At 44.3% G+C, this 250,659-nt stretch overlaps 3 protein-coding genes across 10 annotated transcripts; 1 reads left to right on the forward strand and 2 right to left on the reverse strand.

Moving 5' to 3' along the window:
- Window positions 1-3,758: 3,758 nt before the first annotated feature.
- On the reverse strand, window positions 3,759-68,559 carry LOC117369164 (zinc finger protein 569-like). 7 transcript variants are annotated; one of them, XM_033963267.1, is made up of 6 exons: window positions 68,205-68,559; window positions 54,891-55,002; window positions 21,664-21,790; window positions 21,102-21,200; window positions 16,386-20,637; window positions 3,759-6,336 (listed from the first exon to the last, which is right to left on the reverse strand). In XM_033963267.1, exons 3-6 carry the CDS (start codon window positions 21,710-21,712, stop codon window positions 6,312-6,314), a joined length of 4,425 nt encoding a protein of 1,474 aa, XP_033819158.1. In that variant the 5' UTR covers window positions 21,713-21,790; window positions 54,891-55,002; window positions 68,205-68,559; the 3' UTR covers window positions 3,759-6,311. The 7 variants fall into 7 exon arrangements, 5 of the variants coding, with proteins under 5 accessions (XP_033819158.1, XP_033819157.1, XP_033819160.1 ...); XR_004541091.1 differs by lacking the exons at window positions 54,891-55,002; window positions 68,205-68,559 and adding an exon at window positions 68,005-68,087 and having other exon boundaries at window positions 3,759-6,331; window positions 16,313-20,637; XR_004541090.1 differs by lacking the exons at window positions 54,891-55,002; window positions 68,205-68,559 and adding an exon at window positions 68,005-68,087 and having other exon boundaries at window positions 16,313-20,637.
- Window positions 68,560-82,053: 13,494 nt separating this feature from the next.
- Window positions 82,054-121,825, reverse strand: LOC117345595 (zinc finger protein 91-like). 2 transcript variants are annotated; one of them, XM_033914477.1, is made up of 5 exons: window positions 121,398-121,825; window positions 120,697-120,805; window positions 111,872-111,975; window positions 111,621-111,764; window positions 82,054-88,140 (listed from the first exon to the last, which is right to left on the reverse strand). In XM_033914477.1, exon 5 carries the CDS (start codon window positions 88,132-88,134, stop codon window positions 82,555-82,557), a length of 5,580 nt encoding a protein of 1,859 aa, XP_033770368.1. In that variant the 5' UTR covers window positions 88,135-88,140; window positions 111,621-111,764; window positions 111,872-111,975; window positions 120,697-120,805; window positions 121,398-121,825; the 3' UTR covers window positions 82,054-82,554. The 2 variants fall into 2 exon arrangements, with proteins under 2 accessions (XP_033770368.1, XP_033770367.1); XM_033914476.1 differs by lacking the exon at window positions 111,872-111,975.
- Window positions 121,826-156,019: 34,194 nt separating this feature from the next.
- ETHE1 (ETHE1 persulfide dioxygenase) lies at window positions 156,020-187,588 on the forward strand. The gene is made up of 7 exons (XM_033914645.1): window positions 156,020-156,250; window positions 162,864-163,008; window positions 163,220-163,368; window positions 170,171-170,300; window positions 172,718-172,807; window positions 182,495-182,611; window positions 186,419-187,588. The coding sequence occupies exons 1-7, from the start codon at window positions 156,128-156,130 to the stop codon at window positions 186,463-186,465; spliced, it is 801 nt and encodes a 266-aa protein (XP_033770536.1). The 5' UTR covers window positions 156,020-156,127; the 3' UTR covers window positions 186,466-187,588.
- The last annotated feature ends 63,071 nt before the right edge of the window (window positions 187,589-250,659 follow it).

Genomic DNA, 250,659 nt, shown 5'->3' on the forward strand with positions numbered 1-250,659 from the left:
AGAAACTACAGCTAAACAGGTGGTTTATGCTTGATTTCAGGAATTTTTTGTGTGTTGTATTTTCTTTAAAAATATCTTACATATTAAATATTAATTGGATAATTTTCTAAAAGAGAAGTCCATAGGCCATTATTGAGATAGCTTGGGGAAATTCACTGTCTGTTTTATTACTTGGGATCTAGCTAGGTACTTGGGACCTGGGTTGGCCACTGTTCGAAACAGGATACTGGGCTTGACGACTCTTCGGTCTGTTTCAGTATGGCAATTCGTAAGTTCTAATTAATCGCTAACACACAACACAATTGTGATTATAAGTTTTAAATCTTCCTGCAGCCCTAATAATATTCTTTGCTGACTTCTCTTTCCACCTTTTACAAAGCCCGACAGGACGGGCCAGCAAAGTAAATGCTCCTTCGCTCATAGGACTTGAATGGGCATCAGAGAATTTGTTGTGCACAGCTTAGTAAAAGGGGCCATTAATGATTTTTGCAGGATTATGGATCCTTCCTCTACTCCTAGGCATTTATGATGTACTATGGGTGCAATAAGACTCCTGAAATACAGGAATTAAATGGAATGAAGATATGTCAAATGAAAGGGAATTAATAAGAGGCGTTCCACAAGGTTCATTTCTATTGCCGTTTTTATTTCATTTGTATTTAGCTCCTCTGGCCACATTGTTGGCGAGTTGGAACATTAAATTGCATCTATTTGCGGATGATATCCAGCTGTTGATTTTTGTAACAGACAAGATATCAATGAGAAATTGGAAAAATTATATGATTGGTTTAGTAGCCATGAAGTAGTTTTGAATTTGAAAAAAAATCAGTAGCCATGTGGGTATCACAAAAAGAATAAATCATTGTGGTTAGTGCCTACAATCAGTGGATTAGATTTGCAATTGGTAGAAAGAAATTAAGACCTTGGCTATTGCGATTGTATTTGAGTTTAAATTCCAAATAGATATGGTGTTCAAGGGCTGCTTTCTTCAGTTGTGTTTCATCAAACAACTGAGATCTTTTTTGACTAAAGCAAACCTGGTGAAGATAGTACAAGCGTTGATAACTGGTTGATTGGACTATTGCAATTTTTTGTATAATGGGATGAGTAAAATCTGTTTAGCTAGATTGTAGTTGGTGAAATATACTGCTGAAAAAATAAAAATAAAAATCAGAGCACGTAAAATTTATATTGGTTGATTTATATTGGCTGCCCATTGAAGAATGAATTACTTTCAAAGTTTTATGTCTGGTATTTAAAACATTGAATGGGAAGGTTCCAAAGTATTTGTCAGATAAGTTGACACTATATGCACCATCACATTCTTCGCGCTCTTCACAGAAACATTTATTTCAACTACCATCTCTGGATAAAATGAAATTGATTTAAGGAATGAAAAAAAGACATTTTGTTATGCAGGTTCTAGTTTGTGGAATTAGATTGTCAATTAAAATACAATGTATGCAAAGTTATTTGAGTTTTCAGAAATTATTGAAAACTTGGCTTTTTACTGAGTTTTGTGATGTAAATTAAATTGGATTGTTACAAAGTTATAAACTGAATGCCATGTTGATATATGGAGATTTTACTGATAATGGGCGGTTGATATTGAATATCATAATGAAAGGGTTTATTATGGAGGAATTTAATAATTGTGATAGTTTTTAATACTCTAATAATTTTATTGTATCATGCGATGTTTTTAGTAAACCACTCTAGCACTTTGGTTTGAGTGGTATATCAGGCATTAAATCAAATTATATATACCTTCCAGTTCAAGCTCCTTTATATCAGTCATCAGAGAGTTTTCAGTTTTGCTCAATTTTCTCAAAGAAAGGCTGCTTTAACAACATTTATCCAAGCTGAAAGTCTTCTTGTACTTTTTTATGGAATAAGTCTGAAACCCATTTAGAATCCTAATGTAAGAATTTTAACTCTATTTTGAAAAAAAAACATTTCTTCAAAGCTAATCTTGAGGTTGTTTGAGCTCAATCTTGGGGCAAGGAACCAGCAACAGTTCATTGCTAAAGTATGAATGTTTCTTAATGTAGTTGTTTACTTTCCTATCAGTTTTGGAATTCTTTTTTCTTTAATTTTTAATTCTGCATACATTACCTTGATTTCTTCTGTTAAAAAAAAAGGCAATTTTAGCAAATTTTAATCAATAAATGTAAATGAAGAGTCTACTGCTCTTTTTCTCTGTTCACCATATCATTTATTCCCTTTTTATGCATATGTGACCCTGAATAAGACCCTCCTTAAGTCTCCAGATGTAAAAATGTCTGATAAGCTGCTATAAAGCCTGCAGGTTAAGGGCCCCTTTTACAAAGGTGTGGTAGCAATGCTGCCATGGTAAATGAACTGAAGTCCCTTCAATTCCTATGAGTTTTGGTGCATTTACCGCAGTAGCATTACTACTATGGCTTTGTAAAAGGGACCCTAGATTTGGAAGCAATAGGTGAAAACTGCATCCTTCTATCTTGTATGGTTAAAAAATTAAGGGCTCCTTTTACTAAGGAGCTAGGGTTTTTAGTGTGCGCTAAAGATTAGAACACGCTAACCCCCGCACTACACGGAAAATCCTAATGTAAGCTCTATGGAGGTGTTAGCGTGTAGCGCGTGCACTAAAACCGCTAGCACAGCTTAGTAAAAGGAGCCCTAAGCCCTTGCAAAGATTTGGGTATCACGGTACATTTTGAGAATTTTCACATTAAAGATGTCTACACAGGGCAGGATTAATTCGTCGAGAGCCCCTAGGTACACAAGTACACTGGGCCCCCTGCCCCGCCCCATTCCACTATGCGCTCAGGTGGAAACAGGAAGCTGCGTCAGAGGGAAGCTTTGGGCAAGCAGCACTACTTGCACAATTACAGTTCCCGTTGCCTTTCTTACCCGAATTGCTTGCTTGTCTTACTTTCTGTCGATGGGGGGGGGGGGGGGGGCCGCATTGCCAATCGGGGGAGGGCCTGCGTTGCCAATCGATGCTGGAGGGGCCCATCACCGTTTGGAAAAAAACAATGTTGATACCCTCCTTCATCGGGCCCCCCTGACCATTTCGGGCCCTAGGCACGTGCCTACTTGGCCTATTGGTTAATCCTGCTCTGTGTCTACATCAAAATGGGCATAAAAATGTTAGCCAAATATTTATTGAGCACTATATTGGACATTATTGACAACAAAATTGTCCTTAAGAGTTACATTTTTTGAGCTATTTCTCATAAAAATGAGAGACATTTTCATTATTTTCCATTAAACTATGGTCTTGAAACTCAGCAAAATTAAAGTTTATACAGTATAAAATAGAACAAACCTATATGAATAACTCATTTTTGATAAACTGACCTCAAACTTCATTCTCAGGCAATTTTCCAGTTTATGAAATTTGTGACTTTAGCCAGTTTTTTAATGCAGGCTCACATATTTTCTATTTTTTCCATAGGCTTTTCCTGCTCATAAATACCTGTTTCTATAAATTTTCCTTTCCTTCTTGCTTCATGGCCCTTTCAGGTTTTATTTTTGTGGCCCCAATTTCAAATGTTGGGCCTTGGGATCAATGCAAAGCTGGTCTTAATGCTTCCCATGGTTAGAATCTGGGCCAGTAATACTCGCTCACTCACATACACACACACACACACGCATATGACCAGCTTTTCTGGTACAGAGAATCTTTCCTTCACAGCTATGCCACTGCACCTCAATCCTGCAGCATCCCCCTCAGCGCAACTCTGCCAATACATTCCATTTTCACTAGAAACATAACAGGTGGATAAAGGTCTTTAATAAATTTTTGGTAACACTATAAGAGTAAATGCTCATTAATTAATGATTACTTACAAAGAACAGCAACACCAATAGAAAAAAATATGAACACACAACACAATTCTTCTACATCATCCTTGGCAAGGGGATGGGTGGCACTGCAAGGAAGAACGAGAAGGCAGAAGTGGGGAAGACACATTATTGCAAAACTCAGTGGGTGTATCTGGTTTCCTTCCCTTAGCAATGTTCAGGGGTAAATGGGGAAAAATATAAATATCTTTAGAAAAGAAAAAAAAAAAATATATCACATACTGCTATGGAGTAAGATTTAGATGAACAACAAAACACAGGGTAGACAATACAAACACTCCAGACTACCAAGACAGTCTGGTACACAGAAGATGGAATTTGAATCCAACACTCTGTAGTTTTGTAAAGTCCAGTAAGTCCTTAGTGGAAACCTTGACTGGACTTATCACAACTGTCAAGAGAGTATTTTGGTCGATAATTGTACCTAAATTTCTGATTTTATAGCCTGAGGACAAAACATGGCCACATTGGGATTTAGCCTAACTGCCTTCAAATTCCATTGTCTACTGTGTGGCATACTGTATGATTTTGATGGAAACATGGAGTTCATCTTCTGCCAGGGATAAATATTTCATATGCTATCTTCTTCCCTTTTTATCTATTGAAATGCTTTCTTGTAAGCCTTAGCTCCTGGTAGGTTCAGGATATAAAAGGGATTCATCTGATCTTTGAAGGGCACGGAGTCCCCTATCTCCAAAGCCTCAACTGTACACTCTTTCCATGAAGACATCACAGTTACCAATTCCAGAAGCCATACCAGGCCAGACTAGGTTCTATGCACTTTCCTTAAAGGTAGATAAAACACAGTTTTAATGGAGACATGTAACATAACCGAATGCGTTATCCTTCCTACCTAAACCTGTCCCTTACACTACTACTTCCATCACCAATTGACCATTGGCCACCCTACGCACTAATGGTAATTTTATAAGGAGGATCTAGTTTAAGAAGGCAAACAAACATTTAGAAGGGGCTCTAATTTAAGAAGGCAAACAAACATTTAGTTAAGCACTATTTTATAAAGACACATAAGCACCTACATGTATTTATAACATACAAGTGTTTAAGAAGCAGAAATTGTATCTGCATTGCAGGCAGGAACATTTAAATTTGTGTAATTCAGCATATTTTATAATCAATTCATGTACTGGTGAATTTCACCCATGTTCTGCCCAAATTCCACTCCCTGGACACACCTACTGGCAAAGTATGCACATCATGTCAACATGTGTACTTTAACAATGGCCGGAATTTGATGAGGCCACTTATGCATAAAAATAATTTTATAAAATTACCCCATGTGCCTTTTTTAAAAATTTTATTCCATCAGCATATCTACAATCATTGTGACTACAACTCTACGTGAAAAGAACAGGAAAGTTGTGATGTCATCACTGGTTCAGCACTTAGGCCATAAACTATACAGACAGAAATTCCCTTTGAAAGATATCACAAACCACACAGCATAAATGGCTTCCAAACTCTTCCATCTCACCCCAAAAAACTTTTAACCCTTGTTTCATGGATTTTTGTTTATTGTCTAATATTTTATTGAATTAAAAAAAGGAAAAATACAGTGAAATGGAGCCAGACTCCCATTATGCACTGTAGATGATTACAACAACCTAAAAGTAGCTGGAGTAGAGCTATATAAAAATATCCAACACATGGATCAGCAGAATATGCTGTGGACAATAATTATTCTGGTATAGTAACTGCTTATAGAAAAGGTTGAAATCTTAGAAGGGGATGACTGCAGCTGCCTGTAATGAAAGGAAAATGTCCATGGAGCTGAAAAAATAATGTGATGCTACAAAGTATTCCTCTGGTTAGCAATGCCTTCTTCTCTCTACCCCAACACACTACCCTCATCAAATACAGCCAATATCTAGCAATGCACTAACAGACAGGAGGAGCTCTGCCAGAAACATCAGAAAGCATGCTTCGGGAGTCAAAACAAAACAGGAAAATTAGAGGAAGGTCAGATACTGAAGCCTTAAGGTATCTATTTTAAATGCTGTCCAGAAATTTATTAAAAAAAAAGAAAAAGTTAAAACAAACAGATTACAGTGGATATTCCCCTTTAAATCTTGAATCCTAGGTTATGGTCACCCTTTAAAAAATGTCAGATTCAAGGCCTAGTGAAAAGCTTGTTAATATAATTACACATGCCTTTAGAACTTTAATGTTACATCAGTTCTAAATATTTTTAACCATATCATTTGTTGGATTAAGTGATATGTCTGTCCTGGGATATTTGTCATCCCCACATCTGTAAGCATTTTTATTATCCCATATCCTTATTTTTGTTCTTGTCTGGACTGTGAGGAATGTTCAGAGGTAGGAAACGAGAAGCAAAATCATCACTGACACCATGCGCCCTCAGATTAGTGAAGAGGTTGGCACGTGACCCAGATCATCGGGAACAGGCTTGACTGGTCCTGATTTTAGCTCCAGGGCATCTATGGACTTGTGGTTCCAGCTTCTCTGAGAAAAACAAAAAACTATAAGCTAGTAGATGGCAGTAGGAAATCCAGGACTGGATTATGAAACAAAGAGTCAGAATGGTTACCAACCAATTCCAGGTTTTCAATATAGTCCTACTTTTACACCCACTGCATGCAGATACTTAATACCTTCTTTTCCCAAATCCAAAATTATAAATCAATGTGTGTAGTTGGAGGGGGGAATAGGATCCGAATCACTCTGTCCTGGAAAAAAGGACAACAAAATTGTCTGCAGAGCAATTACTGAGCAGAAGGGAAGATTAGGTTCTTACCTCAATAATTTTCTTTCTAGTAGAAGGGTACAGTAGGCTTGATAGTGGGTTTCTTCCCTTCACCTACAAGGTTTGCAGAAGGCATCATCTACATTTTTCAACTCCACCTCCTTTTATCACTGGGTAGAGCCTCAGTTCATACCAAAGCAATTGATAACCCCTAACAGATAGAACAAAGAGGGTACGGGGAACTCCCCGACAATTCTTTTCTGCTCTGCAACAATACAATTAAACCAAAGGATACACAGCATAAGCACACCACCTATAGTACCCGAGTGCAAACAGCACTAACATTTCTGCAGCTCCTATAGCTTCTCCTAAAAGTTTTGCTATACTGCTAATGGATAACTCTTCTTACTTGTTTAACAGAAGTACATTAAATATCTTTATTCTCTCTTGGTCATTCACAAACAAGCATCTAGGGATACCCATATGTGTCTGAGGAAGAAAGCAGGCTAACTTAACATCAGAGGATGGGCCGTCAAGCCTACTGTACCCTTATACTGGAAAGATTAGAGGTAAGAACCTAATCTTTCCTTCTATTGCACAGAGTACAGTAGGCTTGACAAGTGGGATGTACCAAAGTAGTCCCCTGAGTCTAAGGTGGGGCAGACGAGCCTGCTGCAAGTACCAAGGACCCAAAAGCGGTGTCCATTTGTGCTGCCACATCCACTCTGTAAAACTTTTATAAAAGTATGGAAAGTGGACCGTGTAGCTGATCTACAAATTTCATCATCACACCTCTGATGGAATGCACTTTCAAAGAAATTGGCACCTGTTTACCACAGCCAATGTACACAGACAGTATAGCATGCAAATCCATCTGAAGATGGATGCCTTAGAGCAGATATGGGCAACTCCGGTCCTCAAGGGCCGGAATTCAATTGTGTTTTCAGGATTTCCCCAATGAATATGCATGAGATCTATTTGCATGCACTGCTTTCAATGCATATTCATTGGGGAAATCCTGAAATCCCAGCCCTTGAGGACCAGAGTTGCCCATTTCTGCCTTAGAGACAGGCTATCCCGATTTGCTAAAGTTGGTTAACAGAAAAAGATGGTCAGAAATATGAAATTTGCTTATCACCTCGAGATAAGAGAAAGGCTTTACTCACGTCCAGTAACGCCAATACTTTGTGATTTACATGGAAGACCAAGACCACTTTGGGTGGGAAGGCTCAGTGTGTAGAGACACGCCCGCCTCCATAAATCTGCGAAAGGACTCCCTGCATGATAGAACCTGGAGCTTTGAAACCCTTTCTCACTGAGGCGATAGTCATCAGGAAAACTGTCTTGATTGTAAGATCCATCAGTGATGCATTCTTTAGGGTTCATATGGAGCCTTATAAAGGGCCTGCAAAACAATAAAATTCCACATAGGGAATGGTTGTCACATGGGATGATATACTCCCTTCAGGAATCTAAAGCACGGGGAGCTGGCTACATGTACCTTGATAGAGTCAACCGCTAGGCCCTTTTCAAGACAGTCCTGAAGGAACTACAGGATTACGGATATAGAAAGCGGTGTTCAGCTCTACCTTCTAATCATCACACCAGTTGCTTGCTTCTTGGATTGTAGATGGGTAGATAAGACTACTTCAGAGTATTTTTCTGTTCTAAGGTTGTGCACTCAAGAGCCCAGCTGTAAGACCAAAGCATTCCGGATGCTCCAGCGCAATTGGGCCCTGTAACAGAAGTGTTGGCAATAAGGGCAGCCTGAGGCATCTGTCTTGTCACAGCCCTACTAAATCCACATACCATGGACGACTCAGCTAATCTGGCACCACTAGAATCACCAACTCCAAGATGGGTGGCTGTTCTTCGAAAACTCAGGGGAGCGGGTATTTGGAATGGGCAGACTTGGTGGGCTATAGCCCTTTTCTGCCGTCATTTTCTAAGTTTCTATTGGCCACAGAGGAAACACGTACAATAGCTCTTCTGTTGGCCAAGACTGGACTAGGACATCTACGCCGGCGCTTCCTGACTCAAATTGCTGGCTGAAGTTCCAAGGTACTTTCCTATTGTCTGCTGATGCCATCAGGTCAATTGCTGGCCTTCCCCGGTGCTTCACAATTTTGTTGAAAGCATTCTAGGACAGCGACCACTCCCCTAGATCCAGGGTCTGGTAACAGAAAAAGTTGGCTTGAATACTGTCCATTCCCGCTACATGTACCACTAATATGGCTTCTAGGTGGGCTTTCGCCCAACGAAACAATTAAGACTCCAATTTTAACTAAGCATTCCTGGTTCCTCGTTGTCTGTCAACATATGCCACTGCCATGACACTGTCTGAGAAAACCCTGACCACTTTGCCTTCCATATACTTTCAAAGGCCTTCAATGCTAGACGAATGGCTCTCAGTTCCAATCTATTGATGGACCAGTTCCTCTGAGAGGGTAACCAGTGGCACTGAACTGAATCTTGGACAGCGTCTCCACCCGGAGCCACCAGCGCAGACTTTGGTGCACTTCAACCATCCTGGGCAACTACCTCTGGAGCATATGCATTTGTGGAGACCAGCGAAATAATAGCACACTCTCGAGGATGTAAGTGATCTTTTTCTCAAGGTACCATGTCTATGGTCACTACCATGGACCCCAGCAATTGCCAAGCCTTAGGAGCCAGCATTGCCAGGATTTCCAAAATCTGGCATCTTAGCTTCAGTTTGTGCGTTTCTGGAAAGAAAACACGGCCTTCTGCCATGCTGAAGAGAATCCTCAGATACTCCAGGGATTGGACCGGGTCCAGATGACTCTTCTGGAATTTGATAATTCCATCACAGATCCTGTAGGAGCTGTATAGCTTGTGCCACTGTCTGGCAACCTTCGGCTTTGGATGGGCTCTGATCAGCCAATCGTCCAAGTATGGATGAACCTGAATCCCTGCTTTACACGGGTGTGCTGCAGCTACCACCATCACCTTTGTAAAGGTGTGAGGCACCATTGCCAACCCAAACGGGAGTGACAAATATTGGAAATGCCTTTTCAGTATGGAGCCTGAGAAATCTTCTGTGTTCCAGAAAAATGAGATAAGTAAACCTCTGTCAAATCCATTGAGGCTAGGAATTCTCCCCTGGTGCCACTGAGACTAAGACTGAATGCACGGTCTCCATTTGGAATTTGGACACCTTTAGTGCCGCAATGACACACTTCAGATCCAGGATGGGTCTCTGATCGTTTTAGTCTTTCTTGGTCAAACCTGCTCAATATGTTTGGGAGTGACATTGCTGAAGGGTTAGAAGGGAAAGTTTGCCTTTTTGCGGATGATACCACGATTTGTAACAGAGTAGACACCGAAGAGAGAGTGGAAAATATGAAAAAGGATCTGCAAAAGTTATAGGAATGGTATGTCTGGCAACTAAAATTCAATGCAAAGAAACGCAGAGTAATGTATTTGGGGATTAATAATTGGAAGGAACCATATATGTTGGGAGGTAAGAGGCTGATAAGCACGGATGGAGAGTGGGACCTTGGGGTGATAGTGTCCAAAGATCTAAAGGCGAAAAAACAGTGTAACAAGGCGGTGGCTGCTGCCGGAAGGATGCTGAGCTGTGTAAAGAGAGGCCTAGTCAGTAGAAGGTGTTGATGCTCCTGTACAGGTCATTGGTGAGGCCCCACTTGGAGTATTGTGTTCAGTTTTGGAGACCGTATCTGGCGAAGGACGTAAGAAGATTTGAAGCGGTTCAGAGGAAGGCAATGAAAATGATAGGTTTGCGCCAGAAAACGTATGAGGAGAAACTGGAAGCCCTGAATATGTATAACCTAGAGGAAAGGAGGGACAGGGGAGATATGATTCAGACATTCAAGTACTTGAAAGGTATTAATGTAATGGTAAAACCAGAGGGCATAATTTGAGGCTGAGGGGTGGAGACTCAAGAGCAATGTAAGGAAATTCTTCTTTACAGAGAGGGTGGTGGATGCCTGGAATGTGCTCCCGAGAGAGGTGGTGGAGAGGAAAACGGTGACAAGAGTTCAAAAAAGTGTGGGATGAACACAGAGGATCTAGAATCAGAAAATAATAGTAAATATTGAAGTAAGGCCAGTACTGGGCAGACTTGCATGGTAGGTGTTTGTATATGGCCTTTTGGTTGAGGATGGGCTGGGGAGGGCTTCAATGACTGGGAGGATGTAGATGGACTGGTTTGAGATTTGATGGAGACTCTGGCAGTTGGAACCCAAGCACAGTACTGGGTAGAGCTTTGGATTCTTGCCAAGAAATAGCTAAGGAGAAAAAATTTAAATTGAATCAGGTTGGGCAGACTGGATGGACCATTCGGGTCCATATCTACCGTCATCTACCATGTTACTTTGGTCAAAGTATATCGAATATCTGCCCAAACCTGATTCTGTACCCAGAACTGACTCCATGGCTTGGATCTCTAGTACTATGACTTTGACTGCTTTCTTCGGTCTTCCTGCTGGAGAATCTACAAAAAATTCCCACAGATGGCAAACAAATTTAAGCTTGTAGCCCTGTTGAATGATATCCAGCACCCATTTATCTGCACAGATCTTTGCCCAGGCCTCCTTGTACTCCAAGAGCCTTCCTCCTTTTTGGGGAAGCTCAAACTCTGGCCTGGCGTTATTGGAACTTCTTGGTACTAGTTGCTAAGCGAGGGGTGGATGCCTGAGGTCGTCTGGATCCCCCAAACCTCTGTCTAGATCTTTGATGAGCTTGTTGCTGCATGGCAAAACCACCTGTAGCCACGAAAGGAACCACGATTTGACCCCCCCTGGGGCATGTGGTCTACTGTCTGGCAATGACAGAGGATGACAATCTGCTTTCCTGGTCATAAGATTGTTCAACCCCTTGGCAAGAAGCATTTGTCCTTTAAAAAAAGCTACAGAATTTCCCACTCATTGTCTGATTCAGAGCATTTTTCAGGCAGAGATAGAATAAGCAGACACCTTGCTCATGACCCTAAAACATCATATAGGGCTTCTGCTACATAATCCACCCCCAACAGTAATACCTGTGTGTGCTTTCCTCCGCAGACGGAGTCCGGTGCTGCATCTTATGGCAGGCGTGCACCATGAAGGAAGCCACAGCTGCCACTTTCAGACCCAGAGCTAAAGCCTCAAAGTGTCTTTTGAGGACCACCAAGTCCACCTTGCAATCCTATGCATCCTTTAGTATAATTCCTCCCTCACTAGAGACCAAAGTACGCTTAGTTACCTGTGCTACTAACAAATTCACCTTAGGTAGGGTAAAAAGCTGCTGGAAATCAGGAGCCACCAGGTACAATTTTGTCATAGCCTTGGCAACCCTCAGAGGGCCCTCTAGTGCCTCCCAGTTCTCCATCAGCATCATGGTTACCTCTGGATGTGAAGGAAAAAATGTGGACTGGGTCTTAGAACAGCTCATAAGTGAAATTTAATTCCCGCAAAGATACTGTAATGACTTCGATCTAATCTGCTGGTCTGAAAAATCTTCATACTATCTGGTCCTCTCCCTGGTCTAGCTTTGCCACAAACTCTTAGCTGTTATCACCCACCTGACACCCTGAATCTACTATAAGGAGGGAGTAAAGCAACTGATTCTGATCCCTAGTCATCCCAGTCCTTTTCTGACTAGACCTCCAGTTCTTGTGGTAAAGCTTTCCGCTGGAGAACTGCGCTCTACAAAGGTAACCCCCCTGCACCACCGCCAGGGACACTCCAGAAGGTTTACACTTCACATAAGCTTCAACATCAAACTTACAAAATCAGAGTCAAATCTCTGCAGGGGAACATTTTTTGTGCCCTCATGGGTTCAGAGGCATCTCTGTATTACAATTTTGCTGTCACAGAGTTGCCATTTGAGGGCTTTAGGGAGGATATGGGCCTCCAAAAATAAGCTCCCTGCGACTCTAAGACCCTAGAGCAGGGGTGTCAAATGTTGGTCCTCGAGGGCCGCAATCCAGTCGGGTTTTCAGGATTTCCCCAATGAATATGCATAAGATCTATTAGCATACAATGAAAGCAGTGCATGCAAATATATCTCATGCTTATTCATTGGGGAAATCCTGAAAACCCCACTGGATTGCGGCCCTCACATGCCTTGTGGCACGGGGATGCTCCTCAGCCAGCTATTCAATCCAAAAACGGCATGATACAAGCTTAGAAAGGCCTGGGGAGCCCATATAAATTGTCATCAAAAATGAGGTGTTCTGATATAGATAGGAGGCTTTTCAAATAAAATTGGGAAATCCAAGATGGCCACTGTGGCAGAATTTTGGCCAGAAAATGACCTGGGAGAGCTATATCAAACTTCCAAAAATTAAGGGACTTTTGGAGGAGGGAGACCCTATAGAAAGCCCCAGAGACACTCAAAAGTCCAGTTCGTGAACCACCCTGAAGTCTCCCACAGAGACTGTACTCACAGAACTGCTTAGTGTTGTGCCTGCATCAACTCACACTGCAGCTGGACAATGGAGAAGATTTCTGCCTCAGACAAGCCTCTAGAATTCTTCAGCGTCTTGTCTCTTCAGACTGCCTTCAAGACAGGCTCTAACAGCCTGAAACCCTTGACCCCACTAGCTCCTCACACATCTTTGGTGGGGGGGGGTGCAGCCAGCACCCACTACAGTCCTTTGGACTAATATGGAGCCACTCAGCCTGCACTCAAGCAGCTGAAAAATCAGGGGTAAGCCGAGCTCCCAGGGGAAAAGGCCCTAAGCTATCTAAGAATTAGTGCAGGATGACTAGATAGGTACCCTGTGAAAGGGTTGCTCCCCCCCTCTTCAGCACTATGATCCAAAGACTGTATTTTCTCTCAGGCAGAGCTGTCCCAGAAATCCTGGGAACCTCTGTAACACCAAGAAGCCTCAAAGTCTGATAAAACCCCCAAAATAATAAATCAGATGCAGTGCAGATGAAAAGACACCTTCTCTTCTCGATTCCAGAAGGAAAAACTGAGGTACTGCCCAGTGATACAAGAAGGTGGAATTGAAAACTGTAGATCAGGGGTGTCCAATGTCGGTCCTCGAGGGCCGCAATCCAGTCGGGTTTTCAGGTTTTCCCCAATGAATATACATGAGATCTATGTGCATGCACTGCTTTCAATGCATATTCATTGGGGAAATCCTGAAAACCCGACTGGATTGCGGCCCTCGAGGACCGACATTGGACACCCCTGCTGTAGATGATGCCTTCTGCAAACCTTGCAGGTGAAGGGAAGAAACCCACTTGTCAAGCTTACTGTGTACTCTTTGCACTAGAAATGTTTAAAAAAATAAATAAAAGAGCACAAGTTCTGGTTGTTTTTCCAATTAAAAAGTTGTTTAAAAGAGCAAAAGAGTGCCCCATAACAAAATGCTAAGAACAGAGTATTCCTGACCAGCTCGGATGCTCAGTGGTAGAGCTTTGTACTACAGTGCAGGAGATCTCAGTTCAATTCACTGGTCTCCAAGGTCCGCAGGCTCTGGTGATAATATACAGATAATACAATATCTGACAGGAGAAGTAGGCTTGGCCATAGCTCAACAGTAACTGTTTTGCTAGATCTCCCAATTGTTGAAAATATTATTTTACTTTGAATTTTTATTGGTTTTAAATCTGCATTCAATTGCATAATGTGAGGGGGTCATAGTTGTTTAAAATGTTTAGTATTCAGTCATGGGGGTCTTTGCTATATTCTAGTTTCAAAAGAGGAAAAAAATGAGCTGAACAAGATATATTTTGTGGCCATCTCTGCTTTGGGCTGAAACATTCCCATCTCCAAGAACATTTAAAAAAAAAATAGAAAAACCAAATCTGAAATTTTTAAAAGCCTTATACCCTAGTAACACATTTCAGACCCTTAAAAAGGTCTTTCAATAATCTATATAAAATAAATACAACTTTTCTACTTACACTTCAGTTATTCTAGTAAAAAATAAGAAATACATAGTAAAAAATTAAAATTCCTAGGTCATAGCTTTACACATTACTTGTACAAGGCTGTCTGCCACCCAAATCAAATATGGCCATTGAGTGCTTCATGATAAGGGTAAGGCTACTGTTGAATAAGTCATTCTGCTGTATTTAGCTCTTGTCTAAATAGCTGCTGTGTTGAATAAGTTTAAGACATGTTTATAGCAGAATATACAGATCTCTCATTTAAAAGGAGCTTTTCTTGGATTTTCCACCCATAAAGAGAACACAAAGGGGCTGATTTTCAAACTGCGGGAGACAGCCCAGCTACTTCCTGTGGTTGAAAGCAAACCCAGAAATTCAATGTCAAGGCCATATCCAATGACTGTCATTGGATTTCCAGTCTATTTTTAGCTGCATTTGATGTAGCCAGCCAAGTCGATATTCACTGGCTGACCAGCTAAGTCATAGCAGCCAAAGATAGACCTACTATTTGGGTGGGTCATTCTGGCTGCTCAACTTTGACTGGTCAATGAATACTGGTGTTGACCAGCTATTTTGTGAGAAATAGCCAGTGACTGGGTTGGCCCCCGACAGAGATATTCAGCGGGAGATAGCTGGCTATCTCCCACTGAATATTAGCAGTTAGTCAGCTTAGCACTATTTAGTTGGCGAGGAGCCATTCCTGGCTTGCTAAACAGAACTGAATATTGGGCAGAAAGGATCTAACCTCCTCACTTGTCTTGATTAATAAGGACTCTCATTAGGCACAAACTGAGGTATATACATAGCTTCCTTGGCCTGTTACTCTGGCATAGCAACTAGTAGGATCACAGAAACAGACTCTAGAAGGGCCAGGGGGTATTTATCTGCCAACTCCCAGCACTGAAGGTCTTCTATGACTGACCTGTGCTCTCTTCAATATTGTTTTAGCCCTCATCACCTCTGCTAAAAGGCTGTTTCATTTCTCCACAGAAATGAAAATGAATGCATGGATTTCCTTGTTTTTCATGAGTTAGCCCTCCTCCAGCCTCATATGATCCCTTGCTCTGGAACTTTCCTTTTCTTTGAAAGATTCTTACATCTTGTGCATTTATTTTACCCTAGAAGCATCTAAATATTTCTACTCTCTGCTAACCTCTGAATTTCCTGAACTCTGTACACAAACCCTCTTGGAATGTAGCCTCCACAACTGAAAGCTACATTCCTGATAAGGCATTACCTATCTAAAATTTTGTTAAACCCCTTCCTATGCACATCCTAATGTTCTTTTGGATTTTCTCAATACTGTTTTACTGCACAGGTAAAAGTATTCAATAAACTTATTAGATAACTTATAAGATATCTCTCTCTTATTGTGTGGTCACTGTACCTTCCATCCCCACCCATGTATTGTGCCACCGAGTCTTTTCACATCAGAAGCACTATTTGTACTTTTGTGGCATCAAACTAGTTCATAGCCACACCCCTGCTTTAAACAGTCTTAGAAAGCACTCGGCAAACAGCACTGCACAAATGAAACTTGGCCGAACTGTGGTTACTTCATTACTCTGTAACCATCCTGTGTTGAAGACCAGTCCCATGCTTTTGGTTAAAAAAAAAAAAGAATAAAACCCAAACACTTTTCTGCTACATCTTGCCAGAAATTCATCCCTATCTATGGGGCTTCTTGCCCTGTCCCTTCTCCCCACCCATGTAGTTCAAAATGGCCCACAAGGCTTCAAAGAGCTGGGCCACCACTTCAGTGTAAATGACCAGCTTTAAATACCAGTAACAGTGTTGGAATGAAGGTGGCTAATTGTGAATATCCCTCTGGCTCAGCATGGACTATCTGCTTGGCCAGTGTATTTACCATAGATTTCTGAACTGTGTCTTGTGATGGTGGAAGGGATAACAAACTAGTCTATTTCTCATGCTGCAGATACCGATTACTCTGGTGTCCTGTAAGCAGATCAGTATCTGTAGTGATGTCAGTGGATGACAGCTGTGAAGCCTCCTCAGAACTTGGGAATGACCCACTGGAGGAATGCCCCTTCTGATGTTCCTGCAGTTGAGGGAGCTGCTCAAAGACTTCCCCACACTCATGGCACAAGTAAGGACCTGCCTCTTTATGCTGAGTTCGCACATGGGTATCTAGCAGAGCTTGTTGGGGGAAACCCTTCCCACAATTTAGACATTCATAGGGCTTCTTTGAGTGGACTCGCTGATGAACAGTGAGGTGAGACTTGCGCATGAACCTCTTAGAGCACTCACTACATCCATAGGTCCTTTTGCCATGAGGAGGTCTCTGGTGTGACTGGTGGTCTGGATGACTGGAAAGGTTGGTCTTTACCTTCATATATTTCCATGGCCCTTTGTTTTCTTGAGTGTACTGCAGCTGGTTGAAACCTTTATCACACCTGCTATTTTCCCTACTGGAAATATTTCTATCAAGATTCTTATCAGGTACTCCCTTACTGGTTTTTCGTTTATTTGTACGCCGACGAGTACCCTTGACAGCCTTCATGCGGCTTGCATTGCCTTGAGTGGAGTGGCTCTTCATGTGGTAAATAAGGTTAGATTTCTGTCTAAAGGTCTTTAAGCACTGGCTGCACTCATAGGGCATCTCACCTGTGTGGGTCCTCAGATGCACCATCAAGCTGGTACGCTGGCTGAACTGCTTATCACACTGTTGGCACTCATAGGCTTGGTTACCAGTGTGAACCCGCTGGTGGACCAGTAGGTTAGACTGGTGGCTGAATCTCTTGAAGCACTGATCACATTTGAAAGGCCTCTTTCCTGAAGGAACCAACTCTTTGCTCTTTTCCTTAACACTTTCACGTTTGAGGGTGGGTATTCCTCTTGCGCCTGCTTGTTTGTGGCGTTTAGATTTAGGCTGCTGACTAGAGTCACAATCTTCCTTCTCTTTTGGCTCTTTCTTTATCTTGCAACTCTGAGCTGAAGATCTCTCTTGCTTTGTTTTGGATTTCTCTGCATCTGCCAGGCTTGTGACATCTGATTCTGTCTTAAGGCTGATATTTTCTGTGTTCACTATGTAGTTCCATGCACCCTGGGTAGCATGGCTCTTCATGTGGTAGATAAGGTTGGACTGCTGTCTGAAACTCCGTCCACACTGGCTACACACATAGGGCATCTCTCCTGTATGGGTCCTCAGGTGCACCATTAGGCTAGTGCGCTGGCTGAACTGCTTTTCACATTCATGGCATCTGTATGTCTTCTCTCCAGTGTGGACTCGCTGATGAACCAGTAGGTTGGACTCATGGCTGAACCTCTTAAAGCACTGGTTGCATTTGAACAATCTTGTCCCTGGTGCTGCCAATGGTGAATTAGAACCGAGATCCTCTTCAGACTTGATATCCTTCCTAGGTCTGCCTCTTGCAGGGTTTTTCTGATATACCATCAAGTGTAACTGTGGGCCAAGGCCCTTCCCATTCTTGCTATTCTCTCCTTGGAGCATTGTTTTTTCACTCCCGTCCACAGGGTTCTGGGGCTTGACTTCAGAGTTACTTACACTTAGAAAGCCACCAGAAGACTGTTCACAAACATTATTACGCAACTGCTGATCAAGGACTTTGGTGTCCTTTTTGCTGCTTGCTGTGCCTGGAGGCCTGTGACTCTTTAAGTGATGGATGAGACTGGACTGCTGCCGGAAATTTTGGTTGCAATGAAAGCACTGGTAGGGCATCTCCCCACTATGAATGCGCTGGCGCACAACCAGGTTTGACTTGAGGTTGAATTTTTTGGGGCACTTTTTGCAGCGGAAGGGCTTTTTCACTGCTAAAGACGTTTGAAGCATCAGGATGTCAGATGGTGCAGTTACTTTTGACCTTGTACTTCTTTGGGGTCTGTTCCTCTTGTATGGCCACTGGGGAATCACCCAATCCAGTTGTTGACAGAGGCTGTCATATTTGCCACCCTTGTGGGGCCTCCCTGATAAATAAGTCATTTTAGAACCTACATCTAAGGAGCCATCATGTGGCTCCATTTTGACACTTCGCTGATCATTCTTTAGAGTTCCTTGATGACCATTACCTTCCCTGTACCTTTTGTAGTCTGGTGGGTACTGCTCCACGTGACTTCTCATGTGATGGGTAAGGTTGGACTGCTGCTGGAAGTACCTTCCATAACGACCATACTGGTAGGGCGTCTCACCTGTGTGTCCCCGAATGTGCCCCATCAAGCTGGTGTGCTGGCTAAACTGCTTCCCATTTTCATAATACTGGTATTTGTTCTCATTAATATGTATCTGCTGATGCACGATCAAGCTGGACTCATAAGTGAAACTTCTATAGCATATATTGCATTTAAAGAGGCTCCTACCCATTGGAGTAGTTTCCTGAAGCAAAGTAGCATTTATGTTGTTGCCTCTTGCACAAGTCTGTTGACGCTCCATCTGGTCCGTTGACTGCCCAGGGCTCCTTCTGTACTCATTGTGCAATTCACTCTTTATTGCCAAAGGTAAATTGGTAGGAATACGGGCTTGCTTCTCAAATGGTCTGATGTTCACATGACCCCTAGTAGCTGGCTGAGGAATCTTAACATTCATTTGCTGGCTTGAGATTTTAATTTGATCCTTGGAACTCAACACAGCCTGCGATGAATGACTTTTCATGTGATAGATAAGATTGGATTGCTGCCGGAAACGTTTCCCACATTTGGTACATTGGTAGGGCATCTCGCCTGTGTGAGTGCGGATGTGCACCATGAGGCTGGTGCGCCGACTGAACTCCTTTCCACAATCATGGCACCGATAGGCTTTGTCCCCTCTATGAATACGCTGATGTACGATGAGATTGGATTCATGTGTGAACCTCTTGAAACATTCATTGCACTTGTATGGTCTTTTAGTTGAAAGTGCTTCTTGGTGCTGGGACATGGCAGTATCTGGAGGGCTCTCTGGCATGGATTCCAATTTCACTGGCATGGATTCCAATTTCACTGGCAGTGACTGATCTCTCATTTCATCAAGCAGTGTGTGATCAAACTGCTGAGTGGAGCTAGTCCTACATATACTATTCTCCATAAAATGAACCTCAGCTCCCAAATTCAATTCTGAAGGTCCATTTACATGGTCTTGAGGTAATATTGTGGCTTTGGTGTCTTCACAATTCTGCTGGGCTGTGTCTGCTGGATATCCTTCTATCCATTCAATATAAGTCATGATATCCTGTTCAATGTGGCTTTTCCAGTGATGGGTGAGGTTGGATTTTTGACGGAAGCTTTTATCACACTTGGTGCACTTGTAGGGCATCTCTCCTGTGTGGGTTCTTGCATGTATTGTGAGGCTGGCATGCTGATTGAACATCTTTCCACATACATGGCATGAGAAAGGCTTCTCCCCAGTGTGGATCCGCAGATGAGCCACAAGAGAGGACTGACTGTCAAAGTTCTTTTCACATACAATGCAATGGTACAGCCTCTCCCCTTCTTTCTCTTCTTGGCACTCAGCCAAAGCCACCTCATGATCAATGCATTCAAAAGATTCTTCCTGGGCATGGGACCTTTGGTGGTGCAAAAGTTCATCCAAATCATGATAGACATTGGTGCAGAATGGGCACTGTAGGACGCCCCAAGTCCCTTCCATGGACTTGCACCGAGTCTCAGCCATGTTCTTCAGTCCTTGCCCATTCTGTGAACTTCCAGCTTTCACCTGTACCACAGGGGTAGATGATCCATGAACAGGAAAGTAAGGCCAGGAACTACGATAGAGAGCAGAATGAATAGCAACTCTTCTGTCTCTGCTGGCCAGCGTTTTGCCTTTATTACTATTCAAGTCCATGCTGTTTTGACTCTGCACCTTCCAGGCTGATCTTGTAGTGATTCCAACTTTGTTGATATCCCCCCCGATTCTCCTTGGACACTGCTGTGGTTTCCCCTGGCCAGACACATTCAGTGCTGCAGGACTGAAGACCCGGGTGCTTTGCCGCAGAACCGACAAAGGGTTTCTCAATTTGCCAATAGTTTGCTTCTCAGATCGTTGCATCTCTCGCTGACTACGGATTCTCTGTCCAACATCAGCTACAACCCCTTCACACTGCTCTCCAAGATGCCTCATGATACTGGAGGAGTCCTTGATGTGCTGAACTGTAGGGGAAGGCTTGGTGTTCTTTGTGGGCTCTTCTTCATCAGAGCTGTCTAGGACTATCACATCTTCTGGTATTTGTCCCAGATGCTTTTCTAAAATGGAAAAACAAAATCAAGTTCTTAAAACCCTTTTCAGGTACAGAAGTAGAAAAACAATTCTGTCACTAAAAATTGCTGTATTATATTTTCCCCCCAAAAACACACATCTAGTCTGGCCATTGCAGTGATGAATCAGAGTTCCTTCTGGAACTAGGCAATCATTATATTTAAACAATTATCTATGACTCCCCCCTCCCCAGGTTATGAATGGCATTTCCAAAGCAATGTCATTTTAACAAAACTGTGATGTCATTCATGGTGGTAATTGCAATATAGGTCATGTATCCTGGGCAGTTCACAACTGACTGCATTGCAATTTTCCACAGCCACTCATGGTAGCATCCCAGTTTTATTTTATTTGTTATATAGAACTTTGCATTGTTTTCATTGGGTCATGCCTGTTACCTGCGCGAGTATGGAAGAGGCAAACCTCTCTCTCTCTCTGCATATTAACTTACCTCTGAAGGTTACTGGAATACGTCTTTGACAGTCCTCAACACATGGCTCCTCTCCTCGCTCCATCATCAATAGAATTTCAGGTTTAGAGAATTGGTACCCTGCAAAAAGGAAGTGTGCACTCTGCTATTATCATTTTTTATAACACTGCAGAAAGATCCCCCTACCTATGTACCACAGTTCTGCCTATGCACCTCAATCCTGTGGATAATTGCTACCTTTTTATTTACCTTTTGATATAAGACCATATTTATCAGCATTTATCTAAATATTCACACTACAAATCTCTACAGACCACCCCAATGCTATCTGGATAGCATCAGCCCAGGGATGGAGCAAAGGGTTACCCCAGAAGCTGGCAACATTCAGTTCTGGTGTTTGTATAACGTGGAATAATATCACCAGTCTCTAGGTAATTCCTGGCTCCAGCTGTTACACCTGGATATTAGCAGTGAATATCTAGATATTACTTAACCATTGCGGCTGGCCTTTAGACCAAACACTGACTACCACAGTTGAACTGGTATATGTAATAGAGAGGACCTAGAAACTGTAAGAACTCACCCAGCGAAAGCATAATTTCATAATTCTCTCTCATCACGCCCCTGTACATCTCCTTTTGCCATCCCTGCAGAGTTTGCCATTCTTCTGGTGAGAAATAAACTGCCACTTCCTCGAAGGACACTGGGGCCTAGCACAGAACAAGAGAAGGAGAAATTAGGTCTTTACCTGCTAATTTTCTTTCTTTTAGTCCATCCAACTGGCACAGAAAGGATGGGTTTACGTTCCTCTGCCAGCAGGTGGAGACTGAGACACTAATTTTTGGCTACAGTATTACAATCAGTCTTAACGAATAGCCAAACAGAAAACAACTAGGCTGAAAACAATAACATCCAAGCTCTCCACTTACAAGGAGAAGACAAAAGGAAAACACTGTTGGATACTGATTAGAAAAAGAACCTTTTGGAACATCCCACAGTTTGCCAGCTAAACCAGGCGAACCAAATGTCGCTGCTCTTTTAAAACTCCCCTAATAATCCAAAAACAACCGACTCCCGCAGAAAAAAAATGTACTCTGTGAAAAACACCGAACAAAACGACAGGGTGGGGTCTGTGCCAGTCTAAAGATGAAGGACCTAATTTCTCCTTCTTTAGTGCCCCTCCAGAACAGTACAGAAACGGATGGGACATACCAAAGCAGTAACCATCATGGATGGGACCCCTGAAGGGCCACCACAAGAACACACTCACCAAACATCGTGTTCTGACGCGCTTGAACATCCACACGATAGTGTCGAACAAAGGAATGGAGAGACCAAACTGCAGCTTTACAGATATCCACCAGAGGTACAAGAGAAGATTCAGTCCAAGAAGCTACTTGACCCCGAGTGACATGAGCTTTGAGAACAGGCTTCTTTTGGAGAAGGTATGCCGAAGCAATAGCCTCTTTGATCCAGTGCGCAATGATAGCTATGGAAGCACCGTTCCTTCTTAAGAGGACCCACTAAGAGGACAAAAAGATGATCCGACTTACGGAACTCCTGGGTTTGCTGAACATAAGAACGAAGGACCCTATGGATATCCAACTTGTGTAATTACCTCTGCTCCAATGGGCCCTCCCAACTACCCAAGATCGGGAGGACCATAGACTGGTCAATATGAAATGGTGAAACCACTTTCAGAAGAAAGGAGGGAACCAGCTGCAGCACAATCCGCTCCTTGGAGAATTCCAGGAAAGATGGTCTACAAGAGAAGGCCTGCAGTTCTGAAATGCATCTTGCGGAAGTAATGGCCACAAAGAAAGCCGCCTTAAGAGTAAGGTCCTTCAGTGTACAGGGGTCGCGAGACTCAAACGCAGGACAAACCAGCATGGAGAGAACTAGATTGATATCCCAGACAGGAACTGATGGCCGAACTAGTGGCCGAAGCAATTTTGCAGCTCTCAAGAACCGAATCACATCTGGAGAAGAGGCCAAATGCTTGCCATGCAAGAGACTGTGAAAGGAAGACAACGCGGCAATCTGCACCACTTATCTGAATATCCCTTCTTCCTCAGGCGAGCCCTTTCAAGAGCCAAGCCGTAAGACAAAAGGAACCCAGTTTGAACATTGGAATAGGCCCCTGAGTCAGAAGATCAGGCGAGAGGGGCAGCAGGAGATGATCTGCCACTAGAAGATGAATCAGATCCGCATACTACAGGCACCTGGGCCAGACCGGAGCCACAAGTCTGCATGCCAGGCAATCTGAAGAACTCTGTCCACCAGAGGCCACGGAGAAAAAATATACAGCAAGCCATCCGTCAGCCAGAGTATCCAGCCCCTCAGCCTAGCAATCCCTGCGCTGACTGAAGAACCTTGGCGCTTTGGTGTTGACACTCGTGGCCGACCCCAGGCCTAAACAATCAACTTGAAGGCTTCCAGCCCGAGACACCACTTGCTAGGATCCAGTGTATGACGACTGAGAAAATCCGCCTGGACACTGTCCACGCTAGTAATGTGGTAAGCCAAGATGTCCCGAAGATGAGCCTCCGCCCATTCCATGAGCAGCGAGGTCTCCATCGCCACCAGATGACTCTTGGTGCCCCCTGATGACTGACATAGGCCACCACTGTGGCATTGTCTGAGAGTACTCAAACAGACTTGCCTTCCAGCAAGGACTGGAATTCCACCAATGTTAGCTGAATGGCTCTGGTCTCCAGAACATTGAGTGACCAGGATGCCTCCACTGGTGACCAGCAGCCCTGAGCCAAGCTACCGAGACATTGAGCTCCCCAACCAAGGAGACTGGCATCCATGAGAAGCACTGTCCACTGGGGTTGATCAAAGACTCACTCCCTGAACCAGACTGGAAGACTGGAGCCACCAGCACAGGCTGCGATGAACTAATCCCCGAAGCAGGTCAGGAAAGTCCAGATCATGAATCTGTGGTGACCACCGCCAAAGAAGCGCATACTGAAGAGGATGCATGTGAGCCCACCAGACCACTTCCAAGGAGGCTGCCGTGGACCCCAAGACCTGCAGAGAGTCCTGCACCAGTGGACATCGGCAATTCATCAGAGAGTGAATCTGCATCTGTAATTTGCACACCCTGGCCTTCGGAAGGAAAACTCTCCCCAAGCTGGTGTCGAAAAGAACGCTGAGATACTCCAAGTGCTGAGATGGAGTCAACCAGCTTTTGGACAGATTGACCACTCAGCCCAGGGACTGCAGAAACTCCACAACCTGAGCTATAACTCGGGAGCTCTCCTGCAACGACTCTGCTCAAATCAACCAATTGTCCAGATAGGGGTGCACCAGAATGCCCTCCTTGCGCAAGGTCGCTGCCTCCACTACCATAATCTTGGTGACGATGCATGGCGCCGTAGCTAGACCAAAAGGGAAGCGCATAACACTGATAATGCTCTGGATGTGTTGGAAGAAACGGCCAGGGCGGTACCTAAGAAATTCATTCAAATATCCCCAGGCAGAACCACCTTGCAAAACCTGGCAAGGTTGGTCCTCCGGTAACTGAGGTACCTTAAGAGTCATTCAAGGCCTGAACCAGCTTATCTAACTCTTCCCCAAAGATAAAAGAGCCCCGAAAGGGAAACTTACTGAGCTTAGACTTAGATGCCACATCCGCCAACCAACCCCGAAGCTACAGGGTACAGCGGGTCGATACAATGAGAGCCATGGACTTGGCCAAGGCACACAACAGGTCATACATGGCATCAGAAAGATAAGATAAGAAGCTCCCAGCTCAATCTTAGCAACTTCCTGATCCACTAAGGACCAGTCAGCTGACTCGCGGTCAATAATTCTCTCAGACCACTGGAAACAAGCCCAGGCTACCAGACCGCCACAAATCGCCGCCTTGACAGCCAGAGCAGCCACATCAAAACTTTTGTTTTAGCAGAGCCTCCATTTTAAGGTCCTGAGGATCTCCCAGGGCCTTCCACTGGCACGCTATGTCTGTGCGCAATAGTCGAGACCACTACATTGATCACAGGAGACTTAAGTATCTCTACCTCCATCAGGAATTGGGTAGAGTCTGGCTATGGACCGCGCCAAGCGAAAAGGCACGTCCGGAACTTTCCACTGAGTGTGTATTACATCTCAAATATCCTGATGAATAGGGAAAGAGCAGGATGCTGTCCGGATCCCTCGAAAAAGAGGGTCCACAACACGAGGGGGATCCTTAGCTTCCTCTTCCAAGTATAAAACTGAAGACACCTGAAGAATGAGCTCCTACAATTCTTCCTGATGAAAACTGCGCACAACCAATGCATCCTCTCCAACTGGCGCCTCTGAAAAGTCTCCATCCAAAACATCAGACTCCCCTAACAGATTTGGAGGGTCCTCCCCAAGATCCAGATCCTCATCTGGAGAAAATGGATCAGCCAGAAAAGAATCCTCAACCCAAGACACCTGCTTGGACGATGGCTGAGGGGGCTGGACAGAAGTTGCCTTAGCAGGAAAATGAATGGGGTGGCCATGGAAGGGAAAAAAACCCAACGACCTCAGAGACTCCCGGCACCGAAGCAGGACCCTCAGCCACTTGTAAATAAGCCTTGCACAAAATCAGGGCAAAAAAATCCCCCGGCGACAATCCAGAAATTAAAGCAGTAGCAGAAGACACATTTGAGACCTGTTCTTGTTGTTCCAAGATAGGAGGAAGGTCACCTGAGGTCGTGGGCAAAATGGATGCGCTTCCCGCCAAAACTGAGGGAAAGGTCGTCAACAAACTGTCACCTGAAATAATACGCGGCACCGAAACCAAGCTCGACCCTGCCCCTACAGAAAAAAGCTAGCCACCTCTTTCTTGGGCACCATAAGATCCAACAGGCCCAAAACAAACCTCAGCAGTCAGCACAGACTGCACAAGCTTACCACTCCACCTGCGGAAGACTGAGAAAAGACTGATTGTAATAGGGACTGCACAGACCATTTGTACTGTAGCCAAAAGTTAGTGTCTCAGTTTCCACTGCTGGCAGAGAAGTGTAAACCCAGCCATTTCTGTGCTGGTTTGGAGGGACGCTAAAGAATAGGATGGATAACACAGCACAAGATGTTCAGGTGAGGCAGCAGCACAAGCTTACGGGCAGAATACAGCATACTGATGTTCAATACCTCACCTGGAAATAGAACTAAATCTGAACCATTCTATCACTTTTACAGTGAGCGATTAACAACATAAAATTTGTAATGGCGCTTCTCTGAGTTTTGCTTCTCAAACTTTTATCTGATATATGACCCAATTTTAACAATTACAAATTTATGAAACCCAGATGATAATAGCGTACGTCCATTCATCTCCCTTCCCCTCTCTCAAGCATTTCCTTCTCCCTCTGCTCATCCAAAGCCCAAAGGCAGCAGGAGTAATAGTGGCAACAGTAACAGCAGTCAGCACAGGGCCCTGTGCCAGTGAGTGCTCACAGACCTCCAGTACTCTGCATGCGTTTCCAGTCTAACAGAAGGTCACATGGGAGGAGGGAGCAAGGCCTGTAAGTCATTCAGCCCTCATATCTGGCTATATTTTGGTCTGTAAACCACTTTATAGCACGGTAACACTGATAGGCAGTATAGTAAGGAAAGATTAGGTTCTTACCTTGTTAATTTTGTTTCTGGTAGACAAGACACTTCATTCCTGAACAATTGGGTAGTCGACTTCTTCTTGCGAGAACTCTTGTAGAGAGCCTAATTTGCATTCTTTTGCTCCTCCTCCCATCCATCTGGGCTGTCCTTCAATTCCTCAGTTCATATCAAAGCAGATGGTCAGCCCTGGAGATGAAACAAAATAGGGAGGAGTATGGGGACACTCCCCAAGAAACATGTCTATTCTACTCAAAACATGAAACACATAATAAATTAACAAATTTTAACCATTTGTAGTACAGAACAAGGTGAAAACAGTCACCAACTTGATTGCAACCTACACTAAGAGTGTGGGAGATTTTATAGATACCCCCTAGTTTCTTCAATGTGGCAGTTGAATGTTCTGTCCTGGCAAGGCTAGACAAAAGAAACAAGATGTCCAAATTCCCAGGCATCATTGAGACAGCAAGCAGGTGAATGAACATCTGACAGGGTGGGCTTCAGGAATGGAGTGTCTGTCTACTAGAAAGAAGATTAATGAGGTAAGAACCTAATCTTCCTTCTGGTGCAACAGACACACCATTTCTGAACAACTGGGATGTAACAGAGCAGTCCCTCAAGCTTAGGATGGGACAGATGAGATGGCCTTCATAATCAAAGATCCAAATGTGGAGTCCTGTTTGTCCGCCACGTCTATTCGTGAACATATTTAGAGAAGACCAAGTGGTGGCTCTACATATTTCTTCTGGGGAGACACTGCTGCAACACTCCTCATTAAGTGTGCATTTATGGATATAGGCAATCGTTTTCCATTTCCAATATAGGCTGAAGAAATGGCCATACGGTTTTAACTGGAAATAGTTGCTTTTAAGGTTGGTTGGCCTTTATGGGCTTACCCACCAATACAAACAGATGATCCGTCAATTGAAATTCGTTCATGACATCCTGATACCACAGTAAGAGTCAGCAGACATCCAAAGATTCAACACCCAATCAAATTTTCTTGATCTAGAGGGTGTGAGGCATGCAAGCTTACTTCCTGGTAGATGTGAAAACTAGAAATCACTTTCGGTAAGGAAGATGGGACTGTGCACAAGACCATGCTTGCATCCAAAATCCTAAGAAAAGGATATCTACAGGACAAAGCCTGAAGTTCTGACACTCTTGAGGTAGAGGTGATTACCACCAAAATACCATCTTGACGGTGAGGTCCATCAAGGAAGCTTGCTCCAAAGGCTCATCAGGTACTTTTGCTAGTGCCCAGAGGACCAGATTACGATTCCATGTCAGACAAGGCACTACCAGGTTGTTCACCCTCTCCAAGGTAGGGAGAACGAGAGGGCACTCCCTAAAATTGAAGAATCGAATCGCCTTCTTCTTGGCAGCCGAAGCCATCACATAGTGTTGGGCATCCCCACCAATTGATGAAGCAGGTGAAGGCTTCCAGAGACAGTGACCACTCCCCAGGATTCAGGGTCTTCCGGCTGAGGAAAGCCACTTGCACATAGTCCACTCCTGCTACATGTGCCACCGAGCGCGCCAAGAGATGGGATTCTGCCCACCGAAACAGCATCTGGGTTTCCAAGTGCACAGTAGCGAAACAGCATCTGGGTTTCCAAGTGCACCCTAACCCTAACCCTAACCCTAACCCTTGACGACCGACATGGACAACACAACGGTGGTAGCCTAAGAAAACTCAAAGTTTTATTCTGTAAAACTCCAGGAGTACCAGGCAGATGGCCTGAAGTTCCAAGCAGTTGACTGACTACTTCCTCTGGGAAGGGGACCAGCATCCTTGAACTGGATGCCCTTCGCAATGTGCCCCTCTCCCCCCACCATAGTGGCTGCCATCTGTCGTCAGAGTCACCCATAAAGATATGAGGAGGGGAACTCCTCTGGTGAAAGACTGGGGTTTCAACCACCAGACCAGACTCTCAGTCCCTTCATTAAAAGTCATAGGCACTAGGCGAAATGATATATTTTCTGTAAAAGCCCCTACATTGTGGAACTCCCTTCCAAATTTCATTAAAAACGAAACTGACCTTGTTGCGTTTAAGAAAATTTTAAAAACTTACCTATTTCAAGACGCGTTTGACATATGAAATATCACCTTTTAAGGTTCAATATTCTTCCCATCTCATCCTAACCCATTATTACCCGATGTGCTTTCCCTTTGATGTCAATTTCTAACAAAGAACAACATTGTAACTTTTCCCCTTTCCTCCCACCCCCTCCTGTTCGTCTAATTTTGTCTGTCTTATGAGTGACTACTGTAAATTAAATGTATTACCACATTCTGATGGTTTTTAACACTGTACATTGCTTAGATAAGCGATTCATCAAATAAAGGTCAAACTTGAAACTTGAATGGGCTTCTGCTGTCCAAGAAGTTGCTGGAAGTGCATCCCTCTGTGGGCACCATCGGGAAATGAGCAAATCCTGAAGTTGGCGCAAGTGCTACTTAGTTAACTGCTCGTCAGCCCTTGACTTCGGACTGGGCTCTGATTAGCCATCTGTCCAGATATGGGTGGAATTCTATGCTCGCGCTACAACTACCACCATTATTTTATGTTCAAATTTGTTTATTAATTTTTCAACAGAAATCAGCAAAGAAAGAGCCAACATAACAGTACAAGTATACACGCCCCTACCCCCCCATCACCCTCCCTCCCACCCCCATCCCAAAAACACAGGTACAAAGTAAACAACCGTCTTCCAGAGAAGGAAATATCATGGGTTTAGCAAATTACTCCGAGCTCTATGCGTGAGAGTAAGCCAAAATGGCTCCCAAATGGAACAGTAAGTGCGTCCCCTAGGTGAATCCAACGAGTATATAAACAAGCGTTCCATGGATGCCTGCCGAAGCATGAGAGTACGCCAAAGAGACAAAGTTGGCGATTCAGGAACAATCCAACAGTGTAGAATTTATTTTTTTCCCAGCAGGAAGGCCCTCTCCAGAAATGCTCGAAACCCTTTAGGTGATGGTGTAGAAAGATGATCCAATGTGAAAAGCAGCTCGGGGCCTTGAGAATAACTATGATGCCACATAGCTGTAATATGACTGTGTAATTGGGTCCAAAAATCTTGAATTTGAGGACAGGTCCAGTATTGATGACCCAAAGAAGCCTGAGGCTGGTGGCACTTAAGACATGTATCAGTAGCGCTCAGTTTGACTCTATGAAGGTATACCGGAGACCGGTGAAGTCAAAGAAGAAATTTGTAGTTCAGTTCGATCAAAGTAACATGAGTTGTAATATGATGCATTCGCTTAAGACCAGTCTGAATTTGCAATCCAGTAACCATACAAAGTAGATCTCTAGACCAAAGAGCTGCGTAATGATCATAAGAAATGGATCCCAAGCTCTCCCGAAGGTATCTAATATGGAACTTCAGGGGAATGTGGTCTTGAGCTGACAAACACAATGCTTCCGAAAGAGCTTCTCTACTCCGGCTAGTCATTCCTGTCTTATGAAGGGACCGCACATAGGAAACCATCTGAGAATATGCTAGCCAATCTCCAGGCGTCCAGTGATAATCTGATTGCATCACTGTAAAAGATGGCACAACACCTTGCGAATCTACAACCTGGAAAATGTATTGGATATTGGTAGATCTCCATACGGAAAGTGGGTAAGTAGAAGTTCCCGGAGGAAAGTCCTTATTGTCCAAAAAAGGCAAAAAGTGTATCAGTAGGTGGTATATTCAAAGACTTACATAACCTCCGCCATACTTGTCGGAGAGGAGTAATAAACACCCCCCCACCACCCCCACTCGGAAGGTGACGAGTATGGAGCAAATAACTAAAGTGGTGGGAGCCACAAAGCGTGAGCTCCGAAGCAGTCGCCGAAAAATAGCGAGTGCCCCGGAACCAATCGTTTAAGTGACGCATTTGACACGCTTGTGAAATCAATCGTATATTCTGCAATCCCAAACCCCCCTGGGACCTGGGAAGCATCAAGACAGGCAATGCCAATCTCGCACGCTTCCCATTCCATAGAAATGATGTTAAGCTCTTACCCACCAGTTTATCATGTTTAACGGACAGTAAAATCGGAAGCATTTGAAGCACATAAAGCCATTTAGGCACCAAAACCATATTGTATAAAGCAATCTTGCCCAACAATGTCAAAGGAAATTCCCTCCAAAGTTGCAATTTTTGTTGGGTAAGAGTCAGGAGTGGTAAGACATTCAGAGAGTACAATCTAGTAAGGTCCATTGGTATCTTAATCCCCAGATAAGTCAAGTAATCTGTAGCCCACCGGAGGGGAAAATCCCCCCTCCAAGTACCAGGAACCTCCCCAGACAAGGGCAACGCCATCGATTTTTGATAGTTTAAAACCAGCCCCAAATATAAACTAAACTCAACTAGGATGGCCAATGCCCTGGTCAAGGAAGGCTGGGGGGAAGACAATGTCAGCAAGATATCATCTGCAAAGGCTAGGACTCGAAGTTGAGAGTCCCCCTCCGGGAGACCACTCAACTCATCATCTTTTAGCAAAGTACGCAAAAATGGATCTAAATAGAGCAAAAACAGGAGAGGAGATAGAGGACTCCCCTGACGCGTACCTCGTAGAATAGGAAAAGATTCCGTCCCAGTGCCGTTGACCAATACACTAGCCGTCGGAGCCGAGTATAACAAGCGAATCATGTTATGGAACCAACCCGTTATTCCCATATGTGTGAGAACCGCGAAAAGGAAATTCCAATTGACCTGGTCAAAGGCCTTAGCAGCGTCTAGACTAACCAGTATACCAGCAGCATGGGTAGCCTGATTCTATGTATAGCGGTCAACAGTCGCCGGACATTTATAACCGAGTGTCTATTTTTCACAAACCCCACCTGCTCCGGTATGATCAATTGAGGGAGTAACATTGCCAACCGGTTAGCTAATACTTTATCTAGTATTTTTATATCAACATTTATAAGGGATATTGGGCGATAAGAGTCTATTTCCGACGCCGGCTTACCAGGTTTCGGAATTAATGTAATATAAGCATGATTAGATCCCACAGGAAATGTTCCCTCTACCAACGCCTGTGTATAGTAAGCCTCCAAAGGGCCACAAATGTGCTTGAACATGATTTTATAAAATTCCGGGGAAAATCCATCTGGGCCCGGAGCCGTGCGGTTCCTCAACTGTTTAACAGCTGATTGCAATTCTTTCCCCTGAATTGGCCTATTCAATACCGAGCGCATAGGAGATGATAATCGAGGCATACCTGCATCCTCCAGATAGTCCTGTGCCTCGGGCCCCCCCTCCCCCTCTACCGAAGAATAAAATTGTTTATAATGACTAAAAAAATGGTCAGCTATCTCCCGAGTTCTGCTCACCTTCGTGCCGTCAGGCAAGTGCAAACAGGGGATATAGCGGGGAGATCGTTTAGGTTTGATCAGGGTAGCCAGTAATCTACCAGGCTTATTCCCATGTTTATAATAATTGAATTTAGCGTAATACATTGATTTTTTTGCACGGTCATGCAACAGCGTGTTAAGAGCATTTTGTGCAGAAACCAACCTCTCGCCTGAACTGACCGTGGGCCGATGCAGATGTTGCCTCTTAAGCACCACACATTCTCGCTCCAGCCGTATAATACCCTGTGCTATTCTCTTCCTGTGAGCTACCACGTATGCAATAACATTCCCCCTTAGGACCGACTTGGCCGCCTCCCAAAACAAGAGTGGCGTCTCCCGATGTTGAGCATTAAATCGAAGATAGTCTTCCCACTTTGTAGTAATATATTGGACAAAATCAGGGTTATCTATTAAATAAGCGGGGAAGCGCCAACCCCCCAGCCAAGGAGAGTCCCCCGAGAGGACATCAACCCACACCGGGCAATGATCCAAAATCGAATGAGGACCGATTTCCGAGGAATCTATCAAAGAAAAGGAACCCCGAGAAACCAAAATGTAATCTAGTCTAGAGTATGTGTGATGGGCTCGAGATTGATGGGTGTAATCCCGCTCATGAGGATGAAGTAATCTCCATGGGTCGAGTAGTTCCAGCGCTTCACATAAATAAGGAAGGCCTCTACCCATGGGGGTTTTCTGTGTAGATCCCGGGCCTGATCTGTCCTGAGCATTATCCAAAACTTGGTTAAAGTCCCCCAAGACCAGCAAAGGATGAGCTTTGTCCCCACCACCTATTCGGACCAAAGTCCTAAAAAATTTGTGGTCATAGTGGTTCGGACCATACACCATTAAAACCTTAAACACTTGATCTGACATAGTCACTTTACAATAAAGAATCCGTCCCAGAGAGTCTGCAAAAAGCTGTTCTATCTTTCCAGGAAATCCTTTCCGAACCAAGAGTACCACCCCTGCATGTTTGTTGGAAGAGGATGAATGAAAAATTTGGCCCACCCATCCCTTCAGAAGCTTAGCATGTTCTATCTTGGACAACCTCGTCTCCTGTAGGCAAGCAAGATCTGCCCTGTGGTACCTTAATCTACTCAAAATCTTGGCACGTTTCACTGGTGACGTAATGCCTCCCACGTTCCAAGATATCAACCGGAATGTCTTACCACACACCAGGGCCACAAAAGCAGACCTGCCACAAATGCAATCCCCGTGGACCCCCCGGGTGTCCAGCCTTCACCCAGAGGACAACCGGAAGCAATTAACCATAGAAACCCATATGTAAGGATAAACACTCTGAATAAACCCCCTCTGGAAGCGAAACCATAAACAACTGTATCCCAATACCCCAATATCTTACCCACCCCCCTTCCCCTTCCACACCTCCCCCCAATCCCAAACACCCCCATAACCCCCTTTACTTTCCCCTGAAAACCAAAAGCCATCCAGTACCCAAACGGACACTGAAAGGTAGAGCACGTCTCTGGTGCCATCGGAGCCTGTCCCCCTTACAAACATAAACATTTTACATTGCAGGATCAATGATGTACATTCCAAACATACCGGAAACCATCGAGCATGTGAAATATGCAAGAATACTAATCAGGTTAGGGGGGTGTATTAGCTCCCAGTCTGTTGACAAAATCTCCAGCCAAAATGTCCGAGTCAAACACGTAATCACAAATAAACAGATAGAGGAACCAGTTCAAAAAATACTTTCCACTTTCAAAGGTGCTTAGAATCCAAGATGGAATGTAAGAACTCAGAGTGGGGGATTAACCCCTACCAGAACTCTTATGGTATCTATCATTGCACCATGACTGCTGTGAAAAGTTGTTTTGAAACATTGAATAAAATAAGTGATACTTTGTAACTTGCACACTTTCAAATTGCTTATAATGTATGAATGATTCAAAGGTTAAGTAACTTAGCTGAAGATTGCTGCTAGCGTTAGTTTGGCTGGGTCCTGACGCGTTTCGCCTTACTGGCTTCCTCAGAGAACCCGCATACAATCTTGCATATTGTTATTTATCCTGGTTTGAAATCAGTGAAATTTTCTTTTCCTGTGACATTCATACATTATAAGCAATTTGAAAGTGTGCAAGTTACAAAGTATCACTTATTTTATTCAATGTTTCAAAACAACTTTTCACAGCAGTCATGGTGCAATGATAGATACCACAAGAGTTCTGGTAGGGGTTAATCCCCCACTCTGAGTTCTTACATTCCATCTTGGATTCTGAGCACCGTTGAAAGTGGAAAGTATTTTTTGAACTGATTCCTCTATCTGTTTATTTGTGATTCCGTTTTTTGGAACTAGGCTTTTTTGACCTAACCCAGTCGTTTATATTGCGAGTCAAACACGTGCCATTTACCATCTAAATATATTTTCAAAATTGCAGGATACAGGAACAAAAAACGACATTTGAGATCCGCCAATTTCTTGCAGATAGGGTAGAAATTTTTCCTCCGGTCTGTCAAGGCCGATGAATAATCCTGGCCAATCCGTATTGGAATAGATTCATATTGTAGGGTCTCCCGTTTTAATCGAAATTCCCGCAAAATTTCAACTTTGTGTCGGTAATTGTGCAGTTTCCCTATCACCACCCTGGGCCTCTGGTCCGTTCCATTACGGGGCCCAATTCTATGAACGCGCTCAAATCGCGCCGGGCCTAAAGCTGTGGGCATGGGCATTTCACTGGCCAGCCAGGACTCTAACACAGAGAGCAGCACAGAGTCTGAGATAGTTTCCGGGAACCCCATAAATCTCAGGTTACCCCTACGGGACCTATTCTCCAAGTCCTCGAGTTTATCTTGGTGTTGGCGTAATTGCTCTTTCATGGAAGCCATTTCCGTTTCCACCCCTCGGGCCCCGTCCTCCACAGTGGATACACGCTCTTCCAGGGCTGTAAAGCGTGTCGAGTGATCTTCCAGGAGGGACTCCAGCTTGGTGAGTTGAGCTGATAATTGTTCCATGCTAGGAGTGAGGGCTTGAGCAATAAGCTGTTTAAGATCTGCTAGCGTCTCCGTAGAGAATTGCTTAAGCGCGCCGCCCGAAGGTTCCGCCATTTTCTCCTCGGTCGGCCTGCTTTTTTCCTTGTCTTTGTCTTTTTTTGCCGATTTGGACGACATAGCTTGCGGGGACTTCGCCAAAAATTTGTCCATAGAAATGCCCCCCAAAGCCTGCTGAATATCGGCGAAATAAATCGCTAAATCTCCTGCTTTGAAAGCTTCAGAGGGACCAGGCTCCGGAGCAGGCAATGCGAGCTGCTTGCCGACTCACAGCATCACGTGACTCTCTACCACCATTATTTTAATGAAGGTCCATGGTGCCGTGGCCAGCCCGTAGGGCAAGGCTGCAAATTGGAAGTGTTGCTCCAGCACATGGAACTGTAAAAAACTTCCTGTGCTCTAGAAAAATGGGAATGTACTTTAGTGCTGCTCATAAGAAAGCACTGTGTGGTAGGGGACTGAAAAGTCTCCATCTTCAATTCCTAGAGGGATTCTGTGATCACCTCTATAAGCACCAAAGGCTTAAACAGCCTGCACACAGTAGAGTCCTCACCATGATCAGGGGCCTCTACCAGATTCAGATCTAGCCACCCCAGAGACAAAGCTGCTTCTCCTGCCATAGAGGACCCCCGACTGGGAGAGTAAAGGCGTTGAAATAGTCACTTTCATCCCAGGTGTCCTCCGACTGAACTTCCCTGATTTAGGCATGGCGCTGGTTTTGGGGAATTGCGCTCTTGGGGGGGGGGGGGGGGAGAGAGGAACCCCCAGCACCAGGGCTGTGATCCCTGAGGATTCCATGTGGTCTTTGTTAATCATGTAAACTTCAAACAACATATTGAATTCAGGGGGAAAACCCTGACTAGGATGTCCAGACAGCTCCTGCGGACTCTGCTGAACTTCCTTCTGGGAGGTCACAGCTGCATGTCGTTGGAAACGCACTTGTTCTGCTCCTTGGTCCAAATCTGGACTTTTTCCCTGGCCCTCAGACCAACTGGGTACTAACACAAGAGAGATCCTCTGCAACACCAAAAAGCCTCACAAATGGTTAGCAAAAGACGGAATTTAAATGAAAGGAAACATGAGCAGAAAAAACAAGCTCCTACCATCTCGCTTGTAGGAAGACAACTGAGGAACTGAAGGACAGTCCAGATGGATGGGAGGAACAAAAGAATGCAAATGAAGCACCCTATAAGAGCTCTCGAGAGAAGAGGTTGACTACCCAATTGTTCAGGAATGGAGTGTCTGTCGCACCAGAAATACCAATTAAACAATAAAATAGACCTCAGTACTCTGCATGAGTTCCAGTTTAACAGGAATGTTACATGAAAGGAGGGGTAGAGCCTTCATGTCAGTGAGTGCTCACAGACCCCAGTACTCTGCATTAGTTTTCAGTCTAACAGGAGGGTAACATGAGGAGGGAGCAGGGCCTGTGTGTCAGTGACCCGTTCCATATAACCCAGTATTCTGTATGGGTTTTCAGGTTCATAGGAGAGGGGGTTGGGCCTGTGAACATTTACTGATTCATAGGCCCTATGCTTACTTTGGAGGTCCCAATTCTGTGATCCCATCCACTGACATGACCCCATTTAGGGTCCTGATGCATTGTTTGGGAAACATCTCTGTTGATGATGTATTGCGATGTATAGCCACTGGATTGTGGCAAAACCAGGGAGAGTCAAAAGGGCAACAACTTGATTAAAAAATTATAATTCAAGTCTGCCACCGAGTTTATATGATACACAGAGCAATGCAAAGGGGAAGCAAGGAAAAATAATGTTTTTACCTGTTAATTTTTTTCCTATAGACGCTGCAGATGAATCCAGAGACCAATGGGATAGCCCACATCTACCAGCAGGTGGAGATAGAGAAACTTATTAATAGGTGGTCCTATTGGCTGGCACTCCTCCTGTATCTCCAGTATAGCTCCTTGCCCAAACATCCGTAACCATCAAGAGGCATAGCATGTAAAAAACTTCTTTCCCATAGCAAATCTCAAAAGACAATAATACAGAATACAACCATCAACAATCAGCCGGACACCCCTGTCTCACTGAAGAGAAACCTCAACAGGAGAAATAAGGTTCCAGACACATCCAGAATCCAGGAGCTAGTTGAATAGCGACCATCACCTGCTGGGAGCTAGAGCATACTGGAGATACAGGAGGAGTGCCAGCCAATAGGACCACCTGTTAATCAGTTTCTCTATCTCCGCCTGCTGGTAGATGTGGGCTATCCCATTGGTCTCTGGATTCATCTGCTGCTGTTGCAAAGGAAACAAACTTTCAAGATTTCCTTTGGGGAAGTCTTATGATATCACAGGCTTCAAGAGAGAGAGAAAAAAAATAATTTAACAGTTGTCTGCCTGTTCTAACTGTTCAAAGTGGATTACAATACACACACACACTGAACACAATACAGCTAATGTTAAAATTCACTCAATATTAAAATAATGCATAAATAACCAAGTCCTAACTTGTCACCTAAAAGTCAAATAATTGTTTTCACATCTAACATTGTCTGTTAAAGAACTGCACACACAAACTCCTTTAAATATCAAAAGCCCCTCCAAGTAATTACATAAATAAGCAGATAGGAAATTCTCTTTTTAGAAGACTGTGAGAAGAAAGTGAGACCTTTCAGTTTCAAAACTACTCAAGCCTGCTTCAACCCCCTCCAAAACTCACTCAACTTTACAGATGTTTTCAGGTTCCAAATCTACTATATTTGGCACATTTTCTACATAGTTTAAAACACTGTGAAAATATTTTTCGTGGAATCTTAGTGTATTTTTTAAGAGCTGTGCTCCTCTGTGCCAATCGGTAAATTTGATATTTCCATTTCTATTCTTAAAGAATGTAGAAAATTGGGCATGATTGTTAATTCATCTTTATTTCTGAAAGCTCAGGTGAAAACTGCAAGAGTACTTTTCTTTGCTTCAAATTATTCAGGAGCCTAAAAGACATGGTATCTACCACAAAGTTTTGTACAGTATTATAAGCCAAGTTTCACCTATTTTGGACTCCCTTTATTTTGGTCTTCCTAATTATGGGTCCCTTTTACAAACCACGCTAAAAAGTGGCCTGCACTCTTTTTAGCATATCAGTTTCCTGTGGACTGAGGCCGCTTTTTAGTGTGGCTCTAAAATGGCTGCAATTTGATTTGTCCTATTAATGGCAAAGCACTAATTTCAAAATTAGAATTGGCCATTGGCTCCATTAACCGCAACTTTCCTTCAATTTTACAGGCCAATGCATAGCTTATGCGCCTCAGACAAACTCTTATTGTACATACCTTCTTTTAAACATATTCGGCTAGATGTTTATTGCTTTGTAATATTATGGAACACATTATCTTTTGTTCTTCAGTCTTATCTCAGAACTACTATTGTTCAGGAAAGAACTGAACATCTATTTGCACAGGCTTTGGTAACTTAATGTGTGTTTTATGAACTTGAAGCTTGACTCAGTTTGGAATGCTTCTATATTTTACAATGTTCAAGTAACAGAGGACAATAATTTTTACATTTTTAAATATTTATTTATTGTCTTGCTTTGTTTAATTTGTCTTATATTTATTGTGTATGCTTTACTTTTGTACCCTACCTCTAATTTGCTAAGGAGTAGTTGATAATGTAGGTGGGATTCAGAACATTATTGGTTGTGTTATATTGGTTTTATGCATTTTTTGAAGAGTAGGGTTTTTGTTTCTTTTTTGAAGGTTTTGTAGTCTATGGTCGAAGTCAGCAGGTTGGTGAGTTGTCGGTCCAGTTTCGCTGCTCTGGTGGCCAGTAGGTTGTCATACATTTTTCTTCATTTGACATTTTTGGTTGGTGGTGTGCGAATATTGTGTGGGTTCTTCTAAACTAAACTAAACTAAACTAAGCCTTAGGTTTATATACCACATCTTCTCCACTGAAGTGGAGCTCGACACGGTTTACAGAGTTTAAAAAATATGGGAAGAGAGAAGAGAAAGAGTTTACAAAGCATAAAAAGAGGGGATGTAATCAGGAGAAGAGATTATTATATGCTAGAGAAAAGCCAGGTTTTCAGTTGTTTTCGGAATAGTTGGAGGGAGTCCAGGTTCCGCAGCGGGACAGTGAGGTCGTTCCAGAGGCCGGTGATTTTGGAGAGGAGGGATCTACCCAGTTTACCTGCGTGGAGGATGCCGTGTAGAGAGGGGAAGGATAGTTTATGTCTGTGGGCAGATCTGGTGGTAGTTGGTGTCAGGGCGAGGAAGGATAGTGGGATTAGGGGCGGAAGGATGCCGTGAATGATTTTGAAAGCCAGGCAGGAGCATTTGAAATGAATTCTGGAAAGTACTGGGAGCCAGTGAAGATTCGTAAGTAGAGGGGAGACGTGGTCATATTTGCGTTTAGCAAAAATCAGCTTAGCCGCAGTGTTCTGGATAAGCTGGAGTCTGCGAAGACTTTTTTTTCGTTAGGCCTAAGTAGATGGCGTTACAATAATCGAGTTTGGATAGGATGATGGATTGTACAAGGATGGTGAAATGCTTTTGGTGAAAATAGGATCTAACTTTCCTCAGCATGTGGAGGCTGAAAAAACAAGATTTTGCCAGGGAATTCAAGTGATCGTTGAGGGAAAGGGAGGAGTCGATAGTGATGCCAAGGACCTTGCTTGAGAACTCAAGGTGTAGAGCAGGGCCTTTGGGTAGGGTGAAGAGGGCGGGCAGGTGAGCTAATTTTGGGCCGAGCCAGAGTAATTTTGTTTTTGATTCATTTAATTTCATCTGTTCTGAGAGGGACCAGGCGTGAAGTCTCATTATGCATGATGTGATGTTCTCTTGGAGGTTTGTAAGGTTTGGATCTGTTTCGAGGAGGATGAGGATATCGTCTGCATATGTGTAAATTGTTTCAAGGGGGGATAGTTTAAGGAGCTTCAGGGAGGTCATATATATGTTGAAGAGAATAGGGGATAAGGGAGAGCCCTGTGGAACACCACAGGATGGTGTCCATGAAGCGGATTTGGAGCCGTTTGTGTTGACAATGTAGGAACGATCGCGAAGGAAGTTTGAGAACCACTTTAGGACAGCAGAGTCTATCCCAATCTCGGAAAGTTGGTAGATTAGTATGTCGTGATGCACGACGTCGAAAGCCGCGGAGAGATCAAACTGTAGGAGAACAGCAAATTTGTTTCGGGCATGTAGTTGTTGCACCTTTGAGATTAGGGAAACTAGGAGGGACTCGGTGCTGAAATTGGGCCTAAATCCGTATTGGTAGTGTTGGAGAATGGAGAATCTCTCTAGGTAAGAGGAGAGCTGAGTGGCGACTATGGTCTCTAGAAGTTTTGTTAAAAGAGGGATGTTTGCTATGGGGCGATAGTTCGATGGTGAGGAAGGGTCAAGATCGGGTTTTTTCAGAAGAGGAGATAAGGCAATGTGTCCCATTTCGGTGGAGAACAGGCCCGATAGTAAGACTTTGTTTATGAGGTTAGTAAGGGAAGAGATGGCCTGTGTAGGGATTTTTTCGTAAAGGTAGGATGGGAAGGGATCTAGGATGCACTTGCAGGATTTAAGTTTGAGGCAAAGATTAGAGATCTGGGTCTCGGATACAAGTTCGAATGTAGTCCATGATCTGACGGCAGGGATAGCGTTGGAGTCTTTCGGGGGAAGAGAGTTGTAGGAGATAGCTGAGGGAAACGAGCTCTTTATGGTAGTGATCTTCTCGTTCAAAAATTTGGCTAGGTCATTTGGAGATGGGAGGGGGGGGAGGGGGGCGGAGTCATTTTTACAAGTTAGGTTCCGCCAGATGTGGTTTTTTGACCTGGAGATTTTGTCTCCATAGTAATTCTTCCTAGCTTTTTTTAGTATGGAGTTGTAGGATTTGATGTTTTCGCTCCAGGATTGCTTATCTAGGGGGGATTTTGATTTTTCCCATCTCCGTTCCAGGGCCCGACATTTCTGTTTTAATTCTCTGTGGTAAGGGAGGTACCAGGGAGCCTTGTGAGAATAGGAGATGGGTTTAGTGGTTAGAGGGGCAAGGGCACGGTACGTGGATTCGGAAAGAGTCACCCAGTTGTGCCAGATTGAGTCAGGGTTCGTGTGAGTGGGAAGGGGAGGGAGTTTGTTGAGAAACTGGGACCAGAATAGTTCATTTGAGATCTTTTTGCGGTAGGTGATGGAGTTTGTGGCACGGGTTGGGGTATCAAGGGCTGACATGAAGACAGGGAGGCAGAAAGAGCCTAGGAGGTGATCCGACCAGGAGACATGTTCCCAACGGGTCGTATCTGTGGAAGTTTTATGCTCAGTCAGGTCAAGAAAGCTAATGATGTCAATGGAGTGCCCCTTTTCATGGGTAGAGGTGGGCGGGGAAGCAGTGAAGCCTAAGGAGGAGAGGAAGTCTTTGAACTCAATTGAGTCATTGTTGGTGTTGTCGTCTAGGTGAAGGTTTATGTCACCTATGATCAGTAGTCTTTGGAATTTTAGATAGGCCTTTGTTATGGTCTCAAGAACAAAGTCAGAGAATTTATTCCAGGGGTTGGGTGGGCGGTAAAGTAGCAGGATGCCTAATGGGTGGGGGCGAAGTTCGTCGTTTATTGAGGCTAGCATGAATTCCAGGGAGGGGTGACTACCCTTTTCTAAGAGCTCAACATTAAAGAATGATTTGTAGAGAAGGGCTAGACCTCCTCCTTTTCGATTTAATCTAGGAGAGAAAAGACCGTGATAGCCTGGGGGACAGAGTTCATTTTGTGTGAGTAAGTCATCTTTTTCGATCCATGATTCAGTGATGCACAAAAAACCCGGATCAAAATCCTCAAGTAAATCTTTTACTATTTGGGTCTTATTTCTGACGGACCTGGCATTACAATAGAGAGTAGGGACTGGGGTGAGAGAGTCAGAGGTAAGGATGGGCAGGTTTGCTGGGGGAACAGGTTTTAGGGAGGAGAGGTTTGCACCTCGGTGCTTTTTGAAATGATGGGGTCTGGAGGATACTAGCATGGGAATTCTGAGCCCAGGACAGATGTTGTTGGGGAATGTAGTATCGGGAGAGTTTGGGAAGAGGTTTTTGGGAGTGGGAAGTGTTTGTGAGGGAGCAGAGGAGGATAAGAGGCCAGAGTGAAGGAATTCGGGGGCGGAGCAGGGCTCCCACGCTGCCCGAAGTCACCGGGCCGAAGAGAGGAGCAGCCCCGAAGGCAGGGAGCTGCTTCTCAGGAGAGCGATGAGAGTCTCTGGACTTCAGGGGCGGAGCAACGGCTCCCACGCGGCCCGAAGTGGCGGTTGGAGTGAGGAGCAGCACCCGATAGCAGAGGTGCTGCTCTCGAAGAAAACTCGGTCCAGCAGGGGAATTCGGGGGCGGAGCAGGGCTTCCACGCTGCACGAAGTCACCGGGCCGAAGAGAGGAGCAGCCCCGAAGACAGGGAGCTGCTTCTGAGGAGAGCGATGAGAGTCTCTGGGCTTCGGGGCAGAGCAACTCTCCCCAGGAACTCCTGCTGGTGGTTGGAGGGGGTCCGGTAAAGGCTGTGCGCCGTTGGCGCTTTAGATTTTTTAAATTCGGGTCCCCCGCTGGTCTGGGAGAGGGGCGGAACAAGGGCTCCCACGCTCAACTCTCCCCAGGAACTCCTGCTGGTGGCTGGCGGGGGTCCGGTAAAGGCTGTGTGCCGTTGGCGCTTTAGATTTTTAAATTCGGGTCCCCCGCTGGTCTGGGAGAGGGGCAGAGCAAGGGCTCCCACGCTCAACTCTCCCCAGGAACTCCTGCTGGTGGCTGGAGGGGGTCCGGTAAAGGCTGTGCGCCGTTGGCGCTTTAGATTTTTTAATTCGGGTCCCCCGCTGGTCTGGGAGAGGGGCGGAGCAAGGGCTCCCACGCTCAACTCTTCCCAGGAACTCCTGCTGGTGGCTGGAGGGGGTCCGGTAAAGGCTGTGCACCGTTGGTGCTTTAGATTTTTAAATCCAGGTCCCCCGCTGGTCTGGGTGAGGGGCGGAACAAGGGCTCCCACGCTCAACTCTCCCAGGAACTCCTGCTGGTGTTTTTAATAATTAAATAGATGAAAAAGTGTTGTTTAAAAGGAGGGAGCTCAACTGTCAGCCAGCCACCATCCAGCCTCCAAGTTCCGGAACCTATGTCTGTTTGAGGTGGAATGAGTTAGTCGATTGTTCTAATAGGTAGGGCTGTTTCCGTTTATAGCTTTGAATAGTTGGCAATGGAATTTGAAGTGTACTATGGCTTGTATTGGGAACCAGTGCGAGTCGTGGTATGTGAGTAGTGAAGACGCAGAATGATTGCGAAGACCTGCAACGTGACATAAACACGCTCAAGAAATGGGCTGCGACATGGCAAATGAGGTTTAAGGTGGATAAGTGTAAGGTGATGCATGTCGGTAACAAAAATCTTATACACGAATACAGGATGTCTGGAGCGGTACTCGGAGAGACCCCCCAGGAAAGAGACTTGGGAGTACTGGTCGACAAGTTGATGAAGCTGTCCGTGCAATGCACAGCAGCTGCGAAAAGAATGCTAGGAATGATTAAGAAGGGGATCATGAGCAGATCAGAGAAGGTTATCATGCTGCTGTACTGGGCCATGATACGCCCCCACCTGGAATACTGCGTCAGCACTGGCCGCTGTACATGAAGAAGGACACGGTACTGTTCGAAAGGGTCCAGAAAAGACTAAAATGGTTAAGGGGCTGGAGGAATTGCCATACAAACTAAACTAAACTAAACCTTAGGTTTGTATTCCGCACCATCTCCATAGTCGTGGAGCTCGGCACGGTTTACAGGAATTGTGGTGAGCAAGAACTCCAAGGAAAGGGCTAGATGAAGATCGGAGGAAAGAAGAATGTTAGAGGGCTAGGATGTCAGATGAGGAGGGAGTGTTAGATTTTTGAGAAAAGCCAGGTTTTCAGATGTTTACGGAAGGGTTGGATAGCACTCAGGTTCCGAAGAGGGGAGGTAAGGTTGTTCCAGAGCTCGGTGAATCTGAAGGGGAGGGATGTCCCCAGTTTTCCTGGGTGGGAAATGCCTTTTAATGAGGGGAAGGATAATTTCGATTTTTGGGTAGGTCTGGTGGTATTAAGATTTGAGGAGTTCCAAGAAAGTGGAATTAATGGAGGAAGGATGCCGTGGAGGATCTTGAAAGTTAGGCAGATGCATTTGAAGTGGACTCTGGAAATTATCGGAAGCCAGTGAAGCTTGAAAAGGAGCGGTGAGACGTGATCGAATTTACTTTTTGCAAAGATAAGCTTGGCCGCGGCATTTTGAATCCGTTGGAGTCTGTGAAGGTTTTTCTTCGTTAGGCTTATGAAGATAGAATTGCAATAGTCCAGTCTGGAGAGGATGATGGATTGGACGAGAACGGCAAAATGTTTTTGATGGAAACAAGATCTTACTTTCCTCAGCATGTATAGGCTGAAATAGCATTTTTTTACCAGGGAGTTGAGGTGGTCATTGAAGGACAATGTAGAATCAATGATGACGCCCAGGACCTTGCTGGAGAATTCGAGCTGCAGAGTGGAGCCAGAGGACAGTTGGATTGAGGTGGGTAGCTGAACTAATTTTGGGCCAAGCCAAAGTAGTTTTGTCTTGGATTCATTCAATTTCATTTGGACGGTGTGGGCCTAAGATTGGAGGTTCGAGATACAAGAGGATATGTTCTCTGAGAGATTAGTGAGGTTCGAGTCGGTCTCGAGAAGGACAAGGATGTCATCAGCAAAGGTGTAAATTGTTTCAAAGGGGGTTAGATGGAGGAGTTTTAGAGAGGACATATAAATGTTGAAAAGGATAGGAGATAAAGGTGAACCTTGCGGGACTCCACAGATTGGTATCCAGGGGGAGGATGAGGTGCCATTCATATTGACAATGTAGGATCGGGAACGAAGGAATTTTGAGAACCATTCAAGGACTGTAGAGGTGATACCAATCTCGGAGAGTTGTTAAATTAGAATATCATGGTGAACAACGTCGAAAGCAACAGAAAGATTGAATTGCAGGAGGACGGCGAACTTGTTGCGGGAGTGAAGTTGTTGAACCTTGGAAATTAGGGAGGTCAATAGGGATTCGGTGCTGAAGTTGGGGCGAAAGCCATATTGGTAAGGTAGGAGAATGGAGAATTTCTCTAGATAGGATGAGAGTTGGGTCGATATGATGGACTCGAGCATCTTGGTTAGGAGAGGGATATTTGCTATGGGGCGATAGCTGGATGGTGTGGAAGGGTCGAGGTTGGGTTTTTTCAATAGAGGGGTTAAGGCAATATGGCCCATTTCTAGGGAGAAAAGGCCCAAATGTAGGGCGGAGTTTAGGAGTTTGGTAATGGAAGAGATGGCCTGAGTGGGTATTTCCTCGTAGAGGTAGGAGGGGAAAGGGTCTAAAGAACAATTGCAAGATTTCAGTTTGAGGCAGAGTTTAAGGATGAGGGATTCGGATAAGTGCTCAAAGGCAGCCCAGAATCTGACGGCTGGGATAGTGCTAGAGGCCATTAGAGTAGGGTTGGAGTCAGTGAGCACCAGGGAGTTGTAGGAGACTGCAGGTGGGAAAGAGCATCGTAAGGTAGTGACCTTTTCATTGAAGAATTTTGCTAGAACTTTGGCTGAGGGAGAGGAGAGGAGAGAGGTGGAGTCTTTTTTGGAGGTTTGAGAGCGCTAGATTTTGAAAAGTGTACTACTCTGGTTGTTGGATCTGGAGATTTTCTCACCGTAGAAGTTCTTCCTTGCTTTTTTTAGTACTGAATTGTAGAGCTTAATGTTGCCTCTCCAGGACTGTCTATCTATAGGGGAGTTAGATTTTTTCCATTTGCGCTCCAGGGCTCGACATTTCTGCTTTAGTTCTCTGTGATAAGGGAGGTACCAGGGGGCTTTGCGAGGGTAGGAGATGGATTTGGTGGAAAGGGGGGCGAGGGAGTGGTGGGTGGACTCGGAGAGGGCGGTCCAGTTATGCTAGTTGGATTCAGGGTCTGCAGGCTTAGGGGCAGAGGAGAATTGTTTGAGAAATTTTGTCCAGAACAGGTCGCTTTAAATTTTTTTGCGAAAGGTAATGGAATTAGAGGAGCGGGGAGGAGCCCCAAGATGCGACATGAAAATGGGGAGGCAGAAGGTCCCAAGGAAGTGGTCAGACCAGGGGACCTGTTCCCAGCGGGCGTCATCGGCTGAGGTTTTGTAGGCGGTAAGATCCAGGAAACTAATGAGGTCTAGAGTGTGTCCCTTTTCGTGGGTTGGGGATGGTGAAGGGGGGGGGGAAACCAAGAGAGATGAGGAAGCTCTTCAGTTCGATCGTATCATTGTTGGTGTTGTCGTCAAGGTGGAGATTGATGTCCCCAATGATCAAAAGTCTTTGAAATTTGAGGAAGGCGTTTGATATGGTTTCGAGAACGAGATCAGAGGATTTGTTCCAAGGGGTAGGTGGGCGGTAAAGAAGTAGGATACCCAGGTTGGAGTTCGTCATTGACCGAGGCTAGCATGTGAGAGATTAGAGAAACTGGGCCTCTTCTCCCTTGAAAAGAGGAGACTGAGAGAGGACATGATCGAAACGTTCAAGATAATGAAGGGAATAGACTTAGTAGATAGAGACAGGTTGTTCACCCTCTCTAAGGTAGAGAGAACAAGAGGGCACTCTCTAAAGCTAAAAGGGGATAGATTCCATACAAACATAAGGAAGTTCTTCTTCACCCAGAGAGTGGTGGAAAACTGGAACGCTCTTCCGGAGGCTGTTATAGGGGAAAACACCCTCCAGGGATTCAAGATAAAGTTAAACAAGTTCCTGCTGAACCAGAACATACGCAGGTAAGGCTAGTCTCAGTTAGGGCACTGGTCTTTGATCTAAGGGCCACCACGTGAGCGGATTACTGGGCACGATGGACCACTGGTCTGACCCAGCAGTGGCAATTCTTATGTTCTTCTGGATCTGACAGAAGCCTACCTCCATATTCCAATTTATACAGCTCACAGGAGATTCTTGAGATTCTATGTGCTGAGGAGACACTTCCAGTTCACCGCCCTTCCATTCGGGCTAACAATGGCGCCACACACCAAGGTAATGGTGTTGGCGGTGGCAGTCCATCTCCAAAAGAAGGGAATTTAAGTGCATCCTTATTTAAGATGATTGGCTGATCAGGGCCCTGTCCAAAATGGAAGGAGAGTGCAGTGACTCATGTGGTCCAGCTATTGCAGGACCTGGGTTAGATCATCTATTTCCACAAAAGTCACTTAGAGCCAGCTCAACAATTGGAGTACTTGGGAATATGCTTCAGCATGGCGAAGAGCCAGGCCTTTCTTACCGAGCCATGCAAAAGGAAGTTTGTGAAACAGATCTCAGACTTCTTGATTGTGTCATGCTATAGGCACTGGCATCATCTCCAGATACTAGGTTCCATAACCCAGCGTGGATAACAACTGCAGTGAAAAAGGCGATAAGTGACAAGAAAACATCGTTCAAAAAATGGAAAAAGGACCAAACAAAGGACAACCAAATGGAACACAAAGAACACCAAAGGAAGTGTCACCGTGTGGTTAAAAAAGCTAAAAGGGAATATGAGGAGAGACTGGCGGGGGAAGCAACAAACTTCAAATCGTTCTTCAGATATGTGAAGGGGAAGCAACCGGCAAGGGAAGAAGTGGGGCCATTGGATGATGGAGACAAAAAAGGAGTGGTAAAAGAGGAAAAAGAGATAGCAGACAGGTTAAATAAGTTCTTCACGTCAGTCTTCACGAGGGAGGATACATCCAATATTCCGGAACCGGAGGACATCGTAAATGGGGATCGGGATGAAAAGCTGGTCCAACTAGAGGTAAGCCAAGAGGATGTCCTCAGGCAGATAGACAGACTAAAGAGCGACAAATCGCCAGGTCCGGACGGCATTCACCCAAGGGTACTAAAGGAACTAAGGAACGTAATAGCAGAGCCACTTCGCCAAATATGTAACCTATCCTTAAAGACTGGAGAGATCCCGGAGGATTGGAAAATTGCAAATGTCACGCCCATCTTCAAGAAGGGTTCAAGGGGGGACCCAGGGAACTACAGGCCGGTGAGCTTGACCTCGGTCCCGGGAAAAATGATGGAAGCACTGATTAAGGACAGTATCTGTGAACACATAGAAAACAATGGACAGCTAAAGACGAGCCAGCACGGCTTCTGCAAGGGTAGGTCATGCCTCACAAACTTATTGTACTTCTTTGAGGGAGTAAATAGACAGGTGGATAAAGGAGAATCCATTGACATCATTTACCTTGACTTTCAAAAAGCCTTTGACAAGGTACCGCACGAAAGATTGCTTAAAAAACTGTGGAGACACGGGGTGCAAGGGGAGGTCCACCGATGGATCAAAAACTGGCTGGCAGACAGGAAACAGAGGGTTGGAGTGAAGGGCCATTACTCAGACTGGCATGGGGTCACGAGCGGAGTTCCGCAGGGGTCGGTGCTGGGACCGCTCCTGTTCAATATATTTATTAATGACCTGGAGGCGGGAACAAATTGCGAAGTTATTAAATTTGCGGATGACACCAAACTCTACCGCAGGGTTGAAACCATGGAAGACTGCGAAGATCTGCAAAGGGACCTAACGACGCTAGAAGAATGGGCCAAAAAATGGCAAATGAACTTTAATGTAGGGAAATGCAAGGTCATGCATGTAGGGAAAAAGAACCCGATGTTCAGCTACAAAATGGGAGGATCACTGCTAGGGGTAAGTAACCTTGAAAGAGACCTGGGAGTGATGGTGGACACGTCTTTAAAGGCGTCGGCACAGTGCGCCACAGCCTCAAGAAAAGCAAACAAAATGTTGGGTATCATTAAGAAGGGTATCACGACCAGGACAAAGGAGGTCATCCTGCCACTGTATCGTGCAATGGTGCGACCGCATCTGGAGTACTGTGTCCAATATTGGTCGCCGTACCTCAAAAAGGACATGGCGGTACTTGAGGGAGTCCAGAGAAGAGCAACTAAACTGATAAGAGGTATGGAAAACCTCTCATATACTGACAGACTGAAAAAGCTGGGGCTGTTCTCCCTGGAAAAGCGGAGACTTAGAGGAGACATGATAGAAACCTTCAAGATCCTGAAGGGTATAGAAAAAGTAGACAGGGACAGATTTTTCAGATTACGGGGAACCACAAGTACAAGGGGGCACTCGGAAAAATTAAAAGGAGACAGGTTTAAAACAAATGCCAGAAAGTTCTTTTTCACCCAGAGGGTGGTGGACACATGGAACGCGCTCCCGGAGGCTGTGATAGGCCGGAGCACGTTACAAGGCTTCAAAGAAGGTTTGGATAGGTTCCTAGAGGATAAAGGAATTGAAGGGTACAGATAAGAGTAGCGGTAGGTTATAGGGATAGTCTGGGACCATTGCTCAGGCAATGGGCCTGATGGGCCGCCGCGGGAGCAGACCGCTGGGCGAGATGGACCTCTGGTCTGCCTCAGCGGAGGCAACTTCTTATGTTCTTATGTTCTTATGTTCTTATAACAGCAACCATAGAAGTGGTCCCTTGAGTGAGGGCTCCTATGCATTTCCTCCAGCATGCTCTGTTATCTCGCTGGTCCCTACTGATGTATTCACTCCAGAAGCCTCTGGAATGGACGATAGAGGTTGGCAGAGCTTTATGTTGGTGGCTGGGACACACGTGGATGGGTAGCAAGCTAGCTTCATGGGGAACAAACCCCAAGCTCCACAAAATCCAATGCAGGCCAGCCATATAGTTCTTAAGAGGAGCAGCTGCAAATGTCAAAAATTTACATCAGACATAGATTTTATTCAAAAACACCATCCTGGAGGCCCTCTTCATATAGGCGTGAAGAATCCTACGGATGTGCAACTGCTTCTGCTCCGAGAATCCCTCATGACTACCCAAGACCAGGAGGGAAATTATCCGATTCAAATGAAAAGGGGAAAGGACTTTCAAGAGAAAGTAAGGAACAGGCCTCAGAACTACATGCTCTCTAGAAAATTTCATGAAAGGAGCTCGACGTGAAAAGGCTTGCAACTCCAACACGCATCTCGCTGAAGTAATGGCTACAAGGAACACCGCCTTCGAAGTAAGATCTTTCATAGTGAAAGAATCCAAGGCCTCAAACAGAGGACAAATCCAACACCAACAGGACCAAATTGAGATCCCAGACTGGAACAGAAAGGTGTATCGGCAGCCGAAGCAACTTCACTGCTCTTAAGAAACAGATCACATCAGGATAAGAAGACAACCCGCTACCTTCAACTATACCTCTAAAGGACGCAAAGACTATTACTTGAACCCGTAACGACGACCAGGCAAGGCCCGTGTCTAGGCCCATCCTGTAAAAAAATCCAGGATTTGAAGTAATGACACACAAAGGGGAACCTCCACACAAGGGGATCACCAATCCTCAGAGGCGCCAGATGCACACTTAGACGCAGGAAGTCAAAAGCCTTCGAGGTCCCAAGAGAGTAGTGGCTACCTTATTTGAATATCCTTTTTTGTTTAAGCGCTCCCTTTCAAAAGCCAAGCCGTAAGACAAAAGGAACCTGGATCGAACATGGGACTGGAACCCTGAGTCAGAACATTGGAAGAGGAAGGGACTCTGCAACAAGGAGACAAACCAGATCCCCATACCATGGACACCTTATCAATCTGGAGCTACCAGAATCACGCGGCCTGATTGTCACACAGTGTGAGGAAGAACTCTGCCCAGAGGTCACGGAGGAAAGACATACAGGAGACTGTCCGTTGGCCAATGCTGCACTAGAGCATCCAGCCCCTCGACCTGAAAATCTCTGTGCCAAATGAAGAACTGCTTCATCTTGGCGTTGAAACACATAGCTATCAGGTGCATCATCGGCTGACCCCACAATCGAACTATCAGATCGAAGGCCTCCACTCACCGAGATCCAACACAAGACTGAGGAAATCTGCCTGGATGTGTTCTCCACTCCCGCTACTTGGGATGCCGAGATGCCACATAGGTGAACCTCCACCCAAGCCGTGAGGAGTAGTCTCCTGTGCCACCGAATCTTAGTTCCTCCTTACCAATTGACGTAGGCCACCACTATAGCATTGTTGGAGAGGACCTTGACTGCTTTGTCTGCCAGGAGGGACAGAAAGGCTGAAAGCGCCAAAATGAATGAATGGCTCTGGTCTCTAGAACATTGATTGGCCAAGAGGCCTCCTACGGAGACCAACTGCCCTGAGCCGAATGACTGAGCACTGGGCTCCCCAGCCAAGAAGACTGGCAGCCGTGAGAAGAACTGTCCACTGGGGCTGATCTAGACTCACTCCCTGGACCAGATTGTGGGACTGCAGCCACCAACAGAGGATGCAACAAATTAGCACATGAAGAGGAACAGGCATGTCCAAATCTTGACACTGTGTAAACCACCTCTGAAGAAGCGCATACTGAAGGGGACATATGTGAGCCTTCACCCACTGAATCACCTCCAACGAAGCCACTTTCGATCCCAAGACCTGAAGAAATTCTTGCACCTAAGGGCAATGAAAGTACATAAGAATGTGAATTTGCGACTGCAACTTCTGCACCTGTGCCTCGGGAAGGAATACCCTCCCCAGACCAGTGTCAAAGAGGACTTCGAGATACTCCAAGCTTTGGGATGAGGTCAACTGACTCTTGACTAGGTTGACTATCCAGTCCAATGACTGAAGTGACTCTACTACTTGAGCTGCGACTCGGGCTGTGTGTTCTTTTCTGGAAGAATTTCACTCAAATCAACCAGTCGCCCAGATAAGGATGAACCAAAATGCCCTCTTTGCGTAAGGCTGCCACTACTACCACAAAAATCTTTGAGAAGATACATGGAGCTGTAGCTAAGTCGAACAGAAGTGCACAAAACTGAAAATGCTTTCCCAAAAACGCAAAGGACCTGCAGATGAGATTCCTGAATCGGAATGTGAAAATATGCCTCCGTCAGATCAAGGGAAGTTAGGAACTCCCCAGGCTGAATAGGATCACAAACTTTAGGGTCTCTATATGAAAGAAAGGAACCCGAAACACCTGGTTCACACTCTTGAGATCCAAAATAGGATGAAAAGATCCCTCTTACTTGGGAACCACAAAGTAAACTGAGTACCTCCTGGTGTGGATCTCAAAGTGGGGGAGGGGCACCAGAATTACTGCCTTGAGATCCACCAATCTCTGGAGAGTCTGATGAAATGCTTGTTTCTTACAGGCCAACCAACAAGGAGATGCGAGAAAAAGGTCTGGCAAGGGTCTGGGCAAACTCAAAAGCATACCCGTTGTGGATCACCTCCAGGACCCACTGATCTGATGTAATCTGGTAAATGTCCCAAAATCTGACTACTACTGGAACTAGGGGAAGGACCTGGACATCTTCATTGTGCTGTACGAGAAGTGGAGGAGAGGCAGGAAAAGTCTTGGCCATCCCATCTGGCACCCCGAAAGGACAGTATCCGTTGAGAGAGAGAGAGAAAAAAAAAAGATCTCTGGAGGAAGAAGATGCTCTACCAGAACGACAGCGGTGGAACTCAAAGACATCCTCAGCCTAAACCTCTTCTACCAGACTGCCGAGGTTTGTCCTCCAGTAACTGAGAAACTTTGGAGTTCCCTAAACTCTGAACCAGCTTATCTAATTTCTCGCCAAAGAGAAAAGAACCCTTAAAAAGGAAAATGACTGAGTTTAGAACTTTTGAGGCTGAGTCTACCAACCAACCACAGAGCCACAAGGTATGTCTAGTAAACACTCCCAAGGTCGCTTAGAACACTTAGAAGCTCGCATCAAATCATACATCACATCCAAAAGATAAGATCCTAACTCAATCTTTGCAACTTCCTGATCCACAAGCGACCAATCATCAGACTCCCTATTCAATACATATTCAGTCCGACAGAAGCAGGATCTGGCAACCAGATCACCACAAATCGCTGCTTGAACCACCAAGGCCGCCACATCAAAACTTTGGTTAAGAAGAGACTCCATCCTTCAAATCTGGGGGCCCCTCAGAGCAGAAACCCCCTCTTTTAGAAATGGCTGAATCCACTGCATCTACCACTGGTGGATGCAAGGAGTCAATATTGGCATCAGGAATAGAATACAGATGGATCATGACCAAGCCCCCCAATATGGGGCATCCAGAACTTTCCATTGTATGTGCACAATATAATGGATATCTTGCTGCATGGTAAAAGATCGCAAGGCCGCATGAATCCCTTTGAGAAGGGGGTCGACCACTCGATGAGCCTCCTTGGAATTCTCCTCAAAATGCAGCACAGAGAAAATGTGAAGAATGATCTCTTCCAGCTCTTCTCAGTGAAAAATATGCACTACCAAAGCGTCCTCACCAAGTGGGCAGCTCTGAATCCCAGTCTGTTGCATCATCCTCCCTCCTCGAGGGTCCTGCGGGTCCCCGGAGAGACCCAGATCCTCATCAGAGGAAATATCATCCTCCAGATAAAGCCTCATCCTCCCAAGAGAAGTACTGCCAGTTAGACGGAGAAGGGGGGAAAGAGCAGAAGGGATCGAGGGAACAGCCACCCTGAGGAACCCAAGACCACAAGGAAATGTGAAGGGACACCAGCCGAGTGCAAGCAATAAGCCCGGTACATTACAAGCACAAAATCAAAGGAAAACCCCCACAGCTGGAAGGGAGTCGCATTCCACTGCCAAGAAAGAGGCCTGCACGACCTGTTCTCGTCTTCCTAACCTAGGCAGGAGCTCAGAAGAGATGGCGGCAGGAGCTCAGCAGAGGAGCTCAGCCAAGATGGACGAGTTTCCCATCAAAAAATAAAAAAGCACTGAAAAAGGTTCCCCCAAGGTTGCGAACAAAGAGGAGGCCTTAGAACAGAGAGACACGGTAAGGAAATCCCCAGCAAGCCCCAACACTATGGGCAGGGAATCCCCTGTGCCTGCAGCATTAAGGCAAACCCCAGGACTACCCACCATTGGCTGGCACATCTGTCAGGGAACCCCCTGCGAACGCTGCAGCAAGGGAACCCTGGGAATCCCCACCGTCAGCCAAATCGGGCATTAGAAAACTCCCTTTTGTGACTGCGGGGAATCTTCCTTGCTGGCAGTTGCAGCAGCATATGAAGCCGCGCCTGCAGAGGATTCTCCTGATAAAGCCGGCTTGTGCAGCTGCGAGCAGAAATGGCACATGCCAGCTTCATTGAAGCCTCAGCAAGAGACAACTGAGCACTTCTTCGCAAACCGCCATAATGTAGGTCTCAATTAGAACAACTGGTCAGCTGAGAGTTACCATATGGCTCCAGAAAAAAGAGAATGGATCGAGACATCTAGGTTTTACTTCTACTGAAAGCAATGGAAGTAAGGAGGACAGACAGAGACATCAGGGCTTTACTTCTGTTGAAAACAATGGAAGTAAAACCCGGATGTCTCAATCCATCTTCCTTTTTCTGGAGCCATATGGTAACCCTAATCAGCTAGGGAAGAAAAATACAGCAAGATTAAAAACTTCTTTTCAGACTGACGATATTGTGGAGCTTTTTTTTTTTTAAAGGAGCAGATCCCACTGGCTCTCAAATCTGTAGTCAATGCCCAAAGGCTAAGGCACTACTAAAGAATGGAGGGGAGTGGGGAAATGGGGGAAGGGACTCAGCCACCCAAGTGTAGCACCCCTGAGATTAAGAAGGGACTCCTGTAGTCCCTACTCCGTCCGGTCAAGAAAGTGTCAGTATGGGCCACATCCTATCCCCTGAAACCAAACAAAAACTAAAGGCCTAACAGGACTGCACAGACTTACCATCTCCACCTGCTGGATGCTGAGGACAGATCTTAGGGGGCCCGAACAGCCCACTTGTACTGCTGCTAGAATTCAGTTTGTTATCAGTCTCCACCTGCTGGCAGAGAAGCATAAACCCATCCATCTCTGGAGGGATGCTAAAGAATATAAATTGCATTCTTATTTTCTTAGGGCAATTTCCTGACTAGAGTTTAGAATGAGGGGTCCTCCTCACCTTTCTTCCTGATCAGTTTTCAGGGGGCTCTGTCTTTTGGGTGCTTGAGGGGATGCCACCTCATCCTTCACCTCAGGCGCAGATCCATGTGAGCCAACCCTTGGGGTAAGTGCTGTCAGTGGAGGAAGTCAAAAGAAAAAAAAGTTATGCCTGAGGGGTAAGTGCTGCATCTTGGGAAAGATAGTAGAAAAAAGTGCTGAGGGTGGGGGAGTGTAGCCAATATGTGGCACACACATACTGCAGACCTCACAACAAACCCTGAAAAAAGCCACAGCATGATGGCTGAAACAGCAGTTCTATCTACCCAGAAGCAGTGAGACACGGAAAACTGCTACAATCATGATGCCAGCCGCAGAAGCCTAAGAGAACATTATAATATCTGGCAAATTTATAAGTACAACATGATAAAAATCTTCTCCTAGGATCCAAAGTACCGGTAAATATGTTATATTTACCAGTACTTTAGATCTAGAACAAATTTTTAGGGCCCAAGATTCAGCCAGTGATGCTCAACATTTTGCCAATGGCTGCTGGCACAATGCTTGGCCATGTCCGGGCTTCAGCAAAGAACTTCCAGATTTCTGGTGCTAGCTAAATTAAAGCTGGTTAAGTATGATATTTAGCACTTAACCAGATACAGAGCACGACAGACAGGACTGATTTTTATGCCGTGCTATTTATGAGATGATCTTGGCTGGTTAAGTGCTGACTTTATCCCTGGAACACCCTCAAAATAGCCAATTTTGAGATAGGCACTAACTGAACATTTGGATGGTTGGTTTGATGCTGAATTAGGATCAGTGAAACGGGAATTACGGAAACTTGAAAGACTATGTCTGAAATCTGGTGACAGTAAAGAGAGAACCAATTGGAGAACAAAATTAAAAGAATACAAAAAACGTAACTACCAAACGCACTAACTTCTATGCACTAAAAATCGGCTCCCCAAACCCCGACATCAAAAATTTTTTCAAAATAGTCAACAACCTTTATGACATTCAGACCCTAACCTGTCCTACCTCAGACTCCCCTCCACCGGCCAATACCCTGGCCAAGTTTTTCGACAGCAAAATCTCCAATCTGAGATCCTCCCTATCGGTCGTCACAACCAACCATCTGAACTACCCAGTTGCTCAGCCCTATGACGAACCTAGGACTGATCTGTTCTGGAACAACTTTACAATCCCTACCTGGCAACAATTCTGCAAGCTCTACTCAAAATGCGCTAATTCCTACTGCAAACTAGACTGTTGCCCACCTAATGTAATGAAAGTTGTCCCGGTCACCTTCAAAGCCAAGCTGCACACTTGGCTCTCTTCCCTGTTATAGTCAGGCACTTTTCCTGAGGACCTAGGCCAGATCCTAATCACTCTGATTGTAAAAAACCCCAAAGAACCCATCAACCTGACATCAAATTACAGACCCATTGCGAACATCCCCTTCTTTGCAAAGTTAATGGAAGGTCTGGTCAACCAAGACTTAGTAACCTATCTGGACAAATTCAGCATTCTAAAAAAACATAGAAACATAGAAAGATGACGGCAGATAAGGGCTTCAGCCCATCAAGTCTGCCCACACTATTGACCCACCCTTTTAAGTCTACTGACCCTCTTAAGTATAATTGTAATTATACTGCCACTCTACTGACCCTCTCTTTCAAGTCTATACCCTAGTGACCCTATCCCTTGGCATGACCCTCGTAGGGATCCCACATAGGTATCCCATTTGTTCTTGAAGTCTGGGAAGCTGCGTGCCTCGATCACCTGCACTGGAAGCTTGTTCCAATGCTCAATCACTCTCTCCGTGAAGAAGTACTTCCTGGCGTCTCCACGAAACTTCCCTCCCCTGAGTTTGAGCGGATGTTCTCTTGTGGTCGAGGGTCCCCTGAGAAGACCTGAGAAGAAAGATATCATCTTCCACCTCGACCCATCCCGTGATGTACTTAAATGTCTCAATCATGTCTCCCCTCTCCCTACGCTCCTCGAGAGTGTAGAGCTGCAGTTTGCTCAGTCTTTCTTCGTACGGGAGACCCTTTAGCCCCGAGACTATCCTGGTGGCCATCCGCTGAACCGATTCAAGTCAGGGTTTCGTCCCGGACACAGCACCGAAACTGTTATTGCTTCTCTACTAGATTCCCTCCATTGCCTGTTTAGCCAGGGCAAGTGCACTAGTCCTTCAGTTTGATTTAAATAGTGCCTTCAACCTAGTTGATCATACCATCCTCTTAGACTGTTTGGAGTCAATCGGTCTCTCGGGCAATGTTTTAAAATGGTTCCAGAGTTTCCTAAGTAAACAATCATACCAAGTTTACAGTGACAATACACATTCCTTCAGCTGGGTAAACGCATGTGGAGTCCCACAAGGCTCTCCCCTGTCCCCCACACTGTTCAACATCTACCTGGCCGCACTAGGGAACCTATTGCAAAGCTTGAAAATCAAATTCTACATTTACGCTGACGACATTACCATAGTCTTTCCCCTAACCAACGTAACTCCTGAGACAAAAAAATCACCTGGCATCTATCCTAAAGCAAATCGAACTATGAATGGCCGATTTCAAATTGAAACTCAATTCAGAAAAAAACAAATTCTTCCTGGCGAGTCCGAACGACAAAATCAAAGATTCAACAATCTCCTTGAACGGTCATGTCTTTCCTATCACAGATTCCATAAAAATTCTGGGATTGACACTAGACCGCAACCTCACCCTTGAAACTCACACTGACTTACTAGTCTGAAAAGGCTTCTCCGTCTTATGGAAACTAAGAACCATCAGAAAGTACTTCGATGCAACCTCATTCCGCTTACTGGTACAATCCTCCATTCTAAGCTTACTCGACTACTGCAACATTATCTACCTGGGGTCCTTCAAAAGAAACCACTCAAAGACTCCGTATCATCCAAAATTCAGCAATTCAACTGATCTTCGGGCTAAAAAAAATGGGAACTCCCTACTACCAAAAACTCCATCGGCTACCCTTGGAAGCAAGAGTGCAGTTCAAGTTTGCCTGTCTCTGTTTCAAATCCATTCTTGGTTCGGCCCCCTTATACTTGGTTCCCCAATTTACCTTAGATTGTCCATCTAGACCCTCTCGCAGAGCTCATCTCTTCAGCCATCCAACTCTAAAGGCCTGCCGTTACAAAAGATACCTGAAGAGAACACTTGCCTTCCAAGCAGGTCATCAAAATGATTGGATGAGCAATATTATCTCAAGCTCCTCATCCTACCTAAACTTCAGAAAATTATTAAAAACTAATCTATTTAACCAATTTGTAACCTAAGACCTCTTACCCGACCCTTGTCCCCCAAGATCTCCTTTGTCATACCTCTGCTTCCTGCTCACCTTACATTTGACCCCTTATATTGTACCTGTTTCCTGCTTACATATATTAATTGTATCTGTATTCGCTGATTGTACCCATTTGCTGATTGTCCAGCCCTTCTTTGTTGTAAACCGCCTCGAACTACTACGGCTTTGGCGGTATATAAGAAATAAAATTATTATTATTATTATTATTAACTGGTTAGGTGCCATTGAAAACGACTCCTTAGCCCTGAACAAGTGATTTAACTGGCCAGGGGATCCATTTCTGTTTAGTTAAATCACTTTGAGTAACAACCCATTATTTATAATATCAGTAGAAGTCGGAGCTGAAGGCTTGGTGTACTGACTCCACAGCCTTGATATACAAGTATTTCCTTAAGATGGTCAATTCTGTAAATGTATAGAATTTTGCGCTGCTTCCCCACTGCAAAGTTCTCTTGAAATCTCTGCGTGACATGGATCATCACCATGAGTAAAAAGCAGCTGTCTGAAACCACCACTTACACATGTAAATGCCATAATTTACATGTGGAAATGCTTCTAAAATAACCCCCTTCATGTATTTTAAGCATTATAAACAAAACAAAACTTTGAATAATTCCTTACTGATTAAAATTTTAAAGAAGATGCTTCCTGTGTTTCAATATGGATGGTACACAACAGTCTCGTATATATAAAAGGTGACTACTTAGCTCTTCTCAGTTGCCCACTGCTGGTGTCACTACAAACCCAACATGACCTTCCTTTTCTGTCCATCACAAGCCTATTTAAACCCTGCTCCTGTTCAGCTTATCTCTGGTGGGATATTTCAGGAATCCTTTTCAGGATTTCTTCACAGCCTCACTCCAGGACTTCTTGAATTTCTTTTCAACAGAAACTGTAAGCTCCCTGCATTTGAATTTAAACCTGACTGAAGATTTCCATCACCTCCCATCCCTACCACACTCCTCTCCCTCAGAGAGCACATTCTGAGTTCTGTAACCCTTTCTGTGCAGGGTTTGTGATGAAGGTGCTGCATTTATTTATTAACCTTCACTACAGTGCTTCAGTCCAGGCTGGTCAGTATAATAGGCAATAGTTTGAAACAAAATGTAATGCTGGGGCAAAAGAAAAAAATAAACAAAAGACTCCATGGGGCAGCCATCTTTGTGAGGCCAAACTATTAGAGAAGGACTCAGCCTTTATGGCTACCTCAGTGGATTGGGAACCCCCCCCCCCCTCCAATATAACCCTCTCCAACCAGCTTCGTGCCAGTCATGCTTCTGTCCAATATGGCATGTAGTGTTAATTGGAAAAATGTGGTTATATGAACTCCAGGTAAATTGAGACCAAGAAAGGGAAATTATAAGACTATGCACACACTTCTCTTCAACATCCTCAACTTACAAAAAAAAACCTGCAACTTCCCCTATTAACAAGTTTTAAATCAACAACATGTACAAAGTAAAAGCCTTATTAAAAAATCTTTCCATCTGATGTTTTTGAACCAATACCCTGGCAGTCAAGAAATCCAATGATACATCATTTTTGGCAGAAAAGCTATGAAGTACCTAGACAAGATCTTCAAGTGCAGGAATGTATTGCTGCATAAAAAGATTAATCTTGTTCAAGTTATAGTATTTTTAATAACGTCATATGAATGTAAATGTTGGACATTGAAAAAGCAAGTACCTCATAAAAGACTTCTGAGGAAATTAGAAAGTCATGGGATAGGAGGTAATGTCCAATTATGGATTAAGAACTGGTTGAAAGACAGAAAACAGAGAGTAGGTTTAAATGGTCAATATTTTCAGTGGCGAAGGGTAAATAGTGGGGTTCCCCAAGAGTTTGTGCTGGGACTACTGCTTTTTAACATATTTATCAATGATCTAGAGATGAGATAATTAAATTTGCTGATGAATCAAAGTTGCTCAAAGTTGTTAAATCGCAAGAGAATTGTTAAAAATTGCAAGAGGACCTTGGGAAACTGGGATCAAAATGGAAGACGACGTTTAATATGAGCAAGTGCAAAGTGATACACCTGGGAAAGAGAAACCCGAACTATAGATACATGATTCAGGGCTCCACATTAGGAATCATAGCCAGGAAAAAGATCTAGGTGTTATTGCTGAGGATACGTTGAAACCCTCAGCTCAATGTGCGGCAGTGACTAAGAAGGCTAAGAAAGCAAATGGATTGTTAGGAATTATCAGGAAAGGAATTAAAAACAAAGATGAAAATGTTATAATGCCCTTGTATTGCTTTATGGTATGGCTGCACCTCAAATACTGTATACAATTCTGGTTGCCATATCTCAAAAAAGGTATAGAGAAGGTCAATGAAAATTATAAAAGGAATGGGACGACTTCCTTATGAGGAAAGGCTAAAGTGGCTAGGGCTCTTTAGCTTGGAGAAGGCTCAGGGGTGATATGATAGAGGTCTATAAAATACTGAGTGGTGTGGAAAAGAAAGATGTGAATTGCTCATTTACATTTTCCAAAAATACTAAGACTAGGAAGCATGTGATGAAACTACTAAGTAGTAGATTTAAAACAAACCAGAGAAAATATTTCTTCACACAATGTGTAATTAAACTCTGGAATTCGTAGCCAGAGAATATGGTGAAACCAGTTAGCTCAGCAGGGTTAAAAAAAAAAAAAAAAAAAAGGATTGCATCATTTCCTAAAACTAAACTAAACTAAACTAAACTAAGCCTTAGGTTTATATACCGCATCTTCTCCACTGAAGTGGAGCTCAACACGGTTTACAGAGTTTAAAAAATATGGGAAGAGAGAAGAGAAAGAGTTTACAAAGCATAAAAAGAGGGGATGTAATCAAAGAAAAGGCCATAGGCCATTATTGAGTTGGCTTGGGAAAATCCACCACTTATTTCTATGATAAGCTGCATAAAACCTGTTTTACTACTTGGGATCTAGCTAGGCTTAGAACTTGAGTTGGCCACTGTTGGATACAGGGTACTGGGCTTGATGGACCTTTCGTCTGTCCCAGTTTGGCAATTCTTATATTCAAGACAGGAACAAAATGGATGCCTTTGAAATATTGTGCTGGAGAAGGATACTGCATATACCATGGAGTACCCAAAGAATAAACCAATCGTTATCAGAGACGATAAAACTTGGAAGTTCAAATGATAAGACTTCGACTTTTGTACTTCAGACACATCATGTAGAAAAAGACATGCTTGACAAGGCTGAAGGTCAGCACAAAAGAAGATCATATATGCAATGGATAAATACAATAAAAGACAGCTATGGATGCCATTCTGTCAACAATAAAGACTGAACCTAGTTGAGGGCATCTATCCAGAGTCACACGCCAATTGAATTAGCAACATCACTCAAGATTTTAGGCGTAACTATTGATACCAAATTTTCTTATCAAGAGCATATTAACAATATAGTCAAAAGCTGTTTTCATCGTTTGCGTCTAATTCGTTCAATGGCTAAGTACTTAGAGCCAAAATCCCTAAATATATTAGTTCATTCTCTTATAATATCCAAATTAGATTATTGTAATTCTCTATTATTAAACATCACATACAAGGAACAAAGACGTTTACAAATAATACAAAATATTGCCATAAAAATAATACATCATGGAAAGAAATATGATCACGTGACACCATATTTGATAGAATCCCATTGGCTACCTATTAATCAAAGAATAACATACAAAATAGCATTATTAGTTTTCAAAACAATAACTACTAATGAACCTCAGTTTATTAATCGTTTACTAATCCCTCACGTTTCAAATCGTCTTCTTCGATCTAACACCCAGGAGCTACTTATGGTCCCCTCATTGAAAATAATAGGAACCAGGCGTCACGATATTTTTTCAGTCAAGGCCCCGCTTATTTGGAATACTCTCCCTTTATATATTAGAAACATCAAAGACCTCACTTTATTTAAAACCAACCTAAAAACATATCTTTTTAAAGCTTCTTTCAATCTTTAAAGAGGAATTTTTCCTCGATAATTTAAAATAATCAAATTGTGAAAAGATTTTACTTTACTTATTCCCCAACCCCAATGTTCTATCCTACCCAATCCAGTTTTCTTCTCCTCCCTACGGGGAAACAACAATTTTGTAACTTTTATCCCCTTATGTTTTTTCCAACCAATCCAGTATTGTCTGTTTAGTTAGTTTGTCACGACCATGTTTTTTTTAATTTTAAGTTAATAATGTTTTTAAGCTACAAAAATATTTTTAACTGTTTTTACCCCAATATTTATTGTTATGTTATTCGCTTAGAATTTGTAAGCGAACCATTAAATATAAATAAACTTGAAACTTGAAACTAGGAATAACAATCGACAGATGCTGCATCATGCAACCACAAATCAATAAAACAATACAAAAATCATTCTCAGTCATGAGAAACTTAAGACAAATTCGTAAATTCTTCGAAAAACTCAATTCCAACTCATAGTTCAGTCTCTAATACTAGGCCTACTTGACTACTGTAACATTCTCTATCTCCCTTGCCCTGCAACTATAGCAAAACAACTACAAACTATCCAAAACACAGCACTAAGACTCATCTACTCATTGAAGAAACATGACCACATTACAGAAGCATATCTTAAATCACATTGGCTTCCAATACCAGAAAGAATACAATTTAAATTCTACTGTCTACTATTTAAGACTTTATATGGAGACAGTCCAATCTACCTGAATAATCGCCTCATCCACAACACCACAACCAGGCATAGGAAAACTCACACCCCTTTCACATACCCCCCAATAAAGGAGGTCAAACGTAAAAAACTATATGATGGCCTCCTGGCCACTCAAGCAGCCAAACTAGCCAACCAAATCGCCAATCTACTGATGGTATCTCTCGACTACAAGACTTTTAGAAAATAAATAAAGACCATACTCTTCAAGAAAGCCCTGAAAAAAGCAAGTTTCAATCACCACCTCTCACTAAAGCCAACTACCCAAACAAATAACCTTACACAATTTTTACTCTTTGAAAATGTCCAAACTGTTTTTTTTTCTAGTAAGTTCTTGTTGTAATACATCCTTGATAATTCTTTTGTGATCTGCCTTGAACTGCAAGGTAATGGCGGAATAGAAATCCCTAATGTAATGTAATGTATGTTTAAATGATTTTTATTATCCCAGCAGTAAGAAGCAAATACAAACAGTAATACCATTCAGGAAATAACATTTTCAACAATATAATCAGTTCCCCTCTCAACCCCCCCCCCCTCCCCTCCCCAAGAATCCATGGCCAGTCTAACAGCTGAGAGTGGGAATAAAATCTTAAAGATTCAAAAGTCTACTGCGAGCACACGGTGTGAGGTCCTGCCAGAAGTGCTCCCACACCTGACAAAATTTGCGACCCGGGCCAAGAGTCAAGTCTCCCACCATGCGTCTCTCCAGTGTTGCGTGCACTATCATTAGGGATCTCCATTGTGCATATGACGGGGGATCACGGAAGAGCCAGTTGGTGAGGATGGCTTTTTTTCCCATCAAAAGGGCTCTGGAGATAAATGCTGACATTCGGGCGAGGCTATATTATAAAATCCAAATAACGCCCTCGGTTGCGGAACCCATCGCCTTCCCCAAAGCGATGTGGTATATAGGCCAAGATGTCTCCAAAACTGTTGGATTGCGGGGCAGGCCCAAAACATGTGACTCAAAGATGCGTGAGCCTGATTGCATTTCGGGCAAGATTGCGATGCAGTAATCCCCATCCGGGCTGCACGTTCCGGTGGAATGTAAAGTCTAAGAACAATTTTCAATTGCATTTCCCAGTGAGTAATATTGGGTGACACCTTCTGAATGTTCTTCAGGACCAGGGATTGGACGGATTCCTGAGGGATAAAGGGATTGTGGGATACTGAGAGAGGTGCTGGGATGTAATACAAGTATAGAAAGCTAATAAGTATGGAAACCCAACCAAGTCGTGAATGTGCAAGACCGGAGGGTTAGGACTTCGATGGGAAGATAGGACTTAAATGGGAAACCAAGGTGGCAAGGGGGCCCCTTCTGGTTATTCAGACAGGTCGTGACCTGTTTGGGCCGCCGCGGGAGCGGACTGCTGGGCGGGATGGACCTGTGGTCTGACCCGGCGGAGGCACTGCTTATGTTCTTATGTACCTGTTGTAACTGTTGAGCAGTCAACTGGCAATGCAAGTCCTCAGCCCATGCTGTCGCTAATATATATGTAATGTAATGTAATTTGACACTGGCTTGACGACACTTCATAACAACATCTATAAGCGCAGGAGGTCTAATATAAAATATCAAAGATTCTATTTTTATTTTTATAAGCAAGATGGTGGAGATAAGTATAATCACTGCTTATTTTGACAAAAATTAGTTTATGTATTGTGTGCTGGGGGTAGGATAAAATCTCTCAATAATATACATAGCTGAACTGCTGGAGAGATGTTTACATATTGCCTAATGAACTACCTATACTGCAATACTGACATGAATTAATAAAGAGATGTGAACTGATTTCCTGCCAAAATTAATATATTGTACATCTCATAGATATAGCAAGAGTGATAAATAGACCCGATTGCATCCATTGCTGATGAAAACTTAAAAAAAAAATACCTTAGTAGGTCGTACCATTACTGATACTGCTACTAAAAATATTGATAATCTTCTAGCCTCATTGAAAGATTCTGTGTCAAAATGGTCTCCTCTTTATCCGAGTTGGTGGGATTGTTTAGAGTCGATAAAAGACGACTCTGGCACCTTGGAGTTAATTATTTATTATCTAGGCTCCATAGTAAATGTCCTGATTTCTTTTAGAAATCAATAGATACTATATTCCAGAAATTTCTTTGGAATTCCAAACCTCCCAGAATTGCTGCTCGAATTTTGAAATTCTCCGACTTCAAAAATGATCATACTGCTTATGGTCTCCGTAAAGGTTGTCATTGGTATCCAAGCACTGATAAAGATTATAGGCCTCTTGGATATGTTTAGAGACTGTCCTAAGTCAGGCAACTCCTTTATTTGTACAATCAAACATGTCTAACTTATCTAAATCTACTATTTCTCATGTTATACCCACTACAATTTTCTCTTTTACATATTTGAGTAAATATTTACCTCCGATACTTCCTCTGACATGGTCATTTGGAACAATTCATCTATTCTTAATACATAAATCTCCAATTAATTGGTCTATATGGAAAAAGTGTAATATGGTATTTAAGTTAATTATTATTGAATGGTACCGAGTTAAAACAGCATATTTCTGTTTCTCGTTGGCCACGAATCTGGACTTGGAGATTAAGATGTACAATGTCAGCATCTATGAGACAAACATGGTTGTTTTTATTACATAGAATTTTTTGGACTCCAGTTCGGTTGAATAAAGTAGATAGTTCTAAATCTAATAGATGTTGGCATTGTCATATTGATATTGGGACTTTGGATCATCTTTTATTTTTTTGTCCATTGATACTTGGCTTTTGGAAGTCGATTTGGGAGCAAATTAATAATATTCTTCAATCCTCTATTCCTTTGACATATGAAGCAATAATTTTTGGAATGATTCTGCATGATAAACCCACTTTGGATAGAAATAATAGTCGCCTTTTCATGATCTTATCAGGAATAGGGGTTCAAATGATCACATCTAATTGGAAAATCATGATAGGATTAATTTTAGTTTTTGGTGGGCAACTGTATGTGCAACATATAAATATGAAAAGATTATGGCAGAGCGTTTAGGGTTTGTTAAATCCTTTAAGGGGATTTGGGGTCCATTAACTAATTTTGTCACATTATAATTAAAGTGATTCCTTTTTCTTTATGTTAGATTCCTTTGCACATCCAGGGTGGGTGGGGGGGTGGGGGGTGTATTATTTATTTAGAGGTATAAATTTCATAATATTCTATAATATTGATGAATATAATATAATATCATTACTGTTATAGGTTAAGAAGGGATTTAAAATTTTTATTGTAATATTTCTGATGTTAATAGTGTATTTTCATATAGTTTATACATTGTCAAGTTCAAAATATCAATAAAGAAATTAAAAAAACAAAAACAAAAAAAAACCTTTGACCAGTTGAAAGAGGAATTCCACATACTAGATTCTCAATTTTTTAAGTGGTTTCAAATGTTACATGTGCTGCTAACTAAAAATTTACCTAACGACATACATACATAATATGAGTGCTTTCATATAGCATCTCAATTTTATAAGACCCCCACAATTATTGGAAAATAAACTTCTGTACTGGCACTCAACAAGCTTGGGAAAAAAGATCTAGAATCAACCTTGTCTCCTCGTCACTGGAACATGTTTTGGTCACGAGGTCCTAGATCTTCTTGCTCCTTTGCTATTACACAATTGTTATATTTTCTCCAACACTGTGCCTATGGACACCGAGAAAAGCCAAATTATGTAATTCCTCAACTACCGACCTGTGTTGGTCATGTCACAAGGAAGTAGGTACTCTTATGCATCAAATTTATCACTGCGACAATCTTTACATTTTTTGGACTGGCATATGATTTAAAATGCAAGTTATTCTTAAATTTACGGATTCTCTCTCCCTTGGACATATACTTTACAAGTCACTGGCTCTTTCCATATAACTTTCTAATGATGATGAAGCTGTTTTTGACTTCTTTATTTCCATAGCTTTAAAACTTATTAACAACTGGAAAGTTAACTCCCATTCCCATTTATCATTACCCATGTGGTGGAACTGGATATTGATGTACAAAAATACAAAGATAACCTTTCTTATAACTCTCCAAATTACTCTTTTAAGAATCAGAAAATGTAAGTCTCTAGGCTGTTTTCTTTCATAAGTCAGGAACAATTTTCTTCAAATTTATTGGGTGCTTTATTACATACATGCATGCATATATTTCTTGCTCTCTTTATGTGCATGTTTAGAAATCTTTTGGATTTTAGCAATTTAAAATTTCAATAAGTATTTGGAAAAAAATACCTTAGTAAAATTACTAATAACCGTTCTAATTGGTTTTATTCTTGCAGTTGGTCATAAAACCTGGGACATCCATTTAGAAAGATGCCTAAGAAATTATGGCAAAGAGCAACTTTCCATGGTTTGGAGTCAAACATTTGGTTGGTGACATCTTTTTTATCTCAGACCAGCAGTCCCAAGTTAAATGTAGCAACAGATAGTCAGCTATTTTGGGAATTCCACCTTAAGAAGAATGTTTTAGTACTAGGGCCAGAGAGCTTATTATTTGCATTCTCTTGATTTAATAAGGTTGTGGTGGGGGGATGATACAATCACAGCAAGGTAAATATACAAGGATATCTTTTCATGCCAGTTGAGAGTTATTTCCATATCTGGAAACACCATAAGTGATGTCACCACTATCGCCAAAAGGGGGAAGCTTCCTTAAATTAAATGTACAGGGGAATAAACTGGATCAAGTAGAAAAATTGCTAAATTAAATAAAGACCAATAAATTCCACACTAGCAAACAAAAACACGCAATTTAAATACAATGTTCCTGGAGATTACAGAAATAAATTATAATACCTTAATTCCACAGCAAGTAAAAACAACACATAGTTTTCAAAGATGCACTGATCCCTCCCACACATATAACATACAGTATATACATTCGCACAATTAACGTACACTGGTCTTTTCAAAAAGCAATACCTTAAAATAAACACGAGGACTATTTAGGTTCACGTTTCAGTCAAATAAAAAGAAAAAAAAATCATTTTAAGTTATGTTTCTACCTGAAAATCAGAGACCAGAAAAAAAAGGAATGATGGAAGCTGACATAGATCGCAAAGATGCCCTACCCGAGCAATCTCGATTTGCATTTCAGATGTGTAAATCTGGATTTTAGATAGAACCTCACCCAACTGCAATCCAGAGAATCTCTTCAAACAGATCTAGGAAACAACAACTAGGAAAGAGAGCGGAAGGAGCATGCATTTCTTTTATGGGATGGGGTAGAGGGGAAGGGAAGAGCTGGATTTTGCTCGTGCTCCCGGCTCACCTCACTCATGGCTGTTTTTGCAGGCAGCGGAAAACCCCCAACTCCCCTCCCCCCCTAAATAGCGCCCTGCCTCAAGGGTAGGGGGGCACTAAAGGGGGAGTCCGGGCAAGGCTCTCTAGCCCTGTTCCCCAGGTGCTTGAGTGAAGGGCCAGGTGAAAGCAGAGAGGCGTGCAAAGTGTGCGTAAAGTCTGCAAAGCCCGGGATGCCCAGCTCCGGCTTCGGGGAAGAAAGGGGGCTCGGAAAGGAGGGGAGTGGGAACTGCTCTGTACGGCGGCCTCGCTGGCTCACGCTTCCTGCGTCCGGTGAAAAGCGAAGCGCCGGGCCCTGTGCGGACGTGGTCAGCAAATACCCCGAGGGGGGCCGCTGCCTTTTGTTTCCTCTGCACTCTGCAGGGTTAAAGGCAGGCTGCCATCTTTTTATTTGACCCAAAGTGACAGAATTTCGAAATGACTGGGGGTGCTAAGCACAATACAAATCACCCCTCCCTTAGACAATGGAGTTGGTTTAATATTGAGAGTGCTCAGTACTCACTAGCACCCAGAGAGCTGACTCCTATGAAGGAATTCTCCAAGAAGGGTACCAGTGGGGCATTAGCGGAAGACACATAGCTCCCTTTACAAGTTTTCTCCTGGCAAACTTTATCAGTTTGTGTGCAGAATGCACCCTCTTCTCTGAAACCTCTTTACTTCTCGCTTTCCTCATAAGAAAAGTGCAAAGTATCAGATTCATACTGGAACAGACTATCAAGCCCAGTATCCTTTTTCCAACTGTGCCCAATCCAAGTTACAAGTACCAGGCAAGATCCCAAAAGAAGAAACAGATTTTATGCTTTATCCTGAAATGAGCAGCAGATTTTCCCCAAGTCCAACTTAATAATGGCCTATGGACTTTTCTTTTAGGAATTTAGTCCAGATATCAAGAGAGTGCAGGGGCATAGTCATGGGTGGGTCCAGGAGAGCCTGGGCCATTCAGATTGGACTCAGATCTGTCCAGTAGTGTGTACCTTGACAACACCAGCTCCCATAGTCCTGCATATCTCTCTTCAAGTTCACTGGGTCCCTGGCAGTGGCAGCAATTCCCACAGGCTGCCTGCTGCTGACCTGGAAGCATCCCTTCTACTACAAATTTCCTGTTTAATGGCAGAGGGGAAATTTCCAGGTCATTGGCAGGCAGCATGTGGGAATTGCTGCCCTTGAAGAGAGTGGTCCAGGACCACGGGAGTCGAGCCGGTGCTGTCAAGGTGCACCACTGCTGGGAACATGGAGGCAGAGGTTTGGGTGGAGTGGGATGAAGGAGAGAAGAGATGCTGCAGCGGTGCAGGGGAGGGAGAATTGTGGACATGGGGTGGAAGGGGGAGATGCAGCAAAGTGGTGGAGAGGGGTGAGAAAGGGAGGAATCCTGTATATGGAGGTGGAGAGAAATGAAATATGCTGCATGGAGAAAGGAGTGGGTGAGGGGTGAGAGAGAAAATATTGGGCATAGGGGTGGAAGGAAGGAAGAAATTGTGCATGGGGGGAGGAAGACAGATGTTGGGCCCAGGGCACAAGAAAGGGAAGGGGCAGAGAGAGGAGATGTTGAATATGAGGGTGGATGAGAGGGGAAAAGAGATACATAGAAGAAAGAGAGGAGAGAACGAGGGAGATGCTGGATCCAAGAGCAGAAGAGAGTGATGGAAAGATGCTGGTCAATGGGAGTAAGGGAACAGAGAGACAATGCTGGACCATGGGGAGGGGACAGGAGGGAACAGAGAAGGGGCAGGGAGATGAGAGGCTATGAGGATGGGGAAGGGAGAAAGAAGAATCAGATGCTGGGCTTAGAGCAGTGGTCTTCTTAAACTCAAACCCTTTGCAGGGCCACATTTTGGATTAGGTATTTGGAGGGCTGCAGAAAAAAATAGTTAATGTCTTATTAAAGAAATTACAATTTTGCATGAGGTAAAACTCTCTTTATTGTTTATAAATCTTTCCTTTTGGCTAAGTCTTAATAATCTACTATAATAAAACCCTAAACACGCATGCACACTCTTACCGGCTTGTTCCGAGATCCGTAGGTCTGTGGCCGGCAAGAGTGCGCATGCGTGCTTACTACGGCACCACGCAACAGCCCAACACAACTTACTACGGTCCCACATGCTTACAACCCGTGCCACTTGCCGGCAGAGAAATTTTAAAATGCAGCCCTCCCTACTCTCCAGCAATTTTGTCTAAGCAGTTTGCCGCCATCGTCGCCCCTCCCCCCTCCCGGGTGCATCCCTCCCCGGCGCACACAAACCCGGCAGAGGAAATCAGAGCATGGGAAGGCCGCGAAGCAGCGTCTTTAGTGTGATGTGGCCGCTGCTGGAGCCGAGAGGTTTGATGGTCGTCTCGTGGTGGGAGGGTCAGTGGGGTCGGCTGCACGGCGGCGATAGTGGCGGGGAGGGGGGGAGAGGGTTCTACTGTACAGGGGGATGGCAGGCAGGCTGGCTTCGGAGGGTAGGGGTGGGACAAAGTATGGAAGGCAGTGAGGGAAAGAGGTGCTGCTGGACCGGGGGAGCAGGGAAGAGGTGCTGCTGGATCGGGGGAGCAAGGAAGAGGGACAGGGGGAGCAGGGAAAAGGTGCTGCTGGACTGGGGGAGCAAGGAAGAGGGACAGGGTGAGTAGGGAAGAGGTGCTGCTGGACCGGGGGAGCAGGGAAGAGGTGCTGCTGGACTGGGGTAGCAGGGAAGAGGTGCTGCTGGACAGGGGGAGCAGGGAAGAGGTGCTGCAGGACAAGGGGAGCAGGGAAGAGGTGCTGCTGCACAGGGAAGCGGGGTGGAGAGGGAAATGCTGCTGCACAGGGAAATGGAGGGGGAGAGTATGCTTAAACATCAGTTTCTTCGTACTGCCCTGGGGTTCAGTAGTGGATGCCGATCTTCGTTTCTGTTCCATTTGTTCCCAGTATTTTGGCCCATAGAGACTCTACCTTATTTTTCATTTCCGGTGTGTTCTCTCTGGTAGACTCGATTCCCTCTTTGATGTATAGGGCAATACCCCCACCTTTTGGTCCTACTCTGTCTCTGCGGTATAGCTTGTATCCCGGTAGCATAGTGTCCCAGACGTTTTCCTCGTTCCACCATGTTTCCATGATGCCAATGATGTCAAGGTTATCTTTTTGTGCCATAGCTTCCAAATCCCCCATTGTATTCCTTAGGCTCCTTGCATTCGTGTACGCACACTTGTGTTCGTGTACATACACTTTGAGTTACTTTCTTGCTATCCTTCCATCTTATGTTCCTTTTGATCCGTCAGGATTTCTATCTTGCCTATGATCCGGTGAGTCTTCCCCGCAATCTTCTTGCCTGGTATCCTCTGGGTATACCGTTTCCCGAACCATCAACTCTTGGTCAATTGTCGGCTTTTCCCTTCTTCCTAGTTTAAAAACTTCTCAATTTATCGCTTGATGTTGCTTGCAAGTAGCCTCGTTCCCTCTCCGCTGAGGTGGAGTCCATCCTTCCTGTATAGTTTGCTCTTCCCCCAGAACGTTGTCCAGTTGCGCACAAAGTGGAATCCTTCTTCCTCACACCAGCGCCTCATCCATGCATTGACTGCTTGCAACTCCGTCTGCTTCTTCCAGTCGGCTCTAGGTACCGGCAGGATCTCAGAGAATGCTACCCTCGGCGTTCTGGTCTTCAGCTTCCTTCCTAGCATCTGGAACTGGTCCTTCAGTGTTTCCCTACTGTAGTTCCTGTTGCTCACATTGTTTGTCCCCACGTGTATCACCACCGCTGTATCTTCCCCTTCCGCTCTGTCGGTGATCCTGTCGATGCGGCTAACTATATCTTCTACTTTGGCTCCTGGTAGGCAGATCACCAGCCAATCCTTTCTTCCTCCCGCTATGTGGCTGTCAACTTGTCTGATGATGGAGTCCCCCTCGACGATTGCTGTCCTCTCTCTCTTCTCCTGTCTCACTAGCCGCAGGTCCGTGTCCCCGGTGTATGTCCATCTCTCCGGCTGTAGGTTTGTGTTCTCTGTGCACTTCCATCTTCCCTCATCCTGGCATTGGCTTGCACCGGACTCATCTTCCTGTGAGTTCCCTCCGCTGTTTCCAGGTCTTGCTGCTGTGTCACCTATTCCTTCCTTGTGGTTGTCCTCCAGGTGGGCCTCTCTTATTGTAGGTGTATCTTGGCAGTTCCACTGTTGTTGGTGATTTTCTATGGCCTCCCTGTATGCCTCCTCGATGAACTTCTCTAACTCCCTGACTTCTTCCTCAATGGTTTCCTCTGTCATGAAGTTTTCTGCCTCCCTGTCCTCCTCCTCCACTGCTCAAAGTGCTTCTAGTTCCAGTATTCTTAAGGTGACCATACTTCCCGTTTTGAACGGGACAATCCCGTTTTCAGATCCCCTGTCTCGTTGTCCCCACACACAGCTTTGGGATGCCCAAAATGTCCCATTTTCAGAGACAGCGTCCGGAAGTTGTGCGAGGGGACAACGGAACAGGCAATCGCTTCCTGTCCCTCCCCTGCCGCACCAAAAAAAAAGCCTCCCTCCAGGCCCGATTTAGGTCCACCGCCACTGCTCCTTTGCTGCCACTACTCAAACCCGAAAGCCTTCTTCCTGACGTCAATTCTGACGTCGGAGAGGACATTCCGGGCCAGCCAATCGCTGCCTGGCTGGCCCGGAACGTCCTCTCCGACGTCAGAACTGACATCGGAAAGAAGGCTTCCGGGTTTGAGTAGTTTGCAGCAGAGGAGCAGCGGCGGTGGACCTAAATCGGGCCTGGAGGGAGGCTTTTGTTTTCCGCGGTAAGGGGGGGAAGGAGGTAGGCAGGCTGGCTGGCTGGCTCTGGGGGAGGGAGGGAGGTAGGCAGGTTTTGGGGGAGGTAGGCAGGCAGGCTGGCTGGCTGGCTCTGGGGGAGGGAGGGAGGTAGGCAGGCAGGCTGGCTAGCTCTGGGGGAGGGAGGCAGGTAGGCAGGCTTTGGGAGAGGTAGGCAGGCAGGCTCTGGGGGAGGCAGGTAGGCTGGCAAACTGGCTGACTTTGGGGGAGGCAGGCTCTGGGGGAGGCAGGAAGGCAGGCTGGCTCTGGGGTAGGTAGACAGGCAGGCTTTTTGGGAAGGGGTGGGACAAAGGCTGGAAGCAGTGAGGGGACATAGGAAGCAGGGATGAAGGAAGGAGATAAAACGGCAGAGAAGGGGGAGGGTTGTAAGTAGAAGAAAGACTAGAGAGATAAAGGCCTGACCAAAGGGGAAAGGCAGGAGGCAGAAGCAGGACTTTGGGAGGTGCAGACAGAGGGGGAGAGCCCCTGAGGAAGAGCAGAGAGAGGCAAGATCATAACAGAGGAGGGAGAGAGAGAAAGGGAGACCTGGAACAAAGGTACAAAGGAGAACTGACACTGGATCTGGAGGCACTAAGGACATAGGAAGGAGGCACTGGGGGCACTAAGGACATAGGAGGGAGGCGCTGGGGACACTAAGGACATAGGAAGGTACTGGGGGCACTAAGGGCATAGGTAGGAAGGAAGGAGGGAGGGAATAGAAAGGGACAATTGTTGGGCCTGAGTGCAGAAAGAAATGAAAGATAGGATGCACAGTCAGAGGGAAACGCAACCAGAGACTCATGAAATCACCAGACAGCAAAGGTAGGAAAAATGATTTTATTTTCAATTTAGTGATAAAATGTGTCAGTTTTGAGAATTTATATCTGCTGTCTATATTTTGCACTATATTTGTCTATTTTTCTATAGTTACTGAGGTGACATCGTTGAAAACCCCCCAAATATAAATAATTAACATTTTCTCTGCGTATAGGGTGCTTTGTGGTTTTTTTTAAATTTTATGGTTACCATTATGAAATAATAAGATATTGTGTGTACATGAAAAATGAATGGAAGAAATTTGGGGCGGGCTAGGGCGGGATTGGGGGTGGGACTGAATATTAATAGATGTCCCATTTTGATGAAAAAAATAAATGGTCATGTTAAGTATTCTGCCCTTCAGGAGTCTGACTTGCTTCTTCAGGCCCTCTAGTTCCTCGTATCGAGAGCAAACATAAGACCGCCTCCCAGAGGGGAGGTAGTCATACATAAGGCAAACGGTGCAGAAAACTGGGAAGCTCAACATCCTGCTTCTGTCTGCTGCTTCCATTGATGTCCACATGCCGATCTGCTGTCTGAAGTGGCTTCTCTCTGTTTCCCTATATGCCTTCTCACACTTGGTCTGAAGTGGCAACTCCTTGTATAGGAATCTGTATAGCATCCTTGGTGTTACTGTGAAGTCCCTCTCCTGATTTTAAACCTGCTATCCTTGTTGCTTGTGTGTCCTCTGTGTCTGCGGTGATTGCCCTCTGCTACTACTGTGTTTGTTTATCTACTGCTTGTCTGTCCTGTTGCCCTTGTGGTACTTGCCTGTGTAGGTGTCCTTCCCTAGTGTTTCTTCTTTGCAGTTCTCGATTCTTAAGGCCCTTCACAAAGATGCTCTCACTAAGTCGAGCGCCTTTAACGCTCGCATTCGACGTGCGCCGAATGGCTGAGCACCATTGACCCCTCCCATTTTAAGGGGGGGGAGCTCTGGTGCATGACATCAGGGATGGGCGGAGCTACCTCTCGCTGCTGCCCCTTGCTCTCTCCTGCCTTCTCTTGCTCCTTCGTTCCCTCTCCTGTTCTCTACTTCTGCTTTTGTCTCCTTCTCAAGCCTGTTGGTATAGTAATGGGGAGCAGATTAAAGATGAAAGGGAATGGAGGGCTGGGGGAGGAGTGAGATGGGGAATGTGAGAGCTAGTGGGTGAGAGAAGATGGAAATTTGATAGGTAGCTGAAGAGTTAAAAGGAGAAAAAGGGCAAGAAAGAGGGTGAAATTTTAGTTGACAGGCAGGCTTCGTTTTCCACCTCTGCTGTTCATACACTTATCTCCCATTGCCTCAGATGTAAGCTCTTCAGAGAAGGCATGATAGTACCAGAACACTCCTTACTATTTCTCACCATACCATGGTTTGTCATATTATGTTTTACCATGCTTTGTTAACTATGTTTTGCTATCCCTGTTAGATAATGTTTGCCATGCTATCTCCTACCATACTATGTCTGAGAGTGTGGCACAGGGGTTGGAGCTGCAGCCTCAGTACCCCGAGGTTGTGACTTCTGTCACACACTGCTCCTTGTGACCCTGGGCTGGCCACTTGGTCTCCCAATATCCCAAGTATATTAGATAGATTGTGAGCCCACCAGGACAGAAAGTGAAAAATGCTTGAATATCTGAATAAATTCAAGTAAACTGTTCTGAGCTTCTCTGGGAGAACGGTATAGAAAATTGAATAAATAAAAATGGTACAGAAAATTGAATGAATAAATAAATAAATAGAGGAGAAAAGACAAATGGACAGCAGCTGCTTGAAGAAGACTGAAGATAACAGACAAAACAGCAGAAAGAGAACCAAGATGATAGAAAAATAAAATGTCCAGACAACAGAGGTAGGAAAAAAAAAAAAAAAAAGCGTAGCATAGCAAATGTCTCTGTTGTGTTCAGTAAAAAAGGAAATGCATTTCTGCTTTTATTTCTTCAGTGTTGCGGCATATGCTAAGTTTAATTTCTTGGGGTTATCAGTTAATTTTTTATCAATATATTTTTGCAACTTTGCAATCATCCTTAAGCCACTGACAACTAAATATGCGTGGGGTGCTAGCATCAATGGCTTAGGGATGTTGCTGTTGCCTGTGAAGCTTGATAAAAATGAATTCTAGTCATCTTCAGAGAAAGTCTTCAGATGACAGAGCTTGGGGATCCTCATTAGCTATAGTATTTATATTTTGAGGTGGGAGTGTCAGAGAAAGGTTTATGCCCATTCACTTTTGGATCAGGCCCCCCAAAACTGGCTATGCCACTGGCGTGTTTGGTAGGACTTGGGAGCTCCCAAAAGTTAGACAATTTTCTTCTGTAATGGAACAGAACCAATATGTTTGGGGAAAATTTGAGATGGTTTGGCTCTAGACCGGTTTCAAGCACAATCAAGTTACAAAAAGCTGCCCTAAATGACTACTGAAAAAATTGACGTGACCACAAGCACTCTTCCCGTCCCTTTATAATTTTGTCAGGATCAGGATCCTTGCTAAAGTACTGATAGTCCATGAAAAAATTTCCTAAAACATATGGTTTAAACATTCCCTGAAGCAATGTGTTTGTGAAAAATCTACTAATGAATTCAATGTATTTTTTTAGATATAGAAAGCACCCCAGACTGGGCCTGGTTTTGAACTTCTGTCTTTGTACTAGTTTTTCCCTTATGTCGTTTCATCTCCTTCTGTTAAACTTTCAGAATGTTTTGACCCCAAACTGACACACATTCGTAACTCCTTTTTATAATTTTTCCACTTTCCATTTATGTCAGAAAGAATAAATAAAAAGGCCTTGTATACAGAAGTCCATGTCTTCCTTCAAGTAAGGAGTACAGGGAGTGGTTGCTGTATTAAGAGAATTAAGGGTGATGCAGAAAGAAAAAGGAGGAGATGGTATTTGTATACTGCCTTTTTGTGGTTACACATTCAAAGCAGTTTACATATATACAGGTGCTTATTTTGTACCTGGAGCAATGGAGTATTAGGTGACTTACCCAGGGTCACAAGGAGCAGTGATAGAATTGATCCCACAACCTCAGGGTACCCCTAGGAGGTGCAAGAGCTTAGAAACTGGTAAGAGAGGACCTATTGATGTCAAAGGAAGAGCAATCTGTCTGTCCAGAAGAGATAGACTGAGAGGGGCCCAGTATCCCAGTGCATTCCTGACTTACATCTGTGAGGATTCAGACCAAAGTGAAAGGGACAAGGTGTATTCCTCACTTCCCAGTCAAAGCGTTTACTTTAAATTAGGCCTTGACAAACTTGAATTAAATCTAGGAGCCAAAGGCTAAGTTTTCTCTCGGTTCTCCTTCCCCCCCACCCCTCCCCATACCTTCACTAATCCACCTCACATTCATAGTCTCCCTTGCTTTCTTATTCTCATACCTGCTGTCACTCCCAAGTAACTAAATGCATGTTGAGTTGTCTACTATCCCCCTTACTCCTCCTTTTACAAAGCTGCGGTAGGGCTGACACATGGCAAACGCACCGACGCCCATTAAACCCCTATGGGCATTGGAGCGATTACTGCAGCAGTAGCCACAATTTCAGCTTTATAAAAGGAGCCCTTAGTTTGCTATTTGCAGATCTGCCTCAATGTGTCTTTTACTTTTGTGCCGAGATTTGATTCTATGTTTGACCTGTATACTAGAGAATGACATGGGGACAAAATTTTCCCCTGCAAGCTCAATCCTCATCTGTACAAGCCTCAAACACTTTAAAATCATGTGTTCGTTTGTGCGGTTAAAGCTGAGCTTACAGGAATGGGGTAGGGACAAGGACAGTGGCAAAACTCACAGGGACAGGGAAATTGAGTTACTGCGGGGACAGGGACAAATTTGTCCCCGTCTCATTCTCTATTGCACACTGCAGGAATTTCAGGCTGGTCTTCCTGCACCGTGTGGCTTAAGCTTGCAGGCAGCCAAATCGTAGTTTGGAAGCAAGAGATGCACTGTTTCTGAGGGAGCTCTGCAAAAGGAAAAGAGTCAGGGACATAAAATCCCAGGAGCCAGGGTGAAATTTCTAAGCACAGCACCATGGCAACCTGCCACCTGGGACTTGTCAAGCCTCCTTAAAATACTTAAATATTTTGATAAATACTTTGATAAACATAAGATGTTTTTGCATACAAAGAAGGCAGTGCATGCAAATATATCAAACATATTAGGGGTATCCTGAAAAGCAGACTGGTTGGTGGCTCTCCAGAATGGCTGTTTGACACTCCTGCCCTAGGCAGACATGGCAAATCTTGAGCCATCCACTCGGCAGAGGTCAGCATGTAAAATATTGCTCAAAGCCACTAGCTCAGTATTGTCCTGCTTATTTTGAAAACTCCTTATATGATATGTAGGCCCCTCTCAGTCCATGCCAGGATGCAAAGGACAAGGGCCACCATTTTGAAGAGGCAGGCTCTGAGGGAGGGGACATCCCTCTTGCCAGTCTTAAAAATAAGTTATGGGGGGAGGGGTTCTGGCCCATATGACCAGGTGGGAAGATTTTTGAGTTTGAGGGGGGGTGGGGGCTTGGCCCGGACCACTTGACCACCAGAGTTCTTTTGTGGGGGGAATTGGGGTCAGCTTTTGCGGGTCTTGGGGACAGCAGGGGTTGAGGTTGGAATTTCCTAGGACATGTGCACAAAAGTTGTGTCTAGCACACAACTCTTGTGGGCATGAACCAGGAAATCAGAACCCTTTAGTGACAGAGGAGGGAAAAAAGATGCCAGACCAGGAAGAGATGAGGGATGGAAAGGAAAGAGAGGAGATACCAGAGCATGGAGGGGGAGGGAGAAATAGAAGGGAAAGAGAGGACAGAGATGCCAGGGCATAAGGGGAGGGAAGGAGACCGAGATGCCAGACCAGAAAGGAAGGGAAGGAGGGAGAGAAAGGAAGGAAAGGAGATGCCAGAGCATGGAGGGAGAGGGAGAGATGGAAGAAGAGAGAGAGATCCCAGGGCATAGGGGAAGGGAAGCAGATGCAAGACTATGGGGTGAGTTGGGGTGAAAAGGAGGGAAGGAAAAGAAAGGAGAAGAAAGAGATGCCAGAGCATGGGAGAGGGAGTGGAGACAGAAAGAGAAAAATGGAAGGGACAGAGAAAGAGGGCGGATGCTGGATGGAATGGAGTGAAAAGAATGAGGAAAGCAGAAACCAGAGATGACAAAAGGTAGAAAAGATTTTTTGTTCTTGTTGCTTTAGAATAAAGTAGTATTGTAGCTTTATTGATAAACATTTATAAATAGAAAATAGAAATAAGGTAATCTTTTTATTGAACTAATTGTAATACATATTTTACTAACTTTTGGAGACCAAAATCCCTTTCCTCAGGCTGTGGTGTACGAAGGAGGGGGGTGGGGGTGTTACTGAAAATATGTTTTTTTAATATTGGGGGGGGGGGATTAAAAAATGATCGGGCCCTGGATGTCACATACCCTAGGTATGACACTATCATCACTCTTTCTCTCCACTGGGAATAGGATAGCAGAAAACAAACACAAATAGGAATGAAAATGCGATAGACCCTGAATGATTTTCTGAGGATTGTATTTATGAGGAGCTAGCTAAACTAAAGGTGAACAAATGGCATATGGCAGATGGCATAAATTCAAAGGTACTGAAGGAACTTAGGGAATTCTGGTGGCTCTGCTGGCTGATTTTTTTAATGCTTCTCTAGAGTTGGGAGTGTTCATGAAAGACTGGAGAAGGGAGGAAGTGGTCGCTCTCCACAAAAATGAAAGTAAGGAAGAAGTTGGGAACTACAGGCTGCTCAGTCAGCAAATTAATGGAAACATTTTTAACAGGGAATAGTGAGATTTCTAGAATCCAATGGATTGTAGGACTTGAGGCAGCATGGTTTTACTACTGGAGACAGGTCTTGCCGGTAGAATCTGAACAAAACCAGTATCTTTGGTTTCAGCCAAAACTGACAAGGGGTCGAAATTGGGTGCTCAGTTTCAGTCGAAAACAAAAAGTGCCTGGCCCCGGTCCTGTCTGGATATCCCTCCCCCTACTGGTGGGTCCCTCCCCTCCTGAGCCTATCCTTTTGTTGTGACGTAGTGGGCACAGGAGCAATCCACTCACTCTTGCGTAGGGCTAGATCCTCCTTCAAAATAGCTGCCATGACTTCCAGCAGGGATATCCTGGAGGGGACCGCCAGAAAAGGTGTGTGTCCAGAAGATAGCCTGCTACCAGTGTGTGTTTTCAAGAGGGAGGCTACACAGCATTTTTATTTCCAACCGAAAATGCACAGGCATTTGCAGCTGAAACCAAAACAATGCTGAACACTGATTTTAGGCTGGTTTCGGCACTAAAACCAAAATCAAAATTCAGTCACCTCTACTTGTCAGACAAATCTTATTAATTCCTTTGACTGCATTGGTGTACTTAGATTTTAGCAGCATTTGATATAATTGTACATAGATGACTTATAAAGAAGCTGGATGCCTTTGGTATGGCCCTAAGGTGACAGATTGGATTAGGAATTGGTTGAGTGAAGATATCAGAGGGCAGTGATAAATGGAGCCCACTCTGAGGTTCAGTTCTTGGGGCCAGTTCTTTTTAATATTTTTGTAAGCAATATTGCTGAAGGGCTCTCTGGTAAGGTTTGCCTCTTTGTGGATATCAAATCTATAATAGGGTGTGGATAGGATGAGGAGGGCCTAGCGAAGCTTGAAGAATAGTCTGGAATTTGGCAGCAAAGATTTAATGCTAAAAAATGCTATGCCAAGTCATTTTTATGCTTATGTGCTACTGTAAAAGATGCAGTGACAAGGTGGTGTATGCTTTGTTGGTGGGCATATACAGGGGTGGAATTCACAAGTGCACATAGATTAACATACCCCCTCCTTTACTAATGTGTAGTGCGAGTTTTAGCGCCGGCAGCGGCGGTAACTGCTCCGACGTTCATAGACAGGAGGGGGTATGTTAGTCTACAAACGTATTTGAATATTCTAGGTGTAAATGACTGCGCTTGCAAGGTAGGCATAGTTTCTGCCGTGTATGCTAGTTTTTTTTTTATAGAACAAGAAATCCCAATGCTAAATCACATTTATATGACTTCTCATGTATATGCACAAGACCTTGTTAGTGACTTGAAGTATATTACTCCCTGACTCACTTGCCTCATCATTGGTCTCATTTTCAATTTATCATTTTAATAATACCTTTTAAAGCTGTAAAATTCACTTGGCTTAAATAATAACAACAACAACAAAAAGTCCAGTCACCAACAATGGCCAAATTTTACGTACAGAGAACGCTGCATCAGGGCATGGACCGAAGTTCATTGTGCTCCAATTTCATGCATCAGTGGCGGAAACAAGGCGGAATGTGGACACTTGATAAAGTTACAGGGAAAAAATTTTTAAACCAGATAGGAGGAAATATTTTTACACTCAGAGAATAGTTAAGCTCTTGAACGCATTGCCAGAGGTTGTGGTAAGAGCAGATAGCGTAGCTGGTTTTAAGAAAGGTTTGGAAAATTTTCCTGGAGGAAAAGTCCATAGTCTGTTATTAAGAAAGACATGGGGGAAGCCACTGCTTGCCCTGGATTGGTAGCATGGAATGTTCCTACTATTTAGGTTTTGGCCAGGTACTAGGGACCTGGATTGGCCAACTGGGCTAGATGGACCATTGGATCCAGTAAGGCCATTCTTATATTTTTAGTAAGAAACTACTGCTGCTACTTTGGGTGAGAATAAGTGGAGGGAAGGGAAAAACAGAGAAAGTGATGAGGTTTAATTTAGGAGGGAGTGTGTGTGGCAGGCAAAAATAAATGCCTTCCTGCCCTATTAATCTAGAGCCTGTTATAAAATGACCTTCATAGTGGGGGTGGGATTCTAGCCTGTTTTGTGATAATGTGCGCAACAGATGGAAATTGGCTTTCATAGAATCAGGAAGGGGTTCTCAATCCACTTCTTGGAACACACTCAGCCAGACAGGTTTTCAGAATATCCACAATGAATATACATGAGCGAGATCTGCATGTCAAGAAGATAGTGCATGCAAATTCATCTCATGTGTATTCATTGTGGATATCCTGAAAACCTGACCAGCTCGAAGGATCCTGAGGACTGGATTTAGAAACCCCACCCCCCCGGTACAGGAAACACACACACTTCTTGAGAGACAGTATACTATTGGTCTGATTGCATTCCCACATGGAAGCTGCTATTCCCAACTTTAGGGACATTATAGCTGAAATTGTGCAAACACCTTTCAGGAAATAGCCCCAGCCAGGCAGTTGAACATTTTCATACAGCTGGCATTCCCCCTATAAGAAAAAAAATTACTAATTCCACACCATACCTAACATTTTTATTAAGTTTCAGACTGGATGGCTGTAGACACATGTGCTGAAAAGTCACTTTTCAGTGGCACAAGATAGTTGAATTGCCTGACATAATTCAGCTTATTTGTTTGACCTTGTGGTATGACCAGATAAAGATGGGTTTAGTCCTTATTCTCTGATACACATGAAGCTGCTTAAACCCTGAAGTCAGGGCATTCCAAAAAGTAACATGCTGTCACAAAGCCCCACACTGTAGACATCTTGAGAAGCTCCAGGCTTCCATTAAAAGTACCAGGTACCAGTCCCAGACTTCTGTAAAACTCATAGGCCCTGTCCCAGACAGGTCATTAATTGTTCAAAAAATTAACACATACTGTAACTTTACTGAGCACCCTCCACTCACTAGTACTTTGTCCTCTTCAGGATGCTCAGCTAGATGGAGTGATCCAGAAGGCTTGTCATCTCATTTAGTGTTTGCTAATTTCACATATCACCTCTTCCCAAGGATATTCAGCTCCCCTTTCCACTCTCAGTGGCTGTGTCTATATGGCGAGTCTTTTGGTGCTCAAGAAGCATACCTGAACGGGTGTAGCTCTTCCCACAGGCCTCACACCTATATGGCTTTTCACCAGTATGTGCCCGGGCATGCTGTGTTAGTGACTGTTTGTGTCGAAAGTGCTTCCCACAGGTCCCACACTCATACGGTCTCTCCCCTGTGTGTGACCTCAGGTGCACCTTTAGAGTGCATTGCTTCCGGAAGCTTCTTAAGCAGATACTGCACTGGTAGGGCCGTTCATCTGAGGGCACATGGAATTTGGCGCTCTCACTCTCCGTGGCATGCTGTGGTGGTGGGCAGTATGACATCGCTCGGTGGAATAACCTTTCATCCATATCAGCCTGCTCAATGGAAAAGCTTTCAACCTCACTCTCCATCATTGGCACCTGCCAATAGGTAGCAAGTCCAGCACCTTGGTGGATTGGTGCCTCCTCCATATTCACTGACTGCTGCAGTGCAGGCTTGGATTGGGTGCTAGAGATGATGGCTTTGGCACTCTGGTAGTAATGTGTATCATCTTGAATGTGTGCTGGCCATTGTGATGAGAGCTGGGACTGTGTGGTAAAGTTGCCCTCGGGCACCTCCTGCTTGCATGGCTCCTCTTCCACATGCATCTGCCAATGCACAGTAAGCTGGGAGGGCTCACTGAAGACTATCTTACACTCTTCACACTCAAAGAGTTTCTTCTTGTGTTCTTCCTGGTGTAAAGCAAGCAAGGATGGTTCAGTGAAAACAGTATCACACTCTGCACATTTGTATAGTTTTGCTTCCTTATGTATTTCCTTGTGTAGAAGAAGCCGGGATGGCTCAGTGAAGACCACTTTGCATTCCTGACATTTGAATGGTTTCATCTCCTTGTGTGTCTCCTCTTGGTGAGTTGCTAACAGGGCAAGCTCACTGAAGACTATTTCACACTCCTCACACTTGTATAGTTTCTCTCCATTAAGCTGGTGAAGCTGGGAAGAAGTGACACAACCTGTGGCCCAGTCATGCATGGACTCTTCGCATGTCAGGCCAGACATGGCAAGCTGGCACTGTGTGACCCAGTCCCCCCCTCCTTTCTCCTTTTGTTTCAATTGGGATTGTGAACTGAATACCCCTGTGCAGACAGACTCTTTATCTGTTTGGGCACTTTGCTTGCCCTGTCCATGGGACCTATCTTCCTCATGCACCCGAAGGTGCTCCACAAGGGACGGTTTGTTTCTGAATCTCTCCTCACAACTGCTGCACTGGTATGGCATTTCCCCAGTATGCAACCTTAGATGAATGCTTAATGCCGACTCCTTGCAAAAGCCTTTTGAGCCCTCTTGGCACTGGTAAAGCTGTGGGGCTACATGGCTCTTGTAGTGGGACACGAGCTGGGCTTCTCTAGTGAACGTCTTCCCACATTGGCCACAAGCATGCGGCCGGTCTTTGGCATGGGTCTTCCGGTGCTCAGCCAGACTGGCGGGCCGGCTAAATCTTTTTGGGCAGGCTTCACAGCTATAAGGCCGGTCACCAGTATGCGTGCGTAGGTGCTGGGTCAGTGATGACTTATGGCGAAAAGTTTTCCCACAGGCAGAGCAGCAATATGGACGCTCCCCTGTGTGGATCCGTTGGTGAATTACTAGGGTGCACCGTTTGCTGAAACCTCGGCCACAATCCCCACATTGAAAGGATCTGTTGGAAAGTGGTACTGTTAGGGGTTCAATGGAGGAAGCCTGGTCACTGAAGGTGGTCCCCATCTCCTGCTTCACTGCTGGTTCTTCTACAGTCCATTGCTCCTGGCTCAGTCTGAGAATCTGCACGTGCTCAGGGATTGCCTCACAGTCTCTATGTGCTTCTGCTTTCACTTGTGTGTGAGTCTTTTGATGCATGTTAAGCAAGGAGCGCCGACAGAAGCTTTTCCCACACTCTGTACACTGGTATGGCCTTTGTCCTGTGTGGATCATGCGATGGCTCACCAGAGAGGAGCGATGCCGGAAACTTTGGCTACACATATCGCAGTGATATGGCCGCTCCCCAGTGTGGATGCGCCGGTGGATTACTAGGGTGGCATTCTTTGTGAAGCTTCTCCCACAGTCATTGCAGATATAACGCTTGCTTTGGCCATGGGCCCACAAGTGCTCAGACAGGGTGCTTTGTTTGCTGAAGCTCCGTGGGCAATCAGGGCATTGGTAGGGTCGTTGCCCTGTATGGATTCTCCTGTGCACTAGTAATTGAGATTCTTTGCTAAAGACATGACCACAGTCAGTACATTTGTGCATGTTTTGATCTGTGTGTGTTTTCTGGTGGCACACGAGGGATGATTGGTGCCGGAACCTTTTGCCACACAGATCACAGTGGTAGGGGCGCTCCCCAGTGTGGATGCGCTGGTGGATCAGCAGCGTAGATTTTTGCCTGAAGCTCTTTCCACAGTCACTGCATGGGAAGAGCTGGGTAGGAGACTCCTGTAAGCTTGGACTTTCAAAGTTAGGAATTGGTTTCTCTTTGGTATGTGTTTTCTGGTGCATGTTGAGTAAGGAACGGCGGCAGAATTTCTTCCCACAGTCATCACACTGATATGGCTTCTGTCCTGTGTGGATCATACGGTGGCACACCAGGGAGGAGCGATGGCGAAAACTTCGGTTGCACAGATCACAGTGGTATGGCTGCTCCCCAGTGTGGATGCGTCGGTGGATCGCCAGGGTGGCATTCTTGGTGAAACTCTTCCCACAGTCATTGCAGATGTAGAGTTTGCTCTGGCTATGAGTCTGGATGTGCTTGGACAGTTCATTCCAATTGCTAAAGACACTGGGACACTCATGACATGGAAATGAATTATCTTCCATGTGGGTCTGCCGATGTACTGCCAACTGGGACTTGTGGTGAAAGCTTTTGCCACAGTCCATGCACTCATACAACTTCTGACCTGTGTGCGTTTTCCGGTGACACACGAGGGACGACTGGTGCCGGAAGCTTTTGCCACATAGATTGCAGGGATAGGGACGCTCCCCGGTGTGGATACGCTGGTGGATCAGCAGTGTAGACTTTTGCCCAAATCTCTTTCCACAGTCACTGCACAGAAATCGTTTGTTTGGAGCCTGAATGCTATTCTGACCCCAGACTCCAGTGCTGGAACCCACTTTCTCTTCTGTGTGTGCCTTCTGGTGCATGTTGAGCAGAGTACGTCGGCAAAAGCTCTTCCCACACTCAGCACACTGGAATGGCTTCTGTCCTGTGTGAGTCATGCGGTGGCTCACGAGTGAAGAACGATGCCGGAAGCTCCTACCGCAGACATCACAGTGGTAGGGTCGCTCCCCAGTATGGATTCGCTGGTGGATCACCAGTGTAGCATTCTTGGTGAAACTCTTCCCACAGTCACCACAGATAAAACATTTACTGTGACGTGATGGTGTCTGCATATCTTGCAGAACTGTGACCTTGCTGCTGGCCTCACTCGGACGTTCCATGCATAGTTCTGAAGTCTGTTCTGTGTGAATCTTCCAATGCACATTCAGCAAGGAGCGTCGACAGAAGCTCTTTCCACATTCAGCACACTGAAATGGCTTCTGCCCTGTGTGGGTCATGCGGTGACCCACCAGAGAAGAGCGGTGCCGGAAGTTCTTGCCACAAATGTCACAATGGTATGGTCGTTCCCCAGTGTGGATCCGCCGGTGAATCACCAATGTGGCATTCTTGGTGAAGCTCTTCCCACAGTCATCACAGATAAAGACCTTGCTTCTGCCATGTTCCTGCAGATGCTCTGACCGAGCGTTCTCAGTGTGAAAGCTGCTGGGGCACTCCATGCATGGGTATAATGTTTCTCCGTTATGGGTGCCCTGGTGCTCTGCTAGCTGAGACTCCTGACCAAAGAATTTCCCACAAGCTCCACACTCATGCAATTTCTGTTCAGCATGTATCTTCTGGTGAGTGGTAAGGGTGGAGCGGTGCCGGAAGGTACGGCCGCAGAGATCACAGTGGTAGGGCTGCTCCCCAGTGTGGATCCGACGGTGGATCAGCAGCGTGGCATTCTTGCCAAAACTCCGTCCACAGTCACTGCAGACAAAGAGCTTGTTCTCACCATGCCTCTGGAGGTGCTCGGAGAGGGCACTCTCTGAACGGAAGCTGCTGGGACATTCAGTACATGGGTACTCCTTTCTTCCTGCATGGGTCTTGCGGTGCATGAGGAGCAGGGCATGGCGGCTGAAACCCTTTTCACATTCAGTGCACTGATATGGCTTCTCACCTGTGTGAGTCATGGCATGGTTGACCAGGGAGGAACGATGCCGGAAACTCTGTCCACAGACATCACATCGATAGGGTCTCTCACCTGTATGGATTCGCCGATGGATGCGTAAGGTGGCGTTCTTGGCAAAGCTCTTCCCACAGTCACCACAAATGAAGAGTTTGCTGTCATTTGGAGTCCCAGGAGTCTGGCTGCTTGCATCATCTATGGTATGGGTCTTTTGATGCAGGTTGAGCAGAGAGCGCCGTCTGAAACATCTCCCACAGTCAGAGCACTGATAAGGCTTCTGTCCAGTGTGGGTCATGCGATGGCTCACCAGGGAGGAGCGGTGCCGGAAACTTTGGCTGCAGACATCACAGTGGTAGGGCCGCTCCCCAGTGTGAATGCGTCGGTGAATCACTAGGGTGGCATTCTTGGTGAAGCTCTTTCCACAATCACCACAAATGAAGAGTTTCCCATGGCCATGGGTGTGCATGTGCTCCGACAGAGTAGGCTGGCTCCCAAAGCTCTGGGGACATTCTGGGCAGAGGTAAGGCCGCTCCCCTGTGTGGACCCGCCAGTGTGCCTGAAGCTGGGATTTTTTGTTGAAGCCCTTGCTACATTCACTGCACTTGTACAGCTTCTGCCCTGTGTGCGCCCTCTGGTGGCAAACGAGGGAGGAGCGATGTCGAAAGTTGCGGCTGCAGAGATCACAACAATAAGGCCGTTCCCCGGTGTGGATCCGGCGATGGATCAGCAAAGTGGGGCGCTTGCTAAAGCTCCGCCCACAATCAGTGCATCTGTGGGGTCTATACTCCATAGTAATTGGCGAGCACTGGTGTGCAGACATCTGAGATGGTTCACCAAAGCTCTTCTTGCACTTTTCACAATAGAGTCCAATCTGTTCAGGAGCCACTATCTGCACCTCTGCTCTATTCTCCTCCTTGGCTACTGACTCCTGGTTTCTGTGCATTAAATCCCAGCCTGTATCAGATACTGGGGCCTGCTCCTCTACAGTAAAGTTCCATGACTGCATCTCAGAATTCATAGAGAGAGCAAATCCATTTAACCACGAGGAGACATAGTTCTCATCACTGTTCGTGTGCAAGATGGACTGGGTTAGTGTCATGTGTTTGTCCAGGGCTGGCTCAGAGGGTAACAAGAGTGATGAGATTAAAGATGGGCACCCTGTAGACATTATGGCGTTGTTTTCAGGACATCTGGCACTGTATGGCCACTGCTGTTCCCTTGGAGTAAGTAGTGTGGAATGATATACAAAAGCCTTGGCTGCATCCTGTTGAAAGACCTCCTCTCCATCCACTGAGGTCTTGCAAAGTCCTCCGTCCATTTCAGTCTATAACAGTAGAAAGAAAAGAAAGCAAAGGTTTAGGCAAATGAACAATAATACTAATTTCCCTGTCATGTTTCATACGGCATCTGTGCTAAAGAGTAGATTAGAAAATTATTCTACCACAGCACAAGTTGGTGCATTTCCTACCAAACTACACTAGTGAGTGCAACTAGGTTCTTATAAATGGAGTACCCTAATGGTTAGAGTACTGGACAGAGAACCAGGGTTCAAATCCCACTGCATCTCTTTGTCATTTGGGTGAATTACGTAATCTCAGGTACAAACTCATAAGACTATAAACCCCCTGGAAAGAGGGAAATACCTATGAAACTTGCTTTAACTACTGAGAAAGGTGCGAGCTAAATCCAAATCCAGTCTGGTTTTCATATGTCAAATAGATAGATCTACTGCACGTACAAACTGGAGATGGTGCATTCAAATCTCTCTCATACATAGTCATTGAAGGAATCCTTAAAACCAAGTAGCAGGGTGTGCCCCGAGGACTAGGCCAAGAACCACTGGTGTAGCGATTATGCAGACTGCTATTTATGAAATTCTTCACCATTCACAGAAGACTAGGAGCTTCATAGGGGAGAGTGTGTCACAGTGGTTAAAGCTACAGCCTCAGCACCCTGGGGTTGTGTGTTCAAACCCATGCTACTCCTTGTGACCCTGGGCAAGTCACTTAATCCCCCCCATTGCCCCAGGTACATTAGATAGATTGTGAGCCTGCCGGGACAGACAGGGAAAAAAAATGCTCGAGTACCTGAATAAACTCATGTAAACCGTTCTGAGCTCTCCTGGGAGAATGGTATAGAAAGTTGAATAAATAAATAAAATTCAAGAAACTGGTTATGGTTTATTTTATATACCATCTTTCATGGAAAACTTAACAAGGCAGTTTACAAGAACATATAAAAAAATCAAAAGAAGGGGGAAAGGAACGCCATTTCATATAGCCAAAACCAGAGAAGGGGAGGCCTGTGCTCTTGGCTCGCCACACCCATGATCAAATCCCATCAAAAGCCTTATGAAAAATAATGTTTTTAGGGCTCCCTTCAATTTTGGTTCTATGTGTAGTGTAGTATAGCTATAAAAATGCACTACTATGAGTAGATTTTTTTTTAAAAAACGCAGAACAGGGAGAAGGTAAATGTAATCATCTATTGCACAAAAAGCATAATTTATTTATTTTATTGGGATTTATTAACCGCTTTTACAAAGAGATTCACCCAAGATATTATGCAGCAAGTATAATTCAACATAAAAACTTACAATTTTGTTAACAGTATAACAATAGTACAAAGTTCAAATATAAACATAAATACAATGAATGAGGTAAAGTCAAAAATCAGTAAACTGAAACTTAATAATAGGACTACCGTGGAACAGTTTCAAAAATATACTTATTAACATGCACTGAAATTCAAATGAGAGAGATATACTGTAATACATACTAAAAGGGAGACATAATACTAGACAAAATATGAAATGTAATCAGGAAGGCTAAATAAGATGGAGAATCAGGGTAAAGGATTTTATGAGGCAATTGTAAGGTAACCAGTGATGATTTTTCATTAAGGGACAAAACATGATCATATCTTTTAGCATGAAAAAAATTCATATTGTGTTTTATACTGACTGAAGATGTTTGATAAGATACTATGGAAGTCCAGCATAAGAGATGTTACAATAATGAAGATGCAATGCTATAAAAAAATGAGGGTGAATCAAAAATTAAAGTCAATTGTTAATTTACGCAATAACCAGAACAGAGCTAGCAACATGCAACATATGTACTTGTACGTTGCCTTTTGGATAGTTTGTCCACGCATAGTGCAACGTTCAGCCTTTAGTCGTATGGCAGCCAAGAGGTCAGAAACATCAATGCTCTATTGAAAGATTGCACCATCGAAGAACAACGTGCAGTAGTACGCTTTCTTTGGACAGAGGAAGTGAAACCTGTGGAAATTCACCGTTGGATATTGACTCAATATGGACATAGCACCATGACTCAACAAAAGGTTTATGAGTGGGAAAAAAGTTTAAAGCGGGAAGAACAGGTGTACATGACGAAGGTCGTTCTGGTCGCCCATCAACATCACACACACAAGAGCACATTGACAGGATGGATGTCTTGATTAGAAAAGACCGACGGATAATGGTGTCTCAATTGGCTGCAAATTTGGATATCAGCTTTGGATCTGCATTTGCCATAATGCATGATGACCTGGGATACAGGAAAAGTCTGTGCATGATGGGTTCCCAAACAGCTTACTGATCTGCACAAGCAACAGCGTGTGGAAGTTGTGACCCAGTTCCCGAGACGGTATAGGGGGGCTAGGGATTGGGACTTATATACTGCCTTATCCTAGGACAAGCAGGCATCATATTCTCACATATGGGCGACATCATCCACAGAGCTCGGTACGGACGGTATGAAAAGTGAACTGTCACTTTTAAATGTTAAGAAACTTTGCGATTGCCTGCACCACACACGTGCGAGTGCCTTCCTGCCCGATGTAGGCTCGCGGTACCCAAGTTCTTCATTCTCTGCGGAGCGAAGAAATTATGTTCTAGACTTAATCTGGTACGTGTGCCTTCGACCTGCTTTTCTTCTCAGCTTTTAGCCATTAACCTTGTTCTTTTAATGAGTGTTTCTTGTTCTGTTTGTTTAAAAAAAAAGAAGATTTTATTATTTTTTTCTCTCACAATGGGCTCCGGCCCCTTCGGGGTTTTTTTTCGATTGTCGTGCAAGCACTTTAGTGAGTTTTTAGCCTTTCGTTTTCTTTTCCTTTCAATTAAGCTAAAAACATTTAATTTAATTTTGCTGATGCTATATTCCCATCCATGTCAAAATCGTTTATGGGTTTTAAAACGTGCTATTGGTGCCAGTGGCCTATATCTCTTATTGACCCGCATAGCTGGTGTTTGCAGTACTTAGGCCTTGAACATCGTGTGGACTCTTTCCTGTGCTGTTCTACCCTGCAGAAGCATTTATTAAAAGCTCATTGCATCCAGCAGGAAAAACTCTTTGGTTTGGTGATGGACACCGGCAAACATTCCGAGCCAGCGGTACCAGCAGTAACAGCATTGACAATGGAATCAGATGTCATTCTGGCATTCGGAAAGGCAGCTAAGAAGCCATCCTTTTCCCAGCCAACATAGCAGGCCTCATCAGCATCAAGTCCCTTGATGCAGGCTAAGAAGCAATGTCATCGCTCTCCATTTCTGCAGGTGTTGGTTCCTCGCCGAGGTCACCCACCCCTAGACACCCTGCTGCACAGACAGTACCACCTTTTGAGCCAAGGTTACCGGTTTAACTCTTTAAAGATCAACTTAATGAGTTATTTCAGAGGGAACTTAGTCACATGTTTAAGCTGCATGTAGTACAGCTGTTACCAGCGACTCCCTTGGTACCGGTCCAGTCTTAGCATAGCTCTTCGAGGCCACAGGATACCGAAGTAAGAACTCTATTGAGGCATCAATCTCCTAGTAGACAACGACGCCCACCATCTTAACATCAATCTTTAGCTTCAGCTTTGCATCGATGATCTCCATCGAAGCACCGTCATTCTGCATCGGGATCCCGATGTTCTTCTTTGATGCATCAATGGTCTTCATCGACTAGGCATTCTGGTTCTAGACACTATCACTCAGCATCACTTCGGTCCCATGTTTCTAGAGCTAAGAGACCTTTGCATCCTCCTCTTCATCGAATCGGTTCTGGAGACATCAGGGAACGTTATCTCGACATTCTCATCACTCTACTTCTCACAGAGAGTCACCCGAGGTACCAGTGGAAAAGTCTGATCTTTCCTGTCTTGCTGATTCTGTGAGGCCACTCTTCTGCACCTGAATCTTATGGCATACCATCGGATCCATCACCTCTTCCACCAAGACAGAGATCTCCTCCAGAAGGGCTGTCCTTTATTAAGTACATCAGACAACTGAGTAAAGAGCTACCTGTAAAGCTGGAAGCTGACACTGAGCCTAGGGCAGAAGTTTTAGATGCCTTAGATCAGAGGTAGGCAATTCTGGTCCTCGAGAGCCACAGGCAGGTCAGGTTTTCAGGATATCCACAATGAATACCTGAAAACCTGACCTGCCTGTGGCTCTTGAGGACCGGAATTGCCTATCCCTGCTTTAGATTATGATAAACCACCTAAGGAGCTTCTAAAATTGCCCTTACATAATTTGCTCAAGGGAGCCCTTTTTCGAAATTGGGAAAATCCTCTTTCAGTCACGGCAGCCCCAAGAAAGATTGATTCTCTAAGTAGAATAATTTCCTGTTGGTTGATAAACTGCTGCTACAAACACCAATCCCTGCTGGTAGAGTCCACAATCAAAAAATCATCCAGTACGGTACTAGAGTTTATGCATCTGCTCCACCTGGACATGAGGATCACAAAATGGACAAATTTGGATACCACATCTATCAAAATTCAATGTTGGCCAATATGATATTGAATTATTACATTACATTAGTGATTTCTATTCCGCCTTTACCTTGCGGTTCAAGGCGGATTACATAAGAATTGTTATGATATTAAGAAGCACATATTGATAAGATATTAAGAAGTACTTAAGGAATAGTTTGAACATTTTCTAATTTGCTAAAGGAGTAGTTGGTAAGGCAGAAGGAGTTCGGAACATTATTGGTTGTGTAATATTGGTTTTATGTATTTTTTGAAGAGTAGGGTTTTTGTTTATTTTTTGAAGGTTTTGTAGTCTGTGGTCGAAGTCAGCAGATTGATGAATTGTCGGTCCAGTTTCACTGCTCTGGTGGCCAGTAGGTTGTCATACATTTTTCTTTGTTTGACATTTTTGGTTGGCAGGTGTGTGAATATTGTGTGGGTTCTCCTGTGTCTGTTTGAGGTGGAATGAGTTAGTCGATTGTTCAAGTAGGTAAGGCTGTTTCCGTTTATAGCTTTATAATTTTTATATGTCTTTTTACCTAAAACATCTGGTTAAAGGTAGCTAATTTTGAGAAATACCTCCCTCCAGAACATCTAGAGCAGTGGTATTCAACCCAGTTCTCAGAGGCCACCTGGCTAGTCGGGTTTTCAGGATATCCACAATGAATATGGATGACAGAGATTTTGATAACCTGACTGGCCAGGTGGTCACTGAGGACTGAGTTGAATACCACTGATCTAGAGGAATTTCAATAGATAACTCACAGCCTTCTCCAAACTAGAAAGTATGGTCAGCTTTTGATGCTTTTGAAATGGCATCTCGAGAATCCACGGTGTCCGTAGCTATGAGGCATCTGGCTTGGCTACAAGTTTCAGACATGGACATTAATTTGCAAGATTGTTTAGCCAACATCCCTTGTCTTGGAGAAGAGCTTTTTGGGAATGAGATAGAGTTGGCTACCCAGAAGCTCACTCAACATGAGCAAAGTTGGAGCTCTTTGAATAGGCCCAAGAGCAAGTCTCAGCCATTTAAGTCGACCACAAGACCTGCTGCTTATCCTTATAAGAGGTAATATCCTCCAACGTCTTCTTCATCTAAACTACCTCAGAAGAGGCAAAAACAGTAGCACCCTCAAAAATCTCAGTTGTCTGCTCCTCAGAAGCCAGCACAGTCTTTTTGATGTGCTTTTAGGGAGCACAATCTAATCAAAACATCTGATGGAAGGTCCCAAAAAGTTTTCAAAATAAATTCTATTGTTTCATTTTCTCATTTTCTTACGCACCTCAGTGGTACCGTCTGCATGCCACTAGAACTAACTGTAAAACTGATCACGTGATTTATATGATCATGTGTCCTTGCCCAAAAATATACATAGGGCGTACCAGTCGTCCCATACATATTCGACTCAATGAACACAAGTCACGTGTTAACACTGGAGTCGAGTCGGCACCATTGGTTCGCCATTGGTCTTTAATGAAGCATAAAATCATCGATCTCAAATGGCACATTATTGATACAGTTCATGTCGGGTGGGAGGGAGGAAATTATGAACATAATTTAAACATCAAGGAATTGCGATGGATGTTTAAGCTTAATACCATGCATCCCCATGGCTTAAATTTAATCAGCGATTGGCTCACAGCGAGTATATGACTTTGTCAATAGACAGGTGGGGCGTCAAAATTAAAGGGTTGGATGAGTGATACACATTGGCTAGTTTTGAGTCACATGATTTAGAATTCTAAGTTAATAGCCTCCATTTTGCCGGTGAGTTTTCACTTCCGGCTCACTAACTATGGATTTAGCATTCTGCTAAGATAACATACTGCTCTGGTAAGCTTTGTAGTAATTTATATAAAAAAATTTTTGCTGGATTCAATAATCTGAAGCTAATATAATGCTTTGCTCTTTACAGTGTTCTCCTTCCCCGACCCTGATGAAATAATGAAACGCGTCGGTGGGGATTGAGCCAGACCCAGTTTATTTTATGAAAAAGCTAAGTAATAGATATATTTGCTACTATTATATTAAGCACAAGCACTTTATAACTTGAAAAAAAAGAAAATAACATATTATGAAAAAAACGCATAATATAAAGATTCCTATGAGGACAGCTACCATACGTTAAAATCGTGTGGCATTCTGAGGAACTCATGCGTTACGGCTTGTTTAAAGCTCATCACTTTGGTGGCTAGTTTAAGTTAAAGTTTTGTTAATTGATACGATAATTTGTGCACTAGTTTGTTTTTGTGTACTAGACTTTTAGAACATGCAGAGCACTGGCACCCCTAATCATCATCGGTCCCTTGTAATTCAATTTTTTCATTAATAATTTATAAATAGTTTAAGTTTTAAATATATCGGTACTTATCTTATGCTATGCGGGTGGGGGTAAGCACTCCGACGTAGGCTACGTTTCGCCCCGTAAGACTGTGTCAAGAAAATCTCCCTTAAATCAAACTGCTCATGCTCCCCGCGTTAGAAATTCATAAGAACATAAGAACATAAGAAGTTGCCTCTGCTGAGTCAGACCAGAGGTCCATCGCGCCCAGCAGTCCGCACCCGCGGCGGCCCATCAGGCCCATGACCTGTACGGTGATCATCTGAACCCTTAAATCCCCTTGGTCTCTATCTAAACTCTCTCTATATCCCATCTCTACCTCTATCTGTATCCCTCAATACCCCTATCTTTCAGGAATTTATCTAATCCTTCTTTAAAACCCTGGAGTGTACTCTGTCCTATCACAGCCTCTGGCAGTGTGTTCCATGTGTCCACCACCCTCTGAGTGAAAAAGAACTTCCTAGCATTGGTTCTAAACCTGTCCCCTTTTAGCTTCTCCGAGTGCCCCCTTGTACTTGTGGGCCCCATTAGTCTGAAGAATCTATTTCTGTCTACCTTCTCGATACCTCTCATGATCTTGAAAGTCACTATCATGTCTCCTCTGAGTCTCCGCTTTTCCAGGGAGAAGAGCCCCAGCCTTTCTAACCTGTCTGCATATGAAAGGTTTTCCATGCCTTTTATCATTTTCGTCGCTCTTCTCTGGACCCTCTCAAGCATCGCCATGTCCTTCTTGAGGTACGGCGACCAATACTGGACACAGTACTCCAGGTGCGGGCGCACCATCGCTCGATACAGCGGCATGATGACTTCCTTTGTCCTGGTTGTGATACCCTTCTTAATAATACCCAACATTCTATTTGCTTTCTTTGAGGCCGCTGCACATTGTGCCGTTGATTTCATTGTTGTATCCACTAGCACACCCAAGTCCTTCTCAAGGTTGCTTTCCCCTAGCACCGATCCCCCCATTTTGTAACTGAACATCGGGTTCTTTTTTCCTATATGCATGACCTTGCATTTCTCTGTATTAAATCTCATTTGCCATTTGTTTGCCCACTCTTCCAGTTTGTTTAGGTCCCTTTGTAGGTCTTCGCATTCCTCCGCGGTCCTAACCCTGCTGCAGAGTTTGGTGTCATCTGCAAATTTTATGACCTCACACTTCGTCCCCGTTTCCAGGTCGTTTATAAACACATTGAACAGCAGCGGTCCGAGCACAGACCCCTGTGGAACACCGCTCGTGACACTCCGCCAGCCTGAGTATTGTCCCTTCACCCCAACCCTTTGTTTTCTGCCTGCCAACCAGTGTTTAATCCATCTGTATATATCCCCTTCCACCCCGTGGTTTTGCAGTTTCCTAAGTAGTCGCTCATGGGGCACCTTGTCAAAGGCTTTCTGGAAGTCGAGGTAAATGATGTCTATGGGTTCCCCTTTGTCCAACTCTCTGTTTATACCTTCAAAGAAGTGCAGTAAGTTTGTTTGGCACGACCTTCCCCTGCAAAAGCCATGTTGGCTCTCTTTCAGTTGTCCGTTTGTTTCCATGTGCTCACAGATGCTGTCCTTTATCAGTGCTTCCATCATCTTGCCTGGAACTGAAGTCAAGCTCACCGGCCTGTAGTTTCCGGGGTCACCCCTTGATCCCTTTTTAAAAATAGGTGTGACGTTAGCTATTTTCCAGTCCTCTGGGATCTGCCCCGTTTTCAAGGATAGACAGGAAACATGGCCGCGGTGTTCACACTTTTAAATAACCTAACTCCCTTTAGAACGTGATGACCTCGATCTAGGGAGCACAGCCATGTTACCACCCACTCATCCTCTTCCTATTGGAGACCGTCTACAGTACTATCATCAGCACTGGGCTCTCATTACAACGCATGCTTGGGTCCTAAAAGTCATCTCGGAGGATTATTCACTTCATTTTGAGATGCAGCCTCCAAATTATCCTCCAAGACAGTTTTCTTTTACATCACAACAGACTTCCCTTCTTCTTCTTCTTCAGGAAATGAAAGCTCTGCTTCAGCTAAGTACCATAGAGGTAGTTCCCCTTTCTCAGAAAAATCAGGGGTTCTACTCCAGGTATTTCCTAATCCCAAATAAGGCAGGAGGTCTGCATCCAATCCTCGACCTCTGCAATTTGAACAAATATCTGGTCACAGACAAGTTTTGCATGCTATCTTTAGGGACTCTGTATCCTCTGCTAGAGCAAAACGAATGGCTATGCTCTCTAGACCTCAAAGAGGCTTACACTGACATACCCATACATCCTGCTCACAGAAAATTTCTAAGATTTCGTGTGACTCATCAACATTTTCAGTACAAAGTTCTACTGTTTGGCCTGGCATTTTCTCCAAGAGTATTCACTAAGTGCCTGGTGGCCGTAGTAGCAGCTCTGCGTACTCACGGTCTGCAAATATTTCCATATCTAGACGACTGGTTAATAAAAGCAGCCTCATCTCAAGAAGCACTGTCAGCAACAAAGCTGACGATAACTTTTCTTCAGCAGTTAGGGTTCCAAAGTCAACTTTCCAAAGTCTCAACGTCAACCCTCCCAAAGTCTACAGTTCATAGCAGCCATTTTCGACATCATTCAGTTGCAAGCATTTCTACCTCTTCAAAGACAAGACATTTTGATTCACCTGTGCCAGGTTTCTCTTCCGCAAACCATTACATTCAGACATATGATGACTCTTTTGGATCAAATGGCATCCACTGTCCATATTACTCCTTTTGCAAGACCACCTCAAACCAGCTCAGTGGACCCTAGCCTGTCAATGGTCTCAGGCTTTCAACCCTTTGTCTCAGAAGGTTGCAGTCACCTCAGATTTTCGTCAGTCTCTCCAGTGGTGGATAGAACCGACCAATCTTTCCAGAGGCCTTACACTCTCTCCACATCACAAGGTGCTCACCAAAGACACTTCCATGTTTGCATGGGGAGCTCACCTAGACAGTCTTCACACACCCGGTCGTTGATCAGTTCAAGAAAAAAACATTCCACATCAACCTGTTGGAGCCCATAGTGATTTGCTATGCTCTTCAAACTTTTCAGAGCGACCTATCCAATCAAGTCCTCCTGGCTTGCACAGATAATCAAGAAATGATGTATTACTTCAACAAGCAAGGGGGAACATGATCTCTCCTTCTTTGTCAAGAATCCGAATACATTTGGAACTGGGTGATTGCTCAAAACATTTTTCTCAAAGCTGTGTAAGTGCAAGGATCTCAGAACACTCTAGCTAACAAAATGCCTGCCACTCTATTTCACTATCAAGGCCTCCAGGATGCAAGGTGTGTAGTTTAAAAATAAGCCTTTGCCTTATTCACATCATGCTTTTTCCCATCTATTATTTCCATCTATTACCTATTATTAAAAAACATTGGAGCATCATGCAATATCATCCTGTGTTTCAGAATATCCTGAGATTTGCATTTTCAAAAGGACTAAATCTTAAACAACAGTTGGTTAAATCACAGTTTGTTGCACCATCACAAAGTCCCCCCAGAATAACTGGTCATTTACCATGTGGACATTGTAAACTCTGTCAGTATAGTAGACTGATAGTTTTATTCACATTGCCAGAGTGAGCTATAATTAATGCCAACAATAGATCCTCAAATTGTGACACCCAAGGGGTAGTTTACATCATACAATGCCCTTGTTCCCTACATTACATTGGCCAAACCTCTAGGAGCATAAAGTTGCATATATCAGAACATTTGAGCAAGATCCGCATGGGCAAACAGGATGCCCCATTGGTTAAACATCGGATTGAAAAAAAAATACAGTAAATGATATATGCTTCTCTATTTTAGATATACCAGATTTGCCCAGAGGAGGAACTTGTCACATGTCCTCTGGTGTTATGAACAAAGGCTTATTTTTAAACTACACACCTTGCATTCTGGAGGCCTTAATAATGAAATAGAGTGGCAGGCATTTTTCTTAATCTATCCACATGCTCTATTTTTATGACACAGTTTGGTTGCTCCACTATGTTTAAAAAAATTTTCCCCCCTGGTTTTGAATTGTACCCTGCACTTCCGTAGTACATTCTGACTGGATACAGCTGATATGAAGTCATCACACGTTTCAATGTGATGGCATCCATTTGGGCTTAAACTCTCAGTCGGCTTCTCTTGTTCGTCATTTTACATTGAGCAAGGAGTAGCACGTTTGGACAACTTGACCGATAGCTTCCTACAATGAGCCAAAATATGTTTAAAGGAGTGTTTGCTCTGTTTAGAATGCACAAGCGATTGGGGGGTTGGGAGGGGGGAGGGGGAGGGTACCTAAGATTCTTGCACTTGTTACAGGTTTTTGTATTGGGGATGAGTGGGAGGAGGGAGGCGGAGTGGCAAGGGTCCCGGAGGGCCATTCTGCCAACTCTGGCCACGCTGGCCATGAGTCGATTTGAGGGGGGGGGGGGTTGTTTCTGTACTTATCTCTAATGTTTCCTTGCATTGTGTTATATACGATGCATCACTGTTTGTATTCTGAACCTTTTGTGTTCCGTTGTTCTGTTTGCACTCTTGATAGCATCAATAAAAATTATTTGAACCTAGAATGCACAAGCATGTTTTTGAGGATATTTACTTTTTCTTTTTTTTATCACAGCAGATTTGAAAACCCTTTTGAAGCCCTCCATCACTCCATTATATTGAGAGCCTTAAAGTTTCTTTTCTCTATTGGTTCCTTGAGACAGATTTTCAAAACGTGGTCCACGTCGGGACTCTCATAACCCTGAGAGCTAAGTTTATTTTTTGGTTTAAATCCATTTTGTATGTTATAAAAGGCACATGCACTATATTTATGAAAAGTTTTTGAGAATTCCATTAATATTTTCTCATACACAATGACTGGATGGTGGGTCTGGCTATAGGGACTTTGGTCTTTGGCAAGATTACACATTTCTGAGTGTATGTATAACATCTTTATTGGTATTGAGTATTCACAATGAAATTTTCTTTTAGAGATCATTATATCTGTGCTTGATACGTTTTTCTGATCTCTATACATTCACAGTAGAGAACCAATGCAAATACTGCTATTACCCAGCACTACACTTCTGCATATAAGCCCAAACAGTTAGAAGCCCTTCTAACTGTTTGGGCTTATATGCAGAAGTGTAGTGCTGGGTAATAGCAGTATTTGCATTGGTTCTCTACTATATATTTATATATACTGCTGGGGTATTGTGTTGTAGTGTATACTCTATACATTCACAACACCAAATTGCTTTGGTATATTTCCCTATTCTATGCTTTTGACTGAAACAGTAAGACAACCATAGAAACATCAGGAGAGGAAGGAATTAGTAATTACAATGAAACAAACAGACAAAAAAGGTTGGGGAGAGGGAAGGAATGAACGATGTGGTTAGGGATGAAAAAAAAAAATATTGAGTTCTTTCTGTATAACTTTGCAAAGGTATGAAGAACGGACCATGTGGCTGCTATGCAAATTTCATCAGGCGGCACTGCCCTGGACTCTGCCCAAGAAGAAACCACACTTCTGGAAGAGTGAGCTTTCAATGCGATTGGCAGTTATTTACCACAGCCAATGTACACCAAGGAGAACGCCTTGTGAATTCTTCGGGTGATAGAAGCCTTAGAGACTGGTCTTCCCCAACTATTAAAGCTGGATAAGACAAACAGATAGTCTGAGAGTCTAAAATTATTTGTCACCTCAAGATAGTGAAGAAGCACCCTCCGCACTTCCAGCAACTTCAAAACCTTGTACTGTTTCTTTTCGTCCGAGGGCTGAAATGCAGGTAACCTCACTTCTTGATTGATATGGAATGACAAAACCACCTTCGGCAGAAAGGAAGGCACGGTGTGCAAAGTCACACTTGCTTTCATGAATCTGAGAAAAGGCTCTCTACTGATAATGCTTGCAGCTTGGACACCATCCTAGCCGAAGTGATTGCAACCAAAAATACTGTCTTCAGTCAGATTCACGATAGAGTTTCTGATAAAGGTTCATATAGAGCCTTAGTAAAGGCCCATAATACGATATTAAGATTCCATGTTGAAAACAGCTGCCTCACTGGAGGGCAAAGCCTCAGTGCTCCCTTCAGGAACCTGGAAACATCTGGATGAGAGGATATAGATGCTTGATCTACTCTGCCCAAGAAACATAAAAGACTAGCTACCTGAACTTTAAGAGATCCAAATGCAAAGCTCTTCTCCAATCCTTCATGCAGGAATGAGAGAACCTCAGGAATGGAAGTCTGGAAAGGATCCAACTGTTTATCCTTGCATCAATGCTGAAAAATTTTCCATGCTTTGGCATAGGCCACCATTGTCTCTGGCTTTCTAGAACTGAGGAGAGTCAATATCACCATTTCCAAATATCCTTTCTGCATTAAGGTTGCACGCTCAATAGCCACTCCATAAGACCAAAGCATTCCGGATTATCTAACACTATGGGCCCCTATGACAGAATGCTGTGATACAGCAGAAGTCTGAGGCAGCTGTCCCATTGCAAGTGGCCCGGATCCATGTACCATGGGCAACGCAGCCAATCTGGGGCTAATCTGTGAATGACTCGGCCTATCATCGGCTACAGTGGAAATACACATAGCAGTTCTCTTGCTGGTCAAGGTTGCACGAGAGCATCTATTTCAATGCTTCTTGACTCTAATCTTTGAGAAACTGGTGCGGCTTTTTTATTGTCCACCAACACCATGAGATCAAACATCGGGTGCTCCTAGCATCTCACAATACAGGCTTAGACATTGTCCACACCTGCTTCGTGTGCCACTTATAACCTGCAAGTGGACTTCCACTACCAAAATAACAATTGGGCTTCCAGCTTCACAAAAAAACTCCTGGTCCCCCCCTAACTGCTGACATATGCCTGCGCTGTAGCATTGTCTGAGAATGCTCCAACTGCTTTGCCTTTCAGCCATGTCTGGAAAAAGTATAGAGCTAACCAAATGGCTCTCAACTCCAGTCTTCTGATGGATCGTGTTTTCTACAATGGCAGCCATGAGCCTTGCACAGGGTGACACTTGCAAGGCCTACTACAGCCATAGAGAATGGCATACAACATCAGTACCATCCATGACTCTATGTGGAGAGGAAGGCCTCTGGATAACGACTGCGGATGCAGCCACCATTTTAAGCTCTGTTGTGCCTCCGTTGTCCAGGCTAACTCCTTCTGGAGTGAGTCTGACTGATGAGACCAACATGCCAGCAGTGAGCTCTGTAGGGGGCACAGGTGTGCTCTTCCCCGAGGAATCACCTCTCTGGTACCACCATGCACCCCAGAACTTGCAAATAATACCAAGCCTTAGGAATCAGCTTTGCCAAGATGTCTAGTATCTGGTGTCTGAGCTTCAGTTTGCATTGCTCTGAAAGAAACACTTGGCCCTCTGCCATGCTGAACAGGATTCCCAGATACTCCAGACACCAAGTGGGTTCTAGGTGGCTCTTTCTGAAATTGATAATCCATCCGAGATCCTGTAAGAGCTGGGCTACCTGAGCAATCATCTGGTGGCTGTCCAGCAAGGATGGTGCTCTGATCAGCCAATTGTCCAAGTAAGGATGAACCTGGATTCCTGCCCTGCACAGGTGGGCTGCTGCCACCACCATTACTTTGGTGAAGATGTGCAGCACAATGTCCAACCCAAAAGGCAGCATCGAGAACATTAGCGCATCTCATAACATCATGCACAATTATCCTTCATGTTCTTTCCCTTCCCACTATATCATTTCTTCTAATATTATGTAACTTTTCCCCTCCTTCCCATTCATCCTCACGGTCATGTTTGTCTGTATATGTTTAATATGTTTTCCCCAATATTCTTTAATACACTAATAACTAGTTCTTATTCTCCTATTTTAAATTTTTTTTTATTGTTAACCGGTCAGATATTTACTTTATGATCGGGATATGAAAAACTAATAAACTTGAAACTTCTCTAACAAATGAAATCTGAGATATTTTCTGTGATCTAGGAATATGCAAGTAAGCCTCTGTCAGATCCAGTGAGGCTAAAAATTTGCCCAGAGCCACTGAAGCAATGTTTCCATCTGGAATCTGGGAACTTTCAATGCCACCTTGAGATCTAGGATTGGTCTCCAATCATCTGAATCTTTCTTGGGCACAATGAAGTATAAAGAGTATCTCCCTGAGACGGAGTCTATGTCTGGCACTGGCTCTATGGCTCCAATTTATAACAGCCTTTGCACTGACTCTGACCTTGGCAGCCTTGCCACTGGAGAGTGAAGAGATCCTGGAGTGGGCAATATAATTCAAGCTTGCAGTCCCCGTAAATTATGCCCAGCACCCACTGGTCTGTAGAAATCTGCTCCCAAGTCTCCCAGAACTCTGAAAGTCTCCCTTCTATGCAGGGGAGCTTGGAGACCAACCTAGCACCACTGGGACTTCTTAGAACTGGCTGCAGAATGTCAGTCAAGAAGTCCGAGCTCTCCTGGAGCTATTATGTTGAAATATATTTATTAAATATCAAAGTGCATGCATATAAAGATGACAAAATAAAACAGTTTTCTTGAAAATTTGCACAAAACAATCCCCCGCCCTCCCTCCCCATCCATATCACCCAATAAATCCAGATCGTGAGCTTGCAAAAGCATCACTACTCCAAGTCAGACATTCAAAAGTCTACTCCGGGCATGAGGAGTCAGATCCATCCAAAAGCGTTCCCAAATCTACTGAAAATGACGTCCCGTACCCCCATAAATAGTTGCAAAGTGTCTATGCACCAAAGAGGCTTGGATGATCTCCTAGAGCTATTAAACCTTTGTCTAGATCCTTGACAGGAGAGTCTACTCAAAGCAGCTTAAGATGCTGAATCTCCCACCCACTGCCTGATCCAGAGCATTCTATGGGTGGAGATTGAATAAGCAAAGACTTTACTCATAACTCAGAGCATATCGTAGATAGCGTCAGCCACATAATCCGTTCCTGCCAGAACGACAGGGTGGCAAACCGCCTGGATTCAGGAGTTGCATTTTGTGGCAAGCTCACACTACAAAGAATGCTGCGGCCACCACTTTAAGGCCTAAAGTCAGTGCCTCAATTTGTCTTTTGAGGACCAAATACTCACTGTCCACCATCTCTCTTCCTCTCATTCTCTCCCATAGGGAGAGAAAAAAAAAAGAAAGAGAAAAACAGAGAGAGAGAGATCGAGATCCAGGATGCATCTGTCCCACCCCACCCCCCTTTACTGCCACATCCAACATTTCTCCTTCTCTCCTTCTTGTAGCAGAGCCTGGGACCAACATGATTTGAATAATGACCATACAACAAAAAGGTAGAAAAAATAATTTGATTTTCTGTTTTGCGATTACAATGTGTCATATTTGAAATGTGTATCCTGCCAGAACTGGTATTAAGACTGCAAACGTGAGCTAGGATTTAACAGAGAGAGGAAAATTCTTGTTGTTTGTTTATTTTATTTATACCACAGCGCCAGTGTGGGTAGGAGAGGGCAAAAGGATAGGGTGGGTGAAGGATAGGGTGGCTATAAAATAAACACACCAGGATGTTTGAAAAAAACACCCAATTGGGCAGGAAAATCGAAAAAATCAATATAATTGGTTGAATCAAATCGAAAATGTTTTTCCTGAATCGGGTAGCACTACTGCCCACCACCCCATGCTCCACATTTCTCTACCTATCACCCCTTTCTAGTACCATGCCACATCTCTCCCTCCATTCTCTCCACTACCATGTCCAACATTCCTCCCTCTTGCATCCCTTTCCATCAGTCCCACCCTTCTCTCACCACAACATCCAATATTTCTCTCTTTCTCCCCTCCCTCCCATACCATATCCAACAATTCTCCCTCTTTCTTATTTTTCCCATGTGTACCATCCATCTTTCCCTTCTGCTCCATGCAATCCATGTCCAAACATTCTCCCTTTCTTTTCCCTCCCCCACCAGCATCTCTTTCCCTCCCTTCACACAATCCCCCAGTCAGTGCAGGATCCCTTTCTCTTCAGGCTGCCGGCAGCATTCCTTCCAACATGCTGCCAGTGGCTGACCTGGAAGCCTTCCCTTTCATGAGTTTTGTATCAGGGCTAAGACTTTGTGACTGCAGCCCCAGAAAGTATGTGACCTTAGATGCATGGTCCAATCACATATCTATGAACAGCCCACCAGACCACAATCCCAACTGATGCAAAACAAGTCAGGCTTATGCCAGCAGCTTGTAGGAAGAAACGCTGCTGGAAATCTGAAGAGAATGAGTGTGGCTGGACCTGGAGGAAGGTAGTACACCCACGGGAGCCTTGCACTAACCACTCCCATCCCCGTGGGATCTCCCCGAGGACCTGGAGGGGATTCCCACAGATTCTTTGGAATTCCCATTGCCCTTGTTCCCATGAAGCTCTCTACTGTGCACCTCCCTGCTGACACCCTATAGGTATTCGTTTATATTTTGGTAGGCTGCTTACATCAGGGTCACAAAATTGGGGTGAAAGACCTGATTTGGATTCTCTAGGGCAGTGGTTCCCAATCCTGTCCTGGAGGACCACCAGGCCAATTGGATTTTCAGGCTAGCCCTAATGAATATGTATGAGAGAGATTTGCATATAATAGACGTGAAAGGCATGCAAATCTGCTCCATGCATATTCATTAGGGCTAGCCTGAAAACCTGATTGGCCTGGTGGTTCTCCAGGACAAGGTTGGGAACCACTGCTCTAGGGACCTCCAATTGTCTGAAATTTGCCTTCTCCCAGGGTCAGGTGCCTCTACACAGCAGCACTTCGCCGGTGACTCATATTTGTGGTTTTGGGGCTCTAACAGTGTTTTGAGGCCCGTCTCTTGCACTTTCTGTAACTCAAGACTCTTAGAAGGACCAGAGAGCGCTAAGCCCATGGATACCACTCCCCGCCCTTGCGTGCCCATTGGCACATGATACATAGACACTCCTTTATCTGTCATCATGTTTCTATGTTTCTATGCAGCGCAAACTTGGCATGATATAGAGGTTAAACTACTTGAGAAGTCCATTACAATTGATTTAAACCAAAATCAAGGTGTTTTGGAGGCAGATAAAGGCCTTTAACCCTTTAATTGGCAGATGGTAAAACAGCTCCTTTACTTAACTTGATGTTGAACGAGAGCAACAGTACCAAGTAGCAGGCATTTGGAGATGCAGATCTCCCATAAGAGCCATAGAAGACACATGTTGCTTCTGAGCATCAATGCCAAATAAAGGGTTAAAATAAAATCAGGAAATCCAAGATGGCCTCTGCAACAGCATTTTGGCACTAAAAAACAGCCCATGGGAGCACACCTAAAAGTTCAAAAATGCTCAAAATAGGATTTTAGAGGTGGGGGGAACCTTGAGAGCCCCAGAAACCAGTGGCATACCAAGGGGGGGGGGAGGTTTGCCCTGGGTGCACGCCCCAAGCGGGTGCACAGCCGGCCACCCTCCCTATTCTGCCGCTGCTGCTTTCCTTAACCAGCAGCAGCAGTAAACAGGGGTGTCCGCAGGTGCTCACTCCGGCAGTTCTTCAGCTTTTGGCCATTTCCCCTGCTCAAAGCTGTGGGTGTAGGCTCCTCACGCGATCTGCAGCTGCATCGGAAGCGTTCCCTCTGACATCACGATGTCAGAGAGAAGGCTTCTGAGGCAGCCGCGGATCACGTGAGGTGTAGACGCCCGCGGCTTTGAGCATGGGAGTAGATGGAAGGGGTAAAGAGAGGGCAGTAGCTGGGTGGAAGGGGCAAAGAAGGAAGGAAGGGAGAGAGGACAAACGCTGTATAGAAAGAAGAGAGCAAAGAGAAGATGATTAAAGCAGAAACGACAAAAGATAGAAAGATTTTTTTGTTGCTTTACTTAGAATCAAGTAGTAATGTAACTGTATTGATAAAAGTTTATAAATAGGAAATGGAAATAAGGCAATTTTTTGGACTAAACCCTTTTCCTCAGGTCAGGACAGGATACCATAAAAGCAGTATACTGTACTGTTCTGAAGAAAGATTTGGCCTCTGAAAGCTAATTGAAAAATGGATTAGTCCAATAAAATGGTATTTTCTTATTTCTTATTATTTGTTTTATTTTTATTTGTTAATTTGTAAAGTGGTGATTGTTATGTATCAGTTTTTTCAAATTTATATCTATTGTCTTTATATTTTACACAGTATTAGAGGACATGTGTCACTGTTTTTGTGGTGTTGTGGTGGTGTTGCATTGTATGCAGAGTCTGGTTTCTTGGCGGTTCAGTTTAACTTTTGTCTACATATTTCTATTTTTAGTTTGTGATTATTCCATATTGGGCGAGGGTGTATCTCTGTTCTGTGTGTATGAAAAGGACATAGTTTTCAGTTGGCATTGACTGCAGATCAATTGACTGTGCGGGATCTCTCCTGTTTAGTTTTACAATGTACGTGTTGTTGTTCTAGTGCTCACTGCAGTGTTTAAGATGCTGTCTTTTCCTAGGTGCACGCTTGTTGTGCGATAAGTGTATTGTTACTAAAAATCATATTTTTCATATAGATGGGGGGGTGTCAAAAAAATGATGGGCCCCGGGTGTCACATATGCTAGGTACACCACTGCCAGAAACCCTTAGTTTTGCCAATTTCTGACCCACTCTGATTTTCCCATAGACAGTAATGAGCTGTACTCACAGAACTGCCATGTGCATCAGCTTCTCACTGCAGCTGGAAATGAAGAAGGAATTTCTGCCTCAGACAAGCAAGGGTGGCTCCAGCGGCTTGTCTTTGGGCTGCCTTTTATTCAGGTTCTAAAACCTGAAACCTTGACCCTTCATGCTCCCACACAACTCTTCCGGGGGGGGGTGGGGGGGAGGGGAGAGACTCAGCCGACCTCCACCAAGCCTTCCGGCCAGTCATGGGGTCTAATTCAGCCTGCACTTAAGCATCTGACTCTGCAGGTGAGAACTGCTCCCAGGGAACCTATTCCCAAGCTCAACATATTAGAGCAGGCTGGCCAGGCAAGTTCTCTGGCTTCACATCATCTGACCTTTCTCCCTGGCAGAGCTGTCTCAGGACTACTGGGAACCCTCTGACCCTTGTTCCAGGCAGAGCTATCCCAGGACTACTGGGAAGCCTAAAAAAAGATTGGATTACTACCCGAAAATAACAAATCTAGTGCAGAGCAGAGGAAAATACACCTTTTCAAGTTGTTTGTAGTAGAAGTTAAGACAGGAGAAGGCACTGCCCAGGGAGACAAGGAGGCAGATTTGAGGAAAATGATTGATGCCTTCTATAATCTAACTCATGAGTTGGGGTTCACAACCCATCTGTAAGGATTCGTATGTTGTTTACACAGGAAAGCTGCCTTGTTACCTAGATGTCTGGACTATGACTGGCTGATGAAAGCAGCCTCCTGATTGGTCAGAAATAATGTGATCCAGTTTTGAAGTCTGATCTGTAAAAGTTATAGTAGCTATATTCCATTATCAACAAAATTGTAAAATTTGAAACAAGTGATCTTAAAAAGTTGATTCTAATAGCCAAATGTATCCCTTATAACATGGTACACAGACAAATCTATTGTGTCAACAAAGAAATTAAAATAAAAGTCAGAAAGTTGTAAGAATGCAAAATTCACAAATGGTTCCAGACATTTGCACATCATTGTATATCAAACCCTTCCAAATAAATTCTCTCTCTATCGCAGCACTAATCATGGCATTTACTATGGTGTCCAGTGTTCTCCCCAGAAATTTTTTCCAGCCGGGTGGCATGAAAAAGTAGCCGGGTGGGGCGGGACAGGGAAATTTGGTGGTGGGGAAAATTAAGGGCTCCTTTTACTAAGCTGCAATAGCGTTTTTAGCGCGTGCAGAATTTGCCGCGCTACACAGCTAGAACTAACACCAGTTCAATGCTGGCATTAGCGTCTAGCACATGCGGCAATTCTGCGCAAGCTAAGTGTGCGGTAAAACCACTATCGCAGCTTAGTAAAAGGAGCCCTAAATGTGTACTATTTGTATTAGTTAATTATTATTAGTTATTTTCCAATGCTCACTATGACTGCCTTTCTTAAGGTTTGACACTTGTTCCATAATTTTTTATTAAATTTAAAAAGTATCCAACTCTAGAAGTGAATAATTAGATATTTGCCCTCTTTCAAATGGTATAGAACAGTGTCTCAAACTTTTTAAACTTTGGCACACTAAACGGAGCAAATGTTTTTTATGGCACACTAAATGCAGCATGTTTTTCATGGCTGGAAAATATTTCTGGGGAGAACACTGTTGTCATTAGTTTTCAAGGTCCAATCGCATCAAAGAATGATGCTTATCTGGGCAGTTGTATAATAAAAAGAATGGATAAGATAACATGAGAAGTGAAATTGTCATGAATCAGAGGGATACATACCCTGTAGGTCCTAAAAGCAGGCTTGTGGATTAGATATAAACTATGAAGGCAGTGGTGTACCTAGCATATGTGACACCCGAGGCCCATCATTTTTTGACACCCCCCCCATCTGTATGAAAAACATGATTTTTAGTAACAATCCACACATCACACAAGAGTGTACCTAGGAAAAGGCAGCATCTTTCATACTGCAGTGAGCAGTAGTACATCAATACACCCATTGTAAAACTAAACAAGCCAAACTAGTACAGATCAATCCTACACAGTCAATCCTTCGCCTAGTATGGAATATGTAATCACAAACTAACCCCTCTCCCTTTTACAAAACTGTAATGTGGTTTTTAGCCATGGTGGTAACAGCTCAGACTCTCATAGAATTCTGAGCAATTACCACCATAGCCGGTGCTAAAAAAACACTCTACAGTTTATGTATCTTGACAACATAAGCCGATAGTAGCTCAAAGACAAGCCGACTGGATAGATGAAAAGTAAAACCTGGGAAAGATCTAAATTATTGTTCAAATGAGCTTCTATTAAAACCAAAGAATAAAACCACAGCACTCAGAAAAATAAAAAAGGGAGAGCAAAATGGACTTACCGAAAAGGTCCCTGCACTGATGAGATAACCTCGTAAGCAGAATAAATGTGAACATGCGATAGTGAGGCTATGATAGTTGATCCATTGAAAGAGGCGCCAAAAAAGTGTTGGCAGTGGATTGAATGCACACTGATAGGGGAGGGGCATCGGGCTGTTAAAAAAGGCTGCTTTAATAAATAAATGAAAATACTGATGAAAAACTAAATAAAAAACCAAAACCATGATAAAATGCCGAACCTGACTGCAAGTGGTAGTGAAAGTAGCATAAGGCACCTGTAGTACTGTTAGTGCCAGAGCTGTTTAGAATAAAGAACCGTGCTGTACATGAGGAGAAAAAAGAAAGAATGAGGTGATAAGATGTAAAGTGCTGGCCCCTCACTGCACCACTTGATAAAACTAAGGAGCAATATTCTAGAGCAGGGGTGCCCACACTTTTTGGGCTTGTGAGCTACTTTTAAAATGACCAAGTCAAAATGATCTACCAACAATAAAATTTTTTTAAAAAAGCACACTGTACGCATAGAAAATGTTAATTATCATTTCTATTCCGGGGTTTTTTCAAAGAGGTCAAAATGACTCTATGCACTGTCACCTCAGTAACAACCATACAAAAATAGACAAATATACCCCCTCCCTTTTTACTAAACCACGATAGCAGTTTTTAGCGCAGGGAGCTGCGCTGAATGCCCAGCGCTGCTCTTGACGCTCATAGGCTCCCTGCGCTAAAATCCTCTATTGCAGTTTAGTAAAAGGGGACCATAGTGTAAAATATAGACAGCAGATATAAATTCAGACACATTTTGATCACTAAATTTAAAATAAAATAATTTTTCCTACCTTTTTGTATGGTGATTTCATGAGTCTCTGGTTGCACTTTCTTCTGACTGTGCATCCAATCTTTCTTCCTCTCCTCCAGACCTCATTCCCTCCCCCAACTTTTTCTTCCTCTCTCCATGACCTTTCTTTCTTTCTTCCTCTCCTCATATCCCCTTTCTTTTTTTCTGTTTCTCTTCTTTCCTTCTGTCTCCCTGCCTGCCCTCTTTCTTTCTTTCTCCCTACCCTCCCCCAAGCCACTGCCACTGCTGTTGCCATCGGGAAACAGGCCCCTAAGCTGCCGCAATCGGATAACAGGCCCCAAAGCTGCCGCCGCCGCCACCCCAAGCTCTCCCTGCTTCGGGCTGACAAGCATTCCTCTCCCCAACGTCAATTCTGCCGTCGGAGAGAAAGTTCCGGCCCAGCCAGGTAGCGATTGGCTGGCCAGAACTTCCTCTCCGACGGCAGAATTGACATTGGGTAGAGGAAGGCTGATCGGCCCAAGATCGCGATCAACCTATTGGGAGAAATGCTGCCGGGTCCTGCCTTCATGGAAACAGAAAGTAGGCAGAACCCGGCAGCAAGAGCAGCAAATTGTAAGCTTCACTGATCTGTCTCCCACCTTAGCCCGTAGCGAACGCATGCTTCGGGGCTCTAACGTGTGCTTGCTGGCTTCCCTTCTCTTCCCCCCCCTGGACATAACTTCCGGTTTCAGAGGGAAGAGAAGGGAAGCCGGCATGCACACGTTAGAGCCCCGGAGTATAAGTTCGCTACGGGCTAAGGTGTGAAATCTCCAAGCCATTTTTTTTTTTTTTTTTTAAAATGTTGAGCAGCGGCGGCAGCAGCAGAATTCACCAACGGATGATAGCCGGTCGATCATCTAAATTACCCGGGCGGACCGCCCAGCTAAAAGGTCCTAGGGAGAACACTGGGTGTCTGTAGATATATGATACTAGCTCCAGACTGAAAGGCCTAATTAGGCTGCCCGATTCACTTACTTTTGCAATGCAATCAGCTTCGGTTGATTCCTGACTTTCCTTTCACTTTACTGCAAGCAAGGATCCTCTGTGCTTACTCCAGGTTGTCTTCAGTTCTGCTGCTGTCCTGGTTTGGGAGGTAATCCTGTACATCCACTCTTCTTTCTGCAAACAAATGTTTTGCAATGTTACTCCCGAGTCTAATACCATGACCCCCTGTGCTATAATTTTTTTTTCACTGAAAGGTTGACATCTTGTGCCTTATTTTATACCTCTGAGGTATCTGAATGGCTCTGTTGTATACTTCTTTCCCCTCTAGGGGATCTGAGAGCTCCAGTAGTCCACAATAGAAATTCAGGAGTTGTGCCTAATCAAACTCAAATTAATAAAATTAAAACATAAAATATAGTATGAAGTTTTTAGTTAAGTTATATTCAAAGAAATATTTGCATTGTGGGAAGGGAGAACAATTTTTACACCATGGTAGGGAGGTTTTACAAGGAAAATTATTGGAAATCCCTGGCTTTAAGGCATACATAAGTAGGTTCTTCAGGCTTATTTCACAGGACTTAATGTGCAAACCCTGCACTTTGTTGGTGATCCTTCTCTGGGCTAGGGTTACCATATGGCTCTAGAAAAAGGAGGACAGATTGAGACATCTAGGTTTTACTTTCACTGAAAGCAATGGAAGTAAAACCCTGATGTCTCAATCCATCCTCCTTTTTCTGGAGCCATATGGTAACCCTACTCTGGGCATTCTGTCTATATTCTTCAGCAGGTAGTCTCCACAACTGGATGCAATACTCCTGGTGAGATCTTATCAATGACATAAAAAGAAGCATTTCCATCTCTGTTCTGCTGACTTTACCTCTCCCTATGCCCCTTAGCTGCCCTGTCACATTGTTTCACTGCTTAGAGATCATCAAATATGATTACCCTCATGCTTGGTCCATATTAGTATCTCAACCTCCCTCCTCTACTACCCAGACTTCCACAATGAAACAAGAGGTGCAATGCAGCACAGCGTATATTCCTAGTCCCTACAGGCCATACTGTGGGGAGTGCTAAGTGAGTCCAGGATCTTACATGACATGTGCTTGCCTCATTCGTTATAGAACCTCATTTTGTCCTTCACCTTCTGCACAGGCCAGTTCAGTTGTGGATGATCTTAAGATGGTCAAACAGGTAGAAAAGTTGACAGCAAAAGCCAGAAGGATACTTAGGTGCATAAAGAGAGGAACAGAGAGCAGGAAAAAGGAGACAATAACACCTCTGTATAAGTCTCTGGTGAGACATCATTTAGAGTACTGAACATAAGAACATAAGAACTGCCATCTCCGGATCAGACCTTTGGTCCATCAAGTCCGGCGATCCGCACACGCGGAGGCCCTGCCAGGTGTACACCTGGCATAATTTATAGTCCACACTATAGTAGAACCCCCCAATGGGAAAAAAACTAATATATATTGTCTAAATATTCCCATATATTTAAGAGAAAGTGTATACCACTAATAATTCAATTATACTTAGGAAGAGACCTCAGTAACGGAGCCCACGCACAGTCGTTTTTCATAGACCGAAATTTCAGCGTGGTTGTATGCTCCTTTGCTCCAATCATCGGTCTCCTTCCTATATATCTTCTACCCTATATTCTAACTATTTTATAAATGGAGTATCATTATTTGTTCTTAATATTTATTTTTTAATCCTTTTTTTTATTTTTAAAATTACTCCTGTTTTATCTAATATACGTCAGGTGTCTACACTCACTCATTGGAGACCAAACTGACATCACTCACACATTTCTAATTTCAAATCATTATTAAACATTTCTAATTTCAAATTGTTGTTAAACATTAGTCTTTGTGAAACAAGTACTTAGCTTTCGTTTTTTAACTTTTAGTTTTCATTTTTTAGTAGAGCTCGTATATCTTGTGATACCAACGTGGCCAGCGTTTCGTAGACTTCAATGTTTGTCTACTGCTTCAGGGCTGTTTCTCACGTACAACAAGCTACTACAACAAAAAGAAAATGTTGTATATTAAAATTAGTTTTTAAAATTATAGGTTAGCCCTTACAAACCTTAAAGGCTAACAATTCTACTTACTTGTTTAACACACACTATCAGTCATCTCAGTCACACTCGAAATGGCGACAGCCTCTATTTAACACGGCAACGTGATGACGTCAGGCAACGAATCACTAGCGTCACAACGTAACCGATGGCCATAGCTAGCCTATTAACATTCCCCATTGCTTCATTCATAACATTCAATAAAAATGTTGCCACTCAATATGTTTATTTAGTCCATTGGGATATAAGGTGTTCAGACGATTGATCCATCTTTGCTCATGCTGAGCAAGAATCCTACTAAAATCTCCCCCTCGTATGTTTGGTTTCAATACTTCAATGATCAATGCTTTTAAAGTTGAAAATTCATGCTGTTTGGCTATGCAATGCCTCGCCAGTGGAGCACCTAGATTGTGGTTTTTAATGGTGCTTTTATGTTCAGTCAGTCGGACACAAAATTTACGAGATGTCTGACCAACATATATCAAATCACACGGACATCTTAGAACATAGACCACACCCTGAGTTTTACAATTTGAATTATGTTTAAGGATATATTCTTTTTTATCTTTTGGGTTAATAAATCGATTAGTACATTCCATTATACTACACAAAGAGCACTCCCCACACTCATGATGGCCCGAATAATTTACAACTTCTGTAGTTTGTTGCTGAGGAAGTTGAGACGGGCAAAGCATTTCTTTTAAATTCCTAGTGCGGCGATAGGCAATTCTTAAGGAGTAATCCTTAAATGTCCCAGCTATTTTTAACATCGCCCAGTGCTTCCTGAGTGAACGTGCAATTTGATAACTATTCTTTGAGTAGGTTAGTACACATGTCATCTGCTTGTCATCTGCTGAGCTGTTAGTCATCTGCTTTGGTTGTAGTAAAAGATCCCGATGATTATAGTATGCTCTTTTATAAGCCCTAGCTATAATATTAGAGGGATACCCTCGTTGTAAGAGTTTTTCCTTTAAGTGAGTGGCTTGTTTTTTGAACTCACAATCAGAAGTACATATACGTCTGATTCTCAGAAATTGAGAGAACGGCAGGCTCGTTTTTAGAGACCTAGGATGTGCGCTGGAAAAATGTAACATAGCATTACTATCTGTGGGTTTAGTATAGACTTTAGTGTCAAAAACCCCATCAATGATTTTGATATGAACATCCAAAAATGATAGCTCAATCTCACTACATATAGAGGTAAATTTTACTTTAGGATGACATATATTAATGTATTCCAAAAACATGTTGAGCTCAGCATGACTACCATTCCAGATCATGAAGATGTCGTCGATGTACCGGACCCATAGCTTCATTTTATCTTGGAAGCGTGATGGATATATCCATTTTTGCTCAAAGGAGTCCATAAAAAGATTGGCTACAGATGGAGCCATTGTAATGCCCATAGCAATTCCTGAGCTTTGTTGAAATAGCTGGTCTTCAAATATGAAAAAACTAGTTTGAAGAACAATTTTAGCCAGTTGATAAATAAAATCAGTAGGGACCCTGGGATTCACTCTCATATCCAGTAGGTTCCTGATGATTTCTAATGCCTCTTCTTGAGGGATAATAGTATATAATGAGCAAACATCAATAGTAACCAATATAGACTGTTTATCCGGTGTAATTTGATTGATAATTCTCAAAAATTGAGTAGTATCTTGAACATAAGAGGCGGTTTTTTTCACAGCATCTTGTAGGAACTTATCAATGTAAATTGAGGATGCTTCCAATAGGGCACCTCTGTTGGAAACGATCGGTCTCCCCGGAGGAGAGCTTAGAGATTTGTGGATTTTTGGGAGAAGGTAAAAAATAGGAGTTTTCGGATATTTGACATTGAGAAAACAAAATTCTTTCTTAGTTAGAAAGCCTTTATCCAGTGCCTTCTTCGTCAATGTATTGATTTTTAACTGTATATGTTCAGTTGGATCTGTGGATAAACATATATAATCATCACTTAAGAGCTGTTTATATGCTTCCTTAAGGTAGTCCACCCTATTCATGAGCACTATTTTTCCTCCTTTATCAGCTCGTCTGATAAAGGCCAAAATTTAAATCCAGGCCAATATCCAAATCTACGGTCTCAAACGAGAGTTCAGCGAGGACAAAGATTTCCATAATAGGAAATCCCGTTGACCACGTGAAAATTCATCTTGAAAATCCGGAACCAGTGGAAACTTTAGTGGTGAATCTTTCTGAACATTTTCTTACACCAGATGAACATTCAATATTATCTAAAGGATTATCTTTTGTCCCTTTAACTCCAATAGATACATTTCAAAATAGTATAGACATTGAAAAATTCTATCGTACATTGAAGATCAAGGCCTTTTTTTCACAAACTGAAGCCAGCGCCCATGATAAAGTGGAATCGTTAGTGGCCCCTAAATCCATCTGGGTCCCACCAGGTCCTGTTGACCCGGTGCTTGAAACGTTTCATAATCTTATGAAAGCCGACATTACTCAAATTAACACAAAGGGCCAATTCAAACGTGCCCATAACATCAGTCGGAAGGAAAATCTGGCCATTAAAACTTTAATGGCAGATAAAGAATTAATCATCAGACGAGCTGATAAAGGAGGAAAAATAGTGCTCATGAATAGGGTGGACTACCTTAAGGAAGCATATAAACAGCTCTTAAGTGATGATTATATATGTTTATCCACAGATCCAACTGAACATATACAGTTAAAAATCAATACATTGACGAAGAAGGCACTGGATAAAGGCTTTCTAACTAAGAAAGAATTTTGTTTTCTCAATGTCAAATATCCGAAAACTCCTATTTTTTACCTTCTCCCAAAAATCCACAAATCTCTAAGCTCTCCTCCGGGGAGACCGATCGTTTCCAACAGAGGTGCCCTATTGGAAGCATCCTCAATTTACATTGATAAGTTCCTACAAGATGCTGTGAAAAAAACCGCCTCTTATGTTCAAGATACTACTCAATTTTTGAGAATTATCAATCAAATTACACCGGATAAACAGTCTATATTGGTTACTATTGATGTTTGCTCATTATATACTATTATCCCTCAAGAAGAGGCATTAGAAATCATCAGGAACCTACTGGATATGAGAGTGAATCCCAGGGTCCCTACTGATTTTATTTATCAACTGGCTAAAATTGTTCTTCAAACTAGTTTTTTCATATTTGAAGACCAGCTATTTCAACAAAGCTCAGGAATTGCTATGGGCATTACAATGGCTCCATCTGTAGCCAATCTTTTTATGGACTCCTTTGAGCAAAAATGGATATATCCATCACGCTTCCAAGATAAAATGAAGCTATGGGTCCGGTACATCGACGACATCTTCATGATCTGGAATGGTAGTCATGCTGAGCTCAACATGTTTTTGGAATACATTAATATATGTCATCCTAAAGTAAAATTTACCTCTATATGTAGTGAGATTGAGCTATCATTTTTGGATGTTCATATCAAAATCATTGATGGGGTTTTTGACACTAAAGTCTATACTAAACCCACAGATAGTAATGCTATGTTACATTTTTCCAGCGCACATCCTAGGTCTCTAAAAACGAGCCTGCCGTTCTCTCAATTTCTGAGAATCAGACGTATATGTACTTCTGATTGTGAGTTCAAAAAACAAGCCACTCACTTAAAGGAAAAACTCTTACAACGAGGGTATCCCTCTAATATTATAGCTAGGGCTTATAAAAGAGCATACTATAATCATCGGGATCTTTTACTACAACCAAAGCAGATGACTAACAGCTCAGCAGATGACAAGCAGATGACATGTGTACTAACCTACTCAAAGAATAGTTATCAAATTGCACGTTCACTCAGGAAGCACTGGGCGATGTTAAAAATAGCTGGGACATTTAAGGATTACTCCTTAAGAATTGCCTATCGCCGCACTAGGAATTTAAAAGAAATGCTTTGCCCGTCTCAACTTCCTCAGCAACAAACTACAGAAGTTGTAAATTATTCGGGCCATCATGAGTGTGGGGAGTGCTCTTTGTGTAGTATAATGGAATGTACTAATCGATTTATTAACCCAAAAGATAAAAAAGAATATATCCTTAAACATAATTCAAATTGTAAAACTCAGGGTGTGGTCTATGTTCTAAGATGTCCGTGTGATTTGATATATGTTGGTCAGACATCTCGTAAATTTTGTGTCCGACTGACTGAACATAAAAGCACCATTAAAAACCACAATCTAGGTGCTCCACTGGCGAGGCATTGCATAGCCAAACAGCATGAATTTTCAACTTTAAAAGCATTGATCATTGAAGTATTGAAACCAAACATACGAGGGGGAGATTTTAGTAGGATTCTTGCTCAGCATGAGCAAAGATGGATCAATCGTCTGAACACCTTATATCCCAATGGACTAAATAAACATATTGAGTGGCAACATTTTTATTGAATGTTATGAATGAAGCAATGGGGAATGTTAATAGGCTAGCTATGGCCATCGGTTACGTTGTGACGCTAGTGATTCGTTGCCTGACGTCATCACGTTGCCGTGTTAAATAGAGGCTGTCGCCATTTCGAGTGTGACTGAGATGACTGATAGTGTGTGTTAAACAAGTAAGTAGAATTGTTAGCCTTTAAGGTTTGTAAGGGCTAACCTATAATTTTAAAAACTAATTTTAATATACAACATTTTCTTTTTGTTGTAGTAGCTTGTTGTACGTGAGAAACAGCCCTGAAGCAGTAGACAAACATTGAAGTCTACGAAACGCTGGCCACGTTGGTATCACAAGATATACGAGCTCTACTAAAAAATGAAAACTAAAAGTTAAAAAACGAAAGCTAAGTACTTGTTTCACAAAGACTAATGTTTAACAACAATTTGAAATTAGAAATGTTTAATAATGATTTGAAATTAGAAATGTGTGAGTGATGTCAGTTTGGTCTCCAATGAGTGAGTGTAGACACCTGACGTATATTAGATAAAACAGGAGTAATTTTAAAAATAAAAAAAAGGATTAAAAAATAAATATTAAGAACAAATAATGATACTCCATTTATAAAATAGTTAGAATATAGGGTAGAAGATATATAGGAAGGAGACCGATGATTGGAGCAAAGGAGCATACAACCACGCTGAAATTTCGGTCTATGAAAAACGACTGTGCGTGGGCTCCGTTACTGAGGTCTCTTCCTAAGTATAATTGAATTATTAGTGGTATACACTTTCTCTTAAATATATGGGAATATTTAGACAATATATAATAATTTATAGTCCACCATATCTTTATATGCCTCTCTTAAGGAGATATGCATCTAGTTTGCTCTTGAAGCCTAGGACGGTAGATTCCGCAATAATCTCCCCTGGGAGGGCATTCCAGGTGTCAACCACTCTCTGAGTGAAGCAGAACTTCCTGACATTAGTCCTGAACCTGTCCCCCCTTAGCTTCATTACATGTCCTCTAGTCCGTGTCAAATTGGACAATGTAAATAATCTTCTCTGCTCTATTTTGTCGATTCCTTTCAGTATTTTGAAGGTCTCGATCATATCCCCACGCAGTCTCCTTTTCTCAAGGGAGAACAATCCTAATGTTATAAGTCTATCCTCGTATTCCAGTTTCTCCATACCCTTCACCAGTTTTGTTGCTCGTCTCTGCACCCTCTCCAGCAGTTTTATATCCTTCTTTAGGTAGGGAGACCAATGTTGGACGCAGTATTCCAAGTGTGGTCTGACCATTGCCCTATAAAGCGGCATTATAACTTTCTCCGATCTACTCGAGATTCCTTTCTGTGTACAATTCTGATGACTGTACCTTCAAAAAGATATAAACAGAATGGAGTCAGTCCAAAAGGTGGCTACTAAAATGATCAGTGGTCTTTGTCAAAAAGCATATGGGAACAGACTTAAAGATCTCAATATGAGTACTTTGGAAGGCAGGAGAGAGGAGATATGATAGAAATATTTAAATATTTTCTCGTAAATGCAAAGGAGGCAAGTCTCTTTCAATTGAAAGGAAGCTCTGAAATGAGGGAGCATAGGATAAAGGTGAAAGGGGACAGACTCTGAAGTAAACTGAGGAAATACTTCTTCATGGACAGGGTGGTGAATACATGGAACAGCCTCCCAACAAAGGTGGTGGAGACAAAAACTGTATCTTGATTTAAGAAAGCTTGGGACAAGTACATATGATCTCTAAATAGTACCTGGTATGGATGGATAGGCTATATGATCTTTATCTCCTTTCATTTTGTATTTTCCTATGGAACCTATGCCTGCATCTTCTACAATACAGAGCCTGGAGCAAAGTCCTTGTCACCCTGTTCTAGTTCCAGCCCTGTAAGCCAGTCACAAGCTCAGCTCTACACCTCACCCATTGCAGTTCTGGGTGTGTCCCGATGATCTGAGGAGGATGGATTGCAGCCGACCCAAGGCTCTTGCCTTGCTTTAAATGTCAACAAAATGCCTGATTTTGGCACTTGGGCCCATATTCTATAAACAGTGCCCTATCGGCACCTAACTTAAGTGGAAAATACCATTTCAAAATTAGAAATAGTGGTTTTTTTAAATGTAGGCGCCTACTGGTAACTAAAAAAAGGCACCTGCATGCAGCTACAGAGGTGCTTTATGATGCCCAATGCCACTGTAGGCGTGGCTAATGCTGGAAGTGGTGTTAGGCGATGTAAAGTGCCTCCGTAGCCGCGATTCACATGAAAGGTAGGCGACGGAAATGTAGGCCTTGAAAACCCTGGCCTACCTTTCCAGCACCTACTTTTCACGAAGCTGTGTTTCTTTAAATGGTGCCGTTGCATGATTGACATGCGATCAGCAGCCGTTTTTTTAAGCGGACAATGACAACAGCACCATTTATAGACTCTGAGCCTTGGTGTCCTGAATGACAAAGCATAGAACTAGAGATCAGGAACTAGTTGTATTATCACATCTTCTGATCATAAAAGGTATTAAACTGGCGCTTCCAGAGTTGACTCTCACAATACATATTAGGTATTAACAGATGATGCCAGCAATTTCTTATGGTATAATACAAAAATTAACAAGAACTTGCAAAGACTTACCAAGAGGCACTACATCTCCTTCATCACTCCCTTCTAAAGCTCCTTCTTCCATTGCCTGCCACTCATCCTCCAAAAAAATACACATCATATCTTCAAAACCCTTCAGTATCTGCAAAAGCAAGAACAATTCTTCCACAATTCACTGGGAAACACTTCCAAGAAAATGGAACATTAATAGAACTCCCAAATGTGCCATGATTGCACCTCTATTTTTATTGGAAAAGAGCATAAAAACAGAGAAACAGGAAGACAGATAACGGCCAATAAGAGTTAAAAAGCACTAGATTGAGAAACAGGGGTCCCAAAGTTCATATCCCACTTTTCTCATTGACTGTCCTTCAATACGTATCACTTTACCATCTACTGGTCCTGTTCTATTCTTATCCTCTATGTTGTATATAACCCTGGTTTTTGTCTGTCAGTAGTTTATTTCTTATAGCTACTATTAGCTTAGTTTGTACACTTCAAGGAAAAGGTATTGTGAATAGAGGACTATCAAATACAGAATAAATAAAAAGTGAGTGTCCCTGCCCTCCCATTCTTGAGGTCATCTGTTTTTTCGTCAGCCTCCTATTCCTGCCATTCCCCTCTCACTCGTCTATGACGTCACCATGTTCACACTCTCTTTTCATTATGATGTCATCACATTTTTTCCTCCCGCTCACCTGATGACTTCATATTTCCATACCCCTGTCACTCACCTGGAGATTATCACTTCTTTTTCTCAGCCTGTTGCTCTTCTATGCATATCTCCATAAATCTGTAGCAGGAATATGGACATGCGGGTTCTCAGGAATTACTTGTCCCTCCAAGCTTTTAGCCCTCCCAGGTACAGCAGATTGCATGCATCAATCAGCAGAGATCCGAGAAGAAAAATCGCTGTAGCCAGATCTTATGAAGCGATATGCCAAGGTCCAGAGTAGTCCATGCTGCCCCTCATCCCCTGCTGCATTGTCATGGAGCTGAATGCAGACAGCCCATAGTGTAGGAACAGCAGGCACAGGAAATGCATACAAACTGGGCTGCTTTTCTACGGTGGCCCCAGAGCTCAAACCGTGAAACAGCTGCCGAAAATGCCAGGTTATATTCATATGTTATAAAGTACTGTAATGCATTCGCTGTGACAAGTAATTAATTCCGTTTTCTATACTGATCTCCCAGGGGGAGCTCAGAACGGTTTGCATGATTTATTCAGGTACTCGATCATTTTTCCGTCTATCCCGGCAGGCTCTCAATCTATCTAATGTAACTGGGGCAATTGGGGGATTAAGAGGCTTGCCCAGGGTCACACATAGTAGCGTGGGTTTAGAAAATGTTTAGTACATACAAAACAGGAGCTCCCTGATCTTTTCTGGCATTTTTTTTCAGTCCCTACATTCTCTGCAGTTTATATTTGTTCATTCCATAAGTTTGCAGGACTCTGGCTTTCGCAGCATTTTTTTCTTGCTGCACTCCGTACATTTTCCTTGGAGCCTCTTTTGGTACTTGCAGCCTCTGCTTGCTTTGCATTTTGGTGGAATATCCTGTATTTTCAGCCCATATGTTCTCTGCATTTTTTTCCCCTTGTATGCTGTACTTTTCCCCAAAGCCTCCTCTGGAAATGATTGGGGATGCAGAACTCAAAACTCATAACAAATTTCCCCTCACCCAGCAAGAAAAAACAAAATACATCTGGTAGTGTAGTGAATGACCAGCCTCTAAATGTTAATTAAGAGCAGGGCAGGTAATGTGGACAAATCAAAATCTAGGATCCTGCAACTCTTTCCTCCCCCTTGCAACTTGTCAGCATCATACTTTCTCTTTCTCCATTCAGGCTATTTACAGCACTTTTCTCCCACCAGTCTCTCAGCCCACCATTTATATCACATTCTTTTCCTTCAATTTTTTTCACTTTCCCTAATTTCTTTTTCTTCCTTACTCCTCCTTCTCCTCTCCCCGTTTTGTTTTCCTTTTGCACAGATATGATTTGATGTTTTATATTTGGAGGTAGAGATAATAGCTCTCTTCATGCTCCTCTCTATAAATCTTTTTTAGCCTATTTTGCTTCTCATTTCCCCTTTGACCCAGACTTCTATTTCCCTACACTCCTCAGCAAGCTCCAATGCGCTTTTCCCTAACCAGTTGCTGTTTGATGCAGGTTTAGCCCACCCATCCCTTTACTGCTTCCCACTTCTCACTATCTACAGGTGGGGATTCCTTTCCTTGGTAGGTTTAACTTATCTTCAATTTGTGACTCACTATTGACCAAAGACATGGATCATTTCCCTTCTCTTCTCTCCTTGGCTTCAGGCACATTCTTGTTTTCTGGGATTGCTTCCCCATCCTCTTTTACACTGCAGCACTTCCCTGCTACTCAAAGATTCTGGGCCAATGACCACCCTCTGCTTGTACAGTTTACATGAGATTCTTTGCCACATGCTCACCTGGAGCTTTGGAAGCCCAGCAAGAATCAGAGTTTGAAACCTCAGAGATTACATGTTGAGAAGAAAACATATTCTAGCAGCCCGGGGCATAGAAGCATGCATTCATACGAAGCCACGTTTGGGCTGTCTGCATAATATTGCTGCAATGGCCAATGAACAAGCATCCAGTTTAGGGAGCCGAGTTGAGATCTGGGAGTGGCTGCAGAGTTTTACCAAGACTATAAGACTCCAAAAAATATATGCCAGAGAAACTTCAAAAGACTCAACAATGAGGCAAAAAAGGTCTAGGGGTTCCCACAGTGGTAGCGGTGAAGAAAACAACATGACTAACGAAATAAATGACTAACTAAAATGAAGTGAAGTTAGGTGCCCTCAGTGTGAAGGGACAGCGACGGGAGAATTTCTCCAACGCTACTCACATCAAGGCGGAGACAACCAGGCCCCCACCTACACACCATCACCGGGCACCTAAGTGAGCTTTAAATCAAATGGTGCAATCACCATAACATAATAACATAATAAACAGTGAGAAAAGTGCATTCAAACATGGCTACCACTCTGGAAACCCCCCTCCAGCCAACTCCCAAAGCTGAAAGGAATTTTTGGAAAAAGAATACTTAGCTCAATGAAAGTTGTAATCCAGGCGTCCAAAGTAAAGCAACGAATGCCACGAGAAGCCAGGTTCAACCGGCCTGGTTTCGGGAGCAAGTCCCTTCCTCAGGAACCTGTAATTCAAAAAGTCAATCACATGATCCAAGTCAGTCGTGTTGTTTTCTTCACCGCTACCACTGTGGGAACCCCTAGACCTTTTTTGCCTCATTGTTGAGTCTTTTGGAGTTTTACCAAGAGCCAAGAGGAGAACAAGGATTTAGCAATTAAACATGAGAAATGCCAGGGAGGCAAACCAAGAAACACACAGTTTGTGAGACAATATTTCCCTTGTCACCCTCCCTCTAACTTTGTCAATGATGTCCTGCTACCTCTTCCTTCTTCTGCTGTTGTGCTGCTTTTTAAGGCTCACATAGCTTAGTGCCCATTTCTTCCTCTTGTGGGATACAATGGGGAATAATATTTTTAATTTTTGTGAGGAATTGAAATAGTGCTACTCTCCATTTCCCCTCAGTTCAATCCTTGACCATAGCCCCTCTCAATACCAGAATTGCCAAGAGAAAGTAAGTTTTAAAAGGGAGATTTCCATTATTCCCTTTTCCCATCCTGGGGCATCCAAAACATGAACAAAGTACTGGGTTTTCTGAAATCTTTCCAGACACCTGGACAGTCCTTTAAAAAGATGACATTGTCCTGGACATCTGGTAATCCTAGATCAGAACCAAGGGTAAAGAGGTGATTGGCTTGATGACACAGTGGCTGTGATTCATAAATTAGGCGAGTGCTTGCCACTATTCAGCAGTAGCACCCACATAGCCAAGCAACCAAAGGCAAAATAACCTTTTGTGCAGTCCTATATGGCCTCTTAGCTTGTATGTGGGCAGTGGCACTGAATATGACCCATGCCCACAAAAGTACTAGCTTCTCCCTATCTCCATCTGGTTTTGGGTTAAGCTGTAGGAGCCAATATTCAGCAGTACTGCCCAGTTAAGTGCCTCTGACTATCAACCGCCTAGTCTTTGAGGGCTTTGGGATTTGGGGGTAATCAACGTGGGCTACAGTTAAGATGTGTTATTTTACCATTAACTTGGGCTGTTTTATGCAGTGAGACCTAGTTACTGATAACTAGGATGAATGGTAAAATAACCTGTCTTAATGGTAGCCCACATATATAACTACACCTCTTAGCATGTTACTGTCCCTGGAGGGCTTATTCCCAGATTAGAGGTCTGCATGGGAACGGGGGTCCCGCGGGAGTCCCCCCCTAACCCACGGGACTCCCACGGGGACCCCCCTCTGGCCCACAGGACTCCCACGGGGACCCCCCTCTAGCCAACGGGACTCCCACGGGGATGGAAGGCTTTGAAAGCAGGGTTCGTCCATATAATATAAAGGACACATCAGCCTTAGTAAAAGAGGGGGTTTAGAAGTTAATTACCTGAACAGAAAACAAAAAAAGGGTTCCACCAAAGAGATTCCACAAGGAAAACAGCAGCGCAAACACAAAAGAAACTGTGGAATTGATGATCCTGTCAGAAGTAATTGCTGCTTTTTATGGGGACGGGCGGGGATGGAGGGGATTCCTTGCGGGGACGGATGGGGACGGAGAGGATCCTGACGGGGTCGGGTGGGGATGAAGAGGATCCTGACGGGGACGGGTGGGGAAGGAGAGGATCCTGGCGGGGATGGGTGGGATTTCTGTCCCCGCGCAACTCTCTATCCCAGATTCTATATAGGTCACCCAAATTTGGGCGCACAGGGTAGATACACATGCAAATTAATGAGTTAACGAGGTGTCAACAATCAATTATTAATGTTAATTGGCACTAATTTATATTTGTACGCAAATCTGCCTGGGTGCTATTCTATAACACTGCTTGCCTAAATTGCCTCATGTGCAACCTTAAAAGGGGGGGGCATGGGAGGGGTATGGGCAGGTCAGTGTTATAGAACACTGTGGTTACACATACAAGCTAAGTGCTCTTCTTTATCAAATGTATTGAATCTACACAGCAGATTGTTAAATTAAAGCCTGTCATAAATGATTCATGCCTATACAAGATCAATGATGAACACATTATCCCAGTAAGGACACGAAAAATAATTGAGTAGTGTCTTGGGTGTTTGAAGTCTTGGGAAGAAATCATTTGAACTTCATATCAGTTTGTTCTCTGTGTGCAACCTAATTTTGAGCACCATTTACTGAATTCGGCCCTTACTGTCTAACCCTCCCACTATTCAGCTCCAGTAGTCAGCATTTGATTTAAATACCTGCCACTAGGGAATTTTTAAAATGCCTGGACATTCAGGCCCGGTTGATCGTGTGTAAATCAAGCAACAGCAGCGAGTACAGAATCGTGCCTCTAGCAAAGGTAGGTGCCAGAAATGTAGGTCAGGGTTTCTAGGCCTACATTTCCAGCACCTACCTTTGAGGTGAATCGCGTATCTGTAGGCGCTTTAGGCCACCTGATGCCACTTCTGGCATTAGGCGGCCTAAAGCACCCCTGAGGCGCGATTCTGGCACTGATATTTTAAGCACCGGTAGGTGCCTTGAAACTCAGTTAAAAACGTTGTTTTAATGGCATTTTTTTTTTTTTTTTACTGAGTTTGGGCACCATTTAGAGAATCCGGGCTTCAGTGCCAATATCTGGATACAACCATTATTCTTCAGACCTTTACCCAGATACTTTTAGATTTAGAACAGCCTTCTCAGTGCACACATAACCTTGACCGGACTCCGTACACTCTTTGTATATTTTTATTTTATGATTTTGTATGTACTGTATATTAATTATATGATTATATACTCCTGAGGCAGCCTTTGTTGAGCGAAACGTGGAACATGGGTAGTGTTTTCAATAATGAACTGTACTTTTGGGATTTTCCTCCTTGGATTTGTCCTTTTTTAATTAATTTAAAACTTATTCATTGATCCAACTCAGCTGTGTTTCAGTATGTGCCTGTATTGGGGTCCTTAAATCTTTTGCACAATAACACATGTTTTTGTGGATGTAGGATTCCGAGAAGATTATCTATCTCCTTGGTCTTTTCTGCTCTTCTCTGGACTGTGACATCTGTTGAGATTGGTTCTTCTCTTTGGTTTCTATTTTTTTTATTCGCCTTCAAGCTCAAAATCTTCATTATTTTCCGTGTTCATGATCTTTGTCTTGTTTATGTTCAGTTCTAATCCCATTTTATGACTTTCCGCTTTGAGTTTTCTCAGTAGATTCAGCATGTCTTCTTTGCTGCTGGTGATGAGCATTGTATCATCTGCATAGCACAGGTTGTTTATTGTTAGACAGGTAGCCAATGTAAAGTCCACAGATCTGTACATACATTATCACGTGGTTTTGTATTGGTTAATAATCACATGGCTGTATTCTACAGATGCTCTCTGTGAATAGAATGAAAAATTAGGTTCTTACCTCTGCTAATCTTCTTTCTTATAAATCCACACTTTATTCCGAGACCAGTGTTATCTCCATCTACCTGCCAGGGTCTGTAGGAAGCCTCAAAACTTCAGAGGCTTTAACCCCTCCCCCTCATACCTCATCACTGTGCATGCTCCTCAGCTTATCAGTCAGTCTTAATGCAGCCAGGAACATCTGTAGAGGATAATTCAAGAGAGAGGGGAATGGGGAAATAACCCATCAATTAAATCAATTCTGCTCAAATTAACAAATGCAACAATAGCAACAATGAAAAACAAAATAACAAAGTTATGAAACTTTGGAAACCTGCCACCTCTCCAAGCTACTGACCAAGACAACCAACTATAAAACATTCATGAAAGAATTGAAAACTATACTTTTCAAAAAATTTGTCAAATGAGCTAATCAAAAACCTTATAAACCATCCCCCAAAACCCATCACTCATGCTAGTCTTCAATTCGTGTAAGCTTGCTCTATCTATCAACTCTTTAAGCTCCCTGGGAATGCCCAGGCCAACTCTTTTTGTAAACCGCCTAGAACTGAAAGGTATTGGTGGATAGAAAACACGAATGTAATGTAATGTAATGAATGACAAAACAGTGCTATAGGGAGACACAGCCTGCACTGTCAGAAGGGGGCGCCTGAACTAGGGACCGCCCAAAATAAGTGCTAAACCCATCCCGATGGTACTCTTTTATAAAGGCTGGTCAGAAAACAGAAATCCAGCTTACCAGTACTTGTAAACGCAGACAATCTGCGAATCAGCAAGTATAGGATGTGTTCCCAGAATAAAGTGTGGATTAGAAAGAAGATTAGCAGAGGTAAGAACCTTGTATAATCCCACTTTATTCCAGGACCAGTGGGATATAACAGAGGTACCAAAAGCAGCATCCTGCTTGGCTGCCACATTGATCCTGTAAAACTTGGTGAATGTATGCAAGGAGGACCAGGTAGTGACCCTGCAACCTCTGGTTGAATGAGCCCATACCCTGAGGGGGGCTTCATTCCGGCAGCCACCACGCGAATCCACCTGGAAACGGTAGCCTTAAAAGCTGGCTTCCCTCTGCAGGCAGGACCCGCCAAAACAAATAGGTGACCTCCAGATACCGCAATAAATTTCTGCACATGTCCAAGGAACCCTGTTCCAGCTTCCTCGAACCAGAGAAAGCAAAAGCAGGAAGCCAGACTTCCTGATTCATATGGAAAGCGGAAACCACTTTCAAAAGAAAAGAAGGAACAGTACACGGCATCGCAGCGGAATCTGTAGTACGCAGAAAGGAATCCCTGCAGGAGAGAGCCTGAAGCTCTGAATCCCTGCGGGCTGAGGTAATAGCCACCAGGAAGACTGTCTTGATGAGATCCATCAGAGATGCCTGATCTAGAGACTCATACACAGGACAAGCCAGAGTGAAGAACCAGATTAAGGTTCCAGGTCAGACAGGGAAGGTGTAAGGGAGGCCTTTGTCACATTGCACCCTGCAGAAAATAAACCTCATCTAGATGAACTGCCAATGAGCCCCTCAGGGAAGGAGGGCCCATACATGAAAGACCAGCAATCTGTCTCAGAGTGAAGATACTGCTAGACCTTTCTTCAGGCCATCCTGCATAAACTCCAGGTCCCAAGGGATCTATGGAAGAGAAGGGTCCACCTGTCTCAGGACACACCAGGCCTGGTACCACCTTCAAGCCTTCCCATAGGCCACCACTGTGGACTACCATTTGCTGTGAAGCAATGTGGAAATCACTGTAGAAGAATAACCCCACTAGTCAAGGCTGCGTGCTCAAAAGCCATGCCATAAGATCAAAGCAGTCTGGATCTTGCATCGCAATTGGACCCTGTGTGAGAAGGCGAGAATGACAAGGTAGCTGGAGCCCCCGATCCTTCTGGAGCTGAACCAAGTCAACATACCATGGCCGCCTCGGCCAATCAGGAGCCACCAGAATCACCGGATTCCCATGGGCTGCAATTCGCCTCAACAGATGCCTCAATAGGGCCATGGATGGAACATAAGAACATAAGAATTGCCGCTGCTGGGTCAGACCAGTAGTCCATCCTGCCCTGCAGTCTGCTCACGCGGCGGCCCCCAGGTCAAAGACCAGTGCTCTAAATGAGTCCAGCCTCACCTGTGTAAGTCCCAGTTTAGCAGGAACTTGTCTATCGTAGTGTTGAAACCTTGGAAGGTGTTTTCCCCTACAACAGACTCTGGAAGAGCGTTCCAGCTCTCCACCACTCTCTGGGTGAAGAAGAACTTCCTTACATTTGTATGGAATCTATCCCCTTTCAACTTTAGAGAGTGCCCTCTCGTTCTCCCTACCTTGGAGAGTGTGAACAGTCTGTCTTTATCTACTAAGTATTCCCTTCAGTATTTTGAATGTTTCGATCATGTCTCCTCTCAGTCTCCTCTTTTCAAGGGAGAAGAGGCCCAGTTTCTTCAATATCTCACTGTACGGCAACTCCTCCAGCCCCTTAACCATTTTAGTTGCTCTTCTCTGGACCCTTTCGAGTAATACCGTGTCCTTCATGTATGACGACCAGTGCTGGACGCAGTACTCCAGATGAGGGCACACCATAGCCCAGTACAGTGGCATGATAACCTTCTCCGATCTGTTCGTGATCCCCTTCTTTATCATTCCTAGCATTCTGTTCACCCTTTTTGCTGCCACAGCACATTGTACAGACGGCTTCATCGACTTGTCGATCAGAACTCCCAAGTCTCTTTCCTGGGAGGTCTCTCCAAGTACCGCCCCAGACATCCTGTATTCGTGCATGAGATTTTTGTCACTGAAATGCATCACTTTGCACTTATCCACATTGAACCTCATTTGCCATGTCGGGAAGGCATAAAGAAGACCTTCCTGGGGCCAGGGATGAACCAGAGTATCCAGGCCTTTGCTTCTGGCCTCTTGATGACAACTGAAGAACCGATCAGCTTTCTTGTTGGCCGCAGTTACCATGAGGTCAAATGTGGAGGACCCCATTGATCCTCTATGCAATCGAATGCACTTTGAGAGAGGGACCACTCTCCGGGGTCCAGCTTCTGACAACTGAGAAAGTCTGCTTGAACGTTGTTCACTCTTGCTACATGTGCCACAGACAGCACCACAAGGTGTCTCTCCACCCACCAAAAGAGCAGCTGAGCTTTCACGATCAGAGAGGGGCTCCTCATGCCACCATCGATGGACGTGGGCCACTGCTGTTGCATTGTCCGAGAATACACGGATGGCTCGATGATGGAGATGACCCTTGAAGTGGAGAAAGGCCAGCCAAATCGCCCGCAGTATCAGGCGATTAATCAACCACTTGCGCTCTGAGGATGCCCACTGGCCCTGAACAGGGACAGTCATGCCCACTGCTCCCCATCCTTTGAGATTTGCAACCGTAAACAGGATCACCTAATCCAAGATCTGGAGGGGAAGTCCCCGGGACAGCGTGAGAGGATGCAACCACCATACTAGACTGTTGTGCACCATCGACGTCCAGGGCAGGGGTGCATGTAACAGATCCTGCTGTGGATTCTGGTGCGAAAGAAGAGCCTCTTGCAGCGGCGCAGAAAGGCTCTGACCTAAGTGACCACATCGATCATTGTCACCATGGTCCCCAAAACTTGGAGGTACTGCCATGCCGTCAGGACCAGAGTGGCCACATGTTCCTTGATAACTTGTTGTAGCTTCCCCTGACAGGACACGGGCAGAAATACTTTGTTCTGACTCATATGAAATCGAACTCCCAAGTCCAACTCCAAATCCTGGCTGGGCTCGTAGTGATTCTTCCTGAAGTTGATCACTCTGCCCAGGCGTTGCAGCAACTGTACCACCTGATGGACAGCCTGATGCCCCTCGGACAGCGAGGGAGCCCTGATCAACCATTCATCCAGATATGGGTGAACTAGGACGCACAGGGTGCGGAGATGGGCCGCCCCCACCACCATCACCTTGGTGAAGTTCCGGGGTGCCGTCGCCAATCCAAAGGGCAGTGCTGCAAACTGAAAAAGTTGCCCCAGAACACAGAACCCCAGAAAAATGGGAATGTGGAGATACACCTCCGTTAGATCCAGAGAAGCAAGAAACTCCCTGGCACCACCGAAGCTACCACTGAGCACACCGTTTCCAAGCGGAAGCAAGAAACCTTCAGAGCTGCATTGACTGCCTTGAGGTCCAGAATTGGTCTCCAATCATCGGATCCCTTCTTTGGAATGATGAAGTATATCGAGTATCTCCCAGAGCTCGAGTCTTGCTCTGGCATGGGTTCTAAGGCAGCAATGTCTGCAGACTGTGTGGCCTGCACCCAAACCACCTCCTCGATAAAATTAACTCCTGGCTCCATTCATTCCCTCATAATTTTGAACATAGATTACTGTAATGCCCTATATCAGGGCATAACCCAGAAAGAAATCCGTGGTTTACAACTACTGCAAAATACAGCTGTTAAATTAATTTACCAAGCAAGAAAATATGATCATGTCACTCCCCTTCTTTGCAAAGCACATTGGTTACCCATTACTCATTGCCTTACCTATAAAATACTCCTTCAGGCTATCCAGGGGGTTAGTGACAAGCAAGGAATCCCCTAGAAGTAGACTTTTTTCCAGTGGTCTGCGATCTCCCGCAGTTAAGGATGTCCCCGCAGGAAGCCTCCACAGCATGAGGGCGAAAACCGCGAATGAAAAATACTGAAATAGCATGAAATTAAACACGAACAGAAAAGATAAGCTCCTACAGCCTGGCCTGTAGGAAGAACTAGTAAGCTGAGGAGCATGCACAGTGATGAGGTTTGAGGGGGAAGGGTTAAAGCCTCAGAAGTATTGAGGCTTCTTACAGATCCTGGCAGGTAGACGGAGATAACCCACCGGTCCCGGAATAAAGTGGGATTGTACAAGAATTAACAATCCTAAAAAATTTTACAGAGTGGAGTAGCTCGATGGTTAGAACAGTGAGCTAGAAACCAAAGGGCCAGGTTAAAATCCCACAGCAGCTCCTTGGAGCTTTGGGCAAATCACTTAGGAGCTCATTTTCAAAGCACTTTAGACAAAAAGTATCATAGGTTTCTTTGGCGCTTTCTGTGTTTAAGTGCTTTGAAAATGAACCCTTTAATCCACATCTTTATCATGCCAACATAACTACAAGAGGAGTCCCTTGTTATGTGGTTACCAGGCATGAGTGGTTTGACTCAAGGGCACATCTGGATCTGGAAAAGATTAAACCACTAGAGGGCAGAAGCTTTTGTCTAAACCTTATTTTGAAGTATTGTCACAGGTCCTACTGATTCTAGACAGCAGATGTATAAGACATACAAATTGCTTTATGGTCTTTCCCTATATGGTACCTTATAGACTAACCAGTTAATTCAGGCAGAGCTTTCCAGGACCAGATTCCACCTCCTCAAATGAAAAACATATCAGTTAACCCTCTATTGCCTCGTGTATAATAAATCTTTTTCAGACACAGGGAAACGGTAGAAGTATTTATTTATTTATTTAACAAATTTCTATTCCACATTATCACTAACAGTTCTAAGCATAGCATAGCACAGCTTGTCACATACACAATACAAGCAATAAAAACAAATATCCCCACAAAAAAATCATATCAAAACAGCGCAAAAAACCCCCCATTATAGCCACCCCAAAATTGCTGTAAACAATCACATTGCTTCTCCTCAATTTGTATCTCTAGAACTCCATGTCAGGAGGACTCCAAGCCCATCTATTTCAGATGTCATAATCTACTTCATTATATGCCTCCATAAGCTTGTACAAAAAGCACAGTTTTCAACTCTCTTTAAAGTCACTAAAGCAATTGCTTCACTTCATCTGGCAACTGATTCCACATACATGACCCAATAACATAGAAAACAGAGGTTATGAATTGAGGCTGCAGGATGGTAGATTTAGGAGTAACATCAGGAAATATTTTTTCATGAAGGGGATAGTAGATGCCTGGAATACTTGCCCACTGGAAGTGGTGAAGACAAAACTAGTGACGGAATTTGAAAATATGTGGATTACACCACATTCACTATACTATATTTGCTGTACTATGTCTGCCATGCTACAATTTCTCATACCATGTTTACCATGTGTTGCCAGAGGATGTCGTAAGAGCGGATAGTGTAGCTGGTTTTAAGGACGGTTTGGACAAGTTCCTGGAGGAAAAGTCTATAGTCTGTTATTGCTATGTCTCACCATGTTTTGTCATATTATGTTTTACCTTGCTTGTTAACTATCCCCCTCCTTTACTAACGCGTAGTGTGGGTTTTAGCAGCGGCAGTAACTGCTCCGATGCTCATAGGAATTCTGTGAGCGTTGGAGCAGTTACCTTCGCTGCCAGTGCTAAAACAAGTGCTTCGCATTAGTAAAGGAGGGGGTATGTTTGCCATCTCTCTCAAACAATGGTTGCCATGCTATCTTCTACCACCATATCAGAAAGTGTGGTGCAGGGATTATAGCTACAGCCTCAGCACCCTGAGGTTGTGGGTTCAAACCCATGCTGCTCCTTGTGATCCTGGGCAGGTTGCTTGGTCCCCCCCTTACCCCATATTAGATAGATTATGAGCCCACTAGGACAGAAAGGGGAAAATGCTTGAGTACATGAATAAATTCATGTAAACTGTTCTGAGCTCCCCTGGAAGAACAGTATAGAAAACTGAATAAATAAATAATAAGCACAGAGGATGCCTATAAAGCAGGGGTTCTCAACCCAGTCCTTGGGACATACCTAGCCAGTTAGGTTTTCAGGATAGCCCCAATGAATATGCATCAGACGCATTTCCATGCATTACCTTCCTTGTATGCCAGGGTCGGTCCCCAATGAATTTGCATGAGATCTGTTTGCATGCACTGCTTCCATTGTATGCAAATAGATCTCATGCATATTCATTTGGGAAATCCTGAAAACCCAACCTGGCGAGGGCCGAGGTTGGACACCCCAGTTGTATGCAAATCTGTATCATGCATATTTATTGCGGCTATCCTGAAAACCTGACTGGTTGGTATGTCCCGAGGACTGGGTTGAGAACTCCTGCTTTGGATGCCTTGCTGGGCAGACTAAACCAGTGGTTCTTAAACATGTCCTGCGGGACCCCCAGCCAGTCGGGTTTTCCAAGATATCCCTAATGAATACGCATGATCCAGATTGCCCTTTAAAGTAGCTAGTAGGTCCCCTAGGACAGGTTTAAGAACCACTGGATTCTGTCACCATATACTGTTAAAGCGTTGACCATGATCCGTCTGAGGGAAATACCTACCATAATGTACCTGAATGGCTATAGCCAAATAAATGTGTGTTTCGCTTCAGACTTCTTTTTCTCTGTTCAGGTTGCCACCTTGCTTGACTGCACTGAATCCTCAGAGCTGCTTTGAATTTTTCATTAAAAACCAAGCTAAAAAGGTGCTGCCTTATTAACACCTTGCTGGTCTCGTTTTATATACAGTAATGGGATCTATTTAATTATAACATGGACTAGCACAGGAGTGGACTTTAATACATCAAGCCCCCCCAGATCATTAAGATCTTAAGTTTTTACTTCTTATCTTCCTTTCATTCCAGCGTGTCATATTGGCCAAGGCACCCAATCCTGTTTTCAAGCTTGTATTCTCAGTGCCATTTGATATTTTATAGTCCCTGTTTTTTCTGTTTGAAATCTGCACAGCAAAGATAAGAAGCTTTCAGGAGAGGGATCTAGAGCAGCTCTGGAAATCAGTCAGTTGTCTGAACGTGCAAACACAGACTGAGCTTTGAGTCTCATTTACTCCCTGCAGTAATTACAATTTAATCATTAAAATTCAGCAGAAGGGAGCTTGGCATGCCCGACCAACTGCGCCCATGCCTATTACCCAAAGGGATCAGTGTTATACTATATTTTATTTTTATCACCAGAGGTTATCTTTATAATCTTTTCTGCTGTTTTATGTTGAAACTCTGTAAAACATTAACCACATTTATATGTTATATAGTTTATTTATAAACATAAAAGTTCCCCAGCATCCTTTTGCAAAACTTTTATTGCAAAATTTCCTTTTAGTAAAGTTAAATCATAAAAACAGATGAGGTAGGCAAAGTTCAGTTGGGTTCATGCCATAAGGAAAACTGACCAGCATGTTCTAATTACTCAGAGAAGCAGCCTTTTGTTGTTGAAGGAGTGGCCAGGGCCATCCTAACCATTAGGCAAAATTAGGCAGTCACCTAGGGCAACAGCTTCTTGGGGCAAGCAAAGCAAAACAGATCCTGATAGCCACACAGACTCAAAGAACCATCAGTGCATACTTTTACCTGCAGGAAGGGTGTTCAGTAGCTGTCCACGTAAATGACTTCTCAAAATTGGCCTCATTATTTGTGTGTGTGATAGATTAGCATGATGTCTTCAGAGGAGGTAGTGTACATATATTAGGGATCTGAACATTTATTGGGGGGATGGGCATAAGGCTGAAGGCTTGGTTATGGCATTAGGCACCCAATGCCCTTGCCTTTTTTTCTTTCTCCCTGCCCTCCCCTATGCCACCACCATTGGGAAAATGCTGCCACCGCCACTGGGGAATAGGCTGCCACTGCCGCCATCGGGAACAGGCCGGGGCCGAGTTCGCCCTGCTTTTCCCTGTGGGGCCGACCAACTCTCGTCACCCGCGTCAATTCTGACATCGGAGAGGACGTTCAGGGCCAGCCAATCGCTGCCTGGCTGGCCCAGAACGTCCTCTCCGAAGTTAGAATTGACGTCGGGTGGCGAGAGTTGGACGGCCCCGCGGGGAAGAGAAGCAGGGCGAACTCGGCACCGGCCTGTTCCCGATGGCGGCAGTGGCAGCCTATTCCCCAGTGGCGGTGGCAGCATTTTCCCAATGGTGGTGGCATAGGGGAGGGCAGGGAGAAAGAAAAAAAGGGGGGGTACAGGGAGCCAGAAAGAAAGAAAGGGGGCAGGGTGAAACAAAGAAAAATGGGGCACAGAGAGAGAGAGAAAAACAGACATACAGAAAGAAAGGGGGTATGGAGAGAGAGAAAAAGAAAGAAGGGGGCAGAGTGAAACAAAGAAAAAGTTTGGGGAGGGAATGAGGTCTGGAGGAGAGGAAGCATACAGGAGGCTGAAAGAAGAGAAGAAATATTGGATGCACAGTCAGAAGAATAAAGTGCAACCAGAGACTGATGAAATTACCAAAGGTAGGAAAAATGATTTTATTTTCAATTTAATGATCAAAATGTGTCCGTTTTGAGAATTTATATATGCTGTCTATATTTTGCACTATGGCCCCCTTTTACTAAACTGCAATAGCGTTTTTTAGCGCAGGGAGCCTATGAGCGTTGAGAACAGTGTGGGGCATTCAGCGCAGCTCCCTGCGCTAAAAACCGCTATCGTGGTTTAGTAAAAAGGGAGGGGGAATTGTTACTGTATAGTTGTATAGTTGTTACTGAGGTGACATTGCACAAAGTCATCTGCCTTGACCTCTTTGAAAACCCACAGAATATAAATGATAATTAACATTTTCTCTGCGTACAGCGTACTTTGTGTTTTTAAAATTTTATTGTTGGTAGATCATTTTGACTTGGCCACAAAGGTAAGGGGGAGGGAGGGAGGGGAGCTGCTGAAAGACATCTAGTAATCCTTGCAAGCTTGACTGTACAGGGAATTATTTTTGTAAAATCATGTTTTGTTATGTGACTGGCATTATTTAGATTTTAATTTCTATGAATGAATAGAATGAAAATGATATAAAATTACTTGCTTGTTTTTATGTGCGTGCACTGAAGGAAAGTGGAGAGAGAGTGGGCTGAGGATGCTGAAGGGAAATGGGGAAGAGAGAGTGGGGAGAAGATGCTGATTTATACATTGACAATTGTACAGAATATTGTTTCTTTTTATACTTTAATATAAACAAGTCAAGGCTTGTGTGGATGGAATCAGGTGGTTTTCGGGAATGGGGAACGAGCTTACGGGGATTAGTCCAATAAAATGGTATTTTTTTATTTCTCATTATTTGTTTTATTTTTATTTGTTAATTTGTAAAGTGGTGATTATTATGTATCAGTTTTTTCAAATTTACATCTACTGTCTTTATATTTTGCACTGTATTAGAGTGACTACAAAATAGAGAGATAACTTTCTTTGTAATCTGTGACAATAATTGCTATATATTCATAGAATCACAGCTATAATCCAATTAGAAATTTTTCCATTTATAATTGTGCAAAATACATTATTTAAAATATTTGTGAAGTGCTCAGACCAAGAAACCCATATAATAGTGATGTCACTACAATGAGGTTTACAAGGGGACCATCATCGCCTTCACAAGTCCCCTGCCCTCCCTATATATTCAGACCTATCTAAAGCCTATCTGGTAAGTACATCCAGCTTATGGTACTTATCTGTATTGGGGAGCAATTAATGATGATGACTCTCATTGGTGACTTATTGAAATAAAAATACAAGTGCTTCAGTAAAATCGTGAATGTTTTTTTCTTATCTGTTTAATTTCCGTCCCTCCGACCCGGATTTCGTCTCTTCGTCAGGGAGGGACACTGGTAAAGGCTCGCTGAGTACAGGAACAGTCAAAGTGGACGGGCCGTCTCATTATTATATTTTAAATAATGTATTTTGCACAATTATAAATGGAAAAATTTCTAATTGGATTATAGCTGTGATTCTATGAATATATAGCACTGTATTAGAGGACATGTGTTACTATTTTTGTGGTGTTGTATTGTATCCAGGGTCTGGTTTCTTGGCGGTTCAGTTTAACTTTTGTCTACATATTTCTATTTTTAGTTTGTGATTATTCCATATTGGCCGAGGGTGTATCTCTGTTCTGTGTGTATGAAAAGAACATAGTTTTCAGTTGGCATTGACTACAGGATCAATTGACTGTGCGGGATCTGGCTTGTTTAGTTTTACAATGTATGTGTTGGTGTTCTAGTGCTCACTACAGTGTTTAAGATGCTGCCTTTTTCTAGGTATACGCTTGTTGTGCGATATGTGGATTGTTACTAAAAATCATATTTTTCATATAGATGGGGGGGGTCAAAAAATGATGGGCCCCGGGTGCCACATACCATAGGTACGCCACTGGGCTCCAGGTCAGCAGAGATAGGCTGAGGTAGTCCTGGCATTACTCAGTAAAGTAGCCTAACGAAGACCTGACAAGTCTGCTTTCAGTGAGAGATTCCAGCTTTTGTGGGTCATCTCATGCACCCCCACCAGAGAGTCAGGATCTCCTGCTGAATGGCCTCCCTTTCCAGAGATAGTAAGAATCACTTTTATTAATTTTTTTTTTTAATTAAAGAGTGCTATGGCGAAGTGAACAGAGTGATTAGGACCAGATTGGGACTGCTCTCTGAAGCAGCCAATGGCGAAACATGGCCCATGTTGGTGGCGGGTCCTGAGTGTATGGCGGCAGGTCCTAATGCATTTTCTTGAAATAAGTGGTTTTACATATGCATATAAATATTTTTTGTTAAGTAATTTAGGGCTCCTTTTACAAAGCCACAGTAGAAGTTTCTATTGTGGGCCACCGAGGTAAATGCCCCAACTCTCATAAAAATTTTATGAGCGTTGGGGCATTTGCCTCGCCGGTCTGTGGTAGAAACTTTTACCACAGCTTTGTAAAAGCCATCATTAATATTTTAAATAAATTTGAGATAAGTGAGGATGCAAAGGCTGATGATGAGGTTTTATGAAGGTGTCTCCTGCTGCTGCTGCTGCTGGGAGATTAATTCTGGTGCTCCTGGCCATGAATTGGCATGGGCTGGGGGTGGAACTGTGGCCATGGCTAGACAAAGTATAGGCAGTCTAGATGGAGCTATGGGCAGACCCTAAATCTCCTGCTCAGAAGGTTGATTCCCTTGTCAACTCTGGTTATAGGTAAATGGCAGGCTAAGAACCAGGGAAGCCAGTTCAAATCACACTACCACCACCACTAGGACAGATAGGGAAAATGCTTGAGTACCTGATTGTAAACCATTTAATATACCTTGTCCAAACAGTATATCAAATCCCAATCCCTTTCCCTTTGTGACCTTGGATAAGTCACTTCTCTGTTCATTGACTAGGGCACAAATTAAATTCTGAGTTCAAGGACAGGACAATACCTTCTATACCTGAATATAACTTGCCTTGAGCTGCAACTGAAAAAGAGGTGAACAAAATCCAAAATCTCTTCTTCCATCGCAGCTCTGAAGCTTCTTTTTCATACACTAGAACTGCTAGTCGATGCCTTTGTGGAGGGTAAAAACAAGCCTGGTTCAGCCTGTCCAACCTGTCCCTGGTGCCTTCAGAATGTGCAGTCCTGTTCATTTCTTTGCAGCTATCTTCACTGCTCGTAATGTAGTCAATGTCTGCACTTTGTGGGCAGCTGAACCAGGCCTGATTTCATTCCCAGTACATCTCTGCAGGGTTGGTGTTAACAATGTTAGGACCCAGAGCAGAAATTGGAAAGAGACCCCCCCAAAAAATTCACCAGCAGGTTGTTTATCTTCTGCAGGTTTGGGTAAAGTAAAAGTAATTACCCTGTTTGCACCCCCTCTAATGCTGGCTCAGCCAAAAATGCCAGGTTACCCAGTTCCAGGCTGGAGATTTTGAAAAAAAAGTGCCAGTTTTGAACTTGGATCTCAAGGTAGTGTGGGATTTATAGTGCCTGATCCAGCCCATTGAAATTAGTACTGCAAGTCCCATAATGCACCAGGAAGAGGTGATCAGAAATCCAGGACTGCTCCAAATCTCCAGCATCAGTAGTGCCCTGCATCTCTGGAAGTTTAAGTCCCTGTTTCCTAAGACTAGGATATAGAAAAAAGCCTCTGTATTTGCCACATGTTCAATGTATAAGAACAGGAACTCCATGTCCTACAGTGGCTTTCAACCCAGTCCTGAGGGACCACTTGGCCAGTTAGGTTTTCAGGATATGCATGAGAAAGATGTGCATACCAAGAAGGCAGCTTTTTAAAACATTTTTATTTAAGAAATTTTTATATTGAGATTATGATCTATGTTTATTGCATTTTTAAAGAATTTATTGGCATGTTTAACTGGGTTTGTTTCCAGTAGTTGAATTTATTGTGATCTGCCATGAACTCATACAGGTTTTGGTGGAATACAAATGGTAATGTAATGGCTCTCTTTTGAATTCTAGTGAGCAGAGCAGGGAGAATCTCAGAAATCACTGTAGAGCAGATCAGTGGCGTAGTAAGGGAGGGAGCAGGGTTTGTGCCCTGGGCACCGACTTGGTGGGGGTGCCGGCACTTGTCCTCTTCCTCTCCGCCCCCCCCACTCCTCCCCCAGCAGCATGCACATCTTCACTCCCCCCCCAGCGAACCTCTAATTCTTTGCCGGTGCAAGCAGCAATTACAACCTGCTGCTTGCGCCAGCGTCGGCTCTCCCCCTGATGTCATTTCCAACGCCAATTTGGGCAGCAAGTTGGTGATGCTATTTGCGCCTGGGAAGTTAAAGGGGTATGGGGAAAGGGCAGGGGTGTGCGTGCGCAGCAAGGGGGTGGGGAAGAGTAAGGGGGTGGAGAAGAGGGTGGGGGACGGTTGCAACCATCCCAGGCACCTCTCACCCTTGCCACACTACTGGAGCAGATAAAGTAAAGGGCCTAAAGCTTTGTGCAAAGCAAGTGCAGGGTGAGCACAGTTCTAACACAAAATATTTTGGATGCACAGATGCCAAAAATGATTTTAGCGCAGAAGTTAACCCTGTGCACAGCCTTGTGTTTGACTCCAGAACACTGCATATTAAAATCAATGGTAACGAGGCAATTAGCTCTTCAGTGCAGACACAGAGGAGCACACAGAAGACTTAAAGGCTGAGCACATCTTGAGTAGAAGGGTTAATGCATTCTCCTGTTGTAGTGTCTTTGAGGATTTACCCCCAAATTCTATAAATAGCACCTAAAGTTAGGCATGCAGTGGAGCACACAGTTATACAATAGGGTCAGTTATGCATGTAGCTTGTTAATTAACACTAAATTGGCACTTAATTGATGGCAAGTTCCAATTGGCCATAAGAAGTGCTAATTGGCACAGATTTGTAGTTACATGTAGTTACATGAGAGGAGCCACAAGCACTAGGGGTCACTCGGAGAAATTGAAAGGGGACAGGTTTAGAACAAATGCTAGAAAATTATTTTTTACGCAGAGGGTGGTAGACACATGGAACGCACTTCCGGAGGAAGTGATAGGCCAGAACTCTGTACAGGGATTCAAGAAGGGTTTGGATAGGTTCCTGGAGGATAAAGGGATAGAGGGGTACAGATAGAACTTGAGGTAGGTTATAGAAGTGGTCAGAAACCACTTCACAGGTCGCAGACCTGATGGGCTGCCGCGGGAGCGGACCGCTGGGCGAGATGGACCTCGGTCTGACCCAGTGGAGGCAACTTCTTATGTTCTTATGTTCTTATGTTCATGTGTAACTGACTTATGCCCCTATTCCAATTCCCCTATTCAACAAGTCAACTTTTCGAGATCCTAGGCTTTGCAGTCAATTATCCCAAATCCCACCTGGAATTCACTCAGTCTCTGAAATTCATTGGATCTCTTCTGGATACAAACCAGATGTGTGCTTTCCTCCCTCAGCAGAGATTCACTACATTACTTCAGCTCTGCCAAGAAGTCTCTTCTCGTTGCCACCTGATGACACGTCACAAGTCACAACTTCTGGGTCACATGGCTTCCATGATATATGTGGTCCCATTTGCTTGTCTTCACCTTGGACATCCTCAATGGGCATTATCCTCCCAGTCGTTTCAAGTAACTGGTCTTTTATCTCAGTGCTTGTCTGTGACACCACAACTCAAACACTCACTTCTGTGGTGGATGGCTCCAGTCATTCTCTCCAGAGGTCTCCTATTCCAAGTCCCACCTTATCAAAATATTTTGGCGACTGATGCTGCCATGTTGGGATGGGGAGTTCACTTGGATGGTCTCCACACCCAGGGATCTTGGAGTTCTGTGGAGACACTTCTTCACATCAACCTCCTGGAACTATGAGCAATTTACAATGCCCTCTTCACGTTCCAGGATAGTCTCCTCAATCACATAGTACTGGTTCGGACAGACAACCAAGTAGCCATGTACTACGAGAACAAACAGGGTGGAAAAGAATCTCACCACCTCTGCCAGAAAGCCATCAAAATCTGGTCCTGGGTCATTGCTTGCAACATTTTCCTGAAAGCAGTCTACTTATTTATTTTAAAAATTTCTATACCGTTTTATTCCAGAATAGTTGACAATAAAATTACATACATAAAGTAGGAAAACAGAATGTATTGGCCAACAAATTGAGCAGAATTCTGCAACCACACAAATGGTCGCTCAACAACTGCATTTTATGGTAGATATTCATGAATTGGGGAACCCCAGAAGTGGACCTGTTTGCCTCCCCCCTTTAATCACAAACTTCCTCTTTTCTGCTCCAGGCTCCATATTCCCAATCGCCTGGAAATGGATGCCTTTATCCACGACTGGTGAGGCAGATTCCTCTATGCATTTCCTCCAATCCCTTTAATCAAGACAGCGCTATTCAAGCTTCGCCAGGAACCAGCCACTATGATACTCATTGCACCTCGATAGCCATGTCAACCTTGGTTCCCTCTTCCTCCTGCAAATGAGCAAATGGGAACCTATTACTCTGTAAATATTTCCAACACTGCTGACACAGAACAAGGGCTCTCTAAAGCATCCCAATTTATGTTCCTTGGCTCTCACAGCATGGTATCTCTCTCCCAACTAGTAGATACTCTTTCGCTGTCTGCACCAGTGTCAGCTATCATTGAAGCTTCCAGAAAGCCTTCCATGCAATGCTGCTACTGCTTCAAATGGACTCGCTTTTCCTTGTGGTATAGGAACAACTCTCTGGATCCAATAACCTGTCCTATTCCATTCGAACTGCACTATCTCCTACACCTCTCTAATTCTGGACTAAAAACAAATTCAATGAGAGTTCATCTCAGTGCTATAAGTGTTTTTCACACACCTCTGCACAATAAGCCCTTAGCCCTGATCTCCAGATTCATGAAAGGCCTTTACAATATCAAGCTGCCTCTAAAACTTCCCATGGTGGCTTGGGACCTTAATGTGGTACTATTGGTACTCATGAAGCCTCCATCTGAACCACTGTCCACTTCATCTCTCAAACACCTCACATGGAACAAAGTGGCCTTCCTCAATACTCTCACATCAGCATGCCGAGTCAGTCGAACTCATCCAAAATTCCTCCCAAAAGTTTTTAGGGAGTTTCATCTCAACCAGTCCATCAACCTTCCGGTATTTATCCAGAGCCACATTCTTATCCTGATGAGGCAGCACTTCACACATTGGACTGCATACATGCTCTAACTTGTCACTTGGATAGAACCAAGCCTCACAGAGCTTCTATTCAGCTGTTCCTGTCATTTGATCCAAGCAAGCTGTGAACTCCTGTAACCAAGAGAACTATCTCCACATGGATTGCAGACTGCATCTCATTCTGCTATGCTCAGTCTGGTCTGATGCTAGGGGGTCGTGGTCCATGCTCAAAAGCTGTGAGCCATGGCGACTTCAGTAGCCCATCTACGCTCCATTCCTATTGAGGATATCTGTAAAGCAACCACCTGGTCCTCAATCCATACCCACTACTGTTTTAAAATCTTACCACACAGGATAGTCAGTTCGGCCAGAAAGTTCTCCAAAGTTTTATTTCTAATTAGAAGCCAATTTCCCTCCAGCCCTATTTCTTAGCTGGGGAATCCCCACATGTAAGAATATGCTGCCTGCTTGTCCTGGGATAAAGCACTGTTACTTACCGGTAACAGGTGCTATCTAGGGACAGCAGGCAGATATTCTCACAACTTGCCCACCTTCTTAGCTTTATTACTGAACTGATGGTTATGTGAGCTGGCAGCAGGCGGGAAGGCACCCATGCATATGCGGTACAGTCTTTTTTAATTTTTCAAGTGATAGTTCACTTTGGACAGTCTGTGCCAGGTTCTGTGGATGTCACCCACATGTGAAAATATCTGCCTGCTGCCCCTGGATAACACCTGTTACAGGTAAGTAACTAAACTTACTATGCCAATGCCATTCTATGCACTGTTTGAATATTTTTACCCAACTTATATAAATCTTATGACCACTGCCAAAGCAGGAGGATTGAAACTGTTGGTAAAAAAATCACCCAGTAAGTTACAATCATTGTAAAACTGGTGAAATCCTTCTAGGAATCTGGTATATCGTGACATCCTAACTGTATTTTGCAGTCTCTGCTTACATTAGGCATATCAAGGCAGAATTAGGAATTCATGTTGCCTGTGCAGAGTCACGTAGAACAGTGGGTAGCTGAGTCATCCAGGGCAGGAAGGAGAGAGGAGAAGTTGCTCTTCTGACCCCAACTAAATGTAAACTAAAGACACAGAAATACAACAGTGTTGAAAGTGCTAAACAGTTTCTCAGAGAAAGCCAAGAATCCTGAGAGTCTCCAGCTCCTAATCCCACTCTCAATGTTTTCCTTGAATCTGCTTTGACGCTTTCCAGATCTGCATTCTCAGAATTTGGCAGTGTCTTTGGACACATTCAGTTTCTGCACTCTCTGCATTTTTATGGTTGAAATCTATTTTATTGGGACACAGCAAACAGTACAAGATTGCCCCACAAATATATCAACTGCCCAGCAAACATGAATCCCCCTCCCACTTCAAACCCTCCCCATCCCCCACATGTACCCCCAACAAAGAACTCCCCTCCTGAAAGACTCCTCCTCCTACCCTCCCGCCCTCTCCATCTACAGAACAATCACTCCCCACAACTGATACGGTTAAATGAAGTACCAACAATAGACTACACTTCTCCCTCCGTATTTGCGGTTTCGATTATTTGCGGTTTTTAGCTTGTTGGCTCCTCCCCCCAAATTACATCAGCTTGCATAGAGAAATCGCTGATTCCAAGCGTTTACAGAGAAAATCGCAGATTCCCAGCACTTTCTTCATCGTGTTTTGCCTCTCCTTCAGGAACAGGCCAGGTCTCCCACAATGTTATTTGCGGTTTCACCATATTCATAATGGTTTTTAATAGAAAACTGCGAATAACATATGCATAAGTTATTCATGGTTTTTCTGTATTTACGGTTCTGTTAATCCTCTATCACAGTGAATACGAAGGGAGAAGTGTACTATAATTTGTTCAACAACAAACTTCGCCCTTGTGGATGTAAAGACTGCAAATATGGGTCCCAGGTGTTCAAAAATAAGAGTTTCTGCTTCTGGGTTCCCCTGGCATCCTGCACCTCCCAGCTCACCAGCTGATGAAGCAAGTTAGGCCAATGCCAGAATGCTGGGGGCTCCGCCACAGTCTAGTTTTGCAGTGTGCATTTTCAGGCAATCAAACACATTTTACGGCACATCTGACGATGGCCCTTATTCATACGCTATATGCCGCCGGCATGTCCAGCACCAACTGGAATACTGTACCTTGAAGTATCCTGTCCAGCAAAGTAGACATATATGCACAACTTGAATCCAGAAGTGCTTAATTTTGGGGCAGGTCCAAAATGCATGGCCAAAAGAGTTCTCTAGCAATCCACATTTAAGACAAAGCAGAGACTGAATACTGTATAACTGTCTCTGGGTAAAATAGGCACGCAATAGGAGTCTGTAATAACTCTCCCGAAGCCAGGCACTCTGCGTCAATTGTGGCAAGTTCCTGATATTAGCTGACATATCCCATATCCCCAGCTCTACAGTCAAATCCACCTCCCTGGCCTGGCAACAGTTAGTAAAATCTTTACCAGGGAGAAGAACCTTAATCGTCTTATACAACCCAGAAACAGTCACACTCACATTTCGATGAAGTCCAAAAAATTCTCTAAATTTAGTCCCCATATACATACCCAGTTGTGCTCTGTTGAGGGAACCCACATAATGGGCAATATGACCATAAGAACATAAGAATTGCCGCTGCTGGGTCCATCGTGCCCAACAGTCTGCTCATGCGGCGGCCCTTAGGTCAAAGACCAGTACCCTAACTGAGACCTACCCTACCTGTGTACGTTCTGGTTCAGCAGGAATTTGTCCAGCTTGAATCCCTGGAGGTGTATTCCCCTTATGTTTGTACGGAATCTATCCCCTTTTAACTTTAGAGAGTGCCCTCTCATTCTCTCTACCTTGGAGAGGGTGAACAACGTGTCTTTATCTACTAAGTCTATTCCCTTCATTATCTTGAATGTTTCAATCATGTCCCCTCTCAATGTCCTCTTTTCAAGGGAGAAGAGCAAAATCTTGTGCTTAACAAGTATCAAAAGTGAGCAGATTACCCTCCTCATCAAATAAATTTTAGACAAAGAATACCTAGGATTACCAGATTTTACATATGCAAAATCTGAAACCCTAGACCTGCCCCCAGGGCCACCCAGTTCCACCAATGCCCACCCTGTTATGCCCACACCCCGCCCCAGCCTTGCCTCTAGCCCCGCCCCCCCTCAGCCTGTTCATTTTGGAAAGGACATCTGCTGACAGGCATTGCATTGCATTGCATACATGCAAAGATTCAGGTTCTGTCCACGTGTTAATCAGGCCTAAGTGCTGAGTTGGAAAGTGATCACGAGGTAAAGCACGAGGCAAAGGGTAGGTACCTGTGTTTCCACCAATGTAAAAGCATGTACCTTTGTATCCACCTATCATTAGATGTTTAAACGAGGGAGGTACTATGATGTCATTAGCTTAGAAGCATAATAAAAGGGACTCAGAGCTAGCCATTGGCAGCGTCTCCATCTCGACTCTAAGACTGCGTGTATGTATTTACTGGGTTCCAATCCTACAGTTTCATATGAAGCAATGCATGAAAAGAATGTGAGGAAAAAAATGCATGTTTGAGATACCCAGCCCCCCCCCCAATGGCGAAGAAGGCAGGCATAATTATAAACCTGGATGTTAGGGATCCCCAATCCCCCCTGAAACCGTCCACTCACCATCATCCGAAAGTGAAGATTTGGTTTTTTAGAAGCTCAGCAAAAAAACTGTCAGCAGATGTTGCAGTTTTCACAAATCTTTGTGTAACAAATGCAACGGAAGCATCTGAAACAAATAAAGCCATTTTGGTAAAATCATCATCTTTATTAAATTAATACGGCCCATCAGCAACTCAGGAAGATCTCTCCACTCCTCCAACAGTCCTGGGTTTTATCCAACAAGCAAGGGATATTCAAAGCATACACATCTGCAGTATTCATGGTTAATAAGGTTCTCAAATACACGAACAAGTCCTCCACCCATCTCAAAGGAAACTGCTCATTCCCCCAACTGATTAACTTCCAAATAGGATGGAAGCGCTTCTGATTTCTCAAGATTCAACTTCAGCCTCACATAATCCCCATACTCCTTAATCAATTCCAATAAATGATCCAAGGAATCCCTTGGATGTTCTAAATGTACCAGAAGGTTGTCTGCAAACACTGCCAACTTAAAAACCTCCTGCCCCATCAGTACCCCATGAATCACTAGCATAGAATAGATATCCCTAATGAGAGTGTCCAGGGTCAGCACATAATATAGGTGTGACAAAGGGCAGCCCTGTCATGTTCCCGATCCAATAAAGAAACAATCCGACTCACAATGGTCGATCACAGTCTTTGCCTGCAGGGATGCATAAAGGTCTTTACAGCCAAGACAAAAACCCCATCAAAGCCATAAGCTGCTAATGTGGCATACAGGAAATCTCAGGTGACATAATCAAATGCTTTTTCAGTGTTATAACTTACCAGGACAGATGGTGTGCCCCGCCATTCCTGTTGTTCCAATGACAAAAGGATCCACCGAATGTTTTTCACCATTGTCATCCCTTTCATAAAGCTGACTTGTGAGTCATGAATAAGGTCTAGCAACACCTTCACCAAGATATTGGCCAACAATTTCACATCAGAATTTAGCAAGGGGATTGGTTGAAAGGATGTCACTAACTCCAGATCCCTTCTTAGTTTGGTAAGCACCAGGATCCTAGCTACATTCAAGGTATCAGGCAACATTACCACAACATTGATCAACCTAGTGAGAGGGAGCACAATCTCCTCCCCTAACATCATATAAAACTTGGAGCGAAAACCATCCTCTCCCAGTGCTTTCAACAAAAGGCTGCGAGTAATAGCCCAGTAGACCTCCTCCATGGTTATTGGAGCATTCAAACATTCCTTAGCAACAGACGATATGTGGGGTAACTGCAGCGCATCCAGATAGAGTGAGCCCAGGAGAGCAACATCTTCCGGGGCCAATATAACTTGTAATAATATTGATAAAACAAATCACAGATGCCACTATCTGAGGACACTCGCTGCCCCTGGGTATTCTTCATAGTCAGTACTCTTTTAGGGCCGGTCTTGGTCGATACCAGTCTAGCCAGCAGTCGTCCCCTCCTTATTACCATGTCGATAGAGATGATATTTATAATATGCTAAGGACTTCTGTGCTCTCTGATGGAGGAGCTCATTCAGTGCTACTTGAAAGTCTAACAACCCCTGCTTATGCTCCCTGGTACCCGACCACCCATATTTTTGTCTATGCACTCAAATCAGACGATCCAGTTGTAAAATCTACCTGTCCCTAGCCTTCCACGCATAACTGCTATAAGTGATGATTTCACCTCGTAACACGACCTTAGCCACTTCCCAGAAGAGCACAGGAATTATGCTATTTATAATCCTTCCAACAGGCTAGAAATTTTTCCTGAAAACACACATCACTGTAAAGGGCCAAAGGGAATACCCATCACCTCTTCCTCTGCTTGATGTGTCCCCCTTCCCACTGTATCCAAACCCATGTGTGGTCTGAAATTGTATATGTCCCAATCTCCATCTGACTTTTGGAAGAAAATATTTAGTCATTTAGGCGAGACTGGGTTCCATGGGCCTGAGAAAGATGGGTATAATCATGTTTCTCCCTGTGTAACACCATCCACTAGATCTAATGCTGCTCTACAATGGCGAAACGCCCTCATGTTTGCCACTCTGTTAAATCTACCACCCCCCATACCGTCCACCCGGGGATCACTAAGAGCATAGAAATCTCCCCCCACAAAATGAGGAAGGTGACTATAAGACAGTAACTTGGTGAAAAGGGTCGAATTAAAAGCTTTATCACAAATATTAGGAGCATACACACAACAAAACACCAACTCCTGTCTCACAATTGTCCCTCGACAGAACACAAATCTCCCCTCCACATCTTGATCCAACAGCTGTAATTGATCAACCAACCCTTTGCAAAATAATATGGCTACTCCCCAATGTTTAACATTTGCAGAGGCAGCAATACAATCCCCCACCCACCATTACTGTAATTTAGCGTGTGTGGTGCAGTGGTTAGATCTACATCCTGAGGTTGTGGGTTCAAAACCCTCGCTGCTCCTTGTGACCCTAGGCAAGTCACTTAATTCCCTCATTGCCCCAGGTACACTAGATAGAGTTTGAGCCCACCAGGACAGATAGGGAAATATGATAATGTACCTGAATGTAAACCATTTAGGATATAAGTGGCATATAAATAAATAAATAAATACATACATAAATGTGACTCCTGTAAAAAGGCTATATCAACCTTATGATGCTGTAGCTGTTGCAATATTTTGGAATGTTAATAGGGGAGTTAATTTCCCCCACATTCTAGGTCACAAGCTTCACCATAGCTAAATCAAATACATAGTAAGTACATGGACCCTACTACTCCCAGTAAGGCGACCCAGCCATCCCAGCCACTGACCAGTGATACCAAGCAAAACCAAAAGCCCCAAAGTCCCTCCAGCATATGTAACCCAATGATAATGGGGCATCCCCCTCCCCCTTCCAAAGGAAACCCACTCTTTCTCCCATCCTATTTTGAGCCTCAGGCAGACAAGAAAAAATCCAAGGCCCCATGAAGAAATGAGTCCCGGGCCGACAAGCCCCTGCTACACACAGTCTTCGAGGTGGTGGCCCCAACCGGCATCCACCCCTCCCTTCCCTAGCCCCAAACACACTGCACAAACACATTCCCGATCCATCCCCCTTCCCCAAACTCACACTCTCCCACATATACTCCTGTTCCGCCACTAATTTCTGACAAGTGGGATGATTAGTGACACTCAGAAAAGCACACAGACAATATAAAGCATAAACAATAACACTTTATTACATGCATAGATAAATATAAAAATAGAATAACATCACCGTATTTCCGGACATCACTATCCCTCACAATCTGGAATCCACAGCGATTGATAGGAGAGGAGAACCGAACCGGGCTGTCCCTTGGTTGCAACGAAACTGGATTAATTTTCTATGGGCTGAGTTCGTCTCTTTTATAGAGAAAAACTGCTGCCCTCTTAGTAAGACAGCCGGTTCTGGTCTTTTGTTATCTGTTTTGACAACACCCTGGTCAAAAGAAGTCAAGATAGCAGATACTTGTTTGGTTCCCCTTTTCCTTTTGATGTAACCCAGGAGGTGTGGCAGAGCCCGGTTTCCCATTTGTCTTTACTGATGTTATTACGCATGCAAAGGAAGTCAAGCTGTTAAATAAGCAAGGTTATTGCAGAGACCATCTGGTCTTACTGTTCTGTGGAGATCAAAGAGGTCAGGATCTCAAATACGCAAGGAGGTGTTGCAATTTTATTGTCTCTTTGATGCTATCCAGTTGACACTTAGACAAAGGAAGTCAGGATAGGTGTTGCACTGCCTCTTTGATGCTATCAAGAAGGTGTTACAGAGGCCATCTGTCTTTACTATCCTTTTGGTGTGGTCAAGGTAACACTCAGGACAAAGAGGTCAGATAAGCAGACTTGAGGAGACATATCAGTAATATTCTGAACATGTCAGTAAGTAATATGCTGAACATGTCAGTAATATGCTGAGGTATAACAACTCCCCACACCCAAATCACCATGCCCAACTGTATCCTTTAGTTCACACTCCAGCATTTGACAGTACAGTTGAGCAGTGAAATGTTCAAGGGAGTTGCGCTGTCTCCTTGGTTGCCTGCATACTACCCACTGGTACCTCCCACCTCTTGCGCCTCCATTGGCTAGTGGATGCTTCTGAAGTGATGTCCGGTGTTCTGCACGCCTCCACAGGGAGTTTGGTGCCTCCACAGCCATCAGCGCTTTCCAGGCCTCCTCAGTGGTTCGAACAGTCTTTGTCACAGCTCCCACTGTCATAGGCAGCACAAAGGACAAAAGCCAGCGATAGTGAAGGCCCTCTGAATGCAGATATTGGGTAACAGGTCTCATATCCCTGCATTTATGCAGAGTCACAGTAGCCACATCTTGAAAAATATCTACTCTGTGTCCCTGCCAAACATAGTCCTTTCTCGTCTGAACCGCATTAAAAATTTCTTCTTTCAGCCTGAAGTTAGTGAGACAGATCACAATGTCTTGGGGGTGATTGTTCACTGGGTGGCCAAAAGCTCTGTGTGCCTGTTTCATGCAATATCTGGTTTGGAACCCTCTGAACCCCTCTCTTGTGCGAGTATATCAGCACAGATGTCCTGAGTCACCTAACTTCTTGATACAACGCTCCTTTGCCACCCCTCTAATACGCAAATTGCACCGCTGGTACAATTCTCCAGGTCTTCAAGTTTATCCCACAACTCCTCATCTCCTTTGCGAAACAATTCCAGCTCCTGTTGCATGTCCACTAAATCTTCACCATAACCATCCAGACATTTTTCCACATCATCCTGGCAGCAGTTTAATTCCACCATATCCAACCGCATATCATTCACCGCTTAAGTTATATCCTTTCGCATGGTGGATATCTGTTTTAATGTCCAACAAAAGCTGGGTAATGGAGGCTGGGGTATCACTGAAATCCTCTGGAGAAACCCCCTCAATTCCTCTCTCCCTACCACCTATCTCCCCCAGGGCTGTTCGATGCCCCCCATTTGACAGGAATGATGCCCACTCCACCTCCTGTTGCCGGGTTTCTTTCCCCCCTCCCCCAACAGCCCACACTTTTATGATGAAGGATGGCAGGAGGGATACCCACTCCCTCCTGCTGCTGGGGTCCCCTTTCCCCTCTTGTATCTTTAAGATGAAGGCTGGCAGGAGGGATGCCTACTCACTCTGGACAGCAGGCCAACCTCTTCAAAATGATAGGTTTTCCCTTCCCGATACATCCTCTCTTATGGGAGAGGCCTTAGGTGCCTGGGCCAATCAAAGCCTCAGGCCCCTCTCTGGTGCATCCCAGGTTGCACCAGGAAGGGGAAGGCCTGCCAGGGCCGCCATCAGGGCAGTACTACCAGTCCTGCATTCAGGGGCCCGGAGCTGACAGGGGGCCCGGGCTCCCCCAGGGTCCTAGGCAGTGTTCTAAGGCAGGGGCGCCAGTAGCTCGCCAAGGCAAAGGACTCACTTTGGACTCACTTTGTCTTGGCGATCTAATCTATCGGGCCGATCAGTCTTCCTCTCCCCGACGTCAATTCTGCAGTCGGAGAGGAAGTTGGGGCCAGCCAATTGCTGCCTGGCTGGGCGGAACTTCCTCTCGACGGCAGAATTGACGTCGGGGAGAGGAAGACTGATCGGCCCGAAGCAGGGAGAGCATGCGTCGGCGTCGGCTTTGGGGCCTGTTATCCATTGGTGGGTCCTGTTCCCCGATGGCAGCGGCAGCGGCAGTGGCAGTGGCTTGGGGAACGGCAGGGAGAAAGAAAGAAAGGGGGCAGGCAGGGAAACAAAAGGAAAGAAAGGTCAGGGAGAGAGGAAGAAAAAGTTGAGGGAGGGAATGAGGTGTGGAGGAGAGAAAGCATACAGGCTGATAGAAGGGAAGAAAGATTGGATGCACAGTCAGAAGAAGAAAGTGCAACCAGAAAGATTGGATGCACAGTCAGAAGAAGAAAGTGCAACCAGAAATCACCAGACAAGGTAGGAAAAATGATTTTATTTTAAATTTAGCAAAGTGGAGACAGTATTACCACAGTTTTCAAAGGAATTTGCCCAAATAACTTAATAGTTAACTGGGTAAATTCCCAGAGATGAAAACTTCCCTTCACTTACTATGCACAGTTCTGAATTTATATCTGCTGCCTATATTTTACAATATGGTCCCCTTTTACTAAACCACAATAGTGGTTTTTAGCGCAGGGAGCCTATGAGCGTCAAGAGCAGCGCTGGGCATTCAGCGCAGCTCCCTGCGCTAAAAACTGCTATTGTGGTTTAATAAAAAGGATGGAGGGTATATTTGTCTATTTTTGTATGGTTGTTACTGAGGTGACAATGCATAGAGTCATCTGCCTTGACCTCTTTGAAAAAAACCCAGAATAGGAATGATAATTAACATTTTCTCAGCGTATAGTGTGCTTTGTGTTTTTTAATTTTATTGTTGGTAGATCATTTTGACTTGGTCATTTTAAAGTAGCTCACAAGCTCAAAAAGTTTGGGCACCTCTGAGCTAGAGCGTTGAAACTGTGTATTTCTATTTTATCCCCCGTTTTACAAAACTGTGGAGCGTTTTTTAGCACCAGCCCTGGTGGTAGCAGCTCTGATGCTCAGAATTCTATGAGTGTCAGGGCTGTTACCACTGTGGCTAAAATCCACACTACAGTTTTGTAAAAGAGTGAGGGGTTAGTTTGTGATGACATATTCCATACTTACTAGGCGAAGGTGTTTTCTGTGTTCTGTGTGTTCGAAAGACATGGTTTTCTGTTAGGATTGACGGTGTAGGATTGATCTATGCTGGTCTGGCTTGTTTAGTTTTACAATGGGTGTATTGATGTATTGCTCACTGCAATATGTAAGATGCTGCCTTTTCCTAGGTACTCATGTGTGACGTGTGGTTTGTTACTAAAAATAATGCTTTTCTTACAGATGGGGGGGGGGGGGGGGTGCCAAAAAATGATGGGCCCCGGGTGTTACATATGCTACGTACACCACTGTATGTAAAGATACCAGAAACTTTAGCAAAAAGATACCAGAAAAGATAGCAAAAACTTTAAGTAAATTGTTATTCTTCTAAGTTTTGAGTATTTAACCCTCCCACAATCTCACGGGCACTCGTTTCAAGTTTATTGAGATTTTGATTTAAACGCAATATCAAATATTTTCAATACGTATAACAAAAATAAATTTGGGGAAATAAATAAAACCATTTGAACAATAAACATACAAACATATCCATAGATGATTAAAATTACATAAGGAGTACAAGGATAAACTACATTTGTTTAAAAATGCGTTCTCCGCGCCTGCTCATAAATTTGTTGACTGGAAGGATCCAGCAATGTGGCCAGATGCCATTCAGAACAAAGACAGAGAAAGAATTGTGCAATTTGGATTAATTATGGAAGATGATTTAAAGCAAATGGCACAGTCTATAAATAAAGATCTTGACGGACGTTCTTTTTATGAATATCTCCTCTATGCCAAATCACCCAATGGACGTGAGAAGATTTTACGGGACTGGCTTAGGTGGAGCATTAGCAGAAAAGTATGTGTGTATTCGGTCCATGGAAGAAGGGGGAGTGTCGGGGGGGGGGGGGGGAAGGGGTGCGTGGAGGGCCCAATAGGATTGCTCAGTAAGGGGCCCAGATATTTCTGATGGCGGCCCTGAGGCCTGCCATTTTGAAAAGGCGGGCCTGCCAGCCAGAGGGAGTAGATATCCCTTCTACCATCCTTCATCTTAAAGGTGCGGAGGAGGAGGGGCATTTGGGGGGTTGTCAGGAGGCTGTCAGGGGACAAGGGACCCTGGTGGCAAGAAAGAGTGGGCATCCCTCTTGCCATCCTTCATCTTAAACATGTGGAGAGCTGTTGGGTGGTTGCTGGGAGACTGTTGGGGGACCCTGGCGGCAGGGAGTGGGCAGGATCTTGTGTAGGATGTGTGTGTGTGTGTGTGTGGGGGGGGGTGTCGGCAGGAGGGAGTACATTTCCCTCTGCTACTTTCCCTGCCAGTCAATCAGCTGAGCCGGCAAGACTCAGGGTGATCTGCAGCTCAGTTGATCGGGGCAGGGAGAACAGCCTTGATAGGAGGAAGGCGCTGTACCTAGCGTTTACTCTTCTAAGTAAGTGCCAGGCACAGTTCTTCCCTCCCTTTACTGGTGATTCTCTGCACAAAGAGTGCATATAATATGCACGCTATTATGCTGAGAATCACCCGTAAAAGTCAACTTGCTGGATTTTACTGGCGAGTTTTGAGAATCTGGCCCTCAGTTTCTACACTATGCATTTTAAAGGAATCTCTTGACAATTTCAGCCCCTACACCTACACTCTATATTTTGAAAGTGCCTCCTGATTCTTTCAACATTTGCACTCTGCATTTTGCCAGAATCTCCTCTTCTTTTTCAGCCACTACATACCCTTCTTTTTAGAAATCTCAGTCTCTTCACTCTTCATTTTGAAGAAGTGCCTTCTGAGATTTCAGTATCTGCGCTCTCTGAAGGTGTTTTCTCTTCACTGATCCCCCCCCCCCGATACTTCTCTACACTGCTGAGTTTTGGAGGAGTCTCCTGACACTTTTCGCCTCTTTACTCTTTTCTCACAGCAGGCAAACTCTGAACAGTAAAATGTTTATTTCTGTTGGGGAGAGATGGCTTCACGCATCTCAGAAATTCTTGACGCGTTCTCTAGTCTAGTAAATGCAAACAAACCATTTTGGCTGTGCAATAGAGACTTCTTTAAAACAGTTTCCAGACACCCGCAATCTCATTTGACAGCTCTAACTCCGAGGAAGAAGGCTCAGGCTTTCGAAAGCCAGTCAATCATTTATTTTCCTTTGCAACTCGTTTCTATTTATAACTCTTTTGTGAACTTCTAGGAAAACCAGAACCGGATCTACGGAATCTCTTAGAAACCGAAAGAACACATTGCGAGACAAACGCCACAATCCAACCCCTCGGCGCTCACGAGCGTCGCCCTTTTAACAGGCCGCCCAGCCCTCTTTTCACCCCGTGCTCTGACTCCTCTCTGCCTTCTGATAGGTGGAGACTGGGCTAGCTCCGCACTCGGGGGCGGGCCCTTCCTTGCACTTAAAGAAGTTGGCGCAGCTGTCATCATAGTGGAAGAGCAGCCGTTGGCGGGGGAGATGTGGTGGTATAGCAAAATCGGCGCTGTGGCCTTGGGCTCCTTTAGGGACCTTGGAGCTGTTGCTGGTCCCCGGAATTACTGTGCCTGCGCCGGGCAACTGAAGGGCATTGTTTTCCGGCAAGTGAGTAAGAGAAGCTGGTGTTTTGGGAGTGGGGAGAGAGAGAGAGACAGACAGACAGACAGATCAAAGACTGGGAAATTTGTTAACAAAACGGAGGACACTCAGTCCAATGCCGGCCTATGCTGAAGGGCAGCACCTAAGAGAAAACTGAAAACAAAATGCATTTCCTGTCTTAATATGGACTGTAGAGAGGGCAAAGATGCTAAACGTTTCACATGTTTCCTGAAGAGAAGGACCAATCACAGTCTCCCTCGGGGGGAGGGGGGGAACACCCACCCGCAAAATTGCACATTCGTGGGTGAGCCCTCAGATTCTGTAATTGGCGATCGGATTTGGGCTTGGATCTCGCCTGCATGTTAACGAATAAGTTAACAGGCTATTAAGAATCCATTACTGTACTGACATAGGTTGACTCCAATTAAGGCTTGCAGATGGATCGGCCTGTGGGCTAGCTAGCTAGTCTGTGTAGCACGGCATGCCTAAATTGTCTTGTGTGCAACTGAAAAGGGGGTGTGGTCACTAGAGGGATGGGGGCACTTTCAAAATTTAGGCCCTTTGGTATAGAATAGGTGCATGTGAATGACCCTATTTTATAACTGCCATTAGCTGGCCATGAGGGTTTATACCAGGTTTCAGCAGGTATAAGTCCAAATGCCCAAAACTGGGAGTTGGAATTGATGACTATTCTGACATGGAGAAAGTGATGGGGCCATGCATGTTTTTCTTATCACTTATAGTTGTCGGGTTTTTTTTTGTTTTTTTTAACCCCCCCCCCCAAAAAAAAAAACCCCCAACAAAACCTTCTTTTCAGCTAATGTGTTGAGTAGTGGGATTTTTCTTTGGTTAGTGTTTTGGGGTTGGTTGGGGTTTTTTTTTTTGTTGTTGTTTTTTGAGAACTCGCTATGGGTAGTTGTTGTTGAGATGGATGCAGAACTTTTCAATGAAAATGGGATTACTACATGGAGGTATAGTAATTAGCCTGTGATGACCTCTTTGTATGCTGGCTTTTGCTAGATGCTGCATTAATAAAGATAACTGTGCATGGTAGCAACTCATTCAGAATGGAAACACTTTGCTGCTTGTAAAGAGGAAATTCTTTAGAGTTTTGCCGTTTGTGGTCTTTTATGAGACACATTACTCAGAAATGTTGTGGTGTTCATGTTGAAAGGCCCTCTTAAAAAATAACTTTGCACTTTAGTACACAACTCTATTTAAGTACTAGTTTGACTGTTTTGGGATTTTTTCCCCCAGCTTTGAAATACTGCAATCAGCCATGCACTTAGGTGGTCTTGTAATATTTTAAATGGTAACAGTTCTCTTGAAAATAAAGGGGCCCTTTTACTAAGCTGTGTTAAGTGCTAACGAATGATTAACACAGATTAAAATGGCATATTGTGGGCCAAGCTCGTGTATCCTGTAGTAACTGCCAAATTAGCATGCTCTAATCTGGGTGCTAATAAATTACAAAAAAAACTGTCTTTGGAGGGGGCATATTAGGGGCCAAAGAGTGGGCATTCCTGCTTTAATCAGTTGGCGCAGCTACGTTACTTGGCAGTGGCATAGTGAGGGTGCGCAGTGCCCCTTCCCTGTAACTTTTTAACTTCAGTGTGAGCAGCCACAAACATGCTGCCCATGTCGGCTTCAGCACAACGACGTTTGTGGCTGCTCACACTGGTTAAAAAGGTATGACTGGAAGGGGTGCAGGTGCGCATGGCAGGGGATGGAGTGAGAAAGGGGGAGAGAAGGGGTGCTGGCATCCTGAGGAAGACTGCGCCTAGGGCGACTTGCCCCCTCTTATTATGCCACTGCTTATTGGCTAGTGTGGTATTAGCACGAGTCCTTGTGTACAGAATAGGTGGGAAGTGCACACATGGCATTGCTAACCTCCCTCTTCTCTTTTTTTTTTAATTGCTATGCTAATGGCCTCATTAGTCATTGGTGAGGCCCCACTTGGAGTACTGTATCCAGTTTCTTTTGGAAGCTACATCCCTTTAAGGACAAAGCTTTGAGGCAGTTCAGAGGAAGGCAACAAATATTACAGGGTTTGAGCTTTAACATATGTGTAAAGAGACTGGAGGACATAAATACTATATGTATACGCTAGAGAAAAGGAGGGAGGAGAGAGGCAGTATGATAGACAAGTACTGTAATTAAAAGTATTAATTTACAAACAACCCTCTTAAAGATGTAGACACTTGGGACATGGGTTGTCCACTGTTGGAAATGGATACTGAGCTTTGGTCTGTCCCAATATGGCAATTATGGTCTTAACTAGAGAACACGAATGGAGTTTGCAGGGACATAGATTTAGGAGTAATGTCAGGAAATACCTATTTTACAGAGATGGTAGTGGACACTTAGAATACCTTCTGGAAAAGGTGACAGATTCAAACGGTGAATGAATTAAAAAAAATGTGTGGGATAGTCGCAGGGGGATACCTAAAGAGAATGGAAACGCAACATGGCTGTTGAGATGTTATCTTGGGAAAGAGCATTAGAACTGAAGCATATGCTGGACTGATTTCTAAGGTCTGGATTTTGCAAAAGACAACAGATTAGCCAAATCTGGCAGAGGGGAAACTGAGGCTGATACAGGATGGACTTCTGCAGGCTATGTCCCAGAAATGGCAGAAGAGAGTTTTTGGCTACTCCAGTTGGCTTTTTGTCACATCCTGGCATGGTGGGAGACTTGTGAACCAGTATTTTAAGCACAGGTGACTGGAGCCTGCACAGAGTCAGGGTGTGGCTCTAGCCACCTTGTTAGGCAGACTGGATGGATTGCAAGTCTTCATCTGCTTTTATGTACTGTTATATTAGCACATGGCAATTAATAAAAAAAAAAAATAATAAATTGGAAAATTTTAATCATTTTACTACACAAAAATGGTCATGGCATGTGGGGGGGAAAGCCCATGCAAGGCGTGCTAAGGCTATTTTTTGTTGCAGCTTAGTAAAAGGACTCCAAAGGTAGCTGAATGAGAGACGAGAAGAGAGCAATAGAATTTCCCCTGGATTTTATACAGGTCACCCAAATATGGGTGCCTAGGGCAGATGCGTGTGCAAACTGAGTTGTCAATCAATAATTGATGCTAATTGTCAATGGTTTGTATTTGCATGAGTATCTGCCCTAGGCACTAGTTTCTAACATCTGTGCCTAAATTTCTAGTGTGCAGTTCAAAGGGGTAGCCATGGGAGTGCAAAGGCAGATTGGGGGCGTTCCTGGAAGTTAGTTGTGTAAATGATGTTCTATAACAGTGTTCTTCAACCTTTGACACCTATGGACCGGCGGAAATAAAATAATTATTTTGTGGACCGGCACCGGTCTGAGGACCGGCAGTTGAAGAACACTGGGCTAAGTCGTGCCCATCTCCACTCAATCTCTGCCCCAGACCCTTCCCCCATAATAGTACTAATTGTAACACCATTTTTTCCATTCATTTTTCATATATACATACAATATAATTGTATTACCAACACATAATGGTCAACCACAAAATTAAAATACACAAAGCACACTGTATACTTTTCAACATTCATTCCTACCAGAAAACGGATAACCCAATGCAAATGCAGGACCAAAAACTAAAAGTACTAATATTTTACAAACAAACCCTAAGATGCAAGACTGCGAGCAGTACAACCCCAGAGGAAAAGAAACAAATGCATTTCTTCCTGAACAGACAAGTCAATCACTAAATAAAAGTATTTCCCCTACCGTTGTCTCTCACTCCATGTGCTTTGCCTTCTGGCCTGCTCCCTCCTCCCCCCCACCCCCCGGTGTTATCTTTGGGCCGGTCCACTGTGCGATTGGTGCAGCATCTTCAGGCCGGCTCCCTGAGTGCTGCATTGCACAAAGCTGTGTGCAGCGACCCGCACCTCATCTGGAAGCCTTCCCTCTGACGTTGTGACAGCAGAGAGAAGGCTTCCGGTTCAGGCGCAGGCCACGCGTAGGAGCCTTTACCCACAGCTTTGTGCATTGCAGCACTCAGGAGCTGGCCCAAAGACTCCGCGTTGATCGCACCATGGACCGGTGGCTGAAGAATGCTGTCCTGGGCCCGATGGACGTGCCGGCCCTTTTGACCGGCAGAAAATTTCTGTGGACCGGCATTGGTCCACGGACCGGTGGTTGAAGAACACTGTTAACATCATGCTTAACTGCTGAAAATTAGTTAATGAATGCCCATTGCTGGATACTATCTTAGGATCTTTCTGGTGCCTAACTTTGGGCAGAAAATGTGAAAGTGGGGATAGAACAGTACGCATCAACCAGAGATAAAACAATGCATAAATATTTATTATGAATTAATAAAGCCAATAAAACAGTCTTGTCATATTCAGAATTACTGTGTTGTAGACCCAATAAACAGTCTATCGCAAATTGATTGAAAAGTGTTGTAGATAGACCCGACATGGTTTGTGTTTTAGCATTGATGCCTGCCTCGGGGGTGTAAAAACATCCAGTAGATGGCAGTCTTATAATATCAATGATTGCTTTTCACAGATAAATTGGGTACTATGCTAATTATTGATGTTATAAGACTGCCATCTACTGGATGTTTTAACACCCCCGAGGCAGGCATCAATGCCGAAACACAAACCATGTCGGGTCTAGGATCTACAACTCTTCAGTCCAAAGACTGTTTTATTGGCTTTATTGGTTCTTGATGGTCTCTGAGAACTGGGTTGAATGCCACTGCTCTAGATGTTCTGGAGGGAGGTATTTCTCAAAAGTAGCTAACTTTAACCAGAGGTTTTAGGTAAAAAAAGACATATAAAAATTATAAAGCTTTAAACGGAAACCTACTGGAACAATTGACTAACTCATTCCACCTCAAATAGACACAGGAGAATCCACACAATATTCACACACCCGCCAACCAAAAATGTCAAACGAAGAAAAATGTATGACAACCTACTGACCACCAGAGCAGTGAAACTGGACTGACAACTCACCAATCTGCTGACTTCGACCACAGACTATAAAACCTTCAAAAAATACATAAAACCAATATAATACAACCAATAATGTTCCGAACTCCTCATGCATTACCAACTACTCCTTTAGCAAATTAGAAAATGTTCAAACTATTCCTTAAGTACTTCTTAATATCTTATCAATATGTGCTTCTTAATATCATAACAATTTTTATGTAATCCACCTTGAACTGCAAGGTAAAGGTGGAATAGAAATCACTATGTAATGTAATAAATATATATGAATTGCTCTGGTTGATGTGTACTGTTCCATACTCACTTTGGCATTTTCTGTTTATCCCGTGTTCTTTATTTTGCACTTTGGCCTAACTTTTTGGGCACCATGTACTGAATCTGGCCCTTCATCACCATTGCCCCCTGGCAAAGCTGGCACAAGCATATTAGGGGGTCCTTTTATCAAGGCGCAGTAGGAGTTAAATGCGCAGAATACCGCGCGTTAAACTGCCTGCCGCGCTAGTCGCTAACGCCTCCATTGACGAGGTGTTATTATTTTGGCTTGCCTCGGGGGTTAGCGTGTGATGAAATGTCAGACGCGCTAACCCCCATAGCACACCTTGATAAAAGGAGCCCTAGGTGTCCTCCCATCCCCATAGGTACGCCCTAGAGATTTTGATAAACTTAATCGTGATTATCTTGCTCTCTGATTAAGGGGAATTTCTTGATTTTATAGTCTATATAGCTTTTCCTAGCATAGTGGACTTTTGTGGTAAGTGACTTTTTTCTTCTTGAAATGTCTTATGTATATTTTTACTTTGCTTACCACTTTTTTGTACAACCATTGTTTGGATATTGTTTCAAATACAATTTTCAATTAAATTTAATGCCACACCTGCCAGAACAATCTTATCTTATAAAAGTGCATATACGGATAAATGGGCTATTTTGGAAAGTCCCATTCTTCCTGTACCTTAAAGTGCAGTCTGATAGTTTTTTGAGTTTAAGCAGCTATCAGGACTATTGCTTTGTATTTGCTGCTGCCTTAACTTGGAGTTAGTGCACTAGGCAACCTCCTAGTCTTGCCTAATGGTTGGGCCAGAATTGTCATCTTGGTAAAAGGGCCCATTTTTCAAATGGGCATCCCACAGACTGGATGGCTATAACACATGTACTTTTGCCTATGACCTAAACATGTGGCTTTGAACTTGTATTTAGTTCTAACTGCATCTGGGATTGAGCAGTTCTCGGGCCATTTTTTGCTGGGTAATAGGTAAATGGTTCTGAAAACTGTCTACAGAGGTTCTGGGGTATGAATTTCAGTTTTCCATGAAAAGATGAATGGAAGAAGAGTTAGACAAAAAGGGTTTGGAGGCCATATGCGAGTTTCTTGAGAGTTGAGCATTAAATGAAAACATTAGTCCTGGTTTGTTTGGGTTTTAGTTTGTTGTGTTTGTTTGGGGTTTTTTCCAAGATAAATTTTTCCTAGATAGCAAGTAAAGTACATTTTTATTTTGCAATTGGGGAAGCCTTCCTGAACGCTTGAAAGGGAGAAGGGTATAGTGCCTCCTCAAAGAACACAGAGAATATTTGGTTACTGTAACTTCTGGAAGAAAGATGGTGTCAGCACCATTGAGGAGTAACTCTGGAGCTTCCTGTTAATGCTCCCCTTCTCTCCCTGCAGCTCTTTGAGTCGGTGAGTGCTACTTACACCTACTTGCTGGCGGATGCAGAGAGTAAGGAGGCTGTCCTGATAGACCCTGTTCTAGACACTGCTGCACGGGATGCTAAGCTCGTGAAAGATCTCGGCCTGAATGTGTTGTATGCAGGTATTGGCCATGCTTTCCTTCATGTTTACAGAGCACTAGGGAAAAGCTTTAAGACAGCCTGGCAGTACCCAGACATCTGGCATAGCTTGCCTGGATTTCTCTACTGGGGAGTGCCTGAGCCTACCAGGAGCAACAAATCTTAGGGAGAGAGGAAAACCAATATTTACCCACCTGGTCTAATTTGGTTCTGTATCTTCTTCCCTTGATATAGCAAACACACACTGCCATGCTGATCACATCACAGGCACAGGCATACTGAAGAAATTGCTCCCTGGCTGCAGGAGTGTTATTTCCCGAGACAGTGGTGCCAGTGCTGACATCCTTATAAAGGAAGGAGATCGCATCACGTTTGGAAAGTTTGTGAGTGTGTGGGGAAGGGGATCCCATTCTGTCTAATTCATTTCCTCCTCTTCGCTTACTGTTTGACTGTCTCTCACTTTACCTAAATGTCTGGCTCTTTCTTACTATCTCTGCATTAGAGAATGACACGGTGAGAAAATTCATCACCATTCCCATCCCCGTGGATAACCGCGGGGAACCATCTCCATGTCTTTTTTTTTTTTTTTTTAATTCTTTATTCATTTTCAAAATTACAATAAGTGTTATATATTCAATCACATTAACAATAAATCCATGCCATTCTTTAAGGAGAGAGGGAAGAATCAGAGTATGAATGGGCCCAGCCACTGGCCCTCAAGCCTTGCATTGAAGAACGCTGGTGTAGAAGGACTGAGTTTGAGATGGATACTAAAGAACGGCATGGAATGCTTTCCCACGGTTATCCGCAGGGACGGGAACGGTGATGAATTTTCTCACCGTGTCATTCTCTACTCTGCATCTCTTGCTCCCTCATGTATTTCCAGGTCAATAGTAAAGACAGGATTTGGAGAATTCAGCAAGGATCTGCCATGCACCATTGAATGGCTTCATTGTTTGTTTGTGTTGTATTATGGCACCCCCTTCTGGCTATATTCTGGGATTTTGCTTCAGTACTGGGATCTGTGGCATTGTCAATTTCCCTCCCAGATTTTTAATTTTTTTTTTTTTTTCTTGGTAGTTTTCTAGCAAGGGTAAAATTCATGCTCAAGAGTAAAAAACAAACACACTCTGAAACCCCCCCTGAAATAATTGAGGATATTTCAAAATTGGTCCAGAGCAGCATTTCCCAATGTTATCAAAACCTATAGCACATCCTCCCCCTCCCCCCCAAACCATAGTGTTGGCAGTGTGAAAATGAGAAGGGCTTGTGTCCAAACCACCAACTACAGGCGCACTGAAACCTTTTCTAGAAACTGGAAGAACTCGGAGTAGGGTCAGGAGGACCAAGCAGGCCTGGTTATCTGTACCTTGCCCGTTGATTCCTACACTCTGGGGCTCAAGCATGTATCTATGTAGGAAGTGGAGAGGCATGTATGACTGCACATGTGATCAAGAAGGAGCTTCTGAAATTAATCTATTGCTGATATTTCTCGTTGCTGCGATGTGCTGAGAGCAGAACCTGTGTGCTGGTCTGGATACTGGTCTGGACATGAACATCAGACCTGATTGGGTATTCCATAGAGTAGGGAGAAGTTAACAGTACCTGAAGGCTTACTTGTGTGCCACAGCATATTGATTGGAGAAATATTAGTCTAGAGGACTGATATTAAAATAGTGGTCTTCACCACTGTAGAATATATGGGGGCAGACTAAAGATGGTAATTTGTATACCCTGGATTAAGGAAAAGGTGATCTGAAACACATAAATACACAAGAGGCAGGCTACTTTGAATGGAAAGAGTCCTAGAATGAGAATTCATGAGAGGAGGGCAGAATGGGAAGGCATGAATAATGGTATATTCCTTTGCAAAGCAGCAGATGAATCCAGAGACCAGTGGATATAGCTCACATCGACCAGCAGGTGGAGATAGAGAACTGATTTCCAGTTGGCTTTATAGCCTGGTGATCCTCCTGTTGAATCAGTTTTGCTCTATCTCCCAGCGGTGGTGGAGCTCTTTCTTAGCTCCTGGAATCTAACGGTGCCTGGTGGATTGGTGATCTTCTAGTCTCCTCTGTTGAGCCTTTGGCTCTTCAGCTTGGATAGGGGTGCCTGGCTGATTGGTGCCGGCTTTAGGAGTTACACCTGGGCCCACCCAGGTCCCTGCTCCACCCTCCCCTCCGAGTGATTGAGGGTTTTGCCTGCTCTCAGCGTTTGTTTCTTCATTCCAGTTAAAAAAAAAAAAAAAAAAAGACAAACGCTTCTGCCTGTGCTGTGCTGTGCCCTGGTGAGGTAGCTTTGGATTAATTACCAGCTTTTTCCTGACTGTGGGGGGCGGGCTGAGAGCGTGGTGAGTACTAAACTTCATTTGTATTTATTTTGTTGGTGCCGCCTCGAGTGCCGGTCCGGTTGGGAGGGGGGCGTGGTGATGGCGGAAGAGGCTCGTCAGCGGTGTTCACGCTGTGGGAAGCGTCGAACACCGGCGGGCTTGTGCTCAGCGGGGTGCTTAGACGCATCAGCTGAGGATTATGTTTTGCAGGCAGGCGAGGGAGCCAGTTCTCGCGTCCGTGAAGCGCGCTCGGCGTCCCCGCCCCTCGCGGTCGGCTCGGCCTCACGGCGTGGTATTGCCACGGCCGAAGGGGGGTCGGCGGAGGGGGGGGAGTCGGAAGTGCGGGAGGGCGCAGGGGCTCTGCTCTCCGGCGCCGAACAGGGGGGAGCTTCAGCGGGTGGCCTTGGCTCGTTCACCCCGGAGTTTGTGATGTTAATGCATAAGGCTTTCATGCTGCAGTGCAGTCAGCCTGCTCCTCCGGTCTCGGTGAACTTGCCGGTGCTGGCTGTGCCCCCACCAGTTCCTTTGAAGGTGGATGCGGGGGAGACGGCGAAGGGGGATGGTTCTCCTGTGAAATCGCCGATATTTAAAAAACGCAGGCTTGCGTCCGCGGACGAGCCTATGGTTGTGTCCCCTTTTTCCCTTCCAGAGTTGTTGGAGGAAGGTGAGGTAGAGGAGTGGGAAGAGGAGGATCCCCAGTGTAGGGAAGTGGATGACCCTTCCGCGCTCCGTCTTTTCCATCGGGAAGAACTTTCCTCCTTAATTTCAAAAGCTTTACTGAGTTTAAATATTTCTCAGGTGGATTCGAAAGTTTTAGGTAACCCTCTTATGGCAGGTACCCGTAGGCCACCGAAGGCCTTTCCAGTGCATGAAGCCATGCAGGAGCTGATTTCGGCTCAATGGGATACGCCGGATGCCGGGTTACGGGTAGCTAAGGCCATGCGGCTTTTGTATCCGGTTGACCCGTACGAACTTGAGAAATTTAAATTGCCTAAGGTGGATGCTCTGGTAGCCGCGGTTACCAAACGGACGACCTTGCCTGTAGAGGGGGGGGTTACATTAAAGGATGCCCAGGATAGGAAGGTTGAATCTTCGCTGAAGTTATCTTTTGAGGTTGCTGCAGTGACTTTGCAGGCCGCAGTCTGCAGCTCGTATGCGGCAAGAGCCTGTCTGCAGTGGTCTCAAGGGATGGCGGATAATTTGATGGAGTCCGGGGGTGCTGTTCCTTCGGAACTGGTTGATTTGGAATCGGGTTTGGCTTATTTAGCGGATTCCTTGTATGATATTGTTCGCGCTTCGGCGAAACAAATGTCGCTGTCAGTGGTCTCTCGCAGGTCTTTATGGCTGCGACATTGGGCGGCAGATGCGGCGTCTAAACTTCGTCTTGTGAAACTCCCTTTTAAAGGGGGTTTATTATTTGGGGAAGATTTAGAGAGATTGGTAAAAGATTTTGGAGATACCAAAACCCAGCGATTACCGGAAGATCGGCCTAGGCCCCCTTTGAAGTCCTCGTCAGCTAGACCTCGTTTCAGGGAGGTGAGGAGGTATAGGTCTGGGAAACCGTTCTTTGGTTCCGCGTATGGTGCCTTTTCTTCGGCTAGACCTAAGGGGCGACAGAGAGGTTCCTTTCGTACCACGAAACCGGCTTCCGGTCAGCCAGTTCGTACCCCGGCCAGTCGCGCTCCTCAATGACGGGGTCTTGGCCCCCTCTGCTTTCCCACTAGGGGGACGCCTTTCGGCGTTTTGGGCGGAGTGGGCCAGGATCACGTCAGATCGTTTCTAAAGGGTTAGCCTATAACTCGATTAGGGTTCAGGTGGCGGCCATTGCATGTTATAGGGGCCGGGTGTCGCGCTCGTCAGTAGCATCTCACCCGGACGTGGTGCGATTCCTTAAGGGGGTTCACCATATCCGTCCGCCGGTACGGCGCACCTGTCCAGCTTGGAGTTTGAAGCTGGTGCTAACTAGGATGCAGGCGGCGCCGTTTGAGCCTTTGTCGGCGGCGACGCTAAAGGATATCACATTAAAGACTGTGTTTTTGGTAGCTATGGCGTCTGCAAGACGAGTGTCGGAGCTGCAGGCGCTGTCTTGCAGGGAGCCTTTTTTGCGCATTTCGGATACTGGGGTGTCGGTGCGGACGGTGCCGTCCTTTCTTCCAAAAGTGGTTTCTTCGTTTCATGTGAACCAGAGTTTATTCCTCCCGGCCTTTCGGAAGGAGGATTGGGGGGCGCGTTTCGCGTTATTACGGTTACTGGATGTACGCCGTATGATTCTTCATTATTTAGGTGTGACTTAACGACTTTCGCCGCTCGGATCATCTCTTCGTGGTATTTGCAGGTGCAAACAAGGGTATGGCGGCGTCAAAAGCTTCGATAGCTCGTTGGGTAAAAGAGGCTATTGCATCGGCTTATCTCTTGGCAGGGAAGATTGTGCCGGAACATCTTCGTGCACATTCCACTCGGGCATTGGCAACATCGTGGGCAGAGTCCGGTGGTATGTCTTTGGAGGAAATTTGCCGGGCGGCCACTTGGTCGTCGGGAAACACCTTTTCTAAGCATTATCGGCTGGACGTGGCAGCCTGTGCGGAGGCAAGTTTTGGCGCTTCGGTGATTGCAGAGGCGACTTTGGCTTCCCACCCAGTTTGAGTTTGCTTTGCTACATCCCACTGGTCTCTGGATTCATCTGCTGCTTTGCAAAGGAATGTAAAATTATGTCCTACCTGTTAATTTTCTTTCCTTTAGAAGCAGCAGATGAATCCAGAGCCCCACCCCGATGGTCTCTCTCTCTCTCTCTCTCTCTCTCTCTCTCTCGATCTCTATCGCTTGTTCGTTGGAATTCTGAGTTCGGTTGGGAGATTGTTGGTGATTATTATTAGTTTCTTACATTTCTAATTACAAGATTTTTCACTGGAATGAAGTTTTTTCCTTTGGTTTGAGGCTCATGCTCCTTTACTGGGATGCTGGGGCAATATGCATAACTGATTCAACAGGAGGATCACCAGGCTATAAAGCCAACTGGAAATCAGTTCTCTATCTCCACCTGCTGGTCGATGTGAGCTATATCCACTGGTCTCTGGATTCATCTGCTGCTTCTAAAGGAAAGAAAATTAACAGGTAGGACATAATTTTACATTCATGCATATAATGTGCAGAAATTGCTGAGTGATATATTCAAGAGCATGATATAAGGCTTTTTATACATCATGTGGTTTATGAATGAAAATCTAGCAGTATTGGGGCCTTTCCTTCTTTCTCAATTACTTTAATTGCACTGGAACGCTCTCGTACACAGTTAATCTGGGACCAGCGACACCACAGGGCTACATTCTGTATTGGGTTCTACATTATGTTGACATCCTTTGGAGCTGCTCCTGCTATCTGCCCTGAAGCAGACTCCAGGGAAGTATCCATGCCACCTAAGCTGCCCATCTGCAATTCAGATGAGCAGCTTAGGTGGCATCAGGGTGACTGTTCTTTGCAGCTTCCTTTTGCCTAAGCCAGAGGAAAGGATCTTGATGCTGTCCATCTGGATCACAAAGGCTTGCAAGAGGACTTGTTTTGGAGAAAGCAATGAAGTACACTTTTCCCTCTGCACTCACGGTTTCGCTTATTCGTGATTTTTCGCATGCTGACTCCTCTCCCCCCCCCCTTCCCCCCAAATTACATCATGAGTAAAGTACTGTACCAATAAAGTTTGGCACTTCCAGTTTTCCCCCTGAAAATTGCTGCTTCTATTCGCAATTTTAATTTATTAAAGGATGGCTGTTATAAAAAAAAATGTGAATAACATAGTTATTTGCAGTTTTTCTGTATTTGAGGTCATGTTCCGCCCCTAACCACCATGAATACGAAGGGAGGAGTGTAGTGGGAAATGGGGGTGGGGGTAGAGAAGGAAAAGGCTTGCCATCAGTGGCGTAGTAAGGGAGGGATGGTCCACCCTGGGCGCAGTCTTGGTAGGGGCGCCAGCACCCATCCTCCTTTCCGACCCCTTGCCGCATGCTCCTTCCCTACCACCTCTTTAATTTTTCCTGTGCAAGCAGCATTGAGCTTGCTACCTGTATCGGTGTCGCCTCTGATGTTGCTTCTGGGTCCCGCATCTAGGAAGTGATGTCAGAGGGATAGCAGATAACGACATGGGCAGCAAGTTTGTGTGGTTACCCGTGCCTGGAAAATTAAAGGTAAGGGGGCACGTGTGCAGTGGAGGGTGGGGGAGGGGCACCACTCACCCTTGCTGTGCCTACTTCCCATGACTTAAATAACCTCCCCCTTTTTGGTCTCATTGTATGCATGAGGACTATGGGTGGGAGTGGGGGGGATAAGGAGTAAAAGGGAGAGATGCAGGATGCATGGAAGACTAGTAAGGTCATGTAAAAATGAATCCTTATAGTGCACTTATATATATGGACACTGTTCTAGCTGCCACCTTAAACTAGGAGGCTATTCCAAGCATCAACCTTATGCTTTGTGCAGAAATCTCTTTTAAAAATTACTTTATTTTCATACATAACTTATAGATATATAAGTTATGTATGAAAATAAAGTAATTTTTAAGAGATTTCTGCACAAAGCATAAGGTTGATGCTTGGAATAGCCTCCTAGTTTAAGGTGGCAGCTAGAACAGTGTCCATTCAAGAAAACATGGATAAAGTAGCTGGCAGTAGAAAGGTCAATAACTGCAAATGCATCTGTGTTGATGTGAATGGGCCAGGCATAGCAACTACTTCAGGATAAAATGAGACGGTTAACTGCTTGTGCAATAGTGTAATTTTGTGGCTCTGATTAAATTCTTTTTCAGTTATTTGCCTAACTAGATGCGATGTACTAGTTGGTGTTACCTGCCTCCCTTCTTTCTTCTATAGTTCCTTGACACCCGTGCCACTCCAGGACACACGGATGGCTGCCTAACCTATGTCCTCGATGATCAGAGCATGGCATTTACAGGCGATGCTCTCCTGATCCGCGGCTGTGGGCGCACTGACTTTCAGCAAGGTCTGTATCACAAGCTGGCTGAGAAGAACTCACTAACTCCTTTTGATCACACGTACTTATGGGAGGCTCATCATACCTGTGTAGGTCTTTTCTCCTCACCCATGCTACTTTTTCATAATTCTGTAGATCAGGGCTGCCCAAGTCTGGTCCTTGAGATCTACTGGATTGAAGACAAAGTTTTATTTTATTTTTCTTTCCAGCTTATGATTTATCTTTAATCTTATCTATTGTTTTGCCTTTTGTCTTTGTTTTGTTCTATTTCTATCATTTAAATTTCTCCAGAATTCTACTGTTCAACGGCTCCCCCTTCTGCTTCTATACCTTTCTCTCCTCTCTTCTACCTTCCAAAGTATTTAGATCAATGCTGTCTTGTTAAAATGTTTATTTTATTTTTATTTTTCCTCTAACTCTACTTTTCACTTCTCTATTACCCTCCAGGTACTTTAGTTAGATTGTGAGCCTTCGGGACAGTAAGGGAATTTTTCAAGTACCTTTCTTATTTCTAATCTTAATGTATATTTTCTGTAAACCGCTTAGAACCTAACGGATGTAGCGGTATATAAGAAATAAATTACATTACATTACATTACTGGCAGGATATCTACAATGAATATGCATGAGAGAGATTTGCATACCAAGAAGGCAGTGCAGGCAAATCTCCCTCATGCATAGTCATTATGATGTCATTACATTTTTACTTCTTACTACTACATTACTTTTACTATCTTATTTCTTAACCCTCCTCATCCATCCCTGCTTTTTCAGTTTATTTTGTACAATATAACTTTAATCTTTTTTTTTTTTTTTTCGCACCATCCTGCCTTTTCCATGTTTGGGGACGTCATCATGTTGTGTGGCGGTATTTTTCACCACATGCAGTTTGCAAGAGATGGCGATTTTGTAGCGTGAATCAGTAAGGGTTCTTTCTTTTCTTTTTTTCTCCTCATTTGTTATGGTGTGTGCCTTGGGGCGTCACGATAGCAGTGGTCTACCTCTCTTTACTTTGCAAAGGTCTGGTTTGCTCACTTTTTCCATCCGTTGGTCTTGCCCTGTTTTATTAGTTTCTAAGCTCTGTTTGTATTTAGAATTGAAAATGGGCTTTGTTAGGGTGTGTACCACCAAACTATGGGTGCTAAGAACTCATGCCGGTTTGCTTGTGGTGATAGGTATTTGCGTATCAGATTTACTGGCTAAGTTTTGGCTGGCAAGGTTGTTTAATATTATCTGTTAACATTTTTTCTTTAACTATTAGTGTGATGCTCAATTGATTATTGGATGTTCTTTTGATTCATACACATTCCTGTGAGGTATGTTTAGTTTATTTTGTACTGGGGATGCAAAAAATACTTTTTATATATGTTGATTTTGTGCTTACTTAATTGTTTGGGCCTGAATTTCCATCTATGAATTTTATTTACCTAATATGAGATCTGCTTTATTCTCTTTTTAGAAGAGACATTACTATCCATGTTAAAATTTTAACCTAATTTGTCTCCATTTTCTAGTATGGAGACATCACTGTGTGTGTGTGTATTTATTGCTTCCAAAGATAAGGCTACATTTGTTTATTGATACGATGCATTTTCATGAAATTTCAATGTGATATGTATGTTATGGTGCATTTTATTTTTGTGTATGTGTATATACAGTGGAACCTTGGTTTATGAGCATAATTCGTTCCAGAAGCATGCTCGTAAACCAGAACACTTGTAAATCAAAGCAAGTTTCCCCATAGGGAAACTCGCTCGATTCGTTCCTCCCCTCCCCTGCCGCGATCCGGCATCCCCCAGGCACCCACCCACCCACCCAATCGCATTCCTTACCCCCATTTGGCACCAACGCAGAGGACATGCTGGTGCCCGAAGATCTGCCTTCTTCTTTGTGCTGGGCCTTGAGCATCTCAAAACGTACCTTACATACATATATTTTTATGATGTCTTTTTTATGATATATGGTCCTTAACATGCCTTTGATACACTTGTTTTGATTTATTTTCCTTTAATTATTAAAAAAATTTTGTTTTTTTAATGTATGTATCAATGATTGTAGACTCCTGAAGCAGGCCATTTGGGCCGCAACATGTGAAAAGAATTTCGTGGAATACTTAAGAGTTCACCAGTCTTTTCTTTGGACTTATCTACTCCATCGTGTCTGAGTGTTACTGTGGATTTGGCTCTCTTGTGTTTTTCCTATTACATCCTCACTAACCAGGCCACCCACTGGAGATATCTGTCAAATAAGCTGGCAGTTCACTGAAATAATTGGAACTAAGCAATTTTTGATAATTGGAGTTAAGCAGAGCTGGAAGATCATGGAGGGTTGGGTATCTAAGTTCATGAATCGCTAATGAACTATCCAAGATTTCACAACACTTTGACTTTCACCCATGGATCTTCTGTGTGTTTAAAATCTTTCAGGTAATTCCCGGACATTGTACGAGTCTGTGCACAAGAAGATATTTACTCTGCCGGAGACCTGCTTGCTCTACCCAGCACATGATTACACTGGTGAGTATTGACCTGTCATCTAAGACACTGCCCACTCTACCCTGTGTATGAATGTACTGGTGGTACCAGATTCTTCTTGGAGGGCTAAAACTTCCTCATGATTTCATAGAAAAATTTATTGCTGAAGTAAAATATACAGACCACCAAGTTTATAAAAGCTAGGCAAGCTATATGCACTTTGTAGGGTTCAGAAATTTTTTTTTTCTTTGTCTTCAATATTTTCAGTATTTAGAAAAAGTGCATTTTTGAGAGCATGAGCAGAAGGCTCATTCCCCTGGGTGACTTTTGTATTCACTGTGTGGCAAGAGGAAGACAAATTGCTGCACATCTAATTACATCATTCCCTGTTCTCCTGGGCCCAACTGCTAATTTGAAGCATATGGCTATGTAGAGCAGTGGTTCCCAACCCTGTCCTGGAGGACCATCAGGCCAGTTGGATTTTGGGGATGGCCCTAATGAATATGCATGAGAGAGATTTGCATATAATGGAGGTGACAAGCATGCAAATCTGCCCCATGCATATTCATTAGGGCCATCCCCAAAATTTGACTGGCCTGATGGTCCTCCAGGACAGGGTTGGGAACCACTGATGTAGAGTATTGTACATTAAGTCAGCAGTTGGACTTGGGACAACAGAGAAGGATGCAGCTATTTGTCTTTAGTTCTGCAGTCAAGGGGCATAGGAATATTTATATGGGGATTTCTTTTTCTTTACTGTACAGTTGGAGCAGACTGCAGGTTTATGCCTGGGGGTATGGAAAGAATGAACATAAGAATTGCTGCTGCTGGTTCAGACCAGTGGTCCATCATGCCCAGCAGTCCGCTCACGCGGTGGCCCTTAGAGGTATATTAATGAGGGCTGAGACCTTGTGGATAGAATTAAGGGTTCTGTGGGAAGTAGAAAGAACTGGGGCTTTGGGGTGGAAGGAGACGGGAGAAAAAATTAACTGGGAGGCATCCACACTGGATTGGGGGCAAAGAAGTTGGGGGTTGAATCCACAAAAGATAGGGAGTTTGATCAAGAAGTGGGTCAGATGGAACATGGCATGGCTGGGAAAGGTTAAGCCTAAAGAAGGTAAAGTTTCCAGACCTTGTGTGTGTGTTTTGTTTTGTGTTTTTTTTTGGGGGGGGTAACTGGTACAAAAATTATAAAGAATGTATACAAGACTTTTTTTTTTTTATATATAATGTTTCTTTATTGGGCAACGACAACATATAGTACAACACCAAACTTGTACAAAGCAGCAACACCAAGATATAAACAGAACAAGAGAAAAAAAAAAAAAACCCGCAAGTGCAGGTATGCATAAATCCATAACAGCCCAATACAGTATTTTACCATTAACCCCCAACCTCCCTTCATGTAGAACCCCACTCTCCCCCACCCCCCCAGGCCCCCCCCCCCAAAACCCAGACCCGTATGGTGCATAACACTCTAAATGAGAATATACAAAGAGAGAAAGAAAGAAAGAGAAAAAGCAAAAATAAAAATAAAAAATATACTAGAGGAAAGAAACCAGGACAAAAGTCCTATCACTTCTAGGGCAAAGGAAAAGAGCGCATGAATCCCCACCCAGTCAGCACAGCCCAAACGATTAGCTATTCAGTAATATACTCCGTTCCCTATGAGAAAGGGACAACCAGTATCCCTCCCACACATCCTGAAATTTAGTCCATCTGCCCTCATCATGAGACCCCGCCATCCTACGCTCTACTAGCGCTAACTCATAAAGGGACCCGTGCCATTGGGGAAAAGATGGTATAGAGGGAACCCGCCAGAATATCAAGATGGCCCTCTTAACCAGGAGCAGAGCCTTGAACACAAACAATTTCTGTCCCCCAGAGCAACTGGAGAGAGCCTCTCCAGCATAAAAAAGCGCAACATCCGGGGCACATGTTGGCAACGTGAGGGATAGGGAAGTCAGGAAAGCCCACACTCGCTTCCAAAAAACCTGTATTAGAGGGCAGCCCCAAAACATATGACCCAGGGTAGCGGGGGTCGCAGAGCATTTGGGACAGCGCTCATGCTCCGCAAAGCCAGCACTGTAGGCCCTCCGAGGAGAGATAAACATTCTCTGGAGGAATTTATACTCCTGTTCCCTGTGTATCATATTGCAGGAAAGAGTACGCAGGTAAACAAAACAATGTGAAAGCATTGGGGACGTAATATTGCATCCCAAGTCAGCGCTCCATGCCCCAGCCAGTAAGTCAGCCCTCTCAGTTGACAAAGGCAATTGTAGCTCAGTGACATAGAAACGGAGGCGCGGAGCAGTATCCTCCCATAAAGCCAGACTTTGACCTAGACTCTTCGCCGCCACAGCGCTCCGGACGGTTCCCTCAAGACCAAGCACATAATGGCGTAGTTGCACATAACTAAAAGCATCCACTCGATCCAGCCCATATAAAGACGCCAGTCCCGTGGCGGATAGGATGGCTCCACGGTCGTCAAGAACATCCCCCACTCTGCGAATTCCCTGTGAATGCCAGAGCCGAAAGACTCGATTGTCACTGCCCGGGCTGAACTGGGGATTCCCCACAAATGGTAACATAGGAGAAGCACCATAATTTACACCCAGATGTTTACAAAGCAATTTCCAAATGAGTCTCATATAAGCCCAAACCACATGTCCCCGTTGTGATGGGTCTAACTGGGCCGAAGGGGCATGTAGCAGGAACAGTCCTGAAACCGGATACAAAAAGTCCCTTTCGACCGAAAAAGTCAAGAAGGAGGAGCTCTCAAGACACCAATCTCGGACTAATCTCATACCACACGCTAGATTATAGGCTCATAAGTCCAAGAGGCCGAAACCCCCCTGCGCCTCCGGTAACATCAAGACACGCAGGGGCAGTCGGGGCCGTCGCCCCTCCACAAAAATGTCCGCAGAGCACCATACAATTCGTCCAGGTCCGCCCGGCGCAGCCAGATTGGCAAAGTCTGTAGCAGGTATAACCAGCGAGGCACTATCATCATATTATATAAGAAAATGCGACCAGCCAAAGAGACCGGTAGAGCTCCCCACAGGCGGAGGCTCTCAATAGACCGCCGAATCAAGGGCCGTACATTTATCTCATAAAGGCGGGATAAAGATGCAGGGATGAAGACTCCCAAATATTTCACCTGTGAAGAGGCTTCTTTCATGGGGAAATCCGACCAAAGATGAGAAATATTTAAATGGATAGGTAAAGCCTCAGATTTAGATACATTAAGCTTAAGACCCGATAATTCTCTAAATTTAGCAAACAGGTCCAACAAAGGAGAAAGATGTGAGACCGGATCAGTGAGGAGGACCATGATATCATCCGTGAATGCCATGCATCTCAGGGAGGAACCCCTAACCTCCACACCCACGATCAAGGGATGAGTGCGAATACCTAATAATAGGGGTTCCAAAAATAAGATATAAAGCAAGGGAGACAAGGGGCAACCTTGCCTGGTGCCTCGCCGTAAGGAAAAAACCGAGGACGGCTGCCCATTGACCAGCACCGCCGCCTCCGGACTAGAATACAAGGCACGGAGAGCCCCCATAAAAAACCCCTCCACCCCATATCGGTGTAACAGTGGGAAAAGAAAGGCCCACTTGACCCGATCGAAGGCCTTTTCAGAGTCAAAACTAATGGCTAAAGCCTGCTGCTTCCTTGAATCACAATGGGCCAATGCAATCAAAAGCTTACGAACATTGTGACCCGCCTGTCTCCCCTTCACAAAACCCGCCTGTTCCACCCCTACCAACGAAGGAACCAATGGGGCCAACCTATTAGCCAATATTCGGGCCAAAATTTTTAAATCAACGTTGATGAGTGAGATAGGGCGGTAGGACTCCACCAAAAGAGGGTCCTTGCCAGGTTTAGGCAGGACTGTAATCAACGCCCGATTAGATCCAACTGGAAAATGTCCCCCCTCTACAGACTGTTGAAAGTAGTTTCTCAGCGGGTCAGCCACGTGGCCCTGCAGTATACGATAGAACTCCCCACTATATCCGTCCGGGCCCGGGGACTTACAAAGAGGAAGATTCTTTATTACCCCCATTACCTCTTCCCGAGTAATTGGGGAGGCCAGGCTTTCGCTATCCTCCTCTGAGAGACGGGGCAAAGGGAGAGAATCTAAGTATTCTTGAATCGATACGTCCCTATCCACCACCTCCGCCGAATAAAGAGCACTATAAAATGAGACAAAAAGCCGTTCTAGGTGGGATTGTGCTGTCACCAACCGCCCCCCGGAGTCTTTAAGAGAGGTAATGGAGGAGGACCCCCTCCGCGCCTTAGTCAACTGAGCCAACATTCTGCCCGGCTTGTTACCAAAACGATGTAATCTATACTTATAATAAAAAAGGGTTTTTTGGGCACGTTCATGTAATAGGGCATGGAGCGCCGACTGCGCCAATTGAAATTCCCGTTTATGAGACCCCACGGGGGAGCGAAGGGCCAAAATCCTGCTCTCCCGAACCTTACGCTCAAGGGCCAGTATCTTGGCTGCCAGCAATTTTTTTTTACGAGCACAGTAAGCCAGCACCGCACCCCGGAGCACCGCCTTAGCTGCCTCCCAGAAAAGACATCCCTCCCCAACATGCTCACTATTGAATTCTGCATAATCCTGCCACTGCTGCTCAAGGAATGTCTTAAATTCAGGGTCGGAGTACAAAGCTACCGGAAATCTCCATTTTCCCCCTCCACCCTGGTGGCCCCCTGTCAGATTCACATCCATCCACACCGGAGTGTGATCAGAGATGACCAGCGCACCTATTTCTGAGTGATAGACTTCTGAAAAGAAAGAACGAGAAAGAAAAATAAAATCAATTCTAGATGAGGAATCATGCGCTCTAGAAGAATGTGTGTAGTCCTTTTCGTCAGGGTGCAAAGTTCTCCAAACATCCACCAGATTCAGAGCATCCATCCACGCTAGGAGCCCATTGTCAGATCTGCCCGACGGCCGGAGGTCTCCCCTGACAGAATCCAATACTGGATCCAAGACAGAATTAAAGTCCCCCAGGAATATCATAGGGACCCCCGGCGTCTGTGAGATAGACATTAGAACCCCCAAAAGCTTCTTGTAAAAAGCTCGTTGGGCACTATTGGGAGCATACACTGATATCAAAAGCACTGTTCGATGGGACAACATGCCCTGAACTATTACATAGTGGCCCTCCGGGTCAGAAATAACTCGGGAGTGTACAAAGGGTATCGCTTTATGGATCAACAAGGCCACCCCGGCCTTTGCCTTGGGGGAAGAGGCTGAATAACACTGGCCTACCCACGACCTTCTCAATTTACCATGTTCCTCTTCACTAAGTTTAGTCTCTTGCAACCCCACAATGTCTGCCTGGTGTCTCGCTAGGTGTTGTAAAATCTTAGTCCTCTTAATAGGGGAATTTATGCCCGATACGTTCCACGTCACACAGCGCACTCCTCCTTTAGGGGACATCCCACATAAAGATCAGATCAGCCCTCTGAGCATAGGGAAAAGAAACCGTTGCCAGGAGTCCCAGCCCCCCCCCCCCAGCAACCAAACAACTAATCCTCCAGCATCCATATCCATGTCAGCACCACACAAATCCCCCCCCTCCCCTCCCCACCCACTGCCCCCAATTCCCTTCCCCACCCCACCAGACACCACCACTCCAACAGAGGGACTCCTGAAGGCCCAGACCCCCTCCCCCGGCCCATGAAAAACAGTGTCCCAGTAAGTCTCATAGCAAAAGCAACAACCCTGCAAGCAAATAACTAAACTTATAGGTAGGTCTTTACCCCATCCCAGTCAATGATAACAGACCTCAAAAACCCCAACTGCCTACAGCTATTGACCACAGGAGGGAAAGCCCTCCATTTAATTCTCTATAAGCAAGCAAGTATAATAAGAACATAGTCACACAGTCCCCAGTTTCCAGATAGATATCACACATCAGGAAAATCCAGCAGAAAGCCTCTTGAAGGGGTTCCCCCTCTCTTCAGCGGCCCTAGAGCCGCAAGCCAATAGATGCCGGGAACCAGAGTGCCCACTCAGGTGCGAGCCGCCAAATCAGGGAACCAGACATTCAGCTGTGTGCGGGCCGCCGCACTCGTGTCAAACACTACAGGTTGTCCATTGTAAAGGACCCGAAGTTTGGCAGGAAATTGCAGGGTAAAACGCAGCTGCTTGTCCACCAAGATTTTGCAGACGGGTGAATAGCCTCTCCGCAGGGCTGCCACTTGCGCCGAGTAATCTTGAAACAGCAGAATCCTATGGTTCTGGAATAAGAGATCTTTCCGTTGTCTAAAGTTCTTCAAAAGCAAATCCTTGAGAGCAAAGTTCAGAATTCGTATAATCACTATTCTGGGTTTAGGCGACCCCTCCTGCTTTCTGCCCAGTCTATGAGCCCTCTCAATCCTGAGAGGGCCAGAGGCAGAGGACGTAAGCAGCTCCTCCGCTAGCCATTTTTCTAGCACCGCAAGTAAGTCTGAATCCGGCACAGTCTCTGGGATGCCTACCAGACGTAAGTTATTTCGCCTGGAGCGATTCTCCAGGTCATCCAGCTTTTCCGACGTGCTCTGGACTGTGTTCTTGAGCTGGCGAAGTTCTTCCTGCACCATAGTAAGAGAATCCTCAGTAGTGCTCACACGTTGCTCCACCTCAGTCACCCGATTATTAAAAGTGGTCACGGAGGCCGAAAGTGTTGCCAGCGATTCGGTGACTTGATCCAGCCTGGTTCCCAAGGCCAAGACCACCGCCTCAGTGATCCGTGCGACCATGTCTTCGCACGTGGCTTCCGCGGTTTCCGTGACGCCCGCCATCTTGCCGTCGGCCCCCGGTCCCGATTTCGGCTTTTCTCGCTCTTTCCTGCCGCCTCTAGTCGCCATTTCCGGGGTTCCTTTTTGGACAAATTTGTCCATATAACTGCGTGCTTGCTGCTGTAGATACTGGGGTATATTCGCTCAAAGAGTTTCGGTCAAAAGGGCCAGTGCAGAGGGAGAACAGCGGAGCTCAGGGAAAACACGTCTTCCCTGCGCTCTGCAAGGCCACGCCCCTGTATACAAGACTTTAAACTATTGAATGCAATCTTAATTTTTTTTTGTACAGGATTCACCAGTAATAAAATGGGTAATTGCAAATAAATTCAATATGAAAAAAGTGGTATATAACACTAGCTCATAATCCTGTCCTGGAAAGGGACTAGGGACTTGTGTGTGTATATACGGCCTTTTAGTCACTTTGACATGTCAAAAGTTGACATTCAAAATTGTGGGCATAGGAGTATTAAGTGGCTTGCCCAGGGTCTCAAGGAACAGCATTGGGACTTGATCTCACAACCTTTGGGTGCAGAGGCAGCAGCTCAACCAGTGAGCCACAGCCCTTCCTCCTGGAAGAAAAGGCTATATTTTTTCAGAAGTGGCAACCCTTGCATTTAAATTATGTATATTCAGCAATGCTGATGCGTGCATTGCCACCATTTATCCCCCAGATTCTATAAAGGCCACTCAATTTGCACACCAAAATGTGGACTTGATCTGATGTATGCAGAACTAATTTGTTTAATGACAACATCAGTAAACCGGGCACTAACAATTATTGATACCAGGTTCTTTTCCTGGAGACCCAGGAAACTACAGGCCAGTGAGCCTGACCTCAGTCCCAGGAAAGATGATGGAGGCACTGATTAAGGACAGCATCTGTGAACACATCGAAAACAATGAGCAGCTAAAACCGAGTCAGCATGGCTTCTGCAAGGGTAGGTCATGCCTCACAAACTTATTGCACTTCTTCGAGGGGGTAAACAGCCAGGTGGATAAAGGGGAATCTATAGACATCATTTACCTTGACTTCCAAAAAGCCTTCGACAAGGTACCACACGAAAGGCTGCTTAAGAAGATATGGAACCACGGGGTACAAGGGGTGATCCACCGATGGATCAAAAACTGGCTGGCGAACAGGGAACAGAGGGTTGGCGTAAAGGGCCAGTACTCAGACTGGAAAGGGGTCACGAGCGGAGTTCCGCAGGGGTCGGTGCTGGGACCGCTCCTGTTCAATATCTACATAAACGACCTAGAGGCGGGAACCAAGTGTGAGGTTATTAAATTTGCAGATGACACCAAACTATACAGCAGGGCTCAAACCAGGGGAGACTGCGAAAATCTCCAAAAGGATCTAACGCAGCTGGAAAAGTGGGCCGAAAAATGGCAAATGAGCTTCAACATAGGGAAATGCAAGGTCATGCACGTGGGGAAAAAGAACCCGATGTTCACATACAGAATGGGGGGAACACCGCTAGGGGTCAGTAACCTGGAGAGAGACCTGGGAGTGATGGTAGACGCAACACTGAAGGCATCAGCGCAGTGCGCTACAGCCTCAAAGAAAGCTAACAGAATGTTGGGTATCATTAAGAAGGGTATTACGACCAGGACGAAGGAAGTCATCATGCCGCTGTATCGTGCAATGGTGCGGCCGCATCTGGAGTACTGTGTCCAGTACTGGTCGCCGTACCTCAAGAAGGACATGGCAGTACTTGAGGGAGTACAGAGAAGAGCAACTAAACTGATAAAGGGAATGGAAAATCTCCCATATACCGACAGGTTGAAGCAGTTGGGACTTTTCTCACTGGAAAAGCGGAGACTTAGAGGAGACATGATAGAAACCTTCAAGATCCTGAAGGGCATAGAAAAAGTAGACAGGGACAGATTTTTCAAATTAAGGACCACCACAAGTACAAGGGGGCACTCGGAGAAATTGAAAGGGGACAGGTTTAGAACAAACGCTAGGAAGTTCTTTTTCACTCAGAGGGTGGTGGATACATGGAACGTGCTTCCAGAGGCTGTTGTAGACAAGAAAACATTAAATGGTTTCAAAGAAAGTTTGGATAGATTCCTAGAAGAAAAAGGGATTGAAGGGTATAGATAGGTATAGACCACTACTCAGGCAATGGGCCTGATGGGCCGCCGCGGGAGCGGACCGCTGGGCAGGATGGACCTATGGTCTGCCTCAGCGGAGGCAACTTCTTATGTTCTTATGTTCTTATGTAATCTTACATTTTATTGGAAAAATGGAGGCTTAAATAACGAGGAACTACCATGGGAATCGGAACCCAGTTTTCCTGGTTCTCAGGCCATTGCACTAACTGTTTAGGCTACTTCTCTCCGGCTCTATTGTTAGTTGAAGGCTGCCTTGCTGTTTGAAGCGCAAACCAAAAAAGGCACATATAAAATGTTGGCATTGTAGTAAGGAAGGGAGGACTGATGCTGTTTTCGGCTGGGAGAAAGGGGGCTGGCACTGGAAAATCAGTTTTGGGCCACCTAAAAAGCTACTAAAGTTTTTTAACCTTTTTATAAAAAAATTTTGACCCTGGAAAGTTATCTAATTCAATGAAAACTAAACCCCTAAAATTCCAAACTTTAAACAACTTAGAATAAGTCCTAATTACTGAATTTTAAAATTAATATATAGGAAAAGGGTGATACCACTTTTTTTATCAGACTTAATTTTAAAGCAGCTCAGAAATTTAAAAATGTGCTTGCTTTTCTTTTCACTTAAAACTCTACTTGTAGCAAAAAACAGGCACCAGGAATTGTGCATACTTTGAACTCGCAGCAAATTTTAAAACTGAAAGTCCGCAAATGCTTTTCTTTTTGGAAGAGTAATATAAAGACTGTGCCTGAAGAGGATGTGACTTTGCATTGAAGTGCACATTAATTGCCCTCCATAAAGGGTTTCTTCTGCTGCAGGTCAGAGCGTCACCACTGTGGCCGAAGAGAAGAGGCTGAATCCCCGGCTCACTAAAACACTGGAGGAATTTGTGAAAATCATGGAGAACTTGAACCTGCCTAAACCCCACCAGATCGGTAAGGACAGCAAGAGAGTGAGCCTGGGTTTTATAAAATGGAGAGGCTGAAACGTGAGGTGGTGCTGGGGGGCAGGAGAGATGCCATGGCACAGCGAGATGAATTGATCTTGGTTCTGCAATAGCAGGGGATGCTATAGGGTAGATGCATTGACAGAGCTGTGTGTAAGGATCTTGGTGCTGGAATGAAAGGAGGTGCTGCAGGTTGAGATTGAGGTATGTTGGCAAAGCAGTGTGTGAGGTAGAGAATGATACTGGGGCTGTTTTCCACAGCTAACCCGCAGGAACAGGAGAAAAAAAAATCAACCATTAGCTGCAGGTATGGGGACAAGGCTTTTCACCACCCTGTGGAGCAGTGAATAGTCTTGTCTCCACAGTAAAGGATCTGCTGTGAGTTCCCCCCCCTTTCCTTGTTCCCAATCGCAAGTCAAAAGCAGCAAAAACCCCAAACCTGTTCCTCCCAGGGCAGGCCTTCCAGCCACCTAGAAGCTTTGTAGGATGAAGAGACAACATCGCAAGCAGGGCTGCTCTGGAACTTTATTCCTGCCAAGTCCCTCCTTTTGATGTAATTTCCGGTCGAGAACTATGATTTAGTTTTCTTTTTGTTTTTGGAACAATACATACACAAAGATAAAAGATGGATGGATGGTGAGCATGGAGGAAGATGAAATGTCATATGGGCAGGGGAGTTAAGAGAAGACAGATGGTGCCTGGGACCAACATGATTTGAAGAATAACATGACAAGACAACAAAAAGTAGAAAAATATAGTTGTATTTTGTGACTAGAATATATCGGATTTGAAATATGTATCCTGCTAGAGCTGGTGTTAGACATAACTGGGGACCGTAAAACCCAGGCCATGCTTCTTTAGCTTCCAGCTGGCACGGGGCTGTCTGACCAGAGGGCAATTGCCCTAGTTGCACTCCCCTAAACCTATTCCTGTCATAGTAACATAGTAGATGATGGCAGATAAAGACCCGAATGGTCCATCCAGTCTGTCCAACCTGATTCAATTTAAATTTTTTTTTCTTCTTAGCTATGTCTCTCATGTCTTTGGAATGCTGCTCATTTGGATCTAAGACAGGTGTCGAAAGTCCCTCCTCAAGAGTTGCAATCCATCTTATTCCTTAGGCTCCTTGCGTTCGTGTACATTCACTTTAGTTTGCGACCTGTTCCTTTCTTGCATTTCCTTCCCTCTTGTGTCCCTGTCAATCTGTCTTGCCTGTGATCCGGTGAGTCTTCCCCTCTATCTTCTTGCATGGTATCCTCCGGGTATACCAGTTCTGGAATCGCTCACTTGCTGGCTTTTCCCTACCTAGTTTAAAAACTTCTCTTGATGTTGCTTGCAAGTAGTCTCGTTCTATCTCTGCTGAGATGGAGTCTGTCCTTCCTGAATAGCTTGCTCTTCCCTCAGAACGTCATCCAGTTGCACACAAAGTGGAATCCTTTTTCCTCACACCAGCGCCGCATCCACACGTTGACTGCTTGCAGCTCTATCTGCCTCTTCTCCCCTGGGTACTGGTAGGATCTCGGAGAATGCTATCCTCTGCGTTCTGGTCTTCAGCTTCCATCCTAGCATCCGGAACGGGTCCTTCAGTACTTCCCTGTTGTAGTTCCTGTTGCTCAACGTTGTTCGTCCCCCACATGGATCACCACCGCCATATCTTCTTCTACACTGGCGATGATCCTGTCAATGAGGTTCAGTATGTCTTCTACCTTGGCTTCCGGTAGGCAGGTCACCAGCTGATCCAGTCTTCCTCCCGCTATGTGGCTGTCTCTTGTCTGATGATGGAATCCTCAGACGATTGCTGTCCTTCTTATCTTCTCTTGATTCTCCAGCAGCAGGTCCTTGTTTCCATCCATTTTCTCTAATCCTGGTGTTGGCTTACACCAGACTCGTCTTCTTGTGGGTTCTCTCTGCTGTTTCCAGATCTCGCACCATTTCTTCCTGGTGGTTGTCCGTCGGGTGGTCCACACTCTCTGTAGGTGTATCTCGGCAGTTCCACTGTTGCTGGTGATTTTCCACAGCCTCCCTGAATGCCTCCTCTATGAACTTCTCCAGCTCTCGGACTTCTTCCTCGATGGTGTCCTGTCTTGATGTTCTCTGCATCTGTCTTCCTCCTCCACTGCTTGAAGTGCCTCCAATTCCAGTATTCTGCCCTCTGAGTCTGACTTGTTTCTTCAGGCTCTCCAGTTCTCTGCATCGAGCGCATACGTAAGACCGCCTTCCAGAGGGGAGGTAGTCGTACAGATGATGCAGAAAACTGGTAGCTCAACATCCTGCTTCTGTCTGCTGCTTCCATTGCTTCCCGCCTGATTGTGTGTCCTCTGTGCCTGCTGTGTTCTCCTGCTCTCCTTTAGTGGTGGATAATCCCTTCTCAAGGCCCTTTCGTAAAGGCGCGCTCGCTAAGTACCATTGGCCCCTCCCCTTTTAAGGAGGAGCTCAAGAGGTTGATGTCAGGGGGTAGGCGGAGCTACCTCTCGTCAATGCCTGTGTTCTGTTGCTCCTTCTTCCCCTCTCCTGTTCTTTTCCTGCCTCCTGCTTGCCTGCCCAAGCCTGTACGCAGAGAAAATGTTAATTATTTATATTCCACAGGTTTCCAAAGAGGTTAAGGCAGATGACTTTATGCAATGTCACCTCAGTAACTATACAAAAATATACCCCTTTTCTTGTTCTAAACCACTATAGCGGTTTTTAGCGCAGGGAGCTGCGCTGAATGCTCTCTATGCTCCCTGCACTAAAAATCACTATTGCAGTTTAGTAAAAGGAGGTCATAGTGCAAAACAGACAGCAGATATATAAATTCTCAAAACGGATGCATTTTGCTCACTAAATTTAAAAATAAAATCATTTTTCCTACCTTTTGGTAATTTCATGAGTCGCTGGTTGCACTTTATTCTTCTGACTGTACGTCTAATATTTCTTCCCTTCTTTCAGCCTCCTGTATTCACGGCTGAGTTATTAGCTCTCCCTGCTGCCCTTCCATGTAAAGAGGATGCTGAAGCACCAGGCCGACCATCCTTCCCCACCTGATGTCAATGCTAACGTCTGAGAGGAAGTTCTGGGCCAGCCACGCAGCGTTTGGCAGGCCCGGAACTTTCTCTCAGACGTCAGAATTTATGTTTGGGAAAGGTTGGTCGGCCCGGCGCTTCAGCGTCCTCTTTACGGGGAAGGGAAGCAGGTTGGGCACCCCTGCTCTAGCTAGCAGAGCCGTGACCCGCACTCAAGTGGCTAAAGAGCCGCAGTTTGCCGACCACTGGTCTAGGTGATTGATCCAATTTTTATTCTGTTGCCATGATTTTTCTGTGTAACATTCTGTAATTTGGCTTATTCAGTTTTCTCATTAGTGGAGGGGATATTTGTGAAGAAGTAGGGAGATGGGGGGGGTTTATTGATCCTTGCTCTGTTTTGTATCTTATTTTGTACAATGACCATTTATGTTTCTTTATATTTTAATAGTTCAATATAAAATCATAGCTGTGAGGCTTGTGCTGATGGGATCAGATGGTTTGTGGAGTTGGGGGTCAATTTCTCCCCCCCCTTCCTAACCCCCTGTGTCAGTCTCTCATGTGAGGGTCTTGGTGCTAGAATGGAAGAATGTGTTGCAATCCAGGATTGAGGTGTAGGGGTAGAATTTTTAGTGAGCATGTGCGACTGAGGTGTATTGGTAGAGCTCTGGCATGGGGCTGGATAGAAGGGAGTGTTGTAGCTCAGGATTAAGGTGGATTGGCAGAGCTGTTACTGCATAGGGAGAATGAATATTAAAGGACTGATTCACTTCCATTTTTTTTCCTGTGTTACCCAGATATCGCTGTACCTGCAAACTTGAAGTGTGGTATACAAGATCTATGAAGGACAAACAGTACAAGCAGGGGCCAAATTCATTCTTTGCAGGTTTTTGCAGAGACCTGCAGGACAATACTTCACAGAAAATGGCTAGGGTGTAGACTTTGTCTGCCTATATACCCTGCCAGCAGCAAGGCACTAAATTGAAGAGAAAAATTTTATTTTTAATACCTGTATTTAAATTTTGTATATTTAAATTTGTGGGCTAAGGGAAGAGACTGATTCTGCTCTGGAGGCAATTAAGGATAGGGAACAATTTGGTCTTTAAAGGCCACACACTAGTCAGCACTTTGAGTTATTCCTAATAAATATGCACACGTCTTGGGCATAATTATGCAAATTTTGAAAACATAAACTAAGTGATACATGCACAGGGGAGGGTGAATTTTTCCTGAGAAAGTGGGGGAGAAGTTCAAAAGTGGAAGCTTTACACAAATCACAGTAGCAGGGCAGCTCCATGGTTTCTTCCCTCTGTGACTTAAAGTAAACTTATGTGCATATAGATACCCTGGTGCACCAGTAACCCCTTCAACTCTTCAGCCATTTTGCAACTCTGTGCTTAATGCAAAAGACTAAGAATGAGAGAAATTGTGATGGGGCTTTGTGGTCTTTGGGAAAATCATTTCACCTGCTATTACTTTATATATAAATTTAATGCTGGCTATTTATAGGCATTTTATACTCTAGTATTCAACACCAGCCCATCTCTTGGTTCTGGTACTGAATATTATTTGGAGATGTGTTGGTACCTACTTGATACTGGTAATATTCAGACCAGTACCCAGATTGATATGACAAAGCATTTTGCTATCCTAGCTTCTGCCAAGTAGTTAAACTAGTAACAGATTGAAACTCACCACTAACTGGGTACATTCTTGCTCCACCCCCAACCTGCTCCAGCACTAACTGGATCATGCTAGGGTTGTCTGAGTAGCTATTTAGAAACCTAGTTGGTTAAATGCTACTGAATATTGATGTAGGACCCAGTCACCATAAATTAACTGGTAAGCACTGTCTTACTTATTTTTTTACCTGTATATTATCTCCTTATGTTGTGGACCCTGAAGGTAACAGACCTTGAGTTTGTGTTTGAAAGATGAATTATTAAATCTGAATATTTGAGCAAGTATGTATGGGGAAAATGCCCTGGTCTCTCTTTTTAGTAAATTCCTTTCTAAACTAACCAGGTTTGCATTCCAAAGTTTGACATGTAGTATGGACGGGAGACATAAGGCCAGAAACAAAAGTACCTCCTGTTTCCTTTCAATGATACCTACTGGATGTTGCTGCACCTAGGAAAGTGGGGGAGGGCAGAGAGAGAGGAGAAGGCTGCAACTTACCTCCCAGTGTTCCTACAGGAGCCAGTAATCTGCCAATGACCAAACAGGGAGGAATGAACCACTTAAAATAAACCAGCCAATTTTCAAAGTAGTTTAAGTGGACAGGAGAGGTTTTAGCCTGCTTTAAATCAGTTGGTGCTGCCCAGCTGATGATGTTTAGCAGCACTTAACTGGGCAGTACTTCTGAATATTGGCTCTGACCAGCCATTCAAAAATGGGCTGGTAAAGGGGGGAGAGGAGTTGGCAGCTGTATTGGAACTCAAACAGCTAACCCGACTAAGTTAGGAAAGCTCAAACGTTGTCCGAGCTAGCATGGGTAAGCTTGGAGCTGCATAAATTTACCCCTTCCTTTTTAAGTCCGATGCTCTCATGTGGTGGCTATTTTCATTTGGCAGCATAAAGGACAGGAGCAAGTAGGCTTTGCTCCTATCCTCATTGGCCATGGATAGCAATAGGCGTGTTGGGGGACATTTTGAGGAGAGTTGAATATTGGCTGAGACTGGCTTAAGCTCTGGCAGCCAGCTCCATTGAAATTAGCACTGGATAATCAGTGCTGGTGCCTGCCAATGTAGGTGGCTACAATCAATGTTCTAAAAATGCCAACCACTGCTGGCTAAATATCTACCCCACTATGTATAAATTTCTGCTTGGCCTGACAGCAGATATATATGAGAATATAAAATATATTTTTTGTATATGGTAAGATGTAATAAAGGTTATTTCAGCTAGATGTCAACACTTCATTGGACTTTTTGCTTTTAAAAGTGTAAATCAACTCCATGCAGCTTTTGCATGCCCCATTGTAGGGATATTTTAATTCTCCCCCCACCTTTTTTTTTGTTCTAAGCTGCGGTAGAGGTTTCTACCACAGCCTGGAGCAGTAAATAGTCAGACTGCTCTGATATGCATAGTATTCCTATGAGCATCAGAGCACTGTCTGAGCATTTACTGCCCCAGACTGTGGTAGAAACCTACTGCGGTTTAGTAAAAAAGAAAAGCCTGCCTTTTGCTTTTCTGGAGTGAGGGGGTAAAGAAGCCTCTGCACTTTCTGTATCTGTTTTCCATTCTGGTGTCATGTAGTTATGTAGTAAATGTGTATCCATCATGGACAGCTGCAAAAGAGAAGATTTTTAAGTTGGATACAAGAATTATTAAAAAAGGGATGGTAAACACTAAATGGTACAATGCCTCTGTATTGCTCAATAGTGTGACCTTACCATTCCGTTCTGCTCTCATCGCAATAAAGATATAGTGGCACTAGAAAAGGTTCAAAGAAGGGCAACTAAGATGATAAAGGGGAAGGAAAGACTAAAGAGAGGGTTCTTCAGCTTGGAAAAGAGATGGCTGAAGGGAGATATGATTGAAGTCTACAACATCCTAAGTGGTGTAGAATAGGTATAATTGGATTGAAGATTTACAAAGATTAGGGGATATTTGATAAAGTGACAGAGTACTGTATTTTTCACACCATAAGATGCACTTTTTCCCCCCCAAAAAAAGTGGTGGGAAAAAAGGGTATGTCCTATGGAACAAATCCCCTCCCCTCCCCATTACCTTATTTAGACCGTCACCGCTGCTTGTTGCTCGCTGCTGCTGACAGTAGAGGAAGGGAAAGGCCAGGTGATTTAGTGATTGCATGCCGCTGGCCCAGAAGCCTTAGCCTCGATGTCAATGCTGATGTCAGGCTTCTGGGCCAGTGGTGTACAATCGCTGCACCCACCTGGCCCTTCCCATCCGTTCCTTCTGTTCTGGTGCTGTGCTGCGGAGCCAGGAGTTCCCCCCCCCTGCTGCTTTGTTGACGTGTCCTCACAGTGGCAGCAGTGGGAGGTAATTAAATCAAGCTGATGAGCAAGCTTGTGGGCGGTGGCGGAAGAGGTCAGGCTGGAAGGCAGTGAGGGGAATAGGAGAGAGGGACAATTGTTGGGTCTGAGGAAGGAAAAAAATAAAAATCAGCAGACAACGGGGGAGGAAGAGGACAAAGGCTGGAAGGCATTGAGGTGGACATAGGAGGGAGGGAGGGAGGGCGGAAGGAACAGTTGGGCCTGAGGAAGGAAGAAAGAAATCACCAGACAACAGGGGGAGGAAGAGGACAAAGGCTGGAAGGCCTTGAGGCAGACATAGGAGGGAGAGAGGAAGGGACAGTTGGGCCTGAGGGAGGAAAGAAAGAAATCACCAGACAACGGGGGGAGGAAGAGGACAAAGGCTGGAAGGCCTTGAGGCAGACATAGGAGGGAGAGAGGAAGGGACAGTTGGGCCTGAGGAAGGAAAGAAAGAAATCACCAGACAACAGGGGAGAAAGAGGACAAAGACTGGAAGGCATTGAGGGGGACATAGGAAGGAGGGAGGGACAATTATTGGGCCTGAGGAAGGAAGGAAAGAAAGAAAGAAATCATCAGACAACAGGGGAGGAAGAGGACAAAGGCTGGAAGGCATTGAGGGGAGATTTAAGAAGGAGGGAGGTATGAAGGGAGAATTGGGCCTGAGGAAAGAAAGCAAGAAAGAAATCACCGGACAATAAAGGTAGGAAAAAAGATTTTTTCAATTTAGTGATCAAAATGTCAGTTTTGAGAATTTATACCTGCTGTCTATATTTTGCACTATATTTGTCTATTTTTCTATAGTTGTTACTGAGGAGACATTGCATATTTTAAAAAGTCATCTGCCTTGACATCTGTGCCCTTTCCCTTCCTGCCCTATGCCCTCTCCCTGCCTAACACTAGACCACCAGAGAATCAATATCTGATTTGTGCCTGGAAAACCTGTGCCTTAAGTGCATGGTGGTCGCATCCACAACTGCCTTCAGCTCCTCCAGCACCGGCCACAACTGCCATCTTACATCAAGCAGTCACCGCCAGGAGAGGTGCCGAATTTCACGAGAGTATGTACACACACACGAGCTGCACTGCCTCCAATGGTTACCTCATGTTCTGGAACGTTGCCTGCCTCACTGCTGTAACATCACGAAAGTGCTTCCCTGTGTCTGTACACGATTGTCCTCTCCACTCCACCTCACCATTGCGTATAGATACAGGAAAGTGCTTGTGTGAGATTACAGCAGTGAGATAGGCAGCGGTCCAGAACAATGGTATCATATGGAGGTCCTCAAAATAGTACCTGGTGGGCTGATGCCACCTGGTCTACATGATGCCACCTTCTTCTGTCATTTTCCCGCTTAGGGAAATTCTGCAGGGTTGCTGAAAGATCTGTTCATTAGAATGCTGGAGACAGGTATGATTCTGCAGTTCTGAAGTAAGGTGGAGGTTGTTCACCTGCATAGAAAATGGTAATAGAGAGGAAGTTGAATTATGGGTTGGTTAGTTTGACTTTTCTGCTAGGAAAATTAATAAGCATAGGATGATGACATATCCTTAATTTGGTAACTTGCAGGTCCAAGGCAGCATTGGCAAACATTGGCAAAATGATAAGCAGTCTATGGTCCTAAATTATGAAGGCACTGCATCTACCAGGATGAATGGGATGCCTTGCCTAGGTGCAATTCACTAGTCATCATCATGCTATCAGTGTATCTTATGCAGGCCAGATCAGGCCCATCCAGGCAACTTAATTTCCTTGGTCTTGGCACCCAAGTGCCAAAACTGTCAGCATCACACAACTGTAGGAACCAAGATAGTAACCATGTGATATACTGGAGTTCTGCATATGTGCTGATTGTGGCCTGAAGAACTGAGGCAGAGGAATAATGTGAACACAGCCTGGCTGAAGAATGGAGACACTGCCAGGAGGAGGAGGTAGAAAGGAAGTGGAAAATGGAGGTAGCTTGCTGAACCAGGAGAGGAGACTAAAGGACAAAAGAGAGGAAGACTGATATCTGGGACATAGAGTGGGCAGGCCTTGCCTTAAGCCATGCAATTTTCAGAAGAAGCCCTCTCCAATGTTGCCTGAAGGTGGGAGCTAGGTGAAATCCACTCCCCCCCAAAGAAGGTTTCTAAATATGTTGTCTATTGGCATTAAAATCTTAAATCTGGTTCTGTGTGGCAGAGAAATGTGACCATTTCTTCAACTGAGAATTAGACTGGGTGTGGATGATAGATGGATGGATGTATTGTACTTGGATTTTAGCCAAGCTTTTGACACTATTCTGCCTAGGAGGCCCCTAAATAAACTGAGCAGTACAAGGGTGAGACCTAATAGGGTGGTGAACTGGATTAGACTGGTCGATGGATAGACATCAGAGTATTGTAGTAGGAATGTGGGTGATAAGTGGAATGCCTCAGGTATCGGTCCAGGGGTGGGCTTTCTCCCATATTTATTTATTTTATTTAATTATGGTCCACCTAAAAACCAAGGTGGATTGCAATAAAAACATACACAGTTTAAAATACATACAATTTAAAATACAAGTATGCAATATAAAACAAAAACATACAGAATTACAAGTCTCGGAGTACTATGATATCATTGCATCAAACACTGATTCACTTACCAACACCAAAGGCCTGTGGGAAAAGATATCTTCAATTGCTTTTTAAACAGAGATATCACTGCACAAAGCAGATCAACATGTAGCTTAGTCCAGCAGCCATTTTCAAGACCGAGAGAACACGGGCAAGAGTGAGTGAGAATTGCTCCTGCCCCAGCATCCTACTAGATCACCATGAAAGCATGATACGGCTGGGTCCAGAAGGGGGATGGAGGGTGTTCACAGTATATAGTACAGGTACAAGATCCATTCCTAAAACTGAAAAGCTCCAAAAACCTAAATATGCATGGTCCCAAGGATTTTAACAGTGTTTTTAGGTGGTATAGAGCCTATATTTCTGTCTTACTAGTATTCAGCCATTGTTTTCTGATTAGGTGGAGAAGGGAGGGGCTCTGTTTTACTTCTAAGGTTAATTGCATTATCTTTGGGACAGTGCTGTGAACAAGGCTGCCCTGTGAACTTCTAAAATCTAAGTTACTCAGCATTTCATATTCTGCTCTTTTCACTGGTTTTCAGCATTATATCTGCTTAATTTCTCTTCTCATCCCTATTTCTTACTAAAAAAAAAAAAAAAGCACAAAAATATAAACCCTTCTCTTTCCTCTGTTAAATCTTATTTCCTCTTTCCCTTTCCCTTCATAGGAATAAGGGTAAGACTTATAGTCCCACCAACCCCAGGGACCACTATTCATATATAGAGACCCATATAATCAGGACTACTCAAATCAAGTCACTTCACAACCAATCAAGATGACCTTTATTCTATGCAATCACTGTGGTGCTTTAATTCCAAGACATACTATTTGGAGGCTTAAGGCTTACCCCATCTGTCTTCAAACTTGCCAGTATTAAGGAGGAGCTCTGCAAACTTAAACAGGAATTGAATACAATTAAAGCAGCTTCCATCACTCCACAAAATCATACCAACTTACCACCTCTACCTCAAAGAATAAAACAGCCCAGGAATAAATGGGTCACAGTAGGCTCAGGAAGACTGCGACATGCAACACAGAAACATCCACCTTCACTAATATTACCTCTACAGAATTCCTTCGCTCCACTAGTGCACTGCGATACTCAGGAAAACAGAAGGGAGGTGGGACTGGAACCAATGAAGGTAACTCAAAAGAACAAGCGCACCCTAAGTACAAAGAAAAAAGCCAAAAACAGAAAACTATTACTGTTGGGGGATTTCATCATCAGAGGCATTAACCTTGGAACACAGGGCGAGGAGACCAAAATAGTGAAATGTCTTCCAGGATCCTCAGCTACCAGGAGTTCCAGGCAAATACTGACTATAATTAAGGAAGAAACTAAGGATTTTAACACTGATGTTGTTATCCATCTGGGAACAAATGACCTAGCCAACAACTCCACACTTGCAGCACAGAAAGCTTTTCGGGAGCTTGGTGAGGGTGTGAAACCTTTTGTAAAGACTTTAGCTTTTTCTGAAATACTGCCTGCATATGAAAAGGGAGAGCAAAGAGTGAAAAATACAGAGGACTTTAATAGATGGCTCAGAGCCTGGTGTCATCAAGAAGGCTTCAGGTACATAGGAGGATGGGGAAATACATGGAAGGACAAGAAGCTATATTGCACTGATGAGCTACATATTACTACAGCAGGAAAAAGAAACCTTGCAGAGAAATTTAGACAATATTTTTCTAGGCATTTAAACTAGAAGGTGGGGGTGGTGTATGTACAAAGGACAATTATAGAGACCACCCCCGGCAAAAGAAAAGATGTGATAGTAGTAAAGGCTGCAACATAAGCAATATCAGCAACTCATTTCTTAGTATTGCAACGGAAAGTGAAACGACACAAAAATCCATACGAAAAAGGAGATTATCGCTGAAAAATAGCTGGAAAGCGATGACCACAAATGCTCGCAGTCTAAGCAACAAAGTTCATGATCTGCAAGCCCTGATATTAGAGGCAGATCTAGATATTGTTGCTATCACAGAGACATGGTTCAGTGAATCACATGGATGGGATGCAAACATACCGGGATAAAATCTTTTTAGGAAGGACAGAGATGGTCATAAAGGTGGAGGAGTAGCTCTCTATGTAAAGATCAATATCCAAGTGACCGAAATGCAAGGGACCTGGGGAGAGGAAGAAGCGATATGGATTGCTCTGAAAAGAGAAGATGGAACTTCTATCTACGTGGGTGTAGTCTACAGACCTCCGACTCAATCGCAGCAAATTGATAAGGATCTGATTGTGGATATCCAAAAGTTTGGAAGGAAAGAGGAGGTTCTGCTGTTGGGAGATTTCAACCTGCCGGATGCGGACTGGAATGTTCCGTCTGCGGAATCGGAAAGAAGTAGGGAGGTTGTGGATGCCTATCAAGAGGCTCTGCTCAGACAAATGGTGACGGAACCCACAAGGGAAAAAGCGATATTGGATCTGGTCCTCACAAATGGAGAGAGTATCTCTAATGTTCGAGTGGGTGCTCACCTGGGTAGTAGCGATCATCAAACGGTTTGGTTTGATATAACGGCTAAAGTGGAGAGCGGCTGCACGATACTTAAAGTCCTAGATTTCAAACGTACGGACTTTAATGCAATGGGAAAGTACCTGAAGAAAGAGCTGTTAGGATGGGAGGACATAAGAGAAGTGGAAAGACAATGGTCTAAGCTGAAAGGAGCGATAAAAATGGCTACGGACCTTTATGTGAAGAAAATCAATAAAAACAAGAGAAAAAGGAAGCCAATATGGTTCTCCAACCTAGTGGATGAGAAAATAAAGGCGAAAGAGTTGGCGTTCATGAAATATAAAAAAACCCAAGAAGAGGAGAGCAGAAAGGACTACAGGGTGAAACTGAAAGAAGCCAAGAGAGAGATACGTTTGGCGAAGGCACAGGCGGAAGAACAAATGGCTAAAAATGTAAAAAAGGGAGATAAAATTTTTTTCAGATATATTAGTGAAAGGAGGAAGATAAAAAATGGAATTGCTAGGCTAAAAGATGCTGGGAACAAATATGTGGAGAGTGATGAGGAGAAAGCAAATGTGCTAAACAAATACTTCTATTCTGTGTTCACAGAAGAAAATCCTGGAGAAGGACCGAGATTGTCTGGCAAAGTTACACGAGAAAATGGAGTAGATTCTGCGCCGTTCACGGAGGAGGGTGTTTATGAGCAACTTGAAAAACTGAAGGTGGACAAAGCGATGGGACCAGACGGGATCCATCCCAGGATACTAAGGGAGCTCAGAGAGGTTCTGGCGAGTCCTATTAAAGATTTGTTCAACAAATCTCTGGAGACGGGAGTGATTCCTGGGGATTGGAGGAGAGCGGATGTGGTCCTTATTCATAAAAGTGGTCACAGGGATGAAGCAGGAAACTACAGGCCGGTGAGCCTCACTTCAGTTGTTGGAAAAATAATGGAAGTGTTGCTGAAAGAAAGGATAGTGTACTTCCTTGAATCTAATGGGTTACAGGATCCGAGGCAACATGGCTTTACAAAAGGTAAATCGTGCCAAACGAACCTGATTGAATTTTTTGATTGGGTGACCAGAGAGCTGGACCGAGGACATATGCTAGATGTAATTTACTTGGATTTCAGCAAAGCCTTTGATACAGTTCCTCATAGGAGGCTGTTGAACAGACTTGAAGGGCTGAAGTTAGGACCCAAAGTGATGAACTGGGTCAGAAACTGGCTGTCGGACAGATGCCAGAGGGTGGTGGTTAATGGAAGTCGCTCGAAGGAAGGAAAGGTGACTAGTGGAGTCCCTCAGGGTTCGGTGCTGGGGCCAATCCTGTTCAATATGTATGTGAGTGACATTGCTGAAGGGTTAGAAGGAAAAGTGTGCCTTTTTGCAGATGATACCAAGATTTGTAACAGAGTAGACACCGAAGAGGGAGTGGAAAATATGAAAAAGGATCTGCAAAAGTTAGAGGAATGGTCTAATGCCTGGCAACTAAAATTCAATGCAAAGAAATGCAGAGTAATGCATTTGGGGATTAATAATAGGAAGGAACCGTATATGCTGGGAGGAGAGAAGCTGATATGCATGGACGGGGAGAGGGACCTTGGAGGGATAGTGTTCGAAGATCTAAAGGCGAAAAAACAGTGTGACACGGCAGTGGCTGCTGCCAGAAGGATGCTGGGCTGTATAAAAAGAGGCGTAGTCAGTAGAAGGAAGAAGGTGATGATGCCCCTGTACAGGTCATTGGTGAGGCCCCACTTGGAGTATTGTGTTCAGTTTTGGAGACCGTATCTGGCGAAAGACGTAAGAAGACTTGATGCGGTCCAGAGGAGGGCGACGAAAATGATAGGAGGCTTGCGCCAGAAGACGTATGAGGAGAGACTGGAAGCCCTGAATATGTATACCCTAGAGGAAAGGAGAGACAGGGGAGATATGATTCAGACGTTCAAATACTTGAAGGGTATTAACGTAGAACAAAATCTTTTCCAGAGAAAGGAAAATGGTAAAACCAGAGGACATAATTTGAGGTTGAGGGGTGGTAGATTCAGGGGCAATGTTAGGAAATTCTACTTTACGGAGAGGGTAGTGGATGCCTGGAATGCGCTCCCGAGAGAGGTGGTGGAGAGTAAAACTGTGACTGAGTTCAAAGAAGCGTGGGATGAACACAGAAGATTTAGAATCAGAAAATACTGTAATATTAAATATTGAACTAGGCCAGTTACTGGGCAGACTTGCACGGTCTGTGTCTGTGTATGGCCGTTTGGTGGAGGATGGGCAGGGGAGGAGTAAGTCTTAACAGAGATTTTGGCAGTTGGAACCCAAGCACAGTACCGGGTAAAGCTTTGGATTCTTGCCCAGAAATAGCTAAGAAGAAAAATTAAAAAAAAAAAAATTTTAATTGAATCAGGTTGGGCAGACTGGATGGACCATTAGGGTCTTTATCTGCCGTCATCTACTATGTTACTATGTTACTATGGATCTTGTACCTGTACCACCAAATGACTTGCCAATTTTCATTTTTGCAGAACTCAACAACCCAAGACAAGACATTAGGGTAGGCAGGGACTGAGAAAGAAGTGGGGATGGTCTGAGAGAAAAGAAAGTTGTATGCCCAGGTTAGCCAGGAAAGAGGGACTATTGAGGATTGGCTGGGAGGGAGAGAATGTAAGTTATATTGATGGGCCAGGGTGGACTGGAAGTATAGTTGGGCTGGGTATAGGATAGTAAACTTTAGTGATGAGTTGGGGTTGGGGATGACGAGAGATTGGTAGGACTTGCAGTGTTGGAGTTGGGGAGGAAGATAACATAAGAATAGCTTTACAGGGTCAGACCAATGGTTCATCAAGCTCAGAAGCCCGTTCTCACGGTGGCCAATCCAGGTCACTAGTACCTGGCCAAAACCCAAGGTGTAGCAATATTCCATGCTATCAATTCAGGGCAAATAGTGGTAGGACTTGCAGTTCTATCCCTTGCATTTCTTTTACCCATAAGTCTTCTCTGGCACCATCTGCTGTGCTCTTCCTTTAAAGACAGCCTGATCAGATCGGTTGGCACCCTGCCATGCTTTACTTTCCTTTATATGGAATTTGTGGCATTTGACTGGCTTCTCCCAGAGAATCCCAGACAGATAAACTCATTGAACCATGTAGCCTATAATATTATCAGACTGGACTCTGTAGTTCCTTAAACAAACTTCTTTAAAACAAACTTAAAACAAAGAAATAAATAGACTCATAGTACAATTGATCTTAAGGGATTTTTTCTTCTACAAAATCCACACTCTATCAGCGTATCCCAGATATAGGGGAAGCCTGGAGTGTATTCCACATGCTCTTTGTAAAGGGTAATACTGTACTTTAAAGCTTAACAACAAGTGTCTTAGAGGTTAGTAGATTCAATGGTGTAAATCAGAAGGGGAACATTGCTTTCCTATGGCCATGTCCTAGCTAAAATGGAGGCTGTTCTCTGCATAGGCAGAAAAGAGAGAGAGAGGGGCTCAGCTCACCAAGAATACAGAAGTGCACACTGGGAGCTTGAATTAAAGAAACACACTCTTTATATATTCCATAAATCAATCTGCTCCCATGAATGTGGGGGCAGGACATGGCGAGTTGAGCACACCCAACTATTTTGAAAAGTTGGCTCCTATGCTCCCTGCTTTTACTGCCTTTGTTTATGTATTGTTTGAAGGGTTACCTTTGTTTTCCATATTATCTGACTTCTCACTTATCCGACAATGGGTCGGCCCCATTTATGTTGGATAATTGAGACTGTACACCATCCGCAAGATCAGGGGTAGAGAACTCCGGTCCTCGAGAGCTGTATTCCAGTCGGGTTTGCAGGATTTCCCCAATGAATATGCATGAGATCTATTTGCATGCACTGCTTCAATGAATATTCATTGGGGAAATCCTGAAAACCCAACTGGAATACGGCTCTCGAGGACCGGAGTTCCCTACCCCTGCTTTAAGCTGTTGGAGCATTTACCGCACTGGCCTATGCTGTTGGGCTTAGTAAAGGAGTGAAATAAAACTAAATGATGAGTCAGTAGGTGAACAAGCATGTTCTGGAATAAGTGATGCATAGGTGTAAAAACAAATGTCTAAAAAAGGAATGCCAAACAGTCAAACAAACGCCCAAGAAAGGTGTAATATAGACTAACCTAAGTAGCATTCAGCAAGCTGGAAGTATCAAAAAAATGTTCAAAGGTCTGGAGACCAAATGATAGAAACTAAAATGTCTGATCACCCAATCATACCACATTCAATATGTGCAACCACTTTAAGCTGTATGTTTCTAATTTCTTAATCTTCAAAAATATAAAATCAACTTATCTTGAATCTGTACATGTTTCGTGCTCTGCTTCAGGATTGGGATTGGGTGGTGAGATACGTTTTTGGAGGTTTCTCCCATAAGGTTTCTGAGCATGTTCTAATAATTATTAATTATTAGCTGGTGATAAAAACTTACAATATTGCTTCATATAATGAAGAGGGGGTTTAGGGTATTATTTAGGTACAGTCGATCCCTGAAATTTGCAGGGCTTTTTGTTCCTAGAGCACCTGTGACTTGTGAAAAACTGCAAAAATTGGATGTGTAAAAAAAAATGCCTATTTTGATAGTTTAAACCCTATATATGCCCCCCAAACACTTTAAAATACAGTAAAATATATGGGTACTCACAAATAGTGAATGATACCGATTGAAGATGATGATGATGATGATGATTAGAGAATGACATGGTGACAAAATTCATCACCATTCCCGTCCCCGCGGGACCCGCAAGCTTTGCTTTGAAGAATGCTGGTGTAGAAGGACCAAGGTTGAAATAGACACTAGAAAATGACATGGGATTATTTCTCGCTATTATCCGCGGGGACGGGAACAGTGATGAATTTTGTCACCGTGTCATTCTCTAATTTGATGATGATGAATTAGCTGTTAAGTACGATGAAGGTGTAATGAAGATAATGACTGCACAGCAAAGCAGAGGATTTACAGCTCCTCAGGTGGCGCCTCTTCTTCAGGTGCTTCAGGAGGAGTCGTATATTCTGGCAAGTATTCTTCTGGGGGGGTTTTGTGCTGGCTTTTCTTGATAGGTTTGAGGAACGTTGTGATGGGAAGTTGCTGTCATTGTTTCTTCATGGTGGCTGGAGGAGTTGCTGTACAGCGAAAGATTAGAGAAACTGAGCCTCTTCTCCCTCGAACAAAGGACATTGGGAGGGGATATGATCGAAACATTCAAGGTACTGAAGGGAATAGACTTAGTAGATAAGGACAGGTTGTTCACCCTCTCCAAAGTAGTGAGAACGAGAATGCACTTTACAATTAAAAGGGAATAGATTCCATACGAATGTAAGGAAGTTCTTCTTCACCCAGACAGTGGTAGAAAACTGGAACACTCTTCCGGAGTCTATCATAGGGGAAAACACGATTCAAGACAAAGTTAGACAAGTTCCTGCTGAACCGGAACATATGCAGGTAGGGCTAGTCTCAGTTAGGGTGCTGGTCTTTGACCAGAGGGCCATCGCATGAGCGGACTGCTGGGCACGATGAACCACTGGTCTGACCCAGCAGTGGCAATTCTTATGTTCTTATATGTCTGAATGGCAGCATTGATGCCATTATTAACTCTGAGAGCCCAAACCATATAGGAATCCCTTACTTCAATCATCCCTTGCATCTCCTTCGCTATCCTAACAATTTGGGACAGATGTTCTATTGTCAGGCCCTGCTCCTCCTCCTCCTTTTGCTCTGGAAATGTCACTTCCACCTCCTCTTCACTGGCAGACTTCATTATCTCCTTAAGAGAAGCTTGGATGACTGACAGGCATGTTGCGATCATAAAGTTAGGCCAGTAACCCTTTAATGTAAAATTCTCGTCCGTGTCCATTGCATCCACAAAGTGTTTGAGAGAATTCTGGGTATAAAGAGCCTTGAAGGTGATCCACAGTACCAAGGCAGATTCCATCCTGATGGGGGCTTCCACAAAAAATGATTAGTTAAGGTTCTAAGGAAAAATCCACGAACAACTGAGGCCACGAACTCTGAACAGTGACTTTACAGGGGTATACTGTATTAAGATACATTTCCCCATCCACATTTAAAATTAGTATTTTTCCTTTTATTGAATTCAGGTTAGTCCAATATCAAAACATATACTATAAATACAATAGTGCTAAAGAATGAGCAAAATGTGTAATGGAAAACCAGGGAATGAATGCGGAAGTCACACAAGGACAGGGGCACTGTTCATATCAACTAAGATAATATAAAGAAAAAAAAACAAAAACCAAATGTTCCTGCCCATCCCTCCCTCTTCCTATCCCTGAAATGCTTTCATGTTTTCCTTATATATATTGATATTTGTCAACATTTGCTTATAAGAACATAAGAGTTTCCGCTGCTGGGTCATACCAGTGGTCTATCGTGCCCAGCAGTCTGCTCACGCAGCGGCCCCTAGATCAAAGACCAGTGCGCTAACTGAGACCAGCCCTACCTGTGTACGTTCCGGTTCAGCAGGAACTTGTCTAACTTTGTCTTGAATCCCTGGAGGGTGTTTTCCCCTATGACAGACTCCGGAAGAGAGTTCCAGTTTTCTACCACTATCTGGGTGAAGAACTTCCTTACGTTTGTATGGAATCTATCCCCTTTCAATTTTAGAGAGTGCATTCTCATTCTCCCTACCTTGGAGAGGGTCAACAACCTGTCCTTATCTACTAAGTCTATTCCCTTCAGTACCTTGAATTCTTCGATCATGTCCCCTCTCAGTCTCCTCTGATAGAGGGAGAAAAGGCCCGGTTTCTCTAATCTTTCACTATATGGCAACTCCTCTAGTCCCTTAACCATCTTAGTCGCTCTTCTCTGGACTATTTCGAGTGGTACCGTGTCCTTCTTTATGTACGGCGACCAGTGCTGGACGCAGTACTCCAGGTGAGGGCGCACCATGGCCCGGTACAGCGGCATGATAACCTTCTCCTTATCATTCCTAGCATTCTTTTCGCCCTTTTGCCACCGTCGCACATTGCTTGGATGGCTTCATCGACTTGTCGATCAGAAATCCCAAGTCCCTTTCCTGGGAGGTCTCTCCAAGTACCACCTCAGACATCTATGTATTCGCGCATGAGATTTTTGTTACCCACATGCATCACTTTACACTTATCCACGTTGAACCTCATCTGCCATGTTGATGCCCATTCCTCGAGCATGATTATGTCACATTGCAGATCTTCGCAATTCCCCTGTATCTTTACTACTCTGAATAACTTTGTATTGTCTGCAAATTTAATCACCTCACTCGTCGTACCAATGTCCAGATCGTTTATAAAGATGTTGAAGAGCAAGGGTCCAAGCACCGAGCCCAAGCAGTATTTGTTTAAATTCAGCGGCAATTTAGTTTTTATTTGTGATCTGAAGAAGGGTTACCTTCGAAAGCTCATCATGAAATGCATTGAGTTAGTTCAATAAAAAAGGTATCACATTATTTCCTTTGATGGGTTTTTTTTAATTTAATTTCTTTATAATACATTGGAAAGTGGACTAACATGGCCACCATACCATTTCACATATAAACGAAGAAAGCTGGATCCCACTTGGCTAAGCTGATAAAACTAAGGGCCTGTTTTACAAAGCCCCGTGCTAGGCTGCTGCGTGGTAACGGCCCCTAAACTAAACTAAACCTTAGGTTTGTATACCGCACCATCTCCGCATGCGCAGAGCTCGGCACGGTTTACAGAGGTTGAGAGGAAAGGAACTACAAAGAAGGGATATAGGAGAGGGACTGAGAATATAGAGAGGGACAGGGTACTAGAGAACGGGAGGTGATTAGATTTTTGAGAAGAGCCAAGTTTTCAAGTGTTTACGGAAGGATTGGAAGGAGCTAGAATTTCTGAGCGGGGATAAGAGGTTGTTCCAGAGTTCTGTGGTTCTAAAGGGGAGGGATGTTCCAAGTTTTCCTGCGCGGGATATACCTTTTATAGATGGGAAAGATAGTTTCAGTTTTTGGGAGGGTCTAGAAGAGAGCGGGTTTGAGGAATTCCAGAAGAGTGGGATAACGGGAGGAAGGATGCCATGTAGAATCTTGAAGGCTATGCAGGCACATTTATAGAGGACTCTGGAGTATACTGGGAGCCAGTGAAGCTTGGAGAGGAGTGGGGAAATGTGATCGAACTTGCCTTTTGCGAAAATAAGCTTGGCAGTGGCGTTCTGAATTAGCTGAAGTCTATGGAGGTTTTTCTTAGTTAGGCTTATATAGATGGAGTTGCAGTAGTCCAGTCTAGAGAGGATGGTGAATTGAACGAGGATGGCGAAATGAGAATGATGAAAGCAAGATCTTACTTTCCTCAACATGTGGAGGCTAAAGAAGCATTTTTTTACCAGAGAGTTGAGGTGATCGTTGAAGGAGAGAGAGGAGTCTAAGATGATGCCTAGGACTTTGCTTGAAAACTCAAGCTGAAGAGTGGGGCCGGAAGGTAGAGGGATGGAGGTGGGTAAATGATCTGAAATTGGGCCGAGCCAAAGTAGTTTGGTTTTGGACTCATTCAGTTTCATTTGTACAGATTGGGCCCAGGATTGGAGGTTCGTAATACATGTGGAGATGTTCTCAGCAAGGTTAGAGAGGTTCGAGTAGGTTTCGAGGAGGATGAGGATGTCGTCAGCGTAGGAGTAGAGAGTTTCTAGGGGGGATAGATGAAGGAGTTTCAGAGAGGACATGTAGATGTTGAAAAGGATAGGGGAGAGGGGTGAGCCTTGCGGGACTCCACATTTCGGCTTCCAGGCGGGGATGAGGTACCGTTTGTGTAAACGGTGTAGGAGCGGAAGCGTAGGAATTTTGAGAACCAATCAAGGACTGTGGAGCTTATGCCTATTTCGGAGAGTTGGAAGATTAGGATGTCGTGGTGAATGACATCGAAGGCTGCGGAGAGGTCGAATTGAAGAAGAACAGCAAATTTGTTGCGAGAATGGAGTTGTTGCACTTTAGAGATTAGTGAGGCCAAGAGGGATTCGGTGCTGAAGTTGGGTCTGAAGCCGAATTGGTGGGGTAGGAGGATAGAGAATCGTTCTAGGTAGGATGAGAGTTGGGTGAATATGATGGATTCTAATAACTTGGTTAGGAGAGGGATATTTGCTATAGGACGGTAGTTAGATGGAATGGAAGGATCAAGGTCGGCCTTTTTCAGTAGAGGGAACAATGAAATGTGTCCCAGAAAAGGTCCGATGTTAGGGCAGAGTTTATAAGGTTGGTGAGGGAAGCGATGGCCTGTGTAGGGATATTCTCAAATAGATAGGAGGGGAAAGGATCCAAAATGCACTTGCAAGTTTTTAGTTTGAGGCAGAGTTTGGAGACTTGCGGTTCAGAGACAAGCTCGAAGGCGGTCCAGGATCTGTCGGCAGGAATTGGGGTGGATACAGGTAAGATATGGTTGAGATCAATAGAGGTCAGGGAATTGTAGGAGACTGTGGGAGGGAAGGAGCATCTTAGAGTGGTAACCTTTTCATTAAAGAAATTTGCAAGGGCATCGGCTGATAGAGATGGTGGAAGCAAAGGTGGGTCTTTTTTTGTAGTTAGGGAGCGCCAGATGTTGAACAGCGCACTGATCTGGTTGTTGGATCTAGAGATCTTGTCTCCAAATAAGTTTTTCCTGGCTTTTTTTAATGTTGAATTGTAAAATTTAATATTAGCCCTCCAGGTCTGTCTATCAGAGGGGGATTTAGATTTTTTCCATTTGCGCTCCAAAGCGCGACATTTCTGTTTCAATTCTCTGTGAAAAGGTAGATACCAGGGGGCCTTTCGGGGGTAGGAGATGGTTTTGGTGGTTAATGGAGCAAGGGAGTGCTAAGTGGACTCGGAGAGGGCGGTCCAGTTGTGCCAATGTGATTCGGGGTCTGTAGGTCTAGGGTTAGAGGAGAGTTTGTTGAGGAGTTTGGACCAGAATAGGTTGCTCGAGGTTTTTTTGCGGAAGGTTATGGAATGGGAGGAGTGGGGTGGGGAGTCAAGATGTGACATGAAGACGGGGAGACAGGTAATGTAATGTAATTTATTTCTTATATACCGCTACATCCGTTAGGTTCTAAGCGGTTTACAGAAAATATACATTAGTCCCTAAGAAGTGATCTGACCAAGGGACTTGTTCCCAGCGAGTGTCGTCGGTTGAGGTTTTGAAGGCGGTAAGATCAATGAAGGTGGTGAAGTCTAGAGTATGCCCTTTTTCGTGGGTTGAGGATGGGGTGGGTGAGGGAAAACCTAGAGAGGTAAGGAAGTTGTTGAATTCGGATGTATCATTGTTATTTGTGTCGTCGAGGTGGAGATTGATATCACCAACAATCAGAAGTCTTTGGAATTTAAGGAAGGCATTTGTTATGGTCTCATAGACGAGATTGGAAGATTTGGTCCAAGGGGTGGGTGGTCGGTATAGTATTAGGAAGCTCAATGGGTGGGTGCGGAGTTCGTCATTGACCGAGGCAAGCAAATATTCTAGAGAAGCATGGGTGCCCATCTCAAGGAGCTGGACGTCGAAGAAAGATTTGTAGAGGAGTGCCAGACCACCTCATTTTCGGTTGGGTCTGGGGGAGAAGAGGCCTTGGTAACCATGGGGGAGGAGTTCATTTTGTGTGAATAGGTCGTCTTTGGCGATCCATGATTCTGTGATGCACAGGAATCCAGGGTCGAGCTCGTCTAGAAGGTCTTTCAAGATTTGAGTCTTATTGCATGCGGATCTGGCGTTGCAGTAAAGTGTCGGGACTGGGGTGAGAGAGTCCGGGACAGTGTTGGGAAGATTGGCAGGGGGCAGGGGCTTTAGAGAATCTTGGTTGACTTTTCGGGGGGTTTTCTTGGGAGGGGAATTTCTGGTGCGTATCAGTGTGGGGATTCTGAGTCCGGGGCAGATGGTATTGGTGTTGGCGGGGTCGAGTAGGTTGGGGGAGGGAGGTTTCAGACAGAGGGAAGGATAGAGAGGTGAGAAGAGTAGGAGGAGAAGGATCCAGAAGGATGGATTCATGGCGGGGTGGTTGGTGTGTGAGAGTCTGCAGCAAGGGGGAGTAGAGTTGGTTGAGGAAGGAGCAGGGGAATTTAAATTAAGCTGGCTAAGTACGGGGCCGAGAGAAGGGAGGAGAGCCTTTTTTTTTTTTTTTTAGGACTAAAGGGGGGCTATATCAGTGAGGACAATTAGCGGCTAAGCGCTTTCCATGTGGTGCCTAGAGCGGAGAGACTTGGGGCAGTAAATGGGTAACAGGGGGATTGCACGGTTAAGGTATGTGTGTAGCCCAGGATGTGCTAGGGGAAACGGGGCAACCGAAAAGTGAGAGACTGGTAAAAAACCTTTGGCAGAGAGTACAGTTTGGTGCAGAACTGAGCAAAAAAAACAGAAAAAGTTTAGCATCAAAACATGAGCAAATACAATAGTAAAATATGGTGCAGAAACAGGGGTATAAACAGTGGTAAACTTTGACAACGGGCAGAGTCCAGGTTGGGTAAGGGGAGCTGAGAGTCTGGAGGCCCTCAGTGGACCTTGATAGGCCGAGGAGGGGGGAGGGCGGTGAGGTGAGGTGAGGTGAGGCAGAGAGGAGCCCAAGTTGAAGGGGCTTCAGCAGCTCTTGGGTGGGCTGTGGGGGCAGAGTTTCTAGTGAAGAGCAGGTCCGCACACTCCTGCAAGAGTGGCGTCGGGTGGAGGAAGGAGGAACAAGATGGAGGAAGCTTCCTCCTTCCTCTGCCTTGAAGTCGCTGGAGCGGAGAAAAAGCTTTCGGCGGCCCGCAGTGAGCCGGGACACGCTGGCCTTTAGCAGCCCTCGGATGGGCTGGAGAAGAGCAGGCTAGCAAGTCAGCAGGGCAGGGCCCCGAAGCCCATAGAGATTTAAAGGGCTTTGGGGCTGTTGCCGCGTGACAGCCACTAGCGCAGCTTTTTAAAACAGGCTGTAAATTGCCGCTGAATTTAAACAAACAGTGTTTGGCTAATCATAAAATAATAAAAGTAATAATGGTAAAGCTATGGTAGGAAAAGGCATTATGTGACCCAGAGATTGACTTCAGAAGGGGATATTGAACAGAAGTCAAAATGAGCCAAACACGGAAAGAAAACACCCTGCACTAAATATATCAGCACCAAGAAAAACTGAAAAAGGAACATCCAACATAAAACTGAGCAGCCCAAAAATTTCTAGTGAAGCAGAGTCAAAATAAATCAATATTACCAGAAAATAGTGCACTTACATTTGCAATGCCAGCACAAAGAGAACGAAACCCAGCCGCAACTCAGTAACATTTAAGACATAGTTAAACTGACAGCGTTTTGATGTAACAAATGAAATGCTATGGAATGCTCTGTCTATTCACCTCATACCACAAGATTCTTTTTCAAAATTCAGATCAGATTTAAAAAACTTTTATATTTAAAGGCGCCTATTGTTGTTAGGACTTAACAGGATTTGGATTTGCAGTACTCTTTTTTTTTTAATCCCCTCCTTTTGTTCTCTCCCCTCCCTAGCTTTTCTATCCATGGATTGTATTTCTTCCCCTCTTCCCTTTTGTTTATTTCTGTCAAAAGCCTTTCTATGTATTTAATATATCCACAAGTACAGTTAAATTATTTTTAAACATTTTTCTGTACACCACCTAGATTTTTTTAGATAGGCAGTCTATCAAAACCTAATAAACTTGAAACTTAACAAATCACCACAGACATGAATAAACATAGGTCTGGCTCAACGGTCTATGGCACCCTGAGCCAACCTTTTCATTAGTGGGCCCCATCCCCATGATCCAGTAGCTCCCTCTCTATCGCAATGTTTTCCCCTTCCAATTATCTAGCATCTCATTTCTCCCTTCTTGCCCTCAGAGGGGAAGGAAGAGAATGGGAGAGATACCAGACTAGAATTTTGGCACCCTTTATCAGCAGTTCCCTGGCCCAGAGCCTCACCTGGTCCATAGGATGAGCAAGCCCTGATAAGGACAATGTAATTGCTTGTAAGCATATATACTCTGCTTAGCTGCAATGGTAAGAAAAGTGTTATGAATGCCTAGAGACAGGGCAGCAATGGTAATAATGAAAAAGCAGCAAAGATATACTGGAATGAATGATATAAAAGGAATAATGGTATGAAAATGAGAATAAAGGGTAAAAATAAACAGTCAAGAATGGAGCGTACATGAAAGGATTGAAAAATGTAAACAGTAATCAGATACAGTCAATTTTCATCATTCGCGGCAGCATGGTTTCTGAAAATGTTCGTGAACTGTCAAATCGCAAATAACGAAATGTTAAGTCTATGGGAAAATAAAGGTTAGGTTCCAGCAGTACACATTACACCTCGAAACTGTGGAAAGTGAACAGTGGATCTTATTGGGAAAATAGGGTTAGGTTCCTGCATGGGCAGGGCAGGATTAACCAATAGGCCAAGTAGGCATGTGCCTAGGGCCTGAAATGGTCAGGGGGGCCCGATGAAGGAGGGCATCAACATTGTTTTTCCAAACGGCGATGGGCCCTTCCAGCATCGATCGGCAACGTGGCCCCCCGAATCGGCAATGCGATCCCCCCCAATTGACGGAAAGTAAGACAAACAAGCAACATGGGTAAGAAAGGCAATTGGAACTCTAATTGTGCAAGCGGTGCTGCTTGCCTACAGCTTCCCTCTGACGCAGCTTCCTGTTTCCGTCTGGGCGCATGATGGGGTGGGGCAGGGCAGGGGGCCCAGTGTACTTGGGTGCCTAGTGGCCCTCGACGAATTAATCCTGCCCTGTGCATGGGACAGCACTTGAAGTACCCAGAATTCACTCTCCGGACGCATGGGGGCCATATTGGGAAGCAAAGCCTGACCACAGGTTGAAAGTGAAAGCAAAAAAGCTGTTTTTTAAAAAAGCGCCAGTTGGCAAATATGTGAACACAGTGGCGCAAATGGGGAATATTGGTTGGAATTGATTCAACCGTGGATAGGCGAAATCATGCATCGTGAATGCGCAAATAATGAGAACAGACTGTATTGTAAAAAATGTAAACAGTAATTAGATATTAAACAATAAAGGTCTCAGATCTAACTGCAATCAATCCAAATGGGGTAACAGTATTCAACTTATAAATTAATCTTGTTCTTTTTGTAGCAATTATAAATCCACATTACCACTTCGCCACCTAGTGTGCAAGTATTTAACAGCAAAGAATTTTATACTGCACATTTGTTTTTATAGCTATGCCTGTATCTTCTCATCACCTATACCTGAACACGTTTGTTCACCTACTAATTGCCAGTGGTTCAAGTTTCAAGTTTAATAAAATTTGATAAAATTGCTTATCCGAAATTACTAAGCAAATAACAATCCAATAATTATACAAATTAAAACATGAATTAAACACTTAAAACTAACAGGGGGACATGATAAACCGGTACATTAGGCAAAAAAGGGGAATAAATACCAGTTTTGTAAGAATAGAAACAAAAAAGGTGAGTACCTCAGGGAAAAGGGAAAGAGAAGAGGAAGAAAAAAAGAAAGAGAGAAAAAAGAAATAAGAGGAATAGCACTACATATGAAAAATTGTAGTGGAATTGCTAAAAATGGTTAAAGTACAGGAGTCCTAGAAAGGAATGCTGCCATAGAAGATTTGGCAATTATAGGCATCCTTAAAAAGGAAACTTTTGAGGTTACTCTTAAAGCGGTCTATATACCTATCTTCTCTTAGATATAGTGTGTGTGTGTGTGATGGGGGGGGGGGGGGGGGGGGAAGATGCCATGTCTGCAGCGCAATAACCGAAAATATGTTTTGCCTGTGTGTACCAATAATCTTTAATAATGGTACTGTCAGAAGATGTTGGTCCATAGAATGAAGTTTACATGTTGGGGTGTACGGAATTAGTATGTATGTATTGAGGCTACTTAAAGGACTGCATTTTGAATGTCAGTAGTATGGTTTTGTAGGAGATTCTATGACGTCATCTACGTCCCCAATTCGGATTTGCTCTCCTAGAGCTCAGGTGAGGCTTTGGGAGCCTCATCTGAGCATGTGCAGGTAGCCCTATATATACCTGTGCTGTCCCTCATTTAATCCAGTGATTTCCATAGCTTGAGTCTTATTGCAGTGTCACCCCTTAGGGGAGGAGGGAGGGTCAGTGTGGCTGACTTATCCTGCTGTCCATGGAGAACTCCCGTTACAGGTAAGTAACTTCGCTTTCTCCATGGACAAGCAGTATAAGTCAGCCCCACTTTTGGTGACTCTCCAGCTGCGGGGGGCAGAGGGTGTAAGAGGACGGGGTCCCCATCAGGGGATGGTCCCCTCTGCGTCTCCGCTACCTTGATGCGGTAGGGTGAGGCTGCATAAAGGTCAGGTGAGGGACAGAGATAAAACCCCAATTACTGAGACCAGTCAGAGGTTATGTGTTGTAAAGAATAGGAACTTTATTTTGGTCCTCAGAACTGGACCAACACTTTCTTTCTTACCAACATGGTAGAGTATGTATCTCAATAACAGATGCGATTATAACAAGTAACTGTGCAAATTTGTGCTAACATGTGCAAACAGTGCAAATTGTGCTAACATGTGCAAACAGTGCAAATTGCGCTAACATGTGCAAACAGTGCAAATTGTGCCAACATGGCAGAATATAATCTGCTGACAGTTTGTTCTATCTGATTTGGCTAATAGTCCTGATCAGCTAGTTCAGGTGTTGGTGTCCTTTGCTGTGTCTGTTTTGGTCACCAATCGTAATATGTTGAGGTCTGCATTGGGCGATCCAGGCAATAGTGTCTGGTGAAGGTGTGTGGGGTAGACCATGTGGCTGCTCTGCAAATGTCCTGGAGTGGCGTGTTGCTGAGGTTTGCCAATGTAGCGGCCATGGCTCTTAGTTGGTGTGCTGTGGCCTTTTCTTCAAGGGATGCTCCCTCCTGCTCGTAGCAGAAGGCGATGCAGTTTGAGATCCAGTTGGAAATAGTGCGTTTTCCCACTGGTGATCCTGGTTTGTTGGGATCAAAGGAGACGAACAGTTGTACTGCCTTTCGCCAGGATTGTGTTTGTTGAATGTATAGGCGGAGTGCACGGGTGCAGTCCAAAATGTGTAGGAGTTGTTCCGTGCTGTTGTTATGTGATCCCGGGTAGAAGGAGGGAAGTACTATTGCTTGGTTTATGTGGAAAGGTGAGACTACCTTTGGTAGGAACTTCGGGTGAGTTCTCAGCACTGCATGATCATGAAGGATCTGTGTGTATGGTGGGTATGTCACCAGGGCCTGTAGCTCGCTAATGCGTCTTGCTGATGTGATGGCGATGAGAAAAACTACTTTCCAGGTGAGGAATTTGATTGGCGCCTCTTCCAAAGACTCGAAGGGGTGCGCTGTTAGCCTGTGGAAGATGATGCCCAGATCCCACGCGGATGGCGGGCGGCGGACCGGGGGGTGCAGGTTTGTAAGCCCTTTCATGAACTTGGACACTAGCGGGTGTGTGGCTAGGGTCCTGTCCTCAATGCGGCTGTGGAACGCTGATATAGCGCTCAGCAAGCATCCAGGCTCCAGCGAGGTGAGGTGCATGGGAGCACTGCTCCGCCCCTCCCTTACAACACCGGGAGACTCGGGTCCTTAAAAGAAGCCTCCGAACGGCATGCAGCCTTTTTGCTGCCCTTTACAGCAAGCATCCAGGCTCCAGCGAGGTGAGGTGCGTGGAAGCACTGTTCTGCCCCTCCCTTACAACACCGGGAGACTCGGGTCCTTAAAAGAAGCCTCCGAATGGCGTGCAGCCTTTTTGCTGCCCTTTACAGCAAGCATCCAGGCTCCAGCGAGGTGAGGTGCGTGGGAGCACTGCTCCGCCCCTCCCTTACAACACCGGGAGACTCGGGTCCTTAAAAGAAGCCTCCGAACGGCGTGCAGCCGTTCGGCGTGCCGACGAAGGCGCTCACAAAGGCTTCGTGAGGCGCCTCTCCAGCCCATTGCGTGACCATCGAAAGCCTTCCTGCCTGTGCAGGATCGATCCGGGCGGATCTGCCCGCTACTGCGCTTGACCCTTCCTTCAGCCCTTGAGGGCCGCCGAAAAGACTCTCCTTCCCCAGTGACTATACAAAACAGAGGAAAGAGGAAGCTATCCTCCATCTTGTTCCCCCTCCCCCTTCACTGTTCTAGTTCCTCTTGCCCCCTCCCTCTCTGAAATTTGTTAGACATAAACTGTCAGTTCCTATATCGCATCCATTACCAGGATCCTGCCCATCTCCTTCACAGTAATAGTTAGACACTATACTGTACTGTACTCTTTCCTATGTTCTTGCCTAAGCGCACCCTTTGTTACTCTACTAGATACTATATTGTTCAGCCGCCAAATCTGTATCTCATTGTACTTCATTGTATTGTATTTCATTGGAAACTGTTAGATGCTAAACTCACTCCCTGTCCCCCTGCTCCCCACTAGCTCATCTAAGTCCCTGCCCTGGCCCTGGCTTCCTGACAGTGCAGCCTTCCCTTGCTAAATCCCTCCGATTAAGTCCCCCCTGCAAATGACTCTGCATGGAAAATTTTATGGTTCTCCTTGCTCAGGTTCCACAGGAAAATAGTTTCAGATGCTAATTCGTACTCATCGCTGGGATTCGGGTTTAATGCTCACTCCCTCCTGCGTTGTCCTCTAATCGCTTAGTTCCATTTCCGATAAACGTCTAAAAAAAAAAACAAAACCTGACACCCTTTCACACCCTGCTCCTGTTTTATTGCCTCTACCTGACTCCGTCCTGTCCTTCTGTTCAATCTACCTCCTAGTCATTAAATTAGTACCCAGACTTCTCCCCAATTAACGCTAAGTCTCTCCCCTGCTTAGCAAACTGTTCACATACGATCCAAACAAGCCCTGCCTCCCAGCTTAAAAGGCTCCCCAAGTTTCACCATGAAGCCTCCCTTCTGGCTCCTCTTTCTCCTTCTCTGCTCTTCTCTTAAGATCACCCTCTGCTTGAAACCTCCCTCCCCCAATCTACTAGACTCCCCAAATGTCACTAATATCTGCCCCGGCCTCAAAATCCCAGAAGTCACTCCTACAAACAAAAACCCCGCAAAGCCAACCTCACCTCTTTAAAGCCTGTGCCCCCCGCCAATCTTCCCAACCACGCCCCTGACTCTCTAACCCCAGTCCCGACACTTTACTGCTACGCCAGATCCGTATGCAACAAGACCCAAATTTTGAAAGACCTTCTCGCAGATTCTGATCCTGGATTCTTCTGCATCACGGAGTCCTGGATCGCTAAAGACGATCTATTTACACAAAATGAGCTATGCCCCCAGGGCTACCAAGGCCTCTTTTCTCCTAGATTAACCGAAAAGGAGGCGACCTGGCACTCCTCTACAAATCTTTCTTTGATGTTCAGCTTCTCGAAAAAGGCAGCCACCGCTCACTAGAATACATGTTAGCCTCAGTCAATGATGAGCTCCATCTACACCCACTGGGTATCTTATTACTATATCGCCCGCCCACCCCCTGGAGCAATTCCTCCGAACTTGTCTTCGAGACCATATCTAACGCGTTCCTTAAGTTCCAAAGACTACTGATCATCGGAGATATCAATCTCCACCTTGACGACACCACCAGCAAAGATGCATCTGAATTCAATAACTTCCTCACCTCTCTTGGCTTCTCCCCCCCTGCCTCCTCTCCAACCCATGAAAAAGGCCACACACTAGACCTCATCAGCTTCCTCGATCTTATGGCTTACAAAACTTCAACCGATAACACCCGTTGGGACCACGTTCCCTGGTCCGACCACTTCTTAGGAGCCTTCTGTCTCCCCATTTTCATGTCACACCTTGGAACCTCACCCCATACCTCTAAGTCCATTACTTTCCGCAAGAAAATTTCAAGTGATCAGTTCTGGTCCAAATTTCTCGACAATCTCTCATCCAAACCTAAGCCTACAGATTCAGTAACCAACTGGCACAACTGGATTACTCTCTCAGAATCCACCTACCACTCTCTCGCCCCGCTTTCCACCAAAACCATCTCCTACTCCCGTAAGGCCCCCTGGTACCTCCCATACCACAGGGTACTAAAGCAAAAATGTCGATCCCTGGAACGCATCTGGAAAAAATCTAAATCCCCCACAGACAAACAAACCTGGAGAGTCAACATTAAGTTCTACAACAATATACTCAAAAAAGCTAGGAAAAACTTCTATGGTGACAAGATCTCCAGATCAAACAACCAGAATAGTATGCTGTTCAATATCTGGCGCTCCTTAACTCCTAACAACAACCCTTCTATACTTCCCTCCTCGCCATCAGCCGACCTACTAGCAAACTTCTTCAATGGAAAGGTCACCTCCTTAAGAAGCTCCTTCCCTCCCGCAGTCTCTTACAACTCTCTGGTGTCCGCCACCCCCATTCCTACTCTAAATGTCTCCACCCCTGTCCCAGTCAACAGATCCTGGACTGCCTTTGAGCAAGTATCTGAATCGCAGGTCCTCAAGCTCTGCCTGAAACTGAAATCCTGTAACTGCACCTTGGACCCATTCCCATCCTATCTATTTGAGAAAATACCCGCACAGGCCATCTCATCTCTCACCAAACTCATAAATTCTGCCCTATTATCGGGCCTCTTCTCCCCAGAAATGGGACACATTGCATTGACCTCCCTACTGAAGAAAGCTGACCTAGATCCCTCCATTCCATCCAATTATCGCCCAGTAGCAAACATTCCTCTCCTAACCAAACTGCTTGAGTCCATCGTCTCCTCCCAACTCTCATCCTACCTGGAAAGATTCTCTATTCTCCTACCCTATCAATATGGCTTCAGACCCAACTTCAGTACTGAATCCCTCCTGGCCTCCCTAATCTCGAAGATTTAACAACTTCATTCTCACAAAAAATTTGCCGTTCTCCTTCAATTCGACCTCTCTGCAGCCTTTGACGTTGTCCATCATGACATTCTAATCTTCCAACTCTCCGAGATAGGCATTAGCTCCACAGTCCTTGACTGGTTCTCGAACTTCTTACGTTCTCGCTCTTACACCGTTACCAAGAATGGCACCTCATCCTCCCCATGGAAACCGACATGTGGAGTCCCACAAGGTTCTCCCCTTTCTCCTATCCTCTTCAACATTTATATGTCCTCCCTGAATCTCCTCCACCTATCCCCCCTAGAAATACTCTACACTTACGCCGACGATATCCTGGTCCTCCTCGAGACCGACGCGAACCTCACCAATCTCGCAGCAAACATCTCCTCATGCATAACCAACCTTCAATCCTGGACTCTCACTGTACAAATGAAACTGAATGAGTCCAAAACCAAACTACTTTGGCTCGGCCCTAAACTTGACCAACTACCCACCTCCATCCTATTGTCCACAGGCTCCTCTCTACAGTTGGAGTTCACTAGCAAAGTTCTGGGCATCACCATAGACTCCTCACTATCCTTCAACGACCACCTCAACTCCCTGATAAAAAAATGCTTTTGCAGCCTTCATATGCTGAGGAAAGTGAGGTCCTGCTTCCACCAAAAACACTTTGCCGTCCTCGTACAATCCATCATCCTCTCCAGATTGGATTATTGCAATTCCATTTACCTAAGCTTAACAAAGAAAAGCCTCCATAGACTCCAACTAATCCAGAACACCGTGGCTAAGCTTATCTTCTCAAAAAGTAAATTTGACCATGTCTCACCGCTCCTGTCCAAGCTCCACTGGCTTCCTGTTATCTCCAGGGTCCACTTTAAATGTGCCTGCCTAACCTTCAAGATCCTCCACGGCATCCTTCCTCCTCTTATTCCTCTATCCTGGAATTCTTCAAATCCAATTTCCACTAGATCCACGCAAAAACTAAAATTATCCTACCCCTCCTTAAAAGGCATCTCCCTCGTTGGTAAACTTGGGTCCTCCCTCCCCTTCAGAATCGCTCAGCTCTGGAATAGTCTCTCTTCCCCTCTCCGCAACTTGAGCTCCCTTCTACTATTCCGTAAGCATCTGAAGACCTGGCTCTTCTCCAAAATGTAACCCCATCCCCTCCCTGGTACTCTTACACCTAACTTCTCTTCTTACTTACTTATATAAATCCATTGGAGTTCCGTTCTTTCCCAACCATGTAAACCGTGTCGAGCTCCACTTGTGGAGATGATGCGGTATATAAACCCAAGATTTAGTTTAGTTTAGTTTAGTAATTGGGAGCCAGTGAGCTTTTAGCAAAAGAGGAGTAACATGATCATGCTTCTTAGCCTTTGATATAAATTTGATGGCTGTATTTTGAATGATCTGAAGCCTTTTTTTTCCCTTATGGGTTCCAAAAATTTAGCAACAGATCTGATCATACGCAGGCAATAAAAACAAGATTTTACTACTCCACTGATGTGTTTGTGGAATGACAACTGCTGGTCTAAAATAACACCAAGTATTTTCATTGATGACACTTCTTGTAAGAGAGTGGAGTGATTAATTGGTATAGGCATAGCAATTCTTTGTTTTACATGGAAACAGCATTGTTTTGGTTTTGGTGACATTAAGGCCCAAATTCTGTAACCAGCGCCTAAAGTTAGGCATCTATTTCAGAGGTGCCCATCTAGATAGGCACCTATCTAAATTGAATAACAAGCCCAATTAAGCTTTTTAATCAGCACTGATTGAAACATAGACGCCTATCAAGAAAAATGTGATTCTGTAACAAGGCGCCTCTAAAAATTTAGGCAGCCTTCGAAAAAATAGGCACTTATGCATGTTAGGTGTGGGCATGGCTAGTGTTAGGCGCCTTCTTACAGAATCACCGCTCTTAAGCGCTCATCTAGGTGTCTAACTTTTAAGTATGCCTAGAGCTGGCCTATTTAATGGGTGCCTCCAAAATAGGTGCCCAAATAGGTGCCGCTCAGTGTGATTCACTAAACAGCACCCAATTTTACTTGAATTGCACTGAACAGTGCCTATATAGGCGTCTAACTTTTGGGCGCTTCTTATAGAATTTGCCCTTAAGTGCTAACATATTGTTGAGTAGCCATGTTCTGACCTTTTCAAGTTTATCGGTGATTTCTGCTATTTCGTTAGTAGTCCTATAGTTGAGTGGATGTAAAAGTTGGATATCGTCTGTGTAGGCGAAGACTGAAAATCCAATGGATTGGCAAAGTTCAAGAAGAGGAGCCATGAAGATGTTAAAGAGAAAAGGGGACAAAATAGATCCCTGTATAATTCCATGTTTATATTCATACGTTTCATACGATGTATTATTGAATATTACTTTTGTAGAGCGGTCGGAAAAGATGGATTGGAACCAGGCAAGAATTTGACCAGAAATACCTATTGATTTAAGTCTTTGAATCAGGAGGGCATGATCCACAGTTTCAAAGGCTGCTGAGAGATCTAATGAAATAAGAATAACAGATTTATGGTGGTCTAGATGTTACAAGATAGTATCATTCCCAGTAGAAAGTATTCCATTGAATGGTATTTCCTAAAGCCTGTTTGGTTGGGATGTAAGACATTGGTGGTTTCCGTGAAGTCAGATACTTGATTAAAGATTATTTTCTTGGTCAGTTTTGCAAGGAACGGAATATTTGAGATGGGACGATAGGTTGGTGTTAAATTTGAACTAATGGAATAATCTTATTTACTTATTTAAAAAATTTATCAACCGCCTATTCCTAGGCAGCATTACAGAATAACATACACAAGATAAAATAGACAGGACTTCCAGTACTCCCCCCAAATTCACAGGGGTTCTGTTCCAGGAACCCCTGCAAATTTTGAAAAACCGCAAATATGGTTAAAAGGCAGGAGAGGCAGGAGAGGGCAGCTGGGGCGCCGGTGGGTGCAAAATCACTCATAGTATGCTCCGATCACATCTTCCTGTTATTAAAGTCAGGCTACACCAATCAGGAGCTGCTTTGACACGCAGCGCCTGATTGGTGTAGCCTGAATTTAGTACAGGAAGAGGAGGTCTTCCTGTACATCTTAGGGAACCTTAATTCAATAGATCTTCACAGTACCATTCATCCTAAAACCAGCATTGATCAATACATATTTTATTGAAAAGCTTCTAAAAATAGTGTAGTTTTAAGAATTTTCTTAAATTTTTGAATGTCTCTTATTCATCATTTAGTTTCATTTCACACTAAGGGTTCCTTTTACTAAGGTGTGCTAGTGTTTTTAGTGCACACACAAGATTAGCGCGTGTTATAGCGTGCACTAGCTGAAAAATTACTGCCTGCTTAAAAGGAGGCGGTAGCGGCTGGCACGTGCAGCATTTTAGCATGTACTAAGTGCGTGCTAAAACCACTAGCGCACCTTTGTAAAAGGAGCCCTAAGGTCCTCTTTTACTAAGCCATGGTAGAGGTTTCTAGTGTGACCTGGAGTGCTAAATGCTCCGAAGCTGCTCCAACACTCATAGAATTTGGCATTTAGTGCTCCTGGTTGTGGTAGAAACCTCTACTGCAGCTTAGTAAAAGAAGGCCTAAGTCTGGTCATTATTTACTCTGGCTTGTCCATTTACATAGCTTAGCTTAATCTCATATAAAACTGGTCTCTATTTATTTATACATAATAACATAGTGCACGATGACAGATAAAGACACAAATGGTCCATCCAGTCTGCCCAACCGTACATGCTCTATAAACTAATGATTTAATTTAAATTGTCCTTTTTCTTAGATATTTCTGGGCCAGAAACCCAGAGCTTTTATTGCTGATTGCATTATCTTTATTTCTGTTTATTTAGGATTGGTTATTTTTATATATTTTGGTGGCTCATCAGTTTAATAGAATATAGAGAGGTATGTCTTTTTATTGGTCACTAGTCTTTAAGCCCGTTACATTAACGGTTGCTAGAATAGATGTATCTGTCTTTCTGTGTTTCTTTATCTCTCTCTCTCCTTGGCCGCTGTCTGTGTCCTTCTGTCTCCCCCCCCCTTGAGCAAAGCTGTCTGCCCCCAGCACACACCTCCTCCCCAAAGCAGCCCCCTTTCCCTCTCCCTAACTGTCTCTCCATGGCCCTCTTCTGTCTTTCCCCCAGAGCAAAGCTGTCTGTCCCCAGCACACCTCCTCCCTCCAATCAGCCCCCTTTCCCTCTCCCTATCTCTCCATGGCCCCTTCTGTCTTCCCCAGCACACCCCTCCCCTCAAAGCAGCCCCCTTTCCCTCTCCCTGTCTCTCCATGGCCCCTTCTGTCTTCCCCCCAGAGCAAAGCTGTCTGTCCCCAGCACACCTCCCCCCCAAAGCAGCCCCCTTTCCCTCTCCCTATCTCTCCAGGGCCCCTTCTGTCTCCCCCCAGCACACCCCTCCCCCCAAAGCAGCCCCCTTTCCCTTTCCCTCTCCCCTTGGCCCCCGGTATTGATCTGCTTCTTACCCTCCCTCCATCCCAGTGTCTTCTGGCCTGATCCTCTTCAAAGCAGCCTGCGATCGTGGTGGCCGGCTTTAGCGAACCTCGCAGGCCACTCTCCAACTCGGTAGCACGTTCTCTCTGACGCGATCCCGTGCATCAGAGAGAATGTGCTACTAAGGTTGGAGAGCGGCCTACAAGGTTCTTTAAAGCCGGCCACCATCGTAGGTTGCTCTGAGAGGAGGATCGGCGGCAGTGGAAGCGGCGAGCGAGGGCGGGACAGGCTGCTGTGAAGAGGAGGATCAGCGATGGCGGCAGCGGCAAGTGAGGGCAGGACAGGCTGCTGTGAAGAGGAGGATCAGCGGTGGTGGCAGCGGCGAGTGAGGACGGGAGGTGTGTTCCCTGCCGAGGACGCGGGCAGGGAGAGAGCTTGCCTGGCTTCCAAATGGTGAGTGAGGGTGGGAGGAGGGGAGTGGCCAGAATGTTCCCTGCTGCCGGGTTCTAAAATGGAACACGGCCACAGATCACACACCACAACGGCAGAGAACACGAAACCCTAAGTGCGCATGCGCGCTTAGGGTTTTATTATATAGGATAAGTCCAGCTATTTATTACATTTACATACTGTGATTTTAGAATTTTTCCAAGTTATTTTATTCCATTTTATTTATCATTTGTAGTCTTATTTATTTGTTTTTATGTTATTCTTATAGATTCTCATGGACCCCTGATGCAAGCAATTTAATGAAAACATGGCCCGCATCGGGTCCTTATTCCATTATTGTAGTTTTTTGTGTGTGCATTTGACTTTGATTAAAATTGATCATTTAGTCATCTAATCTAATCTTCAGTTTATATACGAATCATCTGCCGAAGGAGCTCAACTCGGTTCACAAATGATTAAGATTAGAATGAACATAAAAAGTAAACCTAAAAAAATGAATGCTATTAATGCATCATATCTAGTAAAAACTCTAATAGTTAAGATTAAGATCTAAAATTGAATAAGAACTGAAAGAATGAAATATACCATTATTGGGACACTTCAGTAGGTAAGCCTTTAAGATATTGTGTGAACTTCCAGGTTTTTAAATCTTTCCGGAATTGTTGTAGATGACCTATCAATCTGATAGAATCAGGAAGTCCAAATTTCTACCAGTTTAAATGCCATAGATTTACTAAGCTTCCCAGCGGATTTGAGTCCTCTAAAACAGGGGTGCCCAATGCGTCGATCGCGATCGACAGGTTGTTCGCTCAGGCGACCCCAGTCGATCGCACAGCAGGTTCCCTTCTTCCCTTCTCTTTTTTCCCCCTCCTGACTGGCCCGCCTCTTAAAGAACGCTGGCCAATCAGAGTGCTGGAAGGGCGGGGTGAAGGTCGGTGGGGGACGGAGCTCAGCGCATCACAAGAAATAGAAGCGCCTGTAATGATTGAGGTAAGAGCGAGGCCTAATGCTGCCCGATATACAATTTAAAAAACCCCAAAATCGGCCTCCCAATCAGTGGCGTACCGAGGTGGGGCGGTCCGCTCCCGCCCCGGGTGCACGGCTTGGAGGGATGCACAGCCGTCCGGGTCCTCCTGCCCTTCCTTTCCACCGGTCTGCACACGGGGCTCGCACCCGCCACCCAAATGGTGCTGTTGGTTATCGCGAGACTCACGGGAGTTGACGGCACCATTCGAGCGTCGGCGCGGGACCAGGCAGGCGCAAGCCCCGAGCGCGGACCGGGGGAAAAGAAAGGCAGGATGACCCGGACCAGGCCGGCTGTGCACCCCTCCAAGCCGTGCACCCGGACGGATCGTCCCCCTTCTAAATCCATTGTACTTGTCTTTTATTCAGTTCCACTAATGAGCATTGTGACAGGCAGTTCTTATGGGGCAGTTCTTGGAAGTATTTCTTTGTTTTTCTGTGCCTAAGTATTCTATTAATTTAACTTCCTTATTCCTGTGGGGATCTCCACAGGGGACGAATGGGAGACGGCCGGTGGCAGGTGGTACTTTAGCAATTCTTACAGGTTGCCATAGGCCTCAGGAGCTGTTTTCCCTCTGCCGTGGTCCTGCCCCTCCTCTAAGTCAGAGACAGGCTTGGGGCAGAGGGAAGACAGCTCCTGAGGCCTATGGCAACCTGCAAGGATCACTAAAGTACCAGCGATCCTCTCTGCAGACTGCTCCCTGCTGGAATTAGGTAAATGGATGTGGGGAGGGTAGGCCTTCGGGGGGGGGGGGGGTGGAGTGCAGTCCTTCAAGGGGTAGTGCAGGCCTTCAGAGGGGGAGTCAACCTTTGAGGGGGAATGTGCATACCTTCAGGGGGGGTCAGGCCTTCGGGGGAGGGGGGCTGTATAATAAAAAAATATTTGAACATAAATACAAAGTACACTCGGTGTGTATATATATATATATATATATATATATATATATATATATATATATATATATATATATATATATTTAGCATTTTTATTGTTGGTAGATCATTTCGACTTGGTCATTTTAAAAGTAGCTCGCAAGCCCAAAAAGTGTGGGCACCCCTGCTCTAAAAGAGGGAAATGATAATTTATATGTTGTTATTATTCTCGAATAACAGGATCAACTCTGCATTTTTTTGTAGTCAATTTCTGGAAGCCATACCTGTGGAAGGATTTTGATAGAGTGGAGGTGGGCCAGAATTGGGCTACCATAAGAACATAAGAGCTGCCGCTGCTGGGTCAAACCAGTGGTCCATCGCGCCCAGCAGTCCGCTCACGCAGCGGCCCCCAGATCAAAGACATGTGCCCTAACCAAGACCCGCCCTACCTGCATTCGATCTGGTTCAGCAGGAACTTGTCCAACCTTGCTTGAATCCCTGGAGGGTGTTTTTCTCTATAACAAACTCTGGAAGAGCATTCCAGTTCTCTACCAGTCTCTGGGTGAAGAAGAACTTCCTTACGTTTGTACGGAATCTATCCCTTTTTAAATTTAGAGAATGCCTTCTCGTTCTCTCTACCTTGGAGAGGGTGAACAACCTGTCTTTATCTACCGAGTCTATTCCCTTCATTATCTTGAATGTTTCGATCATGTCCCCTCTCAGTCTCCTCTTTTCAAGGGAGAAGAGGCCCAGTTTCTCTAATCTCTCACTGTAAGGCAACTCCTCCAGTCCCTTAACCATTTTAGTCGCTCTTCTCTGGAACCTCTTGAGTAGTACCGTGTCCTTCTTCATGTACGGCGACCAGTGCTGGACGCAGTATTCCAGGTGAGGGCGTACCATGGCCCGGTACAGCGGCATGATAACCTTTTACGATCTATTCCTGATTCCTTTCTTAATCATTCCTAGCATTCAGTTTGCCCTTTTCGCCACCGCTGCAGATTGTGCAGATGGCTTCGTTGACTTATCAACCAGTACTCCCAAGTCCCTTTCCTGGGGGGGTCTCTCCAAGTACCTCCACGGACATCTTGTATTCATGTATGGGATTTTTGATACCGACATGCATTATCTTACACTTATCCACGTTGAACCTCATTTGCCATGTCGCAACCCATTTCTTGAGCATGGTTATGTCACGTTGCAGATCTTCACAATCCCCCTGCGTCTTCACTACTCTGAATAACTTCGTATCATCCGCAAATTTGATCACCTCACTTGTCGTACCCATTTCCAGATCATTTAAGAATATGTTGAAGAGCACGGGTCCAAGCACCGAGCCTTGCGGCACCCCACTGGTGACGTTCTTCCAGTTCGAGTATTGTCCATTTACCCCCACTCTCTGATTCCGATCTGCTAGCCAGTTTTTAATCCACGTGAGTATTTCACCCTCTATTCCATGGTATGGGTCTTCATCATAAACTCCATTCACCGAGATGGGCTTGGGCATTTTAAATATAACATCTAAATCCGATTTTATAACATCTAAATACAATTTAAAACATAACACGTCTAGTAGAGAAAATGGCCATTTTCAACCCAGAAAAACATCCAACTTTTTGTTTCAAAAATGGCCATTTCTTAGATGTTTTTGAGCTCAGTGCATACATCTTTTTAGGACCATCTTTTGGAAAAAAAAGTCCAAGGGAAAAATGCTCAAAAACAAACCATTAATATATATGGGGAAGATGGGGGGAGGGCAGTATTCTTAGTAGACTGGCCCCACAGACATTCCAGCAGAGCAGTGGGTACTAGTGCTGTCTGATCTAGCCAAAATGTTTTTGAATCATTTTGTTATTTCGATTTGATTTAGTTCTTTAAGGCTACTACCAATAAACAGAAAATAAAATTAATTTTTCTATCTTTGTTGTATGGCCTTTTAATTTTTGTAATTGAGTTGGTCCCAGTCTCTGGTCTCCACTTTCTTCTGTCTTAACTCTTTTCTAGGGTCTCCTGGTCTACTACTATTATTAATTATTTCTAAAGTGCTACCAGATACACACAGAGTTGCACAGAGTCTGTTTGGCATTTGTCCATGCTCAGCATGGCATTTGTCCTGCCGTGCTGAGCATCTCCCTTCTCTGTACCTTTATTCTTGCCCTATTCAGCAGCACCCCTCTGCAGCTCTGTCTTTGTCTTTCCCCCCATGTCCAGCACCACATGTCTCTATCCCTCCTCCCATTCAGCTTCTTCCCTCCCCAGGACTAGAATTTCTCTTCCTTCTCTGGTCCTCCCCTCCCCTTCCATCCAGTGTCCTCTTTCTCTTCCCTTTTCCATCCAGTGTCTGCTTTTCTCTCCCTTTTCCATCCAGTGTCTGTCTTTCTTATCTCTCTTCCTTCCGTTCAAAGTCTGCTTTCCTTTTCTTCCCCTCTGTCCCTGTTCCATGCAGCCTGTGCCTTACTTCTCTCTCTTCTCCAGTCTCCACCTCTTCCATCCAGCCTCTGTTCCCCCCACTCCAGCATCTGCCTCCTCTCTGTTCCCCCCTGACACCCAGCCTCTGCCCCCCTTCTCTCTCTCTCTCTCTCTCTAGTTCTACCTCAAATCCAGCCTCTTTTCCTTCTGTCCCTCCAATCCAGCATCTTCCTCCTCTCTGTTCCCCCTGAAACCCAGCCGCTGTCCTCTCTCTCCAGTCCCCACCTCTTTCATCCAGCCTAGGTTCCCTCTATGTCTCCAATCTAACATCTGTTTCCTCTATCTTCTGTCCTCTTGCCCTGCCACACATGTCACCGCCGCTGCTGCTTCTCTAGAGCAGCAGCGGTGGAAAAAGAGTCAGCATTTGCGCAAGCTGCCAATACCCTGCAGTCAGGTATGGCTTTTGTCTCTCCTGTCCCCAGTACCTTCTCTAGTGTGACATCATTAGCAATGTGATGCTTCTGCCATCGGCCTTCCCCGGAAGACTTCACTCTGTAGCACTTCCTGTTCCTGTGTAGGTGGGATGCTGCAGAGTGAAGGCTTCTAGGGCAGGCTGAGGGCAGAAGGATCACGTTGCTAATGCTGCCGGCTGCCCAAGGTTTTTAAATTGCAGAAGATACAGGGGACAGGGTTTTTATTTATTTTAAAAATTTATATTCTACATATCCTGCAATTCTGTGCAGAGTACAATACAACATCCAAATTCATACAACACATAGTTCAATAAAACAACAAAACAAAGGTGAGGAAGGGGGTGGGTCTCCTTAAAGATCAGATATATCATGATCATCATGGCCACTGTTTGGCAATCCAGGGTACTATACATTATGAATATTTATGAATCCCAACATGTATCAAACAAAAACAATGTGGAGATGATGTTCCTGATATGGACTTTATTTAATATTAAGATAATATTACAACTTGGCAAACCACATAAAAACCTCTAGGATGCAGTCTGCTGAAAAGCTTTGGACATTTCTATACTGATCTCCAGGGGGTCTTGTGGGATTCATTAAGGGTGTGATTTCAGCGTCATTTCAGATGCTCTTCTGGATCATTCTAAAGGGGGTAGGAGTACACGTAAACCTATTAAGGCTTTTCAGTCTTTTATGCTAGCAATGGGCTTGGTAGATTGTTGGCATCTTCTCCATGGGACACAATGTAATTATTCTTTTTACTCCCGTGCTCAGAAGACCTATATCCGTAAAGATGAAGTGTGGGTACATAGAAATCTTTGGGACACTATCAAGGAGGCTGACATAGGGGGTATACAAGTATCAGATCATGCCCCCGGTTTTGGTGAAAAGTGTGGGAGTTTCTAAGGGGGGAGGCATCCAATATTGGAGAATTAATGAGTGATTATTGGGGCTTCAAAAGGTGGCCGTAGAGGTACGTGCTACTATACTTGACTACCTTGACCTTAATGATAATGGGGCAGTATCGGATGGGATCTTGTGGGATGCCCTGAAGTCGGTGGTGAGGGGGCTCTTTATTAAATGGGGGCTTGGGTCAAGAAGCAGCGAGATAGTCTTTCCTTCTGATTGTGGGAACAACTGCTCTCTCTTGAACTGGAACATAAGCGGACTCATGATTGGGCCAGTTGCACCAAGTCAGAGCTGATTTGCACCAGTTTCAAATGGAGGATTATGAAGGTATGAGAGAGAGACTCAAAGTACATATCTACAGTATGAGCATAGTCATAAAGCAAGTTCCGCACTGGCACGATATATTAATATCAAACAGGCTAGAACTTCTATCATGAAGGTGAAGGATATTAGGGGAGAGAGCCAGTTCATGGCCCTGTTAATAAAACTGGTTGTAGCCAGTCTTACTTGCAAGGCAGCTCAGCCTCAGATGCTCAAAAAGGGTTCTTATGTGTGTGTGTGGGGGGGGGGGGTTTTCTACTAATCACGGTAGCAACCATCAAGAAACCTATGCAAATGCATTACAAGGAGCTCATTAGTATTAAAATAAGCACTCCTTGTAATGCTCAGAAGGGAACACCCACCTTTTACCGGGCAAAATTTTCCAGTAGTTTGTGCATGTGTTGTGTGAGTGCATGTCTCATTCCTATGGTCAGGCTGAATCCACAAAAATAAATTGTTATGGAGTTCCTGCTATCGGGAACTGTACTGGGTCTGCGCAGAAGCTCTGTGCCTACCACTTACCCCCTCTTTTACTAAGGTTCGCTAGCGTTTTTAGCGCGTGCATTAACTCTGTGCTACGCGCCAAGAACTAACGCCAGCTGAACGCTGGCGTTAGCATCTAGCACGCGAGCTAAAATCGCTAGCGCAGCTTAGTAAAAGGAGCCCTTAGTTCTTGTGGGCAGGAGCCAGGCATGATTTGCATGCTATTTGTGCTGAGCATGCCCCAGAAAACCAAAATTACTCCTAACCTAGTATTTTTTTACTGGCTTGCCAGAGCTTTCTGCATCCTGCCCTTACTGAGGAGAGTTAATATAAAGGGGGAAAAAGCTTCTTAACATTCACTCACTCCTGCAGTAGGGAAAGGAGGCAGGTGGGAAAATAAGCAGACATTAAGAAACTTCTGGAAAGACATAAGAGGGGGAGGCTTGTGAGGGAAAGACTGGGCAATAGTTAATAATTCAGCTGCCAAAGAGACAGGAGCAGTAATTAATGACCAATATAACCAGAGCTGATTGTAGTGTCTTTGCTCTGGGATTTTTGACAGTAAATTTTAATCTTATTCTCAGTCTTCATGCTAATGAAGCAGAAGCTGGCTTGTTATATAATGCCTCAGAAACGCCTTAGACGCTCTGACACAATACAGCCAAGCAGACAAACAAGCTCTCAGGACAGACCAAATGCCGCCTAGGACCTTTTGAAAAGCTCAAAGTAGATTTTTACCCCCCAGGGGAAGGATTTGGTTTCAAGGTAAAGTAGAGGCCCCACATTTATAGGAATATCCCCTCCCCCTGCTTCAGCCTTTAGAGTGAATCTATTCTAGTAAGGCATACATCAGATAACAATGGTATTTTAAATACACAAAACAAAAGGTACCAAGCTGGACTAGCTTGGGAGGAGGAGGAGGGGTTCCACCCTCCAGCTGTAATAGTAACATAGTAAATGACGGCAGATAAAAAGACCTGAACGGTCCATCAAGTCTGCCCTGTAACTACATGCATTACAATTTCATGATTAAATTGTCTGTTTTCTTTGTTTCTTCTGAGCCACAGATCTTAGAGGTACTGTCCTTAGGTTTCAAATACTAGAGTTGCCTCTATCAAAACCATCTCCTTAGCGGGATTCAGACCATGAAAGTTTGCCCATTCTTATTCTAGTTAGGGATCCTCTGTGTTCATCCCACACCTTTTTGAATTCTGTCACTGTTTTCCTTCCTACCACCTCTCTTGGGAAGGCATTCCAGGCATCCACCAACCTCTCCATGAAAAAGAATTTTCTAACATTACTCAAGTCTATCGCCCCCTCAACCTCAATTTATGACCTCTAGTTTTACCAATTTCACCAATTTCCCTTCTCTAGAAAAGATTTGGTCCTATATTTATTTATTTATTTTAAAAATTTCTATACCGTTTTAAGCCAAAATGGTTCTTGCCAATTTTAAGGTGCAGTTAAAGACATTTCTCTTCCTTGATGCTTTTGTATCTTAAACTGTCTTTCTAAGGACGACTTAGATTCAAGAAAGGTTTCTACCTTCAATTCCTCCTCCCTTTCTTATTCTTTCCCTTGAATGTTCTCTTTCTTTCTATCAATTGTAGTTCTAACCCTCCTTCCCTTTTTTTCCTGTTCATCAATGTCTTTAAAAATTGTCATTTCCCCTGGTTTGTCTTTGTTTATATTGTATTTTAATTGGCCCTTTGTTTTGGCGTTTTTTTGTACACCGCCTAGAAGGTTTGATTGGGCGGTATAAGAAATTTTAAATAAACTTGAAACTTGTTTACAAAAGTGTTACATACATAAAATTTTGCAGATGAACACTATTAATCGAATCCATCGGAAGATCAGTGAACAGGAAAAATCATTACTTAAAGAAACGCATTTACAAACAATTGTGTTTTAAGTAGTTTTCTAAATGTACTCCTATCACTATATTCCGTATTTGCACAACAAAGGAGTTCCACAATCTTATCCTGCACAACAAACGGTCTGTATCATATCACCCCAGTCTCTCCTCTCCTTCAGAGTATACACGTTGAGGTCCTCTTCATGTACTTCTTTTGGTGCAGACCCTCTACCATTTTGATTGCTTTTCTCTGGACCGCTTTAAGTCTTCTTATATCCTTGGCCAAATACGGCATCCAAAACTGAACACACTACTCCAAATGGGGCCTCACCAATAATCTGTACAGGGGCATCAACACCTTTCTTCTGCTGGTTACGCCTCTCTCTATACAGCCCAGCATCCTTCTGGCTACAGCCACCACCATCTTGTCATACTGCTTTGTCGCCTTCAGATCCTCAGACACTATTTCCCCAAGGTCCTTCTCCCTGTCCATGCATACCAGTCTTTCACCCCCTAGCACATGCATCCCCTTTGGATTTCTATTCCCCAAATGCATCACTCTGCACTTCTTTGCATTGAATTTTAGTTGCTAGACATTAGACTATTCTTCCAATTTTTGCAGATCCTTTTTCCTGTTTTCCACTCCCTCTGGAGTATCTACTCTGTTACAAATCTTGGTATCATTCGCAAAAAGGCAAACCTTTCCTTCTAACCCTTCAGCAATATCATTCACAAACATATTGAACAAAATCAGCCCCAGTACCGATCCTTGAGGCACTCCACTACTCACCTTTCCTTCCTCTGAGCAAATTTCATTAACCACCATCCTCTGACATCTGTCCATCAACCAGTTTCTAAAACAGTTCAGCACTTTGGGTCCTAACTTCAGCCCTTCAAGTTTGTTCAATAGCCTCCTATGAGGAACTATATCAAAGGCTTTGCTGCAGTGGCGTACCTAGGGTATGTGGCACCCGGGGCCCATCATTTTTTGACCCCCCCCCCCCTATGTAAAAAAATATTTTTTGTAATGACCATGAAACAGAATAAATGGTCAGAATAGAAACAGGCAGTGAAAATTTTCTTATATTCCAAACATAACATAACATAAATTATGTCTGAATTGTCATGACATCAGAAGTACATATGGAGTAGTTGCAGGTGATGCTTGGGACAGTTCTGATTGTGTTAGTTCGGTTTTATGTGTTTTTTGAATAGAAGGGTTTTTATTTCTTTTTGAAGGTTTTGCAGTCAGTGGTCGATGTCAATTGGTTGTAGAGTTGGGGGTCGAGTGTTGCAGCTCGAATGGCTAGGAGGTTGTCGAACAGTTTTTTTCTTTTGACGTTTTTGGTTGGAGGGTGTGTGAATGGTGCGTGAGTTCTCCTTTTTTTTTTATTTTTTAAGTTCAATAATTTTTATTAAGTATTTTAAAGGATACAAGAATCATTTAAAGTACATAGAAACAAAATAAAGCTTTCTGTATATAAAATATATAAATCTATGTTTAACTGTATAGGAGCAAAGGCTCCAATTATTAAAAATGTATGTAAGGGATATATAAGATAAAGATGAGAGAGAGCAGTAAAGAAAAAGGAAAGAAAAATGAAAGAGAGAAGAGAGGAGAAGAAAAGGATAACAGGAGTGTCTAAGAAGATGAGCGTACATAGGAATCTAAGAATGACCATGGAGATTTGTTGTATTTCAAGTTCATGCAGGTTCGGAATGTAACTCTCTTCTCATATGCGTAGGATTCAAATCTATGATACATACTCAGAGAGTTCCACCAAAAGGTATAATCTAATAGCGAGGGTGATTTCCAATTTTTTAGAATGTGCATGAGGGCAGTCACCAACATGGTATCAATGAGTTTGGGTGGACAATTTGATTGTGTGAAACATGGGTGTTGAGAGCGAAAGGTGCGTGAGTTCTCCTATGTCTGTTTGAAGTGGATTGAATTATTTAGCTGAAGAAATTAGTTACCCCCTCATCCCACACACATTAATTCTCTTCCATTTTTGTTCCCATTATAAAAAACACTGATAAGTTCCCAGAAAAAAAATACATTAAAATAAGAAGTGAAAACAAAGGCCCCTACAGATGAGAACATAACATAAGAATAGCCTAACTGGGTCAGAACAATGGTCCATCATGCCCAGTAGCCCATTCTCATGGTAGCCAATCCAGGATACTAATACCTGGTCAAAACCCAAAGAGTAGCAACATTCCATGCTACCGATCCAGGGCAAGCAGACACTTCCCCCATGTCTTAATAACAGATTATGGACTTTTCCTCCAGGAATTTGTCCAAATCTTTCTTAAAACCAGCTACACTATCTGCTTTTACCATAACTTCTGACCACTTCATTTTTAAGTTTAGATCTTTCCTTTCAAACAGAGACCTTGCTAGATGTCAAATACAGCACAAGGTAACTTCACATGGACTTAGCTGTGCAGGGAATGTGAATCTCCTCATACACCCACCATATAGTGCAAAAATGTGCAAAGGTCTGTTTTTTTCTTTTGATCACTACATAGCCTAATGCCACACAAGCAGCGCTGTTACAAACATATTCTGTAGGTCAATGCTAAGGATAACAAAGTTTCCTTCCTTGGACCAGAAGGAGATAAACCACTGGAAGAGATCCCAAAACAACACCCAAAGACCCACTCAGTGTGTGAACCAGTTGAGTGGAGTGGACTAACTGGGGGGTGGAAATGGGCCCAGAGTTTGCTCAGCAGAATTTCCCAGACCACCTCTTCCTCTCAACACATTGACACGCTGCCACCATCACCACTAGGAACACCTCACTGGGTAGGCCAGCTATGCTATAAACTTTATAAAACACATTATTATATTTTCTTATAAAGCACATATTTTAACTGAACTCTCTGACATCCTCAGCCTTTCCATTCACAAAAATAGAAGGAAGAAAAGTTCCCATTTCCTGCTGTCTCATGTCCTCGGCCTATACAATATTTTTTTTCTGCAGACCCTTCAAAAGTCTGACCAAATCCTCGTTTCACTTGCATTATAAAGTACTGAGGATGCCATCTCTCCCCAATCCCAGGTCCTAAAGTCTAAGACAGTAGCGCAAACTAATGCTGCCAGATACAGGAAAAAAATTTTTGATTCGATTCAGCCCTATTGAATTGGTTTTTCAATTCAATTTTCCTGCCCAGTTGGGTGATTTTTTTCAAAACTCCTGGTGGGTTTTATAGCTTTTTCACCCCCTTTGGCTTCTCCTAACCACACTGGCGCTGTGGTGTAAATAAAATAAAGAAACAAAAAGGACTTTTCCTCTCTCTGTTAAATCCTAGCTCACGTTTGCAGTCCAACACCAGCTCTGGCAGGATACACATTTCAAATCTGACATATTATAATCACAAAACAGAAAATAAAATTAATTTTTCTACCTTTTGTTGTCTGGTTATATTTCAAATCTTGTTGGTCCAAGGCTCTGGTTTTCTTCTGATAACTTGCTTGCCAGGGTCTCCTTCTTTCTGCATGCTAACCATCCATCTGCCAACTCTGTCCTCCCTTTCTATTTCCCTTCCCTTCCCAGGAAGTCTGGTATCTTTCCTTTTTTTCATCTCCCTCCACAGATCCACCTTTTCTTAAATACCCTTTCATCCGGCATCTCTCCCTCCTTCCCCACCATCCCAGAGTCCACCATCTCTCCCTTTCTTTTCCTAATTACCCTCCTATCCAGTATCTCTATCCCTCCTCCACACCATCCCTTGTGTCCAATTTCTCTCCCTTTCTGTTCCTTCCCTCCCTAAATCCCATGGTCCATCATCTCTCTCCCTCTCCTCTATTTTCAGACCCATTATTTCTTCCCCCCCCAAAGTTTGGCATATGCACATCTCTTTGAACACCCCCTTCCCTCCGTGTACTTCTAAATCATGGTCCCCCCCAAAGGCCTGTCCCCCCTTAAAGGTCTGCCTGTCCCCCCTTGAAAGCCTGCACCCCCCTTGAAAGCCTGTCCCATCCCCTTGTAGGCCTGTCCCCCCCTTGAAGGCCTGCCTGCCTGTCCCCCCCCTTGAAGGTCTGCACCCCCCAAGGCCTGCACCCCCCCGAAGGCCTGTCCCCCACTTGAAGGCCTGTCCCACCCCCTTGTAGCTTCTCCCCCCCTTGTAGGCCTGTCCCCCCTTGAAGGCCTGCCTGCCTGCCTTTCCCCCCCTTGAAGGCCTGTCCCCCCTTGAAGGCCTGCACCCCCTTGAAGGCCTGCACCCCCCCTCGAAGGCCTGCACTCCCTTGAAGGTCTGCACCCTCCCCCCCGAAGGCCTGTCCCCCACTTGAAAGCCTGTCCCACCCCCTTGTAGCTTCTCCCCCCCTTGTAGGCCTGTCACCCCCTTGAAGGCCTGCCTGCCTGCCTTTCCCCCCCTTGAAGGCCTGCACCCTCTTGAAGGCCTGCACCCCCCCCCGAAGGCCTGCACTCCCTTGAAGGTCTGCACCCCCCCGAAGGCCTGTTCCCCCCTTGAAGGCCTGTCCCCCCCTTGTAGGCCTGTCCCCCCTTTAAGGCCTGCCTGCCTGCCTTTCCCCCCCTTGAAGGCCTGTCTCCCCCTTGAAGGCCTGCACCCCCCTTGAAGGCCTGTCCCACCCCCTTGTAGGCCTGTCCCCCCCTTGTAGGCCTGTCCCCCCCTTGAAGGCCTGCACCCCCTTGAAGGTCTGCACCCCCCCAAAGGCCTACACCCCCCCCGAAGGCCTGCCTGCCCCCCTTGAAGGCTTGCACCCCCTTGAAGGCCTGCACCCCCCCGAAGGCCTGCACTCCCTTGAAGGTCTGCACCCCCCCCCGAAGGCCTGTCCCCCCCTTGAAGGCCTGTCCCACCCCCTTGTAGGCCTGCCCCCCCCTTGTAGGCCTGTCCCCCCCTTGAAGGCCTGCCTGCCTTTCCCCCCTTGAAGGCCTGTTCCCCCCCTTGAAGGCCTGCACCCCCTTGAAGGTCTGCACCCCCCCAAAGGCCTACACCCCCCCGAAGGCCTGCACCCCCCCCTGAAGGCCTGCCCGCCCCCCTTGAAGGCCTGCACCCCCTTGAAGGCCTGCACCCCCCCCGAAGGCCTGCACTCCCTTGAAGATCTGCACCCCCCCGAAGGCCTGTCCAACCCCTTGAAGGCCTGTCCCACCCCCTTGTAGGCCTGTCCCCCCCCTTGTAGGCCTGTCCCCCCCTTGTAGGCCTGCCTGCCTTTCCCCCCCTTGAAGGTCTGTCTCCCCCTTGAAGGCCTGCACCCCCCCTTGAAGGCCTGTCCCACCCCCTTGTAGGCCTGTCCCCCCCTTGTAGGCCTGTCCCCCCCTTGAAGGCCTGCCTGCCTTTCCCCCCTTGAAGGCCTGTTCCCCACCTTGAAGGCCTGCACCCCCTTGAAGGTCTTCACCCCCCCAAAGGCCTACACCCCCCCCAAAGGCCTGCACCCCCCCTTGAAGGCCTGCACCCCTTGAAGGTCTGCACCCCCCCCGAAGGCCTGTCCCCCCTTGAAGGCCTGCCTGCCTGCCTGTCACCCCCTCCCCCTTGAAAGCCTGCTTGCCTGCCCGCCCGCCCCACCCTGAAGGCCTGATGCCCCGACCCACCCCGAAGGACCGCTCGCCCCCCTGGCCTCCCCGCACCACCTATGAAGCAGCCGCAGCAGGATCGCGAAGTCAGCGTCAGCGATCCCTGCGCTGCTTCCTGCGCCACGGTCCCGCCCCTCCTCTGACGTCAGAGAAGGGGCGGGATCGCGGCGCAGGAAGCAGCGCAGGGATCGCTGACGCTGACTTCGCGATCCTGCTGCGGGCTGCTTCACAGGTGGTGCAGGAAGGTCAGTGGGGCGAGCGGTCCTTCGGGGGTGGCGGGGGACTGAACGGCAAGGCCGGGAACACCCCCTTAGGGCTGGCACCCGGGGCGCACCGCCCCCCCCCCCGCCCCCCCCTTGGTACGCCACTGCTTGAAATCTAAGTAAATTATATCTAGCACACTTCCTTGATCTAATTCTCTGGTTGCCCAGTCAAAGAATTCAATCGGATTCCTTTGGCATGATTTACCTTTAGTAAAGCCATGTTGTCTTGGATCTTATAACCCATTAGATTCTAGGAATTTCACGATCCTCTCCTTCCATTATTTTTCCAATAACTGAAGTGAGGCTAACATGCCTGTAGTTTCCCGCTTCATCTCTGTGGCCACTTTTATGAAGAGGAATCACATCCACTCTTCTCCAGTCCCACAGAACCACTCACATCTCCAGGGATTTATTGAACAAATCTTTAAGTGGAGCCACTAGTGAGCTCCCTCAATATCCTAGGATGGATGCCATCCGGTCCCTTGGCTTTGCCAACCTTCAATTTTTCAAGTTGTTCATAAACATTTTCTTCCATGACTGGTGCAGTATCCATTCTATTTGCATGTATAATTTTGCCAGCCAATTGCGGCCCTTCTCCAGGATTTTCTTCTATGAACACAGAGCAGAAGTATTTTTTTTTAAAGCACATTTGCTTTTTTCCTCATCACTCTCCACATAGAAGTTCCTAGCTTATTTAAGTCTTGCAATTCCAATTTTCATCTTCCTTCTTTCACTAATATACCTAAAAATAATGCTTGCCTCCCTTTTTTATATTTCTAGCCATTTGCTCTTCTGCCTGCACTTTCGCCAGATGTATCGCTCTCTTGGCTTCTTTCATTTTCATCTGGTATTCCTTTTTGTGCTCCTCTTCTTGAATATTTTTATATTTCACAAACACCAACTCTTTTGACTTTATTTTCTCTGCCACTAGTTTGGAGAGTCATATCAGTTTCCTTTTTTGTTGTTTATTTTCCTCACATAAAGGTCTGTAGCCATTTTTATTGCTCCTTTCAGCTTGGACCACTGTTTTTCCACTTCTCTTATGTCCTAAATATTGGGTGGTGGCCTCGAAGTTGTCTTTCATCGGACACAATTGGAAAATATCATCTGCATAGGAGTATATGTGTACTTGTGGAAGTGAGAATTTCCTACCTAGTGCTCTCAGATATATATTAAACATGGATTGAGACAGCAGTGATCACTGTAGTATGCCACACAAGGCTTTCCAGGCTCGAGATTTGTCATTTCCCTTCCTTATATCATATGTTCTGTTGGTCAGGAATCCTGTGAACCATTTTGATACTTTATCTTGGAAACCTAACTCAATCTAAAAAGTAGAAGAGAGTGATCTACTGCATCAAATACAGCCACGATGTCAAACTGTAGAAGTACAGATTGTGTTCCTCTGCTTAGGTTTGACTTGGCCCTAGAAGTCAGTTCTAGCAGCAATGATTCTGTACTATGCATGGATCTGAACCCAAGTTATGAATTATGGCGTTCATCTACAGAAGACCCACAGTTAGGGTTACCAGATTTCCTCTTTAAAAAAAAGGACATGTAGCCCCTCCCTGTTCCACCCCCAGCCCTGCCCCCACATGAACCTCGTGCCTCTTTCCACAAGTTCCATGACATGTCTAGAGGGCCTCTGCGCATGTGTGGATGCCAGTGCGAAGCCATCTCACTCATGCATGTGATATCATCACGTCAAAATCCGCTCATATGCAGAGGCCTCCAGACGCAGCCCCAAGCTCACTGCCTTCCAAAACCTGATCAAATAGCTGACAAATATCTTCCTACTTTGAGCCATGACACCAATAATGCTTCACAACATTCATTCCTACCAGAACACCTGGCCTTGGTCACACGTGCAGAACATAGATAAACCCCACGCAAATACTGGACCACAAATTAAAATTACTATTATACACAAATGAAACCGTATGATGTCAAATTCTACATGCAGCACAACGCCAGAGAAATAGAAAGAAATACAGTTCTTCCTGAACAGTGCAAAATATAGACAGCAGATGTAAATTCTGAAACCTGACACATTCAAATCACTAAATTGAAAATAAAATCACTTTTCCTACCTTTGTTGTCTGGTGATTGTATTTTTAAACTCATCTTTTCCTAGTCTCTGGTTGCAGTTCCTTCTGTCTGTGGTCTTAACTCTGTTTCCAGGGCCTTCTTATCCATTTACTGTTTTTCTCTCCTTCAATTTCTGGCCTACATCCATCTTTGACATTAACTTTTAACATTCAACTTTCTTCCATTTTTCTACTTCCTTCTCAAATGTATCTATTTTTCCATATATTCCCTTCCCATCTATCTATGCACACTCTCTCCTCCCTCTCTCTGCTCTTCCCCACCATCCATGTATGCCATCTTCTCCCTCTTTCTTCTTCCCTATTCCCATCTATCCATAACCATAATTTCTTCCATCTCTTCCCTTCCTCACACCTCACACCCCTGTGCACCATGTCCTCCCTTTCTCTCCCCTTCCCCTCCATCCCTGGGTACCATCTCTTCCCTCTCTTTGGTCTGACATCTGTCTTACCCCTTTTTTCCTCCTATGGTCTGAGATTGTTATCCTCTCATTCCTACAGTCTGGTATCTCACTCCCTTGCTTCCTTTCCCTCCTTCCTCCTCCCCCAGCCCCACACTTTTTGGTCTGGCAACTCTTTGTCTTTCCCTTCTCCTCCCTGTGCTTTAGTCTGAAATCTCTCCCTCCACTTTCCTTTCCCTGGTCTGGCATCTTTCTCTTCTTCCCTCCTTCCCCATCCAGTGGTCTGATATCTCTCTCCTTTCCCCCTCCTGTGGTCTGCTATCTCTATCTGCCCCTTCCCTTTCTTCCCATGGAGGTCTGGCCAGCAAGGGGGGGAGGAGTGGAGGTCCATCCTGGGCGCAATCTTTGTAAAGGGTGCAGGCATCCATCTTCCGCTCCTTCACAACACACCTTGCCCCAGGCAAGAGTATCTTCCAGGGCACCTCCTTCCCTTTCAGCCCACCCTTTGACCTAGCTCATTGCAGAAAAATACCACTGAGTTTAAGGAGAATCTTCATGAGCCCATGGAGTAATGGTGTTTTTTTTCTTTTCTGAGAATGCTGGGCTCTCATTCCATATTTGTAAGACTGAACAAAGAATGCCTTAGCCAGCCAACAGACAGAGATAACTGTTTTCTGACACAATGAACTATGATTCTTACTTATCCTACCCCTTTTTAATAAAACTGATTCCCCCCTCCGTATTTAGCTTCCACAGGACAGTTAGTAGCCTTTTTAAATAAAGGGGTGTTGACAGATAACCTTGGACTTTAGTTGTTTTAGAGACAACTCATCAGCATGAGGTCACTTAGAAAACCAAGATCCTCCTTCCCTCAGCATTTCGGTGTTTGCCATTAGTAAGAGAAGTCAGGATCACTTGGACAGAATTCAGAGTTCCTGTGTCTGCAAATTCCAAGAGTACATGTATAACGTTTATCTGTGGCTCATGACGTCACAATAAAGCTGCACTGTGCTCCAAGCTGTAACCATGTTTCAGGACACCATAAAAATACACCTGCACTAAAGCACTAACAATGTTCAATGGCACCACAATGAAGCTAACCCTAGCTTCAAGGCTATAACAGTGTCTCATTAGGAATTTAATTAGACATAGGCAAGTCCATAGTTGAACAAGTGCTCTGATCCTTCTAAACTCTCAGTTTATGATTATTCTGTATGCTTACAACAACCAAGGTCTTCTTCAACCAGCTGAGTTGAAAGTGAAAATACAGTAAAACCTTGGATTGTAAGTAACTTGGTTTGCAAGTGTTTGCAAGCAAAACATTTTGTTAAATTTTAACTTGATATGCAAGCAATGTCTTGCAATACAAGTACATACACACATCACAACTGAGCCGATGGTTCTTCTCTCTCTGACGCTGCACGAGTGTAGTGACTGTTCTAAATGAGCAAAGTCTTGCAATACGAGTACATACAGTGTACATGTGTCACATCATCACAACTGAGCCAATGGTTCTTCTCTCTCTGACGCTGCAGGAGAGTAGTGATTGTTCTAAATGAGCGAAGTCTTGCAATACAAGTACATATAGTATTTTGTATTAAAGTTTTTGGGTTGTGGAACGAATCGTCTGAGTTTCCATTATTTCTTATGGGGAAATTTGCTTTGATATACGAGTGTTTTGGATTACAAGCATGTTTTCGGAAAGAATTATGCTCGTAAACCAAGGCTTTACTGTAATCCACTCTTACAAGGTAGGGAAGGCTTTCAGTTAGCAATTTCAACTAATAGAAACGCCGTTAAGGAATGAAAGTTACATGGAAACATTGCAGTCAAGGTAAAATCTGGAAAACTAGGGGCTCCCTTTACAAAGGTGCGCTAGTGGTTTTAGTGCGCGCTTAGTGTGCGCTAAAATGCCACGTGCGCTAGCCGCTACCGCCTCCTTTTAAGCAGGTGGTAATTTTTCGGCTAGCGCATGCTAATCTTGTGCGTGCACTAAAAACGCTAGCGCACCTTTGTAAAAGGAGCCCTAAGACAAATTTCTGATAGAACTGCCTATAATCTAGTTAGGTCTGCAAATGACCTGCTGAAAGGTTTATCTGACAGTGGAGTCATTGTTCATGGACCCAAAGTACAGCATTGCATAGAACAGCAATAACCTGCATGGGAGAGATGTCTGAGAAAAACCTCTGTGACTTCATCACTAAAATGTTTGTCTGAAGTATGTAAAAGGAAACTTGAAAAGCCTGAAAGTTTTGAGGACGACGTGCTTTGCACTGGTGAAATGAAAACTGAACTGTTTGGCCACAACTACATTTGACACATTTGGAAAAAAAGGGTGAAGCATTTGATGAAAAGAATACCTAGCCAGCCATTAAACATGGGAGTAGATCTATTATGGTTAGGGTTGTGTAGCAGCCAGTGGCGGAAGAAATATTAAATGGGTGGAAGGAAAAATGGATTCAATTAAATATGAACATGTCTTAGAAGCTAATGTCCCACAGTAAGTGACAAAATTGAAGATTAAAAAGTTGGATATTTTTGCAAAACAATCCAAACCATCCTACAAAATTAGCCATGAAATGCCTATAGGAAAGCATATGAAGGTTTTGGAATGGCCTTCACAGTGCCCAAACTTGAATATTATTTGAGAAATTTGGTGAGTTCTTGACCTTGCAGTGCATGCAAGGAGTCATAAGAAATAAGACAATGCATGCTGCGTCAGACCAAGGTCCATTGAGCCCCATATCCTGTCTCCAACAGTGGCTAGTCTGTGTTGCAAGTATGCGACAGATCCCGAAAAGTAGATCTACTTCTCATAGCTTATTTATAGGTATGATCAATAACTCTCCCAAGACTATCTGGTTAATAATTTGGGGCACCCAGATACTGTTATAAAATAGGATCTCACTGCATGGTATCTGAGGGCATTTAAAAAGAAGCATCCACTTATACACGCACTAGTTTTTTAGCCTGTTACATTAACGGGTGCTAGAATAGATGTGTAGACTTTTAGCACAATGGGGCAGTGAGGCGTTTCTTTCTTTCTTTCTGTATGTCTGTCTTTCTTTCTCTCTCCCTGCCCCCGTCTTTCTTTTTGTCTCTCTCCCTGCCCCCTGTCTGTCTTTCTTTCTGTCTCTCTCCCTGCCCCCCTGTCTGTCTTTCTTTCTGTCTCTCTCCCTGCCCTGCCCCCTGCCTGCCTGTCTTTCTTTCTGTCTCTCTCCCTGCCCCCCTTGTCTGTCTGCCTGCCCCAGTCTGTCTTTCTTTCTGTCTCTCTCCCTGCCCCCTGTCTGTCTGTCTGTCTTTCTGTCTCTCCCTGCCCCCCTAGCCACCACCACCAATTTAAACCTGCCGCCGATTTAAACCTGCTTCCCTGACGCCGACGTTGATATTATCAGTGCTGAGACGCTTCCCCGCTGGGCGGTTATATTGTACTGCGCATGTGAAGGCAAAAAAGGCACCGAGGCACGGAGTTTCAAAGTGCGCATGCACGCTAAGGGTTTTATTATTATTGATATGTATCATTAGTGGCGGCATTAGAGGCTTCTAAGTATAAACTATACTTATAAAATCCTCAATATTGATGCTGTGGGAGTAATTCTATGAATATTTATACATCAATGATACTATCTCAATAGCACTGACACTGACTGCCCTATCCTGATATTCTCAGGGCTGGCAATATTCAGCCCTCTAACTGGATAACTATCCAGATAAACTTGGTTATTTAGAAAATATTATAACATTGATTGAGTACCTACATATGTATTTGATTATGTAATTTTACTGTGTTCTTGGGTGTAATTCATTTTGAGTCAATGTTACTGGTTAGGCAGAATAGAAATGTATAATTAAGTTAATTGTATATAAATATGGTATAAACAAAGGCCCAGATTCTATAAACTGCACCTTACGTTAGGCACCGGTAGGTGTTCTACTGGCGCCTAACGTAAAATGATGCCATTTAAAACAAACAAAAAAAAGTTTTTATAAGAAAAATGTAGGTGCTTACCAATGCCTAAAAATTAAGCACCAGAATCGTACCTCAGGAGACGTCTAACGCCACTATAGTTGTGGCTAACGCCAGAAGTGAAATTAGATGCAAGTCACATCAAAGGTAAACACTGGAAATGTAGGCCTTGAAATCCCTGACTTACATTTCCGGCACCTACCTTTGCTGGAGGTGTGATTCTCTAAATGGCACCATCGCATGATTGATACATAGTCGGTGTCTGCTTTTAAGGTGGTCGCCAATAACGGCGCCATATAGAGAATCTGGGCCAAAATGAATACTAATATTAGTGAATAAGAGGTAACAAATGATTGTAAGCCAATGTGTAAGGGCTCTAACTATGTGACAACTAAAGCATTATAATCAGTTTTCCTTTCACAAATTTAAAATATCACATGTCTGTTATTGAGAAAGCCATGGGGGAAGCCACTGCTTGCCCTGTATCAGTAGCATGGAATATTGCTACACCTTGGGTTTTGGCCAGGTACTAGTGACCTGGATTGGCCACCGTGAGAACGGGCTACTGGGCTTGAAGGACCATTGGTCTGACCCAGTAAGGCTATTCTTATGTCTCTCTGCCTCGTTTATGTTTAACAATCATTCAAATTGTTATAATTTAAATAAAATTATCTGAATATGATGAAGAATCCAGCTGCTACAGGCCCAACCAGTGCAAAAAGTAAAATTCAAAAATATCAAAACATATCAAAATGTCCAAAAAGGAACCTCAAGGGTGCCCATGATATCTCTCATTCATTAATATTAATATTCATTTTGTTTATACCATATTTATATATGTCATAGTCACTGCAATTTGTTAGTCTGGTTTATAAATTTAAGCCTGTCGTTCATTTGTCTAAAATAGGGGTAGGTAATTCCGGTCCTCAAGAGCCACAGGCAGGTCATATCCACAATGAATATGTATGAGATGGATTTGCATGCATTGCCTCCTTGAGATGCAAATCTATCTCATGCATATGTATTCTCGATATCCTGAAAACCTGACCTGCCCGAGGACCGGAATTGCCTCCCCCTGGTCTAGAACAGATTTATGAGTAATTTATGGGCCTACCCCCAAATTCTCTATATTGCGCCTTAAGTTGTGCACGCAAATCAGTGTACACAGCCGATTTATGTGCACGGAATTGATTAATTGGTGCTGATAATTGGCAATTAACACCTCATAATTAATGCTAATTGGTACTAATTAAAAGTGAGATTCTATATAAATTATGCACCTGTTGCAGTGTGCGAATTTGAAAAGGGGGCATGGCCATAGGTGGATCGTGGGCATTCCTAAAGTGATGTGCATTGTTGTAGAATATGCCTAATCTGTGCACAACTTAGGCACAAGCATGTAGGCCTGGTTTTAGCTGGTCTACATGGGTGCCTAAAAGTTATGCAATACATTGGCACTTTGCGCAGTTTCTATAAAAAGTATGCGTACCCTGCAGAATCATGCTAAGTGCTGTTCTAATCAGTGCCAATTTGTCAGGTGCCATATACAGATTTAGGCCCCTAATACTGAAAATTAGTGCTAAGCTCCTAACTTCTTTTCACCACCCTAAAACTGCTCCTGCATCCACCCACTTTTTATATTCCTAAATTTAGGAGTTTAGTGAAATTTTGAGTATATAGTTATGCATTTAGCCCTAGTTAATTTTCAGAGAGGCCAATTTTGAACACAAGTCTCAAACTATATATAGAAAAATTGCAGGCCTCACAGCATATCACATTGGTTCTACCTGACAAGACGCAGCAAGACCTGGAAACCTGCAACAAGCATGATGCCAGCTGCGGAAACCCCGAGAGAACAGAAGTCTCAAAGTTAGGAGCATAAAGCCTATGAGTATTGGGCCTCAGAAGTAATAGTAGAAACACAGGTGCTCATATAATTCGTGCTGACAGGCCATACATTCTTCATGTTTACCAGACAGGGCTGGCATTGGGAGTGGGCAAACAGGGCAATCGCCCTGAACCCCATATCACTGGGGGCCCCAAATCTGCCCGACATCGAAAGAAGGACAATCTGTAAGCAAGATTTGGCGGGCCCCCTCTGCAGAATCTGCCCTGGACCCCCATCATGTCTAGCGCCATTCCTTTTACCAGATCAGTGCTGCTTAGAAAGTCCCCAGTGAGCTGTTCAATTAACCAGTTGCAAAAGTGTTGGTTCAACCCTGAAGGGTGGCATGCTGGGTATAATCTAAAAAAAGGCGATTTGGGCTACTTAGCTACCCAGAAGGGTGGAGTAATGGAGAAAGAGGAGAAAAACTATTCAGGACAAGGAGGAATGTTCTGCAGACAGTCACACTACAGTTAGGATGGTAGGATGTATTCTTGGCGGAGTGGATAGGAAAGACTGGCTGAACCTGTTAGTCTTCCTCTGCCGTGATCTACTATTTTACCATCATCAGGTGGTGTTACAGCTCTTGTATATGAACAGGATCCCTTTGTATGTGAACAGGATCCCTAGAATGGGCATGTGAGATAAGCCTGGGGACCACCAACACACCTGGGCATAGGGCACAATACCAGAGCTTCAGTCTGATTCCATGGCTACAGAGCAGTACAGCTTTCAAAGCTTCTGCAACTCCTAGTGCGCAGTCATGACTCGAGGACCCACTCTTGCACCCAAAAGTTTGAAAGGGTCATTTTCCTGCAGACTTGCCAAGAGGCCAGCTAGCCAGCAACAGCCCTGTACATAGGACTATTTTATACAGACATCCTGCATGTGGAAAGGAGGTAGGTTCAGAGTAAGAGGCACGAGCAGGATGTTACAAGTCATTTGCTTGTAGGTAAACTCAAGTCTAACAAATGTAGACTAACCCAGCATGCTCAGTATCAGCCAAGAGCAGCGATGTCCTGGATTTATTCCAAGGAAAATAATTTATAAAAACATACTGGAACTCTGGGGAAATGCGTGTCAGCCATTTAAAAAGGCTGAAGAAAGAACAAATGATTGCCAGCGCAGTTAAATGGTACTAGAAAGACGTTATTCAAGACAAAAAGGCATCCTTTTAAAAATGGAAAGAAAGTCCAGATGGGGGAAAAAAGGGGATTGCATACACACTGGCAAACATAAGAACATAAGAAATGCCTCTGCTGGGTCAGACCCGAGGTCCATCGTGCCCAGCAGTCCGCTCACGCGGCGGCCCAACAGGTCCAGGACCTGTGCAGTAATCTTCTATCTATACCCCTCTATCCCCATTTCCAGTAGGAATTTGTCCAATCCTTTCTTGAACCCCAGTACCGTACTCTGCCTTATAACGTCCTCTGGAAGCGCATTCCAGGTGTCCACCACACATTGGGTAAAGAAGAACTTCCTAGCATTTGTTTTGAATCTGTCCCCTTTCAACTTTTCCGAATGCCCTCTTGTTCTCTTATTTTTCGAAAGTTCGAAGAATCTGTCCCTCTCTACTCTCTCTATGCCCTTCATGATCTTGTAAGTCTCTATCATATCCCCTCTAAGTCTCCTCTTCTCCAGGGAAAAGAGACCCAGCTTCTCCAATCTCTCAGAATATGACAGGTTTTCCATACCTATTATCAGACGTGTTGCTCTCCTTTGAACCCTCTCGACTAACGCCATATCCTTCTTAAGATACGGCGACCAATATTGGACGCAGTACTCCAAATGCGGGCGCACCATCGCCCGATACAACGGCAGGATAACTTCTTTCGTTCTGGCTGTAATACCCTTTTTGATTATACCAAGCATTCTATTCGCTCTCTTAGCGGCCGCTGCACACTGTGCCGACGGCTTCATTGTCATGTCCACCATTACCCCCAAGTCCCTTTCCTGGGTACTCTTATTCAATAACATCCCTCCCATTGTATAGTTGTACCTCGAGTTTCTGCTCCCCACATGTAATACTTTACATTTTTCAATGTTGAACTTCATCTGCCATTTCGCCGCCCATTCTTCTAATTTGTTCAAGTCCCTTTGCAACTTTTCGCAGTCCTCTGTAGTCCGAGCTCCATTAAATAGTTTGGTGTCGTCCGCAAATTTTATTATCTCGCACTTCGTTCCTGTTTCTAGATCATTTATGAAGATATTAAATAGCAGCGGCCCGAGCACCGAGCCCTGCGGGACACCACTCGTGACCCTCCTCCAGTCGGAGTAGTGACCCTTCACTCCTACCCTTTGTTTTCTACCCTCCAACCAGTTTCTGATCCATCTATGTACGTCTCCTTCCACCCCATGGTTCTTCAGTTTCCGGAGTAGACGTTCATGGGGCACCTTGTCAAAGGCTTTTTGGAAATCTAGATATATGATGTCTATGGGGTCTCCTTTGTCCATCCGTTTGTTGATCCCTTCGAAGAAGTGCAATAAGTTCGTTAGGCACGATCTTCCCTTGCAGAAACCATGCTGGCTGGTTATCAGAAGTTCATTTTTTTCAAAATGTTGATCGATGTTTTCTTTTATCAGTGCTTCTGCCATTTTCCCCGGAACCGAAGTCAGGCTCACCGGCCTGTAGTTTCCCGGGTCACCTCTTGATCCCTTTTTAAAGATGGGCGTAATGTTGGCTATCTTCCAATCTTCCGGGATCTCGCCTGTTTTCAGGGATAAGTTGCAAATTTGCTGCAGTAGTTCCGCTATCTCCTCCTTTAATTCCTTCAGAACCCTTGGATGTATGCCATCCGGACCCGGGGATTTGTCAGTTTTTAGTTTTTCTATCTGCCTACGAACGTCCTCAAGGCTCACTTCTATGGATGTTAATTTTTCTGCCTGACTTCCGTTGAAGAATTGCTCAGGTTCCGGTATGTTGGACGTGTTTTCGTTTGTAAATACAGACGAGAAGAACATGTTAAGCCTTTCTGCCACTACCTTCTCCTCCTTCACCACTCCCTTCCTGTCTCCGTCGTCCAGCGGTCCCACTTCCTCTCTAGCCGGCTGCTTCCCTTTAACATATCTGAAGAATGGTTTGAAATTTCTTGCTTCCCTGGCTAGCCTCTCTTCATACTCTCTTTTGGCTTTCCGAACCTCACGGTGACATTCTTTTTGATGCTTCTTGTGCTCTTTCCAGTTCCCCTCAGTTTTGTCCTTTTTCCATTTCTTGAATGATTTTTTCTTATTGCCTATCGCTTCCTTCACTGTTTTGGTTATCCACGCCGGGTCTTTTGTTCGATTCTTTTTACACCCCTTCCTGAATCTGGGGATATACAGATTTTGCGCCTCGCTCACCATGTCCCTGAAGAAGGACCAGGCATGATTTACCATTAGCCATGTTTTGGAAGTGTTCCTAAGTTTCTTCCTTACCAATTCCCTCATTGCTTCGTAGTTTCCTTTCCTGAAGTTAAAAGTTGTCGCAATGGATCTCTTGCCTTTTGACACTCCTACCTCAACCTTGAACTTGATCATATTATGATCGCTGTTTCCCAACGGTCCCACTACTTCTACTTCCTTTGCAGGTCCCCTTAACCCATTTAGGATTAGATCCAGAGTGGCATTTCCTCTCGTCGGTTCTCTAACAAGCTGTTCCATGAAACAATCCTGTGTAGCTTCCAGGAATTTTGTCTCCCTAGCGCATTTCGAGCTTCCAAGCCTCCAGTCTATCCCAGGGTAGTTGAAGTCTCCCATAATAACCGTGTTGCCGCTTTTGCATTCACGCTTCATCTCGGCTTCCATTTCCTCATCGATATCTCTGGTTTGCCCCGGTGGGCGATAAAATAGGCCCATCTTTATTTCAGGCCCTTTCCTTCCCGGTATTTTAACCCATAGAGATTCCGGCTTGCTGGCCGTCTCTGCTGTGTCCATTTGTGTGGATTGTATGCCTTCTTTTATGTATAGGGCTATTCCACCTCCTTTTTGTCCTGTTCTGTCCTGGCGATAGAGCTTGTATCCCGGTAGTGCTGTATCCCATTTGCTTTCCTCATTCCACCATGTTTCAGAGATTCCAATGATGTCGATGTCTTCTGCGTTGGCCAAGGCTTCTAGTTCCCCCATTTTGTTTCTTAGGCTCCTTGCATTAGCATATATGCACTTTAGATCCTGGTATTTTGCTGTCCTCCTTTCTTTTCCCTGTGCTTCGGTCCATATTTTCTTCTCTTTTGCTGCAGACATTGTAACCACTTCTTCTGGGTTAGTCGACTCCTGCAGTTTGTCCCTTGTTCCTTCCCAGCCATTTTTCCCCTCGGTATCTTCACAGGATACCGTCTTCCGAATCGTCGACCCTTTGTCAACTGTCGGCTTTCCCCTTCTTCTTAGTTTAAAGCCTGTTCTATTCCTCTCTTGACATTGTTTGCTAGGAGTCTAGTTCCTGCTGCGCTCAGGTGCAGTCCATCTTTCCTGTATAGCTTGCTCTTGCCCCAGAACGCCGTCCAGTTCCTCACGAAGTGGAATCCTTCTTCCTCACACCATTTCCTCATCCACGTATTTATTGATTGTAGTTCCTCCTGCCTTTTCACATCTGCCCTCGGTACTGGTAGGATCTCTGAGAACACTATCTTCTGGGCCCTCATCTTCAGCTTCCTTCCCAGAATCTTGAATTGTTCTAACAGCGTGCTTCTTTTGTAGTCTCTCCTGCTGACATCGTTCGTCCCGATGTGGATCACTACAGCGGTCTCTTCTGTCTCCGCCCCTTCCAGGATCATTTCAATTTTGTCCACGATGTCCTTGGTTCTTGCTCCCGGAAGGCAGGTCACCAGTCGGTCCTCTCTCCCTCCTGCTATGTGGCTGTCCACATGCCTAAGGATCGAGTCTCCCACTAGGATCGCTGACTTTCCTCTCTTCAATTTTCGCTTCGGTCTCAGGTCAATGTCCTCAATGTACTTCACTCTTTCTTCTTTTGGGCCTCGACTAACCAAAATCTCCCCCTCTTGCGATAGCCCTCTGTGGGTGTCATCCTTGAGGTAATCTTCTTCTTGCTCTCCCTTGCATGTTGGTATCCGTGTAGCTTCTTCTTTCATCTGAAGTTCGTTCTCTTCCACCTTCGTCCTGTATGCCTCTTCAATGAATCTCTCGAGTTCCCTGACTTCCTCCTCAATGTGTCTCTCCGTGGCGTGAAATCCTTCTAGCTCCTGAATCTTGTCCTCTAGTCGCTTGACCTCCTTCTTCAAGCTTTTCAGTTCCTGACACCGACCGCATACATACGACTGTCTCCCCGAGGGGAGATAGTCGTACATATGACAGTCTGTGCAGAACACTGGAAAGCTCATCTTCTGGCTTCCTTCTGCTTCCATTGTTGTTCCTTCTTTAAGATATCAGTTGAGATTACTTGTGACTTGTGCCCGCTTTGTGTCCTTTCTCTCTCCCTATCTGCTGTTGGTGTCCTCCCTGACTCTCTCTTTGTGCTGGTGCCCTCTCTTTCTTTCACTAACTGTCTCTGGTGTCCTCTCGCTCACTGCCTGTTGGTGGTGTCCTCTCTGTCTCTTCTCTCTCTGTGTTGGTGCTCTGTGCTGGTGTCTCTCTCTCTCTCTCTACCTGCTGCTGGGGTCCTCTCTCTCTCTACCAGCCGCTGGTGTCCTCTCTCTCACTCTCTCCCTCTGCCTGCTTGTTATACTTGTGTGAACGGCTTGGCCCTTTGTGTCTGTCTCTTTCTTACTTTCTGTGCTTTCCTTCTGTACTTGTCGCTTCTTTACCTTCTGTCTTACTCCGTTGCCTTGTCCCTTCTCAAAGGCCCTTCGCAAAGGCGCCGCGTGCCGTTGGCTCCGCCCCCTTTCAAGGGGGAGTCCGATACTGCCTCTGACGCGGTGGGGGTGGGCGGAGCGTACTCTCGCCGCAAATTAACCTAATGGTTCCTTGAGACCCAGTGGAACTGGGTTTGATTCCCAATGCAGCTCCTCTTGACTCTGGGCAAGTCACTTAACCCTCTATTGCCCCACATACAAAACTTAAGATTGTGTGCTCACTAAGGACAAAGAAAAAACCTTGATACACTTTAATATGAAAATCATTTTGGTTGTATCAGGTGGTATATCAAATGTATTACCCTATACTAAGGCAGGCTAAGAAAGAATTTGAGAAGTAGTTTGCCAAAGAGGCAAAAAATTAATAATAAAGGGGTCAGTATTCAGTTGGGACAGCAAGAAGTGGTGTAGGGTTTTGTTTTTTTTTTTTTAAATAACAGCTGAAATAAATCTAAATATTCAACACTGGCATTTGGAAAGTGGCCGGTCCTGAATATCCAGATAAGGAGGTCAGTGCTGGCGCTATCCATAGGGTGGTGACATTAAAGTGTACTACTTAAGGACATAAGAGCTGCCATACTAGAACAAGCCCAGTATCCTGTTTCTAACAGTGGCCAACCCAGGTCACAAGTACTGTATCTGGCAAGATCCAAAAGAGTAAATTTATGCTGCTTATCCTAGGAATAAACAAAGATCAATACAGAATCATTGTCCAATTCCTTGTGCTTAGTATTGTAGACTACTGCAACAGCCTCTACCTACCATGCCCAGACAACATGATAAAACAACTACAGACCGTTCAGAACACAGCCCTCAGACTCATCTACTCGCTTAGCAAATTTGACCACATCATGGAGGTACTTGAGAGAGTCCAAAGGAGAGCAACGAAACTGGTAAGAGGGCTGGAACACTACCCATATGCTGAGAGGTTGGATAGGCTGGGGCTCTTCTCTCTGGAAAAAAGGAGGCTCAGGGGTGATATGATAAAGACCTTCAAGATCATGAGGGGCATAGAGAGGGTGGATAGGGACAGATTCTTCAGGCTGAAGGGGACAACAGGTACGAGGGGGCATTCGGAGAAACTGAAGGGAGATAGGTTCAAAACGAATGCAAGGAAGTTTTTTTTCACCCAGAGGGTCGTGGACACTTGGAATGCGCTACCGGAGGAAGTGATCAGGCAGAGTACGGTACAGGGATTCAAACAGAGACTGGATGGATTCCTGAGGGATAAAGGGATCGTGGGATACTGAGAAAGCTAACCAGAAAATAAATGTAGAAACCCAACCAGGTCGTGCAGGTGCAAGACCGGAGGGCTAGGACTTTGATAGGAAGATAGGACTCAATTAGGAAACCAAGGAGGCATGGGGGCACCTACTGGTGATTTAGACAGGTCGTGACCTGTTTGGGCCGCCGCGGGAGCGGACTGCTGGGCAGGATGGACCTATGGTCTGACCCAGCGGAGGCACTGCTTATGTTCTTATGTTCTTATGTTCTTATGTTATCACCAATGCATACTTAGATTCTCACTGGCTACCGATAAAAGCAAGAACACAATTCAAATTCTACTGTCTACTATTTAAAGTAACCCATGGAGCTGCACCAAGTTACCTAAACAACAGCCTATACCGCAACCTCACATACAGAATAAGGAAAACTCAAAGCCTATTCACCAACCCACCTCTCAATGGTACTCGACGCAAGAAACTTTACGACAACCTTCTGGCGACACAGGCAGCGAAAATTGACCCAACCGTCTCCAAACTGCTGACCAAAACAACAGACATTAAAGTGTTCCGAAAATAAATCAAAACTCTTCTATTCAAAAAATACCTCTCATCATTCTAACCTCCATCCTACTCGCACATGCATACTTTTTCATGAATACCTCCCCTATAGTATCTCCTAGCCAATTCTTCAAAGTTTCAAGTTTCAAGTTTCAAGTTTTATTTACATTTGATATATCACTTATAAAAAATATCTAAGCGATGTACAATTTAAAAACCAGCAGATTGTGGTAATACATATAATTTATCTAAGTTATACAATTGACAAAACAATATGGACAAACATGATTAGGTAGGAAGGAAGGGGAAAGTTACAATTACATTATTTGTAAAAATTTACATAGAATGGGTAATACAGTAGGTATAATTGGGATGAGGCAAGAGAAAAGAATATTAGAGTCATATGAGAGTCTAAAAATAGATCATTTCATAAATCAAATGCATCTTGAAATAAATACGATTTTAACAATTTTTTAAAAGAGATAAGCTCTTTTTCATTTTTGATAAAATTTGGGAGGGAGTTCCACAATGAGGGAGCCACCACTGAAAACATATCTTTACGTCTAGTGCCGACTATTCTTAATGAAGGGACTGAAAGCTGATTAGATAAAGATGATCTTAGGGATCGAGAAGGGTTATATGGAACTATCATTTTTGATATGAATTGGGGTTCATTTGTGATTAATGTTTTATAAACTAGAAATAAGGTTTTGAAAGTGATTCGGTGAACCATATCCCCAAAATTATATTCAGAAACCTAAACAAGCAACCTCCATCTGTAACCAGAAGATTTCTTCCCTCAACGTTATGTAATAATCTTCTATAACCTGAATGTATTGCTATTCTTACCTGACATGTAAACTTGATATGTAAACTTGATATGTAAACTTCCTGGAAATGTCCAGATTTCTTCTAATTTTGTAATCCGCTTAGAACCGCAAGGCACAGGAGGAATAGAAATCACTAATGTAATGTAATGTAAACAATGGATTTCCCCACATGAACTTCTCTTTTAGGAAGTTATACAAACTTTTTTAAAACCTTGCTAAGCTAACTGCTTTCACCACATTCTCTGGCAACAAATTCCAGAGTTTAAGAAGAGAGTGAAGAAATATTTTCTCCTGTTTGTTTTAAATCTACTACTTAGTTGCCTCAATACATGCCCCCTTGTCCTAGTATTTATAGAAAGAGTAAACAAGCAACTCACATCTTCCCGTTCTACTCCACTCAATATTATAT

Source organism: Geotrypetes seraphini, chromosome 11 (genome assembly GCF_902459505.1).
Source record: "Geotrypetes seraphini chromosome 11, aGeoSer1.1, whole genome shotgun sequence".
Lineage (NCBI taxonomy): Eukaryota > Metazoa > Chordata > Amphibia > Gymnophiona > Dermophiidae > Geotrypetes > Geotrypetes seraphini.

Coding starts and splice junctions, on each gene's coding strand:
- LOC117345595 (XM_033914476.1), bottom strand. CDS start 88,134: ATGGACGGAGGACTTTGCAAGACCTCAGTGGATGGAGAGGAGGTCTTT.
- ETHE1 (XM_033914645.1), top strand. CDS start 156,128: ATGTGGTGGTATAGCAAAATCGGCGCTGTGGCCTTGGGCTCCTTTAGG. Junction 163,009..163,219: donor CCTGAATGTGTTGTATGCAG/GTATTGGCCATG, acceptor CCCTTGATATAG/CAAACACACACTGCCATGCT. Junction 182,612..186,418: donor GCCTAAACCCCACCAGATCG/GTAAGGACAGCA, acceptor TGTGTTACCCAG/ATATCGCTGTACCTGCAAAC.
- LOC117369164 (XM_033963265.1), bottom strand. CDS start 68,025: ATGCAAATCGAGATTGCTCGG. Junction 21,791..68,004: donor TGCAAATCGAGATTGCTCGG/GTAGGGCATCTT, acceptor GTTCTGTGCTAG/GCCCCAGTGTCCTTCGAGGA. Junction 21,201..21,663: donor TGAAATTATGCTTTCGCTGG/GTGAGTTCTTAC, acceptor TCCTTTTTGCAG/GGTACCAATTCTCTAAACCT.